Consider the following 288,358-nt stretch of genomic DNA (forward strand, 5'->3'; position numbering starts at 1 on the left):
ACTATTCTTTAACAGTTATTTCTAAAGAACAATATTGGGGCACATTTTGTGCAACTTTGAATAATTAACAGTTTTGTTCAATTGTATGAGGTCATCGTATAAAAGGATTCATGCAATATTAATTAATTAGTAAAGATGTCCATTGTGGTTCATGCACATAACAGGCATACATGCCATTCTTCGTACTTGTGCACTATTAAACATACAAAAAACACAAAATTAAATCTTTTAAAAGAAGTAAGAATTATCAATAGTATGTTTTATATTTTACACCTTAAGTCGCAACATTATTTCCCATGCTTGTTTGCCACCTATTAAACTGTACCTGAAAATATGCATCAGGAATTGCAAGCAGCTGAACATTGTTTTACTATTAGTGAATTGCTAATTTAAGATATTTGAGTTCTAAATGTTAAAGCAATATTGAATCAATTTATAGTTTTGAAACTATCTCCTAATGCACTGACTGTTCAGTGTAAATAGCCTTTTCAAATGCTTTTGATAACCCACTCACAGGCATTGGGTATTCCAAAGCATTCATCAGCTGGTTCTACTCTCCCACCTTCTGGTGTGAGTGAATGTGCAGAAAATAATAAGATATTTAAATGCTGGGACCACTCTGGCCCAACTATATTTTTATTTTGAATTCACAAATATGATTATAATTGGTCTGAAGAATTATCAGAAGGAATCTTTTGGCCCTACAAGTGAGAATTAGGGGAAATTTGGTTTCAAATTAACAGTTGAGTAAATGAATTCTGTAAATATGGACTGAATCAGGTTATTTTTTGAGGGTGTAACTAGGAAAATGGATAAGGGAGAGCACATGGATGTAGTGTACCTGGACTTTCAGAAAGCATTTGATAAGGTCCCACAAAGGAGATTAGTGGGCAAAATTAGAATACATGGTATTGGGGGTACGGTACTGACATGGATACAAAATTGGTTGGCAGACAGGAAACAAAGAGTACGATTAACGGGTCCCTTTCAGAATGGCAGGCAGTGACTAGTGGGGTGCCGCAAGGCTCGGTGCAGGGATCGCAGCTATTTGCAATATACATCAATGATTTAGATGAAGGGATTCAAAGTAACATTAGCCAATTTGCAGATGACACAAAGCAGGGTGGCAGTGTGAACTGTGAGGCGGATGCAAGGTGACTTGGACAGGTTGGGTGAGTGGGCAGATGCATGGCAGATGCAGTTTAATGTGGATCAATGTGAGGTTATCCACTTTGGTGGCAAAAACAGGAAGGCAGATTATTATCTGAATGGTGTCAAGTTAGGAAAAGGGAAAGTACAAAGAGATCTGGGGGTCCTTGTTCATCAGTCACTGAAAGTAAGCATGCAGGTACAGCAGGCAGTGAAGAAAGTGAATGGCATGTTGGCCATAACACAAGGAGTTGAGTATAAGAGCAAAGAGGCCCCTCTGCAGTTGTACAATGCCCTGGTGACACCACACCTGGAGTATTATGTGCAGTTTTGGTCTCCAAATTTGAGGAAGGACTTTCTTGCTAAGGAGGGAGTGCAGCGTAGGTTCAAGAGGTTAATTCCTGGGATGGCGGGACTGTCATATGTTGATAGAATGGAACGCTGGGCTTGTAAACTCTGGAATTTAGAAGGATGAGGGTGGATCATATTGAAACATAGAAGATTATTAAAGGTACTGTGCCACTTGACTGACCTAATCTATGAGTTTAGAAGTTTACCCTCGACTCAAACTTGCAGCATGGCCGACACAAGGTCCTAGGAGGTCCCATGAGGTCGTTGGAACTCTCCTTCATGCTCGAGGGAAGTTCCAGAATACACGTGGCCTCAGCTAGGTCGTGGAAAAATTTGGTCGGCATGGTTCTTTTTAACTCGTAGTGCAGTGGAGTGGGTCGCTATTTGGTTACAGGCACTCGAGGGCAGGCGTAGGCAATCTCCTTCGCTGACCGGGCATTTTGATTGCCTCGTTGGAGTTTTCAGGACCCAGGAAGACCTACTGGTAGGTAAAATGCCCGCTAACTTTAATAAACTTCTTAAAAGTGTCTCCACTCCTTCCCCCCCCCCCCCCTCCCTCCTCTCCCCCTCCTCTCTCCCCTCCTCTCCCCTCCGCTCCCCTTCTCCCCCCCCTCTCCTGCGCTCTCTAAAGGACTTACTGTTGTGCATCCGGCCGTTTAACCTTTTTGTTTATCGCGGGTGACAGCGCTCCCCCACTTTCCCTGTTGCCCCCGCCGTTGCGGTGTGTGTGTGTGTGTGTGTGTGTGTGTGTGTGTGTGTGTGTGTGTGTGTGTGCTTTTGTGTGTGTGTGTGTGTGTGTGTGTGTGTGTGTGTGTGTGTGTGTGTGTGTGTCTGTCGTGTGTGTGTGTGTGGTCTGTCGATCCAGCTCGTGGTTTCAACGCGGACGGTCGATCCAGTTCGAGGCTTTCCAGGCGAGTACCCTCGAGCTGGAAGGTCGAAGACACTCTTTTTAACTCGCGGATTAGGTCGCACAATTGGGACAGCCCCTTAAGGGTTTGGACACAAGTTAGAGGCATAAAACATGTTCCCGATGTTGGGGAAGTCCAGAACCAGGGGCCACAGTTTAAGAATAAGAGGTAGGCCATTTAAAACGGAGACGAGGAAAAACTGTTTCACCCAGAGAGTTGTGAATCAATGGAATTCTCTGCCTCAGAAGGCACTGTAGGCCAATTTGCTGGATGCTTTCAAGAGAGAGTTAGATAGAGCTCGTAAAGATAACAGAGTCAGGGTATATGGTGAGAAGGCAGGAACGGGGTACTGAATGTGGATGATCAGCCATGATCACAGTGAATGGCGGTGCTGGCTCGAAGGGCCGAATGGTCTACTCCTACACCTATTGTTTATTATCTATTGTCTCTTGTTTAACAATTTGACGCAAGTAAAGGCACCACTCATTTTAGTTCAAACTATCCAGCAAGATCTCTGGGCCATTCTCTCTGCATTGGGCATCGCAAAGCTCCATGTTTTCTTGTAGATGGACCTTTGCTCTGTTCTATCCCCATCTACAATAGACTCTACCATAGCAAGATCACCACTCCCACATATTGTGCTCCTTAGATTTGTGGAAACCTTTGAATTGCTCAAGAATATTTCATTGACTGTTCTGATAGAGTTTATCAACTTTTGTTTATTTGTGGTAATTTGACTCACTGGGACATTTATCTATTCTGTTGTCAATTGCAAGGCATTCCTGAAGTGAAAGAAGTAACAGTGATGTGCAACCAGCTAAAACATGCAACTAATCAGCAGAGGGCAGTGGTAAGCTTCCTCCTGACTAAGGTCATCCTATTTTCATTCGGACAATCATGTGAAGATATGACCCATGGATCCAATGAGGGCTTGGATCCCTGATATTATGCTCCTGCAAACATTGTTTACTTAATTATATCTCCATTTTCTCTCCCCTTCTCTCCCCTTCTCTCCCCTTCTCTCCCCTTCTCTCTCCTTCTCTCTTCTCCTCTCTCCTCCTCTCTCCTTCTCTCCCCTTCTCCCTCCCCCCCCCCCCTCCCCCCTCACCCCCCATCTCACCCCCCCGCCCCACCTCCTCCCCCCCCCCCCTCTCTCTCCCCCCTCTCTCTTCTTCCCCCCCCCCCCCCCCCCCCCCCCCCCCCCCCCCTCCTGCCTGCGCTCTCTAAAGGACTTACTGTTGTGCAGCTATTTCCTAATCTGAGGAAAGACATTCTTGCCATAGAGGGAGTGCAGAGAAGGTTCACCAGACTGATTCCTGGGATGTCAGGACTTTCATATGAAGAAAGACTGGATAGACTCGGTTTGTACTCGCTAGAATTTAGAAGATTAAGGGGGGATCTTATAGAAACTTACAAAATTCTTAAGGGGTTGGACAGGCTAGATGCAGGAAGATTGTTCCCGATGTTGGGGAAGTCCAGAACAAGGGGTCATAGTTTAAGGATAAGGGGGAAATCTTTTAGGACTGAGATGAGGAAAACTTTTTTCACACAGGGGGTGGTGAATCTCTGGAATTCTCTGCCGCAGAAGGTAGTTGAGGCCAGTTCATTGGCTATATTTAAGAGGGAGTTAGATGTGGCCCTTGTGGCTAAAGGGATCAAGGGGTATGGAGAGAAGGCAGGAACAGGATACTGAGTTGGATGATCAGCCATGATCATATTGAATGGCGGTGCAGACTCAAAGGGCCGATTGGCCTACTCCTGCACCTATTTTCTATATTTCTATGTTTCTATTTTCTTCTAATGCATTGCTTATATTTTCATCCTTGGTATGTCAATGCATGGACACTAATGTCACCTCATTGTCTGGGTCCTAAAATGAAATATCAAGTCTGTTTGTATCAGTGGCTCAAAATATTGCAACTTAAGTTGGATTTAATTTCATTTTCAGTTTTCCATTAAGTTTTGTACACCCTACATTTTATCTCTCCATGAGAACTTACAATCATACTGATTCATATTTTTATTGGTAGATACTTGCCATCATTGACTAGATCTTTGGCAAGAGCTGGTTCAACAATTCCATAGTCTGAATCTAAAGTCTTACATTAAGCAGATAAAAAAAGTCTATATGTCCTTTGTAGAATCCATCTGCAGTGAATTCAGAAATAAATATATGGAAAAAGTTTGATACACTATTTTGGCTTGAGGGAGACATTTCTAGGTTATTTTGTTTTGCCATAACGGAAATTAATTGCAGCGAAGGACATGGATAAAACAGGATCATCTTCTGTTATTGATATGTGCTGTTTTGGATCAGAATCCTTCTTCAGACTGAAGGGTTTTGACCGGAAACATCACTTATCCATGCTCTTCAGAGATGCTGCCTGAATTACTCCAGTACTTTGTGTTATTTTTTCATTAACCAGCATCTGCAGTTCCTAATATCTACATTTTCTGTTTACCTTACAACAAAATGGAAGGAAGGAAAATGTTGTGAGATATAGAGTGAGAGAGCTATATAGCATTGAAACTGACCCTTCAGCCCAACTTGTCCAAGTCAAATAGGCAAATCATTCCAGGTCATTTCCTGTAGAAATCTCTAATTCTAGAATCATCTTCGCTGGGAAAAAGACTGTGAGCCTTCTCTTTATCCATGTTCCTCCTGATTTTGAATACCTCATCCCTCAGCCTCCCACGCTCCAGTCCCAGCTTATCCAGCCTCTCCCTATATTTCAAGTCCGCAAGTCCAAGTAAAAACATAGTGAATCTCTTCTGCAACTTTTCAATTTAATGACATCCTTCCTAGACTTTAGTTTAGCTTAGAGATACAGCATCGAAACAGGCCCTTTGGCCTACCTAGTCCATGCTGACCATCCATTGCCCATTCACATTTGTTCTATGTTATCCCACTTTTTCATCTACTTCCTCCACACTAGGGGCAATTTATAGATGCCAATTAACCAACCAATCTGCAAGTCTTTGTGATGTTGGAGGAAATTGGAGCACCTGGAAGAAACCTACGTGGTCACAGGGAGAACATGCAAACTCCACACAGACAGCACCCCATTATGCATACATCAGTTTGTACAGAAAAATAGGGAACAGAGGATGAAGATTGTAGGTTGTTGTTCAGACTGGAGGCCAGTAACTAGTGGTGTATGCTGGAACCTGTGGTGGGTTCACAGCTGGTTGTTATTTCCATTAATGTTTCAGATGTGAATATAGGTGACATGGTTAGTAAATTTGCAGATGACACAAACATTGGTCATAAAGTGGACAATGAAGAAGGTTATCTCTGATTATAATCAACTGACGATTGGCAGATGGAGTTAAATTCTGATAAATGTGCTGTGTTGTATTTCGGTAGGACAAACCAGGGCAGTACTCAAACAGTAAACATTAAGGCCACGGGGAATGATGTTGAACTGAGAGATCTAGGGGTGCAAATACAAATTTTCATGAATGTGGTGACACAGTTGACCAGGATGGTGAAGAAGGTATTTGGCGTGCTTGCCTTCATTGGTCAGGGTATTGAATACAGGAGTGTTCAAGAAGGAACTGCAGATGCTGGAAGATCGAAGGTACACAAAAATGCTGGAGAAACTCAGCGGGTGCAGCAGCATCTATGGAGCGAAGGAAATGGGTGACGTTTCTGGCCGAAACCCTTCTTCAGACTGTATACAGGAGTTGGGACATTACATAACAGCTTTTCAAGACGTTAGTAATGCACCATTTGAGGTACTATGCACAGTTCTGGTTATCCTGCTAAAGGAGTCATGGATCATAAAGTCACAAAGTCATACAGCACAGAAATGTGCCCCTTGGCCCAACTCATCCATGCCAACCAAGACGTCTCATCTATTTACCCATGCCCGGCCCATTTCCTTCTCAGTCATTCCTATCCATGCACTTGTCCAAATATCCTTTAAATGGTGTTATTGTACCTGCCTCAACCACTTCCTTTGGTAGCTTGTTCCATATACCCATCACCCTTTGTGTGAAAAAAGATGTGTCTTAGGTTCCCAATAAATCTCTCCCTCTCATCTTAAACCTATGGCCTCCTGTTCTTGATTCCCCTTTCTTAAAAATGACTGTGCATTCACTCTATCTAATTCCCCCTTGAGTTTATACACTGCTTAAAGTTAACCCATTAGCATCCTGCATATCAGAGAGGGAAGTCTTATTCTGCTCAACCGCTCCCTATACCACAGTCCTGGCAACATCCTTGTAAATCTTCTCTGCACTTTCCAGCTTCATGGCATCTTTCCTACAGCAGAGTGTCCAAAACTGAACCAAATGCAGCCTCATCACCTATAACATAACATCCCAACTTTTATACTGACTGATGGCCAATGTGCCAGAGACCTTCTTCACCACCTTCTCTGCCTGTGACGATGCTTTCACGGAACTATGTAAGTGTTCTCCTAGATCCTGCTGCTCTATGTCACTCATTGGAGACCTACCATCCACTGACTTCCCAAAAATGCAACATCTCATACTTATCTGAATTAAACACCATTAACCATTCCTTCACCCGCATGTCCAATTTATCAAGATCTCACTGTAATTCTTGATGGCCATCTTCACTGTCTATGGCAGTTAGTGGCAGCACTGAGAAGATGTTTCAAAATGTAAAATTTAAATGCCATGTTTTATTGTTTAACTCTTTTTATTTGGATTTCCCTTTTAATTATTATTATTTTTAATTTTCTTGGATTATATGTAATGGTTGGTGTTACTAACTCTTAGTTCATTGTGTTCATATCTAACTTCAGCCTAACATTTTGATTAAGGTCAAATTAAATTCTTGCTCTAGATGGATTTTATGTTTTGGTGGAACCCTTTTCTGTGATGCTGATGCACTTTGACAACATTCACAAGGTTCACACTGCTTAATGACAATCAGTCTTTATGCAACCCTTCATTTGGTCTACATCCAGCAATCACCTCCTTAAAGTCTGAATTAAATAGTGAGATTTTAGTGTTTAATTCGGATAAGACACAGAAAGATAGGTCCTGGCACCGCCATTCAATAAGATCATCGCTATTCTTTTCCCTCATTTCCTACATTACCTACATACTACTTTCCCGCATTAATTACATAAACCTTGATTCCTTTATGACCTGAACCTATTGAACCCTGCCATTAATATACTCAGCAACTCAGCTTCTGATTGAAAAAATTCCGTCTCATCTCTGTTCTGAATTGCCAACGCTTTTTTCTTGAGACCGATTACTATTTTAGACCCCGCAGCCAGATATATTGGCATATACATTGTCAAGCTCCCTATGAATTATGTATGCTCCGGTGAGACCATCTCTCATTTTTCTAAATTCAAAGGCGTATTGGCCTAATTTGCTGAATCTCTTTCATGGCCAGAGTTTCAGAAGTATTATTTGTGGTAATGTTCAGCCAGATTTGAATCTGACTTAATCTCTTCCTGGCTCAACAATTTTGGGCGTTCCTGTCCATTTTTATTTTACTGTTTTTTGTTTATCATTTAAATCTTGTTGCTAAGGCTTTACTTTCAGGGTTAGTTGTTGTTTGCATTCCAGCTCTCATGGTATCAAAGGTTGTTGAAAGTTAATATTAACACATTTTTCTATCTTCTGAGGCTTATCAGCCTGTCTGTTTATTCAATGTAATAGGACCTTCCGATCTGAAGTGCATATCATATCAGCTAGAAAAATCCTTAATATCGGGTAAGTTGGTTATTTCAAAACAGTATGCCACAAGGCTTTCTATTAGCAACAGATAACACAGGCAAAGAAGTGTTATCAACCTTGAACTCCCCTTAATAGTTCATTAAGCAGGCCTTATCCTGTCACAGATACTCCCTTTGTGCTATCAATTCCCTCTGGCCGCCTTGTCTGCCACTAATACTACATTTTCATTTTTCTCTTTCCCAGTTCTGACAAAGGATCTTTACCCTGAAACATTAACTCTGTTTCTCTCTGCATAGACACTCTTTGACCTGCAGAGGGGTTCAGCTGTTTTTTTTCTCTCGCTCCTGCAGCTCTGTGGTCCCTGCCTCATGATCTTCATGCTCCTCTTCCCCAGCTTCCATTAATTGTCTTTGGTTTGCAAGACTATGCAGCATGCAGCATGCAGCAAGCAATGATGGAAGTCTTTACAACTGCTTGATATGTACTACTGTTTGGCATTTACAGCTCATCCTTGTTCAATGGTTCAATGGTACTTTATTGTCACATATACCTAGATATAGTGTAATTCTTTGTTTTGCACTCAATTCAGGAAAATCATACTACTCGTATGCACAATCATGTTAATGCTAAAGTGCTATTTACTGAGGAGACCAATAACATTTCCCACTAATATTACTTGCATGTTTTTTGTATATGCACACAATATTTTGGTAAAAGACTGCATCGCCATGAATAGTCATAGAAGTAGAGCATTGGTCTTGTCTCCCTGATATTATCCCTTCAAACAACACTGTAAAATACCAGCAGTGCAAATTCATTCAGGATAATGTACTTCCCAGAAGCCTGATATTCATCATGAAGACATTCTTCTCATGATCCTTAACAGGTTGTACATTGAGGGGAAAAAACTTGCTGATAATAAAGATCTTTGTTACCTTAAACCTGTGGAATTCTTTGCCACAGAAGGCTGTGGAAGCCATCAGATATTCTTAAGGAAGAGAAAGATGTATTCTTGATTAGTACATGTGACAGAGGGCAGGAAAATGGGGTTAGGAGGGAGAGTTTGATCAGCCATGATTAATTGGCAGAGTAGACTTGATGGGCCAAATGGCCTAATTCTACTCCTATCACTTATGATCTGACAATGCAGTCTTTATACTATATGTGCAGTCAATGGTTTTATATACTCATAAGGAGCCAGTAACACTGGCATATCCCAGTGCCCAAGGTGCCACCTGTTATTCACTGGAAAAAACATTGATGGAATAATTTCTTCAAGTGTACAGTGTTAGTAAAGAGATTTGCTATCTTTAAATATATACGGCAACTGGGAATTTTGTTCGTAGATATTTTTTTCTAATTGGTTTAAATATTAGGTAAATATTAGGATTTCTGTTTTTTTTAATTAAGAGTGTGGCAGGGGAGCACATGCCCTTGTGTTGCATGGTTGTTGCATATGGGAATTCCAGCTGCTCTTTGCAGCTCGATTGACCAGCCTGAGTCCCAGGTTATGGTGCTTGAGTTCCACTTGGAGGCACTACAATGGTTCAGCATGGGTGAGAATTCTGCAGACATCATTGAAGGAGGCCACCCCACTGCTTAAATAAATGCAATCAGAAAGGGAATGGATGAAGACCAGACAGAGAAATGGTGGCAGCAAGAGGTCAAACAAGTCTCATTGTGCATCTTATTGTTGTGTCATGTTGGAAAATAATGGGGATTAATGGTTCTCTGGGGATTGCAACCAAAGCAAAGATCAGGGCACCTGAAATGGCTGAGCTGCACAAGTGGGGGGAAGACTAAGATCCCGAACATAGGAGGTTTATTACAGAAGGTATGGACAGGCACTGCTTTAGCCTGAAACATAATGTTTCCTGCTGTCAGTGTTATGGATATCAGTGAATAGTAACAAAGCATTTCGAAGGAGGAGGGTAAATGATCAGATGTCTTTGTTCACAATTGTATGAATGACATGAAAAAAGAGGAATGATGTCTTGCAAAATCAATTTAGCGAGCTAGCCATCAGAAAGAATAAACACAACTTCAAATGTTGTAATCTATGGATTACTTCTGCTGCCATATGCTAGTGAGTCCAGGAACCAGAGGATAATCTGATGATGTGTCCATGAAGGGGTGGTGCAGGAGGGGTATAGATTTCTGGATCATTTGGATGATTTCTGAGCTATTGCAACCTATACAAATTGGATGGATTGCAACTCATTTTGAATGGGTCCTACATGCCTACAGGGAGATTTGCGAATGCGTTTGGAGAGGGGTTAAATTAATTTGGCTGGAGAATGGGACCCAGAGTAGCAGTCGAGCAGAGGTTGAGGTATGGTCACATCCAGAAGGAAAACTGATTCAGTCCAGTAGGAAGAGCATACATGGATTTGAAGAGACACATGGGAGCAATGCACAGCTAGATTGTATCAATATTATTGCAGGGAGTCTGAGGCAGTTGTATCATGGCATTACTTAACATACGGTGGCAAGATGTTATCAGAGAGATGTGATTGAAAGTTCACCAGGAACACAACTGAACATTCCAGGGTACGGAATTTTCAGGTGGGACAGGGTGGATATGAAAGTGGAGGCAGCTTTGCAATATTATTCAAATTACTGTTGCACGGAAGAAAGATATCCCACATGGTTCTTCAAATGAGACCATGTGGATGGAGCTAAAAAAAACTAGAAGTGTGTGATCACTTTGCTGGAGGTATACTACTGGCCTCCAAATGGTCAGAAGGAGGCACGGGATTACATAGTCATATATATATAGGAGGTATGGATCTAGGAATAGGAATACTTTATTGTCACATGTGACTAGGCACAGTGAATAGTTTTGCTTGCATACACAATGTATACAAATAGCAGCCACCTACGGCGCTGACAACGTTACAAAGCACGACTGCCGGCCCCCACTCCCCGCCCCAACAGTTCCCCCATGGCGGGTCCCCATTGTCCTTTGTCCCCCCATTGTCCATTGTTCTCCCCCCATCTCCCTCATTAACGTCCATCAGCCACGCATTTATACTAATCTGACACTAATCCATTTTATTCTTCACAATTTTCTCACCAACAGTCCCTGCTACTGCTACCAGACTCTACTACTCACCTACACTCGGGGCACTTGTCAGTAACCACTTCACCTACCAATCGGTCCGTCTTTGGGGTACGGGCTGAAACCAGAGCAGCAGAGAAAACCCGTGCAGTTACAGGGATGATGTGCAAACAGGAAAAGGAAGATAAATTAGATGTTACACAAAAAAGCTGGAGAAACTCAGCGGGTGCAGCAGCATCTATGGAGCGAAGGAAATAGGCAACGTTTCGGGCCGAAACCCTTCGTCAGATAAATCACAAGATAAATTAGATGTCTGGGTGGATTGGCGGGAGGGAGGGGGGGGGGGACACACAAAGGACAATGAGATTATTCAGGAGTAGTAGATGAGGAAGGAAGGAGGGCTTTAGATTTCTGGATGGGGGGGGGGGGGGTGGGGAAACGAAGGACTAGTGCTACACGTGTGGGTTTAAACTAAATAGTGGGGGGGATTGACAAATTGGGAGTATAAAGATGGAGTTAAAGGGAAAGCAAGTACAGGAAAAGTTACAAAAGACTCCCGAAGTAATGGGAAGGAGAGTTCGAGAAGGGATATGAGAGTAAGGTCATGGTCAATAGTGACCGGTGTGAGAGGGGAGGTGAATACCAAAGTCAAAGTGTTGTATATGAATGTATGAAGTATAAGAAATAAAGTGGATGAGCTTGAGGTTCAGTTAGAAATTGGCAAGTATGATGTTGTGGGAATTACAGAGACATGGCTGCAAGAGGACCAGGGATGGGAACTGAATATTCAAGGGTATACGTCCTATTGAAAAGGCCTCCAGGTGGGAAGAGGTGGTGGGGTAGCTCTGCTGGTGAGGAATCAAATTCAGTCCCTTGCACGGGGTGACTTAGAATCAGGAGTTGCAGAGTCAGTATGGATAGAGCTGAGGAATTGTAAGAGTAAAAAGACCCTAATGGGAGTTATCTACAGGCCCCAAAACAGTAACCTTATTATAGGGTGCAAATTGAATCAAGAGCTAAAATTGGCATGTCGTAATGCAGTACAATGGATACAGCAAAGGTTTTTTTTGATTGCCAGATGGTTAGACAATGGCTAGAAATGAAAAGAAAAAATGTGAGATCAGGAAATAAGAATACAGGAGGTGAGAAATGTTGGGCCACAGCGAGGAATATAGGTGGAAGGGGAAGGGGTCAACCCAGCTTGTTGGCCACTAATTCCACTTTTCTGCTTGGCTTCTTATATGATATTAAACTGAGCATCGAGGCATTAATTTGTTCGTTCCACATCCAAAATGTTGTTTGTTTCAGTCTCTGCTTATCTGCTGCTGAGACAGCTTCTTCACATTTGAGTTTAATTTATGCTGCCCAGTTTATACTGTCCAGGGATTGCCAATTTTCTTCTGGAAGTGTTCGAATATTGCACTCTAAATAAATTAGATATCACATCAAAAATTATCTGTATCCTAACTCAAACCAATTCACTCATCATAATTGTGTTCACTTTTACTTGCTCATGTTTTGAATATACTGTACCTCAGTTTTTAAATTCTCACCATTGTGTTCAAATTCCTTCGTAGTTTTATCGATCTTTGTATCATTGTAATGACCTTTACAACTCTTTGAGATTCCACACATCTTCAACTCTTGGTTCTTAAAGGGCCCGTTCCACTTGGACGTCATTAGCGCGTCACGCAGATGGCGCGCAAAGATTTTGTACATCCCAAGATCCTGGGGCGCCACGCGTGACTGCGCGTCACTGCCTACGTCACCACGCACCATGCGCGCATCACGTGCGCGTCACAACGCGCCGTCGTGCGTCGTGACACGTAAATGATGTCGCGTAAATGATGTCGGGTAAATGACGCGCAAATAACGCCCAAGTGGGACAGGCCCTTTAATTTACTGAGTTGGATCATCCCCATTTTGGTGAAACCTCATGTTATATTTGCAGACACATTTTCTTTTTGTGGCCTGTGGGTGCAAACAAATTGGAGATCAGGGTGCTGGGGCTACCATGTGAAGTGGAGAAGACTATGGTAATGACTAGGCTTCACGCAGCGGATCCTGGGACCCTGTCTTTGGATCACCCTGATGGTGTTCAGCAGATAGTTTCTGTCAAAGTCCTTTGAACAAATTTTACAGGATTTTGATGCACAACCTTAAAAAAAAAAACTATTCCAATAAACAGCAAATACTGGTGTTTTTAAACAGGTTTATAATGTAAAAGAAGTAATTTAAATTAATGTAACATGCACCAGCCACGGGTGGAATACAGATTATGCTAGGAAACCTTTCTCCATATCAGAGTTAGATAAGACTAGAGAATATAGGTTTAGGGTAAGGAGCAGAGAAGAATTGAAAATCTGATTGAATGGTGCCAGAACAACAATCTTGATCTTGACATCATCCCAAAACCAAGGAGCTAACTGTTGACTTCAGGAAGGAAAGCCAAGGATGTACACATCTGTCTTCATCAACGGGATGATGGTGGAGAGAGTCAACAGCTAAGTTCCTGTACATTCATATCTTTGAAGATCTGCCTGGTCTGGCACATTGATGCACACGCAAAGCAGGCTCAGTATCTTGTTGTAATTCCTGAGAATATTGACATGATTCAGTATGTTGATGAAGACGCTATTGAACTCCTGCAGGTGTAAGGTACAGAGCATACTGATTGATTGCACCATGGCATAGTTCGGCAACTTAAACGCCCAGAAATAAAGACGATTACAGAGTGTAGACAGTGCCCAGGCACCGACCTCCCCACCATCGATGGGATTTATTGGAGACACTGCATCTTAAAGGCAGCTCACACCACACCACGCTGGCCCTGCTCTCATTTTGCCCCTATCATCGTGAAGAAGGTACAGGAGCTTGAAAACAATTACCACCAAGTTCAAGAATAGCTTCTTCCCAAAAATTATTTGGCTCTTGAACACTACACAACACTCACCTCAACAATTACAAACTTGTATGGACTGTCCTTGGCTGTAAGTTCAAAAGTTATAGGAGCAGAATTCGGCCATTCGGCCCATCAAGTCTACACTGCCATTCAATCATGACTGATCTATCTTTCCCTCTCTAGCCAATTCTCTGTACTAATCAAGAATGTGTCAATCTCTGCCTTAAAATATCTGTATAACTGCAAAGTATGACTTAATCCATCTGTACCCTTCCAATTTTGTTTGCCAATAGTGACAGGGGAAAGAAATTGGGACTAATTAAATTAAGCCGTATTTACATAGCACTTTCATGATAAAATAGACAGAGTTAAGCATGCCATACTTTAACGTGTATATTAATAGCTGATTAAAAATCTCACAGCGAATGTTGCTGTTTTATATTGTTTTAATGAATTTATTATAATCTTAATAATATTTAATGAATTTATTATAAAATATTGAAATAGTAGTTTAAGTTCAAAAAGAGTAGTAACAAAGCCTTGCTTAACTGTAATGTAGAAACTAAAATGTGATATAGAAATCCATTTTCAATACTTATTTGCAAGTTTTGGCGTGGCTTCTCTGTGGACTAAACAACAGGGGGGAAAAAACCACATTGATTGATAACGATGTGAAAAAGAGCAGGAAATGATATCACGCCACCACTTGCAAAGATGAGTTGTGGCTGTGCAGCAATAACCTCGCTCAGGGCGCAGCAGCTGTCCCGCTGAGGGACGCCTCCGACACACCCAGCTGAGACAACCCACTCCCAACAAGCACAGGCGCTCTGAATGCAACGCCAGCGCCCGTTACACCCGCTGCTCCGTGATCTGCTTTGTGCATGCAAACGCCACAGAGGCCGGGCTGCACAAGTTCATTCCCCACCGGAACACCGACCTCCTTTGGGAAGTTTCAGCTTGGAAGTGAACGAGCGACTGTGGCAAGTGGCCAAGCCATCTCCTGTACTGACGCAATGTGCAGTTTAACCAAGTCGCTTTGTTTTTCGCTCCTGTTGGGCGATCGTGTGGATTCGTTCTAGGAATCCGATGGTGACTGTTTAATGTTTGCTGGAGGATCTCGCTCTGAGTTCCTGGAATCTGCTTTGGGGCTTTACAACGTTTAATTGCACGATAATGAAGCGGCGGCGGGCTGTTGCTGTTTGCAGGAGTCCTTGCCCCAGGCGCTGGGATTTCATACTCTTTGTAGCAGTGTTTCTGATCATGAACGATCCACGAGTGGTGCAAAGTGAAGAGAAGTCGTGTCACGGGGCGTTTGATCTGTACTTTGTACTTGACAGGTAACATTCAGCGAGTGGGTCGGGTTTGGGGTTTGTGTTGGGGCAACCGCAGCTGCCAGCTCAAGTGAGTTGAAACGTAGAGCGATGAAATGAATTGTGGGCATTGATAGACCACGTGCGGTAGTAAATGGGGAAATAAACAGGCAAAATGAGCAAGAACTGAGCTACTTGTCCAACCGCAGGAGAAACGTTATTCTAAATAAACTTTTAAAAGTCTTTTCTGGTCATTAAATAGGAGCAAGAAAGTGAAGGGGGAGGGGAGAGAGAGTTATAACTGCATAATTATAAATAGTTGATTTTGCTGTCTTGATCGAGCTGATTGTCTGTTATTTTGCAGATCCGGGAGTGTTTCTGACAACTGGGGTGAAATCTATGACTTTGTGGAAACACTGGTCCATCGATTTGTCAGGTAATGTTCAGCAAATCTACTCCACGAACTTTGGCGCAGTTAGTGCATGGAGAAAAGTTTTGTTTAACTCAGTTCGTCGCCACATGTGGGAAGTAAGAGGCAACAGAAACGGAATCATCTTTCACGGGCCAAATGCGAAATAAAAAAGTTTGAAATTTAGATAAAAAAGTGAAATTTGAAATTTGTGTCATACATCAGGTGTTGCTTATTGAGGATTAATGCATTTTGTGTCGGTTTTTTCTTGCAGTCCCCAAATGAGATTATCTTTCATCGTGTTTTCATCCCGAGCTGATGTGAAGATGCCTCTCACCGGTGACAGGTCTGTCAATTGCTTTGTTTTCATTCTAAGCGGAAATGCATTAACTAAACTGTTGTTATCAAACCTCCCACAAAACATACTGTCATCATTATTTATTCTTGAACATTCATCCAAAGTTCTCAAATATGTTGCCTCCACTCCAATTTTATCCAAATTACATCTTGTTTCTGTCCTACCTAATCCCTCCATAAACAAAATACAATTCTATGTATTTTTTTAAATGATGACTTTCCTGTAAATTACGTGAGATTAAATATATTCAGAAGTTACCTTCGGGCCGATCTCACTGGTCAGTGCCAACAATTCTGAACGCAATCTCGATTTTAAAAATGGCATTAAGTTCTAAACTTCCACACTTGCTGATCAAATGCAGAAGTCCTGGAATTATTATCAGATTTAGAATACTAAGGTTTGATTGTTAGACATAAGCGTCATAGGGAGATGCAGCATGGAAACAGGCCCTTTGGCTCACTGAGTCCACACCTATCATTAACCAGCTATTTACATTAATCCTATATTAATCCCACCTTTTGGTCCGGTCTGGTTGATTCTCCCATGCATCAGCACATTTCAGTCATTCCAGAAAAATAATGCAATGACTACGACCTCAGATCATGGCATTGTCATGGTGTGCTGGCCTGCAGTGATACCTGGTCTCCTGTTTACCTTGGATAAACACGGGGCCACCTACAGCAGGCAAACCAAAGCAGCGCAGACATAAATAGAGATGTACTCTCTCCACAAATTTCTTCAGTGCCACGTAGAAATCCACAGAGATGGCAAAAAGATACCCTGCCTCATCTGAGATGGAACCCATGGATCCCATATTAAATCTTAGAAACCACCTCTGAACATATTGAGGGGCTGCCGAGGAAAATAAGTCAATGGAGTATGATTTTTGTACTCCAGGAAATAGTGTATTAGGTAATAGACCTGAATGGCCAGGTCTAACAAATGGTATCCTTCAGGGCGATGTGCTGAAAATTTAAATCATTGAAGTATAAGGAGATAAAATAGAATCAATTGGGCACTGGGGATGAATTGACAGAGCAAACTGTCCATTTCATCCAAATGAGATTAAAGGATCAAGAAAGATCAAAAACAATTGGACAGAAAATAGGCTGAATTAAGGTCAAATTAGTTAAGTATAAAGTGTGGGAAGGAGCGTTTTCAATGAGAGAAAAAGACAGACAAATGAAAAGTAAGAAAAAACATTATAGAAATATTTGAAAAAATTTCCAATGGTTCTCTTTAAGGGCTGGATCACTGGTTGAACACCTTTGACAACTTTAACATTGTTATATTTGTAAATACTACTATATTTGTATATACAATTCATAGACGTAACTTTGCAGGTTGATTACAAAGAGGAAATGCAGCAAGTTTACAAAACACGTTGAAGAGTTAAGATGTTTAATGTAATACCCACTCAGTCTCTTATACAATTCAGTGTATGAGCCAAGAATGACTTGGAGCTTGGCCTCCGATTAAGCACACAGCCAAGCCTTCTCTGCGTACTGCAATTCAATAACTCGAAGTTGCTGTGAAAGTGGCTCTGGGGTGGAGATGAGGGAGATTGAATAATTTTCTGTTCATCCTGCAGATTAGTTGGTTGTTGCTGCAAAGCTAATGATGGACTGGCACAAATTTTGATGAGGTGTAATTTGCACCATATGTCTTCCTCAACAAAATTTCTGCATTATTTATGTGATAATAATGATATGCACATTAAACAGTGTTATGTGCTGAGTGTTTCAATGCATTATTTCCCATGCACTATGGATAAAACCGTTTAAGTTTAGGAAGGAATTGGGCATGAAAGGGTATGAAAGGTTTATTCCCATAATGCATTAAATGTGAGCCTAAATATTATGGAAGAGGGACTGTTAATTGGGTAGAGGGAGAAGGATTGGTAGCAGTATAGATCTATCCTGGTGCAATTTAACCATTGAAAGGTCAATGATAATTAAGTCATCCTTTTAAAAGAATTGCACATGCTTGTGCTTGCATAATTTGGGTCATGAACAATAAGTTTGGAAATTAATAATTACTTTTTTAAGATGTGTTCTATGGGGAACAAACTAACATATATGCATGTGACTGAACCTTTCAATGCATACTTGTTTTTATTATGTTTGTATAGACAAATAATATTGAGGGAAGTTAGTCTTTTATGATTCTTGACATAATCAGCAAGATCTATGACTTCAAAGCCAAACAGTTTGTCTTGTGGTTTCTCATTTTTCATGTGTATAGTGACAAATCTTCATCAACAACGTTAAACTATACAAAATTAATTAAATGTATTTTTAAGGTATGCATTTGCTGTAGGCAATAGTGCCTACTTGGTTATGACAGATTTTCATTCATTTCCTAATGGTTAAGCTATTTGAAATTATATTCCATCTTTCCATTGGCTGAGAAAATAATGTAGTTAAGTTAACTGTCTGCAAGGTTTTGATGTATTGAAAGTGTACTATGGCAGCATGGCATTTTGAAAACAAGCTTCACTGTGTTAAATAATACATTTTTTATGACTGCCATAGCTATTTTTGACAGACGTTGTTTACAGTAGTTTTAATTTCCTGGATAATGTTGTGAATTATAAGTGTAGAATACACTTTTGTACAACATATATGCAAGTGCATTTTTGCACGTGTGTATCATGCAAAAACATTCCAAGAATGTGATAATTAAAAAAATTGAATTTAAAGCAATCCCAGTGACTTGGGTGTAACTGAGTGCACTGATTGGTTTGGAGGACATGGGATGTATAATGATTACGCTTTGAGGAATAGTCATAAAGTTTATATAACAGTCATTAAATTTATAGCACACTTGCCCCTTAGTGTCTGTATTGGTCTATTCCCTAAGGGATCTATTGAGATAGAAATTCTGTGGATTTTGCAAATTTGCCAAGTTCAAGTGTTAGAAAGTTGAACATTTCAGTGCAATCTTCTGTGCTGTAACAACAATTCATTCAAGCACTCGTTTTGCATTTCTGGTAGTTAGATGGGATAAACATAAATTTACTTAAATAAATTTGATTAGATTTTGTGGGTACCACATTAAAAAACATTCTGCCCCCCCTAAACTTTTTGTTCACACGGGACTTGCTGGAAGTATGGACACAATCACATGGCTAGACTATCAGATCTCAGTTGACAGTGAGAGCTATAACAATTTAATAGGATTGTACAATTTTGCAGTGCAACAGAAAGCCCTTTGCTGTACCATATCTGTGTCAGTCCATGTTTCACCTTTACTCTGTAAATACCACCTACTCAAGTAGGTGTCTTATTGCCTTTTGAAAAGCCTTGTGGGCTTTTTATTTTTCAAAGCAGCTTTCAGGTTGTGCAATCTTGATTTTGAAGAAATTATGCTCTATCTTCAAATGTAGAAAACACTAGAATTTTGAATAATTGGTTTCCCCTTCTCAGCTGGGAAGAACAATTTTAGTTTGTCCAATCTCTCCACTCATCGTGGGTTTATCATAGTCAATCTCTGTAACCTTACCAGGGTTTTGACGCTTTTCCTGAAATCTGGTGTCCAGAACATATACAGCATTCTCTGCCTGAGGCCTAACCAGCAGTTTATAACAATTTTGTACAGCTTCTTTGTTTTCTTTATTGGTAGCCTCCACGTAGTAGCCAATTATCCTATATTCTTAATTGCCTTCTGAACGCAGCCTGCCAACTTCAAAGATTAACCAACCTTGGGTCTGCTCATGCCTCCCTGCCAAGTAGCAGCATTTAGATTCTACCGCCTTTCTCTGCTGTCTCTCCCAAAGTTCTTTATTTCCTTATATCCACATTAAAATGCATTTGTAACAGTGTGTTTTCTTAAATCAAAGAGATTTCTGAATTGAGGTAAAGGAAGATTGGGAGGAAGGCAAATTTGAGTCAAATCAGGCACGGAAAGAAAAATGAAGAAAGATTGGATTGTGTGGAACAAAAAGCCTTTGAAAGGAAATGAAACATTTTACACACCACATTTTAAAGATCACTGATAATAACTTCTCACGTGAAGTAAACTGGCTGGATAGTTCCACTCAGCAGTTGGAATAAGAATGGGGAAAGAGGAGTGCTATCCGCACGATATAGGAACGATCCTGCTCTCACCGATAAAATTGAATAAATGGGACAAATAAAAGTATCCTTGAAATTAAATAATTTATAGACCGAAAAGGAAAATTGACTAATGATAGAAAAAAAAAACGGGAGGAAGTCAACGGGGGGGGCAGTATCTCGGGAGAAAATGGAGAGGTGGTTTGGGTTGGGACCTTTATTTAGACCAGGGGGTCGGCAACCTGTTTCTGCATAGGGGCCAGGACCCATATCTGTGAGCGGATGGTGGGCGACATAGAAATATTTATATATTTAAGCAATATAATGTCTACTGAACATAGCAGTTAGTTTGAGACACTGCTATTGAAACTACCCTCATCCCTCTCTGTCCTAAATTTCATGCAGACCCTTTGTTACCCTCTATTCCCCCTCCTACCCATTCACTTGCTCTCTCCCCTTTCTCTCTTCTTCTCCCTCTCTAAAATTTCCCCCTCCTCCCCCTCTCACCCCCCCTCCCCCTTTCTCCACCTCCTCCCGCTTTCTCCACCTCTTCTCCCATCGCTGAGAGCTCACTGGGGTCTTTATCACTCTGTAGAATGCAGCAGCCCGAGAAGGCTGCTTGGTTCCACGCAGCTGGGGAATGGCATTAGATTGATTTTTTTCCCCATCTTTTAACTTTACTTAATAGATGTCTATTGCTCTGTACCATATTCTCCATTGCCTATGTTGAGATTCATCCCAGTATTTCAAGGCATACCAATTGGATTATGGTATTAAAAATGCAAAGCATGTTGAGGTAATTTTAACTGCCTGGAAACTTGATCAAGTAGTGCTGGTTTAACGTGGTGTGTAACAAGTTTTTACTGAATCACCATGATGTAGTGCCTGGTGCTGTGGGTGCTGCCAGACTGATGGTGCACTGTTGCTTTTAGCTTGGAAGATGACCAAACATATGCTAATAAGAAGACCCTGGCCTTGGTTCAGACTGCAGTTTCACCATGTGAAATATAGTCTGGATCATTGATTATAGAAAGTATTGCCTAACAATGAGGCACCCTGAACAATGTAACAGCCAGAGACTCACATACGAGTCTGTCTGTGTGGAGTTTGCACGTTCTCCATGTGACTGCGTGGGTTACTTCCGGGTGCTCAAGTTCCTTCCCACACCTTGAAGATGTGCAGATTTGCAGGTTATTTGGGCCACTGTAAAATTGCCCCCAGTGGGTAGGGAGTGTGGGAACGTGGGATAACATAGAGAACGTGGGATAACATAGAACCAGTGTGAATGGATGGTCGTCACAGACTGGGCTGAAAGGGCCTGTTTCCACACTGTATCTCTAAAATCTAAAACCAGTAGGCTGGGTGGGCAGTGGTGTTCTGACCTGCTGCAATCCAGATTGCACTCCCGTCATTGTGGATCAAGCTTCCCATCCCAGCAGTCTGCTTCCTGCATTCTCAGATTTCTTCCCGCAGTCAGTTCTTTATTCTACAGAGATGTTTAGGTTCTTCAAGAACAGCAGTGGTGGCATCTCTCTGTTCTGACTAAACAGTGATCTGCTCCTTGTGGGAAGCAGCTTCTCCGTTTCAGCACGGGAGTCTGTATGGGAGTAACTCCGCTTGCTCTCAGGCAACACACGGAATATCTCTGGTTGGAACATTGGGAGTAAAACTTTGGCAGCACCCAGTTGACCCAATAACCCTGTGCAACAAGATTGTTACCAGACTCCTACATAGAAAGGAGGGTTATCAGGTTCTCCTGGACTTTTACAAGTTCCAGAGTTACAGCTAGATTCCTTGCCATTTCAAATATTCAATCGGGCGGGCAGAATAATGCTCCAACCATCTCAGCATATGCTGAGCATTTAACAAACCACCGGAGGAACGCAGCAAGTTAGGCAGTATCCGTGTATGTCCGTAGGAATGTGTTAAATGTCAGTGAATATGGGTTAGTCATAATGGGGCGAGTGGTGAGTGAGCTTGGGGAGAGGTAGATTAGTGGTGGTGGAGGTAGTTATGTGTGGTTTAGTCATAGTCATACAGGAATGCATTCCATGGAATAGAGTCCCAGCCTGCTCAACCTCTCCATATAGCTCAAGCCCTCGAGTCCTCGTAAATCTTCTCTGCGCCCTTTCTAGCTTGAGCGGCATGGTGGTGCAGCGTAGAGTTGCTGCCTTACAGCGCCAGAGACCTGGGTTTGATCGTGACTGTGGGTGTTGTCTGTATAGGTTTTCTCCGATTTCTCCCCCTCATGCCAAAGGCCGACCACAGTTCGTAGGTTAACTGGCTTCTGTAAATTGTCCCTAATGTGTAACATAGTGCTGGTGTAGGGGGTGATCGCTGGTCGGCCTGAAGGCCTGTTTCCACTGTTTCGCTAACATCTAAAGTCTTAACAACATCAGCATGTAGGATAATAGTGAGGAGGAGTAAATGTGGGACATTGTAGTGAATGTGAATTGATGGGGATAGGGTAAGCTTGTGCGGGGTGAGGAGAGAAGTGTTCAGGATACATGAGGCTGCAAATGGAGTAATGGGTGTAGATTAATCAGGGTAGGGATGTTTCTTTATTCATTTTAGTGGGATCTTGGGCCTCTGGCAGGGCAAGTAATGTTTGCCGTCGCTAAACGCTCCACTCTTTAAAAACATTGATAATGGGACAACCGAGTGGCTTGTTGGGCCACCTAGTCTGGGACTGGGGTTAGATGTAGGCTTGATTGATCAGGATGACAGATTTCATCTGATGGGTTTTTACAACCGTTTGGTATTTATCTTTATGGGTATTTGTTGCATTTATTATCAAGGCTGGTTGCTGTACAAATTCTGTAAAATTGGATTTAAATTTCACAGCTGATGTAAAGACAAATTACAAATCTGATTTGTTTTACATTCTCTGTCGCCCACTGCAACCACCATGAACACAACAAAGACACACACACAGACAGACACACAGACAGACACACAGACAGACACAGACACACACACACACACAGACACACAGACAGACACACACACACAGACACACAGACAGACACACACACACACACACACACACAGACACACACAGACACACACACACACACACAGACACAGACACACACACACACACACACACACACACACACACACACACACACACACACACACACACACACACACACACACACACACACACACAGACACAGAGAGAACACTATGACGTGATACCTAAAAACATGAAATTTGTTTCTGGAGCATTTGATTGAAAATTTGCAATGCGTTGCTTTTGGCAACAGTATTACAAATGATGTCAACACCATTAATTCTGAAGTCTTTTGCGTTTATTTCTGAAGTGACTATTCTAGAAAAAAAATTCCATTGTGCAAGAGTCCACAGGAAAAAGATTGCAAGTCTCTGATTCAGCAATTGTTGGTAAATTGAAAACAGGAGCAAAATCTTCAATGTGGTAGATTGGGGAATGGGAAACCAATGAAAACAATGACAAATTAGGCTTTGATTAGGACTTTATTCAGTGAGATTGTGAGCTTTATAAATAGCTTATAAACAAAGCCGCAACTGATTTGAGTGCTTTTTAGTAACTCAGTTAGAATATGATTGTTTATCATTGACAAACCACATTTTGACACCATTGTTCAAAATAGGCACTAATTTTGTTAAATATTTTTGTATTTGAAAATGTTCTCTATTGAATATCAAGAAAATTGATCTGATCTCAGAGCTAAGGTAATTAAAGGAAGATGACGTGAATATTATTTTAACATTTATCATGGTTGATGTAATGCACATTTTCCTATCTAAATAGATAAGATACATTTAACCAAATACACAGTTGGAGGCAAATGTTTATAAAAGAGAGAGATGTAAAAAGAAAAACATTGCTTTTTAACCATGTCTGAGAAATAATTCATTGTCATTGCGTAGGTTGACTGGCAATCGAAGATCTATAGTATTGTGTGGATTCTTGTAAGTTTGGTTAGTTAATTTACAGTCACACAGCATTGAAACAGGCCCTTCGACCCAACTTGGCCATGTCAACCTACATGCTACATTAGTCCACCTGCATGTGTTTGACCCGTAATCCCTCCAAACCTATCCTATCCATGTACCTGACTAAATGTTTCTTACTCGTTGTGATAGTACCTGCTTCAATTACCTTCTCTGGCAGCTCGATCCATACACCTACCTTTGTGTAGGACAAAAAGTTGCCCTTCGGGTTCCTATTAAATCTTTCCCCCTCACCTTGAACCAATGTGTCCTCTGGTTCCCGATTCCCGTACTCTGGGTAAAAGACTCTGTGCATTTACCCGATCTATTCCCTTCATGATCCTGCAAACCTAGAAGACCACCCCTCATCCTCCCGCGTTCCCTAGCCTGCACAGCCTCTCTCTATCACTCAAGCACTTGAGTCCTTGCAAGATCTTTGTAAATCTTTTCTGCACCCTTTCAAGCTTAAAAATAATTATATGGTATTAATTCAGGTTATATTATCGTAGTATTAAATAAGGAACTCAATTGTTAGGTATATGTATACCATTTGGTGTGCTATACAGTTAATCAAGTGTTTCTTGGTATATGCACAAATATGTGTTAGGTACAGGTACAATGAGCATGTTGCTTGCAGTAGCATCACAGGCGGACTGACTCGGACGATGCACAAAAGCATAGATTGTGCATAAATTATCCAAGGCAGCAAAAAGAAAAAGACTCTCCAAAGAAGAGAAATTAGTGCAAAAAGACAACAAGAAATCAAGTCCATGGTAGTGTAAGAGATAGTCTGCGACATTCAGTTGACAAAGTAGGTTAGGGTTGTGTTGATCAGTACAAGAACCTGATGGTTGTAGGAAAGTAGCTGTTCCTCAATTTATGATTTTACATTCCCGTGCCTCCTGCTTGATAATAGCAGCAAGAAGAGGGCCTGGCCCAGGTTGTGGGGTTACTTGATCCTTCTTGAGGATGATTTTGATGTTGTGGAAGGAAGAGGCATTGATGTAAACCTTGGGTTCATGTATCGGTGTAAGCCCTCTGTAAGCAGTGGGAGGAGTGCACCACCACACAAACGACTCGGGAAGACACACAGTGCTGGAGTAACTCAGTGGGTTAGGCAGCATCTTGGGATAACATGGATAGGTGATGTTTCAGGGCGGAACTTTTCTTCAGACAGGGTCCTGACCTGCAACCATCTACCCGTGTTCTTGCCTGACCTGCTGACCTACTCCAGCACTCAGTGTCTTCTTTTGTAAACCCGTATCGCCATTTCCTTGTTCACGGCCTGCTTTGGCAACTCAAACACCCAGGGAAAAAGGAGATTACAAAAAGTGGTGAACACTGCCTAGTCCATCACAGGTACTGACCTCCTCCACCGTCGAAGGGAATTAGAGGAGACACTGCCTCAAAAAGGTCGCCAACATCACCAAGGACCCACACCACCCTGGCTAGGCTTACATTTCACTCCTGCCATCAGGAAGAAGGTGCAGGACAATAAACTAAACTGAACTGAACAGGAGGCGCCTAAAAACTATGACGACCAGGTTCAGGAACAGATTCCTCCCAACAACCATCAGCTATTGAACGCTGTGTACTCCAACTAAACTGCAAATTACCAACTGCCTTGATTGCACTAGGGACTCGGGCTTTGTTTTTGCATGATATATATATTTTTAATTTATTGAAACTTATTTATTTTACTATTTAACTAATTTATTGAACTTATTGCCCATTGTATCTATGGAGTACTATGTTTACATACCTGTTGTGCTTTTCACTTTTCCCGTTTGGGTAATATGACAGTAAAATACTCTTGACCTCTCCTGGTAACTTATTGTATATATTTTTGTTGTAGTTGCATCTAATGTGCTTGTAAAGCTGCATAAAGTAAGAATGTTATTGCTCCAGTTCATATCCGGTGCACATGACAATTATAAGTATTTTGATTCCTGATGCTTGGGAGAAACCATATTGTCAACATCGGTGAGAGATCGCGATTTTTTGCAAACATATTGGAATGTGAAACTCATTGAAGAATGGTCACATTTGATAATACATAGCAAATCATTTGGAAGATGTAAGTTCCATCAATTAATCTTTTGGTTTCAAGAGTGAGTGATCAACAGAAAAAGCAGAGGACCTACAGACCAAAGGAGTTGTCGGCATTACAAATGAAACCCCATTCTGTGAAATAGATGTCAAAATACATGCCTGCCAGTTTCACAATGTGATCGAATGAAAATAATAGCTCAAGTTTAACATCATTGAATGCAGCACCAAGAGAAAGAACACAGATTTTACAGAATGAGTTATGCAGGGGAGGACAATAGACAATAGGTGCAGGAGTAGGCCATTCGGCCCTTCGAGCCAACACTGCCATTCAATGTGATCATGGCTGCTCATCCACAATCAGTATCCTGTTCCTGCCTTCTCCCCATATTCCCTGACTCTGCTATCTTCAAGAGCCCTATCTAGCTCTCTCTTGAAAGTACCCAGAGAACTGGCCTCCACCGCCCTCTGAGGCAGAGAATTCCACACTCACAACTCTCTGTGTGAAAAAGTGTTTCCTTATCTCCATTCTAAATGGCTTACCCCTTATTCTTAAACTGTGGCCCCTGGTTCTGGACTCCCTCAACATCGGGAACAGTGTAACCAGGCCTGGAAAAAGTCACTGAAATGGAAGCACCAAAGCTGAAAATTTGTAAATCTGGAGACACAGATGTTAGAACCTTGAGAAAACACAAAGCGCTGGAGTAACTCAGTAGGTCAGCAGCATCCCTGGAGAATACGAATAGGTGATGTTTCAGGTCAGGTCCCATCTTCAAACTGAAGAGGGGCCCTGATCCGAAATGCCCAGTCTGAAGGAGAATCCGGGCCTAAAATGACACCTATCCATGTTCTCCAGGGATGCTGCCTGACTCGCTGAGTTACTTGCTGAGTGTCTTCTTTGTAAACCAGCATCTGCTGTTCCTTGTTTCTTTGTGTATTAAAGCCACGTGGATGTGGAGAAATACAAGCTGAGAGCTAGATTTGTTGGTACTGAACAGACATCCATAAAGATGTAGTGAGTGGTTCGACATTCACATTATGCCAGCACTCTATAAAAAGATAGTGCTCACTGACATACAAATAAGGCATTGATCATGGCAGACCACTAAAAGGTCCCATTCATGAAACATTTGAGAGATTCAATAGTTCTAATTGTGCAGCTGGAATAAAGGATTCCTGCAAAGCTGATGTGTGACAGCAGAGCCTAATTTTCCTCTGAAGCTTCAAGAGCATGCGGAGCAATACAGATTCATCATTCTGACCTTATCTTCATACTGTCCAAGAGATATTAATGAAGAGATGTGTTGAGACAATCAAAAGAAAACCTATAAAAAGAGGAGAGATTAAGGCAGACCCAAATCTTGACCTGTTGTCACTCGAACCAACATTGTCAAGATTCACAAGCGTTTGCCAGCCATGGTGCTGATGAAATAGACTCCTGTATAACATTGCAATGTATATCCTCCACATGACCAGGACAAAAAGTAATAACTAGCTGATGATATGTAAAAGGGAACCAACACTTAAACAACCGTGCTAATTTGTATTTCATGACTTACATTTTGGAGAGGATAATTAATGCACGTATATGCTAAAGTCTTTGGAAAAACCTGGTATCCTGTGACTATATATTGCCAGAACAACAGATGACTGAGCAGATAGCCCAAAACAAATGGTGGCACAGTGGCATAGCAATAAAGTTGCTGCCTTACAACACCAGAAACTCAGATTCAATCCTGACTATGGGCATTGTCTGTGCAGAATTTGTACTTTCTCCCTGTGACCGCATGGGTTTTCTCCGGGTGCTCCGGTTTCATCCCACATCCAAAGGCGTGCGAGTTTGTAGGTTAATTGCCTTCTGTAAATTGTGGCTAGATAGAACTAGTGTATGTCATGATCGCTGCTCAGCGAGGGTAAAGTGCTCCCCCCGTCATCAATGCTGTTTTGGTCTGTAAGTTAAAAAAATGTGTGTACTTCTGTTACATGCCAACAAATCACAGCATCATTTATAGCCATAAGTGATTGTGGTGCAAATACCCCATCATAGAATTGAGTAACCTGGAGATTACAGCTCGCACTAAATAACAATTCTCACAGTTCATGGAAGCAAACATATGTTTGACTGTTTCAATGTTTAACCTTCATACATTGCCTGAGGTGAACAGAGAAGATGACATTATAAAGGGCAGCACAGTGGCACACTGGTAGAGCTGTTGCCTCACAGTGCCAGAGAGTCGGGTTCGATCCTGACCTTGGTTGTTGTCCTTGGGGATTTTGCACGTTCTCCCTGTGATCTTATGGATTTCCACTGGATGTACTGGTTTCATCTCGCGTTCCAATGATGTGCATGTTTCTAGGTTAATTGGCCTCTGTAAATTGTCCCTAGTATGTAGGGTGTGGATGTGAAAGAGAGATAGCATAGTACTAATGTGAATGGGTGCTCGATAGTTTGCATGGACTTGGTGGGCTGAAGGGCCTGTTTCCATGCTCTACCTTTCAATGAATCAATTAATCAATCGTATATGTGTTGAACCAAAATCTGGTTGTCTAGATCATTGACAGTAACAAAGAATAGCAGAACAGACTCTGCAATATTGGACATCTGATTATGATATTGACTTTCCTGAACTTTTAATTAATTGGTTCCAATACCAGGTTACTCAATTCTATGATGGGGTATTTGCACCACAATCACTTATGGCTGTAAATGATTCTGTGATTTGTTGGCATGTAACAGAAGTACACAATTGTTTTAAACTTACAGACCAACTATGTTCTCTTGTGCTGAAGCAAAGCAAGAATTTATCCTATCAGGGACACATGACAAAAAACTCACTTGAACTTGGAGATGCAAACAGGTTCTCCTTCCCAGGCCAATAGAATTGAAAATGGTGAACATGGATCCTTCATTATGTTAGGGAATTGCATGTTGTGGGATAATATTGTACACATGTACACATTGAATGGCATAGTTATACACCATTAAAGAATCAGGCAGCAGATCTGTTAAGATCTTGGACATCACTAGTAAATTACTGCTGATGGATGTTCAGCTTCCCTATTATTGGCAGAAATATTAAACAAATACTTTGTGTCTGTCTTCCTGAAAATTTGGAGGGCCAAGGATACAGTACAAATAAAGAGGAAAAATAAATTAATATCAGAAAATAAATATTGCTCGGGAAATTAATGAGCATGAAAATTGATTAATCTCAAAGATCTGATGACCTATATTGTAGAGTTTTGAATGATTTGCCTTTAGTGATAATGAACGGTTCAATATAGTAAATCTATAGTGTGTAGAAAGGAACTGCAGATGCTGGCATATACTGAAGATGGACACAAAATGCTAGAGTAACTCAGCGGGTCAGGCCGTATCTCTGGAGAAAAAGGTTGGGTCCTGACCCAAAACACACCCATCTTTTTTTCTCCAGAGTTGTTGCCTGACCTGCTGAGTTACTCCAGCACTGGGTCTATCTTTAGCAAATCTGTAGATTCTGGAATGACTTCTCTAGAATGAAGAGTACTAATGTGAGATATAAATAAATATAATAATTCCAGGTTCTTCTCTTTCAAAAAGGGGCATCAGTGGCTCAGCTAGTTGAGTTGCTTTCCCACAGTTCCAGCGATCCAGATTTATTCCTGACATCTGGTGCAGTCTTTGTAAGGTTGCTCATTTGCACCGGGACTGCGAGGTTTCCTCAGATGCCTCCGATTTCCTCCCACATCCCAAAAATGTATGGGTTGGTCGGCAAATTGGCCAAGTTATCCCTAGTGTGTACATGAATTGTAAAATTTAGGAGGGGTGAGTTGATGGGAATGTGGGGACAATAATTGCAAAGGGTAGGATTAGTGTATATAGGTAATTGATGGCCAACATGGACTTGGTAGGCCAGAAGGTCTGTTTCCTTGCCATATTTCTCTATGGCTTTAAATGCAATCAGTTTTTCTGCGAGTTAAGTATCACAATGGTTGTTGTTTGATTGTCTACACAACAGTCAGAAAATTACCTTTGACTGAAAATTGTACAAGATTGCTCCAGGAATCTATTTGGAAGCATGAAAGGTAACTAATTTCAAATGGAGCTGATCTGGCTCTATTTATCCAACAGCCATTTATCCAATATTTTTGCGAACATGTCACATTTAAAAGACTTTTAAATATGCAGAGGGATATGCAGGGAATGGAAAGATATGGATTACGTGCAGGCAGAGGAGATTTGTTTACCTTAGCACCTTGTTCAGCACGGATATTGTGGGCCGAAGGACCTGTGCTGCACCGTTCTATGTTCTTTGAAGAAGAAATTAATCTGGGTTCTAGACATGAAACTTGCTGGGGATATCTCTGTTCTCACCTAAATAAGCTGGGAATTTTCTCAAAAATCAGTTATTAGCATCTGCATTTACTATGTTTTTTGTTTTTAAAATAGGAATGAAATCAAAAATGGTCTTGAAGTTCTCAAAAAAGTGACTCCGGCGGGTGACACCTACATGCATGAGGGTATAAAAAAGGTACGTTTTTGTTTTCATTTACTTGGTAGAACTATGGAATATTAAGGATCTGTTTGCTTGGCAAGTACAATAATTCCCAACTGCAAGGAAAATTAGAAAATCTGTACACTTAGTTTACTAAAGTGAAATAACTATTCAAATTGATGTAAAGAATGTTCTAAATGTGCAAATTTAGTTTTTGCTCTTGGGCCAATTATATATCTTGCTAATTGATATGTTGCTTTGTGTATTTGTGGTTCGAGTATTCCTATTATTGTTAATATAATTAAATATAAAATATGACTTGTATTTTCTGACCATAAATGGCAAATCTTCGGCTGACCTCAAGCTTGTTTGTCAGCTGCCCCTGGATCGCACTGTTTCTGCTCCAACACCAGTACTTAGTGAAGTCACAATTAAATTTGACCTCTACCAGTGGTGTGGATTGAAGAAGAGGATGGTTGCTGTCTGTAGCCTCTAGGACCAGAGGTCATAGCCTCAGAATAAAAGGACGTACCTTTAGAAAGGAGATAAGAAGGAATTTCTTTAGTCAGAAGGTGGTGAATCTGTGGAATTAATTGCTACAGAAGGCTGTGGAGACCAAGTCTTTAGGTATTTTTAAGGTGGAGATTGACAGATTCTTGGATAGTAAGGAAGGCAGGATAATGAGGTTGAGAGATCTGCCATGATTGAATGGTGGTAGACTTTATGGGCCGAATGGCCTAATTCAGCTCCTATAATCTATGATGATCCTATGAACCTATGAACTCTTGCCATTAGTATGGCACAATAATAGGAATTGGACTGGTACTGGTGTATAGTGGAGGGAAAGCAGGACTCTCACAACTTTTTTTCCCTGTTGCCAGCCGGGCAACCTTGACAGCTTTTTACATTGCCAAATGACAGTTTAGGTGGTCATTTAAGACGGTTTGCATGACACGTGCGATAATGTGCTCGGACGAAGTGCGTAGTTACCAGTCGGAATTATGGTCAATGAAGCATTCACATATTATTTCTGCTTCAAATAAAGTCACAAACTAAACATATTCACCAATCAAGACATGATATATACCACAATGACATGCAGCAAAATTATAATGCAGTATCTCAACTCGTTTTACACGTGGCAATTAATGCAATTTCTATTAGTTCTTTCCACTTCCAAACAAAAATGTGGTTGGATTATTCAGCATATGATCAACCTGTGTCAATAAATCCTGGACCATGGTAACATATATGCTTAACCATGCACACTACAGATTGATGCAAGCATGTTTTCTGTGAAGGACCGAAAATTACCATGACATGGCCATAGCATGGGTCGTTATTGCTATTGGTACAGAAACACTCTCGCTTCCCACATAATTTATCCATAACAAAATATACAGGTTACAAGGAAATTTCTAAAGGCATTTTATGATAATAGCTGTTTAAACCGGCTATACCCATCTGACTGGTTAAACATTACACTAACTGACAAGAGATGGTCAAAGGACATAATTGCAGCAAATGTTCTTTTGGTAATATGTTTAAAGGGTCAAAACGCCACATTACCGGACATTCAGATTAGATGTACGTGTTGTGAACAGCAATGAAGATACCCAGTTTGAACGAACAGATTTAAAAAAAATTATCGATAAAAAAAAAATTACTTCAGAATTAATGTCAAAATTTCAACTGAAATATCTCCTGACCAAATTTGTGATGTATATGACCGACTGTAGAAGTAAAACCTGGATAAATCCAACATGTATTTGTGAATGTTGCTTATTAAATAACTACAGTACTGATACTCCATATTAAGAGCATTGATTTGCCGTTAAAATGAATTCTGTAATAACGTGTCAACGGTAGCATTGACAATCGAACACTGCGGTTTTAATGTTTCACGTGTTCACAATTTAACGAATCCATCTTTATGGACCAAAACAAATAATAACATTGGGAATTAAAACACATTTGATTGCATTCCGTTATCAAACATAGTCAATGTTCGTTCTAAAGACCATGAAGCATAATAGGGTCAGGGATGTGTGAATCAGTGCGGGTGGATAGATGGCATGGGGGGGGGGGGGGGGGGGGGGGGGGGGTGGTTGAGAAGGCAATCGGTGCGGAATGGATGGATTGAGGCAGGTGAATTAGTACGTGTTGGTTGGAGTATGTAAAAATGTGAGGGGAGAGCACGGGGGATGTCAGTGGCGTTCAATGGGGGGATCAGTACGGGATGGATGGGGGGGGGATCAGTACAGGATGAATGGGGGTAGACAAAAATGCTGGAGAAACTCAGCGGGTGAGGCAGCATCTATGGTGCGAAGGAAATAGGCAAAGTTTTGGGTCGAGACCCTTCTTCAGACTGTTACCCCCATTCTTCTTGAATGGGGGGATCAGTACAGGATGGCTGGGGGGGAGATCAGCGCAGGATGAAGGGGAGGGATCAGTACAGGATGAATTGGGGGGGGGGGGGGGGAGCCGGAAGAGTGTTGATCGGAGAGTGTGTGCAGGATGAATGGAGAATCACTACAGGATGAATGAGGGGATCAGTACAGGATGAATGGGCGGATCAGTGAAAGATGAATGGGGGATTAGTAAAATATGAATGTGGGATCAATACAGGATGAATGAGGGGATCATTATAGGATGAATGAGGGGATCAGGATATGAGGGGATCATTATAGGATGGATGAGGGGATCATTATAGGATGAATGAGGGGTTCAGTACAGGATGAATGAGCGGATCAGTAAAAGATGAAGTAAAAGATGAATGGGGGATCAGTACAGGATGAATGGGGGGATCAGTACAGGATGAATGGGGAGATCAGTACAGAATGAATGAGGGAACAGTACAGGATGAATGGATGGAACAGTACAGGATGAATGGAGGAGAAGTGCAGGATGGATGGGAAGGATGGTAAGTACATGATGAATTGGGGGACCAGTGTAGGATGGATGGGTGGGTGGCAGGTGGATAGGGTGATCAGCGCAGGATGAATAGATGGGGGGGGGGGGGGGGGGGGGGGGGGTAGATGGAGGAGGGGAGCACAGAGGATGTCAGTGAGGACTGAATAGAGGGCAGAATGGGGATCAGTGTGGGATGGAGAGGAAGGGTCCCAGGATAAGGGGGGCGTACGAGGCGAGACGAGAGAGAGAGAGAGATAGAGGGGAGGTGGGGAGGAATGAAGGTCAGAGCTCCTCGGACAACATCGCCTCACTGCCTTGGCCATCCCTGTCCACTGCCAAGTGCCGCCACCTAATGGGGAGGCGGTTGGGATCTCCTCGCCACCGCCTCCGCCAGCCAACAGCAAGGTGAGGGGCCGACCTCTGCAGCTTAAAGATCCTATAGCTATTGGATCTTTGGTGCAGCTGCTTCAGACGGAGGAAGGAGGCCTCCCCCTCCCTCCCTCCTCCCGGCCTTGGCGTGCGAGAGCGGGAGGGTTTGTTTTGAAAGCGGTTATCGCCGTTAGTGAATTTGCAAGCAGTGGCAACTATCAGGGCGGGCGGGGTGCGGGAAGGGGAGGCGGTGGAACCTCTGTCGCGGCCACTGCTGCCGTTGTTCGGGGCCTGTCATTCGCTCCGACCCTTCGTCACCACGCACCTAATATTTTTGGCCTGCAATACAGCCCTCGACGACACGGAACGTCATGTTCCTTTTCTCCAGAGATGCTGCCTGACCCGCTGAGTTACTCCAGTTTTTTGTGTCCATCTTCAGTATAAACCAGTGTCTGCAGTGCCAAGCCGGGCAAAATGACTCGGCGTTTAGGTTTCCCGGCGGCACTTTGGGTGGTCAATGGCACCCGGGCAACCGTTAATTTCGAGCCCTGGAAAGGGGTTGGGGGATTTCTGGAATTGGAGTTGTGTTGTTGAGGGAGAAGCAGGGATTGGGCTGGTAGTGATGTTGGGGTTTGGGGTCAATGTCCAGGAGATTGGTCAGTGATGAACGTTGTGGATTGAGTGATGTTTGAGGGGAAACGCATGTAATGCGGGAAGTGTGGCAGGAATTAGATCTAAGATAGGCACATAATGCTGGAGTAACTCAGTGGGTCAGGATACTGCCTGATCCCTGAATTAATCCAGCATTTTGTGTCTATCTTTGGTGTAAACCAGCATCCACAGTTCCTTCTTACACAGGATTTAGATCTCCCAGGTCAGCACAACCTTTGTTAAACTTACTCATTTTGTGAATATCCAACAGCTGACATTCCCAGGGTATTGTGGTTCAATGTTCTTTGCAATGTTTGTCAAGAAGTTTTGCATGATGAATGACATCAGCCAACATGACGCTGACATAGATGTTATGTTGTGGTCACAATGATGACTTGTGGCAGGAAAAGCTAAAGTGGATGGAAATGCTCACTTGACCATTCCAAGTGAAGCGATGTGACTGGAAATGGTATTTATTATGCATCAGTCATTTGTGTAAATTCCAACTAATTGGCTGCTATTCAACTTCCCTTTCCTCCACACCACTGTTTTTCAGCAAATTGCTAAATTGCAGATTATCTCCACATGATTTGGTAAAGGAAAAAGTTATAGACTATTATTGTTTATATGTTTGCACAATTGTTTACAGAGGAGGTAAACCATTGACTTGGCCATGACACGTTTATCTAAATAATTTTCAACCTATTGACAGTGCATTTTCATCAGAAAAATAATGTCATTAATTATGACATTTAAAAAATATGAATGCAAAATTGCACGTGGTATATTCAGAATTGCTTCAAAACCCTTCATGAAACGTACCCGTGTACCTGATGTTTACTCAGTTTGGCCACTGCACTGATTCTCCCCAATCCTTGTGCAGATGCATGGATCCAGCTTTCTTGGGCCTCCAGATATATGTGTGAGATGGTGAGGCACCTTACTCCATGAGCAATGGCTTCAGAGAGTGTGTACCTGAGGTGCCACTCCTTGAATGCTCTCTCAGAGCTTGAAAGCAGACAAGATTGTGGCTAGCTTGGTGTCCCAAGAATGTGAGAGGCTTTGTAAAAGAGTTATAGGGTAGAGAGTCAGAACTCTATTCCCAGAGTGGAAACATTATCTACTAGAAGGCATATCTGTAAGGTGAGCGGGGCAAAGTTTAAACGAGATGAGCAGGGGCAAGTTTTTTTACACAGCCAGGGGTGATGGTAAAAACAGAAAGGATATAAGGAGTAGAGGGAATGTATAGGCAGTTGAGATCAGTGCAACTTGGCATCATGTTCGGTACAAACATTGTGGGCTGAAGGGCCTGTTCCTATGCTGTATTGTTCTATGTTCTATTGAGCTGGATTAAGGTTGACATACTGTAGTTGTATGGACTATATACAAACAGGTAAAACCATGCCACTTATCAAGGGAGAATCTCATTATCTCAGCAGTATAGGTGAGGTGATCAGATTGATACCACATTTGGGTGAGGATTGGTCCCACATTTGTTGGCGAGAGGCAAAAAAGGGGAGGAGGAAGTTATGAAAACAATCTCACCGAGAATCTGAGACCGCTGGAAGCAGCTCATGAAGCAGCTCTGATATAATCGGGTTAATCTGAGACAGACATATTTTAAAACCATGTGATTTAATTTTCTGGCCAGTGATCTAAAGGAACGTCATGCAGATTCCAGCTGTATCCAACTTGGAAATTGTGATATATGTCTGGAAGTGCCGAACCTAATTTCTAGCATTTCAACATGAAAAGCGTTACAATTGCTTTCCCATCCATAAATTACTGGTATTTATGTATGTGGCATCATAAATAAGCAGTGTGATGGATACCAACTTCTGGACTGTTATTTATTGAACCTTAAAATAAAAAAAAGATGGCAACAAGAATGATGTAATATGGAGGAAGAGGACAACTTGTTCAGATTTTAAAGATTTGGCAATCTCACTATGGTAGTTCCGGAAAAGATCGTGTCTGATGCAATTAAACCAGAATTTGAATTATTTTGCAATGGTGATTATACAACACGTTTCCATCCCACATTGAATAAAGCTACAGAGGTCTATCTGTCAGTTTTGATATTTCTTACTTTTTCAGGTCGGCGCTTCCCCAAGTAATATTCCATCATCTCACCTGCCAATATGGGAGCTTTCGGAGCCGCTAGTAATAGGGTGGTTGTGGGCCCAAAGGGACGCGTTTCGTAGAGCGCGCTATGTATAGAACATTGGGGCCCGACTTGGATTTTTTCCCCCCCCCCTTGTTAGGCGGCCTGAGCAGCTCAGTCAACTCAGGCATGGTGGGCTGGTCACTAAGCGGCTTGGGATTGATCAGATCAGTCACTCAGCACCAAGGTGGTGGAGCTGGCAGACACCTCAGGGCCGGATGGTGGGCTGGCAGCTCACGCAGGGAGGAGAAATTTAAATAGGGTGTAGGTTTGGAATGGAATACTTTACAATAATTTGTTATCATTGGTCATTAGTTTTGAATGAACAAAAAATCCTGCTCGTGTGTTCAGAATAAATATCCTGATTTGTTTTATAATCATAATGTTGAATCTTGTGAATATTATGCATGACAGTTAGTCAACCAATACAAAACAGACAGGAAGGCACGAAGGCTCTAAGTGAGCCCAGATGCTGGTTTACAAAAAAAGACACAAAGTATTGGAGTAAGTCAGTGGATCAGGCAATACCTTCAGAGAATATGGATAATGTGATGTTTTGGGATGGATGAACATTGATAATATGATGCCCTCAATGTCCGCAAGAGAAAGGAAATTTGATCAACTTCAGGAAGCGGGGTACACATACCCTGGTTTGCATTTATAGTGCCGAAGTAGAGATGGCCGAAAACTTATAATTCCTCGGAGTCAATATCACTAAACAAATTCTCTTGGACCACCCATATTGAAGCAACGACCAAGAAGGCACACCAACACCTCTACTTTCTTAGAAGGCTTAGTAAATTTGGCATGACCCCCACAGCTCTCACCAACTTCTACACATGCACCATAAAAAGCATTTTATCAGGATGCATCACAGTTTGGTTTGGGAACAGCTCCATCCAGGACCATAAGAAATTGCAGTGAATTGTAGATGCAGCCTTGACCATCACACAACAACCTCCCTTCTATTGTGTCCATTTATACCACATGCTGCTTCAGCAAAGGCCAGCAGCATAATCAAGGATGAGTCTCACTCTGGTCACTCCCTCTTCTCCCCTCTCCCATCAGGCAAAAGTTATAGAAGTGTGAAAACACACACCACCAGATTCAGGGACAGTTTATTCCCAGCTTCTAATCAGGCAACTGAATTATCCTACCACAGCCAGAGAGCAGTGTTGAACTATCTACCTCTTTGATGTCCCTCGGACTGTCCTTGATCGGACTTTGCTGGCTTTGGCTTGCTTAAACGTGATTCCCTTTTGTATCTATACACGGTAAATGGATAGATTGTAAACATGCATTGTCGTTCTGCTGAAGATAGACATAAAAAGATGGAGTAACTCAGCAGGAGAGGCAGCATCTCTGGAGAGAAGGAATCAGTGACTTTTCGGGGGTTGAGACCCTTCTTCAGAGTGAAAGTCACGAGAAAGGGAAACAAGAGATATATAGAAGATGACTAGACTAAGTGGGACCCGTTGGGTCCCACATTCACATGGGAGGGCTGGTCCCCCAACGCAATATTCCACCTCTCCACCAATTCAATATTGGTAGCCAGTGGGGGGTTGGGGGGGGCTTATTCCTTGAAATTCCATTTGAAGCAGAGTGCAGGCCACCAAATTCAATTTCATAGCATTTCAAGAAGAGTGCAGGCCACCAAATTCCATTTCATAGCATTTCAAGCAGAGTGCCAGCCACCAAATTCAGTTTCATAGCATTTCAAGCAGAGTGCAGGTCACCAAATTGCAAAACAACTCATTGCATTGTCATTAAAGGCTAACAAATCATTTATTGCAAGTACATTGCAGACTCACACTTCAGTTGATTCACAGCTTAGAATCACAGTTGTGGACTGTCCCTCGCGATCTTCCAGAGTGACTGACTCGCGTTCAGGCATCCGGGGTTTTATCCTTCCCCCCCCCCCCCCCCCCCCCGGAAGTGGTGATTGACAGTCGAGAGGTCCAACCAGCTGATCTCAAGATTTTTTAAACACTCATAACTTATTTATTTTTCATCGATCGGAAAAATCTTCAGGGCTGCCTCAGCAGAGGAGGACTGTGAGTAAGATGGCCAAGTCATAGCGATATGGTAGTTTTTTTTCTAAAATCAATATATAGCTCAGGAAGTGGTCAGGATGAGACTTTTAGTTATATAGAAAGATAAAGAACAATGGATGAAAGATATGCAATAAGTAACGATGATAAAGAAAACAGACCACTGTTAGCTGTTTATTGGGCAAAAATGATAAGCTGGTGCGACTTGGGTGGGGGAGGGATCGAGACAGAGGGTATGCCTGGGTTACTTGAAGTTAGAGAAATCAATATTCATAACTCTGGGCTGTAAGCTGCCCAAGCGAAATATCAGATGCCGATCCTCCAATTTGCGTATAGCCTCACTCTGACAATGGAGGAGACCTAGGACAGAAAGGTCAATGTGGGAATGGGAAGGAGAATTAAAGTGTTTAGCAACAGGGAGATCAGGTAGGTTTAGGCGGACTGAGGGAAGGTGTTCAGCGAAACGATCGCCCAGTCTATGTTTGGTCTCACTGTTGTATATGAGTCCACATCTTGAACACCGGATACAGTAGATGAGGTTGGAGGAAGTGCAAGTGAACCTCTGTCTAACCTTAAAGAACTATTGGGGTTCCTGGGCAGAGTCAAGGGAGGAGTTATAGCGACGGGTGTTGCATCTGTGGTTGCAGGGGAAGGTTCCCGGGGAGGAGGTGGTTTGGGTGGGAAGGAATGAGTTAACCAGGGAGTTGTGGAGGGAACGGTCAAAGGGGTGGAGATGGGAAGATGTGACTATTGCTGGGATCCCGGTGGATGTGGCAAACTTTTTTGGTGAATTATGTGTTGTATGCGACCGCTGATGGGGTGAAAGGTAAGGACTTGGGGGACTGTTTCTGTTGCGACTCGAGGAAGGGGGAGCAAGGGCGGAGTTGCATGGTACCAAGGAGACACGAGTGAAGGCCTCAATTATGATGGGAGAGGGGAACTCTTGTTTCTTAAAGGATGAGGACATCTCGGATTTCCTAGTCTGGAGCACCTCGTCTTGGGCGCAGATGTGGCGTAGACAGAGGAATTGGGAGTAGGGGATAGTCTTTGCAGGAAGCAGGGTGGGAAGAAGTGTGGTCGTGATAGTTGTGAAGTTAGTGTGTTTGCAATAGTCGTCAGTCGATAGTCTTTTTCCTGTGATGGGGACTGAGATCAAGAGTGGATGGAGGTGACGAAGAATGTCCAAGTAAACTTGAGTGCAGGATGGAAATTGGTGGTGAACTTGATGAGGTCCTTGAGTTCTGCATGGGTGCAGGAGGTAGCACCAATGCAGTCATCAATGTAACGGAGATATGTTTGGGATAGGGCCAGTGTGCGCCTGAAACAGGGATTGTTCAATGTTCTCTACAAAGAGGCAGGCATAGCTGAGTCCCATGCGGGTGCCCATAGCTAAGCCTTGGACTTGGTGGAAGTGGGAGAAGTCGAAGGAGAAGTTGTTAAGTGTGTGGACCAACTCCACTAGACGGAGTAGAGTGTTAGTAGAGGGAAATTGAATGGTTTTGCAGTCGAGGAAGAAACGGAGGGCTTTAAGGCCTTCCTGGTGGGGGATGTAGGTGTAGAGTGACCGAACTTCCATCGTAAAGATGAGGGGTTGAGGGCTCGGAAAACAAAAGTCATTGAAGAGATGAACGGCATATGAGGTATCTTGGACATAGTTTGGGAGAGATTGGACCAGGGGGGGATAGGATGGAGTTCAGGTACATGGAAGTAATTTCAGTAGGGCAGGAGCAAACAGAAGCAATTGGTCTGCCAGGGCAGTTGTGTTTATGGATTTTGGGGAGAAGGTAAAACCGGGCTGTGCTGTTCTATGAAACGATAAGGTTGGAGGCTGTCTTCCTGCTGACTGATTAACGCACAACAAAAAGCTTTTCACTGTACCTCGATACATGTGACAATGAATTAAACCGAACTGAACTGAACACTTAGTCATAGAGTGATACAGTGTGGAAACAGGCCTTTTGGCCCAACTCGCCCAAACCGGCCAACAATGTCCCAGCTACCATAGTCCCACTTGCCTGCGCCTGGTCCATATCCCTCCAAAACTGTCCTATCCATGTACCTGTCTAACTGTTTCTTAAACGATGGGAAAGTCCCAGCCTCAACTACCTCCTCTGGCAGCTTGTTCCATACACCCCCCACCCTTTGTGTGAAAAAGTTAGCCCTCAGATTCCTATTAAATCTTTACCCCTTCACCTTGAACCTATGTCCTCTGGTCCTCGATTCCCCTCCTCTGGGCAAAAGACTCTGTGCATCTATCAGATCTATTCCTCTCATGATTTTGTACACCTCTATAAGAGCTCCCCTCATCCTCCTGTGCTCCATGGAATAAAGGTCCAGCTTACTCAACGTCTCCCTATAGCTCACACTTTCTCGGCCTGGCAACATTATTGTTAATCTTTTCTGAACCCTTTCAAGCATGATACTATCTTTTTTATAACATGGTGCCCAGAACTTAACACAATATTATAAATGCGGTCTCACCAACGTCTTATCCAACTGCAACATGACCTCCCAACTTCTATACTTAATACTCTGACTGATGAAGGCCAAAATGGCAAAATCCTTTTTGACCACCTTATCTACCTGCGACTCGACCTTCAAGGAACCGTGAACCTGTACTTCTAGATCCCTCTGCTCGACAACACTACCCAGAGGCCTACCATTCACTGTGTAGGTCTGGCCCTGTTTGACATCCCAAAATGCAACACCTCACACTTCTCTGTATTAAATTCCATCAACCATTCCTCCGCCCACCTGGCCACTTGATCCAGATCCTGCAGCAATCGTTCACAACCATCTTCACTATCCGGAAAACCACTAACTTTCGTGTCATCAGCAAACTTGCTAATCTTGCCCTGTATGTCAGCAGTATGAAGAAGGCTTCTGACCTGAAACATCACCTGTTCATATTCTACAGAGATACCACCTGATCCGCTGATGTTACTCCAGCTATTTTTATCTTTTTTCCTTTGAACTCACTCATGCACATAAAGGGTCACCCTCATGGTAAGATGTTAATCTCCAGTTATTACCAGCCATCGCCCATCCCGAGACCTGTAACCTCATCCAACAGTTCTAGCAGCAATCCCACACTCATCTTATTTCCCGCGGCAAGGTCCTCTGTGCATGAAGCAAAGAGCCGTAGTGCTAAAATCATTGAGCTTGTGCACGATTGAGGTTTGTAGTGGCTGGCACATGACTGCAATGCAGCAACCCCCTTTGGCACAATCACTGGTGTGCACACCAATTACTGGGCCATTACCATCTTGAAAAGGAAAGAGTTGGAAGACAAATGTTGTATAGCTCAGAAATAATTTCAGAAGTTAATTTTTCATGTAAAAACTTGGGTTTATAAGATTGCCAAAGATAATATAATTTGTAATGTGATCATTGCATCTTGGACCCAAAGCCCTTGCATGGACCCTTTAGAATGTTGAATGTGAAAGCGCATACTGACTGACGTACTGATCATTAATTCACCTAAAATGGACTGTACAGCAGCAAAACCAGTAGCAGCAGATAAAACAACACTTCTATTTGATGGCATTATTGCTGTCCTGGAGTTAGATGACTGGATTAAATGCACCTTCATCTCCACTGTTGCAATGTGGCTCATGAGAATTACCCGTTCACAACTTCTTGAGTGTTTTCAACTGGTCAAATAAAGGGCGGGACGGTGGCAGATCGGTAGAGCTATTGCCTTATACCGCCAGAGATCCAGGTTCGATCCTGACTACGGGTGCTGTCTGTATGGAGTTTCTATATTCTTTCCATGACCTGCGTGGGTTTTCTCAGAGATATTTTGTTTCCTCCCCTACTCCAAAGACGTACAGGTTTGTAGGTTAATTGGCTTGGTATGAATGTAAAATTGTCCCTAGTGTGTGTAGGGTAGTGTTAATGTGCGGGGATCAGTGGTCGGCGCTGATTTGGTGGGCCGAAGGGCCTGTTTCCGTGCTGTATCTCTAAACTAAACTAAGCTAAAGGGAGAGAGACATTTTTAATTGGTAAGTGCCACTTTGAGTTACCATGACAAACTTTGAAATAATGAGTTAGAACTCATTCAACCCATTTGAGTTAATTTAATAAAACTATATTGGAGGCATAAAGGTTTAATATTCCTGAGAACTTGCTAATCTTATTTATTCACTGGCTCTAAAGCTGCAGGCCTGGCAATGGAGGCTTGCATTCATTTCACAATTCACTTATCTTTCATTCTCCCTCTCCCATTCATTGATAGCCAAAGTGATGCTCTTTAGGGATGATCTTAGCCTAGACTGGTGGTACTGAGCACACTAAGATTCTCATTTGATAAATAGTGTGGCTTTACCTGTTTGAATATAGTCAATACATGACTTCAGAATTAAGGGACAGAAGTTTAGGGGTAACATGAGGGGGAACTTCTTTACTCAGAGAGTGGTAGCGGTGTGGAATGAGCTTCCAGTGGAAGTGGTGTCGGCAGGTTCATTGGTATCATTTAAAAATAAATTGGATAGGCATATGGATGAGAAGGGAATGGAGGGTTATGGTATGAGTGCAGGCAGGTGGGACTAAGGGAAAAAAGTTGTTCGGCACGGACTTGTAGGGCCGAGATGGCCTGTTTCCGTGCTGCAATTGTTATATGGTTATATGGTTAATACAGATATTTCAACCTTAAATAGACCCAAAAAGCTGGAGTAAATGGCTTTTTGTAAGTTATGCTGCTCAAGTATGCCATTCTCTTTGTGTAACAAAATTAAAATCTGTTTTTCCACCCTTCATAAGATCTTATGCAACATCGTCGTTGCATTGAGGAGCACGGGCATCGTGTGGCCGCGCAGGGCCGGTCCCACTGAGAAGCACGGAGGGGTATGGAGTTGTGCGCGGTATCACGCGGGGCTCCGAAATTTTGTAGCGAACAAAATCTTCGCGCGCCACCAGCCTGTCGCGTAACTGACGGCGAAAGTGGGACAGGCCCAAGACCCTGGTGCGACTCCAACAGCGGCAGAAGCAGGCAAACGATCGCCGAGCTCGGCCTGGGGCTCACGGCCATTGGGGTCCAGATCCGCCCCCACTTCTACTCCCGGTGCGGGGCCAAGAAAATTGAAGATAGCCACAAAATGCAGGAGTAACTCAGCGGACCGCCAGCATCTCTGGAGAGAAGGAATGGATGATGTTTTGGGTCAAGACCCTTCTTTCAGACTGAAGAAGAGTCTCGACCTGAAACATCACCCGTTGCTTCTCTCCAGAGATGCTGCCTGTCCCGCTGAGTTACTCATGCATTTTGTGTCCATCTTCAAATTACGTCACGTACTCCAGACGGCTGTGCGGGCGCATGAAGTCGTGCACGACCTTCGCGGGACTGTCGCGCCTCAACGTGACCATGTGGTTGCGTAATTAGCGTGCCAAGGACACGTAAGTGGGACAGTGGCTTAACTCAGCAGGTCAGGCAGCATCTCTGGAGAAAAGGAATAGGTGACGTTTTTGGTAGAGACCCTTCTTCAGACTGAGAGCCAGGGGAGAGTGAATCGTGAGATATGAAAAGGTACATAGAACAAATTAATGAAAGATATGCAAAAAGACAGATCAAAGCCAGCAACGATGATCAAGGAAAGGTGGAGCCCACCTATGGTCCATTGTTGACTGTAGGGAAAATGATGAGAACCTGAATATAGTTCAATACTGCTATGTCAACCTCTGTCTACGTTTCGGCAAATACAGTGTAAGTTATGCTGCTCAAGTATGCCATTCTCTTTGTGTAACAAAATTAAAATCTGTTTTTCCACCCTTCATAAGATCTTCAGTCACAGGGTAGTCTGATTCTATTTTAATAATTCAGCATTTGCTGTGTCTTCCTGCTGATTAAATATCAACCTTTAGTGTGTTTTAAAAATCTCTGTAGTCAAATTAACAGATAATTAGGCCATTTGGGAAAACACTCTGCATGCTCCTTCATCAAACTAATGGGGCATATTATAAAGAGAGGCAGAAAGGTTTGTTATAGCAGTTTAAAGACAAACATTATTTCCACTTGAACTAAACTGTTTTAAAATGCTCAAAGGCAACCAGTAACTATTATTATTATTATGCTTAATTTGTGTTTTTTAAAGTTATGCATGGCTTATTTGGCAGATCTGAATAATTGAATGAAGCTTTCTCGCTTCCAGTGGTGAACAAATGGATTATTCTAGTGCATGAAAAGTGAAAAATAAAACTGCAGATGCTGGGAATCTGAAATTAAGGCAAAAAATGTTGGAGGTACTCAGAAAGTCAGCAGGCATCTGTAGAGAGACAAAGTGGTATTGTTTCCACAGCATGGAGTTGCATGCAAACATATTGAGTAGCGATGAGGCCGTAATTCTGAAATCAGTTATCCAATTTGTACTCCAGTTGCATGCATGCCTTTGCCATTTAGAAGGACAGGTAGACAAATACAAATACATTTCCTTGATCATGCTTACCTGGTAGGGGAGAATTGGTGGACACATTGGCAGATCTCCCGGGACGAGGCTGTCCCATTGCTTTTCAGGTTTGCCGATGCCTGCGATGTCCCCAAATGCGGGATTTGTGGTAGTGGGGGACGGCATTCGCGCTCGTAACTTAGTTAAAAATAAAGGGAGGCACGGTTGCGCAGCGGTAGAGTTGCTGCCTTACATTGCTTGCAGCGCCGGAGACCCAGGTTCGATCCCGACTACGGGTGTTTGTATGGACTTGTACGTTCTCCCAGTAACCACGGGGGTTTTCTTCGAGATCGTCGGTTTTTCCTCCCACACTCCAAAGACGTACAGGTTTGTAAGTTACTAAGGTACTGGAAGAGAGAAGGTGGGTGACGGTGAGAAAGGGAAGGAAACATGGAATGCAAAGGTCCCCGGGTGTTGTACCTCTTGAGAACAGGTTCACCCACTTAGAAGCTGTCAGGACAGAAAATGTTAACACACTGAGCGGCGCACTGGCCTGCGAAGCAAAAAGGGCTGTTGAGCCAAAACCAAAGAGGCCGACGTCGGGCAACGGCGTGGTAGTTGGAGACTCCATTGTGAGAGGTACGGACAGGGGTTTCTGCAGCAACAGACGGGATGCGAGGATGGTGTGCTGCCTTCCCAGTGCCAGGATCCAGGATGTCACGGACAGAGTGAAGAAAATCCTCAAGGGAGAAGGTGAACAGCCGGAAGTGGTAGTGCATGTCGGCACAAACGATGTCGGAACAAAGGGGATGAATATTCTGCAGCGTGACTTTAGAGAGCTCGGAAAAATGCTGAAAAGCAGGACCTCCAGGGTGGTTATCTCCGGTTTGCTTCCAGTTCCTCGTGCTGGCGAGAGCAGGAACAGGGAGATACGGGACCTGAATGTGTGGCTGAGGAACTGGTGCAGGGGGCAGGGATTTAGATTCTTAGATCACTGGGATCTGTTTTGGAGTAAGGGGGAACTGTACAAAAGGGACGGATTGCACCTTAACAGGTGGGGGACCAGCATTCTGGCAGGCAGGTTTGCCACTGCTACACGGGTGGTTTTAAACTGAATAAGGGGGGGGGGGTGTCAAATGGGATAGTCAAGGACGGAGTTAAAGGGAAAGAGAGTAAAGGGATAGTTAATGACCCCAGAATTAACGGGAAAGAAAGCTCACAAAGGGATAGGAGAGTATGGCCAAGTGTAATAGGGATCGATGTGAAAGGTGAGATGCGTAAGGAATTAAAAGTATTGTATATGAATGCGCAAAGTATAAGAAGTAAATTAGATGAGCTTGAGGCTCAGTTAGAGGTTGGTCGATATGACATTGTGGGGATTACTGAGACGTGGCTGCAGGAGGATCACGCCTGGGAATTTAGTATTCAGGGTTATACATCCTATAGAAAAGACAGGCAGGTGGGCGGGGGGGTAGCTCTGCTGGTGAGGGATGGAATTCAGTCCCTTGCGAATGAAGACATAGGGACTAACGAGGTAGAGTCACTGTGGATTGAGTTGAGGAATTGTAAAGGGAAGAAGACACTAATTGGCGTTATCTACAGACCCCCAAATAGTAGCCCAGATGTATGGTGTAAGTTGCAGCAGGAATTAAAACTGGCATGTAACAAAGGTATTGCCACTGTGGTGATGGGGTATTTCAATATGCAGGTTGGTTCAGGACCCCAAGAAAGAGAGTTTGTAGAGTGCCTCCGAGATGGATTCTTAGAGCAGCTTGTAATGGAACTGACCAGAGAAAAGGCAATTCTGGATTTAGTGTTGTCTAATGAACCAGATTTGGTAAGAGAACTTGAGGTAAAGGAACCGCTTGGAGATAGTGATCATAATATGATTAGTTTTAATCTGCAATTTGAGAAGGAGAACGTTAAATTGGAAGTGTCATTGATGCAGTTGAACAAAGGGGATTATGAAGGCATGAAAGGGGAGCTGGCCAAGGTAGACTGGAAAGGGATCCTAACAGGAATGACGGTGGAACAGGAATGGCAGGAATTTCTGGGCATAATCAGGAAGACGCAGGATCATTTCATTCCAAAAAGTAAGCAAGATTCTAAGGAGAGTAGTAGGCAACCGTGGCTGACAAGAAAAGTTAGGGATAGAATAAAACTAAAAGAAAAGATGTATAACACAGCAAAGAGTAGCCGGAAGCCAGAGGATTGGGAAACTTTCATAGGACAGCAGAAGGAAACAAAACGGGCAATACGGGCTGAATAGATGAAGTACGAAGGGAAGCTGGCCAGGAATATAAAGAAGGACAGTAAAAGCTTCTTTAGATATGTTAAGGGGAAAAAGAGTAGCAAAGTCAAATGTGGGTCCCTTGAAGGCAGACACGAGTGAAATTATTATGGGTAACAAGGAAATGGCAGAAGAGGTGAACAGGTACTCCGGATCTGTCTTCACGAAGGGAGACACAAACAATCTCCCAGATGTAGAAACATAGAAACATAGAAAGTAGGTGCGAGAGCAGACCACCAGGTCCATCGAGCCCGCACCGCCATTCGCTCATGGCTGAACACTAAACAGACACACTTACCCACAAACAGTAGACACAAGACACAGAACACAAGACACTACCCTCCCCTTTATACCGCTATCACCCTCTCTCCACCCCAAGAACCTCGTGATCTCCTGGGGGAGGCAAAAAACCGGATAAAAACCCAGGTCCAATTCGGGAAAAAAATCCGGGAAATTCCTCTCCGACCCCAATCTAGGCGATCGACACTTGTCCAGGAGATCACTCAGGTCTTACTATACTAACCATACCTAGGTCCATATCCCTGCCCTCTCCCCGTAGCCCTTTATCCCCTTGGCAGCTAAAAAACCATCTATTTTAGTCTTAAATATATTTAAAGTTTCTGCTTCCACTGCTCCCTGGGGCAGTGAATTCCATAAATTAACCACCCTCTGGGTGAAGAAGTTCTTCCTCATCTCAGTTTTAAAAGAGCCCCCCCTTATTCTGCAACTATGTCCCCTAGTTCTAGTTTCCCCGATCATTGGGAACATCCTCGGTGCATCCACCCGATCAAGGCCCCTCACGATCTTATATGTTTCAATGAGATCGCCTCTCATTCTTCTAAACTCCAAAGAGTAGAGTTCCAGCCTACTTAACCTTTCCTCATATGTCAATCCCCTCATTGCAGGAATTAATCTTGTAAACCTTCGCTGCACTGCCTCCAGGGCTAGTACATCCTTTCTTAAGTATGGACCCCAGAACTGTACACAGTATTCCAAATGTGGTCTCACTAATACTGTGTACAGCTGCAGCAAGACCTCCGTGTTTTTATACTCAATCCCCCTAGCAATAAAGGCCAAAACTCCATTGGCCTTCCTGATTGCTTGCTGCACCTGCATACTAACTTTCAGTGATTCATGTACTAATACCCCTAGATCCCTTTGCGTTGCATTACAACGCAGCTCCTCCTCATTTAGAAAATAACTTGCCCTATCATTTCTTTTCCCAAAGTGAATGACTTCACATTTATTAGTATTAAATTTCATCTGCCAAGTTGTTGCCCACTCACCTAGCTTATCTATATCCTTTTGCAGACTCTTCCTATCCTCCTCATCCCCTACTTTTCCTCCCATTTTTGTATCGTCCGCAAATTTTGATATATTACACTTGGTTCCCTCCTCCAAATCATTTATATAAATTGTGAACAACTGGGGTCCCAGCACCGACCCTTGTGGAACCCCGCTAGTTACCGGTTGCCATCCCGAGTATGAACCATTTATCCCCACTCTCTGCTTCCTATTTGTTAGCCAATCCTCTACCCATGCTAATATATTACCCCCAATCCCATAATGTTTTATTTTTAGCAATAGTCTCTTATGTGGCACCTTGTCAAAAGCCTTTTGGAAGTCCAAGTATACCACATCCACCGGTTCCCCTTTATCCACCCGGGTTGTTACTTCCTCAAAGAATTCGAGCAGATTCGTTAAACAGGACTTCCCCTTCACAAAACCATGCTGGTTCTGTCCGATGAAGTCATGTTTATCCAAGTGCCCCGTTAGTGTTTCTTTAATAATTGTCTCTAACATTTTACCCACCACCGATGTTAGACTAACCGGTCTATAGTTACCCGCCTTCTGTTTACTTCCTTTTTTAAATATAGGTGTTACATTGGCCATTTTCCAATCCACTGGGACCGTTCCTGCCTCCAGGGAGTTTTGGAAAATTATCACCAATGCATCCACAATCCCCACTGCTATCTCCCTCAAGACCCTTGGATGTAATCCATCAGGCCCAGGGGATTTATCCTCCTTCAGTCTCATTAATTTCCCTAATACCACCTCCTTGGTGATCTTAATAGTATTTAGCTCCTCCATTCCTACCGCCCCCTGTTTATCCAGCGTTGGAATATTTTTTGTGTCTTCTATGGTGAAGACTGATACAAAATACTCGTTTAATGCCTTTGCCATTTCCATGTTCCCCACCAACAACTCTCCAGTCTCACCCTCCAATGGACCAACGTTCACCTTAGCCACCCTTTTTCTTTTTATATAGCTATAAAAACTCTTACTATTAGTTTTTATGTTGTTCGCTAAATTCCTTTCATAGTCTATTTTCCCCGTCTTAATTAATCTCTTAGTTATTTTTTGCTGACCTTTAAATGCTTCCCAATCCTCTACCCTCCCACTATCTCTGGCTACCTTATATGCCCTTGCCTTCAGCCGAATACTATCCTTTATAGTTTTACTGAGCCATGGCTGACTGTTCTTACCCTTACCCCTTTTTTTCTTCATAGGAATAAATTTTTCTTGAAGGTTATACAGTATACCCTTAAACGTACACCACTGCTCATGTACCGTCTTATTCTTGAGTCTGCTATCCCAGTCAACTTTGATCAGCTCAGTCCTCATACCTTCATAATCCCCCTTATTTAGACTAAGCACCCTAGCCTGAGTTTCATGTACTGGAGGACAGAGGATCTCAGGGGGTAGAGGAACTGAAATAAATTTTCATTAGGTGAGAAATAGTATTGGGTAGGCTAATGGGACTGAAGGATGATAAATCCCCTGGGCCTGATGGTCTGCATCCCAGGGTCCTCAGGGAGCGAGAAGAAATAATCTTTGATGACCTTTCCCATTTCCTGTAGCTCCACGTGTAGATGATCACTTTGGTTTCTGACAAGGCGCTGTTCACTAATAGTTAGTCTTTTTCACTGAATATATTCTTTGGAATACAATCTCTTAATTTCCTAATCCAATCTGTTTGGAATCTCCTCAATCTTATCTGCCTGAGCTTTTCATGCCCCATTTCAAACTCCTGATTTCATTCTTAAGTATGCCACTCATTTGCCTATACACCAGGGAAAGACAATCCACATGCCTTCAACTCTTACTATCACACTTTTAAAAGCTTCTGCTAGGAGGCTGCAAGGTGACTGCAATGTTAACAATGCTATGGTAGGCTTCAATGTGGAGTGTACCTCACAAGCTCACACTTTTGATTGACAATTGCATATACAGTATCACTTGGCGATTTAAGAACATAATTTATCAAAGTATGCAAATCTTTCATCGTAAAACACAACTTGGTAAACTTTATTTAGCTCTTTAGAAAAGTGCCTGTAGCCAATATAGCAAACACCCAATGACTTATTTAAACGTTAAGCCCAAACCTCAAATATGTTTTTTTTTAAAAATTAGGCTAATGAACAAATAAAGCAACAACTACATATGAAGACTGCGAGTTCTATTATAGTTCTAACCGATGGAGAACTCTTGGATAGGGTGTTGGACTACACAATGATACAGGTAATTGTAAAATTTAGAGTCATATTGTTGTACAAAAGTTTGGCCCATTATGTTTGTGCCGATCATCATGCCTGCTTATATTAAACCCACTCGCTTCCATTAATATTAGAGGGCATTAGAGGCCATATCCTTCCACAACTTGTTCATTCCAGATGCTTTGTGAAGATGCTTTTTAAAGGTTTTTACTGCCTGCTTCTACCAACTTCTTTAGTTTTTATTTTTTTAGTTTTAGATTTGGAAATAGTCCCTTCGGCCCATCGAGACCGCGCCAACCAGCAATCCCTGTACATTAACACTATTCTACATCCACGAAGGACAATTTACACACATACCAAGCCAATTAACCTGCACGCCTTTGTGTGGGTGGAAACCAAAGTTCTCGGAGAAAACCCAAGTAGTCACGGGGAGAATGTACAAACTCCATACAGACAGCACCCATAGTCGGGATCGAACCCGGGTCTCCGGCACTGCAAGCGCTGTAAGGCAGCAACTCTACTGCTGCGCCACCGTGCCACCCTTCTCTAGCAGCTTATTTTAGAAACCAACTACTCTTTAAATGAAAACCCCCTCCCTCAGATTTCATTTAACCTCATCTTTCTCATCTTAAGCCTATGTCCTCTAATATTAGACAGCCTACCATGGGAAACAAATATTGGCCATCTACCCAATCTATGCTTCATAATTTTATATACTTTAATCATGTCACTTCTTGTTTCCTTCACTCCAGGGAAAATTATTTAACATATACAATGCCTCTTAATAACACAAATTCTCCAATCCAGGCAACGTCCATCTTTTCTGCACCCCCTATAGCTTAATCAGGTCTTTGCTATAATGTAGGAACCATTACTGCACACAATATTCTAAGTGTGTAAGAAGGAACTGCAGATGCTGGAAAATCGAAGGGACACAAAAAAGCTGGAGAAACTCAGCGGGTGCAGCAGCATCTATGGAGCGAAGGAAATGGGCAACGTTTCTGGCCGAAACCCTTCTTCAGTCTGAAGAAGGGTTTCGGCCCGAAACGTTGCCTATTTCCTTCACTCCATAAATGCTGCTGCACCCGCTGAGTTTCTCCAGCTTTTTTGTGTATATTCTAAGTGTGGCCTAACTGACATTTTGTGCAGATTTAACATTACGTCTCATCTCTTTTCCCAATGCCTCAGCCAATGTAGGAAAGCATGCCACACTCTTTGCTTACCACCCTGCCTGTTTCCAGGGAACTATATACTTGTACAAAAAGGTTTCTCTGTCCAACAATATTCTTCTGAGCCCTGTTAATAACTGTGTATTTCCTTCCCTGATTCCCTTCGACGACATTTGTCATTATGTACTGTACTACCAATTTTGATGTCAGCTGCAAATTTTTAGACTGCCGTTGAATCATGTTGGTGTTCTTTTCCTTGACACTAATTTAATTTAACTTTCTTTATAGGCTGAAGAAGCAAGGAAACTGGGAGCGATCATTTATTGTGTTGGGGTCAAAGATTTTGATGAAGCTCAGGTGAGATTGTAGAATATTGCTTGTTACCAAGTATTCAGATGCATTCAATGAGTGATTCAGTTTAAGTCTGGAGACAGAGATCCAATCGAAGTTAAAACAAAGGGGCAATGACGTAATTCACTCAGAATACTTAAACATAAGGCAATACAAAATGGGAAGAGGAGGAGATGTTTTGGCCTCTCAGATCTGGTTTACTATCTATTAAAATACTGGGTGGAACCAACTTTCCTGCCTTATCCCGATAACCCATGATTATGGAATGGAATACTTTATTGTCACAAGGCACAGTGAAATTCTTTGCTTGCATACCCACGGTATGTAAATAGCTGCCACATATGGCAGTTACAACATTACACTGGCTCCTCCTTTGATTCTATTACAGATTGAAAATCTAACAGCTTTAAATATATTCAAAGCTGCATAGCTTTCTAGGGCAAATGTAAAAGATTTATAGCAATGCAGATAATACATTTTTACTCATCTGGTCTTAAGTGGGCACTTCCATAATGACTTCTGACCCTGCACTCTTCCAGTATTTATCCTGTCAAGATTTCAAAAATTCCTTTTGTTTCACTGTGATTGCCTCCCATTTTTCCAAACTCCAGAGTACAGATGCAACCTATTGTTTACTCAACTGACAGTTGATTATTTGAATACTCCTGTCTCCCAGAGCCTCAGCACCAAACAGATCTTAGGCACCTCAGCTGTTTTAGTTTCAGAACTAGAATAAAGATTTTCTCTGATTCTTCAAGAATTAACCATTATTAACCATTATTGGCAAGGAGAGCATTTACTGCTAATCTTGATCATATTATAATGATGGGAATCGATTTCTATTTAGAATTATTCTTTGATGAAGGAATCCAAAATATTTTTGCTGTGTGGGTGGGTTGAGAAGTGAGTGGAAGATACAATTCTTTGACCCACCAACGATGAAGGAATGTTTCTATTTGTCTTGGGTTTTATGTATTGACCTAACATATATAGATCCCGTGAGGTGCGATAACTAGGTTGAAGGCTTCCACAATGTATTTCCCATTGTGCTTCACACAAATTCAATAAACCTTTGAATAAGAAAGGACTGTGGGAATGTGGGAAACAAAACAGACTTGTTTCTTGTTAATTTGCTTCACAAAATTGCAAACTCGGTATCAACTTGCACCCCACATAACTATACTCTTCTGTGATTCTGTGATTTTTTTTTTTTTTGATATATATTTATGATTCACTTGCCGCTTCTATCTCAGTGCCTCAGCATCACTCCATGTCTCCTGTCAAATCTTGGGTTACAGAAAACTCAAACTTAATATTTTTCTATTTATTATTCTTACATTTGTTATAGCTAAAAATAAATTACCTCGGGTGCAATTCCTTCTGCTTATCCCACTCGGGTCGATTTTATTCCCTCTTTTTTAAATGCATGTACATTCCCTGCTGCTTATGGCTATCTGCTTTCCAATGCTCTTTGTGAGTTATTTAACTACAAAATGTAACTTAAATAAAAATATATTTGGCAGTAGAGTTTAAAATATGAAATCCTATTTAATAGTTCCTCTTAAAGATTTTATCAAGAACTCATTCTGATTTAGATGATGACCACAATCTTTCAATATTTTTTGGTAATGTAGTGAAAAATCTAAGTCAACTGGGAATTGGAGGAATTCCCCTGCTGACATAACCCTAACTAGTTATTAGTTTGTGGTTCAATTAACTTGTAATTAATTATTTTTGCATTTGGTTGTCAGAACTTTCAATAGTTAATATGCTGTAAACAGAATATATATAACGAGGAGCCCTGGGACACCTCTACCTTGCTTGCAGTGACAGCTATAACTCACTCATAACATTGCCAGGCTCAAGCTATTAGGTTACATCTCTTGTGAGATTAAAAGAGGAATTTTACAAATCCCCACTTTGTGCACTTCATGGCTTGAAGATCCAATCATTGCAAAAGATTGAAAGAACAGAAAGCCTCATTAACTGTTGAAGAGTGAAGTGGTTTACTCTTCCACGGATGCTCAGAGAAATCAACAAATTTGACAATGACTGTGGCATCTAGAAAATTTTCAGAGCGCATCAAAAATTCTGGAAATAACAAAATATTAAATTGGAAACTAATTACGCCAAATGGAATAGTCAAAGATTACTCAAAATAGGCGCATAATCAAATTGTAAGCAATAGAGTTGGCTGTATGCTCATTTTGGCTTCCATATGCATTCTAATAGTGAACTAAAGTGTAGGTCTGGTTCACAAAATAAAGCACGCGCCAAATTTAGAATACATTTTGTTGAAACTAGGTTAATGTTGTAGCAATTGTGTGGCCTGAATCTGTGCCCAATTTGTGTGAGAAAATTTGTTTGAAGATTTCCACAATGCATTTCCCACTGTGCTTTATTCTCTTCAAAAGAACATAATCATACAATTTCTCAGTGGAAATATCCGAGACACCAATTATGATGAGATTAATCATAAGATTACTAATTGGATTTTTCTTGTAAAGATTCAATTTACCAAACGGAAGTACTGTCAAATTGAAATGTTGTTAATAATAAAGTTGTGACTTGTGCAAGGTAGGTGAATGATGAATTCCATTGTAAAATCGGTTACACACTTGAAGGCTGCAAAATCCGCATTCTATAACAGGACTCTGACTTTTACAATAGCTTTCCATTTCTATTCAATCCAAACTAACAAAACGTACTAAATATTGTATGAAAAAAGTTGTTATATATCTGTAGATATGAAGTCTTTGAAACCTTTAATATTTATGACTTCTCTTAACACAATTACAAGCCCTGAAGTGTGTCCAAGTGGGCATTAGAGTCTGAGTAAGTAATGAGGTGGAAAGTTTAGCATGAAGTGTTTTGGCAAAATTGTTTGAAAGTGGTGAACCAGGTTGGAAGACAGCACTGTTGTCAATTGTTGACCACAGTGTAGATATGGTTCATTGAACGAAGAGATAAAGTACAGATGTAGGGTGACATGGCAGAAAGATTTGCCACTGACACAAAAACAAAAGTCTGAGGTGGGAGAAAAATGTGGAAATAAGAAATGGGTTGTTTTTGAGACACAAGAGACTGCACTTGTTTGAGCTTTCTACAAAAGCAAAGTGTTGGAGGAACTCAGCAGATTAGGCAACACCTGTGTAGGGTATGGACGGACAACATTTCGGTGGGGACCTTTCTGCCGGCTGATGAAGTTGGGGGAGAAAGCTGGAGGAGTGAGGGTCGGTGGGGCAGAGCCTGGCAAGTGATAGGTGGGTACAGGTGTGGGATCATGATATTTGTCCTGAATTTCTTGAACTTCCAGAGGTTGACTGCAGATTACACCTCCTGCATTAGACTATTTAAGGTGAGGTGCAGGAGGCTATTTTACTTAATTCTCTACCAGCGCCAGCCACAATCTATGTCTGTGCTATTTTCAACTTGTTCCTAGTATTATTCATTGTGAAGAATTCATCAGATTTGAGAAGATGGCGAGTTGCAGAAGTCTTGTTTTCTTGCCCATATTTGACCTGATGCTATATGATTTCATGGAGTCGGGAGTCAATTCTGTGGAGGTCATTGATTAAACAGCAATCCTAGAGCAAGGGATTAGGAAGGAGAAACTTAGTTTTTTAATTATTTAGCATCATTTTAATTTTTGTGCAATGTATTCATATACTTTATAATTTTTTTGAATTAATTATTTCCATTCTAATAGCTTTTAGATACAGAGATATTTCAGTGGGCATATAATTTTGTTGAATGTTAATGTTTTTAGGGATATTTTGAGTCCTCCTTAAGCATGGTCCTGGTTGTTGAGGCAGTACCATTGAACACCAGGATGCCTTGGCATGGGCAAGGTGGGCCTGATGGCCTGTTTCCATGCTATATGACTCCATGACTAAAATGACGCCTGCTCTTCACATCTCAAAACATTTGGTTCATAAATCCCACAAAAGTACTTTGACATCCCCTTAAGAGGCATCGCAGCTGAATCGAAGGTCACTGGGGTACTGATTTTGGATGATCAGCCATGATTATATTGAATATTGCTGGCTCGAAGGGCCAAGTGGCCTAATCCTGCACCAATTTTTTTTTCCATGTCACAAACATTCAATCGCTATTAAATATTAAACTTATTCTTAAATACGATTAAACATTATATAAATCGATTGAAACATATTTAAAACAACTCAATCAATTGAAATATATATAAATCACCTGAAACTTGCCTCTCCTTCTCATAGCAGTTCTCCCCATCCAAATGAATGTTGTCACTGATACTACAACAAAGCATAATTCAGATAATTTTACTACTAGACTCTATTAGGGACCAATTCCTTGGAAAATCTGGGCCTGATAAGTTCACTATATGCATGTAACAAGGACCATAGGTGTTATGTACTCAGGAATACCTGAAAGATATTAATGTTTGACAGCACAAGTTTGACTAGTGTAGTTTAGTTTTGTTTATAGATACAGCGCAGAAAAAACAGGCCATTCGGCCCGCCGACCAGCGATTCCCGCACATTAACCTCTCCTACACACACTAGGGACAATTTACACTTACACAAAGCCAATTGATCTACATACCTGCATGTCTTTGGCGTGTGGGAGGAAACTGAAGGGAGAACACACAAACTCCGTACAGACAGCCGTAGTCGGGATCGAACCCGGGACTCCGGCTGCAAGCACTGTAAGTAGCAACTCTACTGCTGCACCTCTGTGCCTCCCCTTTTTTTTAGAGATATCGTGCAGAAACAGGCCCTTCGGCCCACTGAGTCTGCACTGACCAGCGATCCCTGCACATTAACAATATCCGACACACACTGGGGACAATTTACATTTATACCAAGCCAATTAACCTACAAACTTGTACATCTATGGAGTGTGGGAGAAAACCAAAGATCTCAGACAAAACGCACGTGATCACGGGGAGAACGAACAAATTCTGTACAGACAGCACCCATAGTCATGTTCGAACTCGGGTTTCATATTACAAAACTAAACTACACTAGTCGAACCCGGGTTTCATATTACAGATCTCATATCATTAAAATATTAAAGTAACAATATTAAGGATTTTGTTTAAATAATTTTTGAAATTATTTTTTATTTTAAAAGCTGGACGGTGTTGCAGACTCACCGAATCATGTCTTCCCGGTTAATGAAGGATTTCATGCCTTAAAGGGTATTATTGATTTGGTGAGTATTATTTGGCTTATTTTAGCTTATTTTAACAGCTGAAGTCTATTTAAAACAAACTACATCATATCTGCTGTTGATTATATCAATTATCAATATGACCATTATTTTTGAGGAATAAAATATTAATATTTTGTAACATTTCTGCAGGTTGATTTTATGGCAGTAAAACTAAATTATATTGAATTGAAACTTCCAAAGTATATTGTGGAAATACTATACCCTTGAGGTTCAATGCTACATCTAAAGACATGTTAATGGGGCAGAAATAATGGATAATTAATGTCCACTTCATGGGCTTGCTGTGCAAGATTCAAAAGTGCATGTGGTTCAAGGAGTACCATTTAATTGTTGCACAAAATACATAGGTTAAGTCCTGCTTGTGGTGGAGAAAATATGCTAGATTGCAGGAAAAACTTGGATTGGGGCTGATACAGAAAATAGGAGCTCTGGCCAGGGATAACTAATAGATCAGTAAAGACTAGATAGTAACTGAGTTGGTAAATCTTTAGGATGCCAGTGTGCAGGCATTGCATAGCAGAACCGTGTGAACGTACAATCATGTGAGAGTCGGGTCGAAGGCTGATGAGTGTTTGGATGAAAGTTAACTGGCAGATCAGAAGATGCAGGATTGGAAGGGAGGCTGATGGGCAGACAATTTGGGTGAGGAATGCGCAGCAGACTGTTGGAAAGGATATGGGGGTTTGACAGGTGAAAGTAGGTACCAACTACTGGGAATGTGGGATGGGAGGCATGTTGTTGAGAGGGTGTGGGTAGCAACCTGGTGGTAGAGGATGAGCAAGGTTTTTTGAACAGATTAGTGGGCAGGTGATCAGACAGTAGACCGAATGTTGGGCAGAAGTTGGCTGTAAATAATGTTGGATGGTAGTCCGTTGGAGACGAAGCTGTTGTTGCGGGAGCTCCGGAAAAACAGGTCACCAACCTGTGACCTGCGAACTCCCGACGATGTCGTCCACTGGCCCGCGCCGAGCCTCCGGTCGGGTCTGCCGCCGGAACGCTGCCACAGCTCCGGGGTCGGGTCACGGCTGCCGCAGCCGCCGGAACGCCGCCACAGCTCCAAGGTCGGGGCGCCGCTGCCGCCGGAACGCTGCCACAGCCCCGAGGCCGCCAGCTCCGTCATTAGGCCTCGGCGCAGACGGAGACGGGGGATACAACAAGAAAAGTATTTTCCCCCCGAAGGAAGAGACCAAAAACATGTTTCTCCCCCCCGCCCCCCCCACACACATACACAACCTAATAAACCAAAATTAACTAAAGCACGACAAAAGAACAACAACAAAAAAAAGAAAAAACAGACGGGCTGCAGGCGAGCCGCCACTGCTAAGGCAGCGCCGCCACTTCCGGACTGTTAGCCCCAGCTTCACCTCTGTGTTCAGGATGTGGTTGATGAGATACAGAGAATGATAAACTATCAATGAAGGCTGGTTCTTAGTTTCATCCTTTTTCACCATATCTAGTGTCTGATGCCACTCTCTACAGAGAGGAGGACTGTCCATGTGAAGTTCACAGGAGCAGCAGAGATTTTGTTGGGCATCAGACATTACTACTCTTCCACAACGCTTGCAATGTTGCAGCATGGCTGCCGCTTTATCTGCCCTTAATTCTAGTCAATAGTGACCTCGACACATGTAAACCTCAGATCTACTCATGTTGAGACCATTGCTTTCATTGAAGCTTTCAAACTATAAGTTTTAATTTGTTATCTAGTTACCAATACTTGTCCAGCCTATTTTCCCTGTGGTGGAATGCAAACAGTTCCACAGCTTTGTACGTGACTATAATAATGTAGGCCTCTTCCTGTCTGCTATGAGTCTGCACCAAACCCTGCGGCACACCACTAGTCAGCCTCCAGTCTAAGAAGCATCCTTCCACCATCAACCTCTGCTTCCTTCCATGGAGCCACTTTGCTATCCATTCAGCTCTCTCTCCTTGGATCCACTGCCAACTAGCATTCCAGATCAGCCTACCATGTGGAAGCTTGTTGAACACCTTACTGAAATCCATGTACACAACATCTGCAGCTTTGCCCTCATCAACCTTTTTGGTCACATCTTCAAAAAAATCAATCAGATTTGTGAGACATGACCTCCCACATACAAAACCATGCTGACTCTCCCTAATCAGCTCTTGCCCATCCAAATGCCTGTATATGCTACCCCTCAGAATACTCTCCAATAACTTACCAACTACAGATGTTCAGCTCACCGGCCTATAGTTCCCAGCATTTTCCCTGCAGCCCTTCCTGAAAAGAGGTACAACATTTGCCACGCTCCAGCCTTCCGGCACCTCTCCTGTATTTAAGGACGACATAAATTTCAACCTGGGCTCCTGCAATTTCCTCGGATATATCAGATCAGGCCCTGGAGATATGTCTATCTTCATGCATGACATTACCTTCAGTACTTCTTCAACAGTAACCTTGACTGCTCTCAAGATACTTCCAGTGACTGCTCCAATTTCCTCCATCCTACTGTATTTCGCCACAGTAAATACAGAGGAGAAATACACATTTAGGATCTTGCCCATCTCCTGTGGCTCCTCACAGAGGTGACCACTTTGACTCCTGAGAGGTCCCACTCTCTCTCGTTACCCTTTTCCCCCTTATGTATTTATTTAAAAAATTGGGGTTGTCCTTAATGTTACCCACCAGAGCTATCTCCTGGCCCCTTTTTGCCCTTCTGATCTCATTTTTCAGTTAACTCCATAGTTCCGAAACTCCTCCATTGACCGCAGCTGCCTATACATGTCCCATGCATCCTTCTTGTTTTTGTCTCAATTTCCCTTGTCAGCCAAGCTTCCTTACGTTTGTCTGCTTTGCACTTCACTCTTACGGACGTACACTGAGCTTTCTTCAATAGACTTTTAAAAGCATCCCACTTGGCCGGTGTTTCTTTCCCCTCTAATAACCTGCTCCAGTCAACTTGAGCAAGACTTTCTCTCATACCCTCAAAGTTGGCCTTACCCCAGTTGAGCATTTTAACACGTGGACCCTCTCCTATCCATAACTATCTCAAACCTAATTGAACTGTGGTCACTGGTCCAAAAAGGCTTCTCCACACACACTTCATTAACTTACCCTTCCCAATTTCCCAATACTAGATCCAGCGTTGCCCTCTCAAGTGTGGGGACCTCCATATACTGCTTGAGAAAACTCTCCTGAACACTTTTGAGGAATTGCACCCCATCTGAACCCTTCACGCTATTATTTTCCCAGTCTATATTGGGAGAGTTAAAATCCCCTACAACAGCAACAACCTATTTGCCCTGCAGCTGTCTGCAATCTCCCGGCACATTTGTTCTTTGAATTCCCATTGATTATCTGCGGGTCTGTAGTAAACCCCCAACATGGTGACCATCCCATTCTTGTTCCTCAGCTCCACCCATATAGTCTCACTCGACGAACAGTCCGTAATGTCACCTCTGAACACTGCCGTAACATCCTTCTTAACCAACAATGCAACCCCCACCCCCTCCTCTTCTTCCCTCACCCCTGTCTCTCCTGAAGCTCCTGTACCTCAGAACATTGAGCTGCCAGTCCTGGCCCTCCCTTAACCAGGCTTCAGTCATGGCTACAATGTTCCAGTCGCTCGTATCTATCCATGCCCTAAGCTCATCTGCCTTCCCCACCAGGCCCCTTGCATTAAAATACATGCAGTTGAAACCAACCATCCTTCATCGCCTTGCACCTGCCTATTCTGTCTAATAACCTTTCCCACATCACGCTTCATACCAACTTCTAGCCTATCATGTGCCTCTGTCTGGCACGAGATCCCACCCCTTGCCAATCTAGGTTGAACCCTCCTGTGCAGCATTAGCAAACCTTCCCGCTAGGGAACTAAATTAATTTGTTTTTTTGTTGTCTATCGAGGTCTATCCATTGTCCATCATTTTATGTTCTCTATCTGTTGACCTTCCATCACTTCACAGCAAGAAAATAGGAGAGCCTCAGTGTGCTGAAATTTCTGCTTGTTCAAATTGGGGATACAACATTGCAATTCTGGTGTTTCCTGTAACATTGTTTGTTCTGACATTTTGGATTAACACATTTCTCCAATGGATATTCAGCGAATTGAACTTTCATAAATGTTATTAGCAGAGGCTCTTTTAAAGGCTCCTTAAGGTGTACGATGCAAAAAAAAACTTTAAATACAAACTATCTGAACAAAGAAAACTTAATCGTCATGCACTACAGAATCTAATTGTAGAAAGTGAATGAGAGGGTTATTAAAGGGACACATAAGAAACTGTAGGTGCTGGCATTTTGAACAAAACAGCATTGGAGGAACTCAGTGGGTCGGGACCCTTCTTCAGACTCAGCCTGTACTTTCCCTTCAGAGATGTTGCCTGACCTGTTCATCCAGCTGGTTCCACCAGCAATTTGAGTTTTTCTCAAACGGGTTGTTAACTTAGGCACTTAAGAAGGAGGTGTTCTTGTGATAGCAGTGATATCTTTGATATCTTGTGATAGATAATACATGTTATTGCCATCAGCTAGACATGCGCTTGAAAATGGCAGACCTGAAGAAATTAACTAAATAATGGGGCTTTTTCACGGGGCGACTTGACGCAAGATGTGACCAGAGTGAAGTGGTCGTGGTCTAGCACGATATCACACGATATAACGGGGGGGTAGACAAAGAGTTCCCACGGTACTCGGCATTTCTGTTATTTGTGCGAGTGACTTGTCCGTCTCCCGAGCTTTCCCGTTAAATCTTGAATCAGCATTGTAAACTGTCAAGTGTAATTAAATCATCACGTGGCACAAATGATGTCACTTTTTTCCCAGCTGTTCTCAATCGCACCCCTGGCCACACAAAAATTTATACTTTAAGAAGGAATACACGGAACATTTAAACTCAGAACGCTTCTAACTAACAGAGTGAGCCATGTGAGCACTTTGATCATTCTCCCTGTATTTGCATTTGACAAAATAGTCGGAAAAAAATGTTTAAAAGTGTTCATACCTTTTGCTATGCCTAATTGGCCCTTACCTCTGCGAAAATAGTCTGATATTCGTAGGTGAAATGTCACCAACAACAATTGATTCTATTATTAATTGACTAATAATTGACTCTATTAGCGGAAAGATGCAATTCTGATCTAATATTATAAGTGCCTCTGTCTTTGGAAGCAACACCAGCAATTTATAAAATCTGACTACATGCGGCACAGTGGTAGAGTTGCTGCCTCACAGCCCCAGAGACCGGGGTTCGATCCTGACCATGGGTGCACCGGTTTCCTCTCACACTCCAGAGATTACAGGAGTAATCTGAAGTTAGGTAATGTCTAAAGGAACTGCAGATGCTGGTTAAAAATACGCACAAAAGGACACAAAATGTTGGTGTAACTCAGCAGGTAAGTCAGATCTGGGAAGAAAAACATAAAAAGCTGGAGTAAGTCAGCGGGTCAGGCAGCATCTCTGGAGAAAAAGAATAGGTGGCGATTCGAATCGGAACCCTTCTTCAGACATCCTAATCGGAATTGAGTCTGAAGATGTGTCTCGTCCCGAAACATCACCTATTTTTCTCCAGAGATGCTGCTTGACTCACTGAGTTACTCCAGCTTTTTGTGTCTGTCTTCGTTTTAAACCAGCATGTGCAGTTCACTCCTTTACACGGGTCTCTGGAGAACATTGATTGGTAGCGTTCCGGACCCTGCTTCGGAAAGGCATCGATCGCTGGTCGGCGAGGACTCCGAGCTGTATCTCTCAAAGAAGTACATGTGAAAAATTTCTCACGGACCATAAAAATGCGGGACCTTTCAGTAAAGTCCCTTTTAAAGATTATAGTTATTTTCTTGAATCTCATTAACATAACTCATGAATAAGTTGATGTCCATATGCGGATGCAAATCTTTATTTATTAAATTCAATCCCACAGAAGACAATTTTTACTCACCTTCTGTCCCCTCTGTCCAGCTTCCGGTTTCACCGTTTGCAGGAGTTCCCACGGTACACGCAAGAGTCAGTACGGATATCGCACTGGCCACTAAGTGCATATAATGTTGCAATGTTCAACCACAAGTGTACAAGTCACTCTTGAAGAAATTCAAGCTTTTTTGAATTTTCTCCCGAGTCACCAAGTTACACGAGTACCTGCCATTAGCGCCACGGTGGTCCACGAATGCCGCACGGTTATCGCAAGAGGTTCCCACGATGTTCAACTCTTGCGTCAAGTCGCCCCGTGAGAAAGGGGTTTAAGGCTCTCTAATTCCATGCAGCCAGACTGAACAAATATGCTGTATGGCCCTATGGCTATTAAGTAAGTAAGTAAGTAAGTAAGTTTATTGACCAAGTATTCACATACAAGGAATTTGCCTTGGTGCTCAGCCCACAAGCAACAACATGACATACACTGACAGTTACGAATGACTCAGAAAACACTAAACATTAATAATAATAAAACATTAATGATAAAACACCATTGATCAAGCATGTGAACCAACAAAATACCAGATCAAAGGGAGGCTACATATTTTTGGCTGTTGAGTAGAGCAATTACTCGTCGATAAAAACTGTTTTTATGTCTGGCTGTGGCAGCTTTGACAGTCCGGAGTCGCCTTCCAGAGGGAAGTGATTCAAAGAGTTTGTGGCCAGGGTGAGAGGGGTCAGAGATGATCTTGCCCGCTCGCTTCCTGGCCCTTGCAGTGTACAGTGCATCAATGGAGGGAAGTTTGCAGCCAATAATCTTCTCTTCTGATCGGACGATTCGCTGCAGCCTCCAGGTGTCGTGCTTGGTGGCTGAGCCAAACCAGACCATGATGGAGAAGGTGAGAACAGACTCTAGGATGGCCGTGTAGAATTGGACCATCATTGCCTGTGGCAGATTGTGCTTCCTCAGCTGCCGCAGGAAATACATCCTCTGTTGTGTCTTTTTGACTGTGGCGTTGATCGTAGCCCCCCACTTAAGGTCTATTTAATGGCTATTTCTCTATTGCCCAATTAATGACACTGATGCAGACATCAACTTTTGATGTGTTACGTAGACATCAACGTTTCACATATTTACCTTCTAATTTCTAACTGAAATTTTTGCCACATATTAAATGTTACATGTTAAATGGACTTCGTGCTGGCACAACTTGAGTCAATGCTTAACTCTTATGGGAATACTGCAAATGGATATATATCTGTCATCTCGAGTGTTAACTGTTACCGTTCTTTGCTTCAATTTCCTGCTTTCCATTAAATCATATGAGAGGCAAACTCTACAAACAATCCTCATAGCTTGCAGGCAATATGATGGTGCACCGACTGAATATTGATGCCGGTAAGTAAATTCACCAGTGCGAACATGTAACACATTTGAAGGGGGTGATCTTCTCTGGTACAAGAAAGCAGGAAATATTCACATGGTTCACTCATTTTTAGATATTAAAGGAGTCAAGGAAAATGGGGTCAGTGCAGGAAAATTGTGATGAGGTAAAATATCTATTGTGACATTTTTGAAAATTAGAGCAAACCCATCTGCGATTAAATGGCCTAGGTTGCTTCTATTTCTTAATTTATGATATTTAGGTAAACATTCATGGCCTATATGTAACTTCATATGCAGGTACTGTATGTTTCGTAACTCCAGGTTTATTGTAATGTGGTTAACTCGTAGGTAGTCCACTGAGTAACTTCATCCATAGACAGTAAGTGTTGGCATTGCTGGTTATCACTATGTCCAATTAACGGATTAAAGATGATGGGGGGGGGGGGGGGGGGGGAGGAATCGGATTTAATCTAAATAAATAAACAGATCTAATGATCTAATGAAAATAATAATCAAAAATGAAAGAAACATTAATTCTGCACTATCTACAACTGCTTGACTGATAGAATATTTCCAGAAAGTATTACTTTGTCAAAAATTACAAGAAATAAAAATAAATGGTAAGACATTTGAGGATTTCAAGGCAGTGTAACTATGTAGCAAAAGTATTTATATTAATGTGATCCCAGCTAACTTGGTTAACCAGTCTAAAATAGTTTTGGCTTCAGAGATTTCCTTTGGTGTAGCTGAAAATAAAAATAAGTAATAAGGGTGCAGAATTTAATTATAGGATCAGGAAGGAGTGGCAGTGATCTGGATGCTGGTGCGAGTCCTGAGGCAAGTAAGGGCCAGCATCTGTTCAGTGCAACAGGCATAGTCCTGATGGTGTGTAGAATGTTGCAGTGTTCTAAGGAGTGTTGGGTTGAGCATTCACCTGATCCCTGGATCCCTGCAGAAATTGTTTGGGAATTTTTCAGGCATTGCCTCCCGGTGCATCTAAGACCGAATGGTGTTGATTCATGTATTGGTTGCTCACAGTCATGTCAGGGTCTTACATATGCATGGGATGCTAGTGTGCTGGATTAATCAGATTATTGAGTAAAACATAAAGTCTGGAGTAATTCAACGTACCGGGCAGCAACTCTGAAGGGAATTGATTAGAAGGGACCCTTTTTCAGACTGAATGTCATGGGGGGGAGGGGGTGGGGGGAGGGGAAGAGAAAGCTGGAAAATGAGGTGGGGGCAGGACAAAACCTGCCATGTGATCAGTAGATTCAGGTGAGGGAGGTTAGATTGGTAGATGGGTGGAGAAAATGACAAAGTCTGACGATAAAAAGCATGTCAGATACGGAGAGAAGAGGAGTGAAATGTAAAGCCAAAGGCTGGGATATAGGTGGAAGGGGACATGGGCTGGTTTAGGGTAAGGGTTTAGAACACTGAATTGCAGAATTTAATATTCAAACCATTTGGTTATAAGTTACCCAGGCAGAACATGAGGTGCTGTTACTCCAGTCTGAATGTGGTCTCACTGGCAATGGAGGAGACCACAGGATCTTTCTCTGAAATGCCCCAAAAAATACATGGGCCCGGCCCAAATGTGAAATGGGCATGTCTGTCTGAAGAAGGGTCTCGACCCAAACCATCACCTATTCCTTCTCTCCAGAGATGCTGCCTGTCCCACTGAGTTACTCCAGTATTTTGTGTCTACCTGCAAAATGGACATTACGTGTAGGAAGGACTGCTACTTTACTACTGGAATTGCTCCATTTATCTTTAAACTGGACCTATTATAATCAAGTTTATCCAAGTTGTCCTATGAGCCAAAAATGCAGTTCCAGCAAAAAAAAACCTCCTTTAAAAAGATAATCATTTCTTTTGTCAATTCTTTTGTGAGGGGAATCATTGGCTTTGTATTATTATTGCAGCAATAGGACCTTACAGTAATGCTTCACAGCATAGGCAAAGCAATCATATTATGATTTTTTCTTGCTGGCATTTGATTTTATAAAGTCTTTCATTTACTTGAAAGCTCTTCTTCATCTATCATCTTGAAATGATTTGTGGTACACAGGCACACTGACTTCTCTGCCTAATTCCTCTGTGATGAGGAAATGCACCAGATGGTTAAGAAACATTGAACTGTTCTCCAGTTCCTCAATTGATGAGGAGATGCACTGGAAGACTTGCTTCATGAGTTTTTTGTGCACACTGGTCTCTTTTGTTGTGATTTCAATGGGGGGAAAAAAACAACTAATGGCTAAATAATTCAACTTACAATTAAACACAAAATTCATTTGATGAATTTTCAGTTCAGAGAGACAACAATGATAATTCGGGATACAAATGACTGAGGTAACCTAAGATGGATTGTTACAACTGGAACTGATGAACTCACCTAATAGTTGATGGTTCCTCCTTCAAGCAGTGCTTCTAATTTACTTAAGCAGAAATACAATTTTCGGGAGTAATGTAATGACTGACTAATTTAACATTGTCCCTTTTATGAGCACCAAAAATGATTCATAGTGTGAAATATGATAATGCCAAAGAAAATCTAGCATCAAATGATTGCTATAAAAATTGAAAGCCACAGAAATTCTGCATGTGTATATGGAAAGGTCAAATGTTTGGTTTGGAAAGAAAATATACTTCTTCCCCTCTTTTGTTCCTTCCTCCAACCACAGTAACTTAATTCCTTTAAAGCTATATGTTATTTTATTTCTGTCTATAAAGGTTTTAAAATAGTTGAATAATAAAAAATAATAATCTTGAAACACCTAATGGTAATCTTTGACAATATTGGTTATTTATTTTATTGACTAACTATTTTCTTAAATCTACATTGCAGATATTAAAGAAATCATGTACTGAGATTTTGAATGTGGAGCCATCATCTGCATGTGCTGGGCGTAAGTGAAATGCTCAAAGCAAATTACTGTGATGAAAATAATAAATTTAGATTATGTGGGCGAGAAATTGGAGTTTGCTGAATGAGGACCAATATTTCATGTCCTTATAGGACTTGAAGGATATGCTATTTAAGATTTAGTCATACAGCATAGAAAAAGGGCATTCAGAGTTTCGATGTTATCCCATTTTTGCATCCTACACACCAGGGGCAATTTACAGAAGCCAATTAACCTCTATGTCTTTGGAAAGTAAGAGGAGACTGCAGCATCCGGTCACAGGACAGACATACAAACTCCACACAAAACAGCACCAGCGGTCCAGATCAACCCAGATCTCTGGCACAGTGAGGCAGCAGTTCTACCACTGCACCACTGTGCTACCCACTGAGCCTATACTGACCATTAAATATCTATTTACACCAGCTCTAATTTGTCCCATTTTATTCTCCTTGCAAATTGGACAAGGATTGTTTTGTCAGTTTCTATTTACACTAGACCTAAGACATTTGCAACTGAATGCCCTATTGTATGAGTAGATCTCCAGCCAGAAATGGCTTTGGATGAATGGAACAAGGACAGTGGCAGATTCATTCAGCAAACCTACATTATGAGAGGCATAGATTTGGTAGGAAACCTTTCCCCATAAACGAGGTATCTAAAATTAAAGGGGATAGGTTAGGGTATGGGGTAAGATGTTTAGAAGGAATCCAAAGGAGAACTTCGTAATGTAGAAAGTGTTTGTATTGTGGAACACAGTGTACTGAGTGGCTGTGGAGGCATCATCGGCGGTCACTCGAAACGAGTATGACTGTCCTCCCCACTCCATAGGGTCGTCTACTTGTGGGTCTGCAGATGTGTGTAGAGGCCGGTCTGTGAAGGTACTCTCACAACATGTAAGAGGCATCTGGATAAGTACTTCAATTACCAAATCAAGAAGGATATGGATCAGATTATTGTAAATGTGATTAGGACAGACGGGGTCTTGATGGTTAGTGGCTTTTGATTTAAAAAATAAAATTGTAGTGCGTGGGTCTCAAAAGGAAGCACGAAGTCCAGTGTTTTGAGAGGCACCTTTTATTATGTTCCTCCCGGTTGTAGGGAAGACGAAACTAGAGAAAGATGGCACCCAAACCCCTGCCTTTAAACCCTCTGGCTAAGGGCCGCCTCCGGACTGAACCACTCCCGTGCCGAGGGGTTCGACAGTATGATGGCTCGACCTTTGGGAGCCGCCACAGGACCCCCCCCCCCCCCCCCCCGAACCAGAGGCACAAAACGCACCGGCGGGGCACGACCCGGCCGGCCCGCGTGCGGAAGTCAGCCGATCGTGGGGCTTGCGGGGGCGTAGGTGGAGGGACAGGTCGAGGGACCGGCGGGAGGACAGGTGGAGTGACAGGCGGAGAGAGCCGTGAAGGGGGGCGCCCTCGAGGCCGAGGTTGGGCAACCGGCACCGGCTGGTCAATGTCCAGGTGCGCCGGCTTCAAACGGTCAATCGACACTGTCTCCGGCCGGCCCCCCATGTCCAGGACAAGAGTCGACTGCCATGTTCCAGCACCCGGAACGGGCCCTCGTACGGCCTCTGGAGTGGCGTCCGGTGGGCATCACGGCGCAGGAAGACGTATGAGCAGTCCCTGATGGCACGTGTGGGCGAAATGTCCCATGGCGGGACGTCGGGACGGGTGCGAGCCTGCCAACTCGCTCGCGAAGGCGCTTTAAGGTTGATGAGGGCGTTCCCAGCTGCCCCGGCGCCGACGGCACGAACTCCCCGGGCACCGTGAGTGGCGACCTGTACACCAGCCGATGATGATGCCAAGTCCTCCTTGGGTGCAGTCCGGATGCCCAGCATGACCCACGGCAACTCGTCCATTCAGTCCTCAGTGACTGCCCATAAGTCTTCCTGCGCCGTGATGCCCACCGGACGCCACTCCAGAGGCCGTACGAGGGCCCGTTCCGGGTGCTGGAACACGGGCAGTCGACTTTTGTCCTGGACATGGGGGGGCCGGCCGGAGGCCGTGTCGATTGACCTTTTGAAGCCGGCACACCTGGACATTGACCAGGCCGGTGCTGGTTGCCTCGACCTCGGCCTCGAGGGAGCCCCCCTTCACGGCTCCCTCCGCCTGTAACTCCACCTGTCCTCCCGCCGGTCCCTCGATCGGTCCCTCCACCTATGCCTCCGCCAGCCCGACGATCGGCTGACTTGCGCACGTGGGCCGGCCGGGTCGTGCGCCCGCCGGTGCGTTTTGTGCCTCTGGTTCTGGGGGGGAGGGGTCCTGTGGCGGCTCCCAAGGGTCGTGCCATCATACTGTCTTTAGCTGCCGGTGGAACCTCTTGCTGGGGGTGTAGCCGCACCCCCAGCAAGCGAACCATGCTTGACCACAAAATAACTATTAATCTGTGAGCCTTGGGGTATGTATGTAAGTCAACATTGATGGAGAGGATGTGTGGCATAGCAGACATATGACAATCGGGGATCTTCCCACAAGCATTGATTATACATGTTTCAGCATCCACCTAACTAGTAATGGGACACATTTATTTTGTATTTCAGCATTGGAGAAAATAAAAACATTTTCAAAATGATATCCCAACCAGAGAATCTGAAAGTTTATTAGTAATGATCGGCACTAAAAGATTGTCTAAAAGTTTATCTGATTCTCTTCGTCAAGAACTGCCATTGTTTTGTTGCATTAAATGACCAATTTAGCAATATTATTGATCTTCCTTTATAATTAAGATGCAAAGCCTTTGCTAAAAAATAATTTGATAGGCTAGATAATTCATTTTTGTAATATGTGTAAGATAAATGCATCTGTCTCTCAAACTGGTAAACATTGATCTATTTGACAGCCAAGGTCTTTGCACATGAGGAAGCATACATACATCACATGCCCTGGTAGAAAGATGCTAGGATTGAGTAAAGACAATTTTGATCTATTAATATAGATGTTCTGTTGATCCCAACTATCATGTTAAACATTTATCTTGATGTTTATTGACAGTGAAATTGAAATCAGGAAAGTGATGCCTCACTCAAAATAACCAATTTTCTACTTCCGTCCCAAATAATAGGACACTTGTATCTTTATAAGTTCACATAAATCAAAGTCCTAAATTGCAGCATGGACAATTTTGAGAGCTTTGGACAGGAATTTGGAGATGTTGGTTGTGAGAAACTGTTTGCAGGTACAGGGACACGTGTTACTGGAAGACTTTTAAAAGTGAGATAGGGAGAGTTGAGCACCAGCTGTCCTGTTACAGTGAGGGGCAAGACTGGTAGGATTGGTTAACCCTGGTTGACGAGGGATATTGAGGTTCTGGTCAGGAAAAGGATGCAGGTAAATATCAGCTATAGGCAGCTGGGATCAAGTGAATCCCTTGAGGAGTAGAAGTGATGAAGTATTACACTGAAGAGGGAAATTATGAGGGCAAAAAGAGGACATGAGGCAACTTTGGCAGATGAGGTAAAGGTGAATTCTAAAATATCCTGTAAATATATTAAGGGTAAAAGGATAAGCAGGCGAAGAATAGGGTGCCATAACAATCATACTGATTCTCTATGTGTGGGATGTGCACAATCTGAAATTAATACTTCTCTTTGTTAACAATAGAGAAGTGCAAGGAAGCTGGGTAATTCAGGGACGAGAATAGTGATGTCTTCAAATACATCCACATTATAAAAGAGGAGGTGCTGGCAGGCTTAAAGTGCATGAAGTTGGATCCTGGAGTATCTGTTTGTACCAGGTGGATCCCCGGAACTTGCTGGAAGTTAGGGATGGAATGTCTGGGACCCTGGCAGACATACTTGTTTTGTCATTCGATATGGGTGAGTTAAGGAAGACTGAAGGGTGGCTAATGTTGTGCCTTTATTTAAGACAAGCTGCAAGGACAAGCCAGGGAGCTACAGGATGGTGAGCTTAACATCAGTGGTGGGACAGTTACTGGACGGGTTTCTGAGAGACAGGATCTACCTGCATCTGGGTAGGTAAGGGCAGATTAGGGACAGCCAGCACATTTTTTTGTGTGGAAAATTATGTTTTGTGAATTTGAAGTTATTTGAATTGGTGACCAAGAGAATTGATGAGTGCAGGATGGTGAATGTTTTCTGCATGGGCTTGCATAGATTGTGTATGATAGGCTGGTCCAGAAGGTTGGATTACATGGCATCTATGGAGAGCTAATTAATTACATTCAAAGTTGGCTTTGTGGTAGGAATGAGAGGATGATAGTGGAGGGTTGATTTTCAGATTGGAAGACTTGAACTTGTGGTGTGACATAGGATTCAGCATTGCGTCTACTGTATTTTGGCCACTGTATTAATGATTTGGATGAGAATATAAATTTGCAGATGACACCTAAATTGGTGGTTTAGTAAACAGTGAAGTAGGTCATCTATGATTACAAGAGGATCTAGTTTGAATAGGAAAGTAAACCACAGAATGGCACATGATAGTTTATTTCAGACAAATATGTCGTTCATTTCTAAGGTTACCAGAGGATCTTTTTCACGCAGAGAAAGTAATCTCTGGAACTCTCTGCCAAGAGGGTAGTTGAGGCCAGTTCATTGGGCTATATTTAAGAGGGAGTTAGATTGGGCCCTTGGGGCTAAGGGGATCAGGGGGTATGGAGAGAAGGCAGGTACGGGATACTGAGTTGGATGATCAGCCATTATCATATTGATGGGCGGTGCAGGCTCGAAGGGGCGAATGGCCTACTCCTGGACCTAATTTCTATGTTACTATGACATACACAGTGATTTCCTTTAATTGTCCTCAAATTGTCTTTTTTTTAAATGTAAGTTGCCCTATCTGTGTTTACAGAAAAATTTGAGATTGTGCTGAGGGGAAATGGCTTTGAAAACGGCAGAGGAGCAGATATGACCATATGCAGCTATTACATAAATGCTTCTACCACTATAAGTAAGTATTTCAAGAAATATATCATTATTATTTGTGCATTAATATAGATTATAATTGCCATCTTCAGTTTACGTAACTGTTGTACTTTCCAGTATTGACAGTAATTTGTTTAAAAATCAGCAGAAGTGTAAGGCACCAAATGACTACCAAAAATGATTCATTGCAATTTCTCCCCCATTGTGTTCAGATGGGCGTTCTGCCTCAGAGGGTTGTCAATAGTTTCACAGCTTTAAGAGAGACACAAGAGATTGCAGATGCTGGAATCTGGAAGAAAAGAAAACTGATGAAGGAACTCAGCGGATCAGGCTGCATTTTTGGAGAGAAAGGAACGGCCGATATTTTGAATTAGGACCTTCCTTGACCAAAACATCAACTATCCTGCTGTCACCACAGATGCTGCCTGACTCATTGATTTCCATCAGCAGCTTGTTTTTTTTTGTTATTTCTCAATTATCTGGGTACTGAAACAATTACTTGGTTAGTGAATTTCCACTCATACTTATTAAAGCATATTCATATATCAGAAATAAAGATTGCTGGAAAACAAATAAAATTATTCGCAAAACAAATTGAATGATGAGAGAGTAGGAAGGGGTGAGAAGAAGAAAGGTTCTGGTGCTTTGAATAGGAATTTGTCCTGTAAAGTGCCTCTTCTTAAGCTTCAAGGATTTAATGTCTCCCAAATTGATTGTGTATAATTTTAATCATATATTTTAAATTAAATTGTCTTTCTGTACTAGAAAATGTCTAAGCTTAACAATCAATATGCAACTGAGACGGTTGCTAAGGCAATCACTGACCCGCATCCTGATGACACAAAATCTTCCACCACTGAAAAGTGATAGAGCAAAGAAGTGTAAGAGATGAGTGGAAGAGAATGAGTAGTAATGGGTAAGAGGAGGAGATACAGTGAGTGGGAAGGTGATGCGCAAAAATGGAAATTATATGGAAAGGATGGGGGGAAATGGGAAAGGAACAGGAATGGACCAAGAATGGGAAATAGGCCAAAGGAGAGGGAAGGAGTATAAATGAAGAGAAAAAATAAAATATTCGGGTAGAAAAGGATAAATGAGAGGGGAAGAGGAAAGAGGCTTTAAGATGAGCCATCCATAATGCTTGGGACAGAGACCCATTATTTATTTATTTATTTATTTGCACAATTTGAGATTTGTAATAGAAAAAATAACATGTGGTTAAAGTGCACATTGTCAGATTTTAATAAAGGCCATTTTTATACATTTTGGTTTCACCATATAGAAATTACAGCTGTGTTTATACATAATCCCCCCATTTCAGGCACCATAACGTTTTGGACATAGCAGTGTCATGTAAATGAAAGTAGTCATGTTTAGCATTTTGTTGCTGGGTATCTTCTCTGTTGATGCTCTGCAGGATGGTGAATGACCTATTTAAAGACAAAAGGAACCAAAGTGCTGGAGTAACTCAGCAGGTCATCTTTAGCTTATGCTTGTTTTGGGGGCTAGTCACCTTCTGTTTTCTCTTTAGCATATAAAAGGCATGCTCAATTGGGTTCAGGTCGGGTGATTGACTTGGCCACTCAAGAATTAACATTTTTTTAGCTTTGAAAAACTCCTTTGTTGCTTTAGCAGTATGTTTGGGATCATTGTCTTGCTGTAGAATGAACTGCCAGCCAATGTTTTTTGAAGCATTTGTTTGAACTTGAGCAGATAGTATGTGTCTATACACTTCAGAATTCATTATGCTACTACCATCAGTAGTTGTATCATCAATGAAGATAAGTGAGCCAGTACCTTCAGCAGCCATACATGCCCAGGCCATAACACCCCCACCACCGCGTTTCACAGAGGAGGGGGTATGCTTTGGATTTTGGGCAGTTCTTTCTCTCTTCCATATTTTGCTCTTGCCATCACTCTGATATGTTCATCTTTGTCTCATCTGTCCACAAGACCTTTTTCCAGAAATGTGGTTGCTCTTTTAAGTACTTCTTGGCAAACCGTAACCTGGCCATCCTATTTTTGAGGCTAACCGGTGGTGTGCATTTTGCAGTGTAGCCTCTGTATTTCTATTCATGAAGATTTCTGCAGACAGTGATCATTGACAAATCTACACCTGACACCTGAAGAATGTTTCTGATCTGTCGGACAGGTGTTTGGGTTTTTTTCTTTATTATGGAGATAATTCTTCTGTCATCAGCTGTGGAGGTCTTCCTTGGCCTGCCAGTCCCTTTGCGATTCTTGTTTCTCAGTCTCATAATGGCTTCTGTGACTTTCATTGGCACAACTTTGGTCCTCGTGTTGATAAACAGCAATAACATTTCCACAGTGGAGAAAGGGCACGACATTACATACTGTATACTACAACTACAATAGTAGACAATAGAATGCAAAAATAACAAGGATGGGGAGGAGGAGAGGTTAGAGGAGAAGGAGTAAACTGAAGAGAATGTAGGTCGAGAAGCTGTTGAGGACAAAAGATTGAACCAAAGGATGAAAGTGAAGAATGGGTGGAATGGAGGGAGAAGGGAAGGGAAACAAGAAAACTGGGAATCAATCCATTGTGAAAAGGAGTAAAGAATGACTATAGTTTACTCTCTATTTTCTTACACAAATGATTCCATAGAAAAATAAATATAGGCTACATCTCTGGACATAGTGCAGGAAGTACTGCAATCTGATCTGAAGGAAGCAACTGCAGATAGCATGAGTGTGGAAAAATGTCAATATGTCCACTGACAGCCCTAGGCAGTTTGTAAACTATTTAAAGACAACCAAAGTGGAACCAAAGTGCTGGAGTAACTCAGCAGGTCAGGCAGCATCTCTGGAGAACATGGATAGGTGATATTTCGGGTCAAGACACTTCATCTGAAGAAGGGTCTCGACTCGAAATGTCACCTATCCATTTCCCAAGAGATGCAGCCCGATCGGCTGAGTTATTCCAGTACTTTGTGTCCATTTGTGCATTAATCAGCATCTGTTGTTCTTTGTTTCTGTAGCAAATTCATTTCACTGCCACTTCAGGTGCATGTGATGAATAAAATTGACTTTGACTTTTGAGAAAACTAGAGCAAAAGGGTGACTTCCCTTGAGTGCCAAAAGAGGGAATATATAACTAATTTACAGAACTAAATAACTTTAATTTTCTATTCCAAAAATTAAAACTAGTTGTTCATCCATCAAAATATTTGACCAATCTTGTCTCGGGAAAGTTAGTTCAACAATAGATTAGATGGTAGTAATGAATGAGGGAATCTTTTTGACACTTAATTTAGCTTTAATCATAACACATATTGCATGAGGACTTTACGTTATACATGTGGGCATAAGAATTAGTAATGGTTAAAATAGGTACAGGGATGCACAACAAAAGTGTGCTAACTGGAAGTGATATGGTGCAAGGAATTGTACATTTTTTCTTAATATATATTTAGATATTGTTGAGGAAACGTGCATCTTTTTGTTAATTGTTCCTGATATTGAATGACAGATAGTGATTTTTAATCTTTTGGAAATGTGGTAAAGTTTTTATGCTAACAGATTACTTAGTGTGAGATGCTTACTATCTAGGAGCTGCTGATGGTATAATAAGAAAATTGGAAAACATTTTCTGATTTATGGGAGCATAGAAATTCATTGTTTTGAAAATGGTTTTCTAATATAATGTCAATTTCTTTCAGATCATCAAATTTGTATTTTCTTTCTTCTTTGTCATCAATCCATCAAATTTACTGCCTATTTTGTTATACAAGTTAATTTTCCAAAATGCATGTGTAATATTGGTGTGAATCCACCTTCAACATTTAATGGGCTTCTTAAAATAGATATTATGTTTAATACCTTTGGAAACAAGTTTTTTTTTAAATCAGTTCATTAAATAGTTCAGTATAAGGAGCTCATCCAATGATTTATTTTCCAGATGAGAAAAGTATCAAGGTGATGGATAATTACCTGCTATGCCCAGCTCCTACGATGCAAGAAGTGGGGCAGTAAGTATTCAATTAGTATAAATCTGTAATTATAAATAACCAGATATTTAACAGGATATTCTCAGACCTGCAGGTTTCACCCTGTACTGCATTGCTTACCAACCATTTCATTAATAATTTAAGATGTGAAATTGTACTGTTCAAAAGGCAGTAAAGGATTATTCAATGGAGAAACAAAGAACTGCAGACGCAGGTTTACAGAAAGGACACAAAGTACTGGAGAAACTCAGGCAGCATCTCTGGAGAACATGGATAGATGATGTTTCTGGTCGGGACCTTTCTTCAGGGATTATACAAGTTTTCCCAAACAGATTCAGATGGACTTCCGGAATATCTCAAGCACTAAGGAACTATATTTTAGCAAATCTTCACTCCAGTTGACTTGGTTAAGTTTAATACAATATTTTTTGTCAATATTTCAAAGAAGAAAGCTTCCCAAAACACATTGGTCCTGAAGCCTGTCACCTAAAGGTGCTGATAGAAATGACACGACCTACATTTATCACCATGTCCGAATTGGACTTCAGATCTTCATATGAGCCTTTTATAAATTAACACAGTTTTCGTAGAGAAGGTACTCCCGCGATGCTTAAGTTTGGAGATTCCAGTACTTTGACCCAAGAATCAGATATTTTAAATTCAGGAGGTTGTGTAGTGGGGAAGTTTATTGCATCCTGTGCAGTAACTTCCTTTTCCAACTAAGTGGTAGAGATTGTGAATAGAGTCATAGTCATACAGTGTGGAAACGGGCCTTTTGGTCCAAGTTGCCCACACCAGCCAACGTGTCCCAGCTACATCAGTCCCACCTGCCCGTGTTTGGTCCATATCCCTCCAAACCTGTCCTATCCATGTAACTGTTTCTTAGACATTGGGAAAGCCCCAGCCTCAACTACCTCCTCTGGCTGCTTGTTCCATACACCCACCACCCTTTGTGTGAAAAAGTTACCCCTCAGATTCCTGTTAATTCTTTTCACCCTCACCTTGAACCTATGTCCTCTGGTCCTCGATTCACCTGCTCTGGACAAGAGACTCTGTGCATCTACCCGATTGATTCCTCTCATGATTTTATACATTGAATTGGGGAGATATTTTTGAAGAGGCCATGGCGTTACTTTAGATCATGCTGGAGATTACAGACAGTAGTCAGTGAATTGACTTATTAATGGTTGGATGGAGATGGAAGAATGTTTAAGATGGGAATGAGTGGGAAGGAACTGCTGATGCTGGTTTACAGAAGACAGACACAAACTCAGCGGGTCAGGCAGCATCTCTGGAGAGAAGGAATGGGTGACGCTTGGGGTCAGAACGTCTGAAGAAGTCACGCAAATTAGTGCGATCAATCAGCTATTTCTGATGGATACCAAAAATGTTGAACACTGGGCTTTATCCAAGTAATCTGAGTTTAATATCTAGATGGCAAGAGTTACAATTAAAGAGTTATTAGATATCCACTGATATCTACACAAAAAAGAGAACATATTTACAACCATGTTTTTGTTCTCTTCAAATGTTTTGAATAAATGTGTACATTCACAAATGGTCAGAGAACACCGAACATCGAGCAGTTGATATACATTAGGAATCACAGTTTGAGTTTTATTGTTTTCACTAATAGATATAAAACGATGGTAGCAAGAAAATTATATCATCATTCTGTTGTATAGATAGTCTAAGGGTTGTGTTAAGCTGGTACCCCCATGTGGAATTCCTATCTACTGTCCTTGCAGATACATACTTAAGTGTACATGGTGTAGAGGGCAAGGTCTAAATGAATACAATTAATGATGCTGCCAACAACAGATAAAAGGCCAAGTTTGGGGTGACAGATCTAGCCTTTATCAAAACTGCCATTAACTTTAACAGTAAATAATTGAGAGGTCAATTACTACTATTAAAAATGAAGTGAATAATGTTTTTTTTTAACTACATAAAACAAGGAAATAATTAGAAAATTAAAGTAAAGCAAAATTATTTTGAAGAATGAATTAATTCTGTGCTTCCAGCATTCAGCTGGATACACTGTGTAACCCCATGGCAGGATTCCATGGATAATAATAGTCTTTAGTTCCCTGGCTGAGATTGATCTATTGACTAAATGCAGCGTAATGATGGAAGAAATTTTATGACACAATTGGTTGTTAAATCAAGATTACATTCTACCATTATGCATGTCACAACTGGATTTTCACACTGTTTAATTACAGTGGGTATCCGACTACTTGCCAGCAGTGTTAGCGGAATGCAATGGAGTTCCATTATTTTAAGTCTGTTTTCTGCTGCCTCTCTTGAAAATCACACACCCTGCAAAATTGTCAGTAAGAAAATAACATTTAGCATGCAATTTTCAGTTAAAAACAAGGTCAACTTCTAATATCAAAAGCAAATGTGAGTCATTAAAGGGGATATCCATTATGAAGATTAGGTGTGAATGCATTGTAGTTATCAAGATCAAATGTTATGATGGATTTTTTAATCTTCATATTACTGCCACCCTTTATTCAGATTAACTGAAATTGTGGCTTGTTATGGAAATCTATCACTCTTTATTTTGTGCAGTTAATATTCCAATAAAATGAAACATTTATTTATTAAATCAGCATGATTAGAAGTAATTAATTCTGCAATTAATGACATTGGTCAACATCTCTGATTCTTTCTATACATAAATCCATACATCAATCTATTTAATTTTTTATCCGTGACATTTAGAATCAAACTTGCATGTACAGTTTCCTCAGATGACTGGCTGCTTCCAGCCCAGTTGACAGATGTTTGGAACTTTCCCTAACAGTCACTTCAGGCTTCTAAAAACGATGCTTCAGGCTTTCCCATATGTATCCTCCAGGCCTTTGGGAATGTTGCTTCAGGCGTGCTCTAAAAGACCCTCAGGCGTTTACCCAACAGATGCTCAGTGTTTTAACCAATGGATAGTCCGAGGAATGTGCTCGCTTCAGATGTTAATGACTTTTACCTGAACATTCTGGCTGGTGTTTCGCTTTTAGGAGAATTGCACTAGTTATGTTGCCATGATAATAGCATATTTTACGGTAGACGATCTTGCAAGCTTGTGCTTTGTTTTGCAGGTAATCAGTGGGCATGTAAATGCCACAACGGCTTTAGATGCAAAGCCAGGCTTTAATCTGATATGCAACAGCCAAGAGCAGTTAGATTTGCTTCCTTTTGCTTAATCAAATCAAATTGGGAAAGTAAATTTTAATTTCTACTTTGTAAACAACTTCTTGCGCTACCTCAGTTTTTTTAATTATGCCCTTAGTTGGGTTTTTTATGAAACAATAAAAGATGCCAAGGAAGGGAATGTATCATTAAGAAGTTACTTTCTTCTTGCTTCCCATACATGCAGTAATAGGCATCTTAACATTTTCTTTCACCCTCAACTGACCCTGGCACCAGTTGCTCTGTTCCTTGCCCCCCACCCCACCCATTCAGTGTTCTGAAGAGATCACACACTTATTATTTTGTCTCGGTGCACCATCCAGGCATGCAAACAGTCTTTCCAAATAAACCAACAAAACGAGGGCATTGGATTTAGTGTTTACGACGTGGTCTCCTCTGCACTGAAGTAACCAATGCAGATTGAGTGACCGCTCTGGAGAACACCTTCCATCCATCCGCAAAGGTGGACTTAAACATTCAGTTGCCAATCACTTCAATTATCCATCTCATTCTCACTCTGACCTCTTTGTCTTTGGCCTTCTATATTATTCCAACAAAGCTCAATGTACGCTTGTGGAACAATACCCCGTTCTCCATCTTGGTACGTTACTGCTTTCGGGCCACAATACTGAATTCAACACTTTCAGAGAAGTAATTTTTCCTGTTTGAATCAAACTAGTCAGTTATAATGTCAAGTATTCACCTGAGTTTGAGTTTAGTTTATTGTCACATGTACCAAGGCAAAGAGAAAGGCTTTTGTTGTGAGCTTACCAGTCAGTGGAAAGACAATACATGATTACAATCGATCCATTCACAATGTATAAATATATGATAAAGGGAAATAACGTGAATAATGTTTAAGTGCAAGGTAAAGTCTGATCAAAGATAGTCCGAGGGTCTAAAATTAGGTAGATCAGTATTGCTCTCTGGTTGCTGTAGGATGGTTCAGTTGCCTGATAAGAGCAAATGTCTCTGAATCTGGAGGTGTGCGTTTTCACACTTCAATACCTTTTGCAGATGGGAGAGGCCATAGAATACATCTTTCTATACCCATGGGAGAGGGGAGTAGAGGGCGTGGCTGGGGTTCGACTCATCCTTGATTATGCTGGTGACCTTGCTGAGGCAGTGTGAGGTGTAAATGGAGTCAATGGAAAGGAGGTTGGCTTGTGTGATGGTCTGGACTACGCCTGCATCCACAATTCTCTGTGATTTATTGTGGCCTTGGATGGAGCAACATGAGCTCCATTGATGCTGATAATCTTTTGAGTCAGATTTCCAACAACTGTTGCATTGCACCCAGTTCCAATATATTCTCCTGTTTTCTTTGTTCCATTTCACTAGCAGTTTTCATCCATTTCTGGCCTGGTAGCTATGAAAGCTTGTTTCACCTGGATGATCCTGTTCCCATCTGTGCAGCTGCTACCTGACCTGAATATTTCCAGCATATTTTAACTATTTTAAAATGTTATTACTTTTTAATTTAAATAATATTCTCTTTTTTCTTCCAACCAACATGGAAAAGCTTACATTTCTCCACAGTTTACTCCATTTGACCATCATTTCCCCTCATTTGATTCATTACAGACATTCCCTTTGTTCCTACCATTCACCCCACTTTCTCCGCAACTTACATCCCACGTTCTCTCACTTTTCATGTTTTGAAGGGTCACTGACATGAAACATTATCGCGACTGCTTTCTCAACAGACTCTGACCACTGAATATTTGCAGCATATTCTATTTTACTCTGGCACTTTGTAATCTATCCTCATTTAAACAACATTTTACTTTCATGCTCTTCCAACCAAAGTGATGAAGCTCACATTTCGCTTTCTGCTCCATTTGACACCAAACACTTAACAAATCCTTCTTCTCTTTGCTAAACACTCTGTGTTCTCTTCCAAAGAGCATTCCCACCCATCTCTGATTGTTCATCAAATGTGTTTACAGTACACTTGGTTCCTTCATTTAATTTTAATATACATTGTCATTATTTCAGTATTAAAGTGAACTGCATCTACTGAATATGGTATTTGTTGAGTGAGGGAATGAGGTGCATTTAGGAGGTGATGCTTATTACCTTACTTCTGCTTAACAAACCAATCTAATAAATAGAGGAATGACCATGGAATGTACATCTGTGCCATGTCGGAAACCCAAGGATTGTTAACATGGTATTATTGTTTCACATGAAGGGTAGGATAAACTGAATAACTACAGGCTGGTTGGTTTAACTTTAGTGCTAGTGCAGGTGACTGTATTGTACTCTAAGGCACAGTATGACCCTTCATTTAGAACTGCATGGATTAATGTGGGAGAATATGGATTTGTTAAAGGAAGGTCATGTCTAACTAAGTTGACTGAAAAATTTGAAAATATAACAAGGAGCTTAATGTGAGCACCATGTTTGGTGTGGTCTACATGGATTTTAACATATCTTTTGACATGGCAAAGTATCCCACACAATTAAAGCCTGTGGTCTCCATGGAGAGTGCAAATTGGATCCAAAATTGGCTCAGTGACAAGAAGCATAGAGGTGCTGGTGGATGGGTGTTTTTATGACTAGATAGCTGTAAACAGTTGAGTTCAGCAAGATTGAGTACTCAATGTCTTCCCTTCTTTCATATATTGGTGATGTAGACATATGTATCAGGCATGAAAAGTAGGCTTGCAGATGATACAAATATTTCATTCCATTTCTAAAATCCAATGATTTTAGTTATTGTGTTTAGAGTGAATAACTAGAAGGCTCGGGTTCATTGAAAATATCAATGGTTTTCTGAAGAAAAAAACATGTTTGCCGCTAAATTGCAAGGTAGTTTGAAAACATATTTCCTGAGTTGCAGAAAAGGTGTTATTTCCTAGATTATGCAGAGGATTGAAACGACCAAGCTAAATCCTTCTCACTGCAATTCACCGGTACTTGTGCAAGAGGATGGTTCTCAATTCTTCTGCAGTAGAGATAATCAAGACACACATTTTTCTCAAATGAGATAGAACTGCAGTCATATTTTGAAAATATTTTTTCGGTCGTTCAACCAAAATTGGCCAAAATAAACAGAGTTCTGAAAAGTCGCCTGACCAATGGAGCTCGCCATAATAAGTGACAATGTCTAGACCGTTCATTCTCCGTCATGGTGACAGATAGGATTATTGTCCTGGGATTTGCTGGTTATTGTAGCATCAATATTTATTGAGTAGCTATTTTGTAGTTATTTTGGCAATCCTCCAGAATTTGTCAGTATATGGGCCAAGACTGTGGCACATTTCTATCCATGCACAGAAATCTCAAACTTGCTGATTGATGAATGCTGATAATTCCGTTTCTATCCTCCAGACTACTCTGCATGAACTTGCTGGAGTTGTGAGATCTGCCCTTGGACTTGGGTGTGGGGATTGCCAAATTAAATCCACCATTTAATAGAAAGATTAAACAAAAACTTACCGTTTGAAGTTTGATCTTTATTTTATGAGAAGTTGAAGTGAGGGATTACGTGAAGAGCCCGACAGCCCGCATGCGCGTCAATCTTCAGAGTAACTGTATGAACCACAGACCACTTGCACAAACTTAAACTATAGAAAGATTAATAACCGTTGAGTTACCGAATGATCTTTATGAGATTCAGGGTTGGGAGTGGACGGCACGTAATCCCCACTTCAACTTCTCGTAAAATAGACAGGATGCGCCTGCTAGTGACTGAGTCCTTGCTCCCTTCTGGAGCCTGAACGGAGTTTCTTAGGGGAGGAAATAGAACGCAACCCTGAACCAGGTGTTGCCTCCTCAGGCCTCTGGCTGACTCCCTTTCGGAGCTCCAATCTGTACAGGCATTGCCCGTCAGATGCTCCGAACAGCCGCCTGCTCCAGTGGAGCCCCATTTTCCACGGCGTTCGCTGTCCCGGCCTGAGCCGGAGCCGCTATTTATAGCCGTGAGCTCCTGCTGAGCCTCCATGGCGTTCGCTGCACAAGCTGTGCCAGCTTCTCTGGGCCCGCTGCCCCAATTTCGGAGCAGCAGCCTGTTCCTGAAAGAAAAATTTCCTCCTTACCTGTCGGAGCAGTTTCAAACTGCTCCGATTCTCGCGCCACTAGTCGACGTATTGACGCACAAGCAGACTGGCGGGCTCTTCACGTAGTCATTCACGTGACTTCGAAATAAAATTAAAGACTTGATAGCCGTGAATCAGAAATGAAAGTCATATTTTTCTTAATTATTTATGTTGGCTGCAATCTCTTTAATTATTTACTTGTGTTTCTAATGATTTTCAATTATTTGTTTATTTTCTATTTACATGAATTGTTTAATAGTTTTTGATTGCTTTCACTTTCCACAATATTTAAAAACATTGTAAACATAGCAGCTACGACAAACAACAGGAGTGGGGGCACTGGGTTGACATTTTTCAAAGATATCTACTGCAGTTTTCAGGTTCATGACTCAATTATAGCAAATGAGACCCTTGTACCACCCAGTGAGGTTTTTTTTCCGGATGTGCTAAAGGTAAGTTTTGGAACTGAGTAGGCAGTGGGAAAAGGAACCCTTTTCCCAGAGTGGAAGCCGAAGACTAGAGGGCTTAGCTTTTAGATCAGAGAGGGAAAGTTTAAAGGGGAAGTTTTTTACACAGAGAGTGGGCAGTGCTTGGACCATGCTGCTAGGCATAGAAGCAGATGTGTTTGAAGAGGATTTTAGATAGGCACATGGATATGCAGGGTGTGGAGGTGTATGGATCACATGCAGGCAGAGGAGCATCATGTTCAGCACAGACATTGTGGGTTGAAGTGCCTGTTCCTATTCTGCACAATTCTATGTTCAATGAGTATCCCAGCGGAAAGAATGTCCCATTGAGCAAAATTCGGGCTAGAAATTCTGGGAACAACACTCTTTAATGATAAAGTGTTATTTATTCGATCTTTTCCTCTGACCTTTCTGCAGAGTTTCATTCTTTAGATATTTATTTACTTTTAAAAGTCCTCATAGATTCTGTTTCTGCCAGAATTGCTGACGGGCTATGCCAAAACTCTGATCTCTTAAAGCAAAATACACTTCCGTAATCCAAATTGCATTGGAATATGCTGCCCGTCGACATCTCCCATGAAATTATTCCTGTTTATTTTGGCCACATTGCTATATTCTACTTTGTGATAGGGTCATATAAATTGTTTAGGGTAGGCTATACAAAAAATCTTGCAACTGTGCCAATGCAGTAATTATTCAAACTTCTTAATCAAAACCAGAGAATAAAATAGGGATAACTGAGTTCCTGTAAATCCAATCACATAACATTGTTATTAAACTAAAATATGAAGCAGGTCAGGCAACATCTGTGGTGGGTAACAAATTATTGTTTGAGGTCAGTGACATTTCATCAACATTCGAACAAATTATCATAGAATAAGTTTTAAGATGCAGTCAAAGGGGAGGAAAGAACAGGAGGGAGAGTCTGAAAGAGAGGAAGGCAGGAGAGATTAAATGGTAAAATAAATTACGATGATAAAGCTGTGACAACAGCCCAAGTAACAAAACCAGATGGATTTGGAAGGACTGTAAATGGGAAATACAATGGGAGAATCATTACCTGTAAAATCCTAATCGGTATTGAAACTGGAAGGGTATGATGTTTCCAATTGGGGGAAACAATTGGTGTTGTTTCTCAAGCTTATATTCAGCTTTACTGGAATAACTGAGGAGACTGAGGTGAGGGAGAATTAAAGTGACATGTGACTGGATGAAGTTATTCCACAGTGTGGCTATCCAGTCTGCATTTGGAGACCACAGTATGAGCCAGGATATGTTTGGGGCATTGGATGGTGGGTAAGAAGCAAATAAAAGAGCAGGTGTTGCACTTTCTGTGTGCAATAAGAAAGTTTCATTGATATTTAACTCAATCCCAAGTATAATTTTGATGAATCTGTGCGATGCTCCATTAAAAAATAATATCTCTGCATTACTCCAAATAAGGTGTGAGGAAGCTATTGTGAACCCAAAATCTAACTCCCTCTTGCATTCATAAATGTTGTGCCGTTTTGAATACTTTTCTACCTCCAAGTCATTAGATGAGGGTGACGTGCACACAAGCACCTTCATTTGCCATTGTCGTTCAGTTCATCTTTCTGCTTCCGTCCACAAAATCGGGTGGTTTCCACCTCTTCTGTTACTATTCAGGCTCATTTCTAATTTTTCTTCATATTCCCTCTTGCTCTTTCTCATCTCCTTTGTTTCCACTCTATTTCCTACAATCGGCTTCATGTCAGTGGGAGGATCGTACTTCTCTGTTCTTTCCAAAATTGCTTTCTTCGGCAAAAGAAGTCTAGCCTATCCATGGTTGATTTATTTTAATATTGGGAATCAAACTTGCACTATCCTCTGCAGTGCAAGGCCTGAGTGAATCCCTGCCATTAGTTTGTCTGGCTAATGCACTTTATAACTTTAGCACGGTTTCTATATAATTTGAACTTCATTGACTATGCAATATAGTAAAACAGTTTCACTCTGTGCCTTTTGAACATGGTGAACCATAGATATTTACCATGGTGGTTTCTACTACTGGAATACATCTGCTTTGTTTTAATTTCTCATATGCTGTATCCTGTATCTCCCCAAGCATATATGTTAATTCCAATTTTATGCACTGCTGTGGTCTCTTCATTCATCCTTCGTTGCTACACACAGTCCAAGAATTGTGTGGCTAAGAGTATTTGACGATCATTCTCCAATGAGGCCATGGTGTCATTTTTTACCTCGACTGCTGCACCTCTCTGTCCCTTGCCCAGCTATTTCATTGTAGTTCTCTCCATGTCAGTAAGTCCACCCTTTGATATATACTAACCTTCATCAAGGTCACATCCTTCCCAACCTTGAGTACCCATTGGCATTTGTTTATAACTCGATTTCTGGAGCAATCATTTATCGAAACTCTTTGTAACTTTAGCTTACAAGCTTATTGAGGTACTTCAGGCAACTCATCACTACCCATCTTCCACACCCACTGCCCCATTATCACTCCAACAACTGTTTCAGTTGTCATCACCTCACTCAAAAGCTAAATTCCAGGATGCAGCAACATGATGTGAATTTGCTGAAACTGGTTACTCTACTTTTTTTCCCTTTGATGAGAGAGCATTGCTAAACTATTATCCACCTCTTTGATGTTCCTGAGGACTATCCCTGACTGGATGTTGCTGCCTTTACCTTGCACTAAACGTTATTCCCTTACACTGTAAATTGATTGATTGTAATCATATATTGTCTTTCTGCTGGCTGGTTATCACGCAACAAAAAGCTTTTCATTGTACCTCGGTACACGTGACAATAAACTAAATTAAACTAAACTATTACTTCATTAGTTTTCTAGTCAATTAATTCTAGCTTATAGATCTGTAAGGGTCAAGTGCAGGGCACACGTTTGCTTTTTTCCAGTCTATGTGTTGATTCACAATAAATGAATGCTATAGTTTCACCAAACCTCCCTTGTTTTTCTCATTGTTTTGGGGTATCGATTCCCAGAATTTTCAGTCCTTCCACCACGATTCCGAACTACTCATTTGCCCTGTGTTGCATTATCAGTGCCAGTCTCATTAAAACCCAACAGTTGTGTCATTTAGTGTTTGTCTTTCCTGGTTTAGTTAAACCCATAATGCTGTAAATCCTTGCCCAGATGCTTCCTCATTATTTAGTATCAGAATATTTATTTGGTGGTGAGCTTTGAATTTGCTGTCATGTCCTATTTCTCTGCTTTCTTGATATTTCGATAGTTTATTTGGCTTTCCTAATTTATGTTCTTGTATTTGACAATATTTTACACATTTTCATCTTGCTACATGCCTTGTAATTGTTCTTTTTTTTCTTTTTATATGCTTGTGTTGCCCAATTTATTTTGCTTCACAGTGGCCTATTTGACCCTGCTGTATAAAGAAATACTTACCCCTGCACATATTATATATTTTTTGAAAAAGTTCATTCACTGTCAACAGTTTTATCCTTAAGGAATAAGCTTACTGCAGTATTAATTCCTGATTGTTCAAATACATGTTACATTTTCCTTATAAATAAAACCTTTCATCTTAACATGGCCTCCTCTTTGGTACTGATGTATATGTTTAAGTTATTAGTTTTGACATTTTGACAACATAATGGGAACATTTTTACACTGGTCACTCGTTCTAAGTCGAATGATTCTTAAGACTCTGAGCTCCCATGTCAGAATAAATAGATGTGTCTTGTTTAATCTTTTATTCTACTATGTGACATTTCTTTTACTACATTGTTTGAAAAAGTAATAATAACATTTCTTGTCATGTGAGGACTGTATCAAGCCTATATATACTTTTTAACATTTTGAATTATGAGAGAGCAAAATCTGATATTTATTTAATCATTTCCCAGCAATGACCATCTTTAATGTGGGAATGTCTATTGGTGTTTGTTTGTTAAATTCACATCTACCAAGATTCAATGAAAAACTTTGTTTTGCCTGCTATCTGGGCAAGTCATACCGCATATGAGTATATCTGGCAGTGCAAAGGAAAAAATAAACAAAATGCAGTATATAGTCTTACAGCTGCGGAGAAATTGTAGGTAAAAAAAAAAGTGTAAAGGCCACAATGATGTGGATTGGAGGATCTGGAATTCTAGAGTCTGATAACAGGGGAGAAGAAGCTGTTCTTTAGTCTGGTGGCATATGCTTTCAAGCCTTTGTATCTTTTGGCTGAAGTGTGTTTTTGCCCCAGGGTGTGAGTGGTCCTTGACTATGTTGGTTGCTTTCCCAAGGCAGTGTGAAGAATAGGTGGAGTTAATGGTGGAGAGAGGGGGTGGGTTTGTGTGATGGACTGGGCAGTATTCACAACTCTCTGCAATTGCAGATAATTGAAGAAGGTCCTGACCTGAAATGTCTCCAGAGATGCTGTTCAGATTCAGATTCAAACTTTTGTCATTGTGCAGTGTACTGTACAGAGACAACGCAATGCAGTTAGCATCTCCCTAGAAGAGCGACATAGAATATAAGCAATAAATAAATATATTTACATGCATACAGTCATAGTAGTGCAATTTTTTTCTGGTGGAAGGAGTGTCCGGGGGGGTGATTAGCAATCACCGAGGTACAGTGTTGAGTATTGTAACAGCTGCAGGGAAGAAGCTGTTCCTGGACCTGCTGGTCTGGCAACGGAGAGACCTGTAGCGCCTCCTGGTAGGAGGGTAAACAGTCTGTGGTTGGGGTGAGAGCAGTCCTTGACGATGCTGAGCGCCCTTCGCAGACATCGCTTGCTTTGGACAGACTCAATGGAGGGGAGTGAGGAACCGGTGATGCGTTGGGCAATTTTCACCACCCTCTGCAGTGCTTTCCGGTCGGAGACAGAGCAGTTGCCATACCATACTGTGATACAGTTGGTAAGGATGCTCTCGATGGTGCAGCGGTAGAAGTTCACCAGAATCTGAGGAGGCAGATGGACCTTCTGTAGTCTCCTCAGGAAGAAGAGACGCTGGTGAGCCTTCTTGACCAGAGTTGAGGTATTGTGGGTCCAAGAGAGGTCATCGGAGATGTTGACCCCCAGAAACCTGAAGCAGAAAACACGTTCCACCTCCGTTCCGTTAATGTGGATGTTGGTGTGCGTGCCGCCCCTAGACTTTCTGAAGTCTACAATGAGCTCCTTGGTCTTCTTGGAGTTAAAGGCCAGGTTGTTGTCAGCGCACCATGTTGCTAGGAGCTGGACCTCCTCCCTATAGGCCGACTCATCATTGTTGCTGATGAGGCACTTTGTGTAATTTTTTTGGTAAACCAGCATCTGCAGTTCCTTGTATCTCCTCTTTAAAATTGCTTGTGGTCTTCAGCAGATCATATGCTATATCAACGTGTGATGCACCGCATAGGATGCTTTTCATGTGGAATCTGTTGAAATTGTTAAGTGTCTTGAAGATATGCCTAATTTCCTTTGGTTTCTGAGGAAGTACAGATGTTGGTATGCTTTCTTGACCATAGCAAAAATCTGGTTGGAGCAGGATAAATTGTTCATGTTTATGTTATGAGATCAGAATGAGGCTATTCGGCCCATCATGTCTACTCCGCAATTCAATCGTGGCTGATCTATCTTTCCCTCTCAACCCCATTCTCTTGCCTTTTCCCTAGATCCACTGACACCCGTACTAATCTTTGTTGGTGATATTATCGAGTTACTTCACTTAGATATTCATCATTACCTTAATCCACTCAACCTGGAGTCACCATTTATTACTTACTTGTTTAATCATGTTCTTGTACTTTATGCAAGATGGAAAGAAATGAACTAGTATTGCAGTGTTTTGATTCTTATAACTGACTATGGAATCTAATGAGAATAAGAATTGAGGATGTGCTTTTTAGCAAAGGAATGGGACGGATGGGATGCCCTTTGGGGGGGGAGCCAGCAGAAATTTGTTAGACTGAATATCCTCCTTCACGCATAAATTTAGTTTCAGTTTCAGTTTAGTTTATTGTCAAGTGTCTCCAGGTACAGTGAAAAGCTTTTGTTGGTGATATCCAGTCAGCGAAAGATAATACATGCTTAAAACCGATCCATTTACAGTCTATAGATACATGATAAGGGTTTAGTGTTATGTGCAAGGTAAAGCCAGCAAAGTCCGATCAAGAATAGTATGAGGGTCATCAAAGAGGTAGATAGTAGTTTAGCACTGCTTTCTGGTTGTGGTAGGATGATTTAATTGTCTGATAACACTTGGAAGAATCTGTCACCGAGTCTGGAGGTCTGCTTTTTCACACTTCTATACCTTTTGCTTGATGGGAGAGGGAAGAAGTGGGAGTGGTCAGGATGTGACTTGTCCTTGATTATGCTGCTGGCCTTGCCAAGGCAGCGTGAGGTATAAATGGAGTCAATAGAAGGGAGGTTTGTTTGTGTGATGGTCTGGGCTGCTTCCACAATTCACTGTAATTTCTCGCCGTCTTAGGTGGAGCTGATCCCAAGTCAAGCTGTGATGCATCCTGATAAGATGCTTTCAATGGTGCATCTGTAGAAGTTGGTGAGAGTTGTAGGGGACATGCCAAATTTCCTTAGACTTCTAAGGAAGTAGAGGCTTTGGTGTGCTTTCTTGGTCGTTGCTTCAATGTGGGTGGTCCTGGAGAAGTTGTTGGTGATATTGACTCCTAGGAATTTGAAGTTTTCACCATCAATGCAAATGTCAATGATTCTATGATTCTGTATTTCCTCTGAAATATGCATATGTTCCATCTTGGATTCCATGGGGATGAATTTCTGACTGAAAGTATGAAGATTATCTCCATTCTCTTGCTATCAAATGTAGTTTATAACATTCAATATGATGCTTACTCACAGCGAGATGATTATTGCAGGAACAAGGATTTATAACCTATCGTGGAAAGAAGCCAATGTTCAGATCAAGGCAAAAAATTCAAATAAGGCAAAACACTTTTTTTTGTCAGCCAAATTACATTGCCTGTGAACAGGATACTAGTTAGGTAATGTCCCCTGAGAGTGTTTATTTAAGGTCTGTCATATTCGTGGAAGCTGATTTGATTCAGCCACCGGCTTCCGGTCTTTGATCGGAAAGCATTAATTGTGCTCTAGTTGAGGGGGCTGAGAGGATATTTTTTACTGAGGACACCATTTCCTTTATTTTCACCTGTGAGGAAACTGAGTTCAAGGAAACTGAACGATGAATGGTGAAGTTATCCAGGTGGAGCATTAGTAGGTTTACAGTTAGGTTGGTATGGGATTGTTTCAATCAACGATGCAGCTCATTTGCAGTGATCAATTGTAACTACATTTTTGTTATTTGGAAGGGAACTGGACCACCGGAAGAAACTCTGTGGTCTCTGACCTTTTTATCCTGGCTGCCATCCCTCCACACTCTCATGGTGGGATGCAAGGTCCTGATCATCCCTCTGCCTCCACACAAGCTGCCTGACCCCCCTTGAGTTACTTCTGAAGTGTGTTTTTTCGTGCTATCCTATTCCTGTCAGAATGAACTATTAAATTAATAATCTATATTACTAAATCTCTGATCTTGACCGCTTTTGGCCGACTGTGCTGCGATTTCTGAGAGAACGCCGCCACCTACGGCCGTCAATTTTGGCCACCTCGCTCAGAGCCCCCCTCCGCCGTATTAGTGCAGAGGATTTTTTCCGTCGATGAAAAATGAGAGAGATATTAATGTTTTTACAAAATTCCCCATTCTCTTTGCTGCCCCCGCTGGCGGCAGGGGGAGGGACTATAAAACCAGGAAGTGTCGTGCCTCACTTAGTTTCTGCCAGACCCAGGAAGCGAGAGGGTCATGGCTCTCTGAGCTGTGAATAACACTGAATGCACGTTGACTCCACGGTGAGTCCCCTCGATGTGGCTGTAAATTGGCTGCAGCCCTTTTTAGCAAGTTTGTGTTCACAAAATGAATTTTGGTTGTCGGGTGTCTGCAGCCCAATTGTTTACCTCGCCTTTTTTTTAACAAGTTTGTGTTCACAAAATGAATTTTGGTTGTCGGGTGGCTGCAACCCAATTGTTTGCCTTGGCTTGGCTTTTAAAATCGTTGCAACAGTTGGATGCCTGCCCAAGCATCCATACGGCCCACAGTGTTTATACTAGCCCTCCGCAAACCAGTACCTTCAGCCCGCAACACCCATACTAGCGCAACAGACAGCCCCCTCCCCACTGGCGAGCAGTATTGGAATTGGTGGAGAGGTGGAATATTGCGTTGGTGACCAGTCCTCCCGTGTGATGCTGGGACCCAATGGGTCCCACTTAGTCTAGTAAGAGATAAAGTTAATAGATAGTCATCTATTTTTTTTCCTCTGGAAAACGCATCAAGAACCTTATACAGTGAAGTTTACTTTGCATCAAGAAAGTAGTTATAAGTAGCAATGTTACAACATTTTGAGATTTTAAAAAATCAAGTCTGCAATTTACCCCATCAGATAAAGCATAAAAAGAAGTTTAATTTGACACCTAATTCACTTTCATATCTTCAGTATTTAAAACGTTATGGCCATTTTTATACTCTGAAATTAGCATCTTGTTCCCTATTGCTTTTCCATTGACTTAACTCAAAAGCTGTGATCGAGGACAGTCAAAAGCCCATGACTTTCTTAAAAATTAAGAGAACTGAATGAAATTTTCAGTTATTATAGATTGAAGCATTCTGAAACAAATATTAAACAATCTTACTTCGATGACCTGAAATTAAAGTATATAATTAGTTAGTTACCTAATTGTAGCTAATTACAAAATTCATTTATAGATCTAAACATCTATCCATTTCTTAAGAAAAGGTTAACATTTTTAAATAGCCTAAGTGTCCAAATAACATTCACACAATAATTCACAATATAACATGTTTTTTAAATCTCATTGTCAAGAATTTATAGGCCAAATGGAAGGATATTAATGTTTGATTCCCGTAAATTAATGGGCATTTTAATCATCTTGCGAGTGGGTTTTGTGGAATGCGATCGATTGGAACGTTGTGGTTGCAGTGAATTTAAACCCCAAATCGGCAGGAAAAACACTGTGGTTCGTACGGGGCCAAAATCACATTATCGCCAAGGAAATTTTGATTAAAGTCATCCTAAGAAGCAAGTTTATATGTAAAATAAACGACTTACATTTTGTTTTGTCCCCTACGTGAGATCCGTCCCATTGTAAGCTTTGATGGCGTTAGAAGTAGCTTTTTATTTTACTCCAGGGATTAAATTGTCCCGCTATATATATATATATTTTTTTAAACTTCCGAGAACGGGAGGCGGATCGATTTTTCTCCAGCAGCTTAACAGCCTGAGGAAGTTCGACTCCGACAGGCAGGAGAAAAGGGCATTTTAATCCCGCCCCACCCCCTCAAAGGCGCCAAAGTCGCGCACACGGCCAGTGACAGAACTGCAGCGCAGCTGAAGGTAGGTATGGTAACATCGCTATTATAAGTACAGTCAACTAGTATTCCTGACAGTTCAGCATCTGGGTCACAGATGAAGACTACAATGCACTCCATCCACTCTCAATGGCCCCAGTTCCGATGATCCCCTTCGACTTGCCAGATCCCTGATCCCCATGCTCGCTTCCGATTCAAAAGGGCCCAGGCTCCCACACTCCCCTGCCACTCACTGGGGCCCCAGTTCCCGTGCGTTTCATTTAATTGGTGGAATTCTGGTTTCTGCCCACTCTTCATGAAGAATGAATGATACTTTATTATCACATGTAACATGATTTGCATCCCACACACAAAGTATGCAAAGAGTTACCACCAAAGTTACAAAGTGTTCAATGTAGTCCCAATGGTCCCTCTGTAGTCTCATCAGCCCCCTCCACGCCGGGTCTCTGTTGTTCTCTCGGCAGCCCCCAACACACCAGGTGTCTCTTTGGACTCTCGACCCCCCCCCCCCCCCCCCCCCCCCCCCCAAGCTGGGTCCCTCTTTGCTCTCTGTGCCCCCCCCGGCCCGTCCCTCTATGTTCTCGGCGGCCGTCCCACTCCGGGTCCCTCTATTTTCTCTCAGGAACGCGACCTCGGCCGACCTTCAACGCTCGCGCGGACCGTCCGACCTCCAGCACTTGCTGCTTCCTTTAAATTTTACTGGGTTTACTGTAAAATTTAGTATTCTGCCACGCAACATCAATAAAAAATGAATTGAATATCTTGCAACATTAATGGAATAAAATCCAATAGTCTGGAGGAACTGAGTCGGGCACCACCAAAATCCTGCATTCGTCTGATTAATAAAGTTTCACCACCTAGATTACATGACAAAGCGACAAATGGTTTTGCAAGCTTGCATTTTACACATACATTTTGGAATTAAAAATCTTAATAAAAATGTTTTAATTATCACATAAATATTTGCAGTATCAAAATAGAAATGCAATAATTTGTGGACAAAAGAAAAAGACCAAGGTTTGTTTAGATTGCATTCTGGTAATCAAATGATGCAATGCTAATGAAATTATTCACTAATCGTTAGAAATGAACATGCTTCAACTACTCTTCATCAGTGCCAGGTGCAATACAAGAGTGCTGGAAGGTTGAGGGGACGAAAGATCCAAAGTTAGTTTCCAATTTCTTTCCACTTATCTCATACCACCTCTCAGATTATTCATTATATGAAAGGGTTATTTCTTCTGAAAGAAATCTAGGTATTTTGGAAGGTACACAGAAAATGTAATTGTACATTTCAGTTTTCTTAATGAGAGAATGAACAGGGTTTTTGCATTGTCCAAGGCTGGATTCATCTTGTCTGTCTGGTGCAGTTGGAGTGTATTTCCAGTGATTATTCCAATTATTTTTTTGCCGTTGATTTATCTTGTAGACCCAGAATGATTTTCCCATTCTCGGTATAGGCTGCAGGTTATGTACTCTTACCCACAATACTTAATTCACATACTAATGGCAAGGAATATATGGCTCTGTGTTTTCTGGTATTCTACACCCTAACACCAGCAGTGGCATTTCTGGTGTTCGGTGTATTTCAGAAAGTATGTGCAGGAAAATATTGACGGCAATAATGGCCTTTGTGACATGCCTGGTAGCTTTCCAAAAAGTTTGGATTCCAACCAAATGCCAAAATACTCTGACCTCAAGGTCATTTGTGAAGAAATCAGGATAATGCTGATGGGGGTCCATCCAGTAGGTATTAGTAAGATTGATGTGAAGATTAATAGTAAGATTGATGCAAAGAATGATGTCAGGATGGAAATGACACTATTGGACGGTATCCTTCCATTCCAATCTTAATTTTACCCTCAATTAATTGTACTCCTCATTTACAGATACCTCCTTAACTGCATTTGAAATAATATAATTTCTCTCCCCTGCAGCTCAAAGAAAAATAAGCAATTATAAAAGCCCTTTGAATAAAAATCATTAATCTGCATGCTTATTTTACTTACAATCTTGAGCCTATGGCTCAATGGTACTTTAATTGTCACGTATTCAATTGCACAGTGAGATTATTTTTGTATATATTACGCATGCAGGTGCCGCCATTTTTGGTGCCATTATTCTAAGTCTGGTCTTACCGTGCACTCGATGTACTGGACCAGAAAATGATAAGAGATTTATGCCAAGGAAGGAGGCCATTCAAGTTATCATTTCCATGTTGGTCAAAGAGAAGCCACCTAGCTTATTTCCAGTTCCCAGGTTGTGATACATGAAGTGTTTATCCAAGTATTTTTAGCCTATTGACCTAAACTGTTTTAGGCGGAGAGTTCTTCACCTAACTCGCCTTCCTGCACATGGGACAAAATATGTTCTTGAGCTTTCCTCTAAACTCTCCACCAATTACTTTAAATCTGTATCCTCAGGTGATTAACACTCTAGAAAAGAAAATATGCTTGTCTTCTCTCAAGACATTATAAACTCCAATTACTGTAATTTCTCTTTAGCTTCCTGTGCCAAAAAAAAGCCTCCTTTTGCCAACCTTTCATCATTGCTAAAATGATTCAATCTATCAATTACCTCATTTCCTCTGTTCTGTCATGTTTTGGATTCCATCCTTCCTGTAATGCAATGATGCAGAACTATGTGCACATCTCTAGCTATGACTACCAAATATTTCATTATCTTTTTGAAGCATGAGCTCTGTTTTACTGTTACATGTCTCAGTCAGTGTACCTTCTTAACCATTTTATTAATCTGACTTGGCTGATGAGAGACTACAGAGGGACCATTGGGACTACATTGAACCATTGTAAATATCAGTATACATGAATTCCAGGATCCCTCTTCTTCTACATTTCTCAGTACTTATTATTTTTCTTCACGTTACCTTCAGAATCAATCACCATCAGCCTTGTCAAAACATACTACAATTTAAAAAAAAAACGTCAACTTGCTATTCTTCAGTCAAGAATACTTAATAACGATCTTTTGTCATACCAACGACTTCTAATTCCTGATGGATTTTAGTGAAGCTTACTATATTCCCATAACTGGATAGCTAAAAATATATTCATTATTCCAATAATGACTTAATCTAACAACAGATTCATTATGGAGACACCAGGAACTGCCGATGCAAGATTCTTGAGCAAAACACAAAGTGCTGGAGTTTAGTAAGTCTGAAGAAGTGTCCCAACTTGAAACATCACCTGTCCGTGTTCTCCAGAGATGCTGGGCACCTCCAGCAACAGATTCAATATTATTTTCTTTTATGATTCTGATACTTGGTAGAAAACCCTTTAATCCCATTGCCCTTTTCTGTCACAGACTTAAAAAAAAAACAACTTTCTATTGTCAGTTCCCAATCTGTAGATCTGGTAATCTAAATCATATCTCCACTCTGTGAAATGTCTTTCATTAGGGTTCACCAATTTTGTTTTTAAGCACTTTTTTTGTTTCTGCATTTGATCACACCCTGTGTTCGTCAAATCTGATCCTTGGGAGCCAATAATAAATTAGTTTAGTTTACAAATACAGCATGGAAACAGACCCTTCAGCCCACTCAGTTCACTCCAACCAGCTACCCATACACTAGTTCCATCCTACACACTACGGGCAATTTTACAGAAGCCAATTAACCTACAAACCTGCATGCCTTTGGAATGTGGGAGGGGCCCAGAGAACCCGGAGAAAACCCACGCGATCACAGGGAGAACATATAAACTCCATAAAGACAGCATCCATAGTCAGGATCAAAGCCGGGTCTCTGGTGCTGTAATGCAGCAATCTTACCCCTACGTCACTGTATCTTGTACATTATTTTTCAAATTTGGCAGATCTAGGCTTTAGATGTTGAATGTTGTGTATAATTGTCTGCCTATTTCCAAATCATCGATAGTGGCTATTTTGGTGCTGGCTGTAAAATATGCCATTTTAGTTAAGTTATTTTTTTAAAGATCAAGTTGATTGTGCACTGCATTTTATCAACCTGTGCATTACCGTGTGGAACTGCATAATGTCTGTTACAACGGTCTATTTGTGATATATATATATAATAGAGACCTATTTACGGCATCTCGAGGGTTTTTATGTGATACAGAGGTCTGGTGCAGCAGGCTGATGGTGATTGGGAGGGGTGCAATATATGGAAGTGAGCTGGTGTTTGGGCCTGATAGGGTCTGGGATGGGGTTGCAGCTGGAGATCAAGGGCTTTGACTGCAGAGCATGGAGATCTAGGTCATGGAAGGGACTGTAGATCGACCTTTGTGTGGGGATGAGGATTAGGTGCCTGGAAAGTGGAAGGTGGGAATGAGTTTTGGATCTCGGTTCAGTGATTGGGGCTGAGGGTCGTGGTCATGGTGGGACTGAGGATCAGAGGAGGACATGTAAGTTTAATAAAACATGGATGGGAGTGTCCCAGTTATTGCTGCTAGTACTGCTTTGAAAACGTGCTTCTTCACAGAGGAAGAGGACTAAACTTTCTGGTGCCCTTCCCCACAGTGGAAAATTTTGATTTTGTTGTGAGGGACGTTTGTGTTGAACTCTATAATGTGTTGTGTCAATTTTTCTTTTTCTATGGATGTATGGAAACTTATTATTTATTTTATGTAAAGCACTTTGGTTTCAACGCGAGTTGATTTAAAACGTGCTATATAAATAAAACATACTTACTTACTTACTTCTGGTTGTGCCTAACCACAAACACATTTTTGAATCGTGTAGTCTAATTCTTTAAGCTTGGGGAATGAAGTTATCCAATGGGCAACTGACCGGCTGAATAAAATGTACTGACTTAACAAGGGTCCAGTTCAATCTATAGACTGCCGATTGCGCAGTGGCATAATAGGTAGTGCACTTGCTCTACAGCTCCAGGGACCTGGGTTTGATCCTGCATCAGCTGCTGCATGTGTGGAGTTTGTACCTTTCCTTTGTGAATACACGGGTTTCTTCCGAGTGCTCCAGTTTCCTCGCAGACCCCCAAAACATGCTGATAGGTAATTGGCTTCTCAGTGCAGATAAGTGGCAAAAGAACTAACAAGGAATTAACAGGCATGTGAGATAATAATTTGCATGGCCGCAGGAGACAAGGGGAATGGTGCTGATGGGATTACCTTGCTGGGACCTGGCATAGGTTGAATGTCTTGCTCTTGTGGCAGAGTAGGTGAGTAAAATTATTACAAACCTCACAAGATTATAGCATTTCCAGAAATAAATTCTGATCATGTATTTTTATAACTCTATTACAGAACAATGGAAGTTTCAGTGAGTTTGAATAACGGACAATCATTCATCTCCAGTTCACTTACAATCACCGCCACATCTTGTGTAAGTAAATTACTTCTTGTTGTCTTTGCCGGAAAGCTACACTTAGAACAAATTACAATGTTGCGATTTTCTAAATGTTTCAAATCCAAAGTACGCAATTAATATTTACACAATCTTGGAATTTATCTTTGTGTTAAAAATATGCTTACATATGGACACCGTGCAAAGTAAAAACATTTTTACATTGAACAAGGCATGGGTGAAGCTGAACTTGGATTGTGTTCAATGTTGGTCACCCTATGATTGGAAAGATGCCATTAAGTTGGACAAAGAAGATTTACGAGGATGTTGCCAGGACTTAAGGGCCTAAATTACAGTGAAATTGGGCAGGCTTGGATTTTATTCTTGGGGTGCAGAGGGAAAAGTGTGATCTTATGAAGGTGTCTCAAATCATGAGGGGAATAGATAGGGTGAATGCCTAGTGTTTTTCCCAGGGCAGAGAATCAATAAGGTATAGCTTTCAGGGAGTGGGGAAAGGTTTAATTGGAACACAAGGGGCAACCTTTTCACACAGATGGAACAAGCTGCCAGTATATGGAACAAACTGCCAGAGGAAGTAATTGCTGTAGGCATAATAACAATATTTAAAAGCTACAGATGGAATGGGTCGAATGCAGGCAAATGTAACTAGCTTAGATGGCACATGAGGTCAGCATGGATCAGTTGTGCTGAAGGGCCTGTTTCCATGCTGTACGAATATATGAACATTAGAACAAATTTCTGCTTGTCTTGATCTGTAGAACAATACATTGAGATGTATGTGTTATTGATATATATGTATAAAAGCCACTTGTACCAATTTTATGCACTGGACTGCTAACAAAAGGCTAATTACAAATTAGCATTTAGATTCGCACAAGTATCCAGCAGTTTTGCAGAGTTTCAAAGCATGAAAATATTGTGACATGGATTGCATTGTGTAATAGCTGTTTTCCTGTAAGAAGTATTCCTCAGGAAATGTTAATTATTCACAGTGGTATTCAAGGCTTTATCTGGTTTGATTAGTAATTAGATGGTGTTATCACCATGTTGCTGTTAGACCATTACTAGTTGCTAAGGATCATTGGAGTGCACCACGACCACAAGAGGAAGTTACAACGCTAACAACCAACCCTTAACTCACCCTTTCCACTTTAACAGTAATCATAATGGTGATTATTATACATTATTTAGCATATTTTTTCACTATATTCTAATATATAATAATTTAACAGCACTTCAATTATTGTTTTAAGGAAACATAAATGTTTGAAATAAACAGCTGATCCAGGAGCATAAGTGAAAAGAAAATCACTTAAAACTTGTGTGTTAACTCTTCAGCAGCATATTTATCCTTGGCCAATCACAGATTTTACAGTCAAAGTTGACATGAAATGGACTTTCTACATGTAATATATTTTAATTAATAGAACACCAATAAAATAATATCCTGTTTTTACCCTTCTATCTGCATAATATTTTAAAGCTTGCTTACCAACCAAAGGAAAACATTGCTGACAGAATTCTTGAATCTCACATGCAGTTATTTTCTCTACAAAATCCTTGGAATGTGGAGAGAAATTTTGATTATTAAAAATGTTTTAGGGTAGTTTTCAGGTGCATTATTTGAGAGTAACCTGATTGGATGGGTGGTACATGCTTTGTCTTTCACTGAAATCAGTGGAAAATAATACAGTTATAGTTCATGTGGCAAAGTTGAGAGCCTGATTCATTATGAAGAAATAAAAATGTAAGTCATTGAGTCATAGAGTGATACATTGTGGAAACAGGCCCTTCGGCCCAACTCGCCTACACCAACTTAACAATGTCCCAGCTACACTAGTCCCACCTGCCTGCGCTTGGTCCATATCCCTCCAAACCTATCCTATACATGTACCTGTCTAACTGTTTCTTAAATGATGGGATAGTCCCAGCCTCAACTACCTCCTCTGGCGGCTTGTTCCATACACCCACCGCCCTTTGTGTGAAAAAGCTACCCCTCAGATTCTTATTAAATCTTTTCCCATTCAACTTGAAACTGTGTCATCTGGTCCTCAATCCCCTTACTCTGGGCATAAGACTGTGCGTCTACCCGATCTATTCCTCTCATGATTTTGTATACATCTATAAGATCTTCTTTCATCCTCCCGCGCTCCATGGAATAGAGACCCATCCTACTCAAACTCTCCCTGTAGCTCACACCCTCCAGTCCTGGTAACATCCTCCTAAACCTTTCATTTAGACATTTAAATGAAGACATTAAAAAAAAATGTTATCTAGAAGTTTTGACTTAAATAAATGTAATGTGAGACTTCCACATTGTTGAGTGGCTTCCTATGGTCCGACTGTTGTCCCTCAGGAAATGTTAATAATGCTCCTACTCAAAATGAGTCTTTGCAGTTCTATATATCTCTACATCACCGTCTTTCTCTCTACATCACTGTCTATAATCGTTAGTTTCCCTTTCTCCTGATTCTCAGTCTGAAGAAGGGTCTCGACCCAAAATGTCACCTATTCCTTTTCTCAAGAGATGCTGTCTGATCCACTGAGTTACTCCAGCTTTTTGTGTCTATCTTCGGTTTAAAGCAGCATCTGCAGTTCCTTCCTACACAATCCTCAGTTTGTATTCACCTCATACATCTTGCAGCAATGGTTCTTTAAAGGTCTGGCTTGTTGAACATATTACACCAAAAGGAAACATCTGAAGTGCTTTTCATTCCGTCCAACGTTTCGGAGGGGAGGGGGGGTCTCAATGTGGAAATGCCACCTGTTCTAAGTGTAAGGCTTCAAACAAGACTAAATGATGATGCCAGATGGAATTTAGCATCATAAATGCACGAGATACACTGTATAGTTTGAATGTAAGAGTTGAAAATGGGAATATTGCTTGAATTGGAATCTCTGTGGGATTGTTCAAAAAATGTATAAAATAATGAAAGGTAGCTCACAGATACAACACTGAATCAAAAGCAAATGCAATGTTGGAATTGTTATTAGTGATTTACGATATAATACAATATATGCTAAACCTCAGGAGGTTTTACAGTGTCCTCGTTTAAATAAAATATCTGACGTTTAGAAACCATTCTTCATTGTTTTCCTCACCCATGGCATTTCTGAAGCATTTTTCCAAACTTTTTGTGTCTCATATTTAATTATTTTGCACAATCTTAAGGATAATTCTTTTGCTCTCATTGAAAAACAAACAAATACAGCTGCTTGAAATCTGAAATATATAAACAGAAAATGCTGGATCACCCAGCAGGTCAAGCAGCATCTTATGAGGGAAAAGCAGAGTTAATGATTCAGTCAATGACCTTTCATCAGCATATCTTAATTGTATTTGTATCTTGAATTTTTTTTTGGTGTACAAATCTTTGCTAATCCAATGATGGGAATGGCAAGTTGAGGGCGGATTTGTTTCCTTGTTGCTTTTTGTATAATTTAATGTGCCATCCGATTTTAAAACATTGCTTATTATAGAGATCTTGGAACATTTCTGCTGGTATAGCTTATCTGTGGTCAATATTGCAAAGTTCCCTGCCGGTCATGTTGGCCTTGACATTTGTTGGAGCTATTTGTTTTCAACACTAATTCAATATTTAATTTCCCTCGGATTATGAGGTGCACTGTAGTTGATGGGAATATTCAGTTTGCGGCACTTCTTGAATGGAAGTCTATGGCCAGGCTTCATATAGTCAGGGACACCAAGGGAAAAAACACAGACGTGCTTCCTTTCACATAAGCTAGTCCCACAAAAGTCTACAAAGACAGTTACCTCCACCTTGATCTCCTTAATGAGCATTTCTTCTTCAGGTTGACATTTTCCAATGTAGTTATAAGGAATAAGTATTATGCCATATTTGGTCCACCAAGTCGACCCACCATTCAATCATGTCTCTCTCCCCTCTCCTCTCCTCTCCTCCTCCTCTCCTCTCCATCTCCCTCTCCCTCCCTCCCTCCTCTCCCTCTCCTCTACTCCTCCTCCCTCTCCCTCTCCTCCTCCTCCCTCTCCTCCTCCCCCCTCTCCTCTCCCTCTCCTCTCTCCCCTCCACCTCTCTCCTCTCCCTCTCCTCCTCTCCTCCTCTATCTCTCTCTCCTCCTCCTATCCCCCTCTCCTCTCCTCCCCCTCTCCCCCCTCTCCTTCCTCTCCCTCTCTCTCCCTCCTCTCCTATCTCTCTCTCCTCTCCCTCTCCTCTCCTCTCTCTCCCTCTCCCTTCTCTCTCTCTTCCTCTCTCTCTCTTTCTCCCTCTCTCCCTCTCTCTCTCTCTCTCTTCTCTCTCTCTGTCTCTCTCTCTCTCTCTCTCTCTCTCTCTCTCTCTCTCTCTCTCTCTCTCTCTCTCTCTCTCTTCTCTCTCTCTTTCTCTCTCTTTCTCTCTCTTTCTCTCTCTCTTTCTCTCTCTCTCTCTCTCTCTTTCTCTCTCTCTCTCTCTCTCTCTCTCTCTCTCTCTCTCTCTCTCTCTCCTTTTCTCTCTCTCTCTCTCTCTCTCTCTCTCTCTCTCTCTCTCTCCTCTCTCTCTCTCTCTCTCTCTCTCTCTCTCTCTCTCTCTCTCTCTCTCTCTCCTCTCTCTTTCTCTCTCTCTCTCTCTCTCTCTCTCTCTCTCTCTCTCTCTCTCTCTCTCTCTCTCTCTCTCTCTCTCTCTCTCTCTCTCTCTCTCTCTCTCTCTCTCTCTCTCTCTCTCTCTCTCTCTCTCTCTCTCTCTCTCTCTCTTTCTCTCTCTCTCTCTTCCTCTCTCTCTTTCTCTCTCTTTCTCTCTCTCTCTCTCTCTCTCTCTCTTTCTCTCTCTCTCTTCTCTCTCCCATTCTCCTGCCTTCTCTCCATAACCTCTGACACCTGTACTAATCAAGAATATATCTATCTCTGCCTTAAAAATATCCACTGGCTTGGCCTCCACAGCCTTCAGTGGCCAACATTTCCACAGTTTCACCATCCTCTGGCAAACACCAAAAAGGGAGTTTTGATAAATGATACAACGGGCAGTGCTATTGGCTGTCGTACCTGTCACAGGAAATAAAAATTACTTTCAACTGCTAACTGTTAAATGAAAAACCGTCACTGTTTTCCTCTTGAGAAGCTTTCTTCCGGTGGCAGCATTACTGTATATGAATGTATTTGTGTCTGACAATCTTCATGTGGCTGACAGGGTGATACCATCATGATAGATAGATATTTGATTAGCTGACCATAATTTTCTTCAGCTTCATGCTCAAATACAGTGTTTTGCTGAAAGATAACCAGATACAATTATCTAGAATATTAGCACAGGCAGCAAGATTTAATCTCCCTTCTAAATGGTAGAAAAATGAGCGATAACGTAGTCTTACTTCAATTGTTTGAAGGCTTGCTTCAATGTTCTTCAGGTGCAGTTTAAGTACCACTTTTCACGCGGCACTATAGAACATGTATCATGGCAATGTTTTGCAAGGCACCTGGGCCATGTTCATCATGAGGTCACCAACCATAATTGAAGGCATAGATTCTTTGTAGCCATCTGAAAGTAGATGCAGGAAAGCATATAGACATGTCCTGCAGGCAGAGCGAGTACTGCAAGTCTGCATTTTACCAACCCATTTAGCTGTTGCCTTAAAATCACATGCACATTTTCCTTCTTCTTAACTTTTGTAATAAGAAATTGGAACAGTGTAATTGACTCCAACATTGGGTAACTCAGGATAATTGAATGAATTTAAAAGCAGAGAATCAATCAATTCTAAAAGGGTCTCGGCCCGAAACATCACCTGTTCCTTTTCTCCAGAGATGCCGTTTGACCCGCTGAGTTACTCCAGCTTTTTGTGTCTATCTTTAGTTCTACTAATGATGTCTATAAGATTTGAATGCTTTGAAATGACTTGTAAAAATGCCTTTGTCATTGATTTCCTTTCAAGTCTGACGGAACAGCTGTATTCCTTGCCATATTCGTCATTATGCTGTTGCTGGGACTGGCATTGCTCTGGTGGTTCTGGCCTCTTTGCTGCAAATTGGTAAGTGAGAAAATACAAATCACGTGCCTGTTGTTATTTATAATAGTCACAATTCATTTTAGTCGCTAATGCTTAACTGTTTTCTCCTCCCCTTCTCAGCTTCCTCTCAGCCCACTGTCTCCGCCTCTTCCTTTCTTCTTCCCGCCCCCCACCCTCACATCAGTCTGAAGAAGGGTCTCGACCCGAAACGTTGCCTATTTCCTTCCTTACATAGATTTCCTGCCTCACCCGCTGAGTTTCTCCAGCATTTTTGGCTGCAGTTCCTTCTTAAACTGTTTTGAGTATGTCAGATTAAATTTCCCGTCCTCGTCAGTTTTCTTAGTAAAATAGGCACAAATGATTTAAAGTTGGAAATTTCAGTGTAAAAGTTCAAGCCACTCTTGCACTGGTTTTGCATCTTTGGTTTTAAAATTATTTGTTGCTGCACCTGTTACGGGTTGATATCAAGTCTGAACCAAAAATCTATAACGCTTTATTTTTTTAAATTTACATGCTCCATCATTTCTTGAGCTGAGAACAAAGGAGTTGGCGAGGGACTGACAGAGATATTTAAAATCCTGAGGGCTTTGCAATAGATAAAGAGAAACTGTTCAAATTGGATGAAGAGCCAAGGATTATAAGATATGGAATGAAGGTGACTGTAGGAGAATCAAAAGTGATATAGAAGGTAGAACATTACAGTACAGGAACAGGCCCTTCAGTCCATCATGCCTGTATTAAACATAATGCCAAATGAATCAGGCGCCAACTCTCAGACCCCATCTCCTTCTTATCCTTGGACCCATGATCCCTCAGACGAGCACCAGACCTTACTATCACACACTATTTCTGATTTTATTACTTCCAGCTCTCTGCCCTCTTAAAGCCTTCAACCTTATCGTTCCCCAGCCCACAGAGCCTGATTTTATCTTCTCCCCAAAATCCACAAACAGAAGTGCCCTGGCAGACCCATTGTTTCTGCTTGTTCATGTCCCACCAAATTAATTTCCAACTACCTTGACTCCATCCTTTCTCTCCCCCCCCCCCGGTCCAATCCCTCCCTACCCATGCCCAAGACACCTCACACGCTCTTCGTTCTTCAATTACTTCCTTTTTCCAGGCCCCCATCCCCCACCAGGAAGTTCTTAAAGCCCTCCGTTTCTTCCTCGACTGGAAAACCAGCCAATTTCCGTCTACTAATACTCTCCTCCACCTAGCAGAGCTGGTTCTTACTCTCAACAACCTTTCCGAAGACTCCTTCCACTTTCTCCAAATCCAAGGCATCGCTATGGGCACTCGCATGGGACCCTGCTATGCCTGCCACCAAGGGTACGTCGAACAATCACTGTTCCAGGCGTACACTGGCCCTATCCCCGAACTCTACCTCTGCTACATTGATGACTGCATTGGTGCTGCCTCCTGCACCCATGCAGAACTCACTGACTTCATCAACTTCATGATTAATTTCCATCCTGCACTCAAATTCACTTGGACTATCTCCGACATATCCCTACCGTTTCTCGGTCTCACCTTCTCCATCACAGGAGACAGACTATTGACTGACATCTACTACCAACCTACTGACTCCCATAGCTATCTAGACTACACTTCTCCCCACCCTGCTTCTTGTAAAGACTCTATCCCCTACTCCCAATTCCTCCATCCACTCCGCATTTGCACCTAGGATGAGGTGTTCCATACCAAGGCATCGGAGATGTCCGAGAAACTCAGCGGGTGCAGCAGCATCTATGGAGCAAAGGAGATAGGCAACATTTCGGACCAAAACCCTTCTTCAGACTGATGGGGGTTGGGGGCGGGGGAAGAAAGGAAAAACGAGGATGAGCCCAAGGTCTGAGGGAGAGCTGGGAAGGGGAGGTGACAGCAAGGGCTAACAGAATTGTGAGAATTCAATGTTCATGCCACCAGGATGCAGACTCCCCAAGCATCCTGGTGGCATGAACATTGAATTCTCACAATTTTGTTAGCCCTTGCTGTCTCCTCCCCTTCCCAGCTCTCCCTCATCCCTCGGTTTTTTGTGCAGTTTTTGTCTCCTAATTTGAGGAAGGACACGAGGTTCACAAGGTTAATTCCTGGGATGACGGGACTGTCATATGATTAAAGAATTGAGCGACTGGGCTTGTATTCACTGGAATTTAGAACTATGAGAAGGGATCTTATAGAAACATATAAAATTGGACACGCTACATGCAGGAAACATGTTCCCGATGTTGAGGGAGTCCAGAACCAGGGGCCACCTTTTTAGAATAAGGGGTTGGCCATTTAGAACTGAGATGAGGAAAAACATTTTCACACTGAGTTGTGAATTTGTGGAATTCTCTGCCTCAGAAGGCAGTGGAGGTCGATTCACTAGATGCATTTAAAAGAGAGTTTGATAGTGCTCTCAGGGCTAGCGGAATCAAGGGGTATGGGGAGAAGGCAGGAACGAGGTACACATGATCACAATGATCACATTGAATGGTGGTGCTGGCTCGAAGGACCAAATGGCCTACTCCCGCACTATTATCTATGTATCACTGGTGGAAGCAGACACAATTGTTATTCCACAAAAGAATAGAAAAGGTTTAAAAAAAAGCCCCCAAATAAATGTGGAGACCGACATTGGAGGGGCGGGTTGTATGGCATTTGTGTAGCATCGGCTCGGATGATAGGCTGCATGGCCTCCTTCACCTTAGTGATTCTATGAAATACATTGTCAATAGCTTGCTAAACTTTTTTTCCCTTTTAGCCAACCCTTTGTTTGTTGTAATATATACTCCTCAATGTCATGCGCTTCAACTTCGTGCAGTGATGTTTTGTGGAATCTTATTGAATCTCTTTTGAAAGTCCAAATGCATTGCAACTGCAGATTTTTCTCTATCCATCCTGCTTTTTACATTCTCAAATAACTCTTCTAATTTTTCATAAATTTCCTTTTTATTAAACCATGTTTTACATGATTGAATACAGTTTGATGTTTTAACTGCTTTGTTACTTCTTCCTTAATAATGTATTCCAAAGTTTTCCTGAATAGAAATGTTTTGCATTCAATTTTAGAATTCGCTCTCACTCCCTCTCCTGTCTTGAATGTGGGCATAATATTTGTAGTTTTCCAATCCACTGGCATGCTTCTGGAATTAAAGAAACTTTGAAAAATAGTTATCAGAGCAAGGAGGCTCTTTTGGAGTGGTTACATTGGCATGGTTGATCTAACACAATCTGCTAGTGCTGTCGGGGAGGATTTAAACTAATGTGGCAGGGGGATGGGATCATGAGCAGAGAAACAGAGGGGGTGTAAAATGAGGGTAGAAGCAATAGGTAGCAAGGGGAAAAGTAAAAGTGGCAGGCAGACAAATCCAGGGCAAAAATCAAAAAGGGCCACTTTTCAACATAATTGTATAAGGGGTAAGAGTGTTGTAAAAACAAACCTGAAGGCTTTGTGTCTCAATGCAAGGAGCATTTGTAATAAGGTGAATGAGTTGAATGTGCAGATAGTTATTAATGAATGTGATATAGTTCGGATCATGGAGACTTAGCTCCAGGGTGACCAAGGCTGGGAGCTGAACATCCAGGGATGTTCAATATTCAGGAGGGATAGAGAGAAAGAAAAGGAGAAAGGAGGTGGGGTAGCGTTGCTGGTTAGAGAGGAGATTAACGCAATAGAAAGGAAGGACATTAGCTTAGAGGATTTGGAATCGATATGGGTAGAGCTGCGAAACACTGGGGCAGAAAACGCTAGTGGGAGTTGTGTACAGGCCACCTAACAGTAGTAGTGGAGTTGAGGATGGCATCAAACAGGAAATTAGAAATGCGTGCAACAAAGGTAAAACAGTTATAATGGGTGACTTAAATCTACATATAGATTGGGTGAATCAAATTGGCTGGGGTGCTGAGGAAGAGGATTTCTTGGAATGTATGCGGGATAGTTTTCTAAACTCCCCGTGACTCCCATTCCCCCCCCCCCCCGGTCTGGGGCTACGCTAGGAGAGAGCCCCCGAGCACCTGCCCCGGGGGGACTGGCACTGTCCTGCTGGCGTCGCCGACGTGAAGACGGTGCGAAGCTCCCGCGCCCGGTGCAATGGGTGGGGAGCTGGAGAGGGGAGGGAAGGGGTCACACCCATGGCCGGGAAGCAGAGGGGTGGGGGTGTGGGTGGCGACACACAGGGCCAACAATGAGATGGAGAAAGACAGAAACACTGACATGCAAAGGAGACTACAATAGTGCATGTTCTATCTAGCGTTACGGCGTGTGATTGTCGCCTGCCCGCTGTTTCTGATGCTAAAGATTGATCGTCCCCTGCTATCCCAGGGGCAGGGAGACACGGAGGCTTTTGAGACTGGTGGGAAATCACTACCAAAGTGTCTGCCCACACAGTCAGTACACCTCTCCTACACTTGTCTCCGGTACTAAGTCACCCCCCCCCCCCCCCCCCCCCTTCTCTTTCTCTCCCCCAACTCCAGTCCCGTCCCGACCCCCGGGGCAACTTAAGGGAGCGACAATCAACTTCCACAGATACAAATAATGTCTTGCACGAGAAAGGGCAGATGCTGGTTGACAAAAAGTGCACACACGGTGCTGGAGTAACACAAAGACGCAGCAGAATTTTGGACAAGTCATCCCGTCCGGACCCCTCCTCATTACAGCGGCGGAAGCAACATTTCCAAGAGAATGGGGCAGAGAGCTGGGGGCAGGGCTGGGATGGGAACAAGGCAGATGAGGCGCAACAAAGGAACAAACAAGTTGATGGCTGCAAGGGGCAGGCGGCAGAGGTCTTGTGCCCCAGCGAGGTACACCACTCTTCCCCCTGCTAATGCACATATAGAAAGAGAGAGATGAGAGCAGAGAATGATCCCAGCCTAGCTCTGGCACTGAACGGTGCGCATTTTCCTTTGTAGATCATGTCAATCATGTCTAACTCAAAGCCGCAGGATGGATAGACTTCGCCGCCACGCCTCCTTGTTGCACGATGGCAGCGAGTGCAGGGCCTAGATCCTGCCTAGTTTTTTTTAAGTTCTGAAATTGAATAACTTTCAATACTGAAGCAGAATATACTTACTGTATGAGATGCTGTCCAGCTCCTCTATTTGATACTTAAAACAGGCCTTCATTCATGGTTGGCTCAAGAGTAACTCGGGAGAGGAACTTGGTAACTGGGGAGAGGAACTTGGTACATCGCAGAAAGAAATGAGAAGTAAACGGCAAACTTAGACATACACCTGGGAACTCGTTTAAACTCGTGAACATAAACTTGGAATTTCGTAGACAACCACGAGTGTTTTTTCCTTTCACTCGGGATCACTCGTGGGTGGGCTCGCACCGTGAGACAGGGCCATTACTCTCTACCACTGTATTATTAGAAGTTTGTTTGTTGCTATCTTTTAGTTCTAGTCTTGGATTAATATTTAGAATGCACATCTTGTAGCTGATCTAAATTTTAAGTAATTCTATCTCGTAGACAGCCAGTGCAGGCACAGAATTTATTTTTGTGTTTACACCAGATTGCCGAGATTAAGGAAGGAAGTAATATCAGCTGAACCCAAGTGCAATAGAACTGCTTGTTCGCAGAACATCTTGAATCGCAGTTGCTTTTGACAATATCTGAAAAAAAAAAACTTTTAGCAGCTAGATAAAGAGAAATAGTTTCCAATAGTAATTGTTTCCGAGATACTTTGCTTCTGTTTTCTTTATCAGAACATGAACATCGCTCACAACTCCTGTCTTGAGCAAAAGATAAATTCTGAAAAAGGTTTTGACAATGAGTTCTTGTTTGTTACATTTTGCTGTGTGTTCTGAGATGCTCTAGGTTAGTGTTTCATTTTGATGGTGTAGACATTTCCTGTCACTGAATGAGAGCGTCAAATATATAGATTCTTCACACTGTGGTCTCTCATACTAACATGGAGAGATCAAAGCGATGAAAATGTAAAACATTCAAAACAATGTCGACATTATAATGCCTAAATGATCTACTTTCCAATGAACAAAAATGATGAGAGACATTTTAGATCATCTTTGTTATCGAAATATTACAAAAGCAAAAAATAAACCTAGTGCTTTTGGTTTATTATTTGATGAGATTAATGTTGCAGAATTGACTTTCCTATTAAAAAAAAACAAGTCGCAACTTCTGTTAAATGATATAAATTGGTGGCCTATGTCCAGTGATGTGCCCCAGGGATTAATATTCAAACCCACTTGCTTATCATAAATGTTAATGATTTGAATGAGAATGTAAGTAGCATAGATAGTTAAGGGCCTGTCCCACTTGGGCCGTCATTTACATGACAGGCCGGTAGTGACTGACGCGCATCATCATGCGGCTGCACAGCCGTCTGGAGCGAGTGACGTCATTTGAAGATGGACACAAAATGCAGGAGTAACTCAACGGGACCAGCAGCATCTCTGGAGAGAAGGAATGGATGATGTTTCGGGTCGAGACTCTTCTTCAGTCTGAAGAAGGGTCTTGACCCGAAATGTCACCCATTGCTTCTCTCCTGAGAATCTGCCAATCCCGCTGAGTTACTCCTGCATTTTGTGTCTATCTCCAATCGTCTTGGCCCCGCTCTGGGAGTAGGAGTGGGGGCCGATCCAGATCTGCAACGGCTGTGAGCCCCAGGCCGAGTTCGGCGATTGTTTGCCTGATTCTGCTGCTGTTGGAGGTGAGACGTTGCACCGCACCAGGGTCTTGGGCCTGTCCCACTTTGGCCGTCAGTTACACGACAGGCCGGTGGCGCGCAAAGGTTTCGTTCTGGATGAAATACACACTCCTCCACGCCACTCCACACTCCTCCACACCACTCCATGCGCCCCTAACCATGCGCTACCTACACGCGAGCAGGTCACGTAAATGGCGTGCAAATGACGGCCAAGTGGGACAGGCCCTTAAATCAATAGTATTCATTTGGATGTGGAAAGGATGTTTCCACTAGTGGGAGAGTCTAGGACTAGAAGTCATATCCTGAGATTTATTTTTGGAAGGAGATGAGGTTAAGGAAGGGCATTCTTTTTGGAAGGAGATGAGGACAAATTTATTTTGTCAAAGGGTGGTGAATCTGTAATTCTTTGCCACAGAAGGCTGTGGAGGCCAAGTCAATGAATACTTTTAAGGGTTGGAATGGAGACTTCTGGAAGTTGTTATGATAGAAAAAACAAAGCCATGCCGAAATTTAAACATAAAGATGAGAATTGCAAATTAGTGAAATTATGCATTAATATTGAGAACCAGAATTGATAGAATGGTGGGCTAGAGTACCAGTTAGTTGCAGGTTGCAGAATAAATGGTGCAAAGCCAATTAGAATACTGTTAGAGGAATCAAATCAGGACGTGGACAGCAAAGGTACAGGTTTTAGCAACTAAATAGTTTGTGGAGGGAGTTAAAGACAGTGGCCTTAGTCTTCTTAACATTTTATGTGGCGATTTGGGAAGATATTTGACTACTATCTGGCATTGGAACTGTTAAAGGAAACAGTGAAGAGGTAGAATTAAGTTTTTAGTATGGAACTGCAGATGCTGGTTTAAACTGAAGATAGACACAAAATGCTGGAGTAACTCAGGCAGCATCTCTGGATAAAAGGAATAGGTGATGTTTCGGGTTGAGACCAGGCCTGAAGAAGGGTCTTGATCCAAAACATCACCAATTAATTTTCCCCAGAAATGCTGCCTGACCCGCTGAGTTACTCCAACTTTTTGTATCTATCTTTAGAATCAAGTTTGTTAGGTTGCGTATGTAAAGAAAAGTCTTGGCTCAAATGAAATGACTGGATCTGTAATAGTAAGATCAAGCTAGAATAGTCTGGAGGACAGCACGTGGTGAATTTTGTTCAGTTACCAAAAGTTGTGGAGAGATCAGGAAGGATAAACCTCTACTGCCAGGTAAAGTAAATATTAGGTTTAATTTTGGTTCGGGCTCAGCTATGAGGGAGCAAATGCCGAATAGGTGAGATCCAGTCAGATGTTCTGAATAGACCAGGCGTGGTCTTGGGAAGGGACTATATGATCATAATCCTTGAAGAAAATATCATCTAATGCTCCTCTTATTTCCCTCGCCTCTGGCAGGCTTGATCACATCACCCTCATTCAATGCCTTCCTGTCACTAACTGGGCCTGGTTTAATATTTTGTGACTTTGAAATGAGCTCTGACCATATATTTCTCGCTACTCTCTCTACATATACGCTAGAATTTAGAAGATTGAGGGGGGATCTTATAGAAACGTACAAAATTCTTAAGGGGTTGGACAGGCTAGATGCAGGAAGATTATTCCCGATGCTGGGGAAGTTCAGAACAAGGGGTAACAGTTTAAGGATAAGGGGGAAATCTTTTAGGACCGAGATGAGAAAATCATTTTTCACACAGAGAGTGGTGAATCTTTGGAATTCTCTGCCACAGAAGGTAGTTGAGGCCAGTTCATTGGCTATATTTAAGAGGGTTAGATGTGGCCCTTGTGGCTAAAGGGATCAGGGGTATGGAGAGAGGGCAGGTACAGGATACTGAGTTGGATGATCAGCCATGATCATATTGAATGATGCAGGCTCGAAGGGCCGAATGACCTACTCCTGCACCTATTTTTCTATGTTTCTATGTTGTTCCATCATTGAAATCATCTGTGTTTCTCACAATAACAACACCATTTCTGCCCTTGCTAGTGTTGACTGGCTCCTTTATGGGTCCCAGAATTGATGATTCCAATGTATTCTTGGCTGGCCTCCTTTCCTCCTACCTTCATAAACCTGAGGTCATACTAAACTCAGATGCCTACAAAGTAAAATGCATCATACTGTTATCTCACCTGCCCTGCACTTTCTGAATTAGACTGGCTCTAGGTTAAGCAACATCTCAGTTTTAAAGGTCACACCCTTGTTTTCAGATTCCATCATGCCCTGGGCCCTCCTTACATCTGATATTCTTCAGCTCCAGAGCCTAATAGGCCTGTCCCACTTAGGGGACTTTTTAGGAGACTCTGCAGTCTCCACATAGTCGCCACATATCCGCGGGTGGTTGCCGGGGAGTCGCCTTCATGGTCGTGAGGAGTTCCCGCATTCTGGGAACTAGTCGCAGCTTCATTATGGTCGCCACAAATCTTTCAACATGTTAAAATTAGTGGCGACCAGAATGAAGCTGCCATGGAGAGTAGCGAGAATTCTCGTGCCGTAGGTGGGTCGCCAGGAGGTCAAAGGTTCTCGTAGGTTGTAGCCGGTGCTGACCGATGAATTTCATTGGCTCATTGGGAAAAAAAACGTAAGCAGTAGTTTTCAGAACCAAGGATAACCGACCGGTAATGTTAAATGTCCGCCGAGTTTCACAGCCGTGTATCTCTGGCTATTTAAAAGTTGTCTCCACTCCTTCTCCCTCCTTCTCCCCCCTTCCCCCCCTCTTTTAAAGGACTTATCATACATTGTGCTTTAGGCGTCTTAATTACAGCGCCAACCTTCCTGTTCATCGCGGTGTAAGTCTGTATCACATTGGCTTTGCACCGTGTGAATTTCACTCACCCGCTTGCCCTGTCCCCCACCTGTATAACGAGCTGGTGAAGGAAGGTGTGTGTGTAGCCAGGCATTCTTCACTTCTATAAGATCTTTGATCTTCGATCAATAATGTTATTATCTATCATGATGTTGGCATAATTGGCTTGATGTCAAAACATATACTCTTGCGAACATTGATAATGATAAGGGCCTGTCCCACTGCGGGGTCCTAATTCGCGTTTAAAAGAGTTTCCCTTGACTTATACTTGCAGCATGGTCGACATGAGGTCCTAGGAGGCCTTTGTAACTCTCCTTCATGCTCGAGAGTAGTCCCCATGTACTCGAGGCCTGTTAGGTTGCGCTGTTTTTTTTTTAGGAGGTTGAAAAATGCCCGCGAATAAAAAAAGGTCGCCATGGAAAAAAATCAATATTTTTTTACTCGTAGGTTTAGTCGAGGTAGGTCATAGTAGGTCGTAATGCTATCGTAGGTAATCAAAGGCAATCGAAGGTAGTCGAAGGTAAAGCTCGTTGAAAAAAAAAGGAAGTAAACCAACCGTTAATGTTAAATGTCCGATAAACTTTATTAAATGTTGTCTGGCTTCTTAAAAGTGTCTCCACTCCTTCTCCCCCACTCCGTCTCCCCCCCCCCCCTTCCCCCCCCCCCCCCCCCCCCCCCCCCCCCCCCCTTTGCGATGTGTGTGTGTAGACGGTCGATCCGGCTCGCGGTTTCATCGCTGACGGTCGATACAGCTTGAGGTTTTTTGGGCGAGTGCCCTCGAGCTTGAAGGTCGAAGACAGTCGTTGAAAAGTCGCGTTAGTGGGACAGGCCCTTTAAAGGCTGAAGCATACTATGTTTTTTTATCACAAGCTTTTTTGGAGATCTTGTGGAATAAAAATAGTAAATTTGAAGGAAAGTGAGCAAAGGAATTTATATGAATTTTTTTTTGTACATTTAGTAGGAAGGCTTCATTAATGAACTATATATTTCGAGCTGGCATCTGCAGTATGAGATGAGAGTCAGTGCTTATGACTAGTTTATTATTTTTGTTTTCAGAACATATTCCTTGTCAGAATAGGTCCAGAAGAAAGCATGATGATTATTACAAGTGTTAGCAGTTCATAGATAACAAACAGTAAGATCTGCTTGATATTTTTGAATAGACGTCTGACGTTATTGTGGGAAGAGTTAATGAATAGATACATGAACTGCATCTGTCAGGAAGAGATTAGGTGCTATGTTGCACATAGTCTTGGGAATTAATTGTCACTGAAAAACATTGACCAGTTGGCAATCAGTGAAAAGACATCAAGTACAGGTACTAGAAATTGAATATTTTTCAATGTGATGTTTTATTTTATCGCAGTTATGCAAATCATATAAATTTGTTTGTGATTTGATTCTAGGTCATAAAAGATCCACCTCCGCCTCCACCTCCTCCGAAAGAGGTATGTGAATATTTTGATGTGTGAAAGTTATGTTATTGAAAAATAGTGGAGATATTAAAAGGGCAAAATTATTTAATGGCTTTATCAAATCACTTTGCATAAATCTCATCGGTTAAGCCACAGTAGAAAAGTTGGACAAATACAAATCATTTTTTGAAGATTACATTTATTTTGATTCATAGGTAAATATTTTCAAATAAATCTTGATAAGATCAACAAGCTGAATTAAGCCATTCGGCCCATCAAGTCTACGATGCCATTCAATCATGGCTGATCTATCTCTCTCTCCTAACCCCATTCTCCTGCCTTCTCCCCATCACCCCTGACACCCATACTGATCAAGAATCGATCTATCACTGCCTTAAATATATCCACTGACATGGCCTCCACAGCCTTCTGTGGCAAAGAATTCCACAGTTTCACCACCCTCTGACTAAAGAAATTCCTCCTCATCTCCTCCCTAAATGAATGGCCTTTAATTGTGAGGAATTAAATGGTTATATGGTTAAATTAAATGGTTAATTATATGGTTAAAATTAAATTCACAAAGTACCATTTTGACCTGGAGCAATAGATTTAGTGTGCCAATTCAGATGTATTATTAATGCAATAGACTTTCTACACGTGAAACATCTGACACTCATTGCATCCCCTTCAATTTTACTTTCCATTACATTAAAAACAACGCGAGGTGTGCAGTCAGTGAACAGCATCCCCCTGTTTTCCGGTACATTGAATGTGCCCTTGCAGAATGATGTTTTGAATCATTACGTGTCTGGTACAAAGCAGAAGGAAAATGTGTATAAATATTTCAGTGCAGTTATTTGCTGCAAACCAAATCATAACTTGTAAATACCAATTAATTCATCGCAGGAACTGACACCTGATGCAGAGCGAAAAAAGAAGTGGCCAACTGTTGATGCTTCATACTATGGTGGCAGAGGTGTTGGTGGAATAAAAAGAATGGAGGTATTTTATTAAATTCACTGACACTAAAGCAATTCTAATCATACGCATTGGCTTGAGATGTCTAGGATTGTACTGTGATGGATAAATTGTGTAACTTCCAGCAGCCCACTGAGAATCTCCATGTTCCATCAAAGAATTTGGGATTGGGCTACTATGAATATTTGCAAAGAACATCTGTAAATTGGACGTATTTACATTTGTTTTATGCAGAAATTGTGCACATGGGGTTTTTAACATTTATTTTGAAATGCTTGCTCAATTTCCTGTCACAATAATCCCCTGTTGCACTTCCCGTTAAGATTCAGATGGTTTCATTTTCTTGAGATACTTCCTGCACAGGCTGGCTTGCATTGAGTATTGAGTTACAGAATTTGAATCAAAAATGTATGATTTGAACCGTTATAAATAACTCAATGTTCAGTGAGGCATGCTTCATCCTAAAAGTAGTGAAGTATGAGTGAACGACAGTGACTTTCCATACTGTACATTTGAAAATAGATGTGTGGAGAGCCCACTTTAAGCATCGAGTGGTCTGTGAGTAACTAACTGCAGCTCACAGACCTCCTGATCTATTGACCCAGCCCAGTGGTGGGGCCCTGGGCCACAAAGGGCCATGGAATATCATCGTCCTTTTCCATCTATCGGAATTCTTTAGTTTATTATTGTCATGTGTACCAATGGACAATGAAAAGCTTTTGTTTGTGTGCTGTCCAGTCAAAGAAAAGAATATGAGTACAATCAAAATGTACACAGTGCACAGATAACGGATAAAGGGTACAGCATTTGGTGCAAGATAAAGTCCGATAAAGTAAAATTAAAGATACAGTGCATTCAGAAAGTATTCAGACCACTTCACTTTTTCCACATTTTGTTATGTTACAGCCTTATTCTAAAATAGATTAAATTAATTTTTTTAATCATCAAACTACATACAATACCTCATAATATAAAAGTGAAAACAGGTGTTTAGAAATGTTTGCAAAGTAATTGAAAAGAAATAACTGAAATATCACATTTACAAAAGTAATCAGACCCTTTGCTATGACACTCAAAATTGAGCTTAGATTCATCCTGTTTCCATTGATTATCCTTGAGATGTTTCTACAACTTGATTGGAGTCCACCAGTGGTAAATTAAATTGATTGGACATGATTTGGAAAGGCACACACCTGTCTATATAATGTTCCGCAGATGACAGAGCATATCAGAGCAAAAACCAAGCCATGAAGACAAAGGTTACACAAAAAAGCTGGAGAAACTCAGCGGGTGCAGCAGCATCTATGGAGCGAAGGAAATAGGCAACGTTTCGGGCCGAAACCCTTCTTCAGACTGATCGGGGGCGGGGGTGGGTGGGGATAAGAAAGGGAAAAGGAGGAGTAGCCAGAAGGCTGGGGGATGGGAGGAGACAGCAGGGGGGCTGAGGAAGGGGAGGAGACAGCAAGGACTAACAATGCAGCAAGGACTAACAATGACTAACATGAAGACAAAGGAATTGTCCGTAGACCTCGGAGATAGGATTGTGTCGAGGCACAGATTTGGGGAAGGATATAAAACAATTTCTGCAGCATTGCAGGTCCCGAAGAGCACAGTTGCCTCCGTCATTCTTAAAAGGAACTCAATAAATCAAAGACTTTATTGTCATTCAAAAATACACCAACAAATGCAAGTCTGAATGAAATTTTGTTGCATCTGGCTCACTGTGCAACATAAAATAACAAAAGGATAAAGCAGATAAAAAGATAAAATAGATAATAGTGGTGGCACATTATATGGAATTCAAGAGTCTGATGGGTTGGAGACTTTGAAACCACTAGGACTCTTCATAGAGCTGGCCGCTAGGCCAAACTGAGCAATCGGGGGAGAAGGGCCTTGGTCAGAGAGGTGACGAAGAACCCGATGGTCACTCTGACAGAGCTCCAGAGTTCCTCTGTGAAGTTGGGAGAAAATACCAGAAGGTCAACTATATCTGCAGCACTCCAGCAATCAGGCCTTTAGGCTAGAGTGGCCAGCCGGAAGCCACTCCTCAGTAAAAGACACATGATAGCCTACTTGGAGTTTGCCAAAAGGCACCTAAACAAGATTCTCTGGTCTGATGAAACCAAGATTGAACTCTTTGGCCTGAATGCCAAGTGTTATGTCTGGAGGAAACCAGGCACCGCTCATCACCTGGCAAATACCATACCTACGGTGAAGCATGGCGGGAACTGGGAGGCTAGTCAGGATCGAGGGAAAGATGAACGGAGCAAAGTCCAGAGATCCTTGATGTAAACCTGCTCCAGAGCGTTCTGGACCTCAGACTGGGGCAGAGGTTCACCTTCCAACAGGACAATGACCTTAAGCACGCAGCTAAGACAACGCAGGAGTGGCTTCGTGACAAGTCTGTGAATGTCCTTGAGTGGCCCAGCCAGATCCCGGACTTGAACCCGATTGAATATCTCTGGAGGGACCTGAAAATAGCTGTGCGTCGACGCTCCCCATCCAACCTGACAGAGCTTGAGAGGATCTGCAGAGAAGAAAGGGAGAAATTAAACCATTTCTTGTGTGGTGTAAATCTTTATTCATGTAATTTTATATATTAGGAGAGATCTGTATATTTATCTTAATTTCTTCCAATGATTTAAGCAAAATGAAACCTCGGTCTGAGATCAAATAAATGCACGTTATTTCTAAAAAATAACTAATAATGAACCTTAAGGTTCAAGAATATCATTACATGATGCTAAATTTGTTAATATAAACTTTGTTGTGTAAAGACCTCTGAGTGGTGTTTAAGACAATTTATGACAGTCTTTAAGACCTGTAAGACAATGCCTACCTTCTGATGAACTTTAATTCACAATTCACTTACATCATTGACTGGGTGCACTTACCATTTTTCTATGCTGTCTCTTCTGGTGTATTTGAAATTGCGAATTGCGTGTTACTGTTTTTGTTCCTCTAGGTCAAGTGGGGAGATAGGGGATCAACTGAAGAAGGAGCAAGGTTAGAAATGGCCAGAAATGCTGTTGTTACTGTCCCAGAGGGTGAAGAGGAACTTATTACACCAAGGCGGCCCAAACCACCCCCGTCGGCTCAAACTCAACTAAAGTGGTATGATCCAATTAAGGTAATTGCTCATCATGCACATTCCATTCGATAAGAAAACATACTTTACATCAACATGTATAAAAATTCTTAATAAGATTTCTAAGATCAAATGCTTTTGGCCTCATTACTTGAATTCTTAAGTAATTAGAATCAAACAGCATGAAAATAGGCACATCGACCAAATTCGTCCATGCTGACCAAGATGTCCCATCTAATCTTGTCGTGTTTGGCTGCATTTGGCCTATATCCCTCCAAATGTTTTCCAAACCATGTACCTGTCCAAATGTGTTTTAAATATTGTTATTGTACTTACCTCACCTACTTCCTCGGGCAATAGACACAAAGCCTGAGTAATTCAGCGGGTCAGGAGGCATCTCTGGACAAAAAGGATGGGTGACGTTTCGGATTGGGACCCAGGGTCCGGATCCAAAATGTCTCCCATCCTTTTGCTCCAGAGATGCTGCCTGACCTGCTGCATTATTCCAGCACTTTGTTTCTACCTTCAGTATAAATCAGCATTTGCATTCTTCCCACTTAGTTCGTCTGGCAGCTTGTTTCATATACCTATCACACTGTGAAACAGTTGCCCTTCAAATTATTTTAAAATATTTCCTTTTTCTCCTTAAACCTATGCCATATTATATATTACCATACCCTGTGAAGAGTCTCTATGCATTCACTGTATGGAAGCCCTTAAGATTTTATACACACCATTCAGAAAGCCCCTGAGCACCCCACATTTTAAGGAATAAAGTCAATGTCTGCCCACCATTTTCCTATAGCTTACACCCTCGAGTCCTGGCAACATCTTCATAATCTTTTCTGTATTCTTTTCAGCTTAATGCCATCTTTCCTATAGCAGGGTGACCAAAACTGAACATAATACTCAAAGTGCGGCCTCACCGACGTCTTGTACAACTGTAACATAACATTCCAATGTCTATAGTCAATTCCCTGACTGATGAAGGCAAACATGCCAAAATGTGACACCACTACGGTTCACTGTGAAGGTCCTGCCCTTGCTTTACTTCCAAAAATACAATACCTCACACTTATCTGAATTAAACTCCATTAACCATTCTTTGGCGCACTTGCCCAGCCTATCAAGATCCCTCTGTAATTCCCGTGAACTATCTTCACTATTATACCTCCGCCTTTAGCGTCATCTGCAAACTTACTTATCATGCCTTTGCGCATTCTCATCCAAAATTATTATTCTATTATACTCTTGACATGGTCCAAAGACTAACGTTCAATATAAGTCAAGATGATTAGTTAGGCCAACAAGAAAAATGGGACCTATAATTGGGAATATTTGCAGTACGATTTTGTGAAAAGAAGCACAAACATGGGAATACAACATTAAAACGTGTCAATGAAAATGTATAAATGTGATTTAATGTGGGCTCTCAAATAGGCTAGCTTAAAAAATACATTGGATTCTATTGTTTTTGTATCAGAAAATAATAGCTGAGCTTCATATGTTTATGGTATCTTTTCAAATTATAGGGTAGACTTGACGCATTGTGGGCACTGCTGAGACGGCAATATGATCGAGTTTCTTTGATGCGACCACAAAGTGGTGATGAGGTATCATTCAAATTCTTTCTTGGGAGATGAAAACGTTCATTTAAATACATTTTATTTGGTGCTTTTTCTATTTATATGTCCATTATAGCCAATTGATTTATTTGTAGTTCTTTTCAAACTGATCCCTTTGATATCCATTTGTCTGGAAAATAATTTTCTATTGTTTATCAACACTTCTTTATAGATTGCATGAAAAATATTTAAATGTCAATAACCTACTTTTGTGATGATTCTTTGAAAATAATATTACATGCAACCATGCCCAACTTTTAAGAACTCAAGAAATGGCAGATGATTTTATTACTGTGCTTGGAATTCGAATGAAAAATAATTGTATTCCATATGAATCATGCTAAGTTCAGTGCAAAGAGAATACAGTGCCTCCATAATGTTTCGGACAAAGACCCATCATTTATTTATTTTCCTCTGTACTCCACAATTTGAGATTTGTAATGGAAAAAAAGCATGTGGTTAAAGCCCACATATCAGATTTTATTAAAGGGTATTTTTATATATTTTGGTTTCACCATGCAGAAATTACAACTGTGGTTATATATAGTCACCCCATTTCACGGCACCATAATGTTTGGGACACATGGCTTCACAGGCGTTAGTAATTGCTCAGGTGTGTTTAATTGCCTCCTTGATGCAGGTATAAGAGAGCTCTCAGCACCCAGTCTTTCCTCCAGTCTTTCCATCACCTTTGGAAACTTTTATTATTGTTTATCAACACGAGGACCAAAGGCCAATGTAAGTCAAAGAAGCCATTATGAGACTGAGGAACAAGAATAAAATTGTTAGACATCAACCAAACCTTAGGCTTACCAAAATCAACTTTTTGGAACATCATTAAGATGAAAGAGAGCACTGGTGAGCTTACTAATCGCAAAGGGACTGGCAGGTCATGGAAGACCTCCACAGCTGATGACAGAAGAATTCTCTCTATAATAAAGAAAAATCCCCAATGACCATTGTCCACAGAAGACTTCATGAACAGAAATACAGAAGCTACACTGCAAGATGCAAACCACTGGTTAGCCACAAAAATAGGATGGCCAGGTTACAGTTTGCCAAGAAGTACTTAAAAAGCCAACCACAGTTCTGGAAAAAGGTCTTGTGGACAGATGAGATGAAGGTTAACTTGTACCAGAGATGGCAAGAGCAAAGTATGGGGGAGAGAAGGAAATGCCCAAAATCCAAAGCATACCACCTCATCTGTGAAACACGGTGGTGGGGGTGTTATGGCCTGGGCATGTATGGCTGCTGAAGGTACTGGCTCACTTATCTTCATTAATGATACACCTGCTGATGGTAGTAACATAATGAATTCTGAAGTGTTTAGACACATGTATCTGTTCAAGTTCAAACAAATGGCTCAATACTCATTGGCTGGCGGTTCATTCTACAGCAAGACAATGATTCCAAATATACTGCTAAAGCAACAAAGGAGTTTCTCAAAGCTAAAAAAATGGTCAATTCTTGAGTGGCCATGTTAATCACCCGATCTGTACCCAATTGAGCATGCCTTTTATATGCTGAAGAGAAAACTGAACGGGACTAGCCTCCAAAACAAGCATAAGCTAAAGATGGCTGCAATACAGGCCTGGCCAGAGAAGCCACCCAGCAACCGGTGATGTCCATGAATCGCAGACTTCAAGCAGTCATTGCGTGCAAAGGATCTGCAACAAAATACTAAACATGACTACCTTCATTTACATGACATTGCTGTGTCCCAAACATTATGGTGCCCTAAAATAGGGGGATAATGAATAAACACTGCTGTAATTTCTACATGGTGAAACCAAAATGTATAAAAATGCCCTTTATTAAAATCTGACGATGTGCACTTTAACCACATGTTTTTTTTCTATTTCAAATTTCAAATTGTGGAGCACAGAGGCAAATAAATAAATGATGGGTCCTTGTCCCAGACATTATGGAGGGCACTGTAAATCACTGTGCACAAAAGTGTGTTTAACAAAATAATCACATTGGATATATATTTCAAATGACTGAGATAAATATTAATTGTGTGACAATTTGCAGCAAGAGAGTTTGTTCAATATTTTTTTACGTTAAAAATATGTCATTATGGTTAATGGGACTATAGAATGAAGATGGAGCTGCAACACTGGCATTCTCTGACCACTGCATTCTCTTCTGGGAGCACAGGTTTAGTGAAACATCATCTGAACCATCAGTGCCAACATGAAACAACAAACATATTGAGAAACGTTGTAGTCTTTATACTCTTCCTTTGTCACAGAGCTTAGGGTGTAATTGGTAAAGTAATGAAATACTGGTTCTCTTTGCAAGTTCTTGATTTGTGGTATTTTCTTTGTTAATAATCACGAATTTCCCCACTCTGTTTTGTGTATAAAAATGCTGGGAAGAGCATTATTGGTTGTCATCTATGAATTAATGAAAATCCACACAATTTTCCATCCATTTTGCTGAACATAAAAGCAGAACTCCAGTGATGAGAGCCATTGATCATGTATTTTTCCTCATAAATTAAATTCCTACACTTAACCTTAAATAATAGAATAGCATCGAGTAGAATACTTTATTGTCACATGTGATAAGTCACAGTGAAATTCTTTGCTTGCATACCTTGCCAAAGTATGCAAATAGTCACCCATAGAGGGCACTTAGAAAGTTACAAACCCCCCCCCCCCCCCTCGCGCCAGTTCCCTCTTTGTCATTAGATGGCTGCAAACAAATTAATCATAAGAAGACGTTCTTTCGAAGTTAATTAAAAGTAGTTGCTCATTCGAGAATTGATTTGCACAATTTTATTTTGGTCTCAATCCTAACCCCTCTCCGTATGAGAGTTACCTCATCCATGGGTGACATGGCATTACTGTCTCTTGCCTCCATAGCTTGGGTTTAATCTTGACCCCTGCAGCTCCTGGTGTGGAGCTTGAATGCCCTCCCTGTGATCATGTGAGCTTCCCATTAGCGCTCTGTTTTTTCCCATATTCAAAAGACCTGCTGATTAGGTCATACGGTGATAAGTGATAGGAGCAGAATTAGGCCATTAGGCCCATCAAGTGTACTCCGCCATTCAATCGTGGCTGATCTATCCTTCTCTCCTAACCCCATTCTCCTGCCTTCTCCCCATAATCCCCGACACCCGTACTAATCAAGAATCTATCTATCTCTGCCTTAAAAATATTCATTGAATATGATTGATATGTCAATTGACATATAAATTACCTTCTAGAGTAGGTTAGTGGCAAGAGCATTATGGGATATGAATGGGCATGTGAGAGAGAATAGGTTATAAGGAAATAAGAAGGATATAAAACATTGAACAATACAGCACTGAAATATGCTCTTCAGCCCATGATGTTTGTGGTGCCCACCATGATGCCAATCCAGACTAAATGCGATCTGCCTGACTGGTGTAGACCTAATGGGCATATGGCGACCAGGTAATAAGAACATCCTACTTTACAATTTCCTATGTGATAGAACTATACAAATGGGGCCCAGTTTTTTTTGGGTTTTTTGGTTACTGTTTTCCCAACATAACGCAGATCCCGGTTCCATTCTTATATCTCAAATTTTCTTCTATCAAATATTTAGCTTCAAATAAATGTTCCTTTTTTCAGTAGAATTAATAATTCCACTAAAATATTTGGTGAGGAATTTTTATACCTGACATATTCTTTGACGCCTTCCCTTCATTTTGTTTTGGTGATTTTAAATTTATGCTTCAAATAATCAATTTACTCTGATGAAAGTTGAGGCTGGAAAGAGGGACGTGCAAAACAGCCATCAGATTTTGAAATCAATTCTGTGAATTTAAAGACCTTCCACTATGTAATTGGAAACATTGTTTTCATGAAAAATAAAATTGTTCAATGCCTCACTTGATACCTTACAATAAGCAACTGCTTTCATGTATCCAGCAAACATGTGTACATGCTGCACACTCAGGGGTCAGATGCTTGTCAAGTAAATGGAATGTTGGTATGTCCAGCTGCAGACCATCATGGATTTCACTCAGTCTATTTGAACCAGGCTGACTAATCTATTTATTACAGATCTCAATTTAAACTGGCATTAACATCTAGGAGTTTATACTGCTCTAACATCACTGTGTTTCACTCTGCAACATTTTACATTAATACATCTACAATTTGGAATTAATCTAGAATTTTCAGTCATGTAAATAAGATCACTTTATTTATCCCTATGAAGAAAAGTTACAGTTTTTACTTTAATAGATTTATAATAGATACTTTTAATAGATACTTCTGAATTTGAAAATTGGGATTATGTTTTATTAACTGTCAATAACTCAAGACCCACTGTGATTTCATCAGTTGTTGGTAATTGCAGAAGTTAAATGATATTTTACAGAAGTTTATCTTTCTGCAAAAGACTAATAAGAAACATTACACATTCCTTCTGCTGGAAATATGAATATTTTAATAATTAATTAGTACATTACCATCAAAATATTCTCACTGAGAATGTCCTTGGCCATGATTGGTATCGTTGTATGCTTACATTAACAGTTTCGGTTTCGGTACCAAAAATATCAAACTGCTGGACAAAATCAGTGGGGAAAATTGCACAGACAACATTTTGGGTGAGAATCCTTCTTGAGTCTGAAGAAGGGTTCTGACTTGAAATGTCATCTGTCCATTTCCATCCGCAGATGCTGCCTGACCACTGAGTTCCTCCAGCAGTTTGGTTTGCTCAAGAATCCAGCATCTCCATTCTGTTGTGTCCATTCTCGGATATCTGTTGCTTTGGATTGCTTTATCAAGAGTATTTGTATTTATATAGTTCCACATTCTGCTAAGAATTCCATTAGAATTCTGAAGAATTATAATTCTAGCAACCATCGTTCAGGGTCAGTATCTCACCAATACAGAAACATGGAATAAACCATTCTACTCCTTGGGTTTGTTCTATCATTCAATTGGACAAATATTGTTTAATCTGTATTTTTACTCCTTCTATTCCGATACCACATTCTGTGCCCACAGATGGCTACAGTGAGATGTTTTGGTGATAGGAGTTGAAGAGAGTATGCTAGGTATTCAGAAATGTTCATGTCACTCCTTAAATAATGCCAGGAAAAGTTTATTTTCCATCTGAATAAATTAGGCAGTTTCTTAATTTAACATTAAATGGAGGCACCATTTAATGGAGTCCAAAAGTTATTTCATTTATCAAACAGATTACACAATCCAGATAATCAATTTTGAATTGGCTATTGGATTGACTCGACCTTAATGGTGACATATTGCCCACTGTCCCTTTTCTAGAGAATTACAGCTGGATTGTCAAAACACCTTGTTACAATCAGCAGGTTTTGTTTTTAATATATAAATCGGGGTCCTGGAGCATCGGAATCCGATTGCTATTTAGAATTGGACTGAGTGAAGCTGTTGCTTGGTCTAAGTAAGTCTGCAGCCTTCGCAGTCTCCCCCATGCTGAGTTTATCCAACCCTCTTCCTGCAATCTCTCCATTGCTTTTTACTGCTGGGTCTTGCTGCAAGCTGCCCAGACTTGAACCTGACCTCTGGTCAAGAGTGGAGGAAAGAACTGCAGATGCTAGTTTGCACTGCAGAAGGGTCTCAACCTGAATTGTCACCCATTCCTCCTATCCAGAGATGCCGTCTGACCCAGTTTTTACTCCAGCTTTTTGTGTCTATCTACTGTCAAGAGTGTTCAATTGTTGTATGCACCGAAAACATGACAATGAAATTCTTACTTGCTACAGCTTAGCAGGCCTTTAAATGCGATAACACAGAGATATTATATATTAATTGAAAATACCATAAATTAAGATTATGGTAACCACAATAGTGAAAAAACCAAAGTCCATAGTGCAACCAAAGGTACAGTCCATAGAAAATCAGAGTTGCTGAGGCTAGTGCTTTGTGGTATTCAAGAATTTGATAATTGCTGGGAAGTAGCTTTTCCTGAGCCTAGTGGTCATGGTGTTTGGACTTCTTTACCCTCCCGATGCTAGTAGATGGTATGTGATTGAGGTAGCCAGGGCGGTTTAGGTTGTTGATGATTTTGGCTGCCTTTTTGAGGCATCATCTCCAACAGATCCCTTCACTGGTGGGAAGGTCATACCCATGATAGACCAGGCACTATCTCCCACTCTCTAGCCCATTTCATCCCTGGACAAGTTACTGAACCAGAATGCGATTCAACCAGTCAGTATGCTCTCTATCGCATACCTATAGAAATTTGATACTCAGCGACATACCAAGTCTCCTCAACCTTCCAAGGAAGTAGAAACGTTGATGAATTTTCTTTGTTTTTGCTAACATTGAGAGCATAATTGTTGTTCTGGCAGTATTCTATCAGATTATCAATACACTGACATCATTATCCAAAATGCATCCAACAATATTCGTATCATCTACCAATTTAAAGATGACTTTGGTGCTGCGTCCGGCTATACAGTCTTGGGTGTGGAGAGAGTAGAACACGGGAATGGGCACACAACCTTGAGGTGCTCTAGTGTTGATGATTGGAGGAAGTGTTGTTGCTAAATCATGCTGATTGTGCCTGCCCATGAGGAAGTTGAGAATTCGATTACATAGGGATGAGCAGAGACCCAGTTTTCTTAAGTATGATGATAAGTTTGGTAGGGATGGTAATGTTGAATAAGAGCGGTAGTTGATGAATAACTGCCTGACGTACTGCATCAAGAAACCTATTGAGTTGGGTGCCTTGATGATTTCATTCCATTGTGCTATGGGCTATAACATTTTGCAGATACATTCCTTGTGGAATCTCAGCCAGTTGGACAACCAAAAGTTAAACTCAATTCCTTTGTTGTTCAGGTTAATCTTAAAACCATAATCCAATGCTGCTGTGAAGGATAGTGTGGCTGGAATATAGTCAAAGTGTCAGTAATTGTTTCAATAATTTGCAGATACAGAGTAGCGCAGCAGTGGTGTTGCTGCCCTACAGTGCCAACGGCCCGGGTTTGATACTGAATATGGGTGCTGCCTGTACGGAGTTTGTACGTTCTCCCTGTGACCACGTGTTTTCTCTGGGTACTCTGGTTTCCTCCCACATTTTAAAGACGAGCAGGTTTATAGGTTAATTGGCTTCCTTAAATTATCCGTAGTGTGTAGGATAGAACTTGGGTACAGGTGATCATTGATTGGCACGGACTCTGTGGGCCAAAGAGCTTGTTTCCAGCTCTAAATTAAACTATATTACATTTCTATACACATAGTGTGAAATTGACTTTGGAATTTATGAGCATAGCTTATCTTTTATTATTTCTACAGTGTTGTATGGTATATTTGTGCTCATATGGGGCTCCGTGTAAATTAATTTAAGATTGATTACAATAATTTCAGATAGGTCACATTTCTTAAGATCTATTATTTCGACAAGCAGAGAATGGAATTAATAGTGAGGTATGGTAGTTTCCCAGCTGGCTTTAAAGAATAAACAAACCACATAGAAACAGAGAATATAGGTGCAGGAGTAGGCCATTCGGCCCTTCGAACCAGCATCGCCATTGGTTGATCATCCAAAATCAGTAGCCCGTTTCTGCCTTCTCCCCACACCCCTTGATTCCGTGAGCCCCAAGACCCGTACCTAACTCTCTTGAAAACATCCAGTGAATTGGCCTCCACTGCCTTCTGTGGCAGAGAATTACACAGATTCACAACTCTCTGGGTGAAAACGTTTTTCCTCATCGCAGGCCTACCTCTTATTCTTAAACTGTGATCCCTGGTTCTAGACTCAGCCAACATGGGGAACATTTTTCCTGCATCTAGACCGTCCAATCCCTTAGAAGTTTATGATTCCATAAGATCCACTCTCATCCTTCTAAATTCCAGTGAATATAAGCCCTGTTGATCCATTCTTTCATCATATATCAGTCCTGCCATTACGTTAATTAACCTGGTGAACCTACGCTGCATTCCCTCAATAGCAAGAATGTCCTTCCTCAAATTAGGAGACCAAAACTGCACACAATACTCCAGGTGTGGTCTCACCAGGGCCCTGTACAACTGCAGTAGGACCTCCTTACTCTTATACTCAAATCCTCTTGCTATAATTCTGTCTGTCTCTTATGTAGATAATAGGGGGCTGCTTATGAAAAAAGATTGATCAACCAACTTCATTTGATAACTATAGATAATAATAATAGAATCAATAATTTCCTAAGCTTATTTTTTATCACACAGCTTACAGCCATCTTTAAGATCCCGCATCTTTCCATTTTTTCAAACATTAAAAAAAAAAACATCATGCTGCAGGAAGTTTTAGCTGCTTTCTTGTGAAATTGCAAACTTCCTCATTCAAACATTCAAATTCAAATTCCTCATTTAAATGCTCCGTTACCCCATTTTTAAAAATGTGGTAATGGGTCATTTCCTGTGAAGGCATACTATCCTCTATAAAATAAAAGGCTCTGTGCATTGATAGTGTCATGCTTTTCTATAATGTACTTCAAATCAGTACTGAGATGACATTGAAGAACTGTTACCTGTAGTTGGTGTCCCATAGCAAATCCTCACATATCCGCAAAAAGCGTTATTCCATGTAGATGTCCTTGGGTTATCTAATTTTATCTATCTGGTAACCTAATTACCACTTTAAAAAATATATTTTAATCCTTGATTTATGAAAAATATTCTTCTAGCTCCCTTAACAACCCTAATGCTAACTGATTGCTGTAATATGTCAAGTCATACAACTTGCTTAGTTTTCTCTACAAAGGATCATGACCCACTTTATCTTTTTGCATGGTGGGTAAAGACAATGGTTGGAAGGGGAGCGAGATATTTGGATACAATGTAGAAGGAAAGAACATTATGAAAGTATTGGAGCATTGTGGGGTACATTCCTACACTAGCTGAAATGCAATACGATATGATACGATATAACTTTATTTGTGCAAAGATTGGGGAGGGGAGTCGGTCTACTCCACGACAGAAGGGGGAGGAGTGGTAAAGTTTGATAACCACAGGGAAGCAAGATCTCCTATGGCGTTCTGTCCTGCATCTTGGTGGAACCAGTCTGTTGCTGAAGGTACTCCTCAGGTTGACCTGTGTGTCATGGAGGGCATGAGCTGTATTGTCCAGGATGGTCTGCAGTTTGAGGAGAATCCTCCCCTCCAAGACCACCTCCCATGATACCAACTCTGCCCCCAGGATGGAGACAGCCTTCTTGATGAGTTTGTTAATTCTATTAGCGTCCTCGACCTTCGCCCTGCTGCCCCAGAACACAACAGCGAAGAAGATGACACCGGCTACCACCGATTGGTGGAACATCTGCAGCATCTTCAGACATTGAAGGAGCGGAGCCTTCTCAAAATGTACAGCCAGCTCTGTCCCTTCTTGTACAGGTCCTCAGCATTCCTGGACCAGTCCAGGTACACTCCAAGGTACTGTATTTGTACTCCCTGGTAAACTGCACATCCACACCATTGATGGAGGCAGGATACAGAGGTGTTCCTCTCCTCCTAAAGTCCACTTTAGTCTTGTCTGTGGTGATTGTCCACCACTAACTCCTTAGTCTTGTCTGTGGTCTGTGGCTGCAGGTGATTCAGCCCACGCCACTCAACAAAGTTGTTGACTACACTTCTGTATTCGGCTTCCTTCCCCTCACTGATGCAGCCCACAGTTGTAGAGTCATCTGAAAACTTCTGCGGGTGGCAGGAGTCTGAGTTATATCTGAAGATGTAGATGGTGAACAGGAAGGGAGACAGGACCATCCCTGTGGGGCCCCTGTGTTGCTGACTACCATGTCCGAGACACAGCTCTGTAGCCTGACATACTGTGGTCGTACAGTCATGTAGTCGGTGACACAGGGTGACTATTGTATTGTATATCTTTATTGTCATTTCCTGAGTATTCACATACCCAGAGGAAACAAAAAAAACGTTGCTCAACCAGTGTCCATTCAGTGTGCATTAAAAATAAATAGAAATAAAAATACATATATCATGAACAAATTAACACTCTACTAAACATCAACAGGCGTTCCGATCGGCAGCGGCACGACAGTGGCTCTGCTGCAGTGTGTCCAGGTTGGTGGTTGGTGCGCGATACTAAAGGCTTCTTTCTCTCATTGGTACATTGTTATGAAAACAACAGAATTCAAATATTCACAAACAAAAATTTTGATTAACATTAAATCACCAGCAAAGTCTTTCACATTTGCCTATGGCTTATACCAGGTGACAGATATAACTCATCAATTACCAGCAATTGGTGTGCTGCTTTAATACATTTGGTTACTGCACTGATGGCCTTTGAATATTATATGACTACCCATGCACAATTATTTATTCTGTCCTTGTCCTGAATCACTTCATTCAAATAAAATGTAAAATTGTTCACAGAGAAAGTGGTTTTAAAATTCTCAGTGACTAGTCTTGATATGAAGCACATTGGAGTGATTTGTGAAACTACCACTTGCCAGTATAAAGCATTACAAGACTCATGAGTGAAATCTTCAAAAAAATATTACTTTTAATTAAAGTTTACTTTTTAATTTAGTTTACTTTTAAAAGACAAGACTTTTGTTTATATCGTCTCGAGTGCCAGTTTTGGCCTGATGTCCATAACTTGGATATGCTAGATATATCAAATAAGTCAGTTGCTGTTTCGCTTTCATTTGTTGTTTCTGGAGAAAACATTTCTATTCTCCAGATTCATTGCCACTGATTCCAAATGACATAGGAAAAGGATAATAAAAATGATAGTGACATAAGACCTGAAGGGATATACTATTGTGTGACCAGTTTTCCCATTAATAAAGATCTCTTTATTAACATAACTTAAGCCCCCCAGTAATTTTGCAGTAAATATATTAATTTATGAGAGTTAGCCATCTTTGTTCTGAAACCTTTTCAGAAGTAAACAAAGACTTACCTAGTCTCTGAATACAGCTTTGTAATGTATGCCTTGGAAATACTTTCTGGGGAAGATGATTCATAAAAAAGGGTTTTAATGTGTGCATTCATATTATAATATTAATAGACACGATGCCTTGACAATGTCATATTAAGGACAAAACATTATTCCTGTCATTGATGGAGTAAGTTTATCAAAACAACATAATTTCATAGGAATTACATAATGCAGAACACATTCTCCATCAATAAGCACAAGGTTGATTCTGATAAAAGTAAGAGCTGATTGTTCAGCTGTTTTACTTTCTTCATCTTTAATTCTTAAAATATCCTGAGTTTCATTAAAAACTTAAATGAACAGTTTCTAAAATAGTTCCTTTGTGCTCAACATAGTGATGAACACTTAGAATGATTTTTCTATCAAGATCTTAACAATCCTAACTTACCTGATGTGTTGAGCTGATGAAAGGTAATACAGATATTCTGATTTTTAAATCTGCAAGTGATATATTTGTTTAAATTTGTTACTAAAAACAATAGTTCGAGCACATTTTGAAGTATTAATTCTAATATGTCAACTTTGGACTTGATGATATCCTTATGAAGGAAATAGTATTACCAGGAAATGTATTTACTTTATGACATGATTTCTGGTAAACAAAAAAAGTTTTTTCCGCTTGAGCAGCTGGTTTTCAGAAATGCTCCTTTAGAACCCAGTGGGCCAATGTTTAGCATTTAGCAAGTATTCACCCTAGGTTTCAGGGCCTTGATGTTCTAATTGAAGTTTAGGCAGGATGTATCAAAGCTAGAAAGGCTCTTCAGTGCCAGCAACTAATGCATGGTGGAACCACTTTGAGTTCCATGGTGTGAATGCAGAGACTTTGATTCCGGATGTAAATCCAGAGAGAGGGCAGTGAATGATACATTTTTCAACAAATGATCAGCGAGGTTACAAATGCCAGTACAGGTATGTAGAAGTAAGCAAGTTGTTGCAGACGTCTGTTTGGATGGGAGGCAGTGGTCTTCACCAGCCTGCAGCAAGTCTGCTGGAGTGTCAGCAGATGCAGTTGAGAGTGGCAGAACAGTTTTGGTCTCACATTTGATGCCTGAGGGGCTTAAACACCAAAGGTAGAGCAGGGAAGGACACAGCTGTGCTCCTGAACTGGCCTCGGGCACAAATAAAGAGATCTAATGTATTTTGACTCTATTGTGAGGGGAGCTAGGGGAAGATGAGCCACTTCAGAGCGAAGTTAACACAACAACATCTGCCACAAAGTTTCAAGGGAAGCGGCTGGGGAGGAGCAGGTAGCTGAGGTAGTCCCTGAGAAAACAGCCTTTATTTAGATAGATTTTCTAAAGATCTGTATCTTGTTAATGTACACTGCAAGGCCCTGTATTGTTTTTATGGCTTTATTTTTTGACTATAGGAACATTTATAGGAACTATAGGAACATTTGATGTGTAAATAAAATAGGAACATTTTATGTGTAAATGGTTTTTTACATAGTGTGGGTTTTTTTTTTCAAAGTAAGAATCACAGGACTCTGAAGCAGTCCTTCAGAACTTTTAAGTTATGAATTATTTTATTTGAAATTCAGCTATTATTTGACCTTTTGATTATTTTATTTCTCTCTGGAAGATTTATATAGAATGTGATTTACATATTTTCTTCCAGAAATACTTCAAAGGACAGCCGGTTAGACTACATTAGGCCTGTCAAAAGGTTTTTGACTTCTATATGTTGTCATTGTGCCATATTTGACATACAAATATGTCCAAAACAAGTTGAATTATACAGAATCCTCATTCTGTAATGACAGCGAACTAAATGGACATTGTGCTGGAAATGTCACATCTAAAAAGTTATTTGTAATATTAGAAAATTGGGAGGTATCCAAGGAAACTCACTTCAATGGAACTTGCAGTTTTCTGATAAAAGTAGCCTTTAACTGGTCTTTTCAAAGCCTGTGGTGCTGCTGATTTATGAATGAGATTGTGAATGTCTCTTTTCTGAGTCTGAACAAAAGCTTGCTGAAACCTATATTCAAAGAAGGATGTCATAAAGGATGTCGAATATAGGAGCAAAGAAGTCCTGCAGTTGTACATTGCCCTAGTGAGACCACACCTGGAGTATTGTGTGCAGTTTTGGTCCCCTAATTTGAGGAAGGACATTCTTGCTATTGAGAGAGTGCAGCGTAGGTTTACAAGGCAGGAAACATGTTCCTGATGTTGGGGGAGTCCAGAACCAGGGGCCCCATTTTAAGAATATGTGGTAAGCCATTTAGAACGGAGACCAGGAAACACTTTTTCTCACTGAGAGTTGTGAGTGTGTGGAATTCTCTGCCTCAGAGGGCGGTGGAGGCAGGTTCTCTGGATGCTTTCAAGAGAGAGCTGGATACGGCACTTAAAGATAGCTGAATCAGAGGATTTGGGGAAAAGGCAGGAACGGGGTACGGATTGGGGATGATCAGCCATGATCACATTGAATGGCGGTGCTGGCTCAAAGGGCCGAATGGCCTACTCCTGCCCCTCTTGTCTATTGTCTAAATCAGGGTTTCCTCAACCTTTTTCGTCCCGTTTACCCCTGGCAACTTTAATAGCACATAACAATGTTATTTCACTTATTTATGAAGAACAAATGATGAACAGATGCCCTTTAAGAGCCCTATCTAGCTCGCTCTTGAAAGCATCCAGAAAACCTGCCTCCACCGTCCTCATTTAGATGAAGGAATTAAAAGTAATATTAGCTAATTTTCAAATGGCACAAAGCTGGGTGGCAATGCAAATTGTGAAGAGGATGCTATGAGGATACAGAGTGATTGGACAGGTTGGGAAAGTGGGCAGATGCATGGCAGATGCAGTATAATGTGGATAAATGTGAGGTTATCCACTTTGGAGGCAAGAACGCAAGGCAGATTATTATCTGAATGGTGTTGGGTTAGGAAAAGGCGAAGTACAACGAGCCCTGGGTATCCTTGTACATCAGTTACTGAAAGTAAGCTTACAGGTTCAGCAGGCAATGTAGAAAGCTAATGGCATGTTGCCCTTTATAACAAGAGTGTAGAAGCAAAGAGGTCCGTCTGCAGTTGTACAGGGCTCTGGTGAGACCACACCTGGAATATTGTGTGCTGTTTTGGTCTCCTAATTTGAGGAAAGACATTCTTGCTATTGAGGGAGTGAAGCGTTAGTTCACGAGGTTAATTTCCGAGATGGCAGGACTGTCATATGATGAAAGAATGGAGCGACTGGGCTTTTATTCACTGGAATATAGAAGGATGAGAGGGGATCTTATTGAAACATTAAAAATTATTAACGGATTGGACACGCTAGATGCAGGAAACATGTTCCCGATATTGGGGGAGTCCAGAACCCGGGGCCACAGTTTAAGAATAAGCGGTAGACTATTTAGAACTGAGATGAGGAAAAACATTTTCACACCGAGGTGTGAATTTGTGGAATTCTCTGCCTCAGAAGTCAGTGGAGGCCGAATCACTTGAGAGCTAGATAGAGCTCTTAGGGCTAGCAGAATTAAGGGGTATGGGGAGAGGGCAGGAACCGGGTACCGATTGTGGATGATCAGCCATGATCAAATTGAATGGCGGTGCTGGCTCAAAGGGCTGAATGGCCTACTCCTGCACCTATATTTTATCCGTGTCTATAAAACAAACTACCACCTATACCTGGTTCAAAACTACTGAAATATATATAATTTTGAACAACGAGATACTGTCGGTTAAACCTTTGATAGAAGATTAAACCTGCTTTGTCGCAATTTTGAAGGAAAACAATCTTCTTTTTATCGAGTCCACACACAAGATTAGAAGTTGTTCAGCCAGAGCTGAACACACTTCTCAGTATCTGCATCCAATAGTGTCTATCTTGTACTTCTTGTGCGTGGTGGTGGAAAGATTGGTGAAAACAGGGCTGCAACGTGAACGCTCTTTCCTTGACCCCGGGAGATCAGTGTAGCATAGAATCTGGTACAGTCTGCAAGGGAACATTTTATCTAATATTTACCTGAGTTTAAAGGAATGAAGCTGCAGATTGTTGACAAAGAAGGACAAATAATTTGATAATGTACTAAGCAGGAACAGTCCAACAAGTAACTTCACTTTGAAGAAGGGTCCTGACCCGAAACGTCACCTATCCATGTTCTTCATGGACGTTGCCTGCCTCACTGTGTTACTCCAGCACTGTGTGTCTCTAACCTTAAGAACTTGTTTCTGGCATAGGTCCTTGTTTGGATGAATGCAGAAGGATTCATTGACTAATTTTCAATCGGATGCATAGAAAAAGTATGTACAATTCTGCACCTGCTTGAACAAAATGTCCTTTTTCTGTACATTGGCATTACTCATGCCATTAAGTAACTGATCTCTAGCCCAGTCTGTGATCTGCCAGCCACTAATCTCCCCTCGGGAGCGGGGGTGGGTGGGGACAAGAAAGGGAAAAGCAGGAGGAGCCCGAAGGCTGGGGGATGGGAGGAGACAGCACGGGGGTTGAGGAAGGGGAGGAGACAGCAAGGACTAACAAAATTGGGAGAATTCGATGTTCATGCCCCCGGGATGCAGACTCCCCAAACGGAATATGAGGTGCTGTTCCTCCAAATATGCGCCGAACACCTCCGCTCGGTCCGCAATAACCAAGCTGACCTCCCGGTGGCTCAGCACTTCAACTCCCCCTCCCACTCCGTCTCCGACCTCTCTGTCCTGGGTCTCCTCCATGGCCACAGCGAGCAGCACCGGAAATTGGAGGAACAGCACCTCATATTCCGTTTGGGGAGTCTGCATCCCGGGGGCATGAACATCGAATTCTCCCAATTTTGTTAGTCCTTGCTGTCTCCTCCCCTTCCTCAACCCCCCTGCTGTCTCCTCCCATCCCCCAGCCTTCGGGCTCCTCCTGCTTTTCCCTTTCTTGTCCCCACCCACCCCTGCCCCCGATCAGTCTGAAGAAGGGTTTCGGCCCGAAACGTTGCCTATTTCCTTCGCTCCATAGATGCTGCTGCACCCGCTGAGTTTCTCCAGCTTTTTTGTGTAACCTTTGATTCTCCAGCATCTGCAGTTCCCTCTTAAACACTAATCTCCCCTCCCCCGCCGCCAATCTCTACATCTCCAGATAATGCTAAATGCTGATCTCTCCAAAGAAATTCCAGTCCCCAATATCCCCATTGCTCAGATAGACACATGGTGGAGTAACTCAGCGGGACAGGCAGCATCTCTGGAGGGTGACTTGGACGGGTTGGGTAAGTGGGCAGATGCATGGCAGATGCAGTTTAATGTGGATAAATGTGAGGTTATCCAATTTGGTGGCAAAAACAGGAAGGCTGATTATTATCTGAATGTTGTCAAGTTGGGAAAAGGGGAAGTACAACAAGATCTGGGGGTTCTTGTTCATTAGTCACTGAAAGTAAGCATGCAGGTACAGCAGGCAGTGAAGAAAACTAATGGCATGGACAAGAGTATAGGAGCAAAGAGGTCCTTCTGCAGTTGTGCAGGGCCCTAGTGAGACCACAGCTGGAGTATTGTGTGCAGGTTTGATCTCCAAACATGAGGAAGGACATTCTTGCTATGGAGGGAGTACAGCGTTGGTTCACGAGGTTAATTCCCAGATGGCGGAACTGTCATATGTTGATAGAATGGAGTGGCTGAGCTTGTATACTCTGGAATTTAGAAGGATGACAGGATATCTTATTGAAACATATAAGGTTATTACGGGATTGGACACGCTAGAGGCAGGAAACATGTTCCCGATGTTGGGGGAACCCAGAACCAGGGGCCACAGTTTAAGAATAAGGGGTAGGCCATTTAGAACGGAGAGTTGTGAATCTGTGGAATTCTCTGTCTCAGTGGAGGCCAATTGTCTGGATTATTTCAAGAGAGAGTTGGATAGAGCTCTTAAAGATAGTAGAGTCAGGGTATATGGCGAGAAGCCAGGAACGGGGTACTGATTGTCGATGATCAGCCATGATCATATTGAATGGTGGTGCTTGCTCGAAGGACTGAATGGCCTATTCCTGCACCTATTGTCTATTGTCTATAGAACTGGCATAATCATGATGGACCAAATGACCTTCCTCAGTGTTGTATTAAAATATTATTTCAGCACCTCTTGCACCACATGCTTTTATAGGATTTTCACTAGAATTGAAAACATAACACATAAAATGCCATCTTTTTTATTGATTAAACTGAATGAAACAAATTGGTATTGTTTAAATTAGTGTATCATGATTCCTTGTAAGTTACCCAGTTTAATTGGCAAGCTGTTTGAAAGTTCCAGATGGATTCTGTAATTAAGAAAAGATAAACTAATGAAAGCATTTAAAACAGTTTCCGAGTCCTCATAAATTTAAACATTCAACGCAAATTGAAAGCAGCTATCCTCTTGAACAAATCACTTAACTTCAGTTGAATCGTTTACTCCCTGTAAGGGCCTCTGCTTTCAAGAAATGTTCTCATTATTACAACAAAATGAGATAATATTATTTTCGATGAGTGAATTTGGTCCTTAACTCCTTGTTTACCTTGTTAAAAAATGACATAATTTAGACTCAGATTTTTAAAGTTTGGGGAAGGCGTGCCAAAATCTTGCTCCAGGAACTTAAATTACTTGGTGGATTGGAGATTAACTACTCTATAGAAGAACTAAACAATTCAATAAACAATTGGTCATGCCCAGTATTTCCCAAGTGTATGTGACAGCTATTTTAGATGTCTCGTAGCAACCTCTCTCAAAATGCTAGTGTTAAGTTAGATCCCCAAATCCTTTCTTTTAAAACTATATTGGCATCTTTGGTCCAATCCTGGGTTATCTCTGCATATGTACCACCAGTCCAAAATATGAAATATTCCTAGCTCCAGGTCTTCCCATCCTAGTCTAGAATTGAGACGTATCCTGGGTTGCTACTCTTCCAAATTATCCTCAGACTGGTGGATTTCATGAACTACATTTTTAAGTGGAGCACATTTGCAATATTGCCCCAGGCAGTTCCAATCCTGGGCTCTGCTGTTTCAAGTACTGTATATATAAACACAGGAAACTAATTATGCAAAAAGCTCTGAGTTCACATTTTGGAAACCTATAATTGGAAAGATCCGCATCATTTTCCAAACAATCAGCTGTGAAAACATGAAGGTCACCTCATTGCATACAACTGTATTACAGAAGAAGCCTTTGAGAACACAAGACCCGCATTTTGGCATCAACTAATAATGCTGTAGAGTGCCAACCTTGTGCACGTTTCCGCTGGAGATGCCAGAAATTAATCCAGCATACACCTATGCCACCAGTGATATATTTCAGAAATTCACAGGTAACATTTATTTTTCCTGCTCACCATTGAGAGTGGCATTGTGCATCTTTTTTGACACTTTCCATAAATTAACGTAAAAAAACTTTCAAGATAATATTAAAAAAAACGTTTTAAATGGCAAGTTTTAAAGTTTCCAAAGCAGGAAGTGCTGGCTCCTAGTCCAATTGGATGCCCAGCGTAAACAATACACTGGTGCTCTCAATTATCGTTTGGGAAGAGAGGACCTGGAGCTCTGAGTATCTCATATTTTCTTTCTCCCTTTACACTAGAGTATAACATACATTTTAAAAAAAAATCCCCCGGAGCCTTTCACCCTTTCTTCGCAATACTTATTTGTCTTACCTAGAAAATACGAGGCCTTCTAAGCACCATGAAATCAGAATTTCAATTTGGGAAGCCCTTGTTCCTGGTGTTGCATGTAACAGAAAAATAAATAGTTCCCTGCCTTTTTTTACTTTGGAAGTGAAAGTCTTCAGCAGTTCAGGCAGAATGTCATATCAAGCCAAACCGTTGCATTATTCAGGTCTGTCCTAATCAGATGAAGCAGATAATTCAAATTTCTGCTCTGATGAAGGTCCATGGACCTGAAACATTAATCGTTTCTCTTTCTACACATGCTGCACGACTTGCTGGGTGTTTCCAGCACTTTTTTTTATACAATTCAAGTTTCTCTTCAGTCTCTTTGTAACAGGGTCCAGCTTTTTATTTCCAGAGTCATGCCAGTCGGTCACCTCCAGAGACAATGGCGCAGTGACTATGGAGGTATGCTCCTTATACTTTAAAGAATCACAGAAGAGCCATTTGTGAATGTGCGAGTGAATAAGGATGCCTTGTCAGCCGGACAGATCGTCTCAATCTCGCCACTCCTGAGGTTTTGGTGCTGTACAGTTATTGCAGAAATGTAAACCTTTTATAGGCATCTCGGCATGAAATGCGGATACACAATCAGCTGCATAATTTGCGTTTTTTATTTGAGCATTTATAACATGGTTAAGTATCTTCAGTTGCATAGTTATGGCAGAATCTTGAAGTTGTACAGTCCCTGCTCGGTTGAACACTACATTCTCTGGATTCAATATTTATGTTCTGGAAAATGCAAACCATATTTTGTTTAAATGAAAAGAGCTGCTGATCGCACAAGATGTGGATTAAGAATTGCTTTGGAACTACTTCCATTCTGTCCCTGCACGTTATGTGATGGAAATTCTGTTTATACTAGGTGGTGCCTTTTGGCTCACTACCATCTGCTCGCAACAAGTGTGGCCAACTTGTATTAGCATGGAAATAATGTTCTGACTATCAAGGATAACAATAAATCATGTCCACTGTGGCCTGTGTATTACATCCAAAAACGGTGCATTATATCTTTAGTTTAAGCTTCTGGCAAATTGACAGAGAGTTATGGGACTGGTTTACCTTGTCAGAAAATTCAGTTGTGAGATTATAATACGTAATTTTATTGGAGTTTCATTGCATGGGCATTTTCAAATCAAATGCTCAGAAGATATTGTTAAGAACAAATCTGTAAACCAAGATGCTCGTCGTCTATGATCAATAATTTCACTAATCAGCAACAAGGTAATCTTCTATTATTTTTATTCTCAGTTCTCCCTGACAGAAACCACTCTGATTTGCATTAAATGCCACCAAAACCTCAGCAGCCAAAGGATTTCTGGCATACTTGATCAGCGTGAGAGTGATTTAACTAGATGCATTCAAACTCCACATTATATTTGGAAATTGATTTTGCAGGTTTTTGACATAAGCCTAAAAAATAATTGAGGTTTGCTTACACCTTGGTTGGAGACGTGAGAAAGGCAAAGGTTTGCAACATTATATTGTTTTACACAAGGACAAAGCTGTTGTACCCTGCCATGTATGAATAATTTTGCCAAGAAATTGGATCACTTGGAAATTGTAATTCAAAAGTGCTAAAACATTTTGTATTCCAGACCCTAAGCTGTGGAGAAAATATTGTCTGTTACATTAGGCGCACTCTCGTATAAAATGTGGCTGGTGCTTGAGCGGACTGCCCAGTCATCCGTTGTTGGAAGAGTTCCCCTTAAAATACCAAGGGCACCAAAAGCAACAGACCAGCATGATGCTCTCCTAATTGTTCTGAGATTGTCACACAACAGTCTGACAGTGGAGTTTTATGTTCCAATGTATGTTGGCATATGTGTAAATGTGCAGTGCTTGACTGTGATGCCATGCAACGCTTGACTCTAGATGCCAAGGACACGTCAACGTGTATTGCACACAGTCGTGCCCTGTCCAAGTTTGCAATTGCCATGAATTTACCAGGAAATATTCGCTATTGCAATCTGATCGCGGTGAAACCGAATTCCCTGAGGCGATCACCAAACAAAAAATAAAACGCAATGTGATGTTTTAGATTTTATTCTGCAGTTCAATGTCTGAAACAGTTTTGAACATTTTATCACTTTGTCTTTATTTTCTTCAGCCAGTGGGATAATTGTTGTTGCAGACATACAATTGTTGTGCATGTCAAAGAACTACTTCCACAGATTCTTTGACCAGAAATGTTAACTATTTTTTCTTACCACTAATGTTACTTGACCAGTTGAAAGTTCTTACAACATTTCTGTTTATGATTCTAATCCCAGTTTTATATTTTTTCTACTACCATTTGGATTGTCACCATAAACGATTCAAAGCAGGGCCATGAAAAAGGAATATTTTGCATATTATTTTGTAAGATACTACTGGATATTTATGCCTCAGTAAAACTACTACCCAGCTCTATTAAATTGGACACAAATTCCTGCCTATAAAATTAAAAAAGGGCATAATGTGCACTCATTGTGGGAGTCCCAGTGAAATTAGTAAAAAATGCAATGATATCTTTATTTTTCTGTAAGAAGAGGGGTCAGGCTGCAAAAACCACTCCTTCCCTATTGCAACCAACCAAGGCAAGGGAACTAATCTGTTTCCTGCTTTCTCATCAGTTAGTTGCAGCAATAACATCTTGTATTACAAAATTCCTTTTAACACAATTAAATGCCCCAAGGAGCTTCACAAGCACAGGGCTGCCAACTCCCACGCTTTGGGCGTGAGACTAACGCCCTGGAGCAATTTCTCACGCCCTCACGCTCACGTCCGAGTTCTCACGCTGAGTTCAGTCCCTGCGCAATTTGTCCCTTAGCACCGCGTGCCAGGGATCTGCGGTTCGGGGAAGAGCGTCAGTTGGCGGCTGTGAGTGACATCGCGCCTCTTCTCTTGGTTGGATGGGCAGCCGCTGACTGACTGCACACCCAACCAACCAACCAAGCAGCCGGAGATGGAACTAACCAGGTGAATCAGTTGTAAAACCTGGGGGGGGGGTTTCGGAATGGCCATAAATTAAGTATAAATACGAGGAGTCCCCAGTAGTGTGTTTAGATCTTTTGCAAACTGTTCCCAATATGCAATATACGGGTTTTGGGCCCGTAACCCGTTTTGTTTTTTCAATTCGTTTTTGCGGGGTCGGGGCAGGCGATCCGACCTGAGAACTGCGGACTGTGCGAGTGTCCCGGAGGCGTCGAAGCGCTGCTGCCGCGAGAGTCTCTGTGCCAAAGGGACAGACTCTCAAAAGGAGGTGGAGAGAGAGAGGGGGGAAGGAGGCAGGGAGACAGTGGGGAGAGAGAGGGGGGTGAGAGGAGAAAGACAGAGGGGGCATGAATGGAGAGAGAGAAGAGGGAGAGGGGAAAGAGGTAGGGGAGAAAGGAGGGGAGAGTGAGGTGGAAGGGGGGGGGGGGGAGAGAGGGGTGAGAGGGACGAAAGAGAGAGAGAGGGGGGTGGAGAGGGTAGGAGAGAGAATGGGAGAGAGAGGGGGAGAGAGAGGGGTGGTAAAAGAGTGGGAAGAGGGAGAGAAACGGGGAAAGAGATGGGGGGCAAAGAGAAAGAGGAGATAGAGGAGAGGGGAGAGAGAGCCAGGAGGAGAGTGAGGTGGGAGGGAGATGGGGGAGAGAGAGGACGAGAGAGGAGGAAAGAGAGATGAGAGAGAAGGAGGGGAGAGAGAGAGAGAGGAGAGACGGGGAGAGAGAGAGGGGAGAGAGAGAGGGGGTGAGAGAGGGGAGACAGAGAGAGAAGAGAGGGGGTGAGAGAGAGAGAGAGGGGGAGAGAGAGAGGAGTAAGAGAGGGGAGAGAGAGGGAGGAGAGAGAGAGAGAGAGAGAGGGGAGAGAGAGAGAGGAGAGGAGAGAGAGGTGGTGAGAGAGAGGGAGAGAGAGAGAGAGAGAGAGAGAGAGGGGAGAGAGAGAGGAGGGGGAGAGAGAGAGAGAGGGAGGAGAGAGGGAGAGAGAGAGAGGGAGAGAGAGAGGGGGGGGGGGGGGGGAGAGAGAGTGCATCCTGGAGGACAACCAGTGGCTGCTGGAAGTAAGTACCAAGCACTGGGTAGAAACGGTGGAAGATAGTGGACTTCAAATGGGGGTGGTTGGAGAAAGCATCCTGCTTGCCTGCTAGATTTTCACTTACTGTAACTGCAGGAAAAATGTTCCCGATGTTGGGGGCGTTCAGAACCATGGGTCACAGTTTAAGAATAAAGGGGGGGGGGGCAGTTAGGACTGAGATGAGAACAAACTTTCTTCACGCAGAGAGTTGTGAATCTGTGGAATTCTCTGCCACAGAAGGCAGTGCAGGCCAATTCACTGGATGTTTTCAAGAGAGAGTTACATTTAATTCTTGGGGCTAACAACATCAAGGGATATGGGGAAAAAACAGGAAAGAGGTACTGATTTTAGATGAATAGCCATGATCATATTGAATGGCAGTGCTGGCTCGAAGGGCCGATGGCCTATTCCTGCACCTATTTTCTATGTTTCTATGCTTGAGTATATGGCAATAAAACTCGATCACTTGATTTTGAAGCATTCATGCATGGTGGAGGTATAATGTAGTCATAGAGTGATACAGTGTGAAAACAGGCCCTTCGGCGCAACTTGCCCACACCCGCCAACATGTCCCAGCTACGCTACCTGCTTTTGGTCCATACCTCCAAACCTGTCCTATCCATGTAGCAGTCTAACTTTTTCTTAAATGTTGGGATGGTCCCTGCCTCAACTACCTCCTCTGGCAGCTTGTTCCATACACCCATCACCCTTTGTGTGGATAAAGTTACCTCTTAAAAATACAAAAAACATTGAAATCATACTTCTACAGTGCACTAAAACATGATTTTAATACATCAAATTTCAAAAAGTTCCTACCCTTGGAGGGGGGACATCCTTCTTCCACACCCCCTCCGCACTCGGTTGCTCCACTCCCTCACTGGGTACCCCCAAGGCCAGTGGTCAGTAATCGCACAGCCTCCCCCCTTTCAAAAACACTCCAATCCAATTTAAAGCATATATATTGTATTCAAGTGTAAGTTAAAAGACTCGCTGCAGTATGCACCATAGTGCACAATTCCAATGGGGGGGGGGGGGGGGGAGGAGGAGGGTGTCTCCTCCTCCCCCCCTTCTGGTCGCTAAGCTCCCTCGGGCTTGGTCTCTCGCAATTTCTCACTCCCAAATCTCACCCAATGTTGGCAGCCCTGCAAGCATTATTTTCAAACATAACACCAAGGCACATGAGGGTATATTGTTTTAGTTGATCTGAAAGCTACTCAAGGTTTTAGATTTTAAGGAACGTTTTAAGAATGAAGAGGGACCTGGCAGAGGGACCTCAGATCTTACAATATAGGTTGCTGACGGTGGGATGGAGCAAAGGGAGCTAAAATGATCAGGGATTCACAAAGGACTGGCTCTCAGAAGATTTCAAGGGTGGAAGAGGTTAAAAAGATCAGGTAAATAATGGTGAGGTCAGTGGCTGGTCGACCTTAATATTTTTTTAAATGTCAGGGAGGGGGAGAGATCTCCCACCCCTGTCCCATTGTGATGTGATTATACATCTGTGAGATGGCACTGTCTCATGCAGTAGTGGGACCATGTGAAGTTTGCAATCTCACATCCCTGTCCCATTGTGATGTCATATATGTAAATGAGATCCATTGTGATTGGATCTGTGAGGTGGCCCTGTGACTCATGCAGCAGTTTGATTTTACATTTTTTTGATGTTTTGCGAACAATTTTATTCAAAATCTGGGGAAATAGAGAGGAGTGGATTTCTGAACTCATAAGTTAAATCTCTACCGAAATTGCAAATCTCCGCATCTCTGCGTTTTTGTGTCTGATTTTCGAGGAGATACGTTTTGCATGCAAAATAACACACACACACACACACAGAGCACACACACACACACACACACACAGTTTTAATAGATACTAGACCAAGTGCAGACCCGTCGGGTCTGTTTCCGCAACGCGTGGTTCAAGGGGGTGGCGCCCTGACGTCGTGGCACAACGGCACGCGCTAGGCGTTCGCCGTCAAGACGCTGCGTACGATGTTGAGAAGCTGCGTACGCCCTCAATGCGCCTGCGGGCCGTTGATGCGCGGGATTTTCGGAGAGTGCAAGCCTGCGAAGACGGCGAAAAGCAGCGGGGGGAGCAGGCGATCTTTGGCTTCGGCCAGCGTGACAGTGCCGTGCCGGGGGTGGGGGGAATTTCATAGTTTTATTATGCCACCGTTAAATATTTCAATTGGGTGAAAAAAAAGATGTATTCTGAAATCCAATGCTCTTACTGTTTTACCACTTGCCATTAAAGGCTCAATTGTTGATGAATGATAAACTAAACCTCACTTGCAATGTCAGCTAAAGAATCTAATGAGATAGGTGCAAAGTGCCATGGAGTATCAACATGCAAGCAGAACAGGCAGACAGAGCTAATGCATAGGTTTCTTGGCCACATGGCGATGAAAACGGGCAAAAACATTAGCTCAAGAGGAATTTACCAAATCTTTAAAAAGAGGAGTGTAAGATAATCCATGGGGACTGAATTAACAGGGAAAAGTGTCAGCACCACTGTAATATCAACTATTCTACATAAATGATTCTATAGCCTAAAAGCCCTGTCCCATGGTATAAGTTCATTCCAAGAGCTCTCCCGAGTTTGCCCTGATTTGAACTCGGAGATTTACGGTAATGGCCACTCGTCGGTACTCGGGGCACTCGTGGACATTTTTAACATGTTGAAAAATCTTCATGAGTCTTTCTGTGCTTACCTGCCGTTAGCGAGTCTTCTCAAGTACCTGCCGTTAGCGTTACGAGCCGCTAAGAGACATCCCCGAGCTCCAACATACCTGCTACATTCATTCTCCATGCTTACCACGAGTTTGATTATTTTTTAACTCGGGAGAGCTCTTGGAATGAACTCGAACCGTGGGACAGGGAATAGAATGGTTTAGATCTATGAACCTTGCGAAAAGAGTCTGGAACAGCAAGACAGCTCCCTTTTTTATAGTCTCACTTTGGTTCAGGTCAGTGTGTGCCCTTTGTGTTTCATGTATAAACTCCCAACGGATTAAACTTGGTTCAAGTTCAGACTTTTCCCCTTTACATAGAACCTGAAGCAAAGCCAGAGGTAGAAAAAGTGGTGGAATCTTTTAGAAGTTACATTGACTGGGAATCATGGCATCGCCATGCATTGTAGGGGGGAGAATTGTGTTATAGTTTACAAGGTGATGTAAGGTTACAGAACACCTCTAGTTGCATATGGTATTTTAAGATGCAGTGACAAATGCAAGTATTACCACAGCCCATCTTTCAGCAATACTTCAATAATGGGCCAAATATTGTTTTCAGAAATATGGAATTCCACAAGTGTCTGATTTAAAAAAAAAAAAAAATGTTTTTACTATTCTCCCTCAGATTAATATGCCAATTGAGGTCATTTCTGAGTTACCACTCCAGAAGTGTTAAGATGTCAAGACTAACTGACTAAAATCATATTCTGGGATGAATTGCTGATATTGTAAATGTTCTTTCATGCACATTGATCATTTATTTGTTATTCCACAAGGTATTACTATTAAAACAAAAAGTACTTGCGTGATAACACCAGGGGGTCATGGGTTATGGAGAGAAGGCAGGAGAATGGTGTTGAGAGGGAATGATAGATCAGCCATGATTGAATGGAACTTGATTGACCGAATAACCTAATTCTGCTCCTACAACTTATGAATTTATGAACCAGGATAAGCGCCCAAGCCCAATGCCAAAGTGATATCTAAACTACCTATACACACTTATGCTATAGGACAATAACTATATTCATATTCATTAGTTCACGTTATAGGAGTAGAATTAGGCCATTCGGCCCATCGAGTCTACTCTGCCATTCAATCATGGCTGATCCCTGCCTCCTAATCCCATTTTTCTGCCCTTTCCCCCATAACTCTTGACACCAATTCTAATCAACAATTTGTCTATCTCTGCCTTAAAAATATCCACTGACCTGGCCTCCACAGCCCTCTGTGGCAGAGTTCCACAGGTTAACTTTCCTTTTTTTTAAATGTATTTTTTATTAATATTTTTATTAGAAGCAGTGTACAGTAGTATAAACCGCGGCATATGACAAAATACATTTAATGTACATCTTCCATTTTTAATTTAACAAAAAAGAAGTAGAACAAGAGAGAAAGAGCGAGAAAGAGAGAAAGTGAAATAAATAGTGAATGTGTAAACCCCTAGACTACCAATAGTGCAGTCCAGGAGTGAATAAGTAAAAGCCTATAGAAGAATAAGAAGACAAAAACAAAAAATAATAAAGGAAAAGAAAAAAAAGGACCATTACGTGTTGATATACCTGCTTCATTTCTCACCACACCCATCACCCTGTCCGTGAATCGGTTTAATTCCGAAGTTGTGTTGCACGATACTATACTTGTAATGAATCAATGAAAGGAGACCAGGTTAACTACCCTCTGACTAAAGAATGGTAGATATAGATCACAGTAAGCATTACTCTATGTTATCACATTGTGAAATTTCAATGAATACCCAATGCTCCTGCTTGTCCTTTGTAAAATGTTAGGCGATTTTGATTACTGATGGAATGAAAGTACTTTCCATCTCAGATTTCAATGCTGTGAATATGTCTCCCAACTTGGGTTTCTGCTCTTTCCTGGTTCTCCTTTGTTGGCTGCTTCTGGTTGGCTTCCAGTTTTTTAGTGTCCCACTGAGAACATCTGTTGGTGTGGAAGCACAAGATAACCAATGACACGAGGCACAGCCATTATATGGAAACTTTCAACAAAAAAACTCCAGCCAGAGTGGTGAACCCAATGTAGAGATTGGATGATTAAGAATTTCATCCAAAGGAATTTTCCAAAATGTTGTGTCTGCCTTCTCAGTGCAGCAGTCGGGTATCAACATAGCATGGTCTCAGGTCATGTTATGCATCTTGAATCCTGGTTACATATCAAACAATTACCTCGTACCATGTGGAGAATAGAATAAGATGAACATAAAAATGTTAGTGATTAAAATTGGCAAGCATGCGATATTGCTTGTATATCTCTCTTCCACTGAAATTTGTTAATGCTAGTTATTACCAGCAGCCAGGGCATTTTTCTAATGTTTGCTGAACCTACATTAGGCTCTCCTGAGCTCACTTTATATAAGGCATTTAACAGCCAATGCAGATGGACCTCTATGCCATCTGTTGATGTTGGAGTCCTTCCAGTTCCTCTGAAAATTTTCAGGCAGTGGATGCAGGTGGCAAAACAAACTTTTGTGTAATCCCTCTATTATGATAAGGGCTTATGTTCCATCCTGTCCCAGGATATTAAGGTGGATTTGTTGTTTACAGATACACACTTATTGTGAAGTCATTACTGACTTTTAAAATTATACTGCTTTCATGTTTGTTAGAAAATGCCAGGGAATGCATATCTAGCTGCATAATTGAGTGCATTAAGTAATGATTTTATAATCCTTGTTTACTATTTTGTTTAATGATAATACCCTTTCCCACAAGAAAAAATCCTGGATCATTTTTATTTGATTAGTTGACATTTTATACCCCCCACTACGACAGTAAATATCATGAACTTGACCTAAATTAGTAGAGTAGTATTTGCATAACAGTTTATAGTACGACAAATATCTGGATGAATTTTTTTTTTAATGCTTTAAAATAGCCATACAAATTCCCAGATACCAATGGAAAAAAGTGTTAGGTTGTACCTTGTGCCTTGATGTCTAACTTATGTCAGTGGCTTTTCAAATTCACTGCCTCCGATCTAAGCACAGTCTATTTCTAGTGCATTTTTGTCCACAGACTAACACCATCAGAGGTCTGGTATGAATTTTAGAAAATATTTGTTTCCATTTGTTTGAACATCAGAATATGAAGCAGGAGAAGATGTTTCTGTCTTCCATGCTTGCTTTGCCATTCATGGCTAAATTTGTTTATCTTAGCTCTACTTTCCTAATCAAACTCCATTCCAATTTTTATATTTAAAAATTACATAGCTATTCCACTTACCTGATTTCTGTCCAACAACTGATTCTTAAACTCAAATATGTATTGACTGAAGGACCCCAAAACATTGCCTATGCTATTCCTTCACAAATGCTGCCTGATCCGCTGAGTTCCACCGGCACTTTGTGTTTTGTTCAAAATTCCAGCATTTGCAATTCTTTGAGACTTCAGATTAATTTAATGGCCAACGATTTATCAATCTCTTGAATGGATTCAGCAACTGAGCTTCCATACTCCTCTTGCAGATGGAATTCCAAAGGTCTATAATCTCTTGGGTTAAGATATTTCTTCTCACTTTAGTCTTTAATGCTGGCCCCTTATTTTGAGAATGTGACCCCAAACACTGCACAGCCGAGTCAGGGCTTCCCTGCATCTATTGAATTAAGCCCCATAACAACTTAGTACACTTCAGTGAGATTGAATCTCATTCTTCGACACAACACATTCCTTTACACATGAGCCTGAGCCTACTGTGCTTAAACTGTTCCCCAGGGATAATCTTTCATTGCACAAATCAAGATGGTGAATCATAACTCTTGTATCCTTGCAGTCCCTAGGTTACAAGGATATTTGTCCTTCGATGGAGAGACCAGACCTGTGTCCAGTATTCCCAGTGTCCAGTGAGGTCTCACCAGGGTCCTATATCATTTAAGCACAATGTCTTTCAAATTTATTTGTAACAATGGCCAACATTGTTTGCTGAACCTGTGTACTTGCTCTCTGTGGAGATGTAAAAGTCCCTCTGAACACCAACATTAATTTCTCACTTTATTCCCCTTGTCAATAGTTTTTTCACATTATTTTCCAGTTATGATCCACGTACAGTGTTTTTACTCATTCACCAGCTGTTAATATACCTCCGAATCTTCTCATAAACCACACGATTATTCAGTTTTGTACCATCAACAAACTTGGATATATATCATGCTTAGTCTCCTCGTCTAAATTATTGAAATGCATTCGGGGGCCCCAGCACCAATCCCAGTGGCACCTTTTTCCTCACAGCTTGCCAATTTAAAAATTACAAGTTTATTCCTGCTGCCGATTTTCCGTTGATTAACCAATCGTCAATCCACACCAGTACATCACCCACAATCCTATATGGTCTAATTTTGTTTACTAATAATATATGAGGCACTTTGATGAAGGCCTTCTCATTGTCCATAAACACTGTGTCCATAGAACCTCCGAGTTACAACCTCAAAAACCTCTGCCCAGTACAGCTATCATTTTTGAGTTAACCAATTACTATTTATTTGATAATAAACATTAATAGACTGTTGATGTCAGGGTGTCCAATCTGCAGTTACCTGGCTTTTTTTTAACCTCCTTTATTAAAATAGGAGGTTAAAAACAAATTATATTTGTTACTTTCCAGAATTCATTATAGTATCGATGACATTTTGTAATATGACAGACCTTAGATCCACTGTCTCCATAGTCGCCACAATCTAAAGCTAGTGTTGTGGGTTTATCAGATTACGTGTATTCGTTGGCTTTCATTCCCACTAATTTCTCCAAATATTTTGTTTTGCTAATGCTAATTTCTTTGTTATCATTCACTTAAGACCTGTTGCTCTCCACTATATCTGTGAGCATTTCTTCCATAAAGATGGGCAAGGAGTATTTGTTTAATTCTTTTATGCCATAATATAGTTTTTCCTGCAATATGCAACAGAATAAGCTTTTTACTAAATATATACAAAACAAAAGAATGGAGGTAGGGCCATTCTTGCAAACAATTGTCTAGGTTAGGATTTCTTCAATGTGCTCCTTCCATTGGGTAGTGAATGTTTCCTTATCCATCTCCAAAACCAAGCTCTTCACCCAACCTCCCTCCATTGTGCAATATTGCCCCCCGACAAAAAAGGCTCAAGATAAGACCTTGGAAAAGGTGGAACACTTTCCACTCAGAAGCTTCGAACAGAGTATCATTAGGGTCTCCCATCACCATAGCCTTTATCCCTTACTCCACACACCTGCCAGTTGCCTACCCTCAGGTAAGGGACAAAGGCTATGGTGAAAATACAATAGAGTGTCAGATAAGGGAAGACTAGGAGGAGTGAAATGTAAAGCCAGAGGAAGGGATATGGTTGGTAGAGGACCATGGGAGAGGAAAGGGGGGGCAAAAGGGAAATGTGGGACTTAAGGATGGGAGTTGGGTGCCTGAAGGAGGGGGGGGGGGGGGGGGGGGGGGGGGGGGGTCAGGGTGGAGGGGTGGAGATAGTACTACATGCAATTGGAGAATTCAGCGTTCATACTGTTGGGTTGTAAGCTGGGTTAGTTTACAATCTAATGGTATGAACATTGAATTTTCCAATTTCAAGTAATACCTCCTGCACCCCGTTGCGCACACATTTCCCCCACCATCCCAACCTCACTTCCCTTTTGCCACTTTTTCACCCCTACTCTGATGAGCCTGAAGAAGGCTCATGAGTTGAAATGTCATGTGTTCACTCCTTCCACAGTCGCTGCTTGACCCACTGAGTTGCTCCAGCGCATTGTTTTTGAAGGAAGTACACATCTCAGATAGAGGTTTTGAGGCAGGAATACAAACTTCATCATGCGTTTCAGAGCAGGAAATGAGTGCCACAGTTGGAATTTGGATGCGGAGACCGGGATCGGGGTTGACTGAGACCAGGGTCATGGATTCAAAGGCAGGAATTGGGGTCAATCATTTGGTTCAGAGGTAGGGGTTGGACTCGAACAATGGGTTCTGGTGCAGGGATCTGACTCAAGCATGGGGATTAGCGGCAGGCATCAGGGCCAGGCATGGATGTCAGAAACAGGAGTCGGACTCCGACATGAAAGTTAGAATCAGATCCAAACATGGAGTTTTTGACACTGGAGTTAGTCCCAGACTGCCTAAAGTTGCTCTCTTTAAATCGTTTTGTGCTCTAAATTAAATATAAATGGAATAGCTGCATTTCTGATTGTTCACCAAGTCATAAGCATGTGGAGGAGTCTATCAATTTTGATAGAAAATATATAATTTTTGGAAAGGAATCATGTTTTGGGATGCTTTTGACAGTATTAAATTATTGGATCCTCCAGGAAACCAAAGTATTAACATTTAAAAGTGTATTTTTGCAGTGAATGGTAGGTCCCTAGTGAGTGTTGTGGAGTAGAGGGATCCGTGGGGGGTGTACAAGTACATAGTTCCCGGCAAATGGCGTCACAAGTAGATAGGGTGGTGAAGAAGGCTTCTGGCACATTGGCAGTGAATTGAGTAAAGAAGGTTGGTCATTATGTAACAGTTGTACAAGATGTTGGTGAGGCTGTTCTTGAGAATCTTAAACTCTGGAATGCAGGAGGCTGTGGGGTGATCCTTATGGTGTTTGTATGGATGTGTATAAAAACATGGTAAAGAGATAGGGGAATGCACATAGTCTTTTTCCCAGGGTAGGGAAATGAAGAACTAGAGGTTTAAGGAGAGAGGGGAAAGATTTAATAGGAACCTGAGGGGCAACTTTTTCACAAAGTTGTATGGTACAAGCTTTCTGAGGAAGTAGTTTAGACATGTACAATTACACCATTTAAAAGACATTTGGATTGTTACATGGATAAGAAAGGTTCAGAAGGATATGGGTCAAACATGTGCAAATACTCCAAGCTTAGATGGGACATCGTGTTGGCATGGATAAGTTGGGCCTGCCTGATTTATATTGGAAATAATGGATTTATTTTTGTGGCTGTATAATAGTGATCATTGTCATATATCCTGTCATTGTCATTGTCATCATATTATGACAATAAACTCACTTGACTTGATTTGATATATCCTGAAGATAGACACAAAGTGCTGGAGTAACTCAGCAAGTCAAGCAGCATCTCTGGAGAAAAGGAATAGGTGATGTTTCAGGTCAGACTCCACATGGTCTTGACCACTAACGTCACTTATTCCTTTTCTCCAGAGATGCTGCCTGACGCCCTGAGTTACACGCGCACTGTCAATCTTCAGTGTAAACCAGCGTCCGCAGTTCTTTCCTACACAACATATCTCTTGGGTTTGGCTTTTTTGAGGTAAAGAGATACATTTTAAAAGTGTTCCAGCCCACCTTATAACCATATCACAATTACTGCATGGAAACAGGGCATCTCGGCCCTTCTAGTCCATGTTGAACACTTACTCTCACCTAGTCCCATCTACCTGCACTCAGACCATAACCCTCCATTCCTTTCCCGTCCATATGCCTATCCAATTTATTCTTAAATGATAAAATCAAACCTGCCTCCACCACTTCCACTGGAAGCTCATTCCACACAGCTACCACTCTCTGAGTAAAGAAGTTCCCCCTCATGTTACCCCTAAACTTCTGTCCCTTAATTCTCAAATAATGTTTGAATCTTCCCTACTCTCAATGGGAAAAGCTTATCCACGTCAACTCTGTCTATCCCTCTCATATTTTTAAAGACCTCTATCAAGTCCCCCCTTAACCTTCTACGCTGCAAAGAATAAAGACCCAACTTGTTCAACCTTTCGCTGTAACTTAGGTGCTGAAACCCAGGCAACATTCTAGTAAATCTCCTCTGTACACTCTCTATTTTGTTGACATCTTTCCTATAATTTGGTGACCAAAATTGTACACCATATTCCAGAATTGGCCTCACCAATGCCTTGTACAATTTTAACATTACATCCCAACATCTATACTCAATGTTCTGATTTATAAAGGCCAGCACACCAAAAGCTTTCTTTACCACCCTATCTACATGAGATTCCAACTTCAGGGAACTATGCACAATTATTCCTAGATCCTTCTGTTCAACTGCATTTCTCAATTCACTACCGTTTACCATGTACGTCCTATTTTGATTTGTCCTGCCACGATGTAGCACCTCACACTTATCAGCATTAAACTCCATCTGCCATCTTTCAGCCCACTCTTCCAAATGGCCTAAATCTCTCTGTAGCCTTTGAAAATCTACTTCATTATCCAAAACACCACCTATCTTAGTATCATCTGCATACTTACTAATCCAATTTACCACACCATCATCCAGATCATTGATGTATATGACAAACTACAGTGAACCCAACACAGATCCCTGAGGCACTCCACAAGTCTTCTGTGCCGGAGGCCCGGCCGCTGTTGCTACCCCCAGGTAGGCTGTCCCCCCCCCCCCCCATCAATACTCGAACAGGATACTCAACCCCGGAACAAAATACAAAGTGCTGGAAGGAATCAGCAGGGCTGGCAGTATCTGGGGTTACTCCCAATCAGCTGCTTCCTCTAGTCCGCTTCCACCAATCAGCGGCTTCCTCTAGACCACTTACTTTGAAGTGTGATGGAACGTTGTAGAGTGGGCGCTCCAACCACTCCTGGGGCTCTGTGGAACAAAACCCCGCGCTCCGTTTTTAAACTCACCGCCCGGACGTTGCTCCAACTGCTCCAACCGCTCCTGGGCCTCTCTCTGTTGTTTATATGTATGAAGAAATTAATTACTGGTCAGTAACATGAAACATATTGCACTTTGCTTTTGAATTTCAGTTCAATTTGAGGCAATACATTTCTTGGCAGTAATTGTATATTAATATACTAATACTGATTGTATACTTTATTTGTGTTATTATCAACCTTACTCCCTGGAAATTGCAATTACAACAGAATAGGTTTACATCTGTTATTCAATTATTAAATTAGATTTGTTATGTTTACTTGGCCATTTTTACGATTTCAGAGTTAAGTAGTGTAGGTTAAAGACACAAAATTTCACCCAGGACTTTGGACAATTTCCCACGTTTTTAAACAGTGGCGTGAGTTATTTTGCATCCACCTGGGTCTGAGGGTGAACTTCTCTGAATAATTAGGAACAGCCACAAGGTAGCACTCCTTCTGTGCGCCACTGAGTTGTCTGCCAAGCATTATCAGGGCTCGAAATTAAAGGTTGCCCGGGTGCCACAGACCACTCAAAGCACCGCCGGGCAACCTAAACACCGAGCCATTTTGCCCGGCTTGGCAACCAGATACTGGTTTGTACCGAAGATAGACACAAAAAACTGGAGTAACTCCGCGGGTCAGGCAGCATCTCTGGAGAAAAGGAACGCGACGTTTTGTATCGGCGGTGGGAAAGATACTAGATGCGGAGTGAGGAAGGGTCGCAGCGAATGACGGCCCCCGAACAGCGGCAGCAGCGGCCCCATCTCCTCGCCCTCCCGCCCCCCGCCCGCCCTAATAAGGCTTGCAAACCCGCTGACGGCGCTTTTTAAAAAAAAACCTCCCGCACGCCGAGGCTGGGAGGAGGGAGGGAGGGGGAGGCCTCGGCGTGCGGGAGGGTTTGATTTGAAAGCGGTTTTCGCCGTTAATGGGATTGCTGTCACGGCCGCTGCTGCTGCTGTGCGGGGACCCGTCATTCGCTCCGACACTTCTGAAGCAGCTGCACCATAGATCCTATAGGTAGGTATGTTACAAAACCTACCTGAATCGTCATTAGGAATCTGCCCTCACCCATGTCGGCGATTTTGGCGCTGTTTGGAGGGGGCGGGTTTTAAACGCGATTTTTACTAGGCTGTACTAATCGCACATGTTCAGCCTAGTAAATCATTAACGAAAAATCGCTGCAAGACCCGGTCGCAAAAGGTATTATTAGTTTTATAGGCCTCGATAATATAGTTCTAATAGTTTTAAAATTACTCTCTGATTCCGCAACCGCTCGCAGCCCCAGGGTTTTATAAAGCAAACAATTAAAGGTATGTACCTTATTTTTACATTAAATGGGGCATATATATAACCCTATATATCAAGTTATCTATAGCGAGTGGTTCACTTTGGGCTTTTTATATCCCGCAGTATTTTTCTCGGCATTTGAGGGCACTAATCCAGCGCTATGTCAACGTTCTAAACCAGCGCGCATTCACATGAACCCACTAGAAAGCCGATTTAAATGGGCATTTATTTACAGCAATTGAACACTAAATTCCTTCCATTTGGCCTATAAATTAATGTAAATTAGATATAAAAATCATGTTATATTGTGAATTATTTGTGAATAATCTTTGGACACTTAGGCTATTTAAAAATGTTAATCTTTCCTTAAGAAATGGGCGTTTGACTATCCAAGATCACAGCTTTTTTGTAATGTCCATTGAAAATCAATAGGGAACAAGATGCTAATTTCCGAGTATGAAAATGGTCATAACTTTTTTAATACTTGAGATATGAAAGTGAATTTGGTGTCAAATTAAACTTATTGTTATGCTTTATCTGGTGGGATAAATTGCAGACTTGATTTTTAAATCTCAAAATTTTGTAACATTGCTACTATAGGTGTAGGATCTTTGAGCAGCACCGCTCGGCCCCGCACCTTGCTGTTGGTTGGCGGAGGAGGGAGGTGGTGGCGAGGATCCTACTCCAACCAACACGTACTAATCCATCTGCACTGACTGCCTTCTAATCCCCACCCCCCCCCCCCCCCCCCCCCCCCCGCCATCTATCCACCCCGCACTGATTCACACACACCTATTGTCCTGGAAATGTCTTCAGAGCGAACATTGACTATGTTTGATAACGGAATGCAATCAAATGTGTTTTAATTCCCAATGTTAATCCATAAAGATGGATTCATTATATTGTGAACACATGAAACATTAAAACTGCAGTGTTCGATTGTCACTGCTGCCGTTGACACGTTATTACAGAATTCATTGTAACGGCAAATCAATGCTCTTAATATGGAATATCAGCACTGTAGTTATTTAATGAGCAACATTCACAACTATACGTACGCATATATGTTACCATGCTCCAGGATTTATTGACACAGGTTGATCATACGCTGAATAATCCAACCACATTTTTGTTTGGAAGTGGAAAGAACTAATAGAAATTGCATTAATTGCAATGTGTAAAAAGAGTTGAGATACTGTCTTATAATTTCGCTGCATGTCATTGTGGGATACATCATGTCTTGATAGGTGAATGTTTATTTGTGACTTTATTTGAAGCAGAAATAATATGCAAATGCTTAATTGAGTATAATTCCGACTGGTAATTACGCACTTCGTGCAAGCACATTATCGCACGCGTCATGCACGCCATCTTAAATGACCATCTAAACTGTCATTTGGCAACCTAAAAAGCTGCCAAGGTTGCCCGGTTGGCAACAGGGAAAAAAAGTTAAGCGAGAGCCCTGATTATGAATGCATAATGTACAATATTATGGTGAGAGAACTACTGAGTGAAACTAGAATGATGTAAAATAAAAACAAATCATTCAGTTCATTCAGGGATTTACCATTTTATTCTCTCTTTCTTGATCATCTATAGTGCCCTCCATAATGTTTGGGACAAAGACCCATCATTTATTTATTTGCTTCTGTACTTCACAAATTGAGATTTGTAATAGAAAAAAATCACATGTGGTTTAAGTGCACATTGTCAGATTATAATAAAGGCCATTTTTATACATTTTGGTTTCACCACGTAGAAATTACAGCAGTGTTTATACATAGTCCCCACATTTCAGGGCACCATAATGTTTGGGGCACAACAATGTCACGTGAATGAAAGTAGCCTTGTTTAGTTTTTTGGTGCATATTCTTTGCATTCAATGACTGCTTGAAGTCTGCAATTCATGGACTTCACCAGTTGCTGGGTGTCTTCTCTGGTGATGCTCTGCCAGGCCTGGAAATTGGACCCATTTGCACCTTTTCCAATGCATCACTCACATGTAAAAAGGATTAATTCCAGCTTTGAATGGAACCCAAGATGAATATAGATTTAGCTCTTCTGGTCGTGGTGCGTCATTCCCTGCGATATTTCCCACATGATACCATCAGCGTGGATGGCTTTAAGGTGACGGTAGAAAGATTTAATAGAAAAAAACAAGGTTACATGAATTAATTTCAAGACCTTGAGTGCGAGTGAAATCAAGAGTAAAGGTGGAAATAAGAGACACATGTTGGATGTAATTATTAACTGCGAGAATTCATTTTGTAATTTGTGTGAGCATAAAGATGTACTTGCTTGAATATTTTTAGTTACTTTATGTTTCACATTTATTTACTGATTTAATTTTAATGTATATTTCTTGTCGCTGCATGGTATGAATGAGGCCAAGGTCATAGATCAGTATTGATCCTTAAAGATAATCTGAATTTGACAATCTGCGCAACAAAAACTATACTTTCCGAGTGTGCAATGTAGCTTTAAAAGAAAGTCTGATTATACCATTCCCAGTATTGAGCTCCTCCCCCTACCATTTCATTATTCGTATCGCCGTCTCATTAAAGTAGCCAGCTGGAAGATGGAGAGGCTGCCCACTCACACACAGCAAATGCTGGGTTGAGTGGTGGAGTGGACTGCTGACACTTTTATTCAGCAGCCATTCCCTGAAAGAGATATGACAACCTTAACTGTCCTTTGCACTCACATTTATGAAATGCCCCCATTGCTCTTAAACAGATTAGTTCTTTTTATATTAACTTCCTGGTAAAAGTAGGGCAGATGTCTGAATGGGTGGTTGTAAATTTGATAATGTCTGCCATGTTAATCTGCAGGTTTTTTCAGGCATAGGAGGCAAAAGATAACAGGATTAAGTTTAGGAACCCTATCAGTCACAAGGTGGAATGTGGGGGGTGGGCAGATTGATGTTTGCCACTAATGTTAATTGATTGCCAAAAGGTTTCCATCTCCCTTATTAATTAAGAGGCTGCTATCACTATTCTACACATGTGGGCCTCTGAAGTTTCTTACATTTAAGAAGTAAGGCTCTTTTATTGTTTTTTAGCATTTACTTTCACTTACCAGAAAACCAAGTCTAATTCTGGAAGTTCCACCTTGGTTTACTGACAATTCGGTTTCGAAAGTGATGTTATTCGCTTGACAATGTAATGCGTTCTTTTTCAATTTTAACGCGGTTATGAGGGTATTATAAAAAGTCTTGGGGAAAATGCTTTTAATGAGATTATTGTATCAACGTCTATTTAAAGCTACTAAATTCAGTGCATTTCAAATTATTATTTATCCAATTTCAGATTTTTAAATTTAATGACCACGTCAGGTATTAATCTTTTTTTTAGCGCAGCTGCTTTTGAGTGATTTAAAATATACAAATATTAGGAGGCCATAAGAATAACTTCATTCGCATGAATTAACTAGAAAGTTTGATAAAATATAGCAATTATGTAAATGATATAATATGCCATCAGTATTTCACATTTTACTTTATAATTATGGTTGGAGTGAAAGAGAAGTGTAAATACATTCCTCAATTTAAATTAACTTGATATTTTTTGGTTACCACCTTCTTATAAGCTATGAAGATGTTTGACTTAATTTTCTATCATATAGCTATAAATTATGTGCCCATCGTTTGAAATCGTTCAGATAAGATTAAAAAACTAGTTGACGCTGCAAAGTAAAATACATTATTTCCAGCTGATTTAACCAAAACTGGTCTTTTAAATACATATGTTGATGTTGGAAAATTTTCATTTTAGAATGCAGAAATTATTTCTTTATGGATTTTACTGAAGAGTTTACTGTCCATTTACCTCAGACATTCAAAGACTCTTTGAGCTTAATTCGTAACCACTTTTTTATTGACTAATTATTGCTAGCTTTTGAATAATGTATCAGAATCAATCACTTTGTCGACAATTAACTGAGCGTGTGAGTGACAACTAACTGCCATTTGCAGCCTAACCTGAACATCAATAAAGACAGTTCTGCTTTATTGACCAGCCTAGTGCACATTTTGTATCGCATTTAAAAGTATAGTGCTAGCCATATCAATGTTGTTTCTTACTTTGGATTAAAAATCAATAGATAAAAGTAATCTATTCAGTAGACTTGACAAACTAAATTGGCCAAGAGGTTTTATAGTTCCTTGTCAGGTATAATTTGCTGTATGAACTAGAAAGTATGAACTTTCCTGTTTATAGAGGTGATATATTACTCTTTGCTGCATTGTCAATTAAATCAAACCCACACACCAGTTGGAAAAGAGGTCATTAGATGTTGTTAGTCATAGAGTTACAGAGATATACAGCAGGGGACAGCCACTTTGGCCCAACTCGTCCACACTGACCAAGTTGTCGAACCAAGCTATTTCCACTTGCCTGCACCTGGCCCATCACCCTCTAAATAGTTCCTATCCATATACCAGTCCGTGTTATTGTAATGTCGGAATTGTACCCACCTTGACCACTCCCTCTGGCTCCACCATCTGTGTGAAAAAGTTGCCCCTCGGGACTTGTTTTTCCTCTGTCAACATAAATTTTGCCCTGTTGTTTTAGACTCCTCTACACCAGGAAAAAGACTATCGCCATTCACCTTATCTGTGCCCCTCATGATTTTATAATCCTCTGTAAGGTCACCCCCTCAGACTCATCTGATCCAGGGATAAAAGTCTCAGCCTATCCAGCCTCTCTTTATTACTTACAACCCCCCACCACCAACTCCAGACCCAGTAACATCCTCATTAGTGTTTTCATCCGAGCGAAAATGAATGCCTGCTACTGTAATTGCCTTAGTATCTATAGTTGATACATTAACTACTAATAGATTTTTTTTAAACCTAAGATTATGTTCATTCAAAATTATCAGTTCATCATGCTGCCGTGCAAGAATCCTTTGACAAAGCATGTAATTCTGTGAATGTTGCCATTTTAATGGCTTGAAATCCCCATCTTCCTTCTTGTTTGAATGAAAAGTAAATGGAACCAGAAGGTAATGAAATCTAGCAGTGGAAAGACCAGTGGCAAAAGAGATTCAACAACTTTTTATGCTAAATCACTCTGATAATATTTATTTTGGGACAATGCTCTAAATTGTTGCCATGCAAATGGGTCGAGGTGGATGGAAAGGGAGTTTACTTGGTATTTTGTGAGCAATGGCGCAGCTTGAAGTTGGAATTCAATGCTAGGTGGTTACAATGGAGCCTCTCTGGGACTGCTGGAACAGTCCTCACAGTTGTAACACCAAAGCAATTGGGGTTTAAGGAATGATTAACCTAGCCATTCCTGTGGAAAGATTAAGAAATGAACAAATAAAAATTGAAACTTCTCCTAAGTTCATTACTCTACGTATATGGAAAAAAAGGATCTTTCTTTAAAGGATATATTTTTCCCTTTGTCATCTGTGTTTTGGGGTAGCTGCATTCAGTAATTAGCAAAAACTGAGATGTTATCACTTAATTGCGTGTTTCTCTAGTCTATTGTACCAATATTTAGCAAAAATAAACTATTATAAATTTGTTTAAAGATTGCAGACGTCCTGAACTTATGTTTCACAAGATGGGTATGGAAGTCTGGAATTTAGTCTACATACAACAGCTGTACACCCACTGGCTGCAGATAACAGTTTTTTAGCCTGTATTATGATGTGATTTGAATGATGGCAATTTCCTTTTCATTCATCTATACCTATTTGCATTACAAAGAATACCCAATGTTAACTGTTAAGAAAGATGAATATATCTAAATGTAATGTGCAGTTTACGAGAATTCTAATGCCTTGCTCCTGTAAACGTACTGAATTTCACTGATGTGGACAAAATATGTTGGCTGCTGGATCAGTATTCTAATTATAGTTTACACAAAAAAGCTGGAGAAACTCAGCGGGTGCAGCAGCACCTATGGAGCGAAGGAAATAGGCAACGTTTCGGGCCGAAACCCTTCTTCAGACTAATTATAGTACCAGTTAACTTTGTACTTCTTTTCAGGCCTCAGTAAGTGTTTGTTAACTCTTAGTTAGGCTGTTGAATAAAACGTATTCCATGCCAGTACTGCAATGCATGAGCATAAATGTAGATGGAAACTGAAATGCAAAATGGAAGATTTGGGAGAAAGAAAGATGACAGTCAAGAATGACCATTGGGATATCAGTTTCAGAACCAGGACTTTACCGATCATTTTCAGTGTGAATTAATATAAATGCCATAAGATCTATATCTAAAATTCCACCTATCATATGCTAAGACGTTCAATTTTGGCAAGTTATTAAATCGTGTTTATGTCATTTAATTGTTTTGTACTTTTTATTCCAATGCCATAATGAAAAAAAAAAGCAGGTCTCAAATGCATCAGAATGTGTTTGCCAAGGTTCCAGCATCTGCAATTTCTTATGTCTTCTAGTAAGAATGAGTTAATTTATCACTGAGACCATAGCAAGCTAGTTGTCCTGATATTCATGTAATCATAGATAGACCCAAAAATGTTGGAGTAACTCAGCGGGACAGGCAGCATCTCTGGAGAGAAGAAATGGGTGACATTTCAGGTCGAGACATTGTTGGTATATAACAATAGCTGCACTTCCAGCAAAATAATATCACCATTTGTCAGTTCTAATCGTTAAACCAACAGTAGAGTACTACAGCATCATCGTTGACTTTGTATTAACAGTTGTACAAACAATATAATCATGTGCTGGACATAAATACTGAGGCTGATTATCTAAATGGTGGTATTTCATTTAGACTTATAATTGAATACAGCATATCATTTGTAAAATAAAATCTGGAAATTTGCTACTTTATTTAGTTAATTTATATTGAAAAATGCTATGGCAGTTGTATGATATGTAATCATAAACATGATGGTATTAGACTTACAGATATTGTATGGCTAGATCAACCAGATGACCTTTCAAAACTAATTCAAGTTCCAGGGAAACATTAGATTATTAATTATATTTATTTAAATTACTTAAATGTTTGTAAGAATATCTTGACTTCTTCAGTGAGAAAATGTATCATGTTATATTATAGTGTACGTTGATAAAAATGGCATTGAATTCCACACAATGTTTTGTACATTCCACATTTTAACCTCAAAAAATCCTGATATCATTTTAAAAAACACATTAGCCATTCTTTGAAATTAATGGTGCATGTGACTGGCAAAGACTGAAAATTTATAATTTTAGCTCAGTCTATGTAGTCCATTTAGACAACAAGACTTAATTGGGAATGACACCAAATTAAAGCTTGTTTCAATTTCACCATGGCTGTCTATCCAGTGGAGAGTTGTTTAATTCTGTGTCACCCTGCATTAACTTTTCATTCCTTTTGAGATGTGTACTTTACGTTGCAGCACCATAGAGCAAATGAAAGCTTGCTTTCTGAAGAGATTCAGATTGCTGGTCACCACAACTAAAATGGATGGGGATGATAATAATATAGAGTGAACTAGTTTGGAAAACACGACAAAATGTGAAACATTTGTGAAAGCATTAAATTATATGGCATAATTAATTTCTGAGCAGTTATCCTTTTTAATCAAATTTAGTTTTACTTTGATTAGAAATCCAGTCTTGATTTTATTTTTAAGTGGGTATTGGGATCACATATTCTAAAATGATATTTGCGTCCAAGAGCTTTTATTACCTGTGCCTGTGTCTGATTACCACGCCTCCACATAGTTTTTCAGAGTGCCAGAATTATCAGTGGGGTTGAAGGTTTGTAGTTGTGTCATATGTCATGATGTTTCCTTCAGGGACTCACAAAATAAGCACCATGTACGTGAGAAATTGTGGAGGAAGGAGACTAGGAATGAGTATGATCCCACACGGAATATTGAAGACTAAAGAAGCAATCTAACTGTCGCTAATATGCTATGCCATTTAAATTGTCACTGGAGTAGGCTGTCTTTCTAAGGCTGATTTCAGGCCAGTTAGAAAAGTGGCAGAGGAAGGCATTGCCTAATATCCATGCTGTCCAAAATATCCTGTCTGCACAGATATCATGGGTAAAATACATATGATGAATCAACATATAACATCTGTGGAAAATTTGTTGATAGTAAAGATAATTGTAACATCTGAAAGAGAGGATGCAACATGCTTATTAAGTGACAGTCCTTGATCCAACAAAGTCTGTTAACACATTGCTCTCTACCCTTAAAGCAATAGAGCACAGGAACAGGTCCCTAAACCTATAATATCTGTGCCGGATGTAATACCAAGTAAAACTAATATCCTCTACCTACACATGATCCATAGCCCTCTATTGCCTGCAGCCATGTGCCTATCTAAAGGCCTCATAAATGCCACTGTTATTAATGCTTGTATCCACCACCACTCCTGCCAGCACGTTCCAGGTGCTCACCAGCCTCTGCATATAAACCTTGCCCTGCACATGTCCTTTAAACTTCTCTCTGACCTTAAAGCAATACCTTCTGGTCTTTGACAGTTCCACCTCGGGGAAAAAAGGTTCTGACTGTCTACCCAATCTATGTCTCTCATAATTTTACATTCTTCTATCGGGTTTCTCCTCAACTTCCTCTACCCCAGTGAAAACAATCCAAGTTTGTCCAACCTATAGCCTCCAAATTGTGTAACTGTTTTTGCATTCTTTTTAAATTATTTTTATACTGCCTGTACATTTAAAATATATTTTCCTTATATTACCTGGACCTCTGCAAATCCATTCACCAGGGAAAGAGTCGCTCATTGTTCAATCGGGTAGAAAGCAGGTGCCCTTTTGCAGTGAGAATTACTGAGGAGACTGTTGAGGCGATGATACAAGCTTTCGCTGGGATTTGGTCCATTTGGACCCAATAGATAAGATTGCAGCTTGTCAGCTATGATGAAGCATGCAGAAGGTGGACAAATTTTTACCACCAGCAGCGTTGAATATGATGCGTCGCCAGTTGATGAAATCAAAGGGTATTGTGAAGTTAAGAAGGACGATGTATGGTGGGTTTTTTATGCTCCCTAGTTTTGTCTTGGAGTTACCATATGGTGAAGATCATGTCCATTGTGCCTGCAGATTGGCAGAATCCACAGTGTGATGCAGGAAGCTACTCTTTAACCATAGGTGCAGAGTACCTTACATGGTCCCTGTTAATGCAAAGGTGCATCACAGAGACACCTGTGCAGTTAATTCAAATGGATCTTTTCCCTTTCTTGAAGATGGTTCCAAATATGCTTTACAATTGTGTATTACCACTTTTGTGATTAACTAACATTTATCTAATGTTCTTGTATTTGGAGTACTTGAGCAGCATTTGTTTGACCTAATAGAAATCTTTGAATATAGTTTTGATGGAAATTTCTTGTATTTACTAATGTATAATTTCAGAAAGATATTTGTCTAGAAATGGGATTGCTTATCCTCATACACTGCATTATTTAATCTAAGCAGTTGCTAGGGCCATTGGTGTTCAGGTGATAATGCTGGCAATCCTGAAGTTTGCATTTATTTCCAAGCAATTGAGTTTTATAACTCTCCTCGTAAATGAAATAAAATCTAACTTAAATATATAATTTCCCCATGAATAATATAATTAGGGGGTTAAATTGTGTAGTTTACCAATCAAAAAAAACAAACACACTGAAAATAAATGTGTGTACAAAAATTATATTTAGTATAGTTCTCTGTGCATATGTACATACCTACTTAATGTGTAATTTTAATTGATTTCAATGTTGACGTTGTTCAGAATCTCTTTCGTTTGTATCAGGTGTAAAAATGTACATCTAATTTTTAATCTCCGAATGTGGAAGACTTGTAACTGACCATGGCTAAAGCATTGTGTTTCAAGGTCAAGGCCAACATCTTACGCTGACTGGCCTGTACCTTGTTAATACCCATAGCAAAACTAAGTTGTCCAGGGTACTGGAAGGGAGATCAGATAGTATTAGTATCCAAGGAAATTAAGACATGTGCCCCAACTGTATTACCCATCTTTATTGTCACCTCAGTTACATGTGGTAGTAATTTTTGAACTGATAACCTTGGAATATTGGCGGATCCAAATTCCTGATTAGCATGTATAGGACAGAACTGCAGATCATGCTTTACATGAATGAATGAATGAATAAGTTTATTGGCCAAGTATTCACATACAAGGAATTTGCCTTGGTGCTCCGCTCGCAAGTGACAACATGACATACAGTGACAGTTAAGAATGATACATAAAATATTAAACATTAATAATAAAACATTATTGATTAAACATGTGAATTAAATAAAATACCAGAGCAAAAGGAGGCTACAGATTTTTGGTTATTGAGTAGAGCTACTACTTGTGGAAAAAAGCTGTTTTTATGTCTGGCTGTGGCTTTCCAGAGGGAAGTGATTCAAAGAGTTTGTGGCCAGGGTGAGAGGGGTCAGAGATGATCTTACCCGCTCGCTTCCTGGCCCTTGCAGTGTACAGCTCGTCAATGGAGGGAAGGTTGCAGCCAACAACCTTCTCAGCTGATTGAACAATTCGCTGCAGCCTCCGGGTGTCGTGCTTGGTGGCTGAGCCAAACCAGACCATGATGGAGAAGGTGAGGACAGACTCTATGATGGCCATGTAGAATTGGACCATCATTGCCTGTGGCAGATTGTGCTTCCTCAGCTGCCGCAGGGCGTACATCCTCTGTTGAGCCTTTTTGAATGTGGAGTCAATGGTAGCCCCCCACTTAAGGTTCTTGGAGATGATGGTTCCCAGGAACTTAAAAGACTCCACAGATGTGACTGTGGTGTTGTTGGTGGTGAGTGAGGGGAGGGGAAGCTCTCCTAAAGTCTACAATCAATTCCACTGTCTTAAGAGCATTGAGCTCCAAGTTGTTGCGATGGCACCAGGACGCCAGCTGTGACACTTCCTGTCTGTAGGCAGATTCCTCCCCATCCTGGATCAGTCCAATCAGGGTTGTGTCATCCGCAAACTTGAGAAGCTTGACAGAGGAGTCAGTGGAGGTGCAGGTGTAGAGGGAATAGAGGAGAGGGGAGAGTACGCAGCCTTGCGGTGCTCCTATGCTGAGGGTTTGCGGATCTATGATGTGCTTTCCCGGTCTCGCGTGCTGCTTCCTGTCTGTCAGGAAGCTAGTGATCCACCGACAGAGGGGTTCAGGCACAGTCAACTCGGAAAGTTTGGAGTGCAGTAGCTCTGGCGCAATGGTGTTGAATGCAGAAAATCAACAAACAAAATCCTTGCATAGGTCCCCTGGCAGTCTAACTGCTGGAGGATGAAATGCAGACCCAGGTTGACTGCGTCATCCACAGATCTATTGGCCTGATATGCAAACTGCAGGGGGTCCAGCAGAGGGTTTGTGATATTTTACGGCTTGGCCAGCACAAGCTTTTCAAGGGTCTTCATGACTACAGAGGCCAGTGCGACAGGCCAGTAGTCATTAAGATCAGTAATCCTTGCCTTTTTGGGTACATTCCTTGCCTTTTTGGGGGGGGGGGGGGGGGGGGGGGGGGTTGTAAACTCCAGCGAGAATAAAGGAGTTAAATTCCCTCGGAGAGTAGAAGGGTTTGCAGTTATAAAGAAGGATTCTAGGTTGGGAGAGCAGAAATTTGACAGTACCGTGATGTCGCTGCACCAGTCCTGGTTGGTATAGAAGCATGTTCCACCCCCGTTTGATTTCCCCCGCTGCTTCCACCTCGTTTCTGTGAAATTGGAAACCAGCCAGTTGCAGCGCACTGTCCAGGGTCGACTCGCACAGCCAGGTCTCGGTGAAGTCCTTGTTGCTAGGAGAAGTCCTTGTTTGTCCGGTGCAGGAGTTGCAGTTTGTCCACTTTGTTATTGAGAGAACGTATGTTTGCCGAGAATATGCTCGGGAGTGGTGTGCGTGATCCTCGTCGCCAGAGTCGGGTGAGTGCTCCAGAGCGCTTCCCATGGGTCCTCCTCCATTTCAAGACCTTGAACGCAGCCACAGCCCCGCTGACGAATATGTCCAAATAATCCAGCGAGTGAGAGAAATCCAGAGCTATGTTTGGAGGTACTGTATGTCCGATGTTTATGAGTACCTCTCTCGTGAAAGTAATCTTTGTAGGGTTTTCACAGACGACACAAATTAACAAACATACAAAACAGCAAGGAGCAGTACACCGTGGCAGTCATCGTCGGCACCAGCAGCAGCAAACTAGACTTCGAAGATAGATACAAAATGCTGGAGTAACTAAGCGGGTCAGGCAGCATCTGAAGAAAGGTCTGAACTCAAAACGTCGCCTATTCCTTTTCTCCAAAGATCCTGCCTGACCCGCTGAGGTCCTTCAGCATATCTTCCTGATAAGCATGATTGGAGCTCTTTTTTCTAATTCCAGATGATGTGATGGTACACCAGGTAGTAACAAAAAGTTTACAAATTCAACAGGAAAATGTGCAATCTCATCAATGTGTGTCGCATTGACAGCAGATTTATACTGCATTGTATCACAAGTGCATTGTATAAAATTCTCTTTCATACGACCATGGTATGTTAGCAAACAGCGCTGAAAGCCACCTGGGGATAGGAGCAGGGACGGTTCATGCAGAACATAAGGGTCTGTAATGAGACCACACCTGGAGTTTTTCGTAAGTTTTGGTCAAGGATGCCAAATCTGAGGAAGGACATTATTGCCATAGAGGGAGTACAGAGAAGGTTCAAAGACTGATTCCTGGGATGTCAGGACTGTCTTACTCAAGAAAGACTGGATGGAATTGGTTTATTACTCTCTAAATTTAGGAGATTTGAATAGGGGATCTTATAGAAACTTACAAAATTACTAGGGGTTGGACAGGCTAGATGCAGGAAAATGTTACCGCTAGCACTAAAGTCCAGAAACTCCTCCAGCTTAATTTATTATTGGGGAAATCCTCTTAAAAACGATTTAGTGCTTCAATTTTTGCTTTGTGAGCCATTGAATCTCCCAGAAAATCTCTGCCACAAGGGTCTTTGAGGCCAGTTCATTGGCTATATTCCCGGGGAGTTAGATGTGGTTGGTGTGGCTAAGGGGATCAAATTTATGGAGAGAAGGCAGGTAGCTGATACTGAGTTGGATGATCCCCCCATGATCATATTGAATTGGCGTGTGCAGGCTGCCAATAACAATGGCTACTCCTGCACCTAATTTCTATGTTTCTATCAACTTTAATCCAAAAATTCTCTTTGAAAATGTTTCCCATTCTGCCCAAATATCAAACAGTGCTGAATGCCATCTGGGGAAAATATACGGCTTGCATCTGAACATAAGGTGCTGTAATGATTTGGACCAAGTTTTTCATCAAAATTATTCCAAGGATGCCATCTAATGCTTTAAATCTCATTTGGTAATTTGCAGTAAATTCAAAGCAAATTCTGCACAAGTGAATCATCCGTTTCAAATGTGGTCACCTGTAGGTCAAATATGCTTGTTTATTAGGTCCTAAATAATGATTTTGTAATATAAAAATTTTTAAAAACAATTTCAAAATTTCAGTAGGAAATTTGATTAAAAATCTAGACTAGCACTAAAGACCGTGCAGTAATGATGATTGCTTCTGCGATCTTACAATGAGATTGTTTGAAAAAATTGCTGCTTTGTGAGCAAACTTACATTCAGCCCAGCTTAAATAAAATTTACAATTTCTTTTAGAATTGTTTCCTTTGCTATTCCACCGGACACAGGCATTTTGTTTCAGTTTATCTCATTTGTCAAAAAAAGAAGTTTAAAAGCAAATCATCAATGTAACCGAAGTCCACAGTTTTTGATTTGCAGTCCTCCATGCTTGACGTGCAGCATTTGAAAGACTCTGGAGCTGGACAATGATATCCAGCAATTTGCACCAGAAGTCTGGATGCCATTTCACAGTTTTCAGTGGCACATGGGTGACTGTGGCCTGCAGGCCACTCAGGCAGAAGCAGGCTTCCAGTGAGTCTGAGAACTCTCTCACAGACTAGATCTCAGGCAGTGCTCAGCCCATCTGATTAATTACCCTTTTCCCATTGGTGGTGCCTAATCCAACAACTAGTTCACCAAGGTTACACAAATTCCCTGGAGAAACTCCTACTGATCTGCAGCAGCATCTATTGTCTAACATATACTAGGCAACGTTTCGGGCCGAAACCCTTTTCAGACTGACCAAGTGGGTGGGGACAAGAAAGGGAAAAGGAGGAGTAGCCCGAAGGCTGGGGGATGAGGAAGGGGAGGAAGGGGAGTATTAAAAAGGGGAGACAGCAAGGACTAACAAAATTGGGCGAATTCGATGTTCATGCCCCCGGGGTGCAGACTCCCCAAACGGAATATGAGGTGCTGTTCCTCCAATTCCCGGTGCTGCTCGCTGTGGCCATGGAGGAGACCCAGGACAGAGAGGTCGGAGACGAAGTGGGAGGGGGAGTTGAAGTGCTGAGCCACCGGGAGGTCAGCTTGGTTATTGCGGACCGAGCGGAGGTGTTCGGCGAAACGATCGCCCAACCTCCGTTTGGTCTCACCGATATAGATCTGCTGACATCTAGAGCAGCGGACGCAATAGATGAGGTTGGAAGAGATGCAGGTAAACCTCTGTCGCACCTGGAACGATTGCTTGGGTCCTTGAACGGAGTCGAGGGGGGAGGTAAAGGGACAAGTGTTGCATCTCTTGCGGTTGCAAGGGAAAGTGCCCGGGGAGGGGGTGGACCGAGAGGGAAGGGAAGAATTGACAAGGGAATTATGGAGGGAGCGGTCTTTGCGGAAGGCAGATATGGGGGGAGATGGGAAGATGTGGCGAGTAGTGGGGTCACGTTGGAGGGGGCGAAACCGACGGAGGATTCCTTGTGGTATGCGACCGCTGGTGGGGTGAAAGGTGAGGACTAGGGGGACTCGGATTTGTTGCTCAAGTGCGGGGATGGGGAGAGAGAGCAGTGTTGGGGGTATGGAAGAGACCCTGGTGCGACCTCATTTATGGTGTATAAAGGGAACCCCCTTAAGAAGCCCTTTTAATGAGGAAAATATTCAGATGTCCTTCTGTTGTCTGCCTCATGAGATGGAGCAGATGCCGGCGTAGACGCGGGAATTGGGAGTAGGGGATGGAGTCCTTACAGGAAGCAGGCTGGGAAGAAGTGTAGTCCAGATAGCCATGGGAGTCAGTGGGTTTATAGTGTATGTCGGTCAGAAGTCTATCACCTGCAATGGAGATAGTGAGGTCAAGGAATGGTAGGGAAGTGTCGGAAATGGTCCAGGTGTATTTGAGTGCCGGATGGAAGTTAGTGGTGAAGTGGATGAAGTGGACGAACTAGTTCACCAAGCTTGTATCATTCCCGATCCACCTACTGATCTCCCAATGTCCACCCATTGTCTAACATATACACCCCCATCAGATGATAGCAATATACCCTCACTTCACCATTTGGCATGATTACAGATCCTGCACCCTGACTCCACTATTTCCGCTTTCTAAAAGCAATTGCAAGCCCCTTCTACCGTCAATTCGAGGAAGCTAATCCATGCCCTGACAGCCCTTATTCTTGACCTGGTTTGAGTCCCTCTCCCTCTCCTTCCCCATGCAATGTTCCCTGTCCTGTGCAGCTACCCAGAATAACCTCAGAATTAGGAATATTATATCTTTTGTGCAAGCTGTACTCATGACACACTTCATTTTGGCAGTAGATGACATCTAGAGCTTCAAGAATGAATTAATTTTCCTGCAGCGGGCCCTTCACAATCAAATGGGTTATAAAATATGCTTCTATTTTGTTCTCACATATTTAACAATACCACCACATATTAATTTTAATTCTCATTGTACCCTCAATATATATCTAAAAATAATTGAATTAATTGTCTGTATAAATCTTCATTAAAAAACAAATATAGAAATCATGTAATTTCGTAAGTTTAATGAAGTAGCCAAGCAAATGAGTTGTGCTCTGCTTCTTGTTCAAACTACTCCCGTAATGATCTGTTAATAATGCTAATATCTTCATAAATGCTTGAAACTGAAAATATTTGGCTACTTTGCAAATTACATTATGTAACCTAATTCATTTAGCTTTATAGAGTATAAATATATAACCATAGATGCAGCAATACATTTATATATTCCAATATGTATTTAAAAAAGATTAGTTAATATGATAATGTATCATTCAAACTGTAACCAAGAGCTTGAACGAAAGGAAACTGGTGATAGCTTATATAACTGTTAACTCAGTTGCACACAAAAGAAAGTAGATCTCAGCTGAGAACTCAGAAGCCGATACGTATTTGCTGTGATTTCTGTATGATCTGCATTTATATTTTTAATTCCAGTTGCAGTAATGTGGAGAAATGCCACTATCAGTCAAGCTGAAACTATGGAGGAGGAAGTTATTTTTGCAAAGGGCATCACAATATAGATTATCTGGCCCACGTTCCACATTTATTTTGTATAGTTACAAACATGAGATTAAATAAGGTATCATTTGAACTCTATCCAGCAGTGGGAATAATTGAATAAATTTGCATTTAAAAGATGAAGTAATGTTGCAGCTATTGGTTAATGCACATTTTAACTTAATTCTTGGTATTTTTACTTTATATATTCAATATCACATATGAAGGAAAACAGGTTTTAGAAGCAAGAAACATGAATTTTTATCTAATCATATGAAAAAAATATTTTCAGTAATTTGACTGAATCCTTATCCAAACTATCACAATTTGTTTATCCTACGTGCCTTTCAAGGTGAGTGCCAAAGCATTGCAGGGTGATTTGCTCAAGGTATGTTTGCACAAACTTGGTGCATTTATTCTTCCCTTGCCAGGCAATAGGCATAGATATTACAACTAGTATTCCTTTTAGTGTCAATAATATTGAGCTTTATCTAAATGGCAAATTTATAAGCTTGTGGGTTAAAGAAATACAATGTATTTATTGACAATAATTAAATTGAATTTACTGATTGATCCGATCTCTTGTGTAAGATTGAAGGTAGAGTTTAAACCTATTTCCATTGAGGGAATGTATCTCTGTTCACCTCTTCATCCTCACGATAAAAAAGTAAAGGCAGCATTTGTGTTTTTTTTAATTTTTTTATACGACACGATACGATAAAACTTTATTCATCCCTGGAGAGAAATTAGTCTGGCAACAGTCACAACACACAAGGTACACAAAAACATGAAATTAAAAGTGAAAAAAAAGAAAAAGACAAGTCTGCCATGTGCACAGTGCCTTCACTGGAACAAATGAACAAACAAACGAAAGAACGCAGACATATCCAGAGGATTCTAAACCAGAATGCCCCCCTCCCCCACACCGGGTCCCCCTTTGTTCTCCCACCATCCCTCGTGGTGGTCCCCTCACGACGGGTCCTCCATTGTCTTCCCCTCCCCCCCTCGCTCATCGATCGCGAGGCCCAACCACCACTGAGGTTTCCACTGCCGCCGAGGTTCCCACTGTCGCTGAGGCTTAATTATCAAATCAAGACCAAAATTGATCTCTGTTCTTTATATTTTCCCAAGTTTATTTATAGAAAGTTTTGATCAATATATTAAATCTAGGTGAGTAGACCACCTTTGTCTTTCACCCTGACTGATTCTTCCCTGTTTGCGATCAGCCAGGTTTCCCTGACTCCAGATCCAATTGCAATTCTTCACTCTGTAGTTTCATCTCTAGCTGATGATGTGCTGGCTAACAGCACACTTCTTTTGCAGCTTATTCCAAGGGAGCTTCATTAATATTGCAGAAACAAACAAAAAGCTAACCTTTATTTCCTTTAGTCGTTGGTTTTCTTTAGTGTTTCTATCAGTCCCAACCCCATATTGTTAATGCCCTGTTGACTGTTAAAATGGATTTGGTATCATTAAATTCCACTACCTGGAAATTCACTCCTTTATAGCAGCCCTGAACACATTGTTAGTCATGCCGGTGCATTGTCCTCTGTATTTTACTGAAATGATAAGAGTAAATCTTGGAGTAAAATGCAAGGCATCAGTCTTGAATTCCTTTAGTTCTATCAACCAAATTTAGTGCTCCTGTTTTTACATAATATCTGCAAAATGTATTAAACTACTTTTGTATATAATTGATAGTACATTTAATCTGGGTTTAATATAAACTAAGATAATTATCACTCCATTAATCAAAGTAAAACAATTGAAGCTCACAGTGTAGTGCAGCTTTAATTATGTTACAGGGTTTGAGGCAATAGGTTATGAGGTTACAGGACTGTCTAGTTGAGGAGGAAGTGTTAAAGAATGAAGTCGTTGATGTTATTTGACAATTTCATTTGGAATGATGCAAACTGCATATAATGAATGTATGTAGCTCAGGGAGGGGTAATGACAGCCGTGTCTCACTGATCTACTGCCACAGCGGGAGCTATGTTCTACAGGCAAGGCCCGAATTTCAGATGATGCAGCATCAAAAATTCACATGAGTTATATTTTGATTATCAAGCATAAACCCAGTATGAGATTCGTAATCTGTATCCTTATTTCAAAAACACATGGTGATTTCCTGGTCAAGAAAATGTTCACAGGATATTTTAACTCTTCTTGGATATGATGTGTGATGATTTTGCTACAGCTTAGTGAATGAACGTATTGTACGATATTCCACCATTATTTCCTTTAACTTGTACTGTATGGTATGTATGAACAGTACACAATCTAATAGTAATTGCAACTAGCACTACCTGGAGTCTCCAATTATAATATAAAACAATATAATCCAAGATAGAACACAGGTCCTCGACAGGTTACGACAGAGTTCCTTTCCTGAAAACAGAGGCCCCAAACACATTGTATCGTCATGTTAAAGCATGACGATACAATGTAAGTAACATTGTACATTACAATGAACCCAAGCAGTTTGCAAGTTGGAAATGCGGCCACCAGCAATATATTTAAATAGAAACATAGGCTAACCAAGGGCGCTAACCATGTGTAGTTAAACCAAGTTGTGGCAAACCATGTTCCTGTGTGGTTTAATGTAGGAAGGAACTGCAGATGCTGGTTTAAACTGAAGATAGACACAAAATGCTGGAGTAACTCAGCGGGACAGGCAGCATCTCGGGAGAGAAGTAATGGGCGACGTTTCGGGTCGAGAATCTTCTTCAGACTGAAGAAGGGTCTCGACTCGAAACGTCACCCTTGCCTTCTCTCCAGAGATGCTTCCTGTCCTGCTCAGTTCCCCAGCCTTTTGTTTCTATGTATGGTTTAGGGTCACCCTTGCCTTCTCTCCAGAGATGCTGCCTGTCCTGTTCAGTTCCCCGGCCTTTAGTTTCTATGTATGGTTTAGGATGCCTGCACCTCGACAGCAGCTGGTATATCCATCCTGCCAGTCTCCCAAACGGTTGTCTGTGTGCAGAGACTGAACATAGGTGGGCATTCATAACCTGGGAGAACCTTGTATCTCATTGGGGGATTATTTATCAAGTGTTTTACAAAATTCATTGCATGCAATCATTTCTGTTCCTCAAATCTCCTCACTCTTTCATATATATATTTCATTTATATTTTTAAAAGATTGTTTTATTTCCTTGTAAAGTGAAGCTTCCTGATTAAAGATTTGTGAAATTTCATCAGCATTTAAAGACCATTGTTTTAGATTTGTAAGTACAGTTCAAAGCCAATTTGTTTTAGGATTTTGCGTTTTTCTCATGTAAATTTGTTCTAAATGTTGGCAATAGCCAATAGTTCTGGTCTGGAGTGTTCGGGGAAAATTACAATGAGTTCATAGCCTTGCCATTATTTATACATTTGAAAAATCCCAGAAATTTGAGGCAAAGACAAATTTGCCTGCATTCCGCACATGTTGCTGCATGATTTGTGCGACTGCTGCTCAAAACATCCAAATAGAAACCTGATGAGGAATTCCCCTTGACTGTGGGTTAATATATATATATATATATATCACAACACAGATTATGCATGCAACACATTCGTTATGTAGTCCCATCCAGATCTTCATCACTATCCTGGGCACATCGGTCCTGTAGGCGCTGCTTCACTCTCTCTCTTTAGATTTGATGCAGACCATGGGGATGAAAGCACGTCGTGTTCCCTCCACTTGGACTGCAATAAAGACTATGAGATCTAACCTCAATGTGTGGGTCTGATCATTCAACACTGATCAACGTGAATCCGCTGGATTTATGCAGCAAATCCGGATCAAACCCATTCAACCTGCTGTTTAATGATGTTATGACCCCTCAAACAACTTTGGGGGTTCCGGAAGGGAACAATTAAAACCTAAATCTCACTCAAAAGAAAGTTGATTTTTTTTTCTTGAGGCATATTATATTTACCTGTTTTTCTTTGAGACTTTTTTACTTGACCCATTTCCACTTAACATTGTTCCTGCTTCAGATTTGATTTTAATTTGCTCTGTTTCCTTCTCCATTCAATTTATTTCGTGCTCAAACTCCATAATTCTTCTGGTTATTTAAATAAACATTAGCCATCATTCAGCAAGACACCAAATTATTTTTTTGTATCTTGCCATGTTATGATGAGATCATCTTTCCTGTTACCTTGAAAAATGACGACCCTGAAGGTTGAAGGGGAAAAATACCTCGGGCATTGAAATTTTAATTTCCAAACAATCCTGGAATCAACATAACTTGATTACTCTTGTTCCTGGTGGAAGAAATATTGTGTAAATCAAAGTAGGTTTAGGATATTGGTCGATGCTCATGGGGAAAAGGCAGATGAAGATTTGATTGATGTTTTTTTTCTGAAATTATCTCTGTTGTTTCACACCTTAAACCCTTGATCCATTTCAGCATACCTACTTGCTCTTTCTGGGAGGGGAAATAGTAAATTGCCAGATGAAACTACCCTTTAATGCTTGACCCTATCCAATTTTATTATATTGTCTTTCCAAACAATACCTTGCAATTCCCTTTCAAGCAAAATCAAATCTGAATGAGGAAAAAGCCTTTTGCCATTCTTTTTGCTTGTAATAATTTGCTCACTCTTTCTCAATCACTCCTTTTTCAGTTCCTATTTCTCAGTTTTCCTCCGCCACACATTCATGTCATCACATGCACAATAAAATAACCATAATTGGGAGAGGGTTTCAGGGAGCAGAGTTGGTACCAAATGTATCCTCATCAGCAGCAGCAACTCAGGCAATTTAAAAGCAGGAATTAGTTCCGTTGCCATAGCCTCCCACACAGCTAGCTGGTGGACTGAGGTTTAAAAGTAAGGAAGGACGAGGCCGTCTGACAATATAAAAGGGAGCCATGCAGTCTGGGAGATATCATTCCTGGATCCATAAGGAATAGAGGTACAATATACAGCATAGAAACAGGTCCTTAAGCTCAACCCATCTATGCCAACCAAGGTTCTTTCATGTGCTCGCCCCATTTGCCTGAATTTGGGCCATATCCCTCGAAACCTTTCCTATCCATGAAACAGTCCAAATGTATTTTAAATATTGTAATTGTACCTGCTGCTACCACTTCCTCTGGCAGCTCGTTCTGTATTACCACCACCCTAGGTGTGAAAAATGTGCCTCTCAGATGCCCCTTAAATCTTTTCCCACTCATTTTAAACCTATGTCATCGAATTTTAGACTCGCTTACCCTGGGAAAAATAATATGATTAAGTATTTAAGTTGTCTCCAGTCACTGTGTTCAAGTATTTGGAAAGTTGCAATGTTAGTTGTAGGTGAAGAGGTTTAAATCAAAATTGTTGCATAGCTGGGTGTTTACAAACTCCCACTCAGTCTGTCTGTATGTACTGTTAGAAATTGTGATGTCTGGAAGAAATGTTTGCTATCATGCCCAGCGTAGGAGATCACCATTGTCAGGCTGCCTGATCTTCACACCACCATAATTAATGTTGACCTTTTCCAAATGTCAAAAAAACACTCATGAGATATTTCTTTCACTTTAGAACTCCACTGGTATTTTATCTTTGAAAATTGAAGTAACTTCAAATGGCCTTGATATTCTTACTGGCTAGTAAAAATTCCTTGGAGTATCATTGCTGCACACATTCGCAGTACATAAGCCCCGCATTTTTGTATGCTATGGATCAGTGATTGCAGACTTTGAGCTCTCAGAGGCCTTGCTGACTTGAACTTTTAAATAGATTCGATGTTGAGATTCCTGAAAAGATGTTCCAGCTCCATTCAAAAATATGTAATACTCTTTCTCAAATTCCTCATCATCTATTCCGCATGAAGACTACTTTCTGACAATTGTGGATAATTATTCTGTGGACAGTTTTAAATCAAATTAGTTTGGAATTGACTTACCATCTCCATTTGTCCGAATGGATTGGTTTACTATCAGGAAGAATATGATCTATTTTTGGTAAGGAGCAGAAATATATTTTTTGGAATTCCAAATGTCAGCATTGAATCCATTCAAAAATTATTGTCACCCTACATGTGTATTGTGTATTACTGTGAGCTGTGCATCTTACCCTTTTCAACTGGAGGTATTTATCATTTTGGATTTAAAAGCTAATGTTGCTAAGGCATTCAGTTAAAAATACTTCAGCGGACAGTAAAGATTGTTTAATATTTCTCATATTACATTTACCATTTTATTTTAAATTGTAAATAGTGAAAAATCCATCTAATTCATTTGTCCAAATAATGTTAATTTTGTTGCATTTTAAAAGCGATCAAAGAAGTGTCAATTGAACAAAATTAAAAAATAAACATATGTTACAATTCCGTCGAATGGTTGACTTGAATGCTGTTTGGCTGCATTCATTGGTCCTTCAGTTATTAAGAAATAGTGAGTTTAAGGCAACTAAATGTAAATTAATTAACATTACTTAAAGATTTTATTTTACAGAACCTAACTGACACTGGTTGTGTTGTTAATAAATAAAATAAAATCTTACTTGATTATATTTATAATTGTTAAATAATAATTGTTGAAATATAAGGTTGTATGAAGGCCAAATATTTTAGAAGGCAGGCTTAAAGATAATTATCACCATTGCGCAGAAACATCTATTGACAATATTTGTTGGGGAATAGGCAATGCTTTTATCAATCTTTCCTTTGAGTTCAATTTTAGGCAGAGCATTTGCGAAAGTATAATAAATAGCAGAGGCACATTTTTTTTAAATTGCCAGAGGAATTACATAAATTAATTGAGATTTCGACCACTAAAATTGCAAATGGCAATTTCTAGCCATATATGTTAAAATTTAACTTCATAAACATTAAATGATAATTCAAAGTGAAAATAATTAACTCCAGGCTAATGTGTATTAAGAGATTACTTTAATATGGCCTTCAGTTGGTAAAATGTTGGCGTTTCTCTGCTTTTTTTTTGCTTACATTTGCATTGGTGAAAATAATTTATTGTGAAAAGGACATTTACCTCGAATGCAACCTGCTCCATTTTTGTCACAGCCAATGAGTGTCCACTGCATTATGTTGATAATGCAAATAATGCCATGCCATAATACTGATCGGCAGAAAGTCATCAGATATGCTATCAATTAGCAACGTGGGAAAAAGAGTATTTTTCACTCCAAATTGTCACAAGAAAAGCACTGCAGTAATCTTGAAAATTGACCGATATGAATAGGGTGATTTAAGTTTTCATTACCTTTTTTGAAGTGACAGAATTTTGTACTTCATCACCGTTCACTTGATTATTGCTGTGTACTTGAAGTTGTCATGATCCAGAGATTACATATTTTTCATATCCTTTGTTAATGCAGTAGATGATGTATAGAGCTAAAGTCTTAATGATTACAATAAGTCATAGTTTGGCCTATTGTGCAGGATTAAGGCAGCCCACATAATGGGAACAAGTAAATTCCGCATAAGAAAGGTGGGGAAGAACAGCAGAAGTTTAACTGAAGGGAGGCACCAGCCATCGAAGGGCTGTGGAGTAATGGTCAACTTTATAAAAAATCATAATAAAATCTGGGGTTCGGTGATTATCCTGATACCATGACACAAGGTTCTTAAACGTTACCTTGTACTTAATTTAATCATTATTATAGATCCAGCTACAATGTTGTAGATCAAGACTACAGCGGTAGTATTTGACCAAGGAATGGGTGACGTTTCGGGTCGAGACCAATCTTCAGACTAAGGAAGGGTCTCAACCTGAAACGACACCCATTCCTTCTATCCAGAGATGTTGCCTGTCCCGCTGTGTTGCTCCAGCATTTTGTGTCTATCTTTGATGTAAACCAGCATCTGCAGTTCCTTCCTACACATATATGATAGGTTCTCCTTACTATCTTTCAAGAATTCAAGAAAGGAGCGAGAGAGGAAACGGGGAATTACAGACCAGTTAGCCTGACTTTGGTGGTGGGAAAGATGCTGGAGTCAATTATTAAAGAGGTAATAATGAGGCATTTGGATAGCAGTAAAAGGATCAGTCCAAGTCAGCATGGATTTATGAAAGGAAAATCATTCTTGACTAATCTTCTGGACATTTTTGAGGATGTGACAAGTAAAATGGATGAAGGGGAGCCAGTGGATTTAGTGTATCTAGACTTTCATAAAGCCTTTGATAAGGTCCCGCACGGGAGATTGGTGACTAAAATTAGAGTACATGATATTGGCGGTAAGGTGTTGACGTGGATAGAAAATTGGTTGGCAGACAGGAAGCAAAGTGAACTGGTCCTTTTCAGAATGGCAGACAGTGGCGAGTGGAGTGCCGCAAGGATCGGTGTTGGGGCCGCAACTGTTTACCATATATATTAATGATTTGAAAGAGGGAATTAGGAGCAACACTAGCAAGTTTGCAGATGACACAAAGCTGGGTGGCAGTGTGAACTGTGAAGAGGATGTTAGGAGGTTGCAGGGTGACCTGGACAGGTTGAGTGAGTGGGTAGATGCGTGGCAGATGCAGTCTAATATAGATAAATGTGAGGTTATAAACTTTGGCAGCAAAAACAAGGGGGCAGATTATTATCTCAATGGGGTTAGGTTAGGTAAGGGGGAGGTACAGAGAGATCTGGGTGTCCTTGTACACCAGGCACTGAAAGTTGGCGTGCAGGTACAGCAGGCAGTGAAGAAAGCTAATGGAATGTTAGCCTTCATAACAAGAGGATTTCGGTATAGGAGTAAAGAGGTTCTTCTGCAGTTTTATAGGGCTCTGGTAAGACCACATCTGGAGTATTCTGTACAGTTTTGGTCTCCTAATTTGAGGAAGGATATCCTTGTGATTGCAGTGTAGGTTCACGAGATTGATCCCTGGGATGGTGGGACTGTCATATGAGGAAAGATTGAAAACACTAGGCTTGTATTCACTGGAGTTTAGAATGATGAGGGGGTATCTTAGAAACATAGAACATAGAAACATAGAAATTAGGTGCAGGAGTAGGCCATTCGGCCCTTCGAGCCTGCACCGCCATTCAATATGATCATGACTGATCATCCAACTCAGTATCCCGTACCTGCCTTCTCTCCATACCCCCTGATCCCCTTAGCCACAAGGGCCACATCTAACTCCCTCTTAAATATAGCATCTTATAGATACATATAAAATTATAAAAAGACTGGACAAGCTAGATGCAGGAAAAATGTTCCCAATGTTGGGCGAGTCCAGAACTGGGGGCCACAGTCTTAGAATAAAGGGGGGGGGGGAGGTCCATTTAAGGCTGAGGTGAGAAAAAACTTTTTCACCCAGAGAGTTGTGAATTATTGGAATTCCCTGCCACAGATGGCAGTGGAGGCTAAATCACTGGATGGATTTAAGAGAGAGTTAGACAGAGCTCTAGGGACTAATGGAATCAAGGGATATGGGGAGAAGGGTTATTGATTGGGGACGATCAGCCATGATCACAATGAATGGCAGTGCTGGCTCGAAGGGCGGAATGGCCTCCTTCTGCACCTATTTTCTCTGTTTCTATCTATCAATTCCTGTTAATCTTTGCTATTTCTAACTTACTCTCAGAATTATTGATGACTATTTAACACAACACTACTGGCACAGCTGTGGGTACTAACCAAAAAGCACATGTTTTTATCGATTACCGTTAGGTTTCATGTTGATTACGGGTGGTTTATTGCCCAACCATATTTATATATAATTAACATGCAAGACTGTATCAGTGAAACATGCTTTTCAAATATATAATCAGAAAGTATCTGTTTTTTCTACTGTAATTTCACAATCTTGTCACTTTCCCCTTTAAAATGTTGAATATGTATTTATTGTTCGTGATTTTGTATCTTGTACAAAATAAGTTAATTTTCAAAGGATTAATTTAAATATAAATTGATAAAACTAAATGTAGCTCTGACTGTAATTCATTTTCTGCTCAGCTTGCTGACATACATCTCAGATTACAGTGTTTGTGTAATCCTTTAATGCAAAACATTATAAAAATTTTACTGAATCAAATGAACCAATTTTTTTGTAGAACAGTTTTATTAAAATGTGACCTTGTAGTTAAATACTTAAAGGAAAACACTGTTTTACAGCATTGTTATAATGAGGTTACTTTGACTGAGCTATAAAATGCTGCTGGTGGAATGAACCTATTAAGATACAATGCAGTCTTTAAAATAAATTTCAAAATATGGCTTTGGGACTATGAAAATGATGCTAAATCATGGACGATTATATTTTAGATAAAAATAACCTATGTACATCTTTACAAGAGTAAACATGCTGCTCAATGTAGTTTTAATATAAGCACAACTGAAATAACCAACTGCAACCTATACATGAGTTGGAATTAGCCATTCCTTGAATGCTCCTCTTTCTCTTTTTCCTCATACCATGGGTAGTGTAGGACCTATATTTCCCGGCAACAGCCTGGGGTTCAGACCTTGCATGTTTGTAGCTATGAGTCTGATCGAGATGGGTTCTAGCCCCAGCTGGGAGTGAGACAGCTGTCACAGCTGAAACACTACTTCTTTGTCAGTATTAATGACTGGTAGGTGACACCTCTGTCTTGCTGCCCTTGTTTAGTCTGGGATGTATTTCATTAAAATAATTACCCCCTGTCAGCCTTCATTTAACAATTTTTTAGCAGTCTGACTCATCGATACCCATCTTCAACTTTGCAGGCTCCAGTAGTCTGCACCTACATAACGTTGCTTGTTTGGAATCACTTCCATTTAACTCCACCATTGATCATTTATAGATGGTAATGTGGAGGAGCTGCGACCAGCCATGATCAGGCTTGAAAGGCCTGTTGGCCTATTCCTGCTCTTTTGTATTCCTCTTATTCTTGTGTGAAACCAGAGAAACTTGTGCTCATTTATTTAGTGATAATCACAAAAAAATAGTTTCATCTGGTGTAAATTACACACAATCACTTCCGCATGAAATTGTACTCATAGGGCCTGGCACTTTCGTGAATTTATTGATGTGCTTGACACTTTCCTGGCATCAGATGCGTTCGCAATGATATTATTATTTATGTAGTACCCATTTCCAGTCTTCTCGAGGTATGATACCCGACCTATATCTCCCTAAAGAACAACATTCCAGGTTCAGGTTTTCTGGGCTGTCACCACTGTGATATGTGACAAGCTGCAGCCAGACCTTTGGCCATGCTCCATGCTCCCAACCTTGTACTGCTCTTTCCACTGAGGTCAAGATTATCATGAGTTTCAATTTACTGGGGGATATTTTCACGCGGACCCAGCGAATCTATGCTGTGCCTCCTAGTTTACTGGTCACTGGTGCATCATAGAGTCCTCCATGGACACTATTCACTGAGAGATGCTTCCACCTACTTTAATTTTAGTGATGAACATCTCAGGTACTGGAATATGCTTTCAGGCAGCCATTATTAACCTAGTTATTTTCTGCAATTAGAAAGATTCATTCAATTTTCAAGGGGTTTGGAACATTAGGAGAATTTTCTCATGGTCAGTATTGTTTCTGGGGAGTATCCTTGGAACATTTATCCCACCAGACATTTTAAGGGAGTGATCCTCCATGACAAGGGATATCTACTTCCGTAGCTGCTCACATTAATCCAGAACCCCACTGCAGCACCTGAGTGCCAAAAACAACACGAGCCACAAAATGGTCTTCTGAAAATGAGGTTCCATTGTCAACGACAGTCTGCAGATACAAGGCAATGCTTGAGAGCCAGAGCAGAGGAGTCATTGCAGTGCGCTGTACATTGGGAGGTCCCGTCAACTGGAGTCTGCTGGAGTCAGCTGCCAGCACTGGAGGAAGGGCACACGGAACCCCAGAGAAGCATGGACCCAGGCACACTCTGAGAGCTAGAGATGCAGGAGGAAGAAGGCATCTTCTGGGAGAATGTACTTGCTCACCTTCCAAATTTTCACACAGTTAAACATAGAAAGATGTCACTGCTATTGAGGCATTCATTGACTCCTTAACACAGAGACACTTATTGTTAAAAGCCTGCAATCATTGGCTCCTAAGCAAAAACAAAATAAAATTCACTCCACTCCAATTGCATAACAATAATCAGGCAGTGGAACACTGATTAAATAATCAATCAAATGCTGCTTTAGAGGTTGCACAGATTATAAAACATTGTAAGAAATTCTTGATCCTGTTGCGAAAGTGACTTGCCACAATTATTTTCAGTCATTTGCAAGTCGCAATGGTGAATTTTTGTGATGACATGCAATTTATTTGTGCACTTATTGAATTGGTGTTCAATACCTTGAGGAGGCAGTTATAACTATATTACCTCCAGCTAGGATATTCTTATGTGTAGGAACTGCCGATGGTGGTATACACTGGAGATAGACACAAAATGCTGGAGTAACTCAGCGGGTCAGGCAGCATCTCTGGAGAAAATAAATAGGTGACGTTTTGGGTCGAGACCCTTCTTCAGACCCTAATAGATCCTTCAGAGTGTACAGAATTCAGACTTATGTAGGCCCTAGTGTATCTCCTGGCTTCCTATCACACAAGATCTGGCATTGATCTCACTGATGAGAAAGTCCAGATCCCTTTCACCAAATCTGGGGACTCATTGGCTTACCTCCTTGGCTGCCCTTGTGTGTGTTGTCTCAGTCTGGCTACCACAAGGACTGTACCTTTAACAGACTGATGCTCTTTTTAAGATAGGAAGACAGTAATGCTTCAGAAGCTGAGTTCAGCTGAATGTGGTCCTGCCAAGAGCCACCCAGGCTCTATTGTGGCACGGCTTTCTGGGTGTAAACTCCCCGGCAGCATTTCAAGCATCTTTTTGGCCATATTCACAGTTTTATGTGAAGACTCAAATGGAAGTTGTTGCTGAACATAATCCAAAATTGGGGAGAAACTCAATTTCTAAGCAAGTGACAGAAAAAGAATGCAGAGACTCATATTGTTACGAACAAAAAAATAATTTTGCAGATTAAAAAAATAATGCTAATAATACCTTGAGGCAACATATTTTGAATTCCTGTTTATGATTCTGGAGTGTTAATTTTAAGTGGATGATACCACAACTGCAGGCATTTCATTTAATTGGTTTAGGTGTAGAATCAGTTGTTGATTCAACAATATTAATTTTATTTTTGGCTAGACATTCAAATTATTCTTAGTATAAGAACTGATGGATCTGCTATCAGCAGCAAGTGCAGCAAAAGCCATGTCATTCACATGTGTAACAAGACCCTTGAAAGAGCTTGTTACGCGTCATGCACCAATTTTGTAGCTTTAGCAGAATCAACACACGTCCTATTCCCTGCAGACAAATGGTGCATGGTCAGCCTAACTATATGGGCAATTTTCTGGCTTTCTGCTTCCAGGAGCAAGCCTCACCCACTGGAAACAGGTATCATAAATTTGAGCATGGGTTTTGCACAATATTCCAACCTCTAAATTAATGGTTTGAATTCACGTTAAATGTACATGGAATTTATGATATATGACACTGACAGGTGAGGGAGCACAAAGCCAGAAAATTATCCATTTACATATAATTTAAAAAGTAGGTAAAATATTGTGCTACATCACCAGAGTTTATTTGACAAGACCAGAAGTATTCATGTGCATTTGTTTCATTTTATAGCGTTTTCTTTTACATAAATACAGGTTTCAGTACATTTTGTCAGATAGAATGTGACAGCTGGGTATATTCTTCATCATGTTATTTTGAAATGTACATAAAGAATAAAATACATCATTGTCTTAAACAAATTGATTAGATTCAGATAATTAATGTGCTCATCCTAATATATGTTTAAAATGATACCAGCTGAAAATGTTAAGTGGAACCGTGTACTTCATAATGTCTGCGCGTATATTATCAAAGCCCATGCAAAAATATCTATAGGAATATTGAAATTTATGATTCTGCTTTGACTAGACGTGTCAGATTTCTATGACATGCAAGTATTGCAATTAGTGCCTCTCTTCATTTCATTTAATCCATTTGCTTTTAGTGAAGTAAAATGTTAGTGAAGTAAAATTACCCATTTTAGTGAAGTACCAACCTACAATCAGGGAGTTGGATGTTTAACAAACTAAAAGAAAATATTTCCAAGCATTCATCCTGAATACTTTTATGTGAGACAACAGTACAATGTATTCAATGTAGTTTGAAAATGTTTTTTTTTCCCTGCTGCAGATTTGAGGCTCATCCTATACCATAATTACAGGCAGCATATTTTCATATGACAATGTATGTAAATTGCACAAAAAAAGGAATGACTGTTGTATCTGAATTTAGCTAAATCTATTGAAAAATGCCCAAAGCAAGATGTTGTTGGTTCATATTCAGAATATTTTCCATCCAGTGACTTAAAACATGCTCCGATCCCACTGGACCGGGAGCAATAATTTTCATTTGGGTTTGAATTCAACAGGGTTTGGCTCAGTTTGGATCAAATCTAATTGAAACACTAATTTGAGACTGTTCGCTCAACCTTAGAAATATGTAATTAAAGTGGGTCAACTGTGAATACACCTAAACTGTTTTAACCTTAGATTTTTTGCAGCTGAGATCCAGTCAAATTAATCTCAGTGGTTTATATGTGCGGCCCACCAATAACTTCCCAGCCACATCTATTTCATAGAACCTCCAAATAACTTGGAAGTGTTCCTTAGTGGATTGAATTGTTCATTCAGAAAATGCCACTGCACTTCATATTGGAGACTCTAATTACTGCTTTATAAAGTGTCTGCATTTGGTATTAATTATTCCATTTAAAGTAATTCTAGAGAATATATAGCCACCAGAGAGTGACCTTGTAAAGGAAACGGGAATGTTAGATGGAGAGATCAAGAGAACTGCCTCTTGAGATGAAATGGACTGATGCGAATCAGTGCAGACACTAAAGATTTATTGGCTGTGGCAAACGAAACACAAATCTCCAGTTTTGTGGTTACTGACTGTGACATCATACTCAGTATGACAAAGTTAAATTACCTCATGGAGGGTAATGGCTTCAGAAAGGGGGAGAGGCAAACAGGAATCTGGCTCCTCCGGCTTATATTTTTAAATGGGATCAAATTAGAATTTACATGTTATAATATTGATGCAGAAGTAGAGATAATATACATTAGGTTAACTTTACAACCTATTGATTAATAACTGACTATATGAAGATTTAAAAGTGCCACAAAAAAAATCAGCAAAAATGACAATATACTAGCAATGATTATATAGTTGACAAATTTGTGTACTTTTATTCCATTCTAAAAACTGAAAAGAAAATGGCATGCATGATCAGCGTTATATTTCAAATGTGACAAAAAGAGAAGCTGTTTGTTACTTGTGAGAAATTAATTTCAACATTTCTGTGCTTGTTCGTGTCAATAAATGGCAGTTAAAAATGAGAGCATAAAATCTGGTGTATAAAGGGTCTGTCCCACTTGCGTGTCCTTGGCACGCAAATTACGTGACCTCGTGGTAGCGTTGAGGCGCACGGGCATCGTATGGCCGCGCGGGGCCAGTCCTACTTAGAAGCACGGAGGGGTATGTAGTTGTGCGCCACATCGCGCGGGGCTCCGAAATGTTTGTAGTGAACAAAATCTTTGCCCGCCAATGGCCTGTCGCGGAACTGACGGCCAAAGTGGGACAGGCCCAAGACCCTGGTGCGACGCAACGTCTCACCTTCAACAGCAGCAGAAGCAGGCAAACGATCGCCGAACTCGGCCTGGGGCTCACGGCCGTTGCGGTCCGGATCCGCCCCCGCTTCTACTCCCAGAGCGGGGCCAAGAAAATTGAAGATAGACACAAAATGCAGGAGTAACTCAACGGGATCGGCAGCATCTCTGGAGAGAAACAATGGGTGACGTTTTGGGTCAAGACCCTTTTCAGAGTGAAGAAGAGTCTCGACACGAAACGTCACCCATTGGTTCTCTCCAGAGATGCTGCGGGTCCTGCTGAGTCACTCCAGCTTTGTGTTCATCTTCAAATGATGTCACACGCTCCCGATGGCTGTGGGTATGCATGAAATCGCCCCCGACCTTCGCAAGACAGTCGCAGCTCAACACGACCACGAGGTCGCAAAATTTGCGTGCCAAGGACACGTAAGTGGGACAGGCCCTTAAGTTGCACCTGTGGAAGAAGATTGAACTTTATTCTTTATTCATCGCTGTGAGGAATGTGGAATCCACTGTGATGGATGTTTATGTTAACCTTTATGTGGTTGTGTGAGAGAGAAAGAAAGAGAGAGTTGAGGAAAGAGAGAGAGGTGAGGTGAGAGAGAAATAAAGAGGAGAGCAGAGAGACGGGGGAGGAAGGCAGCGACAGATAGAGATATGTTAGACATTACTTACTCTCTCATTATTCAATTCCCATGCACTGTGTCTGTCACCTTTACAACAGATTCCATCTCACTTCACAACCTCATCCCACCATTCTCGCCTCACATCCCCTTTTACTGACCACTCTCTTATGCATTGATTACGTATCTCTTTCTTTCTGTTCCTCAATGTCCTCACTTTCAATCCACTTTCCATCCCTCACCACGACTGTTGTTTGTTTCCCCCCCACTCTCGCTGCCCTCTCCTTCTCTCATCTCAATCACACACTTCTCATCTCACCACACACCAATCGGTCTCCACCACTGTCTCTCTTACCCAATTTTTCATTCCTTGAGAACTTCATTGCCTGTATATCGCGCCATAAAATCATCAAAGAACACCAATGACCATTTGTATCCCGTATTTGTTTTTAGTAGAATTGTGCACTTTCATCTCCTCTCCAAATCTTTATCCATTGTCCTATAAATGTATCTCTTTCAAGTGTTAATCCAATACACTTTGTATATTACTATGGAATCTACATCTCCCACTTTTATCAGTGTGTTCTGGAGGTACTGTTTAAAATATTTTATTTTGCCACAGTCATCCGAAATCTTTGTCATCGGTTTGATGGTTTGCTTACCAGAGTAAGCATTTATTGAATCTGCTTAAAATGCAGCTGGTCAGAATGAATGGTTTGGGTTTATGAATCCTACAAGGGCACAAATCATTGACTCCCCAGTTGTGGTATCTCCAGATCAACTAAGAGGTTGATCCATCATAAGAACTTCCATTTCAACAACATTCAGCTTTTGTGCAACCACACAAAAACCTCAATATGGGTGTGCATAGGATTTTGTCCATCTTTGTGATAGCTTTATTCTGCAGCAGTTCATCCTTGTCGATCGCTTTGTACCTTAGAGAACACTTGCAGTCTGAGGATACAAATATTTGCATTTGTTGTAGTCTTTAGCATCAATAAGGTGTTGCAGGAACTTATCAGCTCAGGCAGCATCTGCAGAAGGATTGGACAGACAATGTTGTAGTATGTAATGTATAACAGTCTGTCTGCTCGACAACAAGAAACAGTTCACAGTTTACACTGGTGGGCGAGTCTTGGACCAGTGGCCATAGCCTCAAAATAAAAGGACGTACCTTCAGAAAGGAGATTACAAGAAATTTCTTTAGTCAGAGGGTAGTGAATCTGTGGAAATCATTGCCACAGATGGCTGCGAGGGCCAAGTCAATGGATATTTTTAAGGCGGAGATTGACAGATTGTCAGGGGCTATGGGGCGAAGGCAGAGAATGCGGCTGAGAGGGAAAGATAGATCTGCCATGATTGTATTGCGGAGTAGACCTGATGGGCCAAATGGCCTAATTCTTCTCCTAGAACTTATGAACATGCGTTCATTAAGATAACTCTGCTCGGTGAAGACCATGTCCCTAATGGAACATGAATGGTGCTTGTTGCTGGGCGAGATGCCTTATTTGTTGACATAGCAGACGTCTCATTGTAAAAGCCATTTTCACTTCTACTCACCCCACCTTGAATTGAACGTTGAAGTAGTTCTGCAAATAGACATACTTTTTGTTTGTGGCATCCCATTACCCAACATAAATTCATGTGTTCCCAATTATTGTGAAAGGGCCAAGATGAGAAGGATATACATAATGTGAAAACACACAAAGGCAAAGATTTTATTGGTAAAATAACTTAATAAACAAAAATGTGGTTTACATATACTGAAAATGCAGCAAAATTAGGCTAAACCTCAGTATACTTCTTTAAAATTAAGTGTAAAAAAAATTATCACGAGGAAGGAGTAAAAACTTCAAACACATATTAATTGAGTTAAAAAAAAAGTCAATTTAAGATGCTCAAAATAACGACAGACATGCATTTATCCCGATGATGAAGAAATGAAGGTTGAAATGTGTTATGATCCCTATAAAATCCTTGTTTAACACACATAAAGTGACATTAAATAGTTTTCTATTGATTGATGGGCTACTCAATAACATGAAAATGCTGTTAGCTTTTGCATGAGATACACACATTGCAAGCTATGATCATTTGTCTTAATTATGTTCCATTAAATATTACTGATGCTTTTATAGTGCATTTACATGAATATGATATTCAGGAATAATATCAGTTGTGTTTAATTGAACTGAAGATTTAGGTGATGATTAAAATATTGAAGTTTTTCCAATTTGCTACCACTCAGATATATATCCTAAAAATATTAGTGACTCCTTATAAAAAGATGAGAATGGCTTACATTTGATTGGATTTGTAAAGTAAATTTCATCTACTGTGCATTTTGCAATTCCTTTACATTTTAACTACTGTGTCTCCATACATCTTTGTCAGTCTGAAATTGGAATAGTTAATGATCAAATTACTCATCTCCAATGAAGTATTTTTATGAATATTGACAAATGAAGATATTTGAATCTTCCAAAATTATATCCTCAGCAGTGGTCTACATCATTCGGATAATTTCTCACCTCTCAATCTAATAGATGCTGGAAATAAAAAGTGGCATTGCTATTTATTGTTTATTCTGTTTTGTCATTTGAATGAATTTTGAAGGCAGTGTGAAATGCAATAGTGTGGCCTTATAGCGTAAAAACATAATACACAAAGTAAGCTATGTCGCCCTTTGAATCTGCCTAGCCATTCATTCAGTCAAGCTGTGGCTCTACCTCTGTGCCACTTTTCAGTGCTAGCCCAAAATCCTTTGATTCTCTTAATGTCCAAGAATCTGTATGCGCCCAGTGCAAACAACTGGGTCTTGGCAAAAGTGTTTTTATTAAAGACACACCCATGTCTCAATGTTGATGGATTGGGGGAAAATAACAAGATCCACCAGCAGTTTAAGTTGACAGTTGGAATGTTCTAATTTTAGGGAAACCTAAGTGAAGAAAAAATAAGCAAATAAAACATGGATTTTGTACAGCTTTATCTTTTATTTGGATTTTACCATTTTAAAATTACACAGTGCGTACACAGTCATGCCATTTAAAATGTTTTCAAACAATTACAGTAATCATACATAATATATTTATATTCTAAGATTCTGGTGGTACTACAAACACATTATATTTGATGATGTATTTAAACTTCATAGAAAAGAAAGAGACTTCTTCATTTTAACCCCATTCTGACTTTGTAAACCAAAATAAGTATTTGAGTGCCTGGATGTCACACAAACCATAAAAATCGAAATTCCTGTAATCAACCTATCTGGTGAAAAATCATACTTGAACAGAATGGTAATTTTTAGCAGAGTCAGTAAGGCAAATTGTGATCAGAGTGGTGTTAATTGAAGGTGCTGGTTTTATTATAAACTTATACAGAACTAGTTGGGTTAACAAAGAGGTGGCATGGTTTCTTATCCTTTGGTATACCCTATGAAGCTGAAGATAATAATTATGGTGAATGGGCAAAAAATCTCCCATGTTTGTGTGATTTGATAGTTTATTATTGTCTTGGAAGCACAGCAGATGTTGGTAACTTTCTGCAGACCTCTTCACCTTGGCACTGCGTCTCCTTGTCCTTCATCTATTTGCACTCTGCCTTTCACATTCTGAGTTGAGCTGCTGCAGCTTGTGCTCATTCTCCCACAGTGACTAGCTGCTTCTGGGACTTCTTTCACATGAACAAGAGTCGATATTTAGGGAATTTATCATCGGTTATTGTACCACAACAAAACACAATGTAATTGCTAGTACTGTATATGTAAATGGCATGACTGTTTTATTCAAAGGAAGATAATGTTATCTTCCATTATCTTCCCATTTATAATTTATTATATAAATTCATAGCTCAGCAATAGTTTTCCATCACTTTAGGCAATAGAGATTTTCTTTTGTGTTGGAAAAGTACAGTGTGTGTTTTAACTGGTATTGGATTATACCTGGGTAGGTTGGGACCAGAGGTTTGTTTTTGCTATGGTCATTAATTTGGAAAATCACCAACACAGATGTTGACTGGCTGATAAATAGATTCAATTTGATTGAATTTACTGTGATAAAGATTTAAATTTACTTCATATTCCTATGGAGATAATTTTTCACATAATTGATATTTTTATGGTATACTGTTAACTGAATAATATACAAAAGCATTTCCAGCGCAAGAAGAATATGCAGCATTGTGTGTGTACTACATTATGGCAGCATTTTAAAAAAAGTGTAGTAATAATGATAGGACTTTGATGATGATTAGGGCTTCCCAATTATTGAACAACAGCCACCAGCCTCAGAGAATGTATATAATGAACTGCTTGACTGTCCATGTGAACGTCTGTATTTTACCCAGAGAGGCAGGAACATGACATTGTAAGGGCGTGAACAACACACCACTTCCAGACATGACAGTGAGTGTACATTGTGATTTTTGTACCTGGGTTAGGTAGATTTTGCAGCATTGTCATTTATCAACCAACCGTGACTGCTTTAAAATCAAATGCTTGCACCAAGACAGCTACAAAACAGCTCATCTGTAACTGCTATTTGGCAGATAGTCTGATGTTGTGCTTTTAAATAGTGTGTGTACATGATTACTCCACAAACTCTTTGAAAACACACCCTTCATCACAAGCACCTCAAGCGCCACCAACATCCCTACCTGAACAATTACACTTGGTCTTTAAAACATAGATTGGTCTGTAAAATGTACATTGTTCTGTTATCCGTTAGCAGGAAATAAACTGGTTAACATGTTTTTTTATCAGTGCAAGTGGATGCACCAGCGATGTAATTATTTACAATAAATATATTGAACGCTATGATTTTAATGTTTTTCACAAATTACGGGAATGGTTTGGAAGATATGTCATTGTGTAGCTAGTGGCAGCTCTTAATTAACGACAGTTCGGAAAGGAAATGAGACTGACATTGTCATGGAGTTGAAGTTAGTTTTACTTCAGATTTTTCTTTGGCCATTATTTTATTTCATGGCAAGCCCACAGAAAATGATTGCCATTTTTCTTCTCAGGCCTGCTTACAAACTCCTGTTTTTATTATTATTTTATTATACTGTTAAATTATTATTGCAGTTATTGTGTTCCTTCATTTCTCATAATATTGCAGAGACATGATTTAAAATTAATCTATAACATATACTTACAATTAATTACCATTTTATATCTCATCATTATGCTAAATTGATGGTGTAAATAAGAGATGATACACTTGGATTTTTTTTTTCAAAATTATGGGTTAGAAAATCGTGGTTTGTCTTAGCTGCAAAACTCATGAGGGAGTAGTGTATGCATGTCAAACTTAGCTTCCGAAATCAGTTCCATTGCCTTTCTACCCAAGGGATTTTAAACTAGGAAGTGTAAATTAGAATATTTAATTCAATGTCACATCTGGTACAGACAGAAATATAATGAGAGCAAAAGGAAAATGAATTAAAAGTAAGAGTTAGATTTGAATAGGCATACTTTTGTTTAACCTTACTTAAAAAATCATACTTAAAATTAGAAAGTGGGACCACAACTTGTAAAAGCTAATTTTCTGTGTTAGGGAGATTGCTTGGAACAAATTAAATATATAATCCTGTTAATAGTTTACTTATACCAGCATGGACAAGGCTTACTATTGTCCAGTGTGTTTAGTGTATGCCAATTTTAAAAATAAGTACCAATCATCATGTATCGTACCATGTGTTTCAAGAGTGAGTCTTTTGGCAGTTTTGATATAGCTCAGTTTCTGGAAGAGCATTTGCAATGCAGAGTATTTGCCTGTTTTCCACACTTATACAGTGTACCTTAATAGCAGAAGCTACATTTAGAATTACATGGAATGTGCAGGGTAAAAACAACTTATTTTGCTCAAACAATGTGTCTCCGTCAACATGCTTTACTCGAGTCTCCTCCCAGCTCCCTTTACCTACTTCTGTACGTGTAACTCTCGATTTTCTTCTTCCTATTTTGACGACAAGTCTCTCTCAAAATGAATCTATCTTACTCACCATAGCCATTTGAGAAGTGGTTTCTTAGTTCCACATTCGATGGAAATATTATCATCTTGATGAGATCACTCACATATTAATTTCTCTTAGATCATTGCTCAAACAATATTTTTTTATGGATTGCCAAAACTGTCCATAAAAACCATTTGTTGCATCCTCAACACTGCTTCTAGTTTAGTTTAGTTTAGAGATACAGCGCGGACACGGGCCCTTTGGCCCACCGAATCCATTATGACCAGCGATCCCCGCACAACAACACTATCCTACACACACCATGGACAATTTTACACATACACCAAGCCAATTAACCGACATACCTGTACATCTTTGGAGTGTGGGAGGAAACTGAAGATCTTGGAGAAAACCCATGTGGTCACGGGGAGAACGTACAAACTCCGTACAGAGAGCACCAATAGTCGGGATCAACTATTATCGTAACCTTTATTATAACCTATTATTAACCTGTGTACCTACTTTTAATGATCAAAAGAGTTGTATTCCACTATTATTTTATTCCTCTATCTACGTGGATAGTAATTTTCCAAGCAATATTTTACCTTTTCATTTTTTCTTAATTTGCAAGTGGAATCGGTAGTAAGGAAGGCAACACAATGCTAGCATTTATTGCCAGAGGACTAGAATATAAATACAGGGATGTAATGCCGAGGCGCTATAAAGCACTGGTCAGACCACATTTGGAGTATTGTGAGCAATTTTGGGTCCCATATCTGAGGAAGGATGTGCTGCCGCTGGAGAGGGTCCAGAGGAGATTTTTATGAGAATAATCCCAGGAATGGGAGGGTTAACATATGATGTGTATTTGCTGGCACTGGGCCTCTACTTGCTGGAGTTTAGAAGGATGAGGAGGGACCTCATTGAAACTTACCGAATAGTGAAAGGCCTGGATAGAGTGGATGTGCAGAGGATGTTTCCACTCATGGGAGAGTCTAGAGGTCATAACCTTAGAATTAAAGAACATTCCTTTACGATTTCTTTAATAAATCTGTGAAATTCATTGCCTAAGAGATAAAGATAGTTCAGCCATGATTGAATGGTGGCGTAGACTTGATGGGCCGAATTCTCGACCCGAAACGTCGCCTATTTCCTTCGCTCCATAGATGCTGCCTCACCCGTTGAGTTTCTCCAGCATTTTTGTCTACCTTCTAATTCTGTTCCAATTACTTATGAACTTAAGTTGGACTGATTCACACTTTTCTATTGTGAACTGCATTTGCCAATTAAATGCCCATTCTTGAATTGTCTTCTTGTAATTCCAACTTTGCCTTGACTATTTTATCTCCCTATTCCTGTCCCACAACTTGACGTCATATGCAAATTTAGAAATTGTGTTCTTCATTCCAGAGGGCCAACGTAATGGAAAACAATTTAAAAAAGTACAGATGTTGGAAATCTGAAACGAAAACAGAAAATTCGAGAATGCTCAGCAGGTGAAGCAGCATCTGTAGATAGAGAAATTGAATCAGGTTGAAGACCCTTTGTCAGAACCGGAGAGAAAACAATATAATTTATTTCCCAAATCTAATGGAGGGCTTTTGGCCTTTAATGTTAACTCTCTTTCTCTTTTCTGCAGATGCTGTTTGATCTGCCTAGTATTTCTGACATTTTCTGGTTTTAGTTCAAATATTTGCCCTATATTTGTGCAACTGAAATGTTGCCATCATTTGTTTTCTTTTATTAACAATTTTCAATTTTCTTCTTTAATGGTGATTTTGTTTATTCCCCTGCTGCCACTATTTTGTCAAGTCCGTTATTACCTAGAAACAAGCTGTACTTCTTCTTAAGGAGAGGCAATTATACCATATCTCTGGCATTGCACCTGTTTTTAATGAATTGTTAAATATACCAAAAAATAGTGCATCAGTAATCTCATAACTAAACTTCCTTTTTAAATGTATGAAGAATAGCTATTCATTCATTTTATCCTCTGATTTTGATAAATTTTACATTTCATTTTTGATTTTAAAATGCGCACATGCAATTGTAGCTCCAAACACAGTTGTGACTATTTTTGTAAACCAGCATCTGCAGTTCCTTGTTTCTACAGATGTTTCTTGCACACTCTTCTCACTTTCCAACACAATACCCAACCGTTTATTTCCTGTGAAATAGTGAATATTTTTAGTTGATCACTGCCTCTATATTTCCCTATCTATTCCCATTTTATCTTATTTTTTATAATTAATGTGTTGTAGAGTTTTTTACAATTATGCTTTTTTATGTAAATTGACAACTTCATATTTCTTCTTTGCCTTTTTCCTGTAAATCTGTAAACTAATGACAGAAGCCATTTTAGCAAATTTGAATATTGACACAATTGTACATCAGCCCCTTGCAAGAAGTTTGTGGACCATTCATGGATAGATAATAACAGGTATTCTTGGCCTCATTGTGATTGGCATTCTGTAAGTATTACAGAAGGCTTTGTTGGCTCAAAAGTACTGCCTAAAAAATACGCTGCCCAGACATCATGGGAACTGAACTCCATGCCATCGAAGGTATCTACAGGAGATGCTGCCTTAAAGGCAACTAGCATCGTCTGAGACCCACACTATCCCACCCTGGTCACATTCTCATTTCACTCCTGCCATCGAGAAGAAGATAAAGGAACCTGAAAACTGTAACATCCAGGTTCAGGAGCAGCTTCTTCCCCACAACCATCAGGCTATTGAACACTACATAATTATAACCATATAACCAATAACAATTACAGCACGGAAACAGGCCATCTCGGCCCTACAAGTCCGTGCCGAACAAATTTTTTTTCCCCTTAGTCCCACCTGCCTGCACTCATACCATAACCCTCCATTCCCTTCTCATCCATATGCCTATCCAATTTATTTTTAAATGATACCAATGAACCTGCCTCCACCACTTCCACTGGGAGCTCATTCCACACCGCTACCACTCTCTGAGTAAAGAAGTTCCCCCTCATATTACCCCTAAACTTCTGTCCCTTAATTCTGAAGTCATGTCCTCTTGTTTGAATCTTCCCTATTCTCAAAGGGAAAAGCTTGTCCACATCAACTCTGTCTATCCCTCTCATCATTTTAAAGACCTCTATCAGGTCCCCCCTTAGCCTTCTGCGCTCCAGAGAATAAAGACCTAACTTATTCAACCTATCTCTGTAACTTAGTTGTTGAAACCCAGGCAACATTCTAGTAAATCTCCTCTGTACTCTCTCTATTTTGTTGACATCCTTCCTATAATTGGGCGACCAAAATTGTACACCATACTCCAGATTTGGTCTCACCAATGCCTTGTACAATTTTAACATTACATCCCAGCTTCTATACTCAATGCTCTGATTTATAAAGGCTAGCATACCAAAAGCTTTCTTTACCACCCTATCTATATGAGATTCCACCTTCAAGGAACTATGCACGGTTATACCCAGATCCCTCTGTTCAACTGTATTCTTCAATTCCCTACCATTTACCATGTACGTCCTATTTTGATTTGTCCTGCCAAGGTGTAGCACCTCACATTTATCAGCATCATACTCCATCTGCCATCTTTCAGCCCATTTTTCCAAATGGCCTAAATCACTCTGTAGACTTTGGAAATCCTCTTCATTATCCACAACACCCCCTATCTTGGTATCATCTGCATACTTACTAATCCAATTTACCACACCTTCATCCAGATCATTGGTGTACATGACAAACAACATTATATACTTTGCTCAATTATAATTTGTCTACGAGTAGCGAGAATGCATGATGTGTTTGAGGTGTGCATTGTGCCAGCGAAGTATGCAACTATGTAGAAGGGGTGGAATCTGGGTGGTGGTTTCAGTACAAGTACATAGTCATATGGCAGATGACAGGTGCTGAAGTTGTGATATTATTGATAGTGGAATGTAAAGGATGCTTGTAAGGGGTACGTACTGGTTGGCATTGCTGGTGCACGAGTACATGGTCATATGGCAGATGACAGGTGCTGAGTTTGTGATACCACGGATAGTGAAATGGTTGTGAGAAGTTAATGTATGAGATTAAATCTTTATGTTGGTCAATCTTGGCAACAGTTGCACAGGAACTATATAATACCAGTCGACTCCCTATATTGATCTCCCAGGAGATCCATCCCACTTACAGTCCCTCAACTGTTCCCGCGTTCTCCCTCACAGTGCAAGTGGGACAAAATTCCTCCCGCTCTTTTCCTCCACCAGCAGAAACTCAAGCATCCCATCAAAGAAACAATCGTGCCTTTCTTTTGCTCCTGGAAGGCTCTTTCCACATCCGGCCGTTCCACCTCACTCTTTGATGTAGGTGATTACTGGCTGCGTGTCCTGCTCCAGGAATATTACATCTAATCAGCATTTGAGTGCTAAACCTGCAGTTGCCAGCAAAGATACTGGAGCTATGATCTTTGGTTGCCAGTTCCACTGCCAGCATGTGCATTCAAATGTTGATAATCATCAATTGGCCTGAAAATTGGGTGCTAAATTTGGAATTTCAACTCTAAACAATCTCTGCTCCCTTTTTGTGCCCCCTTTCAAATATTAATGAGAACTATCACACGTCAAATGTAATTGTTTGGTTTGCCTCCTGCCAAATTTAGTTATTTAACCTTGGGACTGTCTCTGCCAACACAATGAAAGATCTTTGAAGGAATAAAGGTTTGGGTTTTTAAAGAGTAAATCAAGTAATAATGATCTAAATTATTTCTCACATCAATAGATGATCGTAGCCAAAAGTAGAATTCAAGAGATTATTAACCATCAGAAGATTTATCAGTTCAAAGTACTCTTTGAATGAATTAAACCTCTGGTATACTGCCTGTTAATATTGACATAGCTTACTTACAAAGCCATTTTCAGCAAGCTAAGCAATCTCATAATTAATTATCCCTTGCTGCTTAGTTGTTGTCATTAAATGGTCTCCATAGAATGTGATAATTATATTAGCCACAACATTTGTAATAAAATAAAAATCCAAGCCAAATTATTATTTCTAAATTTGAATTAAAAATTAGTAGCAAAGGTTTTGTTTGAATGTGATGGTTATTTTGATTGCCCCTGAATATCAAACTGCTGGAGTCATTCAGATTTACTTGGCAGTATCTGGAATGTAAACTCTGACTTAGTTCCAAAACCTTAGAAAACAAAAGGCCATCATTCTCAGCAAACCTTTACGGGAGGGTAGGTTTACAGATGTCATGTGAGGAAGGGGCAACACAACAGTAATTAGCAAAATATGCCAGGGGCACATGGATCAGCTAACACTGCCCCCTTTCTCACCATTCAGTAAACTAGGTACACTCCATTCAAGCTTGAATAAGCAAATTAGCCATTTTAGTTCTGAACTCCATTGGATTTGATTATGGTTGATCTGTACTCTGGGTCTAATTATCGGTATATACCCGGACATCTTTATTTAACATAGATACAGTGGCTTGCAAATGTTTTCACACCCCTTGAACTTTTCCACATTTTATCACGTTACAACCACAAACGTAAATGTATTTTATTGGGATTTTAGGTGATAGACCAACACAAAGTGGTGCATAATTGTGAAGTGGAAGGAAAATTATACATGGTTTTCAAATTTTTTTACAAATAAAAAACTGAAAAATGTGGCGTGCAAAAGTATTCAGCCCCCCTGAGTCAATACTTTGTAGAGCCACCTTTTGCTGCAATTACAGCTGCAAGTCTTTTGGGGTATGTCTCTACCAGCTTTGCACATCTAGAGACTGAAATTTTTGCCCGTTCTTCTTTGCTAAATAGCTCAAGCTCAGTCAGATTGGATGGAGAACGTCTGTGAACAGCAATTATCAAGTCTTGCCAGAGATTCTCAATTGGATTTAGGTCTGGACTTTGACTGGGCCATTCTAACACATGAATATGCTTTGATCTAAACCATTCCATTGTAGCTCTGGCTGTATGTTTAGGGTTGTTGTCCTGCTGGAAGGTGAACCTCCGCCCCAGTCTCAAGTCTTTTGCAGACTCTAACAGGTTTTCTTCCAAGATTGCCCTGTATTTGGCTCCATCCATCTTCCCATCAACTCTGACCAGCTTCCCTGTCCCTGCTGAAGAAAAGCATCCCCACAGCATGATGCTGCCACCACCATGTTTCACAGTGGGGATGGTGTGTTCAGGGTGATGTGCAGTGTTAATTTTCCGCCACACATAGCATTTTGCATTTAGGCCAAAAACGTCAATTTTGGTCTCATCTGACCAGAGCACCTTCCTCCACATGTTTGCTGTGTCCCCCACATGGCTTGTGGCAAACTGCAAACGGGACTTCTTATGGCTTTTTTTCAACAATGGCTTTCTTCTTGCCACTCTTCCATAAAGGCCCGATTTGTGGAGTGCACGACTAATAGTTGTCCTGTGGCCAGATTCTCCCACCTGATCTGTGGATCTCTGCAGCTCCTCCAGAGTTACCATGGGCCTCTTGGCTGCTTCTCTGATTAATGCTCTCCTTGCCCCGCCTGTCGGTTTAGGTGGACGGCCATGTCTTGGTAGGTTTGCAGTTGTGCCATACTCTTTCCATTTTCAGATGATGGATTGAACAGTGCTCCGTGAGATGTTCAAAGCTTGGGATATTTTTTTATAACCTACCCCTGCTTTAAACTTCTCCACAACTCTATCCCAGACCTTTCTGGTGTGTTCCTTGGGCTTCATGATGCTGTTTGTTCACTAATGTTCTCTAACAAACCTCTGAGGCCTTCACAGAACAGCTGTATTTATACTGAGATTAGATTACACACAAGTGGACTCTATTTACTAATTACGTGACTTCTGAAGGCAATTGGTTGCAATGGATTTTATTTAGGGGTATCAGAGTAAAGGGGGCTGAATACTTTTGCACGCCACACTTTTCAGTTTTTTATTTGTAAAAATAATTGAAAACCATGTATCATTTTCCTTCCACGTCACAATTATGCGCCACTTTGTGTTGGTCTATCACATAAAATCCCAATAAAATACATTTACGTTTGTGGTTGTAATGTGACAAAATGTGGAAAAGTTCAAGGGGTATGAATACTTTTGCAAGCCACTGTATGTTGATTCTCAATCAACATATTAAGGGGGACCTGGTGGGAGTGGGGCAAAGAAGGGATGAGTACTTTTTGTAACTTTGTTGGTGCCTCTGTATTTAGCTCGGTACATGACAATAAAGTATCATCATCAAAAATCTCAATTGACCCAGCAGCTTTTTTAGAAGAAGCAACTTCCCCATTTCCGCCATGTTATTGTGTGACAAATACATTTCTGATTTCACTGGTGCCAACGTAACATTGGCCCTTTGGATTTTTTGTTAGCTTTTATTTAAGGGGGGGGGGAGTGAATGCATTCCTGTTTGAATAAGTGTAGGAAGGAACTGCAGATGGTGGTTTACACCAAAGACAGGCACAAAAAGTTGGAGTAGCTCAGCCAGTCATGCAGCATCGCTGAAAAAGAGTCTCGACCCAAAGCGTCGCCTATTCCTTTTCTCCTTAGATGCCGTCTGACCCGCTGAGTTACTCCAGCTTTTTGTGTCAATCTCTTGTTTGAATAAGATTATTTGAAAATGAAATAATCCACACCAACTTTAAAAATAAATCGCCTTTATGTGAAAAATAAAGCAATTGCAAAACGTTGCCAACACGAAGGGGAATATTGTTTGGGGTCGTTCGCTACCATCTGCAGACACGGATAAAACAGTGCAGGATATGATAACGTGGCCAATGATACGGGTGTGAGGCGAGATCCCCGAAATACAGTCTGCCGAGCGATGAATAAACAGGGGTGAGAAATGTACTAAGTGTCAGCCTATATATTGAAAAATCCCAAAACTCGGGTTCAGTGAGTTTAAAAAAGTACATTAGACAAGAAACATTTACAAATACGAAGCTCCGCGTATGGCAGCGCACACACCTGGTGAAAATGTCCTAAAGGGCGGAAACAGGCCCTTCGGCCCACTGAGCCAGCCGTCAAACACTCATTTACCTCAATCTCAATTCTGCCCGCATTCACATCAATTTCCCACCTGAGCCCCATTCGACCACTCAGCGACACATCGGGGGAAGGTGACAGTCCTTCAGGTGTTTTTGCCATTCATTTCTCATCGAGTCATGGGTTCATACAACACAGCAGGTGTTGCGGGGAGCATTCATACAACAAAGCAGCATGCGGGGAGCGGAAGGGAGCACTTGGGGGAAACTCCATAAAATAGTAGCGGAGGTTAGAATCGAACCCGGGTCCCTGGAGCAGTGACACACGCTGCTGAAGTGAACGTATAATGAAATGAATGAGGACAGACAATAATCAGATTCATTGAACTAATCAAAGGTCATAGATTTAACGTGAGCAGCAGGTGAAATAGAGGGCATCTGATGATTTTTTTCTCAACCCAGTAAGTATTGTAGTCATAATCTGAAAACGCGACGGAGGCAGGCTTCAAAGTATATGGGCCAGAACTCGAATAACGGTCAAGAAGGCTATGGTTGGAATGGACATGGTAGGCTGTTTCTGTGTTGTATGAACCTATGACTCGATGAGAAATGAGTGGCAAAAACACCTGAAGGATTGTGAGATAATGATCATGGATGACTTTTAATGGAAAGTCCACACATACAGATAGACAGCCAAGAAGAACTTCATATCTACACCCAGATGGAATGGCAGATGGAGGAGATAGGAGTTGGGGAAAGAGAAGAAAAGCCCAAGAGAAATACAGGGAAAGGGATGTTGGAAAAGAAGGGTTTCGGCACGAAACGTTGCCTATTTCCTTCGCTCCATAGATGCTGCTGCACCCGCTGAGTTTCTCCAGCATTTTTGTGTACCTTGGAAAAGACAGATACTGGAATCCTGAAACGCATGTCAAAACATTTAAAAGGTATAAACACATAGCAAATAGGTGCAGGAGTAGGCCATTTGGCCCTTCGAGACAACTTTGCCATTCAATATGATTATGGCAGATCATCCAAAATCAGTACCCCGTTTCTGCTTTCTCCCCATATCTCTTGATTCTGTAACCCCAAGAAATTTAAACATGGGAGGCTTTTTATAGTGAAAAAAACTGCATGACATCATTTTTATCATGTGATGATTTTTCCACACGTCGATAGTCGTTGGCTCAAGAGTAACTCGGGAGAGGTACTTGGTATATATATATAATATATAACATATGATGGAAATCATGTGATGTACCTGCTGGCTGAGAAAAGTGAAGTAAAAAACAGGAAAGTGTGAATCCCTACAAAAGTAAATGTATGTTTTAATTCTATGATAGAACATGTAGTTTCAATGCTGTAAGTACCTGCTTTGTTTAAAAATAATGCCTTTTTTGGCAGCATAAAGTTAGACTTGGACTCTATGCCCTGAGTCATAGATGTGTCCAGAAATGTTCCTGTTTTTAATAAACTGAATGCATTGTTTTGTGCTGTGGAATAACAAAGAGATTGTACATTTGTTGTATTTTCCTGACATGGACAAGATGTGGGGATTTTATTTTTAACCTTGGCATTCCTTGGGAAGAGCGGGGGGTCACTGCAGTCATTTGGAATTGTTGGTCCTGAGCCCCCTATGCCGAAAATCTGCCTTGATCACTTTCATGCATTAATACCATCTGCGCCTGCTGTACCTTCTGTGATGTGACTGTGGCCAATCTATTGGCAGCTATCTGAAAATAGGCTTGAAACAGCAAGGGCCTGTGCCCAGAGCTGTTACATGGCAGTGACATCCCTTTGACTCAATGAAAGCAACGAGGAGCAGTTAAGATTCACAGCAGTCCATCAAGCAGGGAACATCTGCAATGCACATTTTCCAGTTATCTGCCATCAGATAAGCAGAATGTATTTGCATTCCAAATAACGTGATCGTTTTATTTTTAGTCCTTGCCGCGAGATGGTAATGGGAATCCTTATATGACGGAAATATTCAGAGTACAAAGAAAGGATTGTGTCTGGAATTTTTAAAGACGTTTATTGCCAAATTTAAAAGCAGGCAAGAGAAGGTTAATAAACCTCCACCAGCAATGACAACCCTGATTCAATTAAAAGCCACATCCTGTCTTTTCTTGCAGCAATACTACGGAACTTCTGTCACAATTAGCCACACAAGACAAAGCTTTGTTCATATAAATAAAGTCTGTTTATCACATTTCTCTGATGAGACCATCTTGAATGTTCTTGAAATCTTTGCACTGTAAAGAAGTTTTTAAAAAATGGCTGCTGAGAGCTGATTTGATCTTTGCCAAATCAAATATTCCAACGATGAAAATATTTAATATTTCTTAAAAGTACCGAAACTAGAAAGTTTTATATTTATGTTTTTGGCCATAATATAACCCCTCACACGTTCTCTGGGGAGTAATTGTATGGCAGAGAGAGGACACACCTTCATTAACATCAGTATGTATTGTAATAAAAGTAATTCAGTGTTTCGGAAATTGTCATCCACAATGCATTTACTATTGACCTCTGTCATACTTATTGGTTATCCTGGATGCAGCAGTAAATATTTTAAATTTAACGTCTAATCATATTCCAAGCTTCATGTGACTCAATTTAATTAAATTTGTTAGTGAAAAATGTTTCCTTCTTAGTGGATAACGTGGGTTATATTTTCATTTTGATAACTGTGGAAAGATAATTAGAATAATCATAGCCTATTATTTCCCAACCAAGTATGCGATTAATACATACAAGTCCAAAGTTACACACCACCAAGTTCAGGAGCAGCTTCTTTCTGACAACCATCAAATTCTTCAACCAACCTGCACAATCCAAATCCTACCATGGCACCTTGGCAATGTAACACTGTGGGCCACCTCTTAGACATAGAACATAGAAAATAGGTGCAGGAGTAGTCCATCCGGCCCTTGGAGCCTGCACCGCCATTCGATATGATCATGGCTGATCATCCAATTCAGTATCCCATCCCTGCCTTCTCTCCATACCCCCTGATCCCTTTAGCCACAAGGGCCACATCTAACTCCCTCTTAAATATAGCCAATGAACTGGCCTCAACTACCTTCTGTGGCAGAGAATTCCACAGATTCACCACTCTCTGTATAAAAAATGATTTTCTCATCTCGGTCATGCTCTTGCATGAGCATGGACTTGTTTCTAATTGTGTTTTACACTAATGTTTTGATCTTTTTGCACTGCCTTTTTCTTTTCATTCTTCCAGAATTTATAGACAGTTTATGTATAATTTATGTGCCTGTGCTTCACGAGTCAATGTGCCTGTGAAGCTGCAGGAATCAAGATTTTCTTTGCACCTGTACTTCACCATACTGTACACACGGCCATAAACTTGACTTGACATGGCTTGACTTGAAACAGGGAGAGGATATATTGCCCTTTCAACTAGCTTCACCTTTCAGCAAGGTAATAGCTGATCTGATTGTCACCTAAACTTGACAGTTCCACCTTAAAGATATTCAAAGGCTCTGGGCCTTTTAGGAAGCATTTTGAAGACTTACAACTTCACCTCTATCTTAAATGGAAAAAAAAACCTCACCTCCATGTTTCCTGACACGTGGAATTATCCACTCTACTATCATTCTGTAAAGGTGCCTCAGTAGATTCCTTGTTTTAATTATCACCTCATTGTTATCAACTCCAACAGACTAGCTGCCCAACCTTTCCTCATGAGACAAACCACCCATTCCATATTTTTTGTTCTGCTTCTAACTTAGTTATATGCTTAAGCAAGGAGAACATTACTGAGTAAGACTTTCCAGATGAGGCCTCACTAGTGGTCTAAATAACTAAAATATGACCTGTCTACTTTTGTGTTCAATTTCCCTAGCGATAGACAATGAAAGTTTGATTCTCTATTTACAAATCTCAAATAAAAGAAATGAAACTTAGGAGAGAGAACCAATACTTCGTTCTTGTTGTTATACTCTGAACATCTCTAATTCAACCACAAAGTATTTGTGGAACGAAATTGCTTCTTTGAACGGAGTAGAAACTGAGTAAAAGCAGTGTTCCTGTTTCTTTGTCGAGCTGAAGGAACTATTCTGAAACTAATTGGCCTGGATTTTTTAAAAACTTGTGGCCATTCAAGACTTCAGCTGTGACATTAGCAACATATCAGTCTACTGCCCACACTTGATCAATTTCCCTCCTGGGATAAATAAAGTTATATCGTAACGTATCGCGAGTCAGATGAACTATTTCTACAGCTGCACATCTTTAAAGTACCAAGGGTTTTCACAATGTTTTAGCATTATTGGCCCCAGTGGCAGTGCTTTATAAGTTGGTGGTCTTTTAACTTTTTACTATTTCTGTAGTGTCATGAGTGGTTAACATTAGTAGGACTTGTCCAGAACTAATAACTTTCTCTCTTTCCGTGTTGAGGGTACAGTGCACAGAAGCAGAGCACTGGGCTTTGCCAAGGTTTCAGTTTACCAGCAGTTAGAGGATATCTTTATGTGTGCATTTGCAGCCTTGTATGCTCCAGCGGATCACACAGAAACATTGGCGAACTCCATAAATTTGCATTTGATATGCAGCAACATACAGGTAATATTTTGGCAGTCATTATGATGGCTTCATTCAGCCAGCGCTCAGCTTCATGCAGATCCTCAGGTTAGAGGTGAGAGAGTGCTTCACTGTTCCAATCAAGACATTATATGTCCTCTCCATTATTCCTGCCAAGCTCAGGTGTGGGGTTCCTGGCATTCAAACACACAGTTCCCGCTGCCTGCTGTCACTGACATGTTCAGCATGACGCTTTGGCAGCCTGCAACTATTTCCTGCTAGTCACACACTGCAAAGTTCTTTCAAATGTGAGTAAGTTAAATTATTGCACCAGCAAGTACTCATAACCATATTGCTGCAATACAGTTTGTTGATAGAAATGCCCATCATAGAAATTTGACAGACCAAGACCAATACCCACTTAGTACTTTTGAAGTCTTTAAACTTTCTCTAATGCACATCTCAGTGGGTCTCTACATGCACCATGCAACACTGTGATGCAATTACCATGGCATCACTTGAGTGGGAGATGCAGCCTATTCCATACCACCAGCCAGAATTACCAGGCATCTAACCAACTTCAGGATCAACTGTATATTAAACCCTTATATATATAAGCCAGTATCTAATCACTATATTATTGGGATGCCAGTTGTCATGATCCATTAGTTGTCTGTGCACATGGGTGTACCAGAGTATAGTAAAGATCTGTAAGTTCAGTGTTCAATAAAGAGTGGTTAGGGTAACAAGAGCTGGTCAACAGTGCTACAGAAGCAGAGAGGGTGCTAACCAGCAACTTCCATATTACAAGGACTATGCTGGGGGTTGGACTTTGCTCTTAAGGCAGGGATGTCTGAGGGGCCCACACTCTCTTCACTTCCCCCACCTGCCACTGTCCCACTTTGTACCTGCTTCACTTGTGCCCTCTATTGAGGGTTTACATATTCTGTGGACAGTGGATCTGCAAATCACGGTGGGCTCCATAGGCTGCTGATGCCAGAGGTCCGATCCTTATAATCTTGCTAACTATATGAATAAACATCTGGGAATAGGCACAGCAGTTAAAAATGCGAACAAGCTAAACATCATATTCAGAGAGACACAAAGAACTGCAGATGCTGGTTTACAAAAAAGACACAAAGAGCTGGGGTAACTGAGTGGGTCAGGAAGCATGTCCGGAGAACATGGCGAGGTGACCTTTTGGGATGGGTCCCTTCTTATCTTGCTCTGCTTGTCAATGAGAAGGTATTGGTAACAACTCTGCCACAATGGCCAAATATTCCAAGTCTTAAATTGTTAGAATGTCTATGGAATTGGAAGCTGGATTTGGCACACTTACTACTGAACGTTAAAATCAAAAGACGAAGGAAGATTTCTAGGTTTCAATAAAGCAGCGTTTTTTGGATATGAGTGATTCTTATTACTGCTGCAAAGTGATTTTAATTAATGATGATTCGTTCGACAATGAACCTTGGACGGCCCCTTGCTGAACGGTGCTTTATTCTTTGAAGACTCCGATTTTGGCAAGCGATTTAACTAGTTTTCCCTCACCCACTTCCTCCAAACTCTCCGCACTAATTATTCAAAGGGCCAGCTTCTCACATCAGCAAAGCCCAGGCTAAAGAGCCAATGTGTACACTCTGTTGTACATAAATCTCTTTTACTTTACTAACAATTACCTGCCTCCTCACCAGTACCAAGAAAATGTTCCAATTTTTCACTCTTGTCATCAGGTTACACAATGCTCAAGCCATCTCTCAATGTTATTTTCAAGGAAGCAAAGGAAAAGGAATTGCACAGCAAGAGCTTAGGGTTAAGATTCAAGAGAGTTTATTGTTATGTGTCCTTGATAGGACAATGAAATTGTTGCTTTGCTTCAGCACAACAGAACATAGTAGGCATTGACTACAAAACAGATCAGTGTGTCCATATACCATTATATAAATATATACACACATGAATAAATAAACTGATAGTGCAAATAACAGATAATGGGCTATTAACGTTCAGAGTTTTGTCCAAGCCAAGTTTAATAGCCTGATGGCTGTGGGGAAGCAGCTATTCCTGAACCTGGTCGTTGCAGTCTTCAGGCTCCTGTAACTTCTACCTGAATGTAGCAGGGTGATGAGTGTGTGGCCAGGATGTAGTGTGTGGGTCCTTGATGATACTGTTAGCCTTTTTGAGGCAGTGACTGCGATAGATCCCCTCGGTGGAAGGGAGGTCAGAGCCGATGATGGACTGGGCAGTGTTTATTACTTTTTGTAGTCTCTTCCTCTCCAGGGTGCTCAAGTTTCCGAACCAAGCCACGATGCAACCGGTCAGCATGCTCTCTACTGTGCACCTGTAGAAGTTAGAGAGAGTCCTCCTTGACAAACCGACTCTCCGTAATCTTCTCAGGAAGTAGAGGCGCTGATGTGCTTTCTGAATAATTGCATCAGTGTTCTCGGACCAGGAAAGATCTTTAGAGATGTGCACGCCCAGGAATTTGAAGCTCTTGACCCTTTCAACTATTGACCCGTTGATATAAACGGGAATATGGGGCCCGATCCTACTCCTTCCAAAGTCCACAATCAGTTCCTTGGTTTTGCTGGTGTTGAGGGCCAGGTTATTGTGCTGGCACCATATGGACAGTTGCTCGATCTCTCTTCTATACTCTGACTCATCCCCATCAGTGATACATCCCACAACAGTGGTGTAATCAGCGAACCTGATGATGGAGTTCGCACTATGACCGGCTACGCAGTCATGAGTATAGAGTGAGTATAGCAGGGGGCTGAGCATGCAGCCTTGAGGTGCTCCCATGCTGATTGTTATCGAGTCTGACATTTCCACCAATACGAACAGATTGTGGTCTGTGAATGAGGAAGTCGAGGATTCAGTTGCAGAGGAATGCACAGAGACCCAGTTCTGCGAGTTTGCTAACCAGCTTGGAGGGGATGATTGTATTAAATGCCGAGCTGTAATTAATGAATAACAGCCTGACATATCAGTTTTTGTCTGCAATGCAATGCCAAGGATTATAACTAAGACTTTAAAAAAGGTGATGGATAAGTTGTTAAAAAGGGAGAATTTACACGGCTATAGGCAGAAGATAGAAGGGTAGACCTTGGACATAGCAAGAGCAGGCTGGATAAGCCAAGTTGCTTCCTTCCATGCTGGCACCATTCTGTGACCAGTTATTATTTTATCCTAAAGGACACAAAGTGCTGGAATATCTCAGCATGTCAGGCAGCATCTGAGCAAAGATCTCCACCCGAAACGTCACCTGTCCATGTATTCCAGAGATGCTGTCTGACTTTCTGAGCTACTCCCAACACTTTATGTCCTTTTGTGTATTAACCAACATTTGCAGTTCTTTCTTTGTACTATTTTTACCCTGCCAGTTACAATTGTTAGGGCATACATGTTCAGTTTTAATATTCCCTTCATGTTCCAGTTCTACAGCTTTTTAGTAACATTCATGCTTAGCCAGAGATTTACTTTACTCTTGCACCTTCTTCTCATCCTCTTTTCATTGCTTCTACGATGGGGAGAGGCATTTGCGACTACCAACAGTTTGCAGGACAGATCATTCAGCATTGTGTGAAACTGATAAGTTAGTCATTGAAAGCGATTTGGTTCCCTGATATTTATAGACCACCTGAATTTGGAAATTGCCAACACATAGATGTATTGCATAGTCAAGGGAAGAATGTAATTATTGAGGATTGAAGGATTCACCTTAGTTTGTTAAATTCCAAAAATGTATGTTCTCATGCAGTTTGAACTTCAGTTCCTTTCATGTGGCTTATCGAGGGATTTTGCCCATAGCTCTGGAATCAGATATTTTCTGTTTGATAGTTGATATTCTCTATTCCCCAGGTGCTCCCTAGGAAAATCCCTCTTTGTCTGGCACGTAGCTGGACCGTAATGTTCATAATGAATGCAAATGTAATCATTGCTGGGATGCAATTTTCATCTGTCATGTTTTGGCCAGTAGCTTGCTTAGTTGTACAGCTAGACTTTTTTCTATAATTAATATAAAACCTGGTGTATATCCATGAAATGTAGCTGTTTCATTTAATTTAATTTTTTTGAAAGTATTAGCTTACTGCAGTGGTGTGATAAAAAGCATTACCAGTTGCCGAGTCACCTGGTAGTTCATAGGTAAATAGACTCCTCAGTTCTTGGTAATTGATGATTAGTTTATTTTATTTCTCTGTTTTTATTTATCTGACCACATATGGGACTTAAGGGACTTAAAGGATATTACAACATAAATTCAGACTGCATCTTCATTTCCTAAGTGTGCTCTTTACAGATATTATAATTATGTGTGTTAACTACTCTATGCATAAGCTTCAAAGGAATTCTAGGTAATATTGTTCAGGCCGCCCTGGAAGCTATTCTTCATAGTTCATACGGTTAATTGTGCTTTGTAAGTATCCATTTTAGGGATTCTGTTTGTTTCCCTTCAGCTGATGAATGAGTTCAATGCCCCTTAATCTAATTAAAATACCGTTATATTGAAGTGCGTGCTGAAAGCTGGACTATTTCTAGAGCTGCACATCTTTAAAGTACCAAGGGTTTTCACAATGTTTTAGCATTATTGGCCCCAGTGGCAGTGCTTTATAATTTGGTGGTCTTCAAACATTTGACTATTTCTGCAGCGTCATAAGTGTTTAACATTAGTCAGACCTGTCCAGTTACTTTTGCCACCAGTACTATTCACAAAATTGTGTAAGTATGCTGCCCTCTTTTTACAGTATCATTTTTCATCAGCTCATCAAAGCTAAATTCTGAATTATCTTCATGGTCTACATGAATGAGTTTGCAAAGATGATTTGGCTCCACTCAATCTTTCTCTTATTGAAGGAAAATATTGTCTCAGATTTCTGCATCTCACATATCTTAAATTATTTCTTCAAGTTGTTGTCAGCAACTTTATAAATGCTGCTTAAACTGATCCTGAAATGTGATTTTTTCCTTTGATGGGAGATGAGGGGTGTGTTACTAATACCTGCTCGAGTATCTATCTTCAGTTCCTTCAGTCTCTAACGTTAAATAGTTCAAGGTGATTGATATACAACGTCTGTGAAGACGTACACCAAATGCTGGAGTATCTCAGCCGGTCAGGCAGCATATCTGGAGAAAAGGAATGCGTTGATTCAAAATGTCACCAATTCCTTTCCTCCAAAGATGCTGCCTGACCCGCTGAGTTACTCCAGTTACTTCTATCTTCAGTGTAAACCAACATCGGCAGTTCCTTCCTACACATCTGTGAAGATGTGAGCAAGGGAAAATAGTCAGTTTCCTCATACATTGCTATTAAGAGAACTACTAAGCATTCTCACCATGGGGAAATCTGTACAGACTATCATGTATCCTAAAATGTGTTGTATATGCTCTGAAAATGAGGAAGAGTGTTTACCTCCACATGTACATCTTAAATTTGCATGTAAAAACAATCTGTTTAGTCTGTAGTGTTCAAGAAGGAACTGCAGATGCTGGAAAATCAAAGGTACACAAAAAGGCACACTGAAGAAGGGTTTCGGCCCGAAACGTCACCTATTTCCTTCGCTCCATAGATGCTGCTACACCCGCTGAGTTTCGCCAGCATTTTTGTGTACCTGTTTAGTCTCTATACAGTTTCACTTTATTTAGTTTGTTTTTGTACCCATTCCCATTAATCTCCAATCATCTGCTTTTATGCACCGAAATTATTATTGTCTGCATTAAGATTGTGCGGAAACCATAACATATTTTGCAGAGCAATAATTATCAAATTATCAAATGTCAGCCTGCGTAGACTCTGAAAACTCATTTTTCAAATATCATCAGCAAATCTTACAAAGCATATTTATATTCTGTTTACCCTAATTTACTTCTTTAGGGAAGATCTAATTTTCTGTGGATAATAGCAAAGCTATTTTACTGCTCAGCAAATTGTTATGACACAGCCAGCTGATAATTAACAGTAAATGGATTCACATGTTCCTGTTAAATCTATACAAGAATAAGAGTTTATCTTACTTTTCAAAAACTTAATGCTTATTTAAAATGAGAGAATTCAGATTAAAAAAAAATCTCTTCAATAAAATTAAAATCAATTGCATTTAACAATAAATTTTAAATGACCAAATACGAGTTTTCTGTTGACTTTGTTGTAGACATAGTGTTGATCTGATGGCAGCAACATTTCTCAACCCATTCCATACTCACTCCTTTGAAATAGTATCAGTATGCTTATAACTTGAAGGATAGAATTAAAAAGACAGGGTATGCTAAATTTAGAGTTAATGTGCAATGTACAATTCCAGTCCACATTTTACGAAATTTACATATGGACATCACAGAGGATAGAGCAAAGATTTACAAGAATGATACCAGAAATACAAGATTATAACAAGGCATATATGAAAAAAATTTTAAGGGTAAAAACTGAGGAGATTAACAGACATTTAGTTTAATTTAGTTTAGTTTAGAGATACAGCACGGAAACAGGTCCTTCGGCCGACCAAATCCGCACCAACCAGCGATCCCCGCACATTAACACTATCCTACACACACTCGGGACAATTTACATTTACACCAAGCCAATTAAACTACATAACTGTATGTCTATAGAATGTGGGAGGAAACCGACGATCTCGGAGAAAACCCACGTGTACACGGAGAGAACGCACAAACTTCATACAGACAGCGTGGGGGGTCCATGTTTCAGGGAATTCGAGGTGTGGAGGCTCCTATTAACTGGAACCCCGTGATACCGCGACGTTTCCCACCGGCAGGCCCATAGTAACAGCGCCAGATACGTGTGCATGTGTTGGGAGGGTGAGGGAAAGAGTATTTTTTAATAAAAATGAATGAAGTTTGAACGGAGAGCTACTTTCTCCCGAGTTTGCGGGCTGGTTTAAAAAGTGAGCAGCCGTTTAGTTGCAGGAAACACAGGGAGAGAGAGAGAAAGAGTAAGAATTTGTATGGGAGGGAGGGAGCGGGCGGTGGGGCGAAGGGCCACAGTTGCACCCTGAGATAGCAGAGTCAGGGGATGTGGTGAGAAGGCAGGAACGGGGTACTGAATGTGGATGATCAGCCATGATCACAGTGAATGGCGGTGCAGGCTCGAAGGGCCAAATGGCCTACTCCTGCACCTATTGTCTATTATCTATAGCACCCACAGTCAGGATCGAACCTGGGTCTTTGGCACTTTAAGCGCTGTAAGGCAGCAACTTTACTGCTGCGCCACAGTGGCCGCCCTAAAATTATGAACGTTTTCATTGAAGAATACATATAGTTAAGTGGTGGTTTTACATCGTCCTCAATCTGCAGCATGGTTCCATAGCGTTTAGCACAAGTAAACTATATCTACCCCAGGGCATTTTAGCTCATGAGACAGAGCAACACTCAAAACTATAAGATAAGATAAACTCTGTACAAAGTTTGTGCATTCTCCCCGTGCCTTGCGTGAATTTTCTCCCAGTGCTCGGCTTTCCTCCCACATTCCAGAAATGTTTCGGTTAATTGGCTTCAGTAAAATTGGAAACTGCCCAGAGTGTGTGTAGGATAATGTTAAGCCCCTGTTCCACTTAGGAGACCTAAACAGCAACCTCTGGTGACCTTGCCCGCAACCCAAAAAAAAATCAAGGTCAAGGTGACCTGCAACCACCTACCACCTCCTACGCATATGTTGAAAACCTTCCTCGACTATGAAGAAAACCGGTTTCGACTAAACCTGCGACTAAAAAATTATTGATTTTTAAGGCGGCAACCTATTTTTAGTCGAGGCCGGTTTAATCATGGTGAAAAAATAGCAGCAACCTAGATGAAGCCTCGACCACGCGGAAACCATTTTCGACCATTAGGGAGAATGACTAAAACCTCCGGTGACCTCATGGAAACCTAGGGTGGCGGGCAAGGTCACCAGAGGTTGCTGTTTAGGTCTCCTAAGTGGGACAGGGTAATGTGCAGTGATCGCTGGTCAGCGCAGTCTCAGTGGGTTGTAGGGTCTGTTTCCGCATTATATCTCTAAGCTATGCTAAACTAAACTAATAGAGTCACTAAGACATTTTTAAAAACAATTTAGAAATAAGTTTTTATCCGTAGAGTTGTGAAAGCATAGAATTACAATCACACAAAGTGGTTGAGATGGATACCAGAGAATTTGTTAAGGTGAGGCAGGATAAGCATTTGAGGGGCTAATAAATAAGTAAAGAAGAAAGGTTTGAATAAAACATAGCTTTGTGTGTTAGACCAAATGACCTGATTCTAAGCTATATATTCTGTGTGGTTTCACTTTTTATCCTGTGCACTTTTATTCCTTCTAATTATTGCTGTTTTGCAGCACAGTGTCATGTTATCTTCCTGACAGTCTAGATTGAGGCTGGCCATTTGAGTCTTGAGCTAAACTGAGACTTTTTGTCAAATATGGACTGAATCTGAAGCCAGGTTGCAGAGGTGAAAGGGGTAGGCTGTCATCTCCAGCCTTCAGAACTGTCTTCACCAGCACGTTGTATCCATTCTGCGCAATTTGTTTACTTGCATTCCTTTGGGGCACAAAATATGAAGCCAATTGTAGTGTTCATCAAATGTGAATGCACAATCCAGGAAATGAAGCTACCATTTTTAAAATTTGTTGAGACTCCAGTTCCATGTAACGCCAACTCAACAAAACACACGTTAATAACATAATTGTACATTGTACTGCATATCATGTGTGAAGTAGTCAGCGCAATTATGGCAATATTTAAATGATGGCAAAGCACATACAAGTAAAAATATCATATATAAAAGGTGTTAAGAATTCCCTTCACCCCCCCACGCTTATAACTATTAATTTATTGTACACCAAAACTTATTTCATTCTTTCCACCATTTACTTTATTTTTTCTTTCTTTACAGGGTCGGTGCATCAACTTCAGTCGCGTTCAGACACAATAAATATCACAAAGCTAGGGCTGCTTTATTTTCTCTACTCAGTACTGAAGAATGGTGAAGAATATTCTACTTCCAATGGACATCGGTGAATTTCCATTAAAAAGATGGGGAAAAGACTGCAACTTCCAGGCGCATTGTGTTAACTCTTGCCACAGGACTGCAGCAAAACCAATGTGTCAAGACATTTGTAAAGAACAGTAACAGCTCAGTTACCTTTCCGATCATCAGTCCTTCATAATGCCAGAGCAGATGAGCACCCGTCCCACTCATCACTAAAAATCCATTGATTCTTGGCTGTTGAAGTCACTTTTACATTTTTTTTTCCAGTCTGAATGTAGTTTGACCATAATATGCTGTTTCAGATAATCAAATTTTATAGACAGAGTGTATTGTCAAACTCGAACCTATTAGCCACAGGCAGAGCAGCAATCTCACCAGACCTACCCGGTGCATAAGTTCATTGCCTTTCGGCGATGTCACATCACAAGATCTTTCCAACTTCACCACTTTACAATGCCTTACGGGAGCCGTCTGACTGAAAATCTTGTCATTTTCCACTGAAAAGTGCACACGCATGACAAAATGTAGACAGAATGCCTCAAGGTACGGGAATCAGCTAGACTTTGCCCTTTAGTTTTTGAAGACACCTTTCTTTCATTATATACTGAGAAAGAAAATTAATAGAGCGTTATCTTACAGCAGCACAGCCTATAACCAAAGATCTTCCGCAGAAATTGAGACATTGGTGCTGTGAGGCTTGATGTGGTGGCTGGTGCTTTGCATTTGCTCTAATCCTGTGTTCAGTAGCGCATAACCCGTCATCGTATTAAAGCATACCCATTGATCTGCTTACTTCTATTAAACAAATAAATAAGAGAGAATAGAGCAATCCTGCTACAAACCAAGGTTGCATACCGTGGTATTCCCTTATTCCTCAAATCTCCAAGGACTTTGCAGTGTCACAAGCCAGCAACTCTCTTTGCATGAGAATTTCAAAGTTTAATTAATATAATTAAAGGCAACAGCAAGCAGCAGCCTGTGAAGATTTTCCTCATTTTTTTATGCTTTTTGACATTGAATGACCTATTGCTTTTTGAGCTATGCTTGGATTTTTAAAAGCACTTTGTGTTGGTTAGGCGTGAAACAGGAAAAGGTGCCCTTGTTTGCAACCAAGCAATCAAGTTATGTTTTTTTCTATTGCAGCCCCGTTTCCAAATATTGAGGCAATATATATATATAATATTTTTTCCCCAACCGCTTTGGCAAGACAACGATCCCAAATGATGTCAGTATGAGCGGAAACACTGTGGGGGAGAAGAAGGCAGCAGCTGAAAAAAGCTCGAATGATGCAGTCACTTTCGATACTGTACATGAAATGCAAAATGGATATTCGAGTCGAAACCTGACAAAGCGCGCCTGCTTTGATGTGAACTGGTATAGACAATGACCAGTGGCTGGGTCAGTGGGATGCCTCTCTGCAAGCAGGGAAGCTTATCAAATGACACTAAAAATAAGTTCAACAACCATCACATTTGAGAGAACAGGCGAACATTTCACATTTGGTGGGCAAGCAAGTGCGCGAGATGGGAAGAGCGATAGTGAATAGTCTTGGTCTAATTATGCTTTTGAGCTGCTCATCAAAATCACATGGGGCATGAGTGTTTCCTTTAGTTTACATGCAAAATTTATGATGTTGCCAAAGCTGCTCTTGCTTAATCTATTGCTCATTATTATTTACAGCAATGGCAAGATTGTAAGTACAGCCTTTTGGTACAGTGCAAAATAAATGTTACTATAATTTTTAAATATGCCTGATTTTCATTAATTTTTTTTATTTTTAAAAGAGGATTTTCAATATCTGTGGAGTTGGACTCACTATCTGTGTTTTTAATTGAGGAATTACACTATATTCCAGAGTCCCCCCCCATTAAGGAACAACTGTCTCCATTTAGCCAAAGCTTTGTGCACGCTTGTGTTTACACCAATTTAGAATAAAATGAACCAGTTTAATGTTGCACAGATCTGTAATATCATAAGTAATTTATCTTCAGAGGTTGCGCAAAAAATCTAAGTGTTATTTTTCTTAATGCTTATGTAACTTAACTTAGTGCCAAACTGCAGCCTATGTGCCTGGCTCATTGCTGAATTACACTTTAGTGCATTGTGCAAACTGAGAATTTGGATAAATATAAAAATTGATTTAAAGTTTTTATGCACAAATATATATGCCTTGTTATGATTCTTTGTAACATTAATTCAACATATGCTCAAAAAGATTTAAAATACGATTCCAAACTACTTGTGCATATCATGTGTGGAACGGTACTGCACAATGCCTAATCTGGAAACTCTTACCGCCGTGTAAATTTATCATAGATTCACTGTGTAGTCTTACACAAAGTGTTATTTTGATTCTCTAACATCACTTCAAAAATCTTGAGTAATAATTTATTTATTTAAAATTATATATAGCATTACCAAAAAATAACTTATAATATTGCTGTCTAACATTTTGAACAAAATGATATCCTATCAGCAAATTCATTGAAATATATGGATGTAAAAGTAACGCAGAAAAGAAAATTAACATCTGAACAACAATTGGGAAATATAAAATTAAAATGTCATATGTTGTTCAGCTTAATATATTTTTCATAAATCTGCAAATTACAAAATACATGTTTATCCAAATTCCCATAGTTTAATTTGGAGAGTATATTACAAACATATTCAATAGATACTATTATAATTATGTGTAATTTCTGTCTGATCTTTTTCTTTGTTTAGATGAATGCTCAAATCCTTCATAAAAAAACAGAAATAACAATAAAAATGCCTGTGATCACGCCAGTGCAAGAAAATGGTGTTAGAGTTTATTTGCAGATTTGCGAATGCTCAGCTCGGGGGGTAGTTTTGCCGCAGCTATTAAAGTTGAAATAAGACACAAATATGCATATATTTTAAACTAATTCACAAAGAAAAAATACTGCCAGCAGTTGTATGAAGTTGTGCAGTTGTATCTTAACAAAATGCTGAGCTATTTCTGTCTCCAACACCTCTACAACATGGAAAATGAAATATAAGCATCCACTACGTCAGTAATCAGCAACAAAAATATCACATCCAGATCAGTATGGTCTATTTTACTTTTCAAGTACTTTGTCCAAGAGGTGCACATTTCACTTGTCTGTTTTGATTTACGTAAATTGATTAAAGTAAACCCCTAAATGTTATTATAATTATTCAATGTTTTGAGTTCACAATGATTTAATTTTTTTGTTTAGTATACAGCCTGAGCTGTCACCAAAAACTGCAAACTCCACTTTCATGCAAGATTGAATTATTGTTTGAGATTTTGCACCACCATGAGGGTTTTCAATCGTGCTTGTAAGATTTTTGAACATCTTTAAGGTCTTGCACAAATAGATTAGCAGAATATTGCAGCAGGAAATGCTGGAGATGTGTTATAATAACTGAGACATGAGGATCTGCACAAAAATTCCACAAGTTGGCTTTGATGAGTTTTTAAAATAAATAGTTCACAGTATTGTTGTGTATTTAATAAACACAGAAAATACTCAGAAGCATTTGTTTAACAACTAATGTTGACCATAATTATTTGTACAGGCAGAGGATATAAATCACTTTACATCAAGTAATTTTGTTAATGATTTTAATACCGGTGTCACATCATTTCAAACAGATTAACACCAACTTTAAATTGCAAACAGTTGATAGGAAAGTATATAAATGGTCAACACCAATATTGCAGCATATAATGGTCAACACCAATAAATCAGAATTAAAATGCAGTGTATACTGGTAATAGCAGTAATGCAGCACAGACGATGTTTTTTACTATAGTGCAAGTAATGTTGGCTGCAAAAACATTTAAATTATCTACCCAACATGCTCAATACAACAAATCTCCTTGTTTACACAAAAATATATACAATGCCCTCCATAATGTTTGGGACATAGACCCATCATTTATTTATTTGCCTCTGTACTTCTGTTTAGCCCCCTTCTGTTTAGTCTGCTGACACACGACTGTACTGCCAGACTCAATAACAACTTCATCAGCAAGTTCGCTGATGACACAACAGTAGTGGGTCTCATCAGTGACAACGATGAATCGGCGTACAGGATGGAGGTGGAGCTGCTCACAGGTTGGTGCAAATCCCACAACCTCATTCTTAACGTGGGAAAAACTAAGGAGATGGTGGTTGACTTCAGGAGGGCGGGGAAACAACACCATACACCTCTGCACATCGACGGAGCTGATGTGGAAAGGGTCAGCAGCATGAAGTTCTTAGGACTACACCTGTCTGATGACCTGACGTCCACGGCCAACACCACAGCTCTGGTCAAGAGAGCCCAGCAGCGACTTCACCCCCTCCGAAGACTACGGAAAGCAGGCCTCCCCGCCACACATCTACGGACTTTTTACAGGGGGACTGTTGAGAGCACACTGACATACGGCATCACTTCCTGGTTCGGGAGCTGCAAGGCGTACGAACGGCACCAACTGGACAGGATAGTGAAGACCGCAAGCAGGATTATTGGTGCTCCACTCCCCTTCCTGCTGGACATATACAAGAAGAGATGCATCAACAGAGCCATCTCCATCATCAAAGACCCTTACCACCCATCGCATGACTTTTTCACCATCCTCCCATCTGGGAAGAGGTACAGGAGCATCAGCTGCAAAACCAGCAGGATGCTCCTCAGCTTCTTCCCACAGGCTATAAGACTGTTAAATGAACTTTCCCCCCTGCCAAGTATCGCGCACAAACACCCCGCTGCCGGTCGGAACGGCTGTTGAATGTAATTGAATGTTATTAGAGGGTTAAATTGTTCATGACATGTATTTTAACTTTAATTGCTATTTATTTTGTAACGAAAACTGAATGGACACTGGTTGAGAAACGTTTTTTTGTTTCCTCTGAGTATGCGAATACTCAGGAAATGACAATAAAGATTTACAATTACAATTACAATTACTATACAATTTGAGATTTGTAATAGAAAAAAAATCACATGTGTTTAAAGTGCACATTATCAGATTTTAATAAAGGCCATTTTTATACATTTTGGTTTCACCGTGTTGAAATTACAGCAGTGTTTATACGTAGTCACCACTATTTCAGGGCACCATAATGTTTGGGATACAGCAATGTCATATAAATGAAAGTAGTCATGTTTAGTATTTTTGTTGCATATCCTTTGCATGCAATGACTGCTTGAAGTCTGCAATTCATGGGCATCACCAGTCAGTTGCTGGGCGCCTTCTCTGGTGATGCTCTGCCAGGCCTGCATTGCAGACATCTTTAGCTTATGCTTGTTTTGGGGGCTAGTCCCCTTCAGTTTTCTCTTCAGCATATAAAAGCATGCTCAATTGGGTTCATATTGGGTGATTGACTTGGTCACTCAAGAATTGACCATTTGTAAGCTTTGAAAAACTCCTTTGTTGCTTTAACAGTATGGTTGGAATCATTGTCTTGCTGTAGAATGAACCGCCGTCCAATGGGTTCATAGAAACATAGAAATTAGGTGCAGGAGTAGGCCATTCGGCCCTTCGAGCCTGCACCGCCATTTAATATGATCATGGCTGATCATCCAACTCAGTATCCCGTACCTGCCTTTTCTCCATACCCTCTGATCCCCTTGGCCACCAGGGCCACATCTAACTCCCTCTTAAATATAGCCAATGAACTGGCCTCAACTACCCTCTGTGGCAGAGAGTTCCAGAGATTCACCACTCTCTGTGTGAAAAAAGTTCTCCTCATCTCGGTTCTAAAGGATTTCCCCCTTATCCTTAAGCTGTGACCCCTTGTCCTGGACTTCCCCAACATCGGAAACAATCTTCCTGCATCTAGCCTGTCCAACCCCTTAAGAATTTTGTAAGTTTCTATAAGATCCCCTCTCAATCTTCTAAATTCTAGAGAGTATAAACCAAGTCTATCCAGTCTTTCTTCATAAGACAGTCCTGACATCCCAGGAATCAGTCTGGTGAACCGTCTCTGCACTCCCTCTATGGCAATAATGTCCTTCCTGAGGCATTCCGTTCTGAGGCATTTATTTGAACTTGAGGAGATAGAATGTGTTTATACACTTCAGAATTTGTTATGCTACTTCCAGCAGCAGTTGTATCATCATTGAAGATAAGTGAGCCAGTACCTTCAGCAGCTATACATGCCCAGGCCATAACATCCCCACCACCATGTTTCACAGATGAGGTGGTATGCTTTGGATCCTGGGCAGTTTCTGTCCTCCATACTTTGCTCTTCACATCACTCTGATATAAATTAATCTTCATCTCATCTGTCCACAAGACCTCTTTCCAGAACTGTGGTTGCTCTTTTAAGTACTTCTTGGCAAACTGTAATCTGGCCATCCTATTTTTATGGCTAATCAGTGGTTTGCATCTTGCATCTTGCATCTGTATTTCTCTTCATGTAGTCTTCTACGGACAGTGGTCATTGACAAATCCACACCTGACTACTGAAGAGTGTTTCTGATCTGTCACACAGTTGTTTGGGGATTTTTCTTTATTATAGAGAGAATTCTTCTGTCATCAGCTGTGGAGTTCTTCCTTGGCCTGCCAGTCCCTTTGCAATTAGTAAGCTCACCAGTGCTCTCTTTTCTCTTAATGATGTTCCAAACAGTTAATTTTGGTAAGCCCAAGGTTTGACTGATGTTTCTAACAGTTTTATTCTTGTTTCTCAATCTCATAATGGCTTGTTTCACTTTCATTGGCACAACTTTGGTCCTCATGTTGATAAACAGCAATAAAAAGTTTCCAAATGTGATGGAAAAACAGGAGGAAAGACTAGGTGCTGAGAGCTCTCTTATACCAGCATTAAGGAGGCAATTAAACACCTGAGCAATTACAAACACCTGTGAATCCATGTGTCCCAAACATTATGGTGCACTGAAGTGAGGGGACTATGTATAAACACAGCTGTAATTTCTACATGGTGAAACCAAAATGTATAAAAATGGCCTTTAATAAAATCTGACAATATGTTTTTTCTATTACAAATCTCAAATTGTGGAGTACAGAGGCAAATAAATAAATGATGGGTCTTTGTCCCAAACATTATGGAGGGCACTATAGGTGCTAAATTGAATAAAACAAATTAGGATTGTGCATTGAATTAAAATATTTCACTAAAATAAATCTATTTGTCAAGTAAAGTGTTTAGAAACATCAGGCTTCAATTTCACTAATATCATTACTTCTTTAGGCATAAGTAAGTAATGGGGGAGAGGGGTGTTTTCTAGAATAACAAACAAAATAACTGAAGGTTATGGTACAGTGTAATTTCTATGCTGTATTTCATTTTTCAGATACTAGAGAACTCATTACTAGAAAATATGTTTTCCAAGGTTTCTGATCACAATCAATACGTAAGAAGAATTAAACATTTTCAAATTTCAAGAATAATTCATCCTAAAATGAAATGATTACAATGCCAGCATAAGAAATCAATGAAAATCATTTTTTGATGTCTTTAAAATTTTATTATCTATGTTATATTTCAAAGATTGTATTTAGTGTTGTATTTTGGGGTTAAATTTAAAATGTGCAAATTACTACTGATATTAAATGTCAGATTATTTTGCCTTTTATTTTATTACAAGCGTTAATCACAAACAAATATGAAAATCTTCATCAACTTACCATCAGATGCCTTTAATGTAAACTAGTTCATTCTTTCAAGGCATTTGTTTTGCAGTTATTTATCCCCTGTTTTCTCTGATCATTCCAGGACATTGCTCCATGTGTTACAAAACACGTAAAGCTATTTCTTTATTCAACAACATCAACTTGTTATTGATACTGCAATTTTCCAATCTATAGTTTCTTCCTTTATATTATTCTGAACTGTTTGCAGATTGAATAATTTCCGCTGTTTGAAAATGAGCATAATGCTAGCCCTTTTATAATACCATAATGTAAGTTCTATTTAGTTAAATAATTCAGATAATGTAAAATTATAAAATATTGTAAACATAAAATTGATACAACAAACTACATTTGCTGACAAAAATCACAAGAAATATATCACTTAATAGAAGATTGGATCAAATTTTTACACCTGATTTTCTTAATTTGGTATCTTGTAGGCTTTCCTTCTGTCAACCTCAATCTCGTTGTTATTCAAGATGAACATTTATATCTGTCCAAATAAAAGTGATTCTTACAAAATTTTATATACTGTAGGTGATCTGACATTGCTTTAAGTATTTTAAGCTCTCAATCTCTGACCATCTAGTTTTCAATAATAGACAAAAATATTCTAGTCCTTTGTATTATAGGCTACATAATCCTTCTTGTTAACATCCTGATATACAATTTACAAATCTTGGACAAACACTTTACAAGAGTTGTGCCATTCCAATCATCATCTCACTTGAAGTAGAAGAAAAGGTATAGAGAAGTCAACTGTCTAAATCGGTTACTTCTTTAAAATGTAATAAACTTGAAGTTAGTAATTTCACATTTTTTGTGCTAAGTATGATAGTGGCTGCCGCGAGTTTGCCACTCGGTCAAACAGTTTTTCTCTCATGTTCATACACATAATTCACGCAGAGCAGTTCTCTTTTTTTAGCACCTCTAAATATGTAAAAACTCTGCCTTGTCAGAAGCAGGGCATTTGTCCAATCTGACAATATCTTCAGCCTTTTTTTTCCAAACTGAGCTCACGGCGAAGAAGCCACGATAGATCAATCGTATAGTCAGAGAGCCATGAGCCACGTCAGTCTTTTTATTTCGCTTGCCTTCCTTGGAGTTGTTCAATTGAGGTTCTGTTTAGTGATGTTGAGGATCTCTTACACTAACAGCCTTCATATTTTGGCATCCTCAGGAAGTAACCTACTGAAATCTAAACATCAATAATTAAGCGTGAGTTGTGATATTTAGCATTTGTCAAATCATCTTTAACAAAATTGCAAGAAGATTTCATTGTAAATTCAATGAAATTCTTTGAAAACATACCTTACATGCAGGGTTATATCTTTCAAATCTTCGGACAAAAACATCCATTGGAACAATGAAGGTCCAACATTGCTGCAGGATTCATTGATCTGGAAGGGAGGGAAAAGCTAACTGATATGTATGCAGCTTTCTTGAAACTCATTATTTTATACCAAATGCACCCATTCTGTCAGCATTTTTAAATAAATCATAATTATATCATTTAACTATTTTCCTGACAAGTTAACATGGACTGTGACATTACAACATTTGCATAATCCTGTGCAATAAATGCAGCATCTTAGTGTGGTCATTATATCCCTAGAAAAATAAAACATTTTAATCAATTAAAAATAAATACTAAACACTGCTTTTTTATTTTCAAGAAGAATTAGGCTAACGGTCATCCGAGATATAAATAGCTAATAATTTGTTGCTTTTGAAACAACCAGGAGTTATAATAATGAAGATATGTTTTCCCCCGCATAAGCTACTAACATAATACTTGAAGGCAGAATCACGAATGGCTTCCCCACCAAGCTACTCCTTTTGTAATTAATATTATTGACATGGCTATCATTCAAAGTGGAGTTATTGTAAATGGAAAATGTATGATAACTTAGAGAACATAGGATTTCGAGAAACAGTTGAATAAACTGATATGCCATTCTTTTGGAAATTCTTCCCTTAAATTATTTGTTCATCTTGAGCATAGTGCTGGCACCAGTCTTCAGCTAAAAAGATTTCAATTCAATATCTCACAGCAAAATAAACCCTTTGAAAAAAATGTTTTTGTCTGTCTTTCATTTTGTAAAATCTGACACCATTTACATAACACACAATACAAGAATAATTTTAAAATAATTCACAATTTCTGTCTCCGACCTGCCCTCTTTCAAAAAAACAATAAAATTTAAACAACACATTTGGTCATGAGATTTGCTTTTAAATACCTTTTAATTTTGTGTTGCAAAGAGAATGGCCGATTCAGATTATTTTTGCCGTTTTCTTATTGTGCAGCAAAGAAATTGTTATTGATCATTATCAATAAGATTAAATGGCACTCCTCTTGTAATTATACTCCACTGGTAATTAAAAGTAACATGTTTGTTATGGAAAACCTGTATGATAATATGTGCATGAATCTAAATTCACAGGCTCCCTGATCTCTGGGAAGGACCTTATTCTTCTTGCTGTCATTGAGCTAAAGTTGTCAGGCTGAAATCCTAAGCTTGCTTATTTTCCTGCAGTGTCTCTGCAGTCTTAGTGCAGAGCAGTAGACTGGCTCTTTGTGACTGGGTTCCACTCATCATTTAGATGGCACAAAACTAGCAGCCTTGGAAACTTGTTAATTGCAAATGTAACATGGGCTAGATTTAGAGCCACAACCAATGTTGCTATCCGTTCTGGGTCGCAAATTTCACTTGAGAATTGCTAACATTATCATTGATGGGCTGCTAGTGATACATTTATAATCTTTAAAAATATAACCTATTTGGTTTTGATTCAAATATCACAGCATTTTGTCTCTTAAATCTGTGTGTTAAGTTCGAAAAGTAGTAAATAACTCACGTTCTGACCCCCGAATGTAAAGGCAATCAGCTGGATATGTATCCAAACTTTTAATCTCTACTGATAAAGGGAAAGTGTTTGTGACTAGTTTGAAGTTCCTTATGACATAATGACATTTCTGTTTAGTTCAGTTTAGTTTATTGTCACGTGTACCGAGGTACAGTGAAACGCTTTTGTTGTGTGCTGACTAAAGTCAGCAGAAAGACTATACATGATTACAATCGGGCCATTTACAATATATAGATACACGATAAGAGAATTTCATACACTGTTTCAGAAAGATTAGTAAAATGTAGGTTCAAGCACACTTTGAGGACTCAATTTTGGAGTTAACGTTAACTCCAGCAGGACGTTCCTTTTAATGAATACCAAAATGTTATTACTCTCTTTGTTCGCATCTGTGGGGAAGATACTGACCATTTTGTGCATAATTTTACAAACAGAATTAAGAATAGTGATAGCATGGATGTGAGGAAAGCACTTTGATAAAGCTCTATAAATCCACCACCAGCTCAAACACCCATAAAGCTGGAAGTAGCCAGTGGTGTTAATGCTTATGCACTCACCCTCAAAGGTTCCACGGGATGGGAGGGGATTTGATTTCCTTTAGTCTGAACAAAAGTCCGTGACAGTGTAATAACGACACTAGGTCCAAGATTTATATTTATACGTATGTGCTATTAATTGTGTCAATAATAACTGAATCTTGAAACAAATTCAAATCTGCTTTTTCAAATTAACTAACTATTTACATGGCATCCAGCATCACTCATTCCTTACAAATTATAGAGACCCATCGAACATAGATTATAAGGAAGTAGACTAGAAGAAGGTTCCTGACCCGAATCATCACCAATCAATGTTTCCAGAAATGCTGCCTGGCCCACTGAGTTACTCCTACATTTTGTGTTTTTAAACTAGAGAAAATATAGTGACTGTTGTGGTCATGTCATATAAAAGTTGTGTTTAAAAATATTAATCTGGAACGACAGGAACTTTAAGAATTTGGGCTATTGAACCTACATAAATCAACAGTGCGCATCAGAACATGAGCCGATGCAAGTGCATATTCACAGCTTTTTTTACAGGGTGTTTGCTGAGAAGGATGATCACCCGCATTGCTAAGCATCTGCAAGATTAATCATAAACCTATACCATATGTCAACACAATTTGCTGATGGGCCCAAGCTGTTTTTCTACAACTAAAACCTGGAGCTTCTGGGGATTATGATCCCTTGATCCTTGTTGAATGGGGCAGCAAAGGTGGGGCATCTGTTTGCTCTCAATGTGGGTCAGCAAGCTAAATAAGGCCAGTGAACAACTGCAACAAAAAAACTAGCAACTTTAATTAGATTGCACAAACTCCACACTTCAATATAGTGCATGTCCTCATAAGAAGCTGCTGATGAAAAGGTAACCACTTAATCTTTAAACTGAAATGGTTAGACCCTTTGTCAATGGAGCATCTGCTCTAAAACACCAGACTGCAGGAGGAGGCATGATACAGATAAAATCAGATTCACTAATTTGGTTACACATCTAACATGTAATGTTCCACCAAATGATTTGCATTTCACTTTCCCTAAATTAGCATAAGCATAATTCCTCTGTTGTTGTACTGTAAATGCAGGAAGAATCCACTGGGGAGATTAAAGGAAATTACATTTTTAAAAGAATATTTTAAAGTCTTTAGAATAAATATGTAAAAACACATCTATATGAGGAAAGGACCTGTCAGGGCCTTTTAAATTAAATGGTGAAAGATATAGTCCATCTATTACCCAAGAGTAAAGGACACAGGATGCTTAGAACAACATACATTAATAAGGTCTCTCTGATACATAAAAAGCATTAATCTTAGTCTTTAAACAGGACATTCATAAACTAGTCTGCAATAAAAACTTAAACACCATGTTCAAAGTAAAACCCGAACATGGGTACTAAAACAGCATGTTTAAATTTTTTAAATGCTACATGATGACATCAGCCAAATCGTTTATGCTGTGTTTAGCAGGATTTGCTATATTAGTGTGTGTGATACTTTAAACGTCCATGAAAGTTCTCCAATCATTTTAAGTTTGGTCCGACTCCAAGTGAAATACGGAATTACTTCTACGCAACAATTCTACATCTTGGAGCAGTTTGCAAAATATGTTCTTGAACAATAATTGGTAAGTCGAGAGTTGCTCTCAAGTTTCCATGAAATTTGCTATCAGCAATAACTTTGTCACTCCTACAATAAATTGGATAACATTTGATCAAGTGCTGCTTGGGACAAAAGCCTGCATTAACAGGCCTGGTTTTGATTTCACTGGCAATAAAGAATGAAAACCAGGATATTAAATTCAGTTGCCTAGGAATCCATATGATCCTAGTGTTAAATCAGGCTCAACTGAAATATCTGACAAAACATTTTCTTTTAGGAAATGGCAAGACTTACAAGCCTGTTTCATTGTCTGTAGGTCATTGAAAAGACTGTCCCAAAACAAGGCAAGAAGATCAAATCAACTCAACAAAGGAAATGGAAGATTCATTGTGTGATATATATATACAGTAAGGCTGCATGAAAATAAATGTCCATTTCTTTAAGACTAGATAGATTGACTGCAAGCCAGACCAATGGGAGCTTGTAAATATGCCAAGTCATTTTCTTTAATCAATGCTCAAGTGTAAAATGTGTAGTTGCTTAGGATTTCCTGGCATCTTTAACTGAAGGTATTCAGCATTTTCTCCGAACTCTGCATGCTAAAACAAGCTTTCAAACAGGCCTGTCGTAAGGATAGCACGTTGAGACCATGTGTTCCTTAAGGCAAACACTGAGGAGACAGCACTTTATTCTGGGAACCAATGTCTGAGTCAACAGATTAGAAGCACATGAAGCAACACAATGACCAGTCTGCTGAGCTGGTTGAGCTGACCTAGATTCAGATTATTATGACACCTTCACGATTGAGTCCGTGACAGTTTAGCGGGAATTTCTTTGCCTAGATGCACTGAAACCAAGTCTGAGAGTTGCTAAATGGTCTGGAAAGGTAAATTGATTTGCAGTCAATCTATCTACTCTTAAAGTATTGGACATCGAAGAATAATGCAGTCATTGCAGGGATGGCTGAAGTTATGATTTTTGAAGACAAACTGTCCAGTTAAATCATCTTCAAAGTTCTCAAGAATCCTTCATCCTTAGTATTCACAACTGGCTGTCAACAATGGAAAAATTAAAGGGGCTGGGGCCTCGTGGGTAGAAGCCTGGGTCGGGCGAAGCGGCCAATGGAGCCCGCGGCTGGAGCCCAGGTCGGCACCACGGAGGCATGAAATGGGGCGTCGACAGAGGTGAGGCCTCGGCGGTGGCAGCGGTGAAGCTTCGTGATGATGGGGCCTTGGCGGTGGTGAAGCCTCGCGACGGTGGTGGCGATGGCTCATGGGTCGACCCGCGGTCGATGGTTGATGAGAGCTAAACCACCGTGAGGGGGAGAGAGGAAGAACAATGGGGGGGGTGGGGGGGGGGGGGGGGGGGGGGGGGCTGGGGGGGGCTGACAAAGGGGACCCGATGTGGGGGAACTGCTGTGGTGGGGGTAAGAGGGGACAAAAAGGGGGAGCCGGCGTGCTTGTAACTTTGCCAGCATTGTAGGTGGCTGCTATTTGTATACATTGTGTATGCAAGCAAAGAATCTCACTGTGCTTAGTCACATGTGAGAATAAAGTATTCCTATTCCTATCCTATTCCCAACTAATCTCCCCCGTCTGCATGTGATCCATATCTCTCCATTCCTTGCAAATTCATGTGCCTATCTAAATGAGCCTCTTACATGTCACTGTTATATCTGCCTCCACCACCATTCCTAGCAGTGCATTCCAAACACCCACCTTTCTCTGTGTAAAAACTTGCCCTTAAATATGTTTTAAAATTTGCACTCGCACCTTAAAGCTATGCCCTCGCGTCCTTGACGTTTGCATTCTGGGGGAAAAGGTACTGACTGTTTACCCTATCTATAGGTATGTTGCAAAACTTACCTTAAGCGTCGCTGCAGATCTGTCCCAGCCCGTGTGTGTGATTTTGGCGCCGTTTAGAGGGGGGCGGGTTTAAAACGCGATTTTCCCTAGGCTGTTCAAATCGAGGTTGTTCAGCCTAGTTAGTTGGTGACGAAAAAGCGCTGGGAGATTCTTTCGCTGGAGATATTTTTACATTTTAAGGGTTTATATGATTATTATAGTAGTTCAAAAATTATCCTCTAAACCAACGACCGCCGACAACGGGACGGATCTCATACAGCGGACAACGGAAGGTAGATTGTTTATTTTTACATTAAAAAGGGCTTCTTAAGATCCCTTTATACAAAGTTTAATGTGGCGAGTAGCTAATTTGGGGCCCATTAAATCCTGCAGTATTTTTCTGGACATTTGGGGCACAAATCTACCACAATGTGAACGTTCTAAACCAGCGCGTTCCACAGGATCCCACTCGAAAGCTGATTTAAATGGCCATTAATTTACAGCAATTGAACACTAAATTCCTTCCATTTGGCCTATAAATTAATGTCAATGAGATTTAAAAATCATGTTTTATTGTAAATTATTTGTGAATGTTCTTTGGACACTTAGGCTATTTAAAAGTGTTAATCTTTCCTTAAGAAATGGATAGATGTTTAGATCTAGTAATTGAATTTTGATGAAACATGATTTTCTTTTTGAGTATTTACTATTTGTTTTAGCGTTTAACTTTATCATTTCTACCTTTTTTTCTAAAACTGCAAATAATAACTTGTTTCTGTTAATGCTGTTCAGTGTTTTTTTTATTTACATTGTAAACAAATGTCTCCAAAGAAGAAATGCAAAATTGTCAATCCAAAAGCCCAGCCAGGCATAGCTAGAGTTCAACTTGAAGTGAAGTTCTCTGTCATGCCCGAGTCTATGAGGGATCTTAAAAATGGACACATCTTGTACTTGTTTACCTCATTTGGAAAAAGTCTGCCTGAAACAGAGAAATCGCTGAGTTCACATTTCTCTTAGTTGGATGCAAAAGGCTATTCATGTGCTGCTGTTAAGTTAAGAGTGCAGGCTCTCGTTAACCGGACTTTGCTTAAGTTTAAAAAACTCACCAATCCCAAGGAATTTGGAGCAATTATGGAAATTTGTGATGAAACTTTTAAACTTCAAGAAGGCAATCAACACATTTCTTTAGATGACATTCCACCGCCTGGTGCTCAAGATCCTGAATCCTTGACATCTGCTGAAAGCCATGTGCCCATATTTCAAGACACTGAGGACATGGGCGATGACAGTCATAGTCCTCATCCTCCACTGAATCTAGCAACGCCAACGACAGCTGCTGCCTCACCTGAACCAATGCCATCGACATCTGGTGTTTCAACAAGATGTAGCAGAGAATTTCCAAGTCTTTCAGCAGGGAAACAGAAATTGAAGAAAAGACTAAAGTTTGTGTCCGAATCCAGGGCTGCTCTTTCAACAAAGTATCACACAAAGATCAGTGAATTTAGGGAACGGTTGAAAACTCCCAAACGTATAGTTAATCAAGCCTTAAAGAGAAAGCAAAAGCAAATAGATTTAAAGGACAGAAAGATTCAGGAACTCAAAACCAAATTACATGACAATACTTTGGCACGAGAGCTCTCTAATACCAAGGAAGAGTTTTTGAAACTTAAAAAAGCACACAGACAATTGCTGATGTTTCGTGGCTGTACAAAAAAGAGGAAAATTGTTTCAATTCAACAGCTCAGAAAATGGCAAGAAAATTTAAAGGACAGGGAAGAGGATGTGAGATGCCTCGAATTTGATAATCTTGTCCTCAAAGAAACAATCGAAACTCTGTAGGCTGCCAGTATTGTCAAGGCAAAGGTGGGCCAGAAAACGTACTCCTCAACAATAAGGATGCATGAGTTTGACTGTATTGTAAACAAAACTCCCACAGCAAACATTCCAATCCTGATAAGCCAGTTCTACAAGCGGAGTGGACTTCATCTGGATTATGTTCCTCAACGCAGTGCAGTTGAAGTTATGGCCCGAGAATTGGGGGCTATTGCTGAGTTGCAAACAGCAGAGATGCTCCTTGCAACAAAGGGTTTGACTGTGGGTTTCGATGCAACCACCCAGAAAGAGACCCACATTAACAGTGTTCATTTCACCATCACAAACAAATGTGTCTCTGCAGCAGTCGAGGAATTGGCTGGTGGGACTGCTGAGGACTATGCACAACATATTTGCGAAACAATTGACAATTTGTGTAAAACCTACACATATTTCAATCAGCAAGCAAATTATCAAGAAACCAGACAAAATGTAATCTCCAACATTTCAAACACAATGAGTGACTGGTGTGCAGCAAATCATGCTGCTATTAGAATTGTGAGTAGTGAGTGGGGTAAATATTTGAACAAGCTCTACTGCCACTTACATCCTCTTGACTCCATTGCTACATCGGTTCGCTCAGCCCTAAAAATGCAGAAACAATCCGGAGGACAATTCTTGTTTGGGAAAGACTGTCTAGCAGTAAATGCCATTCTACAGATGAGCAAGCTTCTTTATAAAAACGTAAAAGGGGACCCAAAAGGATTTGTCGCATTTTTAGATGACAGGAACTTCCCCCGAGGTGTCCTCCCACGGTACCGTGGCAACAGATTGCACATACTGTTTCATATTAGTGGCAAGCTAATAGAACATTATGATGAATTTGTTGCACTGCTGAATAGCGGAACATCCTGTGGGGGGTTGAAAAGCGCCATCCTCCATGACTTCACCCAGGCTGAAGCAAAAGTAGAACTTCAGACATTGGGCTTACTTGGCAAATATCTGACTGGGCCTTCGATGAAGCGTTTCTACACTTCAAGCCAGAATCAGATCAACCATGTTGATGGCATCAAAGTGGTTAAAGGGGTGATTGCTGCTCTAAAGGAAGCCACAGAAAATCCAGAGAAATTGATATTGGCAAGGGAAGATTTCTTCGGTGAGGAGGTACATCTTGATGCCACATTGAAAAAGCTTCGGGAGCTACCAGTACATCCACAGTTCAGTTCAAAGATGAGGAGCTGTCTTCGAGCTGTCATCACTGTTGGAGAGGCAGTATAGTACATACTTTGAACTTGATGTAACTGAGAAACTGAAGGAGGAGACTGCATCAGCAAGATCACACAACATTGATGCGGAGGAGATAATGGAAATGTTTAGTTCATCGAAATCTCCCAATGCCACCATGTGTTATTTGTCATGTAGGATGCGGGCCTGCAAGAATAAAACAGTCAATTACCTTGATAATCTTGAGGAGCATCATAGGGAGGAGGTGCTCTGTAAGGCAGTGACATGGGGGAGAGTGCAGAGGAACACAGGGAAGAAAAAACAGAAGGAATTGAGAGCAGAAATCATCAAGCGACAGAAAGGCAAGGAGCATGCTCAGGACATGCTCAGGAAAAAACCAGGAAAAAAATTGAAAGAGATTGATTTAAACAGCATTTGCAGAGATTATCTAAATTTGGACTACTCCAAATGTGATGATGTACAGGACATTCTTAATGGGAAAGTAGTGGGCAGAAAGGCATGTCATGCGTGGTTTGAAGATCAAAAACGTGTAGTTTACAATGCCAAAATTGAAAAGTTGAGGAAAAACAAGGTGTACAGAGTTGCTTATTGGTTGCAATCTGAGGAGTATGATGATGCTACTGATTATGATATGCCCGTGTACCAGCTAGCAGCTGATCTTCTCCATAAAGACTTGGTCTTTTGCTAGAAATTGTAAATTATTTACCTATCCATAACAGACTTACAGCATATTATACAATAATATTAAAGTTCTGATCTTGAGAATATCACATTTTTGAATTTTCAATGCAGTCTGGTTGTTTATTACTATTTCCGTCACAATGGCCAATTTTGTAATTAGCTACAATTAGGTAACTAACTAATTATATGCTTTAATTTCAGGTCATCCAAGTTAAATTGTTTAATATTTGTTTCAAAATGCTTCAATCTACGACAACTGAAAATTTCATTCAGTTCTCTTAATTTTTAAGAAAGTTACGGGCTTTTGACTGTCCACGATCACAGCTTTTTTGTTATGTCCATAGAAAATCAATAGGGAACAAGATGCTAATTTCCGAGTATGAAAATGGCCATTACTTTTTTAATACTTGAGATATGAAAGTTAATTAGGTGTCAAATTAAACTTCTTTTTATGCTTTATCTGATAGGATAAATTGCAGACTTGAGTTTTAAAATCTCAACATTTTGTGACATTGCTACTATCAATGCCTCTCATCATTTTATGTCCTTCTATCAGGTCACCTATCAACCTCTGATGTCCCAGAGGAACAATCCAACTCTTAAAGTAATGTAGGAAGCAGGGCAGATCAATTTGGCCCGAACCTCAAACAGTGCAATGACTCTATAAATAGTGTGTGTTCTCACTCCCAGGATGGGATGGTTGAAAATTGCAATCATTTCTGTTTATAAGATTGGAAAGTGACTAGCTAATGTAGGCCAGGGCAGCTGAATCACATTGTCAAGAACAGAAATAATCATTTCAATGAGAGGTGAAGCTAGGGACCAGGTTCTTGAACAGCTGATGGAAGCTGTTGGTATTGATCTATTGAAATGCAGAAGAGATCATGTCCTTTTAGAATTAACATTCTATAGTTGGGATATAGGATATCTTGAGATATAGTTTTTGAGTAATTGCAGCGTTGCTTTTGGTGTATGCCGCGTGCCTCAGACAAACTGTTAATAATGCAGATTGGGTGCAATTTGAACAATTGGTAAGCAGTTCAGAGGACCTCACAATAATACCCTGCCACCACCCCATTATCCACCAATACTATCTCCCCAACCTGTTGTTACTTAATGGGATATTCAACTAATGAAGATTAGTTACTGGCTTGAATTTTGTTTGGCTTATTGCTGCAATTCTAGTAGCCATGATTAGTTGAAGTTAGAAAGTCAACAAGCAGCTGAATGACAGGTGCTGATGGAATATTTGTTAACTACAAGGTCCTTGGCCAAACTGGTCATGTCACTCAATAGGCCACTAATAGGCATTCCCTTGGGAATACCACATGACTTGGAAGATGAACCAAAGATCACACAGAAGAGCACCAGATAATATGAGAGGGGGAAAGGAATTCAAATCCAGACAGCCTTTATCACTTTTCTTGGTACTTGAAAACCGAGCAGTTGAAGCATCATTCACTGCATTCCATTTTGGTATTCACCAATGGTCTCCTTGGCAACACTATCAATTCAGATTTTGGCCACAGGGTTAGAAACAAAATGTTCTACATTAGAACCATTATAAAACAAAATAAATTAAATGTTGCCATATTGCAACAAAGGGAAATTAGCCCTGTTAATGCTTTCTGTTAGGTACACAAAAATGCTGGAGAAACTCAGCGGGTGCAGCAGCATCTATGGAGCGAAGGAAATAGGTAACGTTTCGGGCCAAAACCCTTCTTCAGACTGAATGCTTTCTGGTATGTATTTTATGTGCTTTACTGGCCCACTGTTCAGGATTCTGTGTGCTGTACTGCCCCCTTGTCAATGGAGGAGGCTGGAAATCGTTGCAGAGGGTGCTTCATGTAATTTAGTGCCTTAAAATCCTTGGTGTATACTGTACCATCTCCACATACAGAGGCCTTGATCAGCCATGATCACATTGAATGGCAGTACTGGCTCGAAGAGCCGAATGGCCTACTCCTGCACCTATTGTCTATTGGCAGTGCTAAAATGAGAGAGGACAGTGAAGTTATCATCCAAGGAACTACCGCTGCTCTCCTCAGGTAGCATTCTTGCAATCAGCTGGTGAACAGATAGTTTGACTGCAGTGTAACCCAGCAAGCCCAATTGTCCACCGTAACCCACAACCATGATGACCTCTGTCACACCATATAGGACCTCATTCTGCGTTTCCATTGCTGGCTCAGTACACCTGAATTAATAGACGTGGTAACAACTTCTATGCTGGAAATAAGATGTTCCAACCTCTGAGCAAAATCTGTGCAAAGATGCCCCTTGGCATTAATGCATGCTTTATGACAAGCTTCCTAATCCCCAGCATTGTATGACTGTCCCTGGCACACTGGGCCATCAGTGTCGTCCTTTACTGTACAGGATTACTCCCTGTTTCAGCAGTGCCTCCTGCCCCGCATGCCTTTGCGCAAGCTGAATGGCTCACCATGAGTTGTCTTATGCAGCCTGCAGCATTCAGATTTATACTCAGAATCATGATCTGCAATGGTGGCTGGAATGTGAAAGGGAATGGTGTTGAGCCTTGTTGGTACTTTCTGTATCTTGTAAATCAGAGTGACACAAAAAGCTGGAGTAACTCAGCGGGTCAGGCAGCATCTCTGGAGAAAGGGTGACATTTCAGTTCGAGAGCCTTACTTCAGCTTTTAGAGTCTATATCAGAGTGACGTTGGGAGGAGGAGGGAGTGGGATTTGAAAAGAGGATGAGGCATGACAATGTCCTCGTAAACTGGCTCAGCCCTTCCACTGGATACAGGTACACCAAGTGCCATTCTGTGGGGTTTATGGCTTGAAACATACCAGCACTGCTGTCTTCCAAACTTTCCAGCGTTTTCAGCACCTCTCCCATCCCAGTGTGTTTCTGTGGCCTCCAGTTTGTGTGCTGGCTCATCCTATGAAGCAGGCAGTGCAGTTCCAGCGAGCACTTTGCAATCTGTTTGGGGTGATATGGCTGTCATGGTTGAATAGCCACGTGTATGCAGCAGTGATAAGTTGTGAGAACTGAATGGTGAGTGTGAATACTGGATCTGAGTCCTAGCTGATAGAGCTTGGTGAGTGAGGGCATTTTGTGTAGTATAGGACAGTGGTGTAAAGGATCTCCTGTGGCGTTCTGTGCTGCATCTTGGTGCACCAGACTAGTTCCACCAAGAGTGTAAGAAGGAACTGCAGATGCTGGAAAATCAAAGGTACACAAAAATGCTGGAGAAACTCATCTATGGAGCGAAGGAAATAGGCAACGTTTCGGGCCTGAAGAAGGGTTTCGGCCCAAAACGTTGCCTATCTCCTTCGCTCCATACATGCTGCTGCACCCGCTGAGTTTCTCCAGCATTTTTGTGTACCTTCTCTCTCCACCAAGATGCAGCATAGAATGCCACAGGAGATCCTTTCTCCCTGTGGGTATCCAACTGTGGCATTCCTCTGCCTTCTTTCGTGGGGTAGACTGACTCCCCTTCCCCCTCCCCCCATCCCCTATCTTTGCACATCCCCAATCCTGGACCTTCCACTCGTCACTTTAACTTCACGTTTCATGTATCTTGTTGTGTTTTATGGCTGTTCCCTCCTGGGATAAATAAAGTTCTATCATATTGTACCGTATTGTATCGTACTATTAGTGGAATATAAAGATTCTCTGACCTCAACCTCTCCATGTTCTCCATGGGTGTTGCCTGTCCCGCGAGCGTAATTCCAGCATTCTGTTTCTTTCCCTGGCAAAGCAGCATCTGCAGTTCCTTGTTTCTAAATTGGCAATACTGCACCGGGGTTCGTAGGGATGGGCATTGCCCACAATGCCCACATGCACAGCCCTACTCTGCTAGCTGAGCAGATCTGAAGGCCTCTGGCTCTCGTGGGTTTAGGTCACCTCCTACGCTCCACCTTCTGCTCCATAGCCTCCAGTGGAGCCCACTCATCCCACCTTCTCCCTATTCAAGGTCAGCACCTTTACCGGCCACAATACACCCAATATCCAGTGTAACAGGTGTTGTGAACTTTTAACAATGAAAGGTTACTCTAGGTCAGTGGTTCCCAACGTGGGGCGTACGTCCCACAGGGGGGCAATTTGATTTTTAAGGGGGGCAATTGAGCGCGACTGAGGTCTGGGTCCAAATTTTCGATTTTTATTTTTTAGGATTTTCCATCAGGTAAACATATGTAGTTTATGTTTCAGATGTTATTTTGAGTAAATAATTTTTTGGGGGTAAAAAAGGTCTTTATTGTGTAGTTATTACAACCAAGGTATTGGCGTTTTAAGCTTCTTCAGCTGAAACGGAGTTCACTTTTTAAATTATAAGAATTATATATCACCACATGGGGGGGGGGGGGGGGGGGCATCAGGATTTTAGAGGTGATTAGGTGGGGCATGGCCAAAAAAAGGTTGGGAACCACTGCTCTAGGTAGTGTTGACCCGAGCAGGTTTATGCAGTCAGTTGGCTGCATAGTTGGCATTGGTGACATCCAAAATTATTCTGATGTGCAAGTGTCTGCCACATAGTCTGCAGTTCAGTCAATCAGGAAGGATTGCTCAGTGCCACAAGAATACTGTAGTATCCACTTTCACAAACCATCCTATTTAGTTTAGTTTACTTTAGTTTAGAGATACAGCGTGGAAACAGGCCCTTTGGCCCACCATGTTTGCACCAACCAGCGAACCCCGCACATTAACACTGTCCTATACACAATAGGGACAACTTACAGTTATACCAAGCCACCATGCCGCCCCAACCATTCTCACTGTTTCCAAAGCTCTTTATAAATGGAAATTCATTTCCTCATAGTTCCTGGCCAGTTGTAGACTAATTGAAAGAGAGCAAATGTAATGATTAATTAGTAAGTAGGATGTATAAAGACCCTCTGGGAACAGGATGTAGAGTTTTGCACTTAGTGTATCGGCTCTTTCCTTTGTAGCTTAAGATAAAATTTTATCCCTTCCACTCTACTGGAGTTTTTCAAAGTATAAACCAACAAAGTGCTGAATGTATTTTTTATTACTTTTATGGTATTTTCACTGGGACGCTGGTGTCAGATTTGATATGGGGATTGCTTTAGGTGAGACTAATGGGACAGTTTTTATCCTAGTTATTCGCTCTGATTTCTTGTTCGGCTTTCTTTGTCATCTTCTATAAATAGGACTCGGCTTTGTTTTTTGTTCAAAAGCAGTTACCATAAAGAGGCAGCAGACTGTTGAAGAGCTGAACTTTAATTTGACAATCCACACTCTGGCTCTAACATTGCTCAAACTCTGTGTATTGTCAGGATATGGAATCGAGGAAATTGGTGCTTTATGCTTGGTTATTACAAATGCTGGGCAAATGGTCAACTGAGTTAATTTTCAATAGACAATAGGTGCAGGAGTAGGTCATTTGGCCCTTCGAGCTAGCACCGCCATTCACTGTGATCATGGCTGATCATCCACAATCATTCCTGATCTGCTCCTAAAATAACAGCAATTGTTCCACAGATAATTTGGTTGAACTGATGCTGTGAATAGCACTATGCAAACATTTGACAATTCAGATATCTGGTTTTTATGTTAACTAGACATCTATTATGGGTTATTATTCTGATCATCCTTTAATTGCCATAACAATTGAGAGATATTATTCAAACCGATAGCTCTATAGAGATCAATGTAGAATCTGCTGGAGGATCTCAGCAGACCGAGCAGCATCTGTGGGAGAAAAGGTTTGGTCAATATTTTGGTTGAAACCCTGCATCAGGATTCATATAGCTCTGTGGATATCAGTTCTATCAACAGGGGTAAGGGTCACATGGGTGCAGAGGGGGTGGTCACTCAAGGCGGTAGGCATTCAAAGGGAGTGTCACAAAGGGGGAGTGTCACACAGGAGGGGGTCACATGGTTGGCAGGTTTCTATTTATGTAGCTCTTTAGAGATGGCTGCACAGCGAGTGTGTAGAGTCTAATTGTTCTCATTGATGAATTGCTAATATTAAACCAGGCATAGCTGCCTATAGTCAGCCATTAGCTTACTCGGTTGGATAATCCTGTAAAAACTTGAGACAACTCCTGACAAGAATAATGTCTCTTGGTGTAGCTCAGTTCATATCAATGCGAGTGATTGCCTTGGGGGGAAAAAAAAAACTTGGGTTACAAAGATGAATGAAATCTGTTGCTCACTACAACTAAAGATGTGTGGGAGCTAGCCTTTTGGATATCGGCTGATGGTTAATAACCGGAACATTGGCTTTCCAGCCACTAGCCCAGATCTGTGTTCAGTAATGTGATGGTGTATTTGATGGTGTATCAGCCACAGAATGATAACTTCAACGTTAGTCTGAATGAAGCAGGAACTGAGTGAATCACTGACAGTGATGAGAGTGTAAATCAACCAAAATTATCTCTTTGGACAAGAGTAGCTCTCAAGGCCATAGGCTGTATCTTTATTGTGCTTCATAATACAATAATATTATTTGAGGCTCAGCACTGATTCTACAAGTTGAAGTCAGGAACCTCTTGGTCTCCGAGTCTGATATACTCCCAACCCCAATACCAACATCAAGGATACTTGATTAAAGGACATGTCATAGAAGCTAAATTAGGCCATTCTGCCCATCAAGTCTACTCCACTACTCAAATATTACTTTCCCTCTCAACCCCATTTTCCTGCCTTCTCCCCTTAATCTTGGCCACCCTTACTAATCAAGAACCTGTCAACCTCTGCTTTAAAAATACCTAAAAACATCTGTGGCAATGAATTCCACAGATTCACCGCCCCTCCTCATCTCCTATCTAAAGGTACGTAATTCCATTTCTGTCACTAGTAGGCTGCCAATCATAGTGGGAAAGAGGAGAAAAGAATTTAAAATCTGCTTCTTCTTAAAAAGGGTTTTCTCAGCACTGGAAGAATCAGGTGACCTGGTTGATGAGATAGACAGATTGAGTCCAATGAAGGGTCCCGACCCGAAATGTCATGCATCCTTTATCTTCAGAGATGCTGCCTGACCCATTGAGTTACATCAGCATTATACAAATATCTAGACACAATCTTTCATATAAACCATCATCTGCAGTTCTTTCTTTCTACAACATGGATGATATGGTGGTTGTAATGCAGATGATCTGCAGATTATAATTATCAGTGAGATACATGCTAGATATTCAATTTTAGTGAAATTAGCTCAAGGATTAATATTGAAGAAAATTATTCAGAATTTAAAATGAATTCTAACACTTGCAAACAGGTACGCCCTCTTGGGAGCTGTCGGGGCAGACAACACTTCCAGTCTGAACAGTGGACAGGTCGGTGGCTCCAATCCTAGCGATGAGACTCGACCGGCAGAGCCATAGTGGAGGGTGACTCCTCCTGTCCGGACCTCAGACAATGATTCTGTGGCAGCAGGTGAGAATCGAGGATGGTGTATTGCCTCCCTGGTGCCAGGGTTCAAGGTGTCTCGGACCAACATCAGAACATCCTCGAGAGGGAAGGAGAGCAGCCAGATGTGGTTGTGCACGTAGGCACAAACGACGTCGGGAAGAAGAGGTAGGAGGTTCTGCAACATGAGTTTAGAGATATAGGAAGAAGGCTGAAAAGCAGGACTTCTAGGGTGGTTATCTATGGATGGCTTCAGGTGCCTTGTGCTAGTGAGGAGTGGAACAGGAAGATAGGGGATCTGAATGTGTGGCTGAGGGGCTGGTGCAGGGAGCAGGGATTTAGATGCATAGACCACTGGGATCTTTTCTGGGGTAGGGGGTGACCTGTATAAAAGTGACGGGCCACACCTTAACTGGTGGGGGCCAACATTCTGGCAGGCAGGTTTGTTAGTGCAACACGTGTGGGTTTAAACTAAATAGCAGGGGGAGGGGGTGACAAATTGGGAGTATAAAGATGGAGTGAAAGGGGAAGAGAGTGCAGGAAAAGTTACGAAAGACACCCAAATTAATGGGACGAAAAGTTCAAGAAGGGACAAGAGAGTAAGGTCAGGTGAAATAGTAACCGGTCTTAGAGGGGAGGTGAATACTGAATTAAAACTGTTAAATATGAATGCGCGAAGTATAAGAAATAAAGTGAATGAGCTTGAGGCTCAGTTAGAAATTGGTAAATATGATGTTGTGGGAATTACATAGACATGGCTGCAAGAGGATCAGCTGTGAACTGAATATTCAGGGGTATACTGTACGTCCTATTGAAAAGACAGGTAGGCGGGCAGAGGGGGTGGGGTGGCTCTGTTGGTAAGGAATAAAATTCAGTCCCTTGCGAGGGGTGACATAGAATCAGAAGATGTCGAGTCATTGTGGATAGAACTGAGAAATTGTAAGGGTAAAAAGACCCTGACGGGAGTTATCTACAGGCCCCCAAACAGTTGCCTGGAGATAGGGTGCAAGTTGCATCAGGAGTTAAAATTGGCATGTAATAAAGGTAATGCTACGATGGTTATGGGAGGTTTCAACATGCAGGTAGACTGGGGAAATCAGGTTGGTACTGGGCCCCAAGAAAGGAAGTTTGTGGAGTGCCTCTGAGATGGATTCTTAGTGCAGCTTGTACTGGAGCCTACCAGGGGGAAGACAATTCTGGATTTAATGTTGTGCAATAAACGGGATTTGATAAGGAAACTCAAGGTAAAGGAACCATTAGGTGGTAGTGACCATAATATAATGATAAGTTTTAATCTGCAATTTGAGAGTGAGAAGGTAAAATTGGAAGAGTCAGTATTGCAGTTGAACAAAGGGGACTATGGAGGCATGAGCGAAGAGCTGGCCAAAGTTGACTGGAAAAGGACCCTAGCAGGGATGGCGGTGGAACAGCAAGACAGGTATTTCTGGAAATAATACAGAAGATGCAGGATCATTTCATTCCAAAGAGGAAGAAAGATTCTAAGGGGAGTAAGAGGTGACCATGGCTGACAAGGGAAGGCAAGGACAGTATAAAAATAAAAGAGAAGACGTATAACATAGCAAAGATGAGCGGGAAGCCAGAGGGTTGGGGAAACTTTTAAAGATCAACAGGAGGTAACTAAAAAGGCAATACGGGGAGAAAAGATGAAGTACGAAGGTAAGCCTCCTCCATGGAGAGGCGACTTTTTCCAGGTCGCCTCCCCCGTGGCCTAACAGCGAGGATCGGCGTGGCCTTTCCCGGAGACGCGCCCGGGGCTCGGGGCTCCGGCGGCAGGTGCAGCGTGGACTGTCAGCACGGAGCTGGGGCTCGCTGGAGGGGAGCGCTCCGTTCCGTTGGCCCGCAGCAGACGGCAGCCTGAAGCCGCGGTCTGCACAGCTCCAGCTGGCGCGGCGTCTACAGCCCGGGATCCCTCGTGGGGGACCCGGGGGGAAGAAGAAGCTTCCACCGCCGGCCCGCGGCCAACTTCTACCGCGGGTCCGGTATGGACTTACATCACCCCTGGAGGGGAGCTTCGACCGCCGGCCCTGCAGACTGCGGTGCTTACGGCTGCGATGTGGAGGGAACTTTAAATCTTCGGCCGCCGGCCTGCGGCCTACACCAACTAAAAGCCGCGGTCTCCGGTGGGGAGGAGCCAACTCTGGACTTACCTGGACTTGTACCTTGTCCTTTTACCATCTGGACGCCCGCAGCAACGGCTGCGGAGGGTTGAGGTCCCGACCACGGGGGGAAATGGAGGAGGACTGGCCAAATTGTGTGCCTTCCACCACAGTGATGAATGCTGTGGTGGATGTTTATGTTAAAAATTTATTGTGTTTTTGTGTGTGCCCTTTATCATTGTATCGCTGCTGACGTATCATTTCACTTGCACTTTTTGTGCAATGTGACAAATAAACCGTTGTATTGTATTGTATTGTATTGTTGTAAGCCAGCCAAGAATATAAAGGAGGATAGTAAAAGTTTCTTTAGGTATGTGAAGAGGAAAAAAATAGTTAAGACAAATGTGGGTCCCTTGAAGATAGAAACAGGTGAATATATTATGGAGAACAAGGAAATGGCAGACAAGTTGAACAGGTGCTTTGGATCTATATTCACTAAGGAAGACACAATCTCCTAAATGTACTAGTGGCCAGAGGATCTAGGGTGATGGAGGAACTGAAGATAATTCACATTAGGCAGGAAATGGTGTTGGGTAGACTGATGGGACTGAAGGCTGATAAATCCCCAGGGCCTGATGGTCTGCATCCCAGGGTACTCAAGGAGATGGCTCTAGAAATCGTGGACACATTGGCGATCATTTTCCAATGTTCTACATATTCTGGATCAGTTCCTGTGGATTGGAGGGTAGCTAATGTTATCCCACTTTTTAAAGAAGGAGGGAGAGAGAATGCAGGGCATTATAGATCAGTTAGCCTGACATCAGTGGTGGGAAAGATGCTGGAGCCGAATATTATAGATGTAATAATGGCGCATTTGGATAGCATTAACAAGTCAGCATGGATTTACGAAGGGCAAATCATGCTTGACAAATCTTCTGTAATTTTTTGAGGATGTAACAAGTAAAATGGACAAGGAAGAACCAGTGCATGTAGTGTACCTGGACTTTCAGAAGGTCTTTGATAAGGTCCCACATAGGAGATTAGTGGGCAAAATTAGAGAACATGGTATTGGGGGTAGGGTATTGACATGGATAGAAAATTGGTTGGAAGACAGGAAACAAAGAGTTGAGATTAATGGGTCCCTTTCAGAATGGCAGGCAGTGATTAGTGGAATGTCGCAAGGCTCGGTGCTTGGACGCAGCTATTTACAATATACATTAATGATTTAGAAGAAGAAATTAAAAGTAACATTAGCAAATTGCAGATGACACAAAGCTGGGTGGAAGTGTGAACTGTGAAGACGCTGCAATGAGGATGCAGAGTGACTTGGACAAGTTGGGTGAGTGGGCAGATGCATGGCAGATGCGGTATAATGTGGATAAATGTGAGGTTAGCCACTTTGGTGGAAAGAACAGGTAGGCAGATTATTATCTGAATGGTGTCAAGTTAGGAAAAGGGGAAGTACAATGAGACCTGGGTATTCCTGTACATCAGTCACTGAAAGTAAGCATGCAGGTACAGCAGGCAGTGAAGAAAGCTAATGGTATGTTGGCCTTCATAACGAGAGGAGTTGAGTATAGGAGCAAAGAGGTCCTTCTGCAGTTGTAGTGAGACCACACCTGGAGTATTGTGTGCAGTTTTGGTCTCCTAATTTGAGGAAGGACATTCTTGCTATTGAGGGAGTGCAGCGTAGGTTCACAAGGTTAATTCCTGGGATGGCAGGACTGTCATATAATGAAAGAATGGGGTGACTGAGCTTGTATACAATGGAATTTAGAAGAATGAGAGGGTATCTTTTAGAAACATATAAAATTATTAAGGGATTAAACACACTAGATGCAGGAAACATGTTCCCGATGTTGGGGGATTCCAGAACAAAGGGCCACAGTTTAAGAATAAGGGGTAGGCCATTTAGAACAAAAAATGAGGAAAAACATGTTCACACAGAGAGTTGTGAATTTGTGGATTCTCTGCCTCAGAAGGCAGTGGAGGCTGATTCACTGGATGCATTCAAAAGAGAGTTAGATAGAGCTCTTATAGCCAGCGGAATCAAGGAATATGCTGAGAAGGCAGGAATGGGGTACTGATTGTGGATGATCAGCCATGATCGCTGGCTCGAGGGGCCGAATTGCCTACTGCTATACCTATTGTCTATGTATCTATCTACAGTATGCAACTGTGTGTACACTGCTAGCAAATGTATTATTCAATATTTTGATTTGTAACTCTATTGAACTTTATACTAGTCTCACGACAATATTTCATTTCCAGGGAATTATATATCGTTATCTATTTATAATGAAACCTTCAGCATCTTTCTGCTGGGTAAAAAGTTCTCATGCTTTGTTTTTAATCAAGATTTCTCCTATATTTTTTGTTTGATCTTATTCCTGTCTGTCTTTCTTCCAATCCTTGTTGCTGTTTGCAACACTTCCAATTTTGAAAAACATGACTAGGAATATGACTAGCTGCACGTTTAGTAGAGGGCTTGTAAATTCAGGCAAGGCATTCATCTCTAGAGGATGCAGCTTCCTGCTTAAGGAGAAGTGGCGCTGACAGAAAGGCAGAGTATTTATTCAAAATGGCACAAATGAATTAGTACAAGGGGACCTGCTAATTAAGGAGTTGCTTCTGCAGGAGCTGCAACTGTTGAGGTTACCTTAAAGTGGACAAAAATACAACTTCTAATGAAATCAATGGCATGCCCTTTGTCTTCATTCACTGTTCAGCCCATCTGCCTGTGTACATGCATATATTGGAATGAAAGCTAAGTGAAGTACAGTCCTTCCTCGTGCATGTTTCTCCTGGGGTCCATGAGCCATGGCATAAGTCCAAATTTGAAGGCTTTGTTTCACTCCAGTACCTTACATTCTTTAAAGTCAGTGGCAGCAGTTTCCAGTTGATACTGTGCTGCCACAATCCCTAGGATTGAAGTTCCATGGGTCAGTAAGACTAATAGACTTTTAACAACTACCGCACTGAACCTAGTTCATGTGTGCCGATTGTGTACAGTTCATGATGCCTAGATGCCTACAGTTGCTGAAGCTGCACCTAAAATGTTGAATTTCTGCCAGGAATCTCATCTAAATTCAATGTTTAATATTAATAAGCATTGCCTCATGTAAAATAGACCCTGACATCGCACTTCGTCCAACCACTCATTGCTGCCAGTACTGATTCATAAAATTGACTGTTTAATATGTGGGGTAAACAAGTAATTTTAACTGACTCAATTCTTGAGCTGAGCCATTCTTTTATAGCTGCAACATGTATTTTTAAGGAAATAAACGACATATATTATAATATACATTTTTAAGGAAAGTTACGAAGAAAACATAATTTTGGGGGATGGTGCAGATAATTCTCAATGGGTGCCAACCTGCTGTAATCCCTCTCCATGCTCATTTCATATGTTTCATAGATAATGAATGGATGGCCCCAAAGTAAGAAGGAAAGCAAGTATTCCTTAGGATTTCAAAATAAATAAGTAATTACATTTGTGAATCATGTTTTCAAGTTTTAACTTTCTCTTTTGTTACATAATGACATAATTTGAGAACCTTTTTGCAGAGGTATTGGTAATCATTTTACAACACTCATTGAATTTCCAATCTACTATTAGTATTGCAAGGATTCAGGCAACATGAAGTCACAGAGTAAGTTTTAGTTTTAATTTTAAAGATACAGCATGGAAGCAAGCTCTTGGATCGACCATCGCACTAGTTCTATGTTATCCCATTTCTTCATTTACTCCCTGCACATTAGATCGACCATCGTACTAATCTGATGTTATCCCATCTCTTCATTTACTCCCTGCACATAAGAGACAATTTACAGAGGCAAATTAACCTACAAATTTGTACGTCTTTGAGGCGTGGAAGGAAACCAGAGCATCTGGAGGAAACCCATGCAGTCACAGGGAGAACATTCAAATTCCACATGGGCAGCAACCGAGGTCAGGATCGAACCAAGATCTCCGGCTCGATCATCAGCTTTATCAGCTGAGCCACTGATTTGATTTGGTGTTTTGTTTATTTCAACGTAAAGAAAAAATATTTTTCAATTCTGTTTTTTTATTGTAGATGTACTAATGACAGTAATGATATTTCTCCAGATATAGATTTCAGAAGCAAACTCACACTGCAGCACTTGTACAGCTTCTAGGGTGACATGAGTCAAAATAATTCTTCATAGCTTTGCTTCCGACTTCTCAACGTACCAAAGTACAGTGCTGATTTTACATAAAAATAACAGCTGGTGAAGATTATACAATATAAGCCGAGAATGCAACCAAAACACTGTCAAAAGGATCAAGACCAGCCTTTAACACACTGCCAGAGAAGCATTTTTATTGCACAATTGCAGAAAGAAATGACAGTTCCTTCTGTTTGTTTTATCTTTGCACGATCTTATAAAGATCAGAAATGCCACTGGTAGTATGGAAATCCTGAAATAATTTTGGCATACTAATGTGCAGTTAGGAATGTTCATCAGGTCTCAGGCAAGATTCAGGATTAAGTGACTCGCTTCACATATCTTACACTAACTTAGCAAATAATAGGGTCAGATTGTTTCAATTTCCTTGCAATAAGATGTTGGTTGTGTTTTAGAAATGATTTGCTAGGCTTGTTATTACAGCTTAGATGCTTGAAGTGTCTGAAAAATAGGCTTTTCAAGTATTAATAGTAGATCTCCATCCTAACCGATGACAGGAAGCAGTGCAGTGACATCTACCCAATGTACCATGTTGATGGTAATATTGAAGTGAAGCCAAGCTACCAGTTGATACCATTGCTGCTCCATAATTGCATGGGCAAGGCATAGCTGTTTAAATTATACTTCACATTTTGGGTTGGGGAAGGGAATAACATGACTTGTTTCTATTTACAACTTTTTTTAATTCATGATCAGGTAGATTTCTGAACACTACTGAATTACACTATTGGAGTATTGCGTGCAGTTTTGGTCTCCAAATCTGAGGAAGGACATTATTGCCATAGAGGGAGTGCAGAGAAAGTTCACCAGACTGATTCCTGGGATGTCAGGACTGTCTTATGAAGAAAGACTGGATAGACTTGGTTTATACTCTCTAGAATTTAGGAGATTGAGAGGGGATCTTATAGAAACTTACAAAATTCTTAAGGGGTTGGACAGGCTAGATGCAGGAAGATTGTTCCCGATGTTGGGGAAGTCCAGGACAAGGGGTCACAGCTTAAGGATAAGGGGGAAATCCTTTAAAACCGAGATGAGGAGAACTTTTTTCACACAGAGAGTGGTGAATCTCTGGAACTCTCTGCCACAGAGGGTAGTTGAGGCCAGTTCATTGGCTATATTTAAGAGGGAGTTAGATGTGGCCCTTGTGGCCAAGGGGATCAGAGGGTATGGAGAGAAGGCAGGTACGGGATACTGAGTTGGATGATCAGCCATGATCATATTAAATGGCGGTGCAGGCTCGAAGGGCCGAATGGCCTACTCCTGCACCTAATTTCTATGTTTCTATGTTTCTATTTCATAGTGATTAGCTGTTGTCAGAAATGGGGTTCTGATTGGGGATAATCAGCCATGATCACATTGAATGGCGTTGCTGGCTCGAAGGGCCGAATGGCCAATTCCTGCACCTATTGTCTATTGTCTATTGTCATGCAGGGAATGGAGGGATATTGATCATACGGAGGAGGATGAAATTAGTTTATCTTGGCCTTGTGTTCAGTGCAGACATTATGTGTTGAATGGTCTGTCCATGTGCTGTACTTTTCCATGTTCTAAGACATGAACAATGTGTATGCATTTAGGGCTCCCTTAGTTTATGTTTATTTGAAATTCAGTCACCTGGTGCATATTTCTTAATGACTATGGGCATGAATTACAATGTAGAATTGATCATAGAAACATAGAAACATAGAAAATAGGTGCAGGAGCCTGCACCGCCATTCGATATGATCATGGCTGATCATCCAACTCAGTATCCCATCCCTGCTTCTTTCCATACCCCCTGATCCCTATAGCCACAAGGGCCACATCTAACTCCCTCTTAAATATAGCCAATGAACTGGCCTCAACTACCTTCTGTGGCAGAGAATTCCACAGATTCACCACTCTCTGATTAAAAAATGATTTTCTCATCTCGATCCTAAAAGACTTCCCTCTTATCCTTAAACTGTGACCCCTAGTTTTGGACACCCCCAACATCGGGAATAATCTTCCTGCATCTAGCCTGTCCAACCCCTTAAGAATTTTGTAAGTTTCTATAAGATCCCCCCTCAATCTTCTGAATTCTAGCGTGTACAAGCCGAGTCTTTCTTCATATGAAAGCCCTGCCATCCCAGGAATCAGTCTGGTGAACCTTCTCTGTACTCCCTCTATGGCAAGAATGTCTTTCCTCAGATTGGGAGACCAAAACTGTACGCAATACTCCAGGTGTGGTCTCACCAAGACCCTGTACAACTGCAGTAGAACCTCCCTGCTCTTATACTCAAATCCTTTTGCTATGAATGCTAATGTACCATTTGCTTTCTTCACTGCCTGCTGCACCTGCATTCCAACTTCCAATGACTGGTGTACCATGACACCCAGATCTCGTTGCATCTCCCCTTTTCCTAATCGGCCACCATTCAGATAATAGTCTACTTTCCTGTGTTTGCCACCAAAGTGGATAACCTCACATTTATCCACATTATACTGCATCATGAAGTGTAATGAAGATTTTATTATGCAACTCTCACCTGAAGAAGAGACTCATCTTGTATTTCATTGCAATTAGTCATTGAACAAAGCAATTTAGTTTAGTTTAGTTTAGAGGTAAAACTTGGAAACAGGCCCTGCATGTGGCAAGCGCGCCCAAACAGGAAGCGGGGGCCGCGCGGAGGTCGAGTGATCCCCGAGCAGGGCCTATCTCACCAGCATGCGACTGCATCCGGTGAGCGCGACCAAACCGGAAGTGGGGGCTGCGCGGAGGTCGAGTGATCCCGTACGAGTTGACGTGAAGTTCGAGCGAAGTCCGCGGGAAGTTCGAGTGTGATGTACGGAGTCAAGACGCTGTGTACGGCGTCGAGACGCTGTGCACGCCCGTAGAGGCGGTGCGTACGACCTCAATGCAGCTGCAGGCTGGCAGGCCGTTGCCGCGCGGAATTTTTGGACAGTGTCAGTTTTTCGGAGCCCCTCGCGATGTCGGGACCAGCTCCGCAAAATTCCATATGGCTCGGGCGAATGAAGTGGGACCAGCCCTGCGAGGCCGTACGGCTCAAGCGACCACGTTAGGTCGCGCTTGCTCGTGGGACAGGCCCTTTACCGTACACTGTGCTAGCTGTCTTAATTACAGCACCAACCTTCCTGTTCATCGTGGTGTGTGTCTGTATCACATTGTCTTTGCACCGTGTGACCGTCAGACAGCGCTCCCCTCGTTTGTCCTGTTCCCCGCCTGCATAACGGGCTGGTGATGGAAGCGATTTGTGTGTGTGTTCCACTTTGACAGTCGCCGTTCCAGTTGCCGGGTTTTTAGGCAACTTGACAGCCGCCAGCAGTCGCCTGAAAAATCGCCTAAGTGGGACAGGCCCATAAATCAGCCAGCCTGTTTATAGAGCAATGCATCAGGAGCTAAGGTTATCCATGATAAGATTCTGCAGCCAGTCCGTGTAGGGGCAATTTTCTCATCCTATGAGCCAATTTCCCATCAATCATCTGATATAGTTCATGATGCCCATTATACCCAGTCAGGTAAATGGATGTTGGAGGACTAGAGACAAGACATTCTATCCCATGCTGAACTTTTGGTTGTTCTAGACGACACAATTATAACTGCAACTAAGGGCCCAGAAGAGGTATGATGCAGGCTACTGAAGTTCTGCTGCCGGAACCACTCAAGAGCTTCTCTTCGATCTTGTTTTGCCATTATGTGCTGCATGCAATGCAATATCTGGCAATTGAGGGAGTACACCCATCACCCATTCCATGGAAACAGAGCAGGAAGGGGAAGGAAGAAGGATAGGGATTCACACAGGCCAGCTCTGGACAAGCAGTCAGGATATGCCTGATATAACTGATTTTAAATTAAGATCTCACTTCATTAACATGGAGCTCATTCTGAAGGACAATCCATGTCCAGAGGCAGGAAGCCTTTGCTACATTATAAACTTTGAATTTCAAGTGTTACTTTTACCATCTCACCAGACCAGTTTCTAGCCATGATTATTCCCTTGGCCGTTTCCCTTAATGACATTTATCTGCATTACAATTGGGCACCCACACCTGTATCATCCTAGGGCAGTAACCCGCCCCAAGAACCTGCCTGGTGCTGCACATGCTTCAGGGAGGAACCTGTCTCCATACATTACAAAGCCATTCCATCACCCACAAGACGCAAGCCAGTTTTTAAAGAGTTCTTCACCTCTCCAAAGAAGATGAAGAATGCTCACCAGAATGCTCACTCAGCAAGTAATCAACACACATGCAGTTGTCCCCATCAACCACTCTGACCTCAAAGCTAACTCTTCGTCACAAGAAAGAGAGTCCATCAGTATGACCTTGAATGATGAACACTTCACCATGTGGGTAGTCTGACACATATATAGTGGACTCTGTGTCCTATAATAAACTCAATGAGGTATATATATTTTTACTTTCCTATGTGCTTGATTAATCACAATATAGGAGCCATTACTTCAATGTCGGGGATCATGACAGAAGCCTCCTGGTGGCGATCCTCGGAAACAATGACACGATGCACTCTCTGATGTGTCAGGCGATCAATTCTGTCTACATGTTGGACAACGACAGAAGCTAACAGCGAGCTACACGTCGCCTGACACACGAGCGAACGAACTCCAATGTCGAACTTCCCTCAGTTCAAATGGTACAGAAAAGGAGGTGCCTTAATTAATGGTGTTTAATAAATGCTGATCTCCTAGTAATATTCACCACTCAGCAAGGAGTAAAGAAAAGAAGCACAATTCCTATGTTGTCATTTCCTGACTGCTGTTACTCCATGCTTCCTAAAATGCAGTTCCAAGCAAATGACTATGCTATACATCAAGATAACTGTAATCAACGTTGGGCCTGGTTGCTCAGATTTGGATGGCATCACCTTGCAATGATCAGTGGCAGCCTAGCCCGGCTGGTGGACCAACAGTGGGGGGCTGGTAGGATGACAATAGTGGGAATACGAATGCCGTCATTGTGAGACTGGGTGCATTGTTACAGAATAGATTGTTGGAGATACCCACCAAACCCCTGACAACTGTAGAGTCCTGTGCTTTTCCCCTAGCCTGGCTGATGATCATTTGAGGCTTCCTACATGTGGTCTCCATAGAAACCATCCACTATAGTCATGAATAACTGGGTCACAGCTGATAAATCTGAGCGTTATATCCAAGGACATGAGATCTTTTGCTCATGTGCCGAGGCCCGACCAGGTATCTGAATTGAGGAAAACACAAATGTACAGTCTTAGTGAGGGCAATGAGGGAAATGAGAGGGAATGTTTAAACCAATCATATTTCACAAGGCAGAGAGAATGTCATTGGATCAAGTGGGATGTAAGGAAGATTAAACATGAACTTGCTATTATCATTGATGAACTTGGATCCTTTGCTGACCTTGGGCTCTACAGAACAATGACTATCTTCCCTTGGGAACCCATCCTAGGAGTTTGGTATAAACCCATCAACAGCAATAGACTAGTGGGGCTATCTCAGATGCTTGGTATTTAATTAGTATTTCATGTGTGCCCACACACCATTGTCTGGCACACGTGTGTGTGTGTGCGTGCATGTGTGTGTGTGCGTGTAATGTCTGCTCTGATTGAATAGCTGCAATCAAGTAAGGAACAGATGTGTTGCTGAATAAGGGGTAAGGCATTTAGAACGGAGACGAGGAAACACTTTTTCTCACAGAGAGTTGTAAGTCTGTAGAATTCTCTGCCTCTGAGGGCGGTGGAGGCTGGTTCTCTGGAAACTTTCAAGAGAGAGCTAGATAGGGCTCTTAAAGATAGCGGAGTCAGGGGCTATAGGGAGAAGGCAGGAACGGGGTACTGATTGGGGTTGATCAGCCATAATCACATTGAATGGTGGTGCTGGCTCGAAGGGCCGAATGGCCTACTCCTGCACCCATTGTCTATTGTCTATTGTCTATGGCCTTCCAATGAGTTGAAGCACTGCGTCAGGTCTTCAAGGACTCAAAAGCATTGAGATCTCTTGCATCACGTCTCCTTGATGCTTTATCTGAGGCTTTGTTGGCATCAACCCTTTGGCCAGTTATCCAGCCTCAAACCAGTGACGTGGTTTTTATGTGCTGGGGCTGCCATTCTTCTCAGAGTCTGCCCAAACTGACCATTGGATCCGACTTCTGGCACTGTTTTTATTCATGACTCATCTCCCCTCTAAGTGTTTCAGGCTTGATGTGAACTCATTCAAGTTAGTTCCAGATGTTACACAAGACCCCAGTAAATTATTTCATATGCACTAGTAGAGAAATCTCTTCCTTGCTCACCCCCCTGCTTGATGTGAACCTTTAGAAGTTAAGCACTAACAACACCGGGATAAACTCCCTCAGATCTCCCATGCAGCATGTTTTATAGTGTGGTCTGCCACTCAATACAACATCAGTGTTCAGACAGAGATACTGTTGCTGGTGATTTTGTAATGCCTCAGCAGCATTGTTGTACTAATTCTGAATATTGAATATGAATGCTGCAGGTACCATGCATGTGATTATATAGCCAGGCATTACCTAAACTATTTTGCTGATGAAAAATAGTACTGGAAGCGTCCATGAGGAGCTATCTCCTGGGGTCAGACACACTTCCTTCAGCACAGATTTTACACTGGTTTCAACCCAGCATTCCCACAGTATAACAGGTACTCCAGTGGGGATTTTTCACAATGTGAGCATATACTGAACAGGCAATGGCCATGGCATCTGTCTACCCACCCAATGCAATTGGCGGGAGGCCCAAACAATTTTCAGGGCCAGGCGTCCTTTAAATTGAATTGGCAAAGAGCCAGCACTAATCACATTCCGTGTTGGCAGCTCACCAGTTGAGAGGGTGGGTGGTCAAATGGGATGGCTAAGGCTTAAAGGCATCCCCGCTCCCTCTTAATGGTGAGAGTCAGGGAGTCATTGGGGCAGGCACCACTTGCCTCTTCACTGCCTCACTATGCTGTAATACAGCCACGTAAGTCAGTGGCAGGAAGGATTTCTTCTCTGAAGGGCAATTGATGCACCAGGTGATTAAGCTGGAGAGAAGTGACTTCAGTACAGAGAAGCTCACCTCCCTGATGTTACATGAGGCAGCAGAGCAAGTGTGCTTTCAACTGTTACCTTGTCATTATTCATAAATGCTGCTCTTGGTAGCGATGCCAAGATCAAAATAAATAGATCAAAATAAATAAAACTACATCCAACATGGCAGCTGCTGCCCCATGGACCTCAATGATGGCCTTTTAAGATGAACTCTTACTATTCAACACTGAGCTTGAACTCTCAGTGTGTCTCATTCACACTGATATATTGTGAATTTGTTGAGTGCCTAGAATTATAGAAGGTGCAATTATCAGTCCTGTAAACCTTATTAATGAGTGATTGTAGAATTCTCCCCTTTCCTGGCCTACGTCTTATCAATTTATTACCCTACAGTCAAAGCGGCAATGACTGTGGACTTTGACAGAGATGTGCATCAGCTGTCTCATGCGTTAATGGACCACGAGATCCCATGTCCTCTTTTAGTGGCTAATGAAGAGAAGGGGAGACAGTAGCCTCCATCACATGCAACATTGCATCACTGTGTCGGCTCTACATTTCAGCCCAGCTTGCTCAACATCAGCCATGACAAGCAGCCAGTCCTCTCTGAGCCATGGGCCATTCACTGCTGCAGGAGCACAGACCAGTTCATACCCAGTGCACAGCATAGTTGGGAGCAGATGATATTTTTTAACCAAGGGGGTTTACGCATCTGTGGGAGTTCAAGAGGCGAACCATACGTAACATGGTGGTGCAGTAGTTTGGTGCCCACAGCTCCAGGGACTCAGCTCCAATAACTGTGGATGCCATTTGCACATTCTTCCACTGACCATATGGGGTTCCGCAAGGTGTCCCAATTCATTTCACCCCTGGGAGACCGAGATGAACTATTGTGACATTATTCCTCAGTAAAAGTAAGTTTCAAAATAATCAAAAGAGGATTGATGGGCACATGAAAAAGAATATAAATCTGATTGACTGAATGGTCTAATTCTGTGCTTAAAATAAGCAAGGGCATTATTGCAAATCAGTGCTCTCTGGGCTAGAATTTAGTGGAGTTCCAGGTACATTGTCACAGCATGACTGCCAAGTCAAAGATCCTTCACCCTCTTTATAACTGTGGACAGTATCACTTCAGCAATATTAAATGCTGCTTGTACCGCTGAGTTACTCCAATATTTTGTGCCTTTCCTCGGTGTAAACCAGCATCTGCAGTTCCTTCCTACGATATTAATAACTCCTTCGCCCACTTACCATGCTTCTGCCAAAGCACAATAGGAGTCTTGTGTAGGAACGAAGTGCAGATGCAAGTAGACACAAAATGCTGGAGTAGCTCAGCGAGACAGGCAGCATCTCTGGAGAGAAGGAATGGGTGACGTTTCAGGTCGACACCCTTCTTCAGAGATAGGAGTCTTCATTGTTCTTCCTTTTGCTTTTGCTTCTGCTCTCAATATCAGCTGCAGCAGATATGATGGTGGTGGAGCCATTTGGAAGAGGAGGGGTGGTTAAATTACTGAGTGTCTTGGGCTGGGCTAACAATTCAGATTTCGTTCCAGGAACTGTGGAATTTAAATTCATGTATAACTTGTCAAACTACTGATCTGTCACAAGAATCTGCCACTTTTGCCTGGTCTGGCAAACACACGGTATCCCTGCATAACCAAAGGATTCAATTTTTACATATATCCATGTTAATTTTGTCCATAAGTAGGAAATTAACAAACATCACATTATGGTATCCATACCTCCACAGTATTGAAAGGAAAAGCAGGAAAACACACAATTTGTTAAGAGAGAACAATTACTACGTGGTGAGAGATTAATATTGTTCATTTGTTTATAGGAATGGACGTGCATTGCATCTTTTCAATTTCATAATATTATTTGAGTTTATTCGTGTGTAGAGTTGTTCATAAACCAAGGATGGCCTGTACATTACTGTAGATGCCCTATAGTAGTTAACTCTGAAATGGCTAAGCAATAGTCCAATTCATGGCCTATTTGGGATGAGCCATAAATGCTGCTCTTGGTAGCGATGCCTAGATCCAAAATAAATGACTGAACATAAAAATTTAAAATTTTCCAGCTAGTTTCTCACTTCAACAGCATTCATAACTCACTCTGAGTCTCTGCTACTCTCACTCCATGGGAAGCTAACTCGCTAGAAAGAGTGAGAGAGAAGATGCAGGAATGATACAGGATGGTCAGACATTCCTGATCTCACTACACTTCACTTGCACATATAACAACTCAACACAAGGAGATCAGTAGAACTGGAAGTCCAACTCGAATGTATCTAGGGGCAGAGGAGAAGGACAGGCTGCAATGCTCTTTATAACTTGCATTGATGTGTGTTATTCCTCTGTTGCTACTGCTGGCCTTTCTTATATTGCATGTTTGAACATAGTTTGATCGTCTTTCAAGCTATATTGTCACTGAAATTGCACAGATGAAGGAGAAGGTACTTCGGTATTCGGGGAGATGGTACACCTGTCGATGGGGTGTTAGCACTGCTTTAGATGGAGAGATGGCTCTTCCACAGAAGGGCAGAAGGCAGACAAAAGACAATAGACAATAGGTGCAGGTGCAGGTCATTCGGCCCTTCTAGCCAGCACTGCCATTCAATGTGATCATGGCTGATCATCCACAATCAGTACCCCGTTCCTGCCTTCTCCCCATATCCCCCGACTCCGCTATCTTTAAGAGCCCTATCTAGCTCTCTTTTGAAAGTATCCAGAGAACCGGCCTCCACCGCCCTCTGAGACAGAAAATTCCACAGATTCACAACTGTGTGTGAAAAAATGTTTCCTCATCTCCGTTCTAAATGGCTTACCCCTTATTCTTAAACTGTGGCCCCTAGTTCTGGACTCCCCCAACATCGGGAACATGATTCCTGCCTCTAGCGTGTCCAAATGCTTAATAATCTTATATGTTTCAATAAGATTCCCTCTCAATCCTTCTAAATTCCAGAGTTCTAAAGCCCAACCACTCCATTCTCTCAGCATATGACAGTCCCACCATCCCGGGAATTAACCTTGTGAACCTACGCTGCACTCCCTCAAAGTCCTCTAGACTTGGGACAGAGCACTCCCATAAAACTAAGGAAATGCTCTTCTGTACATTGGGGGGGAAGACACTCTAGACTAGGGAGGTGACGCTCCTGTATAGTGAGGAGACAGCAGCCCTTAGGCATTCCATCACATATTCTTCCTCTTCTAATGTCAATGCGTCATTGAATCTATTGGTTACAATTAGGGAGTAAGCCAGATCTCATTCACAAAGCACAATTATGCAGGAATATGTACAGTATAGGTGAAAGGTCGGCACAGGAAATGGGTCATTTGAGCTTGTGTCCAAGTTGTACTGATAAGGACAGAGATACAGGCATGGGGCCATCTTTGATGGAAAATGTCCTGACAGAGTGGAGAATATAGATTAATCCAATAGCAACTAGTGCAGGTTCATCCACAACACTTCGATGCTATGTAAATATGTAGTTGCAATCACATTAGTATAGCATAATGTTGATGTATTCTTTTTGAAGAATATAGGGAGGAATATTTGTCAGTCATGTTCATTCTGAGACCATTCAAGCCCTGGGTGTCATCAGGTCCTCCTTGAACAGATTGGGACATCACCATGCAGCCTGTTATCCCCCATACTGGGGCTCCTAAACTAGCCTTTTATTGCTGTCAGTCACAGGCTGCAACACGCAGTCTTCTCAGCACTGCAACACATCTGAATCCTGTCCACACTGCCAGGTCAGCTGGAACCATTCAGCCCAGACTCTCAGCAGTCACAAATCTTGAGTTTCTTCAAAACCTGGCCCCTGCCATTTACGATGACAGAGGAGTCAGGTGAAGGAATCTTCAGTACTCTGAGGCTGTACTCAGTGACACCATGTTTGTAAGGGAATCTTGAAATTTTACAACAATCTGTGGATGCCGTGTCCTGATTTCAACTTGTCTGATTATCCAAGGGGAACCTAACGGAAATGTTTGCTATTATCAGATGACACTCGTCATTTGCTGAATGTAAGCATGAATTGCACATTGACTCGCATTACTGACAACCCCTGCAGCCAGACACATGGAGCTGGAGCAGAATCATTCATCATGCCATCATCCTGAGCCAAGCAACATTTTTGCCAGAATGCAATTATGAAAAGGAAAACAACCCTTTCCTCCCCAAAATGGCATTTGGTGTCAGAATAAGAATTCAGAATTCTGCAGCAAGCATTTCATTAACTTTTAAAGTACACTTGGCCCAGTCCTGGAGGCAAAAGCCGCAACCTAAATTAGTTACATGACCCACTAAACTTTGCAATGGATTTGAAAATGGCCTCTCTTCTTCTTCTTTTCGTGTCCATCTTGTTACAAATGTTGACCTCGCTTTCATCGTCCGTCCTGAAAAGGACGCAAGCTTCCAGCGACAATTAGTGGAAGCCATCACTTGTCGTAATAGATGATGGTGGTTGCAGAATTAGCTCAGGATATTTCCAGTTTCCAACCCCGCGATATAGACGCTTCTGCTATGGAGCCATGGCCTCTCTTATTCTTGGAGATTTATCAGTCATGGGAACAAGCGAGAATCATTTAATATGTCTTCATTGATATTTTTCACTTCTGCTTTCATATATTCATGGGACCCAAACTGCAGGAGGATTAGTCAGCGAAAGATCCAGCCAAATGTATGTATGCAAGGAACTTGAGTAATGAGTTCAGTGGGGACATAAGGAACTGCAGATGCTGGTTTACAAGAAAAAAATACAAACACAAAGGCACGCTTTAGTGTCATTTTTATTTCTAGCCTATGTCCACGCATTTGCCAAACAAATGTCCTTCAACGTACACCTGGTGTTTCTGATGTTGGTAGAACATCAAATTCATGCTGCCACCATGAATAACCATGGAAGCATGTGCCAGAGATAACCATGGTTTATTGTCTCAGTGATCGCCCTTAATTTTATAAACAGATAAATCTAGCCTATACTATTTAATATTAGCATCTTTTCAGGTGGGACACAGGAGACTGTTGTTGGAATCTTGATTGAAACACTGTGGGAACTCAGCAGGTCAGGCAGCATCTATAGAGTAATAAGACAGGCAATGTTTTGGGCTGGAACCATTGCTAGGACCTCTATTCAAGACTTGACGTGAAAAGTCTTTTATCAAGTCCTGCTATATTTAATTATTTGATTACAATTTCCCCAGTTGCTATGGCGAAATTTGAACTCATGCCTCTAGCTCAACGCGTTTGGATTCTGACTGCAAGCTTAATAAGCAAAGCACCATCACACTTAAAAGTGAACTACAATATGATAGCAGCAGGCGTCGACAGAGGTTCTAGAACTGAAGGTAGCCTGGAGCACACTTCAATATAGTGCAACATGAAATCGAGAGACCTCCAATGTTTCCTGATGCCACACTGGTGGCCTTGTTGCAAGTATTATTTTGTCTCCGCCAGAATATGCTGGCCCTGCAGAAAATAAGGAGAGGAAATAGTAATGGAAATCAGGGTCAAGAGTTATGCCCAAAGAATCTGGATGCTGTGCCATGAGAAGTTCAATGATGTAATATGGCTGATAAAGGTCAATGAATGAATTTCAAATGCCATATTTTATCATCTATGCAACTGATGCTGCTCAATGTATCACATCCACATCGATCACTGCCAGATAACAACATCAATCTGGACATAGTCTATTGCATCCACACACAATTAACCACTTATTTATTTGTTCGTGGGTTACTGTCATTGCTAGTATATAAGCATTATTTTCCCATTCCTAATTGCTCTTGAGCTGAGGCCAGCTAAGGGTCAATCACATTGCAAGTCTTGAATCACTCGTATATGATTTCCTTCCCGGAAGGCCAATTTTGAACCAGATGGACTTTTTACTCTTCCGCTAATTTAACAGTTACCAAGACATGCTTCCTTTCAGTTCCAGATTTTTTTAATAACTTGAAATTAAGTTCCCCAGTGCTCGAGTGGGATTTGAACTCATGTCTCTTTGTCAGCAGCACAGAATTCAGGCTGTTAGTCCAATGACTAAACCACCCCACATGTACCCGATAATTGGTGCAGGCCATTTGGTGAATACTTTGTTCAATCATGCCAGACCTGAATCATACACTAGCCTGCATCAGATATTGCCAGCACACTATCACAGGATTACTGCCTTACAGGAGAGTTCAGGCACATGCAACTAACAGGTAGGCTTGTACATGACTGCATTACCTTATCCTCGAGGAATAAGGTAATGCAGTCAAAAATAAATAAATAAATGGCGCGGCCCTGTCCAGTCGCCGTTGTGGCAGCTCTGCGAAAATTTCTGCGAGCATCGCCACTTTCATTTCACTGCACATCTCGTATGTGTATGTGACAAATAAACTTGACTTGACTTGACTGTAACTGAGCCTATTCCCAGCCATGGGTCTGAAACTGTTAAATATTATACCCAGAGCTTGTTCTCACACACCACAGCCTCTCATTTGTCTCATACCTTTGTTTGTACAGTGAAAGCAAATATTGACCTCCAGCACCTTGACCTATATCAACGTTACCCTTAACTGCTGAGATATAAATCCTGGCCAGGTATGGTGGAAGAACCCAGAAATATGATGGCTAAGAAACACTGCATTTGGAGATAGAATATCTGGCCAACAATTCAGATACAGAATTTAAAGGCAAGCTTAAAGATGGGATCAACATGTGGCGAGTTGCAAGGCACGTGACCATTAGCCAGGGCAGGGAGTATTGGTGCTATTGCAGTGAGCTTGCTCAATAAGTTCTTCTTTGGAGGATTCTGACAATGGGGTAATCATGAAGTCAATCTTGCAGTGGATCTCATGTTGAGTTTGAAGCGGCTAACTCCAATAGACTCCAAATTCGTACAAGTATGTAGGTAAAATTGGCTTGGTATAAGTGTAAATTGTCCCTAGTGTGTGTCGGATAGTGTTAATGTGCAAGGATCGCTGGTCGGTGCAGACCTGGTGGGCCGAAGGGCCTGTTTACACACTGTGTCTCTAAACTAAACTAAACTCAACTAAAGAAGACTGTGTTGTACTGTGCTGTGCTGTACTGTGTGTGACAAGTCCTTACCCCTGGTTTATTGTAGTGACACTAACACTGTTGGGACAGTGGTTCACTGATAAGTGAAGGCACTGTGCCCACTGCAGCACAATCACAAGACAGTACGTCAAAACACAAGCACAGAGTCTGGAAGTAATCTACGGAGTGCTTCGGCACTGGATGCCAAGGTCACCGCTAACATGAACTTTCACGAACAAGGATGTTTCCAAGTTGTGTGGCACTGGACTGCATTATGAACTGTGCATTGCTGCACCCTTTGGAATGTGGTGCACCTCCAGGTTGATACGTTTGTTGTCATCATTGGGCACTCTGAAGCACAGGGGAACCTCATGACCTGCTGAAGCTGCATGCTTGCTCAATCAGGAGCAGAATAGAGAGAGTCAATGATTTCCCTCATGGAGAAACTGAAAGAAATTTCAAATATGTCCACTTCCAGCTTGGAATGATCCTGATCCACAAAACTTTGCTTCAGAGGTAACCTTGATACCCAGTGCCAAAGTGCTCAATAGAGCGTTTGCAGACAGTACATGCAGGTGCAGAAACCCTGAAATCAAGGCCAAATCCTTGGTGCATATGTGGAGGAAAAATGTCTTGTCTCCATGGTTACCAGCTCACAACTCCTTATAGACTTGAACCATTTTCAGATGTCAGAAGCCACCAAACAAATGCAAAATAATGTTGTGGGTAGTGTTGGTGCTGGGGATTCATTTTACCACTGAATATTGGCTGAGTATTACACTCCAGTTTGATGGTGTGGCACCAAACAGATATTATTCATTGATTGTCATCTTCCTCGCAAGTGTTATTGGCATACAGTATGCAACAAAAAACATACCACCATGGTGACTCATGTAACCCACCACAATGTTCATGTATGCATCAGCACCGTACTGAAATTACTTATTTCTGGTGTTACAGGTGAAGATTTTTACAATTCTTAAATCATTATACCGTAATGAGTATATTGTTATGCATTGACTGCATTTATACATTTTATACCCTATTTCTAGATTAGCATCTTATTTGCTCTGTTACACTTCATTCAGAACAACAAAGCATTGATTTTTATTTACCCAGTAAATTACTATTTTGAAAGAATTTATTATTCTGGTTCTTAATTAAATTCAAAATACAATTTTATGGAATCTTGGTTTTCTTTATTTTTCAAATTGCAATGGAAAATGCACTGCTGGCTACAAAGTTGAACGTAGAATTCACAAACATTATTTCAGTTGGTGCATGTTTACTGAACAGTTGTGGGTATTCTTTAATGCATTTGTTAATAAATTTACAAAATTGTGGAAGGAGTCAATGGATATGTTAGCACCATGAAATTAAATGACTGTTAAACTTCATCAGCCTTAAGCCAGACTACACACTCTAAACAATTTACTTTGCTTTAAATTTCTAGCATTTACAAACTTTAATTTTCATTCCATCTAGTAAACTAACCATTGAAAATAAAACTGACTTTAATTCAAAATCAGCATGATTTTATTGTGCAATACCGAAGTATCTATGAGCTGTTATAAATCCCTTACAGCGAGGAATTTCCCCACATCTGCTACATTGACCACAGACACATTTGTGCAACAAACTGACTGAAAGAAGAAAAGATCAAGTTGAGATAGGTTTGTGATTGAGACAACAACAAACTAAATCTTGAATTATATTACTGCCCACATCATCACGTCAGAGAAACATACAAAAGAAGTTATGTAACCCATTGATTGAAAACAGGTAATAAATGTGGAAATGCCAGTAATGTGGTTACATTTCAGGATTAGTAATGGTGAGGACCAGACAAATGATCCAGAGATACAGTAAGAGTTCACATGGTTGCTGGGAAATTAAATAAATAAATTGAAGAAATACTGAAAGTGATTTAAAACTAAAAATAAAAAATTCTGAGGCTGTAAAGCCAAATATTACTAGCCTATCAACATCATTTTGGAAAATCTGCCATGCCTACTTGGTCAGGTTTATATATAAATCCAAATCCACAACAGTGTAATTCAAACGTAGCTACCTTCTGAAATGGCGTAAGAAACCATTCAGTTGATGGTTGATCTGGATTTGATGGGCCAAAGAGTCTGTTTCTGTGCTATATCTCTAAACTAAATTAAACAATCTTCCCCCTTGTTGCATGTTGCTAGTAATACCCAGACCATACCAACAAACAAGAATGAAAGTGTTATTCTATTATGAAACACTGGTTTAACATTCTCAATTTAGCCCGAAATTGTCTTCTTGAAGATCAACATAGCAAGTAGTAAATCCGACGAGTGTAGGTTTAGCACTGAAGTGGTTATCAAAAATTACAGTTGGATCTTGATCAGTTGGCAAGTGGGCTGAGGAATGGCTAATCGAGTTTAATGCAGATGTGTGTGAGGTGCTGCATTTTGGGAAGCCAAACCAGGGCAGGACGTTCACAGCGAATGGTAAGGCCTTGGGGAGTGTTGTAGAGCAGACTTACCTACAGGTACAAGTACAGTTTCCAGAAAGTAGTGTCACAGGAAGATAGCATGATAAAGAAAGCTTTTAGTACATTGGCCTTCATCTGTCGGAGTATGAAGTACCGAAGTCGGGACATTATTTTATAGTTGTTCAACACGTTGATGAGGCCACATTTGGAGTAATGTGGTCACTTTTGTTTACCCTGCTATAGGAAGATGTCATTAAGCTGGAAAGAGTGCAAAGATAATTTATAAGGATTTAGCCAAGTCTTGAAGTCATGAGCTATATGGAAGTTGGCCAGGCTTGGACTTTACACCTTGGGGCACAGGAGCTGAGGGGTGATTAGATAGAGGTATATGGAACCATGAGTGAAATAGATATGGTGAATGCAGTCTTTTAACCTGGGTAGGAGAAACAAGAAGCAGATGAGATATGCTTAAGATGAGAGAGGCAAGATTTAATAGGAATCTGAAGGGCAACATTTTCACTCTGAGAGTTGTGGGTAAGTGGAACGAGCTGCAAGTAGCTGTGACAGGTACTATAACAACATTTAAAAGACACTTGGATAGGTGCATTGATAGGAAAGGCTTTTGAGGAAAATGGGCCAAATGGTGTTAAATGGGACTCGCTTAGATGGGCATCTTGGTTGGCATGGACGAGTTGGGCCAAAGGGCCTGTTTCCGTGCTATGTGACTCTTGGTGCTTGTTAGTTGCAACTTTCATGGAGCAGTTAATGCAGCCTGCTTTTACTGAAGCCGGGGGAGAAAACAAGAGGGAAGATTGTTTAATTTAGTTTAGAGATATAGCACAGAAACAGACTCTTTGGCCCATCAAATCCAGATCAACCATCAATCACCCAAATGTGATCAGACCACTAGTTCTATGGTAAGCGTAATACAGCGTGGAAACAGCCCAACCTCCCATGCCGACCAACTTGTCCCATCTACACTAGTCCTACTGTTATCACCGTTACACTGTTACTGGATGTCACATACTCAACCACTCCTAACATATTAAGGGCAATCTTACAGAAGCCAATTAACCTACAAACCATGTCTTTGAGATGTGGGAACTTGAACATCCCAAGGAAGCCCACAGCGGTCACAGGGAGTGCGTACAAACTTCACATAGACAGCTCCTGAAGGCAGGATTGAACCTGGGTTTCTGGCACTGTGAGGCAGCCTCTACCAGATGTGTCACTATGTTGTCTCAAAGACAGTTTCAGCAGTTGCAGAAGTTTTCCGTTATGTTGCAAAAGGTTCTGATGGAAGTTTCCAGAGGGGCACGGATGTCACCGGTGTAATGAGATGGAGTCCTCCCCTTCCCTCTCCTGCAGGACTGTAGGTGAGTTGAGTTTCAGTTTGAATTTTGCTTGAGTTTGAGTTTAGTTTATTGTCATGTGTACAGAGGCACACTAAATAGCTTTTGTTCTGTGCTAACCAGTCAGTGGAAAGGCAATACATGATTACAATCAAGCCATCGATTGCTGAGTGGTTGGCCTCATGAATCCATTCACATTTATCATTCAAGTCATCAGAGCAACCACCCCTAGACGATGTTCTCAACTGAGTGCTCCCATCCTCCCACTGACTCCAATGAAATGGAAGTTTGTACTATTTACTCATTTTGCTCAAGGCCCTGAAACAATATTTTCTTTCATTATAATTAAGTTTGCAATTAGGTCAAATGCTACCCCAAAATTGGGAACCTTCCATTGGCATTGGCATTGGCTTGTTAATCAGCGAAGTGATCCAGAGAAATGAATAAATCCAGAGAAGTGAAAATGAAATTGACACTGTTATTATGGTAGCTAGCAAATTGGACAATAACCTTATGTTATTTAAAGCCAATCACAATTGCATTAATTGCAAATAAAGCCAAGTTATTAATAAATCCTCAGAAGCAATCTTATCACAGATTAGTATAACATTGTTTCTCCAGACATGAAAGTTAAATAAAATAAGTAATCAATCTTAACTGAATTGCAATTCCACTTAAATATAAACAGTTGAAATCTTGAAAATTGTATTGGCATGGAATGATTTCCCTCATCCTCACAATTTTAATGTAAATGGATTGATTAATTCTAATCACATACTGTATCTTATCCTGCTCAATATCAGGTGCAAAGTCGTGTATTAAGTGAACAAATATACAAGGATGATATCAAATGAAAGATTGATCTTCCAGCCACTGGCAACCAGATTATGATTATAATTGATGTAGTCAGTTATGTGGTTGAGGCACAAATATTTCCAAATATCCTCCAACTACACACACATCTGGAGATTATTTACATGCCTGATTACAATAACAGGAAAGCAATTCAATGCAAAGCGATGTATTCAATATAGAGTTAGATAGAGCTCTTAGGACTAACAGAATTAAGGGATATGGGGAGAAAGCAGGAATGGGGCACTGATTTTGAATGGTGGTGCTGGCTTGAATGGTTGAATGGCCTACTCCTGCACCTATTGTCTATGTTTCTTATATTTCCTAGTGCCTTAATCTGCCTTGAACATCATTTAAGGCTATAAATAAAGTAAATGTGCTTCACAAGAAAAGATTGTTCCATCCCCATTTGCTCTTATAATGTGCTAAAGAGCCTATAGCATTTAACACTAAGAAAACCTTTGGCCAGAAGGTATAATTGTTCTACAATCCTTCTGCTGTTCTGTGCAAAAGGCCAAGACAAAATTCACCCTGTTTTCAATGATTAATCATAAATGATTTCAATAAATCTATAAAGACTGCAGTAGTTCATTAGTGATTGCTGTTAAGAAATTAATGAAGTAGAATGTTATATCTGAAATTAAAGTTTTTATTATAGTATTCACATTTTATTGAATGAATTGCTTTAGTAACTTTGTTAACAAATGTACTGATCAATTATCAATTGTGAATGGGTTGTAAAAGTTAAAAGCAGAAACAATGGTAAGCACACTGAGAGGCTGCTCACTCTTTCATCAAATAAATGGAAGCAACCCTTGCCTTTTACAAAGTCTCGACCCTTCAAGATTCCAATTCAAGCTCCATGCATGTAACCCAATTAGCTATTAATTGATTCACTTTAAAATTCATTAACTTGCAGTTTGGAGCTAAAGCCATAATTAACTGTCTGCTCCATCTACCTCTGTTAATCTCCAGGTAGGAAGTCCCATTGCTAATTGAAAAGGGTGCACATGGTTGCAGTATCAAATCAGTTACTCACCAGTGCCCCCTCCAGGCCGGTAACTGAATAAAAGATTGAGCCCATAACTCAGTAGCCTTTCAGCATTCAACTGGGGGAAAGAACTGTGCTGATTCATTATGGATTTATTACAAATGACTTCAATCATCGCATAGGTCATTAAAATACATATGATGTTTTGTTGCCAATTTGCCCTGGTTAATGTTAACCTTTTTTGTGTGTATTTATCAGACAAACCTTCAGCAGCATTAAACAATCTGAATAGATGTCAATGACATTAATGCAGAAGCTTGACTTATTCTTACATTTTGAAAATTTCCGGCTGATCATCATCAATAGTAATCAGTGTCTGTCGGGTGACATTTAAGGCATCACCTTCACAGTACATCTTATATGAGAAAGTTAATATTTCCAAACCAGGGCTGTTCATTTATTGATACACATTTATACAGTCAAAAATTATAAAAATTAATATTTAAAAACTGTTCTGGCGTAAAGAACTAACTTTGATTTTACCTGTAGAATTTAATTCTCATTTCTCTGATAAAAGATGAAATTTAAATCCATTTTAAACTAAAGTGTGCATGATGTTTAAATCCCAAATTTATTTTCCATAAAATGTTTAAAATTATAATTCCTAAATTTTTTTTGGATTGTGCATAATGGGCTGTGGTCACAAAAGATGAAGACCATCGAAAGTTACATTGGTAAAAGTCTGGACTTTTTAATGAACTAGCACAAAGTTCAATGAATATGGCAGTTGACTGAATTACTTCCTGGAAAATGTCAGTGGAAAAAAGATATCAACTAACAGCCAATTGTAACTTGTTTTAATTTTCACCTTGAACAACCATAGTTTTTACATTCATTGTTGGAAATAATACTATTACCTGAGTAAAAGGATGTTGTTTTGTCCTCTATTACACCGAGCTTTGAAAAATAAATACACTCAATGCAAATATTTAAATAATTATGTTGTTACTCTACCACAAATCTACTTAAGTTAAACATTTCATCCCCAGGCTTAATTAAATAATTTACCTATGCTAGAAAGGCAATATTGCAAAGCAAATTAACTTGAATTATAAAATAATAATTCTTTAAACTATTGTTACTCTCTTTTGCATTTCTTTTTAAGCATGATTCATATAATTGTACAATTTTTCAAAATATTGTGATGACCATAGTGCCAATCTAAATTTAGTTACAATGGACTGTATTTCTTTATAGAGCTATGCCAGTAAATTAAACCAAACAAATATAAATGTAAACAATTAATGATTAATTAATGTGACTAGTTAATTAATAACGTGTTTAATTTGGTTTAATTTGGTAGTTATAATGATACCAAATTGTTGAAATTATGATACCAGGTATCTCAGGGGTGAAAGGGTTAAGTGCAATGCACGAAGAATGTAAAATGAATAAAGTAGGGATGGGGATAGCATAAATATCAGTTGCTAGTTACAGTATGTAGAGGTGGCTGCACAGTGCCTCTTCAGCAGAAAGAAGTTTCCTGCTTCCTCCTGAAAGCAGTGACCCAAAAACTCTATCATTAGTAACAATAATTAAAGGTGCTATAACAGTAAGTGAATGGATGATTGCCACTAAAAGGAACATTCTCATTAATTTATCATGGATTTTAACTCTACTTCATTAGGATATGTCTGTTGAAGGCCATTTAGGACTCTGGGGACAATTCCATACTTTAGTTACAAATTCACTGTGAAGAAAAAGTCTTCTTTACCAAGTCTGCTCCCACTTATGGAAATTCACAGATATAATCAGTGCATTTAAAATATGGTTGGTGGCAAAAATTTGTATTTAAATTATCCTCCCATCTCCAACATCCTCATCAGGTGAAACTCATTGAACAGGGAATGTTCCCATAGTCCAAACCATGTATGTAAAAGTAAAAAATACTTTTCACAAAACCATTTCCAACATATAATGCGACATTAGCTCTCATTCAAAGGAGTGCTTCCTGAGGTTAAATTATTATACCAGGTAGTGTCTGAAGTCACTTCATTATCTCTTCCTCCTTTCTCCCGTGGATAGTTGATCTTCACTCATCATTAGGGGAACCAGAACCAGATAAAGTATTGGCTCCTGTAAGCCTCGAGGTAATTAATTTCTTTTAATTTAAGAAAGGAACAAAAATGTGCTACATTACAGTTTCAATCTGATTAATTTGTAGATTAATTAAAAATAGTGCTCATCAAGTAATATTTTACTGCGAGATAAATTTAAATTTCTGCAGTGAAACACGGTTTTGGGATTAGTGTTTTTATTATTCTGCTGCTCTGTACATGAAGTAGGAGGTGACCTTGCTCCTTGTTTGCATGACAGAAATATATTTGTAATATTTCTTCAGCAGTGGCTCTGAACATTGGAATTAAACAGTGCAAATTGATGCCAATGCTCCAAGGTTAGTGACATCATTTTAAACGGCTTTGCTATGAATTTTGTGCATGAAAAAGATAGTGATTGTCCATTAACAGTAGAGCAAATCCAAACACCTGCCAAAATTGCCTATTTAAAGTGATGGTTGTGTTTTTATAACTTGCATTTTAATAATTATAAGGGGCTGCATAATGGCGTAGTGGTAGAGTTGCTGTCTTTCACTGCCAGAGACCTGGGTTTGATCTTGACTACAGGTGCTATCTGTATGGAGTTTGTTCGTTCTCTGTGACCACATGGGTTTTCCCCGGGTGCTCCAATTTCCCCCCACATTCCAAAGACATACAGGTTTGTAGGTTAATTTAGTTTTGGTAAAAATTGCAAATTGTCCCTGATGTATGAAGGATAGTGTTAGTGCGTGGGGATTGTTGGTCGGTGAGAACTCGGTGGGCTGAAGGTCCTGTTTCCACGCTGTATCTCTAAGCTCTAAACTAAACTCTAAACTGCAACTCAATATTTGTGCAGCAATATATAACATGATGGGTTTTTTCTAAACCTAATCACCCAACATGATTGGGCAGTCGGTGCCTGGAGAGCTGCTTTCAGAAATTCTAGTGTCGCCATTTGTATACAGAGTGCACTTCCAAACCTAGCACAGTCTCTGTGCACACAAGGCACTTTTGGGAATGTTATTGCTATTGTCTCTGCATTGGATATACGTACTTTGGGTAGTTCTATTGCAGTTGGCCTTGCATATAATGCTCTGTTGAAATTTGAACACATTATTCTGCATGCATTATGGAAGTTCAGCCACTACTGTCTATGCATATGGGGCAACTTTCAGAGATTCTATAACCTCCTCACAGTCATCTCTGCACTTAAGGGCCTGGTCACTGCAGCAACCTAATTCACGAGTTTAGAAGATTTTGCCCTTGACTCATACTCGCAGCATGATCGACACGAGGTCCTAGGAGGTCTTTGTAACTTTCCTTCATGCTCGAGAGTAGTCCCCGCGTACTTGAGGCCTCAGCTAGATTGCGGCGTTTTTTTCAACATACTGAAAAATGCCCGCGAGTAAAAAAAACTCACCATTGAAAAAAATCGTTATTTTTTTACTCGTAGGTTTAGTCAAGGTAGGTCATAGTAGGTCGTAATGCTATCGTAGGTAATCAAAGGCAATCAAAGCTAATCGAAGGTAGTCGAAGGTAAAGCTCGTTGAGAAAAAAAAGGTGAGTAAACCGACCGGTAATGTTAAATGTCCGCTAAACTTTATTAAAAGTTGTCTGGCTTCTTAAAAGTGTCTCCTTCTCCCCCCCTTTCTCTCTCCCCTCTCTCCCTCTCTCCTCTCTCCCCTCTCTCCCCCTTCTCTCCCCCCTCTCTCCCCTCTCTCCCCCCCCCCCCCCCCCCCCCCCCCCCCCGTTATTGTGCCAGCTGTCTTTTACCTTCCTGTTCATCGCGGGTGTGATTTTCAGACAGCGCTCCCCCGCTTTCCCTGGCCCCCGCCTTTGCGATGTGTGTGTGTGTGTGTGTGTGTGTGTGTGTGCAGACGGTCGATCCAGCTCGCGGTTTCATCGCTGACGGTCGATCCAGCTCGAGGTTTTTCAGGCGAGTGCCCTCAAGCTTGAAGCTCGAAGACAGTCGCTGAAAATTTGCGTTAGTGGGATAGGCCCTTAAAGTGCAGACCCACAACACTGAGCGCAAATATGAAGACAATTACTTCACTGGATAATTCCTGGCAAGTATTGGTTGAGTCCTGGTGGTTGATTCTCTTACTCTGAATAAAATACTCTATTCCCCTCAGCATTTTATATCACTCTATAAGGTCACCCTGCAGCCTCTTATACTCTGAGGAATAGTCCTAACCTGTCCAACCTCTCTGTATAATTTAGGATCCTCAAGTCCTGGCAAGATCCTCATAAGGTCTTTACAGTAATACTGTGCCTGGCCTGAAATTAAGCCCGAGGTGAACTTAGAACAATCAAAACAAGTCTGGCATTGTCCTCGTTGTGCTCATAGCTTTAAGTTTTCCAGTATCTTTGCATGCCTGTACAATTGGTTTTACAACCATGGAGAGTTTGCTATTGCATCAGAGATCTGAGTCGCAAACTTACTTTCACATGCAAACAATTCCACTAAATGGAGTGCTGGGATGCAGAGGCACCTGGTCTGGTTGACACCTTTCTATCCAAGTTGCAGGATTCCCAGGTTCCATTGCAGTATCCACCAGATGCATGTGACTCATATATGGAATTATTTTGCAGGAAATCCCCTTACTCAAATGAAACTACTGTGTCTCCAGGTCCTGGCCAGTGTTGCAGCTTAAGATCAGTTCAACATCTTTTGAGATTAAGAACTAACTTGAGAAGGTAATTGCTCAATGCCAGTATTAATTCATTAAAAATATAATCAGCAAGAAATACATTGAATTCCAGGAAGATCATTGAACTGTCAATTTGTCTGAAGAAGGACAGGTTTCTTTCAGGAGGAAGGAGGCTGGTGGATGACCTTAGAGAAGTACTTAAAATGCTGAGGGGGATAGATAGGGTGAATGCACGGAGTCTTTTACCCAGAATAGGGAAATCAACCACCAGCCTATCAAAAGCTCCCGAAACGTCACCTGTTTATTTTCTCCCGAGAAGCTGCCCGACCTTTGAGTTCCTCCAGCATTCTGAGCTACGATCTACCTCATTAGAGATCCTCAGGCTATCTATGGTAGTACTTTTCTGGACTTTATTTTGCACTAAACATTATTCCCTTTATCATGTATCTGTACACTGTAGCTGACTCAATTGTAATCGTGTATAGTCTATCCGCTGATGGGTTAGCATGCAACAAAAACGTTTCACTGTACCTCTGTACATGCGACAATAAACTAAACTAAAATAGCATCTGCAGTTACTTTTTATTATGAACTGTAAATGTGACTGGTTAAATAATGGTCTGAATATTTGAATTGTTCCACTAGCATGTCGAGGCAAAGTTGGTGAAATGATAGTGATTGGTGAACAAAGCAACCACATACATTACATATGTATGAAAGAAGAAAGCAAATGGCATGTTGGCCTTCATAGCGAGAGGATTTTAGTATAGAAACATAGAAACATAGAAATTAGGTGCAGGAGTAGGCCATTCGGCCCTTCGAGCCTGCACCGCCATTCAATATGATCATGGCTGATCATCCAACTCAGTATCCCGTACCTGCCTTCATTCCATACCCTCTGATCCCCTTAGCCACAAGGGCCACATCTAACTCCCTCTTAAATATAGCCAATGAACTGGCCTCGACTACCCTCTGTGGCAGAGAGTTCCAGAGATTCACCACTTTCTGTGTGAAAAAAGTTCTTCTCATCTCAGTTTTAAAGGATTTCCCCCTTATCCTTAAGCTGTGACCCCTTGTCCTGGACTTCCCCAACATCGGGAGCAACCTTCCTGCAATCTTCCTGCATCCTGTCCAACCCCTTAAGAATTTTGTAAGTTTCTATAAGATCCCATCTCAATCTCCTAAATTCTAGAGAGTATAAACCAAGTCTATCCAGTCTTTCTTCATAAGACAGCCCTGACATCCCAGGAATCAGTCTGGTGAACCTTCTCTGCACTCCCTCTATGGCAATAATGTCCTTCCTCAGATTTGGAGACCGCAACTGTACACAAGTATAGGAGCAAGGAGGTCCTACTGCAGTTGTACAGGGCCCTGGTGAGATCACACCTGGAGTATTGTGTGCAGTTTTGATCTCTTAATTTGAGGAAAAACATTCTTGCTATTGGGGGAGTGCAGCATAGGTTCACCAGATTAATTCCCGGGATGGCGGGACTGACATATAATGAAAGAATGGATCACTGGATTATTTTTTGGATTATTCACTGGATTATTTTAAAGAGAGAGTTAGATATAGCTCTTAGGGCTGATGGAATCAAGGGATATAGGGAGAAAGCAGGAATGGGGGTACTGATTTTGGATGATCAGCCATAATCATATTGAATGGCTCAAAGGGCTGAATGGCCTACTCCTGCACCTATTTTCTATGTTTCTATATCTGACATTTCTTACTGAGGAGGAAATAGGAAATGACAATGTCTATCTCACACCCAATGTGTCACAATGTGAGATGTCTATCTCACACCAGATATCCCTTTTGGTTCAGTTTTAAGCATTTCACTGTATTAAGATTTGTAAAGGATAGGTAATGTAGTGCAGCAGAACTGTTTTCGCAGAAATAAGATCAGGCATATTCAGAATTGCTCATATCCTGTTATTCTCAAACCATTTGACTGTATCAAAAGCACAGTGGTGTGACAGCTTGAACTGAACATTGCCAATTATAGTTAAACATTGATGATTTTGGGAAATAAAGAGCTGCATATTCATGTGTAGGAAGGAACTGCAGATGTTGGTTAAACTAAAGATAGACACAATATGCTGGAGTAACTCAGCGGAACAGGCAGCATCCCTGGAGAGAAGGAATGGGTGATGTTTCGGGTCAAGACCCTTCTTCAGATAGTTGTATTTACATAGCAGCATCACTCAGCAGGATGCTCCAAGATAATCTTCTACTGCCATTTTGAAACAGTGGTCGCTGCTGTAATGTTTCCAGTACATTGCTCCTCTTAAATCTCGAATGTACTGCTCAAAATAAAGATGTTTACTGTGCAATGTGGTTTTAACTAATGATATGTAATTAACCTGAAATATTAGAGAGATGGCAAGGAACTAAAGATGCTGGAATCTTGAGCAATACACAAAGTGCTGGAGTAACTCAGCAGATCGGGCAGCGTCTGTGCAAGGAATGGATAGGTGACATTTCACGTCAGGACCTTACTTCTGGTCTGTTCTGAAGGAGGATCTCGACCTAAATATCGTCTATCCATTCCCTCCACAGATACTGCCTGACTTGCTGAATTACTCCAGCACTTTGTGCTTTGACCGGAAACATGAATTCTTTTTTTCTGCTCACAAATGCCTCCTGAATATTTCAGGTATTTTTTCTATTTTTCTTTCGCATTACCAACCGCTACAGTAGTTTCATGCACAGACATTGTGGGCCAAAGAGCCTGCTCCTGTACTGTAATGTTCTATGTTCTATATTTGTGTGCCCCCTTCAGCGATCTACAAAACAACAATCAGGCCTGTGTGTTTGATTAAATGTTATCCCCCCCCCCCCCCCCAACTAACATAACATCTTCCAAATGTTAGGTTACACAAAAAAGCTGGAGAAACTCAGCGGGTGCAGCAGCATCTATGGAGCGAAGGAAATAGGCAACGTTTCGGGCCGAAACCCTTCTTCAGACTGATCGGGGGCGGGGGTGGGCGGGGACAAGAAAGGAAAAAGGAGGAGGAGCCCGAAGGCTGGGGGATGGGAGGAGACAGCAGGGGGACTGAGGAAGGGGAGGAGACAGCAAGGACTAACAAAATTGGGAGAATTCGATGTTCATGCCCCCAGGATGCAGACTCCCCAAACGGAATATGAGGTGCTGTTCCTCCAATTTCCGGTGCTGCTCGCTGTGGCCGTGGAGGAGACCCAGGACAGAGAGGTCGGAGATGGAGTGGGAGGGGGAGTTGAAGTGCTGAGCCACCGGGAGGTCAGCTTGGTTATTGCGGACCGAGCGGAGGTGTTCGGTGAAACGATCGCCCAACCTCCGCTTGGTCTCACCGATATAGATCTGCTGACATCTAGAGCAGCGGACGCAATAGTTCCATCTGTCTTGTACCATTCAGTTCCACAGTCTGTCTGTCTCCCACTGCAGTCTGCCACTCCCCTCCTTAACCTCTGCTGATGTTCCAAGCTGGTATCACCTTCAGACTTTGAATAACCAAACAAGGGTGTTAACACATTAAAAAACAACAGCAGCCCCACATAAATCAGTCATAATCATAATCATAATCAGACTTTATTAGCCAAATATGTTTTGCAACATACGCGGAATTTCATTTGCCTTACAGTCATACCAATGAAAAGCAACAGAACACACGAAATACATTTTAACATAAACATCCACCACAGTGACTCCTCCACATTCCTCACTGTGATGGAAGGTGAAAAAAAGTTCAATCTCTCCCTTCCTTGTCCTCCAGCTGTCGGGGGCCTTCAACCTTCGGTTGATGGGACGATCTTACTCCCGTAGCCGGCGGCGGGCCTCCTCGTTGGGGCGATCAAGCTCCTGCACTGGGGGGGAATCTCAGCTCCCCCGCGCTGGGGAATCTACGCGAGTCAGGGCTAGTCAAACGTCGTGCAGCTTTTGGAGCTTCCCAACGTCTGTCTCAAACCCGAGACTGCGAGCTCCTGATATTAAAGTCCGCAGGCCGTGGTTGGAGCATCAATCCCAGGCAAGGAATCGGCTAAGTCCACGCCCCGCGGTGGGGCTCAAAGTCAGTCCTAAGCAAGGCCTCCAGCTCCACGGTGTTAGGCCACAGGGCGACCAGAGATACGATACAGAAAACAATCGCATCTCCGGCAAGGTAAGAGATTGAAAAAAAAGTTTTCCCCGACCCCTCCCGCCCTCCCCCACATAAAACAAACCACAACCTTTTTAAACACACTAAAAACAACAAAAAACAGACAACAAGTATAGACAGAATGTAGGCGAGGCTGCCATCAAAGTGCCACTCGGTGGAATCACTGACAGAAACCACACACACACCCTCTAGACTGAAAAACAATCAGTCACCATGAAAGAAAATGTATAAAAACATTACAGATGCTGGAAATCTGAAATAAAAAGAAAACAGGAAATGCTGGAAACACTCCACAGGTCAGGAAGCATCTATGAAAAGAGGAGCAGTTAATGCATCAGCTCAAGACCCATTATCAAACACTTTGTGAACTTTAAAATATCATGTTAACTGCCATGCCCTAATCAACCTTTATTTAACTCAGTAAGGTAAACCTAGATTGTCACCCACAATTTAATAACAACATATCCGTGCTGCCTCTCACTGATTTACTCATTTATGTACCTTAGATTGAAGCAGGTCATTTTGCCGCTTACACCTGCACCACTGTTCAATAAGATAGTGGCTAATCTCTTACACTAACAACACTAGCCCCGATTTCGTTAGTACCCTTAAGATCCAAAAATCCATTGTTCTCTGTCATGAATACACTCTGCAGCTGAGCATCCTGAATCGTTATGGGCAGCAAATTCCATTAAACCTTTGGATGAAGGATTTATTTTTCTCTATCCCGAATAGACAATCTATTTTTTTGAGATTCGAGCTTCTGGTTTTAGACTCTTGAACCAGCAGAAACATCTTCCCTCCATCTACCAAACCTAAGGATGTACATTAATTGATTGAAAGATATAGAATGGAATCAGGTCCTACAGACCACTGAGTCCAAATGGACCACTGATCACCAGTTCTTTGTTATCCAACCTTACACATCCACTTCCTATACACTAGGAACAATTTAGAGAGGCCAATTAATGTACAAACCCGCCAATCTTTAGGATGGGGGAGGAAACCAGAGTACCCAGAGGAAACCCACAGGGAGAATGTGGAAACGCCACACAGACTGTACCAGAGGTCAGAAATTAACCCAGATCTCTGGTGTAATGACATTAGGTGCTGTCTGTGTGGAATTTGAAACATAGAAACATAGAAAATATGTGCAGGAGTAGGCCATTCGGCTCTTCAACCCAGCACCGCCACTCAATATGATCATGGCTGTTCATCCAAAATCAGTAGCCCTGCTTTTTCCCCATATCCCTTGATTCCTTTAGACCGAAGAGCTAAATCTTTAATACATCCAGTGAATTGGCCTCCACTGCCTTCTGTGGCAGAGAATTCCACAGATTCGCAACTCTCTGGATGAAAACGTTTTTCCTCATCTCAGTCCTAAATGGCCTGCCCCTTGTTCTTAAACTGTGACCCCAGGTTCTGGATTCCCCCAACCTCGGGAACATGTATCCTGCATCGAGCCTGACCAATCCCTTAAGAAAGTTTGCACATTCTCCCTGTGACTGCATGCATTTCCTTAGGGTGCACCAGTTTCCTCCCATCTTCCAAAACATGTGGGCTTGCAGGCTTCTGTAAATTGCCCCTAGTGTGCAGTTACTGAATGTGAAAGTGGGATAACATAGAACTAGTGTGAACAGGCGATCGATTATCAGTTTGCACTTGAAGGGTCATAGAGCCTGTTTCCATGTATTCTGTATGTCTCCCCTATCTCCCAATCTACTTTGTTGGGGATCTGGCACATTGTTATCTGCATCTTCTCTGTTGTTGTAACACTGTGTTTCGATAAATTCTATAAACTCTAAATTGGAGGAACAGCACGTCATATTTTCTTTGGGTAGCTTATATCACAGCAATATTCCAGGTATGTTCTCACCAGGACCCAATGCAATTTCAGAAAGATGTTCCCTTTTGTGCCATTACAATTTGCGATTCTAGCCTCGATTATTTTCACCAAATGTTTTTCTCACTGCTGACATTCAGCTGACTGGTCAATGGTTATCTGATGAGATCATCATTCTTTGTCGGAAGCTGAAAATAATTTGATCACCTTGAGAGTACCAAGCTTCACAGGAAGAAGTATAGAAGCTCATGTTCCTTCAGCACATTGTTGCCACAAACACACAAAGGCACAGCATTTGGGCATTTGGGTGTAGCACCAAGGCAAATTCCTTGTATGTGAATACTTGGCCAATAAACTTACTTACTTACCTACTTACATATGCACACCAGAAACAAACGTGCTTGTTCACAAGCCGCAATCCATAATCTTTTTGAAACCAAACTATTTCAGTGTTAAATTGCTACAAAACAGGATACATGTACCATAGTTTCCTTAATTAACAAAAAATCAGCACAAAATGTCCCAGTTTATAACCCCCAATGGTATGAAAAAGTAGAATCAATAAGGCTAGGGTGGTGTTTAATATGGTCAGGAAGATCTGGAGCTCAAAACACATCTCAATCAACACCAAAATACACATATTTAACTCAAATGTGAAACAGGTGATGCTGTATGGATCTGAGACATGAAAAACAACAAAACACACTAAACAAACAGGCTGCAAACATTTATTAACACCTCCCTTAGGAGAATACTTAACATCTGGTGGAGAGACAAAGTAAATGGCCTGTCCCACTTAAGTGTCTTTGGCACGCAAATTATGTGACCTCATGGTCGCGTTGAGGCGCACGGGCATCGTATGGCCTCGCGGGGCCGGTCCCACTGAGAAGCGCGGAGGGGTATGTAGTTGTGCGCGACATCACGCGGGGCTCCGAAATTTTTGTACAAACAAAATCTTTGCGCGCCAAAGGCCTGTTGCAGAACTGACGGCCAAAGTGGGACAGGCCCAAGACTCTGGCGCGACGCAACGTCTCACCTCAAACAGCAGCAGAAGCAGGCAAACGATTGCCGAACTTGGCCTGGGGCTCACGGCCATTGCGGTCCGGATCCGCCCCCACTTCTACTCCCACAGCGGGGCCAAGAAAATTGAAGAAGGACACAAAATGCTGGAGTAACCCAGTGGGACTGGCAGCATCCCTGGAGAGAAGCAATGGGTGACATTTTGGGTCAAGACCCTTCTCTTCAGACTGAAGAAGAGTCTCGACCCGAAACATCACCATTTGCTTCTCTTCAGAGATGCCGCCGGTCCCGCTGAGTTACTCCAGCTTTGTGTCCATCTTCAAATGACGTCACGCGCTCCAGAAGGCTGTGCGTACGCATGAAATCACACGCGACCTTAGCGGGACCGTCGCGGCTCAACGAATTTGCATGCCAAGGACACGTAAGTGGGACAGGCCCTTTAGCAATGTGGACCTGTGGAAAAGAACAAGCCAGGAGCCCATTGACTTTCAAATTCGAAGGAGAAAATGGAGTTGGATTGGACACACCCTCAGGAAACCTGCCACAAACATCACCCGGCCAGCCCTGAAATGGAACCCCCAAGGAAAAAATAAAAGAGGTTGTCCCAGGAACAGCTGGAGAAGAGGTGTCCAGACAGAAATGTCTGAGAGTTGGCTCAACTGGGGAGATCTCGAAAGAACTGCCAACAACCGAGTGAGGTGGAGGATATTTGTCAATAGCCTAAGCTCCATAGAGGAGCAAAGGGCTTAAGAAGAACAGTGTGAAAATGTAAATTGTTTAATTTCTAGTATTGTCCTCTGCACACACATTTCTTCCACCATCTCTCACCACACCAATCACTATTCTTTTCCATATGCCCATCTCCCATCCCTGTCTCCTATATTTCCCATTTAACCCCCTTTTTCCTCACCACCTTTCCCCTCCCATTCATATCCCTCCCCCTGTCTAGTCTCCTCTTATTTACTTATCCAACTCATTTTAATCTCTTTTTCACCTCTAGCCTTTGATGCTCACTCCACCCATCTGCCAATTACCTCCTCCACACCTCCCACCCCTCCAACTGTATATATCTATCACTTGCTTTGCTTTGCCCTACGCCCCACCTCTCTTTTCTAGCTTTCTTTTCCCACTCCACTGGGTCCGAAGAGAGGTCCTGACCTGAAACATTCTCTGTCCATTCCCTCCACAGATGCTGCCTGACCTAATGAGTTTTCCACACTTTGTTTTTCACTCAAGATTCCATTATCTGCAATTTCATATTTCTGCATATTCGCTTGCCAGTCTGTTTCTCAATTTATATAATTTATATCCTTCTCTCAGACTGCCTCTCTCTGCTCCCAAACTGAAAGTTTCATTTTAGCTCTTGCCATTTCATTGTCAAATATGCTTGGGAATATTCATAGACTATTATAAATGGTTCAGACCACTCCAAACTCACAATTCATAAGGACCCTGCTCCAAATTATAATGCTAACTCCAAGTTCCAGAACAAAATGTTGACCACTTTTAGAAGGACCAGCAGATGACACTTGCCCAATGTAGGGGAATCGAGAACCATTTGACATGGGTTTAAGGTAAGGGTGGAAAGATTTAATAGGAACCTGAGGAGTAACTTTTTCACAGAGGGTGGTGGGTGTATGGAACAAGCTGCCGGAGGGGATAGTTGAGGCAGGTAGTATCACAACACTTAAGAAATCTGTAGACAGGTACATGGATGGAACAGGTGTAGAGGGATATGGGCCAAACGCAGGCACGAGGGACTAGTGTAGATGGGAAATGTGGGCCAGCATGGGAAAGTTGGGCCGAAGGGCCTGTTTTCACACTGCATGACTCTATGACTAAAACTCTTATAGAACGATTTCTGCTAAATATTCTCATCTTTACCTGTGACATCTAAATGAAGACCAAAAGCCTATGTGAAGGTGAAATTGAACATTCGGTTTGGGGCCATTGATGGGCGACCTGATAGAAGTATATAAAATAGGTTTAGAGTTAACGTGAGAGGGGGGAAGTGTTTAAAGAAGATTTATGAGGTGTTTTATTATGCAGGGAGTGGTAATTGACTGGAACACGCTGCTGGGGGAGATGGTGGAAGCCAATATAATAGAGATGTTTAAAAGGCATTTTGACGCATACAAGAACCTGCAGAGAATGGAGAAATGTAAACCATGAGCAGGCAGGTGGGATTAGTTTAATTCGGCATTATGAACAGCACAAACATTGTGGGCCAAAGATCCTGCTCTTGTTCTTTACTGCTCTATGTTTTATGTATTCTCTCTAACCAAGCCTGAAGAAGGGTTTGGACCCCAAACGTCGCCTATTCCTTTACTCCAGAGATGTTGCCTGACCTGCTGAGTTACTCCAACATTTTGTGTCAAGACCCAGTCAATTCATCCTGTCTCTTTATCACATGTCCCTAACATTGAGATACTGGTCCAGAATACTGGTCCAAAAATGGGCTTATTATTAAGGCGAGTTTCCAGCTTTTGCTGCACCTTCACACATGGTATTGATTGATTGCAAGATACATCATGGAAGCAGGCCCACTGAGTCCATGCCACCGTAGATCATCTGTCCGGACAGTATTTGTTTTGTTACCCTAATTTCACATCCACTCCCCACATACTATGGGACAATTTATAGGGGTCAATTAACCCAGATGTGGGAGGAAACCAGAACCCAGAAGAAATCCACACAGTCAAATCTCATGCATACAGCACCCAAGGTCACTTTCAAATCTGTGTCTCTGGAGCTGTGAGGCAGTAGCTCTACCACTGATTGCCTATTTTGATAGAAGGAATATTGGGCCACTATCTCACTCAGATCCCACTGATTCTTCCACGCACCTATACACCAGTTGCAATTTCAATCAAAACAGATTGGTGGGTCTTGGTGGTGTGATGCCATCACAAATGTGCACTGGAGCTCTGCACAAATTGCTAGAGTAATTCTATGCGTGAGAGAGCATCTCTGGAGAACATGTCAGCTGCAGTTCCTTGTGTCCATGAGCATTGCAACTTGGTGTTGGCTAGTCTAATGCTGGAAAGGACCTTTGGGATACTGGAAATCTCGATCAGGCAATGGACAGATGTAAGGATATTCTGTATTAATTATGAGAGAAGTGGAAAAAGTTACTGCAGGCAGATGGTTTTTGAGTCTGGAGGTCCCTGGTAAAGAGCCAGGAATATCCCAAGCTGCAGGAGTCCCAAGCCAAGATATTTAACAAGCCATTGCTTTGAATTACTGGAGAAGTGAATATTGTTCAGCGACTCAATGGTTCACAGTTTTTTATTTCCTCCCTTGTTGCTGGCAGGACTGAACTTTGGACAGTGCTGATTATGTGAACACATCCGTGGTTCGATCCACTGACCCAGCCAGAAAATACAAGGCCAGTTACTTTGAACAAACAACTCTGAACAACTAAGAAACAGTTGTGTGCTCGTCCCAGTGAGATTATGTTCTTTTTTTAGTTTTTTTGTTTTTTTTGTTTATTTAATTAGAAGTTAATACAGTACAAAGCAGTACAGTGGAACCTAATTTTAGGTGCCAACTATGGCATACCGCAATCCAATCTATGTACAACCTCTACTTTTATTTTTTGAGAAGGGAAATAAGACAAGAAAAAGAAAACAATAGAAAGGGGAAAAAGAGGAAAAATAGATGGTAGAGAATAGAAAAACGTGAAGTGTGTATATAAAAAAAAAAAGAAATAGTAGAAAGTAGAAATAGGAGAGAAGGCCCCTTAAAAGAGAAATTTTCAAATCTTTATTCGGAGATGTAGATCCGCGGCATGAACTGAAATCAGCAATCTTTACGGTACCGCTGCATCACATGATTCCAAAAAGTCGATGAAAGGAGACCAACTCCTTAAGAATTGGTCATATTTATCTATTAGTCGGAGTCTCATTTCTTCAAGGCGTGCTATGTCCATCATATTCCTAACCCACATTTTAACAGTTGGTATGGTTGTATTTTTCCAAAATTTAAGTATCAATTTTTTTCCAATTATTAACCCATAATTAAAAAAAACGCTTTGGTCTTTATTTAAATTGATATCTTCTACTATTATTCCAAATATAATTCATTCCGTTTTAGGTTCTATTGTGGACTTAAAAAGCTTTGTAAATATATCAAATAAATCGCTCCAAAATTTATTCAACTTTGTACATCCTACAAATGAATGTGTTATATTAGCGTTTTGAAACAAACGTTTATCGCATCTGGGAGAGACGTTTGGATAAAATTTATTCAACCTCGTTTTTGAATAATATAGTCTATGTAATAATTTGAATTGAATTAAATTATGTTTTGCATTAATAGAAAAATTATGTGTGTTCATCAGATACTTTTCCCATCTATCCTTTGAGATCTTTATCATTAGCTCATGTTCCCAATCTTCTCTTAGTGCTTCTGTTGAGGGTAATTCTCTATTTAATATATTATTATAAAAGTATGATATTAGTTTTTGTGAATCAGCCTTAATATTCATTGCTTCTTCTAAAGGGTCTAAAAATATAGTTTGAAATCTATGTATATATTTCTTCATAAAGTCACATATCTGTATATATTTAAAATATTGATTATCCTTCAGTTTAAATTGTAATTTAAAATGTTGAAATGATAACAGTTTGCCCAATTCATACATATCCCCTACTTTCCTAATCCCCAGTCTATCCCATTGTTGATATGTTTTGTCGATGAGAGATGGTTTGAATGCGGGGTTGTTCAATAGTGGGGTTAGTACTGATAGATTATTTAATTTCAAGGATACTTTTATTTGTTTCCAAATTCTTATTGTATTGTGAATAATTGGGTTCTTCGTATATATTATACTATTCAATTTTATCGGTGAGAGCAAGATCGTTCCTATATCGTGCAGATAGCACTCCTCTTTCTCCATTCTTATCCACTCCAACTGTTGAGTGGAACTATCCAACCAGTACATTATGTTCTTAATATGCACTGCCCAGTAGTAATACATAAAGTTAGGTAATGATAAACCCCCAACTTCTTTAGGTTTACACAAATGCTTTTGTTGAATTCTGTGTGCTCTGTAATCCCATATAAAATTAGTGATAGTAGAATCTAGTTTTTTGAAAAAGTATTTTGGAATATATATTGGGATCGCTTGAAACAAATATATTAATTGTGGTAAGAAAGTCATTTTTATAGCGTTAATTCTACCTATCAATGAGAGCGGGAGCGTTTTTTCCAAAATTTAATCATATCATTCAGTTTATTTAATAGTGGCATAAAATTGGCACTAAATAATGATTTGTGTCTTCTCGTAATTTGAATACCCAGATACTTGAATTTTTCTGTTGCAATTTTGAAGGGGAATTTTAGTAAGTGTCTCGAATCCTGTGGTTTTAAAGACATAATTTCGCTTTTATTCCAATTTATTCTATATCCTGAAAAAGAGCCGAATTCCTCAATTAATGTTAATAATGTGGGTATACTCGTTTGTGTATTAGTAATATATAAAAGGATATCATCAGCGTATAATGAAATTTTATTCTTTGAGTCCTTAGTGTTATATCCGTGAATATTCGGGTGATTTCTAATCCTTTCGGCCAGCGGTTCTATCATAAGGGCAAATAGCAATGGTGATAAGGCACAACCTTGCCTATTACCCCTTGATAAGTAAAATTTTGGAGATAGCATATTGTTAGTTAATATTCTTGCCGTAGGTCTATCGTAAAGTAGTTTAACCCATCTAATAAAATTCTCTCCCGTATTAAATTTTTGGAGTACCTTGTATAAATACTGCCATTCTACCTGATCAAATGCCTTCTCTGCATCCAGCGTAACAACTGAAATATCTTCATTGTCCTCATTGTGAGAGTACATTATATTGAAAAGCCTTCTCAAATTATTAAATGATTGTCTTTTGGGTATAAATGCCGTTTGATCCATATTTATTAAATTGTTAATATAATTATTTAGTCTTCTAGCTAGAATCTTTGCTAAAATTTTCTGATCCGTATTTAGAAGTGAAATAGCTCTATAAGAACCCGGTTCATCTAAATCTTTATCTTTTTTTGGTATAAGCGTTATTGTTGCTTCTGCTTGGGTTTCTGGTAGTTTATTTTCGGTATAAGCCTGCATGTATAAATTGAATAATCTTGGAACAATTAACTCTTGAAATCTTTTATAAAATTCATTACTAAAACCATCTGGTACTGGGGTCTTCCAATTTTTCAGTGAGTTTATTATTTGTTTTATTTCTTCACTAGTAATCCGTGCTCCTAATTGCTCTTGTTCTAAACTATCCAATTTTGGGAGATTACAATTATCTAAAAAATTTGTAATTTTACTAACATCTGTATTTATTTTAGATGTATATAAATTATGATAAAATTGGGCAAACCTCTTATTAATATCCTTTGGCAGTGTTAGAAACTCACCCTTATCCGATTTAATTTTAGTGATAGTTTTTTCCTTTTCTTGTTGCTTCAGTTGCCTCGCAAGTAATTTATGTGGCTTATCCCCAAATTCGAAGTGTGCTTGTTTTGTAATTTGGAATAATCTTATTACTCTTGCCGATAGTATTCTATTGATTTTATATTTCAATAAAGTTATCTTATTATGTTTATCTATGGTTGGGTCAGTTGCATTGTCCAGTTCTAGTAATTTTAGTAATTATTGAGATTATGTTCTCAACACACCAGAGAATGAAAGATTATCTGCAAAAAAGACACAAGGTGCCGGAGTAACTCAGCAGGTTAGGCAGCATTCCCAGAAAATATGGATAGGTGACGTTTCAGGTTGGGAACCTTCTTCAGCAGTCTCAACAAGAGGATACAATCTTGGATTAAATTAATAGCACGGGCCAGCAAAACAATGTCTAACTACTGAGAAGCAAACTTTTTCTTTGTAAAAGTTACCAGCAGCTATTTACAGAACAAGTGAGCATGTTTACAGATTGTGCTGGATGTGGAGAATCCTTTGTTCTGATCTTATTTTTGTAGCGTCAGAAACTTTGAAACACGGTTAAAAGTAAACGGTAAAGTGCCTGGGAATTGCACAATGGTTAATCGTATTCATGAAATTCTACCAGATTCTGCCAAATGTCAAACCTGTCCTCAATTCAGTGTGCCTCCATGAGACATGGTTGCAAACTGTTCACAGTTCCTGCTGGAAGTGGAACATCCTTTGTTTTGATCTCCTCTGGTTTCCTCCGCTCTACTTTCATTTTGAAGGAGGGTTCCGATCAATTCCAAATCCCATTGTGAGAATCACAAAAAGCTGTAGAGACTGGAGTTCTGAAATGTTAACTCTATTTATTTTTCCCCAGATGCTGCCTGACTTGCTAAGAGTTTTCAGCAATCCCCACACACTTACACTATCCAACACATGCTAGGGAGGATTTCTGTATATACCTTGCCAATTAACCTACAAACATTTGGAGTACCAAAGATAAGAGAACCATCTGATCGACCAAACCTTTCTGGCATTTTTTTGTGTTACACTTTGAAATATAATCAGGTTCCATTGTACGGAAGTAACCAAAACCACATGCTATTGAATAACAACATGCCACGCCTCACTGCCCCAGCATGGATTTCTCAATAAACATCACTAGAACACCACAGTGATAGAACTGCTACCTCACATCGCCAAACTCCTGGGTTCGATTTTAATCTTGGGTGCTGTCTGTGTGGAGTTTGCATGTTCTCCCTGTGACCATGTGGTTTTCCTCTGGATACTTCAGTTTCTTCCCACATCCCAAAGATGTGTAGGTTTGTATGTTGTAACTGTACTGTAACTGTACCACTGAATTTTCCAGCATTTTGTGCCTGTCCTTGGTAAACCAACATCTGCAATTCCTTGCTTGTCACTGTATAAATTGCCCCTCGTGTGAAGGGATACAAAAGTGGGATAACATAGAACTAGTGCGAATGGGTGATCGATGGTCGGTGTGGCCTCGGTGGGCCAAAGGGCCTGTTTCCATGATGTACATTGAAACTAAATTAATTGAGAGAATAAACCAATACCAATGAGTTCATAAGTTCATAAGTGATAGGAGCAGAATTAAGCCATTCGGCCCATCAAGTCTACTCTGTCATTCTATCCCTCCCTCATAACCCCATTTTCCTTCCTTCTCCTGACACCCTATTATGTAGTTCCGTTAAAAATAAAGTTCTGTTTGCACGCAGTCACAGAAACATCAGGTAAGCGTCCAAGGATTGATAATCATGTGAAACTTGATAACCACCCTACATCCTT

General features: G+C 41.0%; 1 protein-coding gene across 1 annotated transcript; it reads left to right on the forward strand.

Moving 5' to 3' along the window:
• Positions 1 to 14,765: 14,765 nt before the first annotated feature.
• antxr2a (ANTXR cell adhesion molecule 2a) lies at positions 14,766 to 219,932 on the forward strand. Its single transcript, XM_055640235.1, has 17 exons — positions 14,766 to 15,375; positions 15,713 to 15,784; positions 16,032 to 16,103; positions 30,627 to 30,708; positions 50,902 to 51,009; positions 52,442 to 52,510; positions 57,620 to 57,700; positions 67,826 to 67,886; positions 72,701 to 72,799; positions 76,694 to 76,763; positions 99,039 to 99,117; positions 104,983 to 105,078; positions 115,924 to 115,965; positions 116,839 to 116,934; positions 119,876 to 120,040; positions 121,531 to 121,611; positions 216,664 to 219,932. Exons 1-17 carry the CDS (start codon positions 15,212 to 15,214, stop codon positions 216,700 to 216,702), a joined length of 1,476 nt encoding a protein of 491 aa, XP_055496210.1. The 5' UTR covers positions 14,766 to 15,211; the 3' UTR covers positions 216,703 to 219,932.
• The last annotated feature ends 68,426 nt before the right edge of the window (positions 219,933 to 288,358 follow it).

This window comes from Leucoraja erinacea, chromosome 1 (assembly GCF_028641065.1).
Source record: "Leucoraja erinacea ecotype New England chromosome 1, Leri_hhj_1, whole genome shotgun sequence".
NCBI lineage: Eukaryota > Metazoa > Chordata > Chondrichthyes > Rajiformes > Rajidae > Leucoraja > Leucoraja erinaceus.

Coding starts and splice junctions, on each gene's coding strand:
- antxr2a (XM_055640235.1), top strand. CDS start 15,212: ATGAAGCGGCGGCGGGCTGTTGCTGTTTGCAGGAGTCCTTGCCCCAGG. Junction 57,701..67,825: donor TAAAGGGTATTATTGATTTG/GTGAGTATTATT, acceptor TCTACATTGCAG/ATATTAAAGAAATCATGTAC. Junction 76,764..99,038: donor ACGATGCAAGAAGTGGGGCA/GTAAGTATTCAA, acceptor ACTCTATTACAG/AACAATGGAAGTTTCAGTGA.